The sequence below is a fragment of the Melanerpes formicivorus genome, unplaced genomic scaffold, assembly GCF_026170545.1.
Source record: "Melanerpes formicivorus ecotype bairdi unplaced genomic scaffold, bMelFor1.0.p_v2 SCAF_39, whole genome shotgun sequence".
NCBI classification, from domain to species: Eukaryota; Metazoa; Chordata; class Aves; order Piciformes; family Picidae; genus Melanerpes; species Melanerpes formicivorus.
Genome location: NW_027142391.1, coordinates 5,033,634 through 5,318,266, shown reverse-complemented (window position 1 = coordinate 5,318,266; position 284,633 = coordinate 5,033,634). Strand labels below are relative to the sequence as shown.

Genomic DNA, 284,633 nt, shown 5'->3' with positions numbered 1-284,633 from the left:
ATAGGGTAAGGAGAACTCTTTTCTCCCATACTGAGATTTTCAGTGGATGAAAGCAAAAAAACCCAGGTAATTAATTCTGTTTATATTGCCCTGCCTTGTTCAGAGGATGAGTGAAACCTTGCTCATGTATACTGATCTCCTACAGAGAGAATCCTCTGGGATGAGGATGTAAAAGACTCATTCAGCTCTTGGGCTCTGCCACTGCTCTTATGAAAACTCTTACACTACTTCAGTTGCAAAACTCTGATGTTTTAGATAAATGGCTTTTAAAGCCACGAATTAAAAAACCTAGGTATTATTTCTTGGAATTAAACTGCATCTTGGTGCTGCCAGATTCTTGGCAGAGAAGATGCCTTTACCACCTTGTACCTGTCTGGGGCTTTCCTGCTCTGTTAACCTCATGAGCAACATTACAGTAGCTGCAAGAACAGTTCACTGGTGCGGTCATCCACCCACAGAAGCTCTGTGGGGCCTGCCCTGTGTTCACAAGGAAAGACTGGGAGATGGAGGGGAGGGAGTAGAATTGGATCCAGTTCATCATAATGAGGAAAGCCTGTCCCAGCCAGGGAAGGATTCAATTAGGAGGCCAGAGGAGTATGGATGATGTACAGAGAGGGCACCAGGACATCTGGGGCTGCCACTGCTAACAAGAATAAAGGTGCTTTGCATAAGACCAGGATGCAATCATAAGGAAAGAGGAATCTGCTCCCAAGTTGAGCTGATTCCCCCTCCCCTCTACAGTGCGCAACAAGGTACAGATTAGACCATTACACCCAGGGGAAGCCACAGAGTCGCACTCTCTTTTTCATGGACAGTAGCAGGAAATCAGTGGATTGGAACCAAATGAGAAGCTTGACTCAAACCAGATGTGACCCTAGGGAGATCAGAAATGCAGAGATGGTTTTGCTTTGACATATCCGCCAGTGTTGAGGGTGAGGGAAGGCAGAGGGTGGCAGAGGCCGATTAGAGGCTGCTGGGTTGTGTCATGCTAGTAACAGGCCAGCTGGGTTTCAATACAACTTTATAGGAGCCCACTCTACTGCTGTATAGTCAAACCTAGGAATGTATCCCAAATCTTGGCTGGCTCATCGTCTGCTTCAACAGCAAGACTTTGATCTGGAACCTTCCTGGCCACAGTCTGCAGGCTATATCCTCTCTTTTGACAAAGCACCAAAGGTACCCTCTATTTCCATTACTTAGGTTTGCTTAGATGGGGAAACAGAGGAAAATTAAAGCACAGAACTTTGGGAACATGTGCTGTGGAGTCTATTTCAAGTACCAACACCAAAACACCACTGTGCATCTGGATTTTAGCTCAGCAATTCTGTACTTCTGACCCTTTGCCTAAAGGTAATTAATTTTCAAACCTCAGGAGATAATGATGGGAGTAGAATTGAACTGGGTGGACATTTTGCTGAAGAATGCAGCTGTGGAGTCCTGTGATTAGGTGAGATGTTGGTTTTTTCTTACTTGCATGAGTCAAGAGCAAGTTCTGACATCAATAGTCTCCAGAAGGTCTGAAATTCTATCACTGTAAAGGCTCTGAAGTCAAGTCAGTACAAAGTAATCCAATGTATTCATTCATTTTCAGATCTCATGATTATAAAAGCCTGATGCGTGAGTTTTTTGCTTATTTGATTCTGGTAATAATGAAATGAAATGACGGGAAATCAGCTTCTCCCCTGGCGCTCCCTTCCTTCATCCCCTCTCTCTAAACAAGGAGTGCAGAATTAACTTCACTTAGCATTAAATTCTTTCAGAGGCCTTGAAGACAGTGATCAGTGTGTCCTTTATTTTGTGCCAGGCCACAGGACATTTGTAACAGAAAGGCAAAATCCCTTGTCCAGTCATTTGCCTCCCTGCTGCTGCCAGTTAGTTGGACCAGTTAGTTCGTGAATTACCCTGGGTGAGGAAGAGCCTGCAGAAGATTGGCATGTTTCACAAAGAACCACTAACTCATGGAGCTGGTCCAATACCAGCTGCTAAATCAAGAAAGGCTTATCAATAAGAGCAGGAAGAAGCCAAATTCTTTCTTGCTTTTTGTCATCTAAACATCAGGTGTCTGAAGGACAAATGCTCCACTGTTTTGACCAGGTAGAGTTTTGTACTCTCTTAGTATGTGTGTGAATGTGAGGTTTAGGGGAGGAACTGGGCAGACTGAACAGGGATGAAGCCTGTGTCTGCCTGCAGAATCTCTCTGCCATCAAAATGAACCCAGGCATCATCCAGGAGGAGCCTGAGATGCAGTGAATATGGACCTAATGATACAACAGGAGCATGTTGTTGGAGACCCTGTCAGCACTCTCATGCTTTACAACTGTATCTGACCCCTCCCGGGGCTGGAGGGTGAGTTTCTGGTTTGCATTAGCCCAGATGAGATGCGGCGTTGACAGGGCTCAGCAAGGTTCACAGTGGAGTTTTGTTAGCTGGCCATCCCAAGCAGTAACAGCCATGCATGGGACAGTCTTGCCAACTGGGTACCTTATAAAGCAAGCCAGGGGCGCAGCTTTTCAAATGATGGAGCAGAACCTTCTCCTCCCTCTTTTCTAGACACTTCAATGGTTGTAGCCCAAACCTCCAAATAGCTGTCAAAGAATAAGCTGGATTTCATTCTGCTGGTGGTGTCTGCATGACGTATAGCACAAAAGTTTCATTCTCCAGTGTGAAGGGGAGAAAGTCCCCAACTTTTTGTCTCAGTCCCCAAAGGAATGAGTTTATAGGCATGAATCACAGACATTCCTATTAGCAACACTGTCCTGGTGCATCAGTGAGGTGATGGGAAGCACTGAAAATTTGTAAAGACTCTTTCCTTGCCAGGAGGGTCCAGTGGGACAGGAGAAGGTGGTCTCTGAAACCGTCTATCCCACATTCTTAGCTCACCTTACATAATTCCTGATGAGGATTACCCCAGAAAGTTTCTCCAGGCTGGATCTCTTTGACTCCTTGCTAAGTCACAGATGAAAGAAATCTGAATACAGGGTCCGATGTTACCCCTTGTGTTCTTAATACCCTGGTAGAGGTTGAGCTGCCTAGGGGATGATGAAATAAATCAGTCTGTCAGGCCTGAAGAGGAGCAGGGTCTGAAATGACAGAAGACTGACTAACCTGCAAAGCAGTGCACTGAAGAGAAAACGTTTTACTTTCCTGAAGAAAATGGAAATTGGCTCCTCAGTAAGGCACTTTCCAGCCAGTTTGCATAACCCTTACTTGAAAACTAAACAGAATTGACCAACTTGTGATTTATGACAACTGCCCTTGGCGTGTGCTCCGCTCTGTTTACACCATTGCCATGGCAGCAGAGGAACTATTTATTCATCCAGCTACCTCACCACATCCTGGCCTTCCATTGGAGACAAAGGCAAGACTTGATTCAAAATGGCAAGGAAAGCTACTTAGCACTCAGGAAATTGGAGGTCTTTTCCTATTCTTCTGCCTCTTGCACATTATCATTTGAGACCAAGAATTTGGGCAGAATCATTCCTTATGCTCAGAGCTGCATTTGTCTGAGGGTCTTAAAAGCTTCACAAAGCACAACCCCACACCATTTTTTTATCTATGTGTGTGCAGAACTGTAGTTAGGAACTTGCTCTGAGGAACTGACAGTCTAAAAGCCCCAATTTAGTATCTATTAATATGAAGTGTCAGTCATTACAGCCACATTAAAAGTCCACATGCTGGAGTGTGGGTTTCATACTAAACTGACATGATAGCCTACTGTACCCATTTGGACCAGGACCATGGTAATGCTTAACTGGATCCTTCATGCTCAAGCTGATTCTGAGATGTTCCTAGAACCTTTCCTGACCTCCATCTCCCTTTCATAGGAGTAAGGGAAGCTCAAGGTTTTCCACTTTTTAGTGCCCCTTTTTGACCCTCACAGTTGCTCCTCCAGAACATTTGTGGGACTACTGGGCAGGCCAAGTCATTTATCCAGGCTACAGTACATCCGTTTTGGGGAAAAGGGTTATTTCTGATGAGTCTAGGGTGAGGATTACTGTGTAGTCTCACAAATAGTCTTTTGGCAAAATCGAGGCAGCAGTGGGAGGCATTTGATGAGCTATGTGAATACTGTGTCATGGCCACAATATATTCAGTTGAGCTGGCTTCATGATGTCAGCAAGCTGTGGACAGTGAGGAGCGAATCAAAAGCAGCCCAGGAAAACTCAGAAAAAGTCAGTGAGCAGAACAAACAACTGGCCAGTGAGATGGGAATCCTGTGAAAGAATCAGAAGGGCCAAGACCAGATTTTCAAGATCAGGCAAGTCTATGAGTGGCTACAGAATATCAGTTGTATTTACCTGTGTGATTATCTGATTAGTGTATAAATGCATCTTCTTGATGCATTCCAGCCAGTGGGTAAGGATTAGAGATTCTCTGTCTAGCCTTGTGTTGCAATAGGTTGGTTATGAAATAATTATCTCAACAGATTATACTTTTATATATATATATATATATATACACACACACCTATATATAGTGAGGTTCTGCTGTTTTGAGAGACTAGATAGATGCCTCCTAAAACTTTTAGTTGAGAACCCAAGCCCTCTTTTTGTCAAATGTAAGCTATGCATTTAGTATAAAGCAATATGTGGATGTTGAGATCCCAGCAGGTCTGGCACAACCCCAAAACTTCCCCTTTCCAAGTCAGTGTTGCTTTGTTTTGCTGCTACATTTGTAAATGCAGTAAGCTTCAATAGTAATGTTGTAGTCTTTACCTCAGGACTGACATATTCCTGACTAGGTAACATCAATATATGTTTGTTCAGGGTCCACCTTGATCTTCTGTAGACCCCTTCCAACCTTCCCATTTTTCTCTTCTCCTCTCTCCCTGCCACAAGTACCCACACACTGCCCTTAACAGGACTGTGGGTTGTGCTTTCTGGATCTGTAATCCTACCCTGCTCATTGTTTGCTTGGAGCTGCATAGATCTTCTTCTATAATCTCTTCATATAAAGCTGTGGTGAAAGTTTCTGGGTTTCTCTGGGCCATGTGGTCTGAGCATGATGGATTTCTGTTTATGCACGGCCAGCCACTGTTAAATGAGCAGCACAAACTCTAGAGAGTGAAAAAGGGCATGAGAAGTTGGAACTCATTTTAATGGAGTATATGGAGCCAGCTGCAAAGCCAGGGAGTGTTCATCCTCCAAAACAAGGGGGCTCTTCCTTTTCTCTAATGTGGGATTGGAGAAAGAGGGGGGTGTGACATGCTGCACACTAAGACTGGAGTTCCAGACTAGCTCCTGGATTCCTGTATGCAAGCAGACAATAGCTAACGTGATGAAAGCAGGGTTTGCATGTGTCCAGGAGCTTCAAGATTGTTTGAGGATTCATCTCTTTTAAAAAAACTTCATTCTTTTAGGTTACAGCTTTTACTCAGTGGCTCTCATTTCATCCTTTGGGGTCAAAGCCTTGCTTAGTTGTGCTGAATTTACTGATGTGATCAGGCTTTTTATTATGGTCCTTGACTATTGGCATAAAGCCTTCAGAGGGTCAAAACGAAGCCAGCCTTCCTTAGCAGCTGTGGTCCAAGTTCTTACATGAGCCACAGTTCTCACGTGAGATACCCGTCTTTCCCCTTCCATAATGTAGTAACACCATGAAGAGATTACTAGGAGCAACAGTTTCAGAGCAAATAGCTCTGTGGTTCCCAGCAGCTAGTGCCTGCCTGGATTTTAGAGTGGAATGGGTTAACTCAGGGAATCTCAACTGGTTTTGACAGGCAGCCAGTATGCTGGGATGATGGTGTCAAAAAGCAAGCTGAGTTGGGATGCCTCTTGAAATAGGCAGAGCAGGCATGCTTGGGGAAGAGTTGATGATGGGGGTCACATAATTCACTCTTCATGTTAATTCTTCTCTTTGGAGCCAAGGAACAAGGCTTTTAAAATGCTTGCCTTGCCCAATACTTTGGGGCCAGCAGTTATAATTACACTTATTCTAATACATATCCATACACTTAGTGACTCACTGATGCAAATCTGTTTGACTCCTTCCAGAGGGGTTCGCAGCAGAGGGTGGCAGAGGAGGAGACAATCTCAACTCTGAGTTTGAGCCCAGGGGTGAGATTTCTGCTCCTTTACACACCCTTGCAACTCTGACGGACTTCAGTAGGGAGCCTGCATTTTGCTTTTGGTTTAGCAGCGGCTCTTCAGTGAGACCTGACCCAAGTTCTTCACTGAGACAATGTAATTGGGACATAAGTGAATTCCAGTCAGTTCGGGAAACACATCCTTTCAGTTCCTGAAAACATGCTATTATTAATTAACGAGCACAAATACTAAGGGGGCCGCACGCCTTTCCTGCCTTGGTCTCAGACTTGTGTCTCTCCATTCGTCTCTTCTTGCTAAATTTTTCAGTGTTTTTAACATCAGACTGATGTTACGTATAATTACCAACTTTGCACCAAAATTATATTTGACATGGCTTGTGTGGGAAATTAGAGCATTTCAGAGACTACAAATTCACCTGGGAAGATGAGCCAGGCAAGACAAGGCAGCGCAGAGTGGAAGTAATTTGAATATTACATGTGCCCTCCTGAAAATGCCAAAATCATTTAAATTGCTAGAAAGGATATTTTCCCTAATTAGCTGTGTGTGCTGGAGGGTTCATAATAACGCACTGGCTGTGGGAGAACGGACGGGCAGAACCGGCTGCCTCTGCACCGCAGGGGGCAGTGGGAAGAGTTCCCCCTTTCCTCTCTGGAAGCAGAAAGATATTTATCATCCCTGCAGCTGTTTACAACCATACCTCTCTTTGTAAATGTAGAGAGAATCTCCTCAGCTGGATGATTACCAGGTGGTCACCCATGGTGGTAGCTGCTGAGGGAACCCAAGAGCACGCAAGTGCTCCCAGCTCAGATACTTTGCTGTTTCCACAGGAGCTAACAGCCTCAGCTCTGCTCCACCCTCAGGCATCACTGTGCTGCTCTCTGACACTTCTTCAGCTTCACAGGGTCCCACAAATACAGTCTCCATTCCCCTCACTTTGCTCTTGACTCCCTGGGGCCCTGCTGGTACGTTCTCACTTCCTTCCACAATTACAGTGATAGCCCCAGTTAGGCCAAGCCAAGTCTGTCTTTTTTTTTCTCTTTAAATTACCCTGATGACTGCAGACGTTCTGGGGAGAGTTGTGCAGGGAGAGCGAGAGGCGGACACGCTCACGGAGCTTCTCTCTTCCTGACATCGATTGTTTAAGCACTAAACCATTCGCTGACTCTTGTGACTCTAAATGATGTGGGGCTTTTTCGAGGTTTTCCTCCCCACAGCTACAGAAACCGCACTGGAGCTCCAGTCTCTCTAATGTGAGGGCTTCCACCTGCGACTCTGCAGTGAGGCTGCTGCTGGTTCCATCTCCTTTTCTGCCATCACCGCTCCTGTGGTTTCTGCTTAGTTACATATTCATTTTTATAATGCAATTATCATCTTGTGGGATAAAGGAGGGGAAGACACCCTAATTAGCTGCTTAAAGCACTTTAAACCTGCATGTGTCCATGTCTTTAAAGGAGACAGGACTGCAGAATGGAAGCTGCTGCACTGTGCTGCTCATTTCCAGTGCTGAGCAGAGCAGGTAGCAGGATTGTACCCACACTGTCTGTTCCACTGCCATGGCAGTGATTTCCCATTGCACTGTCGCATCACTATTGCTTCCTTGCACCACGAGGTATCATTTGCACCCTGGCAAAGTGAATGTAAATTATTACCCTGTTGTGCAAGTGAGGAATTTTGGCTTGGGAGCTTTTCAGAGCTGCTTTATGTGGAATGAACAATAACACGAATTTCAAGACAGGGTAGAAACGGGCTTTAAGCTCTCCCACATGCATTTGCCTGTCAAGGATCCTGAAGCACTGTAGTCCAGGTTCAGAGATACAGAGACATCTTATTCCCAATGAAATTGGAATTAGGTGCCTACGTTCCCCAGGGGATCTGGTTCTTAACTGCGTGGAAAGGCTTTTTGTAACAGCAGTGAGGAACACGAGTATTGGCCAAGGATGCCAAGCTAACACCTGCTTTTTGGGAAACTGCCCTGGCATCTTTAGTGTCCACAGAGTGGCTGGGCCCTGTGGTTAAGGTTTCAGCATGGCCCTTGGCTTGCTTCCCTTATAAAGATGAAGAGCTGAGTTGATTTGAGAACATTACTCCTGGACAGCTCATTGATTTCTTCCCTTGCTTTCTGAGGACTGCAGGCAGTCCTCAGTTTGTCAACATCATGAGCCAGTAGCCTTTTGCAGGTGATGACTTTCTTGGAGGCTCCATACGGGGCTCAGTGTCGTTGCAGGTCCATGTGCCTGATGATGATGGAACAATGAAAGATGATGTGCCTGGGCAGGAAGGGAGGTGGCTCCAAGAAAACTTGAAAAACAAGAAGCATTGTTTTGTTTTAAATGCTGATTGTTTTGTGTAACTTGGGCAACTGTTTACTATTCTTGCTGTACAGGAGAGGAGGGAAGTGGATGAGTAATGCACCCTGATGAATGACTTTGCTCATAAAGTGATAGTTACACCCTCTGTCAGACCCATTTCATACAGTCTGTGGCCTTCGTATTACCTTATGTCATTGTCCATATTCCTTTAACACAACAGCATTTGCAGCTCAGGGTTTCAGGATTCCTTGGGGGGTTCCAGACTGGCATGTGCTCCGGAAGCCATCACTGGCTGTCCTGCAGGACAGCATGGAAGGTATGAACCATTGGCCTATAAGATCCTACCTGTAGTAGCCACTAAGAACAGCAGGTAATGCCCTCCAAGGGAGATTCCATAACACCTTCCCTAAATAATGTAGCATCTCCTCTAGCTTGTTTGCCACAAGAGCACGTAGAGATGGGCAAGCACTTGGTTGTGCTAGCAGAGCTGCCCCTAATTACCCAAGCAGATTGTCCAGGTTGGCTCCAAGCTCCTCTCCTCTCCAGCATGGTTTCCGTAGTCTCTTTTCTTGGCACTAGATGGTGCCAGGAACCCTCGTGCAGTTGCAAGGAGCAGGAGGCCTTGACTTGCTTTGCACCTCAATGAGAAGATGCCCCTGGCGTGGGACACCGGCTTTTCAGGAACTGTTTCCCCCAGGGGCTGTTTCCCAGATCTGCCTCTCAATCAAGGAAGAGATTTATGAAGTGGAAAGATGTCACAGAGACGAGCTGGCATGAGGGGAGGGAGAGGAAGATTATCTTCTGGGCTGTGGGCAGAATTTTCACAAGCTGTGCAATTCATAATTTCTTCTGTGGGATTTCCTTCTTTTTCTTCCCTTTTTCCTTTAAACAGTGTAGTTTTTACCAACAGAAAGGAGATAGCAAGAGCTATCCAAACAAGTGCACAATGAGCTCTGCTCCCAACAGCTCTCTGTGCCCTTCAGGCCTGACCTGAAGCAGTTTCTCATAAAGCAGTCCTGTCCAGCAGCTAGTCCCATCAGTGTTTCTCTGCTCTGATTTACCACCCACAGTTCTCTCCCAAGCAGAGGATTCTAGCATGCATGCAATTATTTTCATTTCAGGAGCTAGTATCCTCTAAGACTACCTGAAGCCAGCAAATTCCATACACTTGTGCTTGTACAAAAGATAAACACTCTGCTGGGTCCCACTAATGCTGATCATCTCCAGAGTCCTCATTTTAAGATAGATACCCTTATTTATTTTGGTGAAGCACTGGAGCTAATCTCAGGTGCTGAGAATTGAGACAAGTAACATGGCTGGGGATGAAACCCAGTTCAGATGTTAACACCTCTCCAGTTCTCAAGAGCATGCCCTTCAGAGCTGTAGAACTCTTTATTTCATCAGTTTCTGATGCATATCACTTCCATAAGGGACTTCCAAACTTTGGTTGTCATAATTCCTGGCTTCTGGGGCAGACTTTTGTTTTCCAGATCAGTGTTTTTTAACACCCCCAGTTTTGCTCTGTGACAGATGTAATTTGCCCCACTTATTTGCAGAGTAAATGGGACTAGCTGTGGCCGATATATACATTGTGGTTTACTGTGACAGGCAGTTAAAAAGCCAGATCACTGCATTTCTAATTCCTGATTTCCCTAGTCTTGTTCCACTCCTGAACTTGCTTGCCTTGTATTTATTTTCTGCCTATCTTATTTCTTGCCCATGTCCTCCCAGCCCTTTGGCCATTCTGCCTGCCCTCTTCTCTTTCCCTGTCCTCCAAAGGACTACCCATCCAGGCCACCAGTGCTCACACCCTCTTGCCATCATCCCATCAGCATGCTGTGGCTGTGCCATGTTAGCCTGCATATGCTGTGACAAAAGCATTCCAACCAGACAGGGAAACAGGGGCATCAAGCACCCCCTGAGGCCTGAGGAGCATCACAGGGAATGAGAGGGAAAAGCTGTGGGTTCTTTTTACAGGGGAGGATCCAGCACCTCCCAGAACAGCTGGATCCAGCTGTCAGCTGAAATATTTAAAGGGGATATTTTCTGTATTGAAAATCCCTTCCATTCCCCCAGTCATTGCCCTTGCAATGCTGTTTCATTGCATCTCACCTGCACTTTTCACTGTTACTCCCATGGTGTTCTTTGCATTCCTGACTTAAGTGACTGCTCTTGGAGGCAGATGTGGCTCTAGAAACTTCCTAAGAGAAAAGGAGTCCCTTCCTGGTGAACAGAGTGGAACCAGGAAGCTGAAGAAGGCAGGTGGGGCTCGCTGTGACGTTTGTGTGGGGTAAGAGACCAAGCAACGGCAGGACTGAATCAGGGATGGAAACAGGGCAGCAAGAGGGTGTAGTGAAGTTGAGGCAGGAAAGCAGCCCATGGAGTATGGGACAGTCTCTGCTTAAAGTTGACTCTAAGATAGAAGCCCTGTGAGCAGACAGATACGTGAAGGAAAAAGGAGGGCCAATTAAAGAACCCATTATGCAGGAGAGGACTTAGAGAAGTGGAGCCTGTGGAAGGGAGCAGCCTTGCAGCAGGACCCTGCCTTCCCCCCTGTAGGCCCATCAAGCAAGACAGATGGCACGTGCATTGCTTGCTTCTGTGCCAGACAGCTATTATAAAGCTTATCTCTATATATTACGGCAGTGACAAAAGCTGCTGGATTTAGACCCCGAGGTTTGGGTGTGCTGTGCAGAGACTGAGAGCTTACTCTGAAAAAGCCAAAGTCAACACAATGGAAAAGCAATGGCTGAGAAAGGGGTGCCTGGAAAACATAATCAGCTTCTTGTGCCTGCATCTTCCTACCCTTTCACTCCTTAAATATGCACAAAGGTACCCCATTTTCTTTACCAGTCATCCAAACCCATGGAGTTTATTTCCCATAATACCATCTCCTCTTTAGAGGTGAAGTAAATCCCCACCCAACCTAAAAAACTGACCCAGGATTTCTTTCTGCGCAAACTTCCAGAGCCACCTTGTAATGAGAGCAGTGGTAAACTGCTGAGGAGTCCTTTGTGGTACCCTGTTCCATCAACTGCTCTAATACCTTTTTGATTATCTCAGTGGACAGAGATATAAATGCTGTGCCTTGGATTCCTCTCTTGCAAGCTCTCTCCTTTTTTTTTTTTTTCATTTTCTTTTTAAAATAAAAATGACTGCTGATGTTTATGCTCCTGTAATACATTATGTATTATTTTGTTTTAAGCGCTGCCTTTTGCATCCTGACAGTAACAATAAAATGTGAGTATGGGATTCCTAATACAGACAGACTAATGTTTCCACTGCTAGCCTTCCCTATCTCTTCTTTTTTTCTTTCTGCTCTCTAAGCACTTTTCTAAAGGCTCCTTTTATATTCCTAATAAAATTAGAGGAAAATACATCGATTTACTGGAAAAGAGGGTTTGGGTGTTTTTTTTTCCCTTGGTGATAGCACTTTCTTCACCACCCCCCCTTGAAAATGCTGGTGAATATTCCACATCAGAGACCTCCCAATTTCTTTCTGGGGTTTTCTTTTCAGTTCCCCAATGACTTTTTATTCTTGGCTCTAAGAATACTCTGCTTGTTGCCCCAACTACAAACCATTTTGTCCGTGCTGATCTTCTGAGGCAATTATCTTTCATTAATGCATTTTAGTCATATCTGCAAATACCAGTAAATGGCTGATCCACACGTACTGGGAACTGAGCTGGATGGGACCCTTTTACTCCTTTTCCATCTATAGATTGTACAATCCATATTCTGATGCTTGACTTCCATTTTAGAGTAATGGATGCCTTCTTGTTCCACCCCTTCTCTCCTTGCCTCTTAAACCAAGTTGAGGCAGCTGTGAATTACCAGCTCAAACTTGCTGGTGGCATCGCATTGTGCAGATAATCTTAGCTGAGAAATTAGTCCTGTTGTGGTCGTATTGCTCATGGTTGTGAGTTGTGCCCTGGGTTCTTTATCTCCCATGGAGCCTTGGATTGACCCCCCTCTTTTTTTTGAACTCTCACAGCAGCCTGCAAGTGGTTACAATAAGGGGAGGGAACGATCAGAGCCCATTGAGTTTGCTCCTACTCTGCAGCACTGGGAAGCTTTCAGAACCTGTCACTGTGCTTTGGGGATTTTAAATTTCCGAGATATTCACTTAGTTATGGAACAGGCTAAAATCTGTCATGCTGATTTAATGAGAGAGTAGGGGAGGGAGGAGACACAGACACGCACAAAAAAAAAAGCAATTTTCCTTGTAACAGTTGTGTTAAAATATTGATACAGATGCATAGTGAAAAAACTTAACGAGTTGTTAGTGTTAGAAATAATGCCAGCATTAGACATCTCCTGTGTGCAGAGTCTCCAAGATGGTATTCAGCATTTCTGGGAAAGGGATTTCACAAGAAATGTGGAATTGCTGTACCTGGGTCAGACCAGTGACACTTTGGTCTGGTGTCCTCTCCCAAGGCATCTAAACTGTCCTGTCTTTAACCACAGAAGGTAACACTGATGGTAGCCATAATGTGGTTAAGACCTGACTGTTTTTACCAAAGGTTAGGTGCTGAATGTTCCTGACTGCCCCTTATACTGCATCTCTTACCATGGTTATGTGTTGAGTCCAGAACCAAGATCTTGTGGTTAAGGCAGTATGCTGGCACATGCTACCCAGTCTTGATTCCAAACTCTGTTGCAATCTTTACATACCTTGGGCACCACATCCCTTGTTTCTTGTTCTGTGCATTGCACAATGCATTCTGCCCCCCCCCCCCCCCCCTTTTTTTTTCTCTCCATGTAGCACCTTCTGATTCTTCAGGGTTGCAAACACAAGAGAAAAGGAGATCTCTTTCTCATACATTTTACTGGGTTTAGTATTGTGATTCTCTGATTTTGATCAAGGTCTCAGCTGCTTTTGCTGCCTGGGTTCCCTGTCAAGCTGAGAGGTCTCAAACCTTCCAGTTGGTAAGCTGCTCCTGGGTCTGTGTGCTCCCTGGGATCCTACAGCTTCACTTTGTGTCATCTCTTTGTTAAAGTCAATGTGTATGTATGTGGGACTTCAGAGTGACCCACAACATCTCTTCCAATGCTGACCCCTAGTCCTGGGCCTTTCCACTGATTCTTACTCCTGGAAAAGTCACCAAAATGAATCCATTCTTGCAGAGTGTAAACCAAGTTAAACTGGGTATGCTGGGCTCTGTTAATGCAGACCTCTATCCATCAGAGACTCAGCTGAGACCACTAAATCTGAGCATTCCTTTTAAGATGAAAATGAGAAAGGAATTAATTTTAATGAGTGATGTTTTTGCCGCTGCTTGCCCTGTCGTGTGCGGCCTCTGTGTAGGCAGTGTGATCTGCCATCATGTCAGTGCTCCATGATCAAATCCTTTCCAAGAGGGGATACTTTACATGGGTTTCTGTGTCAATTCCAGTCCCTGAAGAACGTTGCCAATCCATTAAGAGCCTGGCAGGCTGTACTGGGAAATGCTAGCATGAACAGAGAAGAGAGAGGCAAGCCTGAGAATAAGGAGGAAGGAAAGATTAATCTGAGCAGAAATTCTGCATCCAAAAAAGGACTTCCAGGGATGTATTGTCTTCAGCTCATACTTTGCAGATTGTTGTTCACCTTGCTGAAGAGCTTATCTTTCTGACTTCCTAGCAGAAGAGATTTTCCCCTATACAGCACAGTTTGCTTGGCGTCCCTGGCTCTTGCTTGCCAACACCTGATATTTAGAGACCCCAGAACACTATGAGTGTGTTAGGTTGTGCTCATGGACAAGCTGCTTCAATAGACTGAATATGATTCAAATCTGCTTGAGCCTTCCTAAGTACTAACCCTTTAAATATCTAGCCCTTGATATTACTGATGGCTGTATGGCTTTGCACTGGATTCAGAAAGTATTGGTTACAGTTTATGGTAGGAGAGGAAAGAAAAAAATAAGATGATGTTTCTCTTGGATCAGACTTTTCTTTCTCTGCCAGTCTCTACAGAGAGTGAAGACTAGGCCAAGCCTCCTGCCATAGTTATCTACTGCTGCCCCTCGTGGGCTTCTGACAGTGGATTGGACTGAGAGCTGGTTTGTCTTGTGTTGTCTTATTTTAACTTAAGTGGTCTGACACTCGTAGGTATGTGGCTCCTACAAAGAAAGGAAAGCCCTTTCCATTGGGAGTGACCCTAGGATAGGAGTGTGCTATGCTGAAGGAAAGTGGGGTGAGAGTCTCCTCTGGGCTGCACAGTATTTTGAACCAAGGCTGGACTCCGAGGAGGATGCAAACACAGCATGTGGAGGGCTCCATCCAGACTCCTGTCAATAGCAGGAGTTCTTGAGAACTCTTCTCACATTTGAAATTAATTGGTGGGGGAGAAAGGGCTGCAGCTTTTAATATGCATCACTTTTCTGTAGATGGATCTGCACAAAGCTCTCCTCTGTGTCCCCTTATGACAAGGCTTTAGTTTGTTTTATTCCTATTCCCCTACCCATTACCAAAAAGGCTTCTATCTTCCACAGCTGAAAATTTGAGTCATTTGAGCAGGAGGGAGTGATGGCTCTGTGGAATGTGTACCAGGTGTTCACAGGTGGCTATGGTGACAGAGCAGCAGTGTCTGAATTTGAAAGGACAGGGAGTCAGTGAGTTCGAGCTGCTGCAGTGCTACCATTAATGACTGTGGCACCAAGTGCTGAGCTTTCAAAAGCTGTCATTCTCTGTCCTGGGGAAGTTCCATCTTGATTACCAAGTCTCCTGCCTGAGATCCTAACACCTTTAAAATGAAGTATGCAAAATCACAGAGTCACAGCATTTGGGGCTTTTCTTTTTGAGAGGACAAAGGGGGTGATTTCTAGCCACTTTCCCCATCTTTGCACCATTTTGAGTGAAACTGCCCAAGGTATCTATCACATGGTACACTGCATGTGAAGAGAGACACCCCCCCCCCCCCCCCCCCCCAGTCTGGTTCCAATCTCTTTGCTGGTGTTACATTCATGAAGGGAAGTGGGACATCCTTTTGTACCAGACCTACCAGCCAATCTGAGCACAATTTACTACCAGACACATAAGGAGAACACTTCTGTCTGGCATTGTCTCCTGGGCTCCCAGTGTGACTGACCCAGCACTGCTGAGCAGGGCAGGAGTTGGAGGTTCTTGGTGCAGACAGATAGATTTGGTTCCCTCTTGGCTGGGATTCCAGCTACACCCTGTGCTTGTGGGTTGTTCTCTTTTTGCCAGCTTCCCCTCTGAGCACCAAAGTGCCCCCACAAACCACATTCCCCTAGCACTCCATTCAGGTTTCTCTGACTTCAAATCCCAGTTTGCCTGGTCCCTGAAGCGGGTTCAGAGAGCAAAGCCACTGCAGTGCAATTTCCGACAGAGAATTTCCTTCCTATTCCCGCGTGAGTGTATCTGTGTGTGTGTGTGTGTGTGTGTGGCTGTGTGTGTCTCTGTGTGCCTCTCTGTGTCTATTTACGTGTTTCAAAAAGAAAAAAAAACCCAACAAAACAAAACCAAAACATTTTGGTTTTGTGCACTAAGCACTTTTGAGGGCGATATGGGGCCCTGTAATACGGAGGTTTATAACCTCCTCAGCTAATGCTCTCTGACACTCTGTTTTGATATCATTACTACATTATACTCACAATTTTTGAGTGAAAAAATACAGTACTTAGAAAGTCGAAATTCATAAATAAATTCATGTCAAACCGCACTTAATATTGATTTTGTTAGTGTTCAGATTCAATAATAAGGTACTGCGTGCATGAATATTTAAATATAATCATCATTTCTGCATCTCCTAATGGCCTCTGCTCTTCTACACTCAATTTAAACACAATTTAAAAACTATAATGTATTGAAAAATACTAGGATTTAGCAATAAATCACCATTGGGATACTCCAAGCCTTTTATAGGATGGCTCAATATCTGCTTCTCAAGGGACAGCACAATTAGATTCATGTTTTTAAACTTCTCAATTATCCATATACCATAATTTTATGTGAAAGTTTGTTTCTCTTCCTCCCCCCTCCAACCCTGCTCCCCCTCCTTGCCCCCCACCAGATACTCTCCCAGTAGGAAGCGGAGAAATCGCTAAGTGTTCTCTTAGCTGGGTTAGTATAGTAAAAAGGAGTCAAAGGTCACAGTCCTCAAACTGAATTAAATCCAGAGGCTGTCAGGGAAAGCAGAACGCTGACTCACTTAATCACATTATTTGGGGAAAAATCTAGGGGGAGGAAAGAGATAAAATGACTCAAAATGAACTCGCCAAGGAGGAAGCGGAGTTTTTATATTTATTTAAAAAGCAATATTCGTCTTTATCAAATAGACGCAGGATGGTTCGATCAGGATGGAGCTGGCTGGACGTCTGCGCAGTCGCAGGCAGGAGAGCTCTGGGCAAGCACTTTTCTCCTTAGCAGGATCAGTGAGGGGAGGATGCGGTGCCCTCGGTTCCTTCAGTGCCAGGCTGGGTTGTGTGGTGGTGGCGGGGGGGGTTCTGTAGTGCTGGTCGCTAAGGCGTCTGCAGACCGCACCCGCTGAGGTAGGTCAATATCGTTATCCTCATTTGACAGATGGGGAAACTGAGGCACTGGTGGGTGAAGTCGTTATGGCAGAGCCACAGTGGCATAGCTGGGAGCTGGTCCTTGGTTTCGCAATGCTGGAGCCTCTGCCCAAGGTATATGGCCATCTTCTCTCTCCCACCAGCGTCCTCGGAGCCTGTGATGGAGGTGATAAGAAGGATCTAGTATCGGAATCTAAAGTAATGGCACTAATGAGATCTGATGAGTGCAGTTGATTTTGATGGCATTGGTCTGGTATTGACTCTGCTGGTGCTGTGAGTGGTGAGCGCCAGTTCTGTTGAACACCTTGCTATCAGATGTGAGGAAATGGTCAATAGCTGATGAGAGAAGCACCACTCTGGTGTCTGATGGGGAGGATGTAGCCATTTCACTAGGTGATGCTGGCAGTGTCACAGAGCGCTCTAGCCATGGTGTATAAACTGCCATTTGGGGATGGGAGTTGCAGCTGGCAAGGGATCAAAGTATGGCATGGCTAATGGTGCACACCCTGAGGGTGGAGGGAGTGCAGAAGTCTGCCAAGGGGAGCAGCGACTGATGACCTTTGTGATTCCTAATCAGGTGCCTTGAGCTCCTTCACACCACACTGTATCTGACTGCGATTTTGCTTCTATTCTATATTTCACCTAAATTCATTAGCAGGTTTTTCTAAAGACGTTTAATGCTGCAATGGAAGAAGTTTTTAATTTCATTCATCTGGCAAAGCATCAGCTCATACTGCCTCAGGGACGCTAGCAGAGCTGTAAAGTCCTATGAATGGAGAAACCAGGAGTAATCAATGGTAGAAAAGTCTAGCCAAGATGTCATGTAGCTGTTCATTTGAAGGTCTGTTTGTTCACTGCTGTGGGAGGGGAGGACAAGCATTCCTTCCCTTACTGGGCAGGAGCCACTTCTACTTCTCCTCTAACACTTCTAGATCTCCCTTGTCTCGCTTTTGCATTGGGTTGCAAGATGTTTGTAATCCTCATACCAAATGTTGTCCATCCTCTGTTTAACAGCAAGGGATTGAGGGGATAGCAGATTTCTCCTTAAGAAAGGAGGGAAGATTATTGTGGCAATTACAGGAGTGCTTCTGGAGTTTTAAGGATTTTCTATAAATGACTGATTTTGAGATTTTCCAAAGTGTCCAAGAGTAGACTCAAAACCTTACATGAAGGGAACAGTGTGCATATGGGGAATGCAGTTGTCACATGGATTTTGCCACTTTTTCTGCATACTCCTTCTTCAAATCTACAGAAAGTGTGTTAGGAAACACCTGGATCTGAATGGAATGGGAATGGAGTATTCACATTGTTGTGGGACCACTGGCCTACAACACTTCAGTGTAGTGGAAGCTGTTGGTGAATGCACACCTCTTTTACTTGCTGGTGGAGGTGCAAATTCCAGAGAACTCCCAGCAGCTCTCTGAGAACTGTGAGAGCAGGCTGTCAGGTAGCCAAAGAAAAAGTGGCAGAAAACATGGCATCTTATCCTGTCTTGCCTGGTGCCCCAGAGATCCCCAACCGGGCTCACACTGCAAAGCCATGGTTCTCTTTTCAGGACCCTCCTGCTGCAGCACATGGAAGGGGTCACTTTAACACCCAGGTTTTTGTTCTTCCAACCTACGGCCGGGCAGGTCGGCACCTCGGTGGGCTTGCTTGCCCTGGGGAGGCCAGGCCCCTTGAAAGCTCGGCGTGTCAGGGGCAGAACGCGAAGTCCAGGCGCTGCAGCAGGTCAGAACGCGGGGCCCGGCCCGAGAGTGGAGCGGAGGCGAAGCTCCAGCCCCAGGAGCGGAGCGAGGTCAAAGCTCGCGGCCTGCAGGTGGCGCCGTGGCCCCGCGGGGGGCGGTGGCGCGGCCCATGCCTGGGCGCTGCCGGGGAGGGGAGCCGAGCTCACCGGGCTCACCGGGCACCCCCGGGCCAGGCGCGGGGTCAGTTCGGTACCCCAGTGCCAGCTGAGCATTGTTGGAAGCAAGTGCGCGCCGTGCAAAGCCACTGGTATCTGTGGAGCGTCCCAACAGATGTCCCCAGCAGCTCCGTGCCGATAGCCGAGGGTGGTGCGGGGCGGTGCTGGAGCCAGATGGCACCGTGCTACAGAGGCAATGAGTGCTACTGGCAGAGCTGCGAGGAGTGCTTGGACCAGTGGGACAGGAGAGTGGCACAATGCCATGGACAACTGTGGGACATCTTTGACCATCTTTGTCCTCTCTGTTTTCACTCCTTTTGTCCGGATGTGTGAAGTCTAAATCTGTTCACCTGCTCCCTGAGCCTCTGCTTCCCTTCTAGTTTCCTCCGCTTGCCTTGGTCTCTTTTGTGTCATTTCTGCCTGCTGCTTCTACCCATGTTTTCTTATTTGATGCTCATGCCCTTGCCTGGAATGTTTTTGGCTACTGCTAGCACCTCTTTCATGTTTACACTTCACTGTATCATTTTGGGTAGAAGAGGAAGTAAAGACTAAGGATTCCTGCTGGCTTCTACAGAAGCAGGTGGGGGTTACAGCAGGCCTAAGAAAAGGCCTATGGGTCACCTTGGATAAACATCTTGGATTACAAACGTGGTGATAGAGACTCATCACTACTTAGCAGGCTGTGTTTTTCAATGTTATCAGGCTTCAGTTATCAGGAGACAGACCATGCAGCACTACCACACAGAGAACTTTGTAGACTGATGCATGAACTACAGTAGTAGTGAGCACGTCTGTCCAAGCACGTAAACACTTCAGCTAGGTGCACTAATAAATGCTTGTGTGCACTAGGAATTCTATTTATTTATTAGGAACACTCAAGAATGGCCACTCATTAGCTTCCCATAATCAGGTACACATGAATGAATCAAATGATGAATCAAATCATGAACTGAATTCATTATTGTATGTGTATATATGTGTGTGTATGTGTGTGTATATATATATATATAATTATTTTTTTAACTGTATGTTGTGTGGCACTTGGATGCTGCAGTAGGCTGTGAAATACCCAGGGGTTTTGATGGCAAGCAACTGGAGAGTATGGTTAAACCAAGGAGACATCCTGGCATGAATGCTTTGCTGATGATTCTTTTTTTTCTGGTTACTTGTCTAGTCAGACTGCATTTCCAGGTGACAGGTGATATTGTGCCTAAATTCCTTCTATGAAGGAAGAGCCTTTTTCATGTTTCCTTCAAAAAGTGACCCAAGCTCAGCACCCCTATCTTCACTTAGTGACATCACTTCACAAGACATCACCCTCAGCAGTGCAGACCCTGCAGTTCCATTCTTTGACCACATGCTCAGCATCTGGAGACTACTGCTATAGCCCCCAATGCTGCCTGCTCCCATATCTCTTGGTAATCTATCTGAATTAAATTTGATGATCAGAAGAAACATGACCAAAGAAATACACTGAAATGTGAAGGGTGGATCCCTCAGTCTTTCTGTCATGATCCAGTAATTCTTTTAGTATTTCAAAGTAAAGAACCGCTGTGAGTTCCCTTTCCTGCGAGAAGGACTTTTGAATTGTACCCAAGCTGCAGCTTGCTTTGTCACTGCAATTTCTGGATTAGGGAAATGGTTTGATTCTCTTTAGAGCCTGGCTGTAATAAACAAAAATCTGGACCAAGGTGCAGCTCCAGGGAATCTGTTTGCGAAAGGGAGAACCCCCTGAGTGTCTGGAGAAGCCAACTCTGCGTTTGCCCTGAAAGCTTCTATTTTCCAAAAAAGGAAAGGGCAAAAAAGCCTTGAACACTGATTCTTTGAAAGCTGTGAAACTTAGAACAGGTGTGAGCACAGGCAGCTGCTGGGGTGCTGTGTGCAGATATTCCTGCTAATTCCTCCTTAGAACTTAATCTCTGAAACCATCTGCTTATGGTGAGCACATGTCCTGGGGGAGGGGGGCCAGAAGCAAATCCAATAGCCCCATAACTTCTTCCACCCTAGCGAGAGTCAGGCTTTTGAATAGCAGAATAAGCTTGAGTCATGTGTTGAGAGGCCTTATTCTCTGATTTTAGGAAGCAGGAAAACTCCAGTGGCAGTTCCCCAAATTCAGCATGGTTACTCTTGAATCTCAGAGATCAAGATCTGGCTCCTGACCATCTGAACAAAAACAACACACGGGACAGGTTTGGGAGCTGCCATCAGTGGAACCTTTTGTCCCTACAAATAGGTGGGATCAATTTTTCACACCCATGGTCTCAGTCTGAATAAGATCAGCTAAAACCTCCAGCAGAATGCCTGACTTGCATTGCTCTGGTTTTCCAGTCTGAAGTCACTGGGAAGTTGAGTAAGTCCTTTGGGTTGTCACCTTTAGTGCAGCTATTCTGATAATCTCCCATGGAGCTTCCAACAGTTCTCTCTGACTAAATTATTTCTCATCCTCATCATTTTTCTCTCCTGTTTCTTTGGGGTTTATTGACTTTGGGAGGGACAGTCTCTGCTCCAGTGTCTCTGCTCATTATTCAGCACAAAGTGAGGATTGTGGATGTTCCTGTGCTCGTGACGGAATCAGACCCAGCCACTGCTTCTTGCCCTGCTTCCCTTTTACCTGTGTACACTGGTTTGCTCTCAGCCACTGACCTGTCAGTGGAAAGCTAGTTTATCAACACTGGCAAAAGAAGGAAGCAGTATTAGCCACTGTTGCCCTGTGACTGCCAGAAGCAGTATGGTGACAGGAATGGGTCATACTTTAGCCCACGACTGAAGGGTCCCCAGCTTCAGAGAGACACTCAGGGACTTACCCTGCATTTGGTGCTGGCCATAAAAAATTGATCATCCTTTGTTATAGCTTCACTTCTGTCACTTTCCATCCCAGAGTCTGTTTTTTACAGAAAACAAGCTACATTCATCAAAAATGACAGAACACAGACTTAATGTAATCATGTATGGGAACATGAATTGCAAATGCAGAACACAAGCACTAAAATGTATTTTCCATTACTGCCACAAAATGAAATAATCATGAACATTTTCCCCAAGAATGAGAACACATGTAGAGTACACTGACACCTCCAAACCTGCTGCCGTGTCCTGGCCTCAGGTGCAGGTAGGCTTTGTGTCTCTCAGCAGGGCAGAGATCTGCTGGTATCAGAAGGGGTGGCTATCCTATAATCCTCACCATGGAAACTTGTGTTGGTTATTAGTTACAGCAGCTTCTGCAGGCTCGTTTGGGTGACCTTCTGGTCATCTCTGGTTGTTAAAGATCTCGTGGTACTCTTAAGCATAACTGAGCAGAGGTGCTGGAAAAATAGACAATGCTGTGTGGCTCCGTAACTCCAGATTCTACTTCTAACTACTGTTGGATCTCTTGCTGATAACCCTGAACAAGTCCTTACCCTGCTTTCATCCCTAAACTGCTAAAATACAGATATGCCCATTTAAAAAGCAATCTGTGAACTGATTTAGCATGGGTACAGGATAAGATGTTAATCCAGTTCTTCCTTTCCCTTTCAGACTCACTGGACCACAGTTCTGCCACACTCTGTTGAACATCTGCTGTACTGCACTCCAGATGTGGCTGTTACACAGACAGGTAAGGCTATACCTGCCCTTCTATCTGATTCTTCTATTTGTTGGTGCCTTCCTTTAGTGTCAGAAATGTGACTGGATTGTCAGGGTGTGAGGAGAGCAATGAAGAAGGGCAATAGAACTGGAAATAACCAATCTGTAAACTAAACTCAGCCCAGTCCCTGCTCAGTTATTTAGATTATATTAAACACATGCAAGTTCTCATCCAGCCTGTACTTGCCACAATTCTGCAAATACAAAGCCACTAATAAGGGGTGTTGGAGCCTGCCCTGCTGAAGGATACTTGGATATGGATCATGATGATGTCTGGAAGGGAAACTACTAGTTTGATCAAAGCCTCATACTCAGACAGCACTGAGTGCTGATGGAATGATACAGGGAGAATGGGGCAGAAAGGCAGTGGCTGGTTTACATCTCAACCAGCAAAAGCTGTTAGGAGGGGTCTTATTGATCTCTAATTGAGCCACAGGCTGTGGGTTAAATGATGGGATGCATTTGAAGGAACCAGTCTAACTGCACCCAACAGGAGGTGCTGCAGAGAACAGCATGCTGTGTGGGGGTGGGCCATTTTCCCCCCAAAGAAGGAGTGACTCTGTCACGAAGGGAAGAGGGAGAGATTTTGTTCTAAATGAATTAAAAGGATGGCTTTGCATGAAAGCAATTCAGATTATAAAAAATACATACAACAAAAGACTCAGCAGATGTAGAATCCAAGAGAAAATCTGGATTTGGAAGAGATTCTTAACTTTTTTTGTGCTGTGACAGTAAGGAAAAAACATTTGGTCTTATGCATCTTTCCAGCTGTTTACACACAGTCTGTGTCCTCTCTGGCAAGTTTGCTCAAGGACCTCCACAGACATGTTCATATGGTCATACAAAAGCAACCTCCTTCTGTCTCTGCACGTACCTCCACATTCTTGTACATTTGACACACTTTATGTACATGTGTGCATCATCCTCTCATCCAAATGAACTTCCTCTTTGAATTAATGTACTTGTATGCATATACATCAGTATGTCCCAAGGTGCATAGATGTGTCTTTGTTCATATTCCCATATATGCATGAGGTGATCAACATAGTCAAATTGAAAAACTAAGTTATTCCAAATCTGTGTTATTTCTCATTTTGTTCCCAAGGGGTAAATGGACCCATTCCAAATGAAAGGTAATCTTGGGACCTGAAGTTTTACATTTCAGCATATAGTGTGGTTTCAACACTGTGCCATAAGATCTAAAGTCTTCAGTTAGTAGATTCCCTTCCTTCTTTACCCCACAAAGGTCATGTCAGATTGTTGAGGAGTTTAGGTGCTAGGGCGGTGCAAATAATAACAGTGGTCAGATTTTATGGGAAGGTGAGATGAGCTGGGCAGGAAGGACTCTCAAAGAACCTGCACAGCCATCCATGTAAACTTGCACAGAAGGGTTGTGTTTTCCAGTGGGTTGGAATGCTTTCCACTACAGCTCTGAGCACATACCATTTTCAGCGTTGTCTGTGAGTGACTCATAAAACCTAGCACACGTGGACATCACAGACTCTTCTCTAGAGCTAATAGCCATGTGCCTATCTAGTAAAAAGCTCAAGCTTTCTGAGATAACTCATAAACATTCACCAAACGTGTCCATGTGTCACTGGCACAGGCAACCATCTGTGTACAGCACAGGCGGTGGCATTGGGAAGGTGTGTGTCATACACAAGTGTCTCTAGGTTTTGTGCTGGTGTGCTCTAGCCAGGAGTGCCTGCCTGTGTGTTTGTAAAAGCAGTGAGTCAAGCAGAGCAGTGCAGATGTGTGCACACCTTCCAGGAGAGGGCATCTGCCTTCCCATGCAGCCAGCCCTTCTTAACCAATGGCCCCCAGCCTCTTGCACCTGGGCACTGGCATCTGGTTTGCCAATTTGAGGTGAACAGTGCCAGCACAGAGTGAAATATTAAGGCAGCCACTTGAAATTCAAAGTGTTTCTTTTAATTAATGGGTGGATGCCACAAGTTGATCCAATCCAGCTCTTAAATTAATCTTAATTACATGGATTTTGTAACTTTGGCATTAGCCAGCCACACAAAATATGTATTTCATAATCCTAGAAACGGGTGAAAAAGACTGCTGCTGAGCTGAGAAGTCAGCTGATGATGTTATCAGCCTCTGTGGCTGTGGGTGTAAGTGTCATTGGGGTGTGTCTGAGATTTTATCAGGAATACCAAATTAATTCACTCCTGCAAATATCAACACAAGTAGGGAATAGGCAAGAGATTTCTGAGCTGCTATATTTGGAGTTCCTATGCCATCCAGTGCTGATACAATAAAGAACAGAAGCATCAAGGAAGGGAAGTTGGTGATCTATGCTCTTTGATAATGAGTTTTGAGTGTATACCCAAAGAGTGCTGCTCAAGCCTTTAGCTGTTTGCATTATACTTGTTAATTTGGACTGGGAATCAGGATTCCTGCCATTGGCTTGCTGGGTGTGACTGGTCATGGGGAGGGAAGCTTTCTGTCCCTGTGCTTCTCTTTTCCTCCTCTGTGTATTTGTTCATTCAGACTTCTCTTTTTCTGGGTAGGAGCTGCCTCTTAGTATATGTCCATTCAGCGTTATATGGTGTCTAGGTGCTACTCTGCTGCAGATGATGGTAATGGATAAATTGAATTCTCTCAGGAGAATTGATACTGGTACTCTCTGTTAGGGATGAGCATCCAGGATCTCTCTGAGCATCCATCATGCCAACTTTAAATAGAAAACAGAGCTGGGAATAGATGGTCAGGGATATTCATAGGAGATGCAGACACACAATTTGCCTAACCAGTTGCTGCATATTCTTTAAACAGGAAGCAAGGTCTTGGCTATCCCCAGGGACTGGTATTCCCTTGGAATTAACAGTACTGCTCACTTGATTACATTCCTCTTCAGGAATCATCTTCTTCTGCAGATGAAACTTGGAAAACAATGGACAAGACTGGGAGTAAACAGAATTACACAGAATCACAGAATGACAGGGGTTGGAAGGGACCCCTGGAGATCATTGAGTCCAAACCCCCTGCTAGAGCAGGTTCGGATTGAAAGCTATTATTTGGTCTTGCTCTAAATCTGAGTCAGGACAAGAACACAGTCTATATAGCCAGAAGGACTAGTTGTGAAGTGGTGGGAAAGTGCATTTTCTCAGTGACTGCTGCAAATCTGGGGTGTGGAGGAAGAATTAATGAGAAAAAAAGCAGAAGATTTACAGAGAAACATTCTGCTGTCCAGAGATGAACATACATGCTCTCTTGTGTACACCTGGAGCTTTTATTCATGCCTTCATAAGCATCCCTTTGTCATTGACTCTACAATACACCTGAAATCTTCTAGCACAGGCTTGTGAATGCTCATCTTATGTCTGACCTGTGAGTTCCCTCAGTTCTTGCCTGTGTGACAGACTTTGCTTGAAGACAGTCCCTCTTTATTCTTACAAACTGGCTTGTATTTGCCTGATCTCTACAGCTGACAACACTTCTGTCTTTCTGGTTAACAATTCTACCTTCTAAAGCTTTTCCTGGAGTTGCTTTATAGGGCAAGGTTAGCTTGGATATCAATTTGTGGGGTTGTTTTCATAGCACTTTTGGAAACGTAAGTGGGAAAATGTTAAACCTCATGTCAATTTGCCTAATTGATGGGAAACTTGATTGTGGCCAGGGAGGAGTGGATTTCCCTACTTCAACCTTATGAATAATTCTCTCCTCTGAAAAAAAGAGAAAATCCAGTAAATCCTGGCAGCTAATGCACCTATCCTCACAGGCTCAGATTCTCCCAAAATGCAGAGGGAAAAACAAAACAAGGAAAATAAGGGCCTGACTCCCTCAGGACAGGGACGTTTTGTGCTGCTGAACCTGTATATTGTATTTGTTCTGGCTGGAGCTGAGGGAGTCTTCTGTGGATTCAAATTATTTCAGCTCCAATTTTATTAGGTTTCTTGTGCTTCTCTCTGAAGCACTTGTTTCTCAAGTAATGATAATGCAATCTGGATTAGATTGACTGCTCCTGAAATACTGTATCATTTCTGTGTTCTTGAGATACTGGAACATGCTCACTTCTGCAATTTTCAATCTCCAAGGCTTGCTGGAGTTGGTGTGACTTGAATAGGAATGATACAGAACTTTCTTCGCTTTTCCCATCTAAAAAACCTTTAGCTGTCTGAACTCATCCAGCAATGGGGAGGGAGCCAGCAGGCAAATGGAGAAACCTTTCCAGCTTTCAGTGTAGGTAGGAAACAGAATGAGTTAATGTTGGCCCAAAGGGCCACAATAAATAATGAGAGCTCTTCCAAGTATATCGGGGGAAAGAAATACGAGAGAGAAGGTAGGCCCATTAATAAATTAGGAGAGAGCTGGAATCAATGGTGATTCTAAAATGGCTGAGCTACTTAACTTTTTGTTTTTTTTTTTTAATTGGTCTTTAAGAAGAAAAATATAGAAATGGAATATGGACCATTAGGAAGTAATGAGCATCTTGGCACCCTAGCTGTTGATGTAAAGCAGATAAGGGAACACTTGAAAGAATGGATAGCAACAAATCAGCAAGTCCAGCTGATGAGCATCCTGGGATGTTTGGCTGCTGAATTCACTGATCTGCTGGCAGGTATTTTGAAAAGCTGTGGATTAAACAGGCAGGTCCTTCATGGTAAGTCCATATTAGTAGTTATGGAACAAAGACCAGCCTTACAAAGCTGTTGGGAGTGATCCCTGCAATTACCACTTCACACAGCCCATGGTATTTTCAGTTGAAACCAGATGCTAAGATGGGCTACGTGAGTTTCAAGAAGCCTGAGTTCAGATAATCAAAATCACTACTTTTGTCTTCTCAGTGAACTTGCACAATCTGACCAGAGCTGATCCAACCATACTGAGAAAAACCCACCTGATACATCTACCTAATGGTTTGTGGATTTCAGTTTAGCTTGGTGTTCAGAAATGCAGTCCCTTCAGAAGAGTCTATCAGATGGATCTCAACTGGTGTAAGCTCTCTGCTGTAAGGCTCTTCTGATTTTTTCCTCCAAATGATTTTTTAGTAAAGCAGATAAGGGAACACTTGAGACTTGTGCTGCTGCAGAGGCTAAACTTCATCTTTTGTATCTGTGTGTAAGTCAGCATCACTTCTTCCATTGCAATGAAGCAATGTATGAGCACTTTTGAGGATGGAAGATCTCGCTGAGGTGTTGTGTGAGATGGTGCAGTATATCATAGCCTGGTGCTCTCCTCAGCCTAGAACTAGCTCAGGGGTTTTTTATTTTTTAATATGAAGCAGAATATGAAGTACTTACACAGATGGGTAACTTACTGTCACATTAGTGCCTTTCTCTGAAGTTTAGTGAGCAAACCATTCAGCAATACAGAGCTTCCCCTGATGATATTGTTTTCGGTGAATAAATTTTTGTTTCCCACATTTTCTTAACAATTGAAGTAATTTACAGGCTTTTGCCTAAAGTTATCCTTGCAGGTTAAAAGAGTAGAGCTGGAACTTATCCTGTAGTAGAACCTGTTGTCTTTCTAATTTCCCTCCAGAGGTGCTCATTCTCATTTGGTGTGTGGTTTTACAGAATTCTGAGCTAGCCCTGAAAGCCCAGGCTCAGGCAAGACCCAGCTAACAGCAGAGCTGTAATCTGGAGCTTGTTAGGAGCTCCTGGTCACTGACCTCAAGGATCAATGAACACCCAGCCAGGATGGCTTGCTAACTGCATCTACCCTGTGTCACTTGTGACGTGGAGGGGGAGAGCACACCATGTGCCATGTCCTTCAGAGTGTATAGATAAGGGATGCAGAGGAGAATAACTCTGCCCAGGTATTTGATACTTTGATTGTGTAGAGTCTTTCCATTTGCAGATAGTGTATGGAATACATTAGCACAGAAGCTGAGATTCTCCAGCAGTTACATTTCAATTGTCTGCCTGTCTTTCTAATTTCTCCTCCTACACACCTCCTTTATCCCCCCTAGTGATACAGAAAGCTCAGACTTAAATGATTTCAGTGGGTGAGACACAGGAGGTGGGGAAGGAACTAATATGAAAATTACTTTAATTTAACAGTCTGTCACTCACACTGGCCCAAAAGAACTCTAAGACCACTATCAGTGACCCTGCTAGCCACCCTGCTTCTTTCCTCAAGCAGAAACTTGAACTACTCTACACACATATGGATGAGAGTACACCTTCTTCCCTATCTGCATGTTAAGAGGTAAAATAGGGAAATATTTGTTTGATTGAAGTTGAGGACACTATGAACATGGAGCCTTACCTTACCCACCCTTGAACAGTAAGTGCTCAAGGGACTTGAGAGAACTGAAATCCAGATTTAGTTTACATTTAAAACAGAGGTCCCAGAGGGAAAAAAAAAAATCATCCCTCTTTGTGGTCACTGAGGAAGCAGTTCTGGGCTATAATTTACTAAATCTCTTGTGATAACACCCAGGGACCCAAACACTGGGGTATTAGAGGAGGCTCTGTAGCAGAGGTTGAACAGGAACACTTGGCTGTCTCCTCTCTTCAGTAATGGAGCCCTGGTTCAAGGCTAAGGCTCCTAGATCCCACAGTAATGAATGTAATTAGTTCTAATAATGGGTGAGGTGGTACTGTCAAATGAGAGACAGGAGGGTTCTGTTGGGTTCTTAGGGCTCTGTTCTTGTTTATGCAAAGATCCTTTTGCACCAGCTTGGTAGTGCAAAGAGGTCTGGAAGATGAATTGAAAAGTTAGGAGGCTACCCTATGGGTCTCTGGCTGTAACATCCATCTCTGCTCATCTAACAGAGCTGGAGGGAGTCAAACACCAAGCAAATACAGTGGACTAAAATCTCTGCTGGTGTAAATCATTACCACTCCTTTGACTGCAATGAAGCTATGCTGATCAAGGCCAGCTGAGGACTTGATCCAGGAAGAAATGCTTTTTGCCCTTACTTTGAAAGTCCAAAGTCAAGTCCTTTGCATGTCACATCCCATTCAGTGTTGGAGAAGGTCACATTTTGCCTCCTCTCCACCTGGGCTGTCCCCTCTCCTCTGGATAAACAGTATTTCCCCATTGCATTCCCAGTCCCTCACGCTTCACCAGAATTAAATTCATCATTCATTTTTTATGGTTTATACATAGCAGTAATTTATGTTTTCAAATATATTGAGGTCACACTTTAGCAGAAAAAGAGTGTTTCACATTTAAATTGAAGGCATGTTCATTCCATTAAATGGAGATGTTTTGGATAATTTTAAAAGGCTAAAAGTAGTAGAAAGTAACATTAAAATAAAATTTGAGAGATGTAATTACACCTAATCGTACCATAAAATAATCAATACTGCATTACATTATTTCTGACTTCCCCAGTTATAGCCTTTTTTTGTTAAGCTTTTGAATATTGATGAGGTCAGTGGGGTCACAGTCGACTCTCTGAGGTCTAATGGAGGTGGAATTAAGGTGATGTCCTCTCCTATTATATCTGCACGGGGAGGTGAGCTTTCTACTTTCTCAAACTGGGGAGATAACATGGCATCAGAAGCCAATACTTTGGCAGCATTTCTTGAGCTGAGATTAGGCTGTCAGTAACTGCTGACTGGGAAGCTGGCAGAGCTGTCTCCCCATCACAGACCCACTCAATTATATATGCCAGGACGCAGAGGAAATGATGTTCACGTCAACAGAGATCATTAACAGCTGGAGACCAGTGTGTGCGAGGTGACAAGAACCAGTTCCTTCCAGTTCAGCTGGGGCTTTCTGTGCTGTCTCTGTTCTCTGCGGGAGACTGAAAAGGGGCTTTGTTGTGGCTGTTTGCTTCCCTTCTCTTTCTCTGCCTCTTCAGTCAGGGCCCTCCACCTGGCTTACACCTCACTTAGAACAACAGCCCCCTGTGACCAGATTCCTTCACCAGACTTTAAGTGTGTGGACAAGCAACACACCAGGAAAGCATGGACAGCTGCTGGGATTCAGTGCTGCTGCTTGGTCTGTGACCTTATTTCCACCTGTTTGTCCCAGAAGGTACAGGTCTGCCTAGATCTGAGTGATGTGTCTCGGTCACCACTGAGATCTGCTTTTACCCTGGCCAGTGCTGTGCCTCATTTAGGGATCTTGTTGCCATCTGTGGGTTTACATTTGGGAATTCTTTCCTGAGTAAAGAAAATAATGACCTGCTGGGAGACAAAAATCTCTGTTTCCCCTGGGATCAATGTGTGCCCCTCTGACTGCTTTCATACTTTGGGCTAGGTCAGTCTTTAGCATTTAAAGCAGGATAGGGCCCAAGTTCTGCCCTCACATTTCTCACAATGGAATGGTTTGTGCCATCCTGCAAATGGTTTAGAATTCAAGCCTAGGGAAAGGGCTGGGATTTGAAGACAATCAAGACAGCAGTAGAAGTAGCAGTAGAAGACATCAGTAATCTCAGGATCTGTTTTACCTTCTGTGCCTCTATTTCTCTGTCCATGCAATGACTCTAAGGATCTTTTGATTGCAGTCTGGTTTGCATAATGGTGCCAAGAGAAAAGGTTTCTTTGCTTCGGATAAACCCTATGAAAAAAAGGCAACAAAATGTCATTTTCCTGGGTTCTGATCCTAAATATCAAGAGGGATGGAATTTTAAACCAGAACTAAAGTGAGCAGTACCAGTGCATTATCCATTTCACGTTGCCACAGCAGCCTCAGATTACAGTGCTCAGAACAAAAGCGAAGATAACGAGCAGGCCCCTATCATTACCATTAATAATAAAAATGATATAATGTATTTTTAAAACTTTCCTTAATGCAACACCAGCCCAATCATCCCAACACTCTGGTTATCACGTCTCAAACATGTACACAAATACATAGCTGAAAGTGTCAGCAGGGGAACATGCAAAATTTCTTCACAGAAAGGGTTATCGAGCCCTGGAAAAGGCTGCCCAGGGCAGTGGTGGAGTCCCCATCCCTGGGGGATTTTAAAAGATGTGTGGATGTGGTGCTGAGGCACATGGTTTAGTGGCAGTGGCTGAGCAGTAGTGGTGGGATTGTGAGCTCTATTCTATTCTATTCTATTCTATTCTATTCTATTCTATTCTATTCTATTCTATTCTATTCTATTCTCTAGGCAAGCAGTTGGACTTGCTGATCTCAAAGGTCTCTTCCAACCTTCACATTCTATGCTTCTATACAAAATACAATTCAGATGCTGGGTCTCTCCCATCATCTCTTTCCACCACGGGCCACTCGATGGCCCTTTCTGCACCAGACCAGCCACTCCCCAGCCTTGCTGTCTGCCTTTGAAGTTATTCCTTCCCTTACATCCAACACCATCCCTGGGATCTGGCTTTGTATGTGCCCTTGGTGCTCATCAACACTCCTGTGCCAATTGCTAAGGTATTTTCCTGGTACTGATTCCCACGTACACCAAACTCTATTTTCTCCTTCACCCCTTTCCATTTACTCCACTCACCACATTTTGTTCCTGCTCTGAAATCCATTGTTTAGAACTCCAGGTAGAAGGTGGATATTTGCCCCAAAGCAAAGTACCAGCGGGCCCTCCCTCTGCTGCAGCCGCAAGGCAGCCCTGCTCCTCCGATTAGCCTCAATTGCTTTCAATCGACTAACATAACAAGCTGCTGCTGCTGCTGGTTCTTTTTTTTTGAAGTTTGAAAATGGAAGGGACACTATTAGGAAATTTACATTTGCGAATATGATATTTAATTAGCAATATTAATAAATTAATAGAAGTAAAGAACCTTGTCGAGACTCCAGATTAATAAAACATGTTCTAGCTGAGTAAATGAGGTGAGCCAGGGATGTGCTGCCTGTGGAGGATAGAGGGGAAATCTCACTCCTTAAATACCCCTTAAACCATGAGTGAGGCACAATAGTGAACTGGGGCAAAGCTGGTCCTGTCTTACAGCACCACTCACACTTCCATACTAGCCCTTTCTCTGGCCTGCCCCAGTACTTAGACAGCAAACTAGGTTTATTTTCTGTCCACCTTCCCCTTTGCCCTGCCAAGAAGCTGAAGGAGGCTGATGGGGAGTGAAGGAGAACCAGTGCTCACAGGTGTAAGGTAACAGAAAGGGCAGTGCAGGGCAAGGGCTTAGAAATGTTTGGTCAGATACATAGGAAGCATAAAAAGGAAACTTAAAGCATTTTCTGATCTGATCTGCTGATGAACATGGAGCTCAGGCTCTCACTTAGCTATGACTTATCCAGCATGGAGGGTTTTGTCTCAGAAGGACCCTCAGCGTGTGGCATACGTACGGACCAGGTCCTCGCAGGAGGTGGTGCCTCAGCACAGAATGGAGAAGGGAAGCTGTGCAGTAATGTCAGCGTGGGCTCAGCTGAGAAGAATGACCACATTAAGCAGAGGTCTGGCAGAGCATGAGATAAACTGCTGCAAGGTTCACAGGGGTCAGTCTCAGCTAGGTGTCCCAGGCGTAATGTGCATCTGTCACTGCCTCGAGTCTTGGGTGCTAACCCAGCCTGGGGGCCAGTCCTCTGCCACTCACTGATCCTGCAGTCTGCCAGGCACCCCAGCATACACTGCAGTTTAGGCATACCTGATTTGGGAGCAATGTTTCTGTGCCTCATCCCTCCTGGAAAAAAAGTCCTTTTTTTCCTGGATTTGGCAGGGCAATGAGTGCAGATGGTACAGTCCTTTTCTATACTGCTCTCTTAGTGTGGGCAATGGTTCAGAGGAGACTGGGGCATCAGGACTCCAGGGAGCCAGTCGGCTACAATGCCAGGTGACTTCAGTGACTTCATCTATCAAGAAGCCTGGGTCAGAAAGGGGAGAATGTGGCTCCCTGCAGCCTATAGTTATGAGTGGAGAAGCCTTTGTGGTGTGATGGCAGAGAATTATCAACTGTGTGGAGATGTCTTAGCTGGTGAAGTGCTCCTACATCTGTGTGCAACAACCACTATAGCTTCTTCCCTTGATCCCTGGCTCAGGAAGGAGAGCAAAGGAGAAGCAGGCCCCTCGAGAACCAAGCTAGCAGTCAAAGCAGTAGCTCTCTGGGGGCCTGTGTGACATTCACACACATCACTGTGAAGTCACGCTCTTCTGCAGAGCATGGGAGAGGTGATTATTTATTCATGTACTGAGCACTGTCCCCATGCATCACTCTGCTTTGCTCTGCTGCAGCCTCAGCAATGAAATGCTGGGACAGACCTGTGGCCCTCCCTCTGCACACCACAGGAAGATGTCTCAGCACCTAAGGGGGACCCTAGAGAGGGGCAGTGAGGAGAAGGCAAACATATTCATTGTCTGGCATAATGTTAGCTTTTTGTAGTGCTTTCTTCATACTCAGCATTCATGGATCAGCACTAGACTCCATCCCAGCCAGCCTGATGTCCCATGTACCTGCCCTAAGAGCCCAGGCTGCTTTTCAGCTCTGATGTGAATGCTTAGTGGGCAAACCTCGGTCTCATGGTTCACCTCTCTGTACTGGGGACAGTAGCACGTGTGGGACATTCATGGTTCATCCTGCACTGTCATTCCTCCCTTCAGTGCAAAGTGTGTGGGAAATTCTCCCAGTGTAGCCCCTCACTCCAGGAGAAAGGGAAGCAGCACTTTCCTTTGTTGTGGAGGACAAGGACAGGCAGGGTGCAACCAGTCTCTTTCTAAAACTGAACAAAGGAGGATGATGAGAGGGATGTGACTACCTTGCTTCATCCCACAGTGGTTCATCTGCTCTCCTGCCTTCTCCAGGGATGGCTTATCCGACTATGTGGTTTGTATTATGCTCCTGCTGCCGACACCTCCACTAATTGTGGGAAAGTTTGCTATTGGAATGGCGTGTACACAGGCCTCCTGGGAGAGGTGGAGTTCCAGGAATAATTAGGAAATGGCAGAGATGCTTGGGGACTCTGGCTCAGAATGCCACTCTTGGTCTAGTGACAAGCATATGGTAGGTGTGGCAGAAGAAGAAAAAGGAGAAAAGTTGGCTTGGGTGGGGTGCAGGGAGTAGAGACAGGTGAGGAAGGCGTGAGCTCATAGATGTAGGCAGGAATGGAGCTCGGCAGCATGTGGATGTGAAATATGCATTGGGGTCATTTTGGGATAAAGGAGAAGTCCTAGTGTAGGCAGTCATTAATCTTGGAGATGTGGGCCATGATGAGGCATTCTGAAGCTTAGCCCCAAGGTGGGGCTGCCTTTGATGGCAGCAAGCACATCCACAGGCTTTGGGGCCGTGCCTCCAGCGAGCGAGGGCGGCTGCCTGGGAACCACCTCCTGACTCACCCTGGGTGGTGGGCACTTGCTGGGTCTTCCAGGGACTTTGGCTTTGGACAGTAGGGTTGCCTTGCTAAGGGTTGCCTGCATGGTCTGCAGGGGGAAGAATGGTGCTGCAGAAAAGCTTCCAGACCAACATTATTTTGTTACTGTAGGTCATTTTTTGCCTGCTGATTGCAGATTTGTACCCTTGAGTCTTGAGCTATGGAGACCCGAGGCCTTTGTAAGGTGTTCTCTACCTGCAATGTCAATCTTGCCTTCCTTCCTTCCTTCCTTCCTTCCTTGTCATCCATGGCTTATGAAGCACTAGGAAAATTCAGTAGCTAATTTGAAGTCCCAGGACCAGGTCTTTGTGTTCAGAGCCCATTTCTGTGCCTGGCACAAATCCTGAGAAAGAAATTCTGAGCCCTACATGCTGCCCCAGGCATTGCTGCTTATCACCCTCTGTGTGGGCCTGACACATCCCAGAAGCTGGCATGCCCCATGTAAGCTCCCACAGACATCCTGCTCTGCCACCACATCTCCTGGACCTGCTCTTCCTGTCCTGGCTCTTTCTCTAGCTCAGGTTGCCAGACAGGGTGCTGATTTTCTGTAGAGTATGGGCTACTCCAAAGCCATCTCCCTCTGTGACCCAGACCCAAGGCTGCTCATGTGAAAGGCTAGGATCAGAACCTTTCCACCACTATCCTGTTTAATCCCCTGCTTCCAGTGACAGACACCCAGTGGAAGCCTGGAGGAGCGTCTGGGCTTGTTCATTAGCTGGAGCTCTGTCCTGCCCCTGGTACTTGGGGCTGACGCCTGTGTAAATGACAGGGGAGGAAATTGCAGGCGGAGACAGTGAGCAGGGCATTTCCTTGTGCAATACCTGGAGGACTTTAGGTGAATGATCTCTACATCCCTGAGCATGATTCTTGAGGCCATAGTGCTCAATGGGTCATTGTCAGAGTTTGTCAGTGAGTGGTCTGGGGCAGAGCCACTTGTCCAGAGCCCCACCCTGAGCATACTGCGGGCCCAACTGAAGCCCTGTGCCCACACTGCTGCTGTGCAGCTCATGGGGGCTCATGGCATGATGGACCAAAACCCTCTGTCCTACTGAGGGCTCAGCTCCCATACAGCTTCCTAGCAGTCTGAAGTGTGGCACTGGGAGTATGGAGAGCAGCAAGGACAGCATTAATTCCTGTCTTCTGCCTGGGGGAAGTTGCCTGCCCTGAGCATAGGGATTTGCAGGCTAGCAGGACACACCAGCTGCAGGGAACTAATTTCTTCTGTTCCGGACACTTTCCAAACTCTACATCTGGCAATAAGAGGGGATACTGCATCCTTAGGGAACATGCTGGGGTTGATGTGTCTGGGGACTCCTACAGCTGCAGGTTTGTCTGCAGGAAGAGCTGCACTGAGCATGTTTGCGCCTTAAACGGGTAGTGAATTCTGTACTGAACAGTTTGGGCTATAGTAACTTTTCACATACATGCACGGGGCTGATTTTGACACGCTGAGGTTCTCTGTCCTCTCCTCTGTACCAGCAGTTCAGCTTCTGGTGGGCTTAATGAAACCATCCCTAGATAGCGGCTCCTGTAGTACAGCCCTCCCTCCACCGCTTGCTTCGCCTAGGGTGTGCAACCGGGGCGAGAGCTCCCGGGGAGAGCCGGCCCAGACGCAGACTGAGTCCTGCGCACGTCCCCGGGCCTGGCTGTCGCCTACAGGCGAGCCCCTCTCTGTCTCCCCCGGGTCGTGGGGTGCCGGCAGCGGAGCTGTGCGGGGCTGTGCCGCTGGCAGCGCGGGGCTGGCGGGCAGCAGGGGGCGCCCAGGGCACGCCGGAGCCGCTGGCTCGGCTCGGCTTGGTTTGGGTCGCCTCGGTTTAGGTTGGCTCGGCTTGGTTTAGGTCGCCTCGGTTTAGGTTGGCTCGGCTTGATTTAGGTCTCCTCGGCTTAGGTCGGCTCGGCTCGGCTTAGGTCGGCTCGGCTTAGGTCGGCACAGCCGCCGATGCCCGCGGGCTGCCCGCCCCAGCCGTTCCAGCGAACGCGGAGGGGTTTGAGCCGCGCACAAAGGCAGGTTTGTGGCTCCCGGCAGCGGCGAGGGCTGCCACCGGCCACCCCCGGCACACGCCGGCCCCGCCGCCTCCCGCCCCAAGCCGGCCGCAGCCCCTGCCCCCGGCGCGCCCCCGGCGCAGCAGGCGACCAGGCTGCGCGATGCTGCAGGTACCGGAGCTGCTGCTCCTGCCCCCGAGGTTTCTACAAAGCCCGGTTATATAAAGTTTAATTATAATACTTGGCTCTCGTGTAACGCTTTCTATCTGCAGATCTCAAAGTGCTTTCTAAGCATTAAACAAGCCTCACAATGCCCTCTCCCGTCTTTATGTGGGAGGGTTTGCTACACCCTTTCTTTATTTATTTTAAACGCTGTCAGGAGAAACTGAGGTGCCTCGATGGGAAAAGGCTTGTCCAAGATCATCCAGCAGGTCAGTGGCAGAGCTGGATGCAGAACTGAGAAGTCTCCTTGATTTGTTCCTGCACTTAAATCCCTGGGAATGCTACCTTCTTCCGGGAACATCTGTGCCTGGAATCAGCTGGGTTTGGGGATCTGACTTGGCCTCTGTGCTGATCTGCAGTGAAATGCTTCAGTGATCTACCCACGGTTCACTACTAAGCAGTGCTCCTTTTTGGGAGCTATTCCCCCATCCCCACTCAGAAAGTTCAGGCCTAAGCCTGCTCTTCTGCCCACAGTGGCTTTTCTTGACTTCGTTTCATGAACTACTTGGTGAGGAGGGAGTGGGGCCTCGGCTCAAGGTCTCACTATCAGAGGCTGGAGAGCTCATTTGGCTGTAGCACATTTGTACCTCAAAGGACCATTCCCTGGCACCTCCTTCTCCTTCCCCATCCCCCTGCATGAAAGGTCAAGGAAATGAATGGGACAGCGAGATGTGCAAGCCTGTAAATATTTAGCGAGCTACTCGCTTTTACATTGCAGATTTCACTCGGTGGGCACAGCCGTTAATATCAGTGAGACATTAGCTCCAAACAGCACCCGTCACACTCTGCACACTAAAAGTACTCCGTCAAAGCGCCTGGCTGTGAATTACAGGGCTCCAGCTTGCTTTATTAGCCTGGAGTTTGTGCAGCAGGAACATCACCCTCAGACCCACAGCAGAGGGAAAAAGCCCCTAGTACCAAATTAAAGGGAAAGAGCGTTACCTGCAAAGGTGCTGGTACCCTGCCGAGGGCCGGCAGAGAGCAGCCCTTGTCTTAAGGGGGGGAGTCTTGGCAGGCTACTAGAAGTAGTCCTTATCTGTTCTACCTTTATCAGCAGCCACGTTCCGTGAAGAGGGATTTGGGCTGGGGTGGGGGGGACACTGGAGCATTTCCTTAGCTGTTTGAACTGTCTTTGCAGAGATTATTTTTTGCCTCAGAGTTAAGGATGATGAATTTTTGGTGCTGGGGGGAACCTGTCATCCCCAGCCCCCCCCCCCAAGTTGCATGCAATCTGCGGTTGTGTGTTGGACTCAGGGTCACAATTTGACTCAGATTTCGTTTCATTTGCACAAAGACTCATTGACGCCCGGGCCTAATGAACATCAATATTCTTAATGACAAGGAAAAGATCTGTTTTATGGGACTCCAGACAGGCAGCGTCTCCGTGCTCCTTCTGCAGAATCACAGGAAAATAGCCCCAATCTCGCACGCGTTTGCGAGGCTGCTGCTGCAAAGTTCAACCCCCAGCCTCAGAGGAAGCTCCCCAGATAAGAGCATCTTTCTTGGGAACCTCTGTCAAAGTTTTGCAGAATTAAGTGCCTTGCTGTCTTCTCAGCTTCTGTGTTTCCAATAAGCAATCCAATTACACACATTCTTTCTTTAGACTTGTGATGATACTGTTGGTTTTCCTGCCAAAAGATTCATAAAAACATGATGGGATTTTTTTTTTCTTTTTGAATTTTTTTTCCTTTCCTTTTTTGTTTTCCCAAACTAAAATTTAATGGTGAAATAGTCTGGAAAAAAAAAAAAAAAAAGAAAGAATTAATTGCTGCAACTGCAACGTGAGATGGAATGGGTTGCATTTGTTAGCTTCACTTGCACTTCTGTTTTGTTTTGGGGGGTTAGGTTATGGTGGGGTTTTTTTTTTCCCCCCATATAATTTTGCATTTCTACCCTCAGCCTTTTGCATCTTTGGCTACCAGATGTGTCCCACATTGAAGAATTATTTCTCCTCCCTAGAGTGAAATAAATGCAATCAATATGAGTATTGCTCTCAGGGCCTTGAAATATTACATTAATGTTCCATGTGGTGACATTTTAGCTGGAATTTTCAAATACATTATGATGGTTCAAATTAATATTTATCAGATCAGCTTTTATATTTTGCAAAAGAGAGAGAGGGAGAGAGAGAGAGTAAGCATTATTAAAATACAAAATGCAGATGAATTCCAAAATCGATGGTCCATTTTACCAGCACTTTCAAGGGGCTGTGTTTTGCTTTCTGGTTTTGTTTTTTAATTTATTAGTTTTACAGGCAAATCTATTTATCTTCCTTCATTTATTTTTTTTTTTCCTTCTTTCACCCATTCAGGGTTTTTCAGTTGTTTGTTTCTTTCACTCTTCTTTATTATCCCAAAATGTAAATGATGATGTTAGCTGGGTTTTTTTTTTTCCCCTTTTCTTTTTTTTTTTCCCTTTCTTTTCAGTGATTAAATCTGCTACATGACATCTTTGTCCTTTCTATAAATTAAATCATCTTTGCTTTCCACCTTTAGCCACTGCCAGCAGCAATACTCTGATTGCCAGCAATAAAAGTCCTCACTTTACGGTCTTTATTTCCTACACAAAGCAAACCCCCCCCCCCCCCCCCTCCTTCTCCTTCTTTCCCCTCTGCTTATGGTGCTTGCCTGTTTGATTTTTTTTTGCTGAGGGGGTGGTGGGACCAACTCCTGTTTTCAATGTTTCTCCATAAACAAGGAATTTGCAGAGAGAGATTGCAGAGGGGAAAAAAAAAAAAATCTAAACCACATTCCACTTTATTTCAGTCATTCCTAAACAGATTGTTCTATGAGGTGGAAAATCCAGGCAGATTAATGGTGTCATTTGTTTGGCTTTTTTTATTTCTGCCCCCCCTCCCCCCACTTGCCCCCCTCCTCTGCCACTTTGGGTCGGTGAAAATCTTTGAAAAGTAGCTTTTTTAGACTAAATGCAGCTTTAAAGGTCTGTGGATCATCAGCTGAATTTATTTTGTTGAAACAATACTGCTTGCAGAACAACCCTCCTTTTCCCCCCACATGGAAAATTGTAGGAACTGTCTGGGATCTCACACTATTTCCTTAAAAGCTTTTGCAGTTCCTAGAGGAGAATTTCTGGAAGGGTTAATAATATTCCAGTTTAGAACTGACCAGCACTTCCAAACTTTTCCCACTTTCCAGGTTTTTTGTTGGTTTGTTTTCTTTCTTTTTTTCCCCCCCTGTCTCTGAAATAGCTTTGCTGTAAGAACATCTCATGGATTTGTGACACACAGATAGCCACAGGGAAAAAAAAAACCAAACCCAAACCCATGTACATGTGTGTGTGCATGTGTGTGTAGATAAGATCCGAACAGCTTTCTGTATGCTCACGTAGGCACACTGGCGTGCTCTCTCTCTGTCTCTGGGTGTATAGATGTACATACTCCAGGCTGCCCTTCCTATTTTCCTTCAATGCTGATCTGGGCAAAAGAACGACAGGAAACTTAAAAAAGAAAAGGAGGAGGAATCGATTGTTCGACCCGCACTTGAACTCTCCTGAAAGAGATAAAGCAGAATTTTCAATAGGTCCCCTGCCCTTTTCACCAGGAGGGAAAGAGGAGAAGAAAAACAAGAGATATTTATATGACAGCAGCTGCTGAAAATAGCATTTCAGAGCAATAAAAAAAAAGGCAAAAGAGATTCAATGGTAAAAAAAAAAGGCAAAACAACCACCAACAACCAAAACCCACAACAACAGAGAAACTCTTTTTCTTGTGCTCCCCAACAGGCACGGGAGCGGCTCGTCCTGGAAATGCATGCATGCCTCCTATAGATCTGTTTGAAATTATAGTTGTCATTGAGAGTGAATTTATGCTTCTATTGATCTGCAAAAGGAAAATATTAAATGGTTTGGTTTTGATCTTTAGCTGACCTCAGGGTCAAGGGTAGCCTAAGATTAGTATTCATAGAATTCATCACCAAATTGTAGTCTGCATCTACTTTATGCAAACATAGGGAAAACATTGAAAGATAAATACAAAGCAAAATGACAAACAATTTCACCACCTCCCACCCCATCTTAAAAAAAGCACAACAGCCCTCAGACAATACAGCCAGGGAGATACATACATGCACAAACCCAGGTAACTGCACACAGCATGGACGGGGGAAACAGGAAGAAAACATAAGCACACAGACAGAGGCAGGGAATTGCACACACGGGAGAAGGCACACGACTCGCAACAAATATCAATGCACAACTACGCTGAAACATGCCTGCATGAGCACTCCAGTGCAAGTGCAAAACACACAGAAAAGGACACTTCTTTTCTACACACGTGCACACACACCTACCCAGGAAAAAAGGTGTCCTTCTCTGGTGGAAAAGAAAGGAAAAGAAAATGTTCTCAGATTCTCACACAAAGCCAAAAACCAGGAGCAAGCACAAATACAGTGAAACAGGTGCATGTACTGATATATGCTGACAGACACAGGGATACACAGTTGTAAACATGTCATGGCATACACAAATGCAGACCCTTCTGCTGATAGGCATTGTGGACCTCCCTCCTTCTCGGTAAGCACCACACAAAGTGGAGTAATAGAGGGAGAAATACGTTCAGGTATGAGTAAAACATGCTTGTGAAAGTCCTCCTCTAAGTCAGCCCAGTTGTTCAGAAATTAAGAGCAGAATGCTCACGAGAGCAGTAAAGCAATTTCTCTTAGGGACCAACATTCAAAGGCACAAGGAGATCTGTTTACTCACAAGGAGAGTGAAGTCTACTCACAAGCATTAACAGTCCAGGCTATAGAAAAAAAAAAACACTGCATGGATATAGTAAATGCCATTTGTGCACAAAGGATGCACCTAATGAGAAATGAAGGCAAACTTAAAGAGAAGAATGCTTCATTCCTGTTTAAGCAGTCATCCCAGAGACCGAGGAAAGCATCCCTAAGTGTGTAGACAAAACCTCAGCTGCTCAGAAACTCAACTGGGCACCACAGGATGATCACCAGCACCCTGAGAAACTGAAGTCAAAGAAACTTGGTGCTTTCTGGACAGACACAGCAAATAAAATAAGCCAGCAGCGTAAAAGATGGTTTATTAGCTCTTTTCAAGACTCTGTCCTGTGTAGTCTGGCAGCTGATAGCTGATGAAACTGGTTTGCACCAAGTCTCTGTCTCTGTGGAGGAAAGCATGGAGCACTTGTAAGTGGGCAAAAATGCATGGTGCAGAACAAAAGCACAGGTATTTATTTTTGCAATTGGTTTTCCCCCAACTAGAGCTTTTTTTCACTAAAGCAAGTGCTTAAAAAAATAGGTGATTCCTTTTCATGTACGAAACCACAACCTCATCATTCACCACAAATACAACCACAGTTCATTGTTACTCTTTGTTTATTTTCCCTTCTATAATTCAGATTCATATTTTAGTATAAAAGCCTCAACCAACTCCGAGGCCCCCATGCTTTGTGCCATAGAATTGCATTGCTAGAAATAGTCCTGGTCCTGAAGAGCTTGCACTGCAGCTAGAAGAACAGAAACAAAGGAAGCAGGAGTATCTCCTATTTCCCAGTGAAGCCCTGAGGAAGTGACTTGTCCAGGCTAGCCATAGAGTCTTGGCAGAGCTAGAAGTTGGAGCTGCATCTCCTGATTCACAGGCCACTGCTTCAGCAATGAGATCATCCTCCTTTCCTGATTTAAATGTACCTTAGCAGGGCTACTAGTCATTTAGTGTTTGCATGATCCAGTTATGAGCCCAATGAAAACAGTACCAAGTATGAATGATTTTTGAGCTAAACATATGTATAGAAAGGGCTGGTTGGGTTGTACCAGCAGAACTGTGCTGTGAGTCTCTCAGCTCTGACCTCACCTAGCTGGCCTGTGGACATGTTAGCCACTGCAGCTTACAGCACTTCCTCAAAGGAAAAAGACTCTACCTCCACGAGTATCATTTTGTCAGCATCACCACCTCTGTGTTTGGGCTGAGGCAGTGCAGCTACCCTGGGAAGGATCTGAGTCCCAACCCCAGACATAACTATATGGGCTCTGCTTCCAAATATAGACCCAACTGCAGCAGCCTCCTGGTGTGGGCAGTGAGGGCAGTGAGCACTGCTGCTGAAGGCTGAAGGGTGGGCTCTGTGGGGAGGATCTTGGAGATGACAGAGCAGGGTAAGATGCAGTAGTACTTGCTGCAGAAGCCTGAGTTCCCCCAGCTGGACAGGCTGGCCCTTACTTACTCAAGGACAGATCTTCTTGCTGTGGAGAACCAGCACTCACTTACCATGACAGTAGGACATTCTTTATTACAGCTGCAGGACAGAGCTGGCCCTTTGCATGCCCTGCTCAGTGGATCACTATCTCCTCAAGGTGATAAGGAAAGCATACATTGCAATGGCAGCAGTTCCAAAAATCCTTCTCCTGGTGGGAACAGACTTCTGGACAGGTTAGGTGTACAAAAATGGTCCATCCTTTCCTTATGCTGCCTAACTAGCATTAAGTATGTCAGAGATAACTATTTCCTTGCTGTGGATAGAGAAAATGCTGCTGGGAGAGCAGAAGAGAAGATGAACACATTTTCCCCTGTTTGTTCAGTTTTTAGGTTGTATTCTAATAGCAGTCTTGATTCACCTACTGCACTGAAATAAATATATATTCTGGGCAGCTGCTTTTCCCCAGGCTGTGTCAGAGTATGGATTCAATCATGTTTTCATCCTTTTGGCAGACAGAGGGGGAGAAAGAGTGTGAAAGAGGGAAGCAGCAAGGCATAGAGGTGGAGGCAGCAGGAGAAGCTGCTGTTGTCGTTTCTGTTTCATTGTTTACTGTCTATGACTTTGTACAGCTTTTAACTCCACCGTTTGGCAAGACAGCAGCTGGCACCAATTGCCTTCTTTTGGAGTGCAAGCACTGCCTGGAGAAAGACAGCCCAGGTTAGCTAACGTGGAAAGAGATGGGATCTCCTCCCAGGGAGAATGTGGGCTTGGAGCTTCAGTCAGTGCTGAAAACCTATCAGGTCTGAACTACCCCTCTCCACCTTGGATCTCTCATCCATTCACTGTTCTCCTTTTCTCTTTATGCAGGTTTATTTCAAACTCCTGCAACTTTGTTCTCCATTAAAATACCATATAACTATATATTCATCTCCCTCCCTGCCTTCACTTTTGCCACCCATGGAGAGCCAGTAGTTCTCTCTCCTCTTTGCATTAATGCTGAACCAGTTTCCCCAGCTCCTGTGCTGTTGGCAGTGCTCCTTTTTGAATGCTGTTGAAAACTAGGTCCTTCCCATTTGTCATTGTTAGATCTCCAAAGCACTTTCTCCCTGTGTAACAGCTCTAACCTGGGTGTATTGAGTGAATCCTAAATGGCTGATGGCCAGAAATTCTAGGTAATTTCAGTGGGACTTGATACTCTTCATTTCTGGTCATAACTTGATCATATAATTTGGCTGTGTACTCCTAAAGAGCTGCTCTGGCTGGTAAAGTCATTCTTATATCCATAACAGTTTGTAAAGCACTTAAGGGTACCTTTGGATGAAAAGCACTAAATAAATGTTCAGCAAGATGATGTTATTTATCCCTGTAATCACCTGTCACTTCCACCCAATTCTTGTTCCTCCCTGTCCCATCCAATCGGCCATATTATATGCTCATGCATATGGTCATGCACTCATCAATCCACCTTTATCCATATGCAGAGACACTCAAGTGCTATGAGAGCTACACAGAAAGACAGATGCATGCATCTAATCCTTCCCCACTCATCTGTCCTCATCCAGCTTGTACAGACACATAGCAACAGTTTTTAAGCACTTAAGTGACTTAGGATCCTAAGTTCCATTTCTGAGAAAGGCTCAGGAGTTTAAATGCTCCTGAAAGTCAGTGAGATGTGTTCTTCAGATTACAGTTCCTCAAGTCTGTAAGTGTCATATTTTCAAAGTGCTCTCTTTATCTAAAGATTCAGATAGGCACCTTGTAGATTATCAAAACTGTTTAAGGTAGGCACATAAATCCAAATGAGTTTAATGTAGCCTGCCTTGAAAATTTTAAGACCCCTCTGGGCACTTATCTTTCAAAGGCATCTAAATCCTTCTGAAAAATTGGTACCAAGAGCCTCTAAGATCCTTTTAAAAATGGCTCTTAAGCTCCTTGCCTATAGCCAAACACCAGAAGAGTGACTGCACCTTAGGTAGATCCTTACCTTAACAGTGCAGTCTGCAAAAGAGGTTACTCTGTTATGTGCTTTAATGAACAAAACACAGCACTTGGCGATCCCATGATCTGTAAAGATCTGACGTGGAATCTCTTGTCACCTTGGGCAGCAGGAACAGATCCATGTGGGTCCTGCCCACATATCCTGGGCTCCACAAGCAACGTTAGCTTTGCCTTGTTCTCAGCAGGACTTTCCCCTGTGCCTGTGGGACAAGCCAGCCAGCAGCAGTAGGGAGAGCTCTGATCACTAACATCTGGGTGCTTGGCTCCTGGATGATGGGGTTGGGCTTGTGGTGATGACAAGATCCCAATGCTATATCTGAGCCCCAGCAGACAGTCATATACAGCCCTAGTTGTTATCACTGAAAGGTTTCATTGCTAACAGGCAGAATCCTCTGGCTGGCAATATTTTGAGGTAGGATCCTGGCTTGCTGTGGTTCAGTAAAAGGTTTGTGGAGAGGGGTTGGTGGCTCTGGTATTTGAACAAGCTCATCATGTTCAGTGGACAGTCAATGGTGCTGGTTCTACTATCCCACCATTTTATTCAGGATTCTGCAGGAAAAATCCCATAAAACAAACAAGCTTTCCAGGAAAGAAATTGAAGCAGAAAATCCTGCCCCTCTTATAAATTATGTCCAAGTAGGCTGAGCTGGCAAGAATGCCTTCAAGTGTGAAGTTCTTTCCATTTTATGGCTTGGAGCTCCCAGGAGACCATCTTCTTTCTTCTCAGTTTTTTTTCTCTTGAAGATTTTTTTTCTGCACCAGGGGTGGAGGGCAGATGCCATGTGCATGATTTGGCTGGTAGCGGCAAGAATCTGTCAGCAGAAAAAGGGCCGTCAGCAAGAGAAAGTGAGCTGCAAATTGTCCATTTCTAAACTGCTTGTTCATCTGACACTTGCAAACTCAGAAGCCACCTGTTCAGCCATCAGTCACCAAGTGAAAATGAAGCTTTCCTTAAACCAAGATTCTGACATATACAGAAAACTAAAGGGAGAGAAGAGAGAGGAGAAAAAAGACATTCTTTTGAATTTGCTCTGCTGTGAAATGCTTCTCGTAACTAAAACTCAAACCCAAGGGAAGGTTTTGATTTCCCCTTCTCCCCAAACTGTGTTTTTCTGAGTGCTTTTTCAAACTGCAACACAAACAAACAATCCAAAAGTCCCACACCTTCCACACGACATTTTTTGCCAAAATCCAGGAGTGTTTCTGAAGACAGAAATTGCCACCTCCCCTCCCTCCCCCAGACACTGACAGATTTTGGGGGTGTGACTGACTCCTTGCTCAAAGAACACTCTGCCTGCTAACAAGTGCTGCAGCTCTTTGAAGTTGCGAAACTAAAGAGTGGATTAGCTGTGATACCAAGTGCAGAGTAGGCTTTACCCCTTTCCATGCAAGGTCAAATTAAGTCTGGACCAGCCAGCCACCCAAAAGTAGACCATAGTAAGCAGCTGATTATTTTTTGCCCGCTTCGGGTGCGCAGCATTCGCCTCTCGGGAGGAGAATTTGAGGGTAGCAGCCAGCAGGGTAGGCTCTTACGTGCGAGGCTTTTCTGGCTGACCACAGAGCACATAGCCGATGCGCCTGATCAAATAGCTTGTTAATTTCATCATTTCAGACTTTTATGGTTTTTCCAGTTGCTGCTGCTTTTATAAACAAGCATTTCGGTGACCTTCCCCTCCGGACATCAGCGCATTCAGCTCTGCAAGAATCCCAAGCTCTGAAAGTTTATAAATAAGCCTTCTATCAAGTTCCACAACAGGTGTGACCTCCCCCCCTGTCCTAAAACTGAACAGTTTCAACAAGCAAATAAAGACTGCACAGTCCTGTCTTAAAGGGGAAGTGCTCTGCAAAGTGCTATATAGGCCCTGATACGCTCAACAGAAGGCCTGGCCCATCTGCAAGAAGGGATCAGGTGGCCATAATCTGGGGACTCCTGTCCCTTTTAGGTGACCCTTTTAGCAAGAGTGAGAGACACAGAGTGGAAGGGTGCTCACCGTGACCTACACCAGCATGACATTCCTGGGCTGTCCCACAACTGACCCCGGAACTGATTCTGGTAGGTTCTGAGTGCTGTTTCTGCCTGGCTGAGACAGGAGATTTCTAGGAGATCTTTTTCAGAAGTGGAAGATGTACAGCCAGAATCTCTTCCCTTTCAGTGGGGTTCCTATAGCTGTGTTGATGGCACATTGGCAACATTGAGCAGAGGAGGAAGGGACAGATCCTCTTGTGAGGTGCAAAGGGGGCAGTCTCATACAGGCCTGCAGTTGCCTAGAATGAGACTCTTCTAATTTCTGTATACTGCATGCATCGTGTCTACTCCTTTTCCATTCCTTCAAAATGTTAGAAGGAAGCCAGGGTCTTGAAGAGGGGAAACTGACATTTCAGACTGCAGTTTCTTTCTGTGGGTGAGCAACTCAATAGCTAAGATTGAGACAAAGATGAGGTTTCCATCTTTGTTAGAGGGCTCTGCCAGTGCTCTTTCCCTCCATCTAGCTGCAATGTAATCTGAGCAGAAATTGGGAAATAGAGTCAAGTGAGGAATTTGTCTATGGGAAATGGTATTCTGAAACTGTGTGGTGATCTCTGTTCATTACATGCCTAAGGTGAAAGGAAACCAAATGACTTGAAGTGTCCATGTGGCCTCTTGCTATATAGCCTGTTATATAAACTAGCAATGTGGTGTTCAGTGAAAAGCTGCTGTGGTGACATAGGGGACGCTGGTTCCAACAGATCAGTACTAACTGGATTTAACTCAGTGTCATTGTGGGAGAGACTGGCTATAACCATTGAGACAGGAGAATGTCCCTGTCATTAGTAGGGCTGTAGAAGCCACTAGAGCAAATGAGAAAGGAGGACCCAACATCCATTCCTGTGCCACTTGTGCTAGATTCTATGGTCCTGCTCTGGCAGGGGGGTTGGACTCGATGATCTTCGGAGGTCCCTTCCAACCCCTAACGTCCTGTGATCCTGTGATCCTGTGATCCTGTGTTCAGTGAAAGGAATCAGTTCAGTGGGCGTGACAGGGAGTACCTGGTTCAATCAATATGTGCTACAGTGTTCAGAAGCTAGTGGGATGGTGTGCTGGGGGTCAGACAGAGTAGTTCCACAACCAAGAGGTTCAATATGGTCAACAGATATGAGGAACACAATGTGATCAATTGGAAAAGGGATTGAATGTTATCAGTGGGAGTGGAGACAATGATAATGGTAAAATCAATGGGACATCAGGTCTTGTGGCTTTCAAGCCTCATGCTGTCCATTCCTGACACTGAAAGCTGCTTTAAAGGATAGTTGCTATTACATACATAGAGTGTGCAAAAATGTGAGCACGTTGCTGTGTTGTGGAAACAGTGTCAGGTTGCTACATCAGTATGAGCTGTGCTTGTCCATGTGGTCAGGTAAGTGGGCGAGTGGAGCATGCACAAGTGCTGAAATGAATGAGTTTCATCAGCTGTAGGGAATCAGTGGTGGTGCTGCAGGTCTCATGCTGCAGTCCCTTTTCTGCAGCATTATGGAAAGATTTGGTTCTAAGAACATCCTGAGTACCCTGTGGAGAACAATAAGAGCAGCCATTTGGCTCATGGTGAGCCTCGTCCCTTCTAATGCACTTGCAGTCCCCCAGGGCCACCCCTAATTACTGCTCAAACACAATAGTTGCAACGATGCATCGTGCCAAAGCCATCCAGAATAAGCCTCACACCGTGGGACTTCGTGTCAGTTGTTGCCTCTTTTAAAAAAAAAAACAGTTTTATTTTTTTTGCACATTGCTGGGAAGGAAACTTTTAAAGCCCTATTCAGGGCTCTGCAGCATCTGCATCAACCTGGCATCTGTCAAATCTCTGAGGGATCCCAAAGAGAAAGTTACTTCTGAGGTTTCCTTCATGGTTTCTCCATGAGGATCACTGGATATTTTCTACTTTTGTGAAGAGAAAGTTGCTTCCTAGGAAGTCTCTGCACACAGAGGCTTTTAATTGCTCTCCACTAGAAATCAAAGGCCAGTCCTCCCCTTCAACTAAGTCAGCCTGTGGACTGAAGTTATCTCTGAGGGAACTGAATACCCTTTGACAGGAAGGGACAACCTCTTTCCTGTGATAGTGTCTTTGAGAAGGTGTCTAACTACATATGTAAGCTCCCATTTGAAAGAAAACTAATGTTTCTGTTCACTGCTGCTTATCTGAGCCCTTCTGACACCACAAGTCCTGGTGTCGTCCCCTCACTGTAGTTTTACCTTCCCAAATGATCGTTGTTTTCCTAGGACTAGGGTGTGGCCACTTAGAGCAAAGAAAGATAAAGCCAGGCTTGCATACAGGTTCATGGCTATGAGATGGATGCCTGCCTGTACACAGCTGTGCACATCTCTGTGCAGGAATGCACAGCTATACATTGTCTGTACACATATAGGAAGGTAAAAGAATAGTTCCAACCTCAGCCTGTGGTAGCCCAAGCAGTTTCATGCATACCCTGGTGAGAGAAGCCTTGCCTTGTTCTCTTGAACAGATTGATGAAGTTCTTTAAGGGTGGTCCAGCACTACCCACAGGCAGCCCACAACACTTCAGAATTTCACCAGCAATGGCCCTACATGGATCAGGAATCTTTCCAGGAGTTAGTGAAAGCTCATATCCATTCTCCAGCACAGATGGTAACTCAAAACCAGAGTTGAAATGCAAGGACTCCCAAGTATAAGGAAGCTTAAAATCTGGGTCCCTATGTCATGACTTAAACCTCACAGTTATACCTGAGGCTAAAGTCATTTAATAGTCACCGATCCAGACAAATTTGCTGGCTGCTGTACCATAAGGCATTGACAGTGTCCTGCACAGCCTGAAGAAAGTTCATGTAGCTTCCATTTCTGTGAAATCCAGGGGCTGATGAGAGCCAGGGATTGCTCACATCTGGGGGTCAGGTCCTATGGGTCATGCTGTGGGGAGCTTCACGTTGTATTACAAACTGAGAGGTGTGCAGGTGTCTGAAAGCAAACCCAGGAAATTGAAGACGTCTCTGTTCAGTGCACTTTGTGTGATCCTCGCTGGTGTGGACGGCTGCTAGAAGGGTGCAGTGTGAAGAAAAGAGACCCCCAAACAGAAGCTCTAAAGCAGCTCTGTCATATGGCCAGAAAGCTGTGAGTGGCCAGGAGGTAAACCTAGATTCAGAACCCAGCGCTCTGAAATCTCTGGTTACTAGCAAAAGCATTTGAAAATAAATATAGGCACAAATTAAAATGATACCATTTTTGACAAAGTAGACAGTAGCTGAAATATAATGAGGCACTGTAGGAAAATGCCCCTCCACCAAGCGAGCACTTGCTGGGCGGATTAGCCAGCATTCCTTCTCCTCCATTGAGTGGTGTCACAAGCTAATAAATATTTCAGAATTGGCTGTATTCAATCCAGCCCTTGTCCCGGTTGACGTCTGTTCTCTCAGTTTTCAGAAGGAGACAGGTGCAGAAGGATGAAAAGGGATTTAATTACTAAACATCCCCTACTCCCAGAATCCAAACACATGCTGTACTGTACATATACACCACACCTACTGTACTCACAAGCACATCTAATACTCATGCACACAGTCACACCTACTACACTCTGCCACACACACACACACTGAAGCCACATTGCACACAGATCGTGTTTGGGAAGTAGAGGATTCACACCGCATTGCACCAGTGAGTTTTGGACACTGGACACGGAAGGTCCATGTGTGCACTGAGGTTCCAGCACATGTTCCTCCTCTAGAGCCACAAACCCTGCCACAGAAATGCAGGAAAGCACAGATACTTTGTTGGTCCCTTCCTTGTGGCCATTCTGTAAAAGAAGAGGACTTGGCTACAGCTGCTCTCCAGCAAATACAGACTTCTGGGTTTCCCCTCCTGTGCTGAATGTTCTCCTCCCCATCCCTGCCTCTGGTCAGTTAGGGCAGCAGTGCAGACTCAGGCTGTGCAGCACTATACCCATGCTGTACTCACCACATACCCCCTCAACTTGGAGTACATTGCCTGCCTGCATACACCCGGCTTAGTTCCTGTGTTAATGATTTCTGTCTGCCCATTGTGCTCTGGTACAAGAAGTGCACAGGGGCCCTGACCATAACCTTTACAAGGCCAGATTTTGAGCTACTTGGCACCCAGAACTGAGGGCATTTTCAAGAGCTCCCATCTCAACACCATACAACAAACTAGGGCAATGGTGCTGCTTGTTTAGTTGGTAGCTGGATCGCTGCTGTGGGGAGGTTATTTTCTCTTCCAAAGATTTCCCTGCTCTTGACAGGAGAGATCTAGTAACACTTCTCACAATAATAATAGTCTTAATATGGGAGTTGTGGGCATTCAGCCTCTTGAAATTTTCCTGGCACTTTGAGCTACAAGCAGGATACTCCTTGGTTTCCTATTGCAGGCTGCAATGGCCTAACTGTTCCTGTGAGTTGTTCGGTAGCAGTTGTGCTCCACCACCGAGACAGCTGCGGGGCAAAAAGGGCAGTGGCTGGCAGTGTGGCCAAGTTGGTGGAGCCTTGATGGGAGCTTAGGTGCTAACATGTCCTCCTCAGTTGTGTCCCTTACCCACTGGAAGAAGTCAGGTCATTTTATGCCAGTTGCCTCAGTTTCATCATCTGTAAAATGAGGCTAGTAACATGAACTTCTTTTGGAAAGCGATTTGAGATTTACTGAGCTGGCAAATACTTGTCTGGGTAATCTATTAGAGTGCTTTGAGATCTTTGAGGGCCTCCTGAGTCTATCGGCGCAATATATTGCTGTTCCCAGCTGCGTTAGGCAGCAAAGAAAAAGGAGAAACAGACTTGAAGGAAGGGAAAGTTGGGTGTTCCTCCACTGCAATTGTGCTCTTGACTCCAGTCTGAAGAGAATCAGGACCTGGAAGCTCAAGTGGTAGATGTTAACAAACACCAAGAAAATCAAAGTGATGGATGATGAAAGCAAATGGTTCTGTGTCTGGGCTAGAGGGGTTTCCAGATAATGTATCACTTAGGTCAAACACAGAACACCGTGGGCTTTAGAGCTGGGTAATTAGTGTATCAGAAAATTGGGGGAAATTATGTATGTTTTTAAGAAGGGCTATTAAAGCAAGCCATGAATTATTGAGAGGGGAAACTGCTTTCTTTGTTTTATTTAAGTTAACCTTGGAGAGCAGAGAAAGAACAGCAGGATGATTTTTTTTGGGGGGGGCACACACATGTTCTCTGTAAGAGCACATGTTGTGAGCTCCCCCACTGCAACTCATCCACTGCACACATGTGTTCCTGTGCACATATGTGCACACAGGCATGCACACACAGCACAGCCTGGAAATATCCTTGCTGCTTGCCCTGTGCATATGTGCATATGCAGGCTTGTTAGCTTTTGAGAGACAAAGCTCCCTACACACTCAGAATAAAAGCAGTTGGACCTGGTATGTGTCACACAAATAGTTGGAATAGTCTTCTTAAATGTTGTACATAGAATAACATGGGACAAATATAGCCTGTTCCCACCGTGCTTACCCGACTCCAAATACTTCTGCAGACTCATTTGCAGATACACAAATGTTTTATTAAAGTAACCTTAGGTTTCCTATGCATCTGGAAACTTTAGTCAAAATTTCACACTAATTTTGCACAAATATGTTTTGCAAATTCTACCTGCTGAGCAAAAGTCCTGTGCAGGCTCCTGTGTGACTCCATGGTGAGATCTCTAGTAACATTCTTAGATAACAAATTTGCTGTTGTATCTCCACACACTTGCCTGCAGCCTGTGTGTTGGCAAATATTCATGGAATGGTTTGGGTTGGAAGGGACCTTAAAGATCATCCAGTTTCAACCCCCCTGCCATAGGAAGCGACACCTCCCACTGGACCAGGCTGCTCAAGGCCTCATCCAGCCTGGCCTTGAACACCTCCAGGGAGGGGGCATCCACAACCTCCCTGGGCAACCTGTTCCAGTGTCTCCCCACCCTCACTATAAAGGATTGCTTTCTAATATCCAGTCTAAATTAGGAAGAAATTCTTTAGTGATTCTGCTGATGGACTTTGTCCACTCAGCACAGAGTTCTGTCTTTCCTAGAGCAAGCTGTAGAATGATTCAAAAGCTCGTTGGACCTCATTCTCCATTTGACTGGAAGGTTTTAGGGAAATTTCTGTGGAACTCCATTCTCATTAAACACTGCAGGGTTTTTCTAGAAGAGATGGACTGCTCAGATGCAAAAAGGAGAGCTAATTAAGATGATTCCACTGTAACTCTCATGGTTGGTTGACTCTACTGTCTGCGTCACCACAGAAGTGCTAATTTGATTTCATGTATAAAGTGTGTTTGTTTCCCCAAACTGCTCTGTTGGTCTTTGATTCTTCACTCACTCATAGTCAGGCTTAAGTTCTGGTGCAGGGAGACCCTTTTTGGCCTCAGAAGAACTTGATGAGTTTGCACAGCATTGCTTATTGCTAAGTGCCACTTCAAATTTTTCAGAATCTGAGCTTAAAACTGTTCTTTTCTCTACAAGACTGCCCAGCAAAAGCACCCAGAGGAGCAGTTAATTTAAACAAGCAGATTCTCACCATTTCATAAGTGAAATAAAATTTTCCTATGATCTGGGAAACATAAGTGGGACTGTGGGAGTCCAAATGAGAAACACTTTTTGCACTGGGGCTTTCATTGGCATATTGCTGCTTGGGGGAGCTGGAGTGGAGCTAGACACCACACAGGCCCTCATCTTGTCTTTTGGCTTCCTGGTTGCTGTTGTGAAGCTCTGTAACAGTTCAAACCAAGGGTTTCTATCTCTGCATCCTGGAGCACTGAGAAAAGGAGCTCTGGCTCTTTGCACCCATCCATCCTATGAGCCACATTCTGCTCTGCAGCTGGGCATGGTGCAGTCGGTGACTGGTGCTTGATCAAGCCTTAGTGGGGATAATTCCTTTGGTGGCAGAGACCAGGACAGGCCCAAGGGCTGCCCAAAGTATCTGTGCTCAAATAAGGACTCTGTAGCAAATATTTGTGCCTTTATTTATTTGGAAATGTACCATCCATCCCAAAACAACAGACTGTGTGTAAACTAGAGTTTTCCAGTAAGGATAACAAGGGAATAACAAATACTTAGCCTTTAATTTGTCCATAAAACCACAAATTTCAAACATTCAGTCTCTTTCTTAAATGGGAATCTTCTGTGGCACAGCAGTTCTGTGTCTGTGGAATGATCTGTTTGGTTTCCTTTTTAGCTCAGGAGGAACTGGACGCCTCTCCTCTTTCTGTGTGCAATAGATTGACCTTTATCAGGATGGATTTTGGAAATGTTAAATTATGAAAACTTTGAGACTTTCACAGAAATGTTCTTGTGTAAAGGATGAAGCCCAGGAAGTAGGAATTAAATTGCAAGAAATAATGGCCTTAAATCGCAGCAAGAAAGATTTAGGTTAGCCATTAGGAAAAACTTTCTTATGCTAAGGATAGTTAAACATTGGAATAGATTGGCTAGGTAGGCTGTACAATCTCCATCAAAGGCTGATTTGAAGAGCAGGCTGGGCAAACAAGAATGATGTAGCTCTAGCTGGTCCTGCATAGGTGCAAGCGGTCAGAGTAAGTGACCTCTAAAGCTCCCTTCTAATCCTGTATTCCTGCAATATTAAGTCTAAGATTTGGCATTGCTTGGGTTATAGCTAATGCAGCAATGTGCAGTGGGATGGATAGCTGGAGGTTGAGGACAGATATATCCTTTCTCACATTAACACCAGTTATGGTTATGGTCCATCTAAATTCCAGTGCATCGCTTAGAAAAATGTGCCCTTTAATTTCCTAATAAAACAGCTGGGTAAATTCTTCTACTTGCAGCTAAAGGAGAAAAAAAACAGAACACTTGAAATGAATTTTTAATACAGATTTGAGTGGGATTGCAGCAGGCGCTTCTGATCTGATAATTGCACTGGATCAGCCACAGTCGTCATCTCTTCTTCCCATCAGAAATTTTGTGTAAGAGTTTAGTGCTGGGGAGCGTTCCCAGGCAGAGGGCTTGGGAGGTCTCCAGGCAGCCAGAGAACAGGGAGCCTGGGCAGCAAGCAGCACAGACAGGACAAGGGCATGGGCAGCCACCAGCTGCTGATTCTCATCCCTTTGCATCCAGTCAATACAAGCAAGGTCAAGAGAAATCCTCACTGTTTATTTAGTCAATGCCCCTGTTGAAATTGTCAGAGAGCACACAATAGTACCTACAGCATGGAGCACAGCCAGCTCATGGCAACTAATGCTTAAACCCCTCCACTAAATGGCAAGTCAGATGACTGAATCCAAGGGGGACCAAAGAAGAAAAAGACATGTACATGTGGTTTTCAACACAGACATTTATTGCACTTTGTGCCTTACTTTCAAAAGTGTTCTAAGAGCTGCTGGCTGGGGAGTCAGTGACAATACAGCACAAGTGAGTCTTTGGAAGGTTCTTCCCTCTTGGTGGAGTCTTTAGGGGGCCTGGTCACAGAGGCTATCTTCAGCTGATTGAGGTTAATCTCTTTTTCCTGTGCAAACACAGACAGAGACACACTTGCCTAGATGGCTGTTCCAAGTAGAAGCCAACCTAGCTTCTGATTCACCCTCTGGGGCAGCCTGTTTTCTTCCTTAGCTTTGAAAGGCCAAGGCTGAAGTTCATTGAACAAACATTAGCCCTTCCAAGTACCCCTTGTAAGGGTATTGGAGTAATTCCTGAAATGTATTCCCCTTTCTTTCTTTAAGACTCTCACCGACCCATTACACCATCTCACCGGCTTTCCTAATTGACACTGGAACATGTTGGCTGGTATTGCTGTCAGCGCATCCTACTAGTGAGACAGGGCTTGGCTCAGCCAAAGAGTGCTTTTGTTGGCTTGGCATGGCTTAAATTAGTTTCTTGAGGGAAATCAGCTATCTTGGTAAAAGCACTTTGGTGCTGTATCACTGCAGCTCCACTACAACTTTTTGCAGTGTAGAAGTACAGTTAAAAAATCATGGCCCTAATTGACATGACCATAAATAATTTCTAGCACAGACCTGGCTCTGAGTGAATGGGAAAGAACAGCAAGAAAAGCCTCTGTGTACTATTACCAGCTGCCCTAAGCCAAGTCTTGCCTAGAGATCCTCCCAGCTTTGCTCCAGCAACCTCACAAGACGGACCTTGTGAGGCTGGTACAATCCCCAACAGTTGGGAATGCTGTGGTGAGCACAGAAGGGAAATTCAGGCCGAAACCCCTGGCAAAGCCGAGTTGACTTCCCCACGATTTCCTGCGCGCTTGGTTTTTTCCCTCAGCCTGCCAGCACTTCCAACAAGACAGTTGTGCTATGAGATGAAAGGGCAAAGATTCTCGGTGCCTTGCTCCCTGGTTTTTTCCATCTTTTTTTCTCCCTTTTTTTTTCCTGTGCCATTCTGGAGAGCCATTGGCTGCTGCCTGAGATATCCTGAGAGATGCGGCAATTAATTTTCTTTTAATCAAGGTCGGATGAAGTAAATTGGTGCGGCTCTGCAGCCCCTCATTTTCTGTTTTTGCAGTGATGCAAAACAAATATGATCAAATTATGCTCCTTCTCACCTTATTGAATTAGGAAGCGTGACTGATCCGGGAGAGCTGAGATGTTATATACTGTACCAATCCTCACCATCCCCCTCCCTGACAAAGCCACCGGGAATCTTTTTGCAGGTTCTTTCTATTTTTTTAGTTCGAGTTCGAAGGGAAGTGTGGGAGTGGGTGTGGGTGGTGGGGAGAGAGTCCTATTTATTTTTCTTAGTCAGTGGGGTGAAGCTCTATATTTCACCTTACAGTGATGTGTGAGTAATCACAATAATCAGGTCCATCTGGGCTCGGGAATATAATCTGACAGGAGGACAAAGAAGTTAAAGAGCAGGCCAGTGATGAGAAGAGCCTTGCGGCTGTTCCTACCTGTGTGTTGCTCTGTGTGCGTGGCTGGATGACTGGTGGGCTTGGAGACACTGGTTTGGGAGCAGAGAGTCATGGGGGGCTCTTCCCAGCTCTGCCAGTCACTTCTGCAGCCTCGGGAATACCGCCTGGTCCCTCCGTGCCCCAGTACCCTGCCTGTGCAATGGGCAATGAAGTTTGCCGTGAGAGTCGCAAATGAAAAGCTTTCCACGAGAGCTGAGCATTATCTGCACTTTGTTAGCTCTTAAGGACTCTTTTGTGTTAATTTCATTGCAGTCTGCCAGAGGAAAGAGGAAGAAAAAAGGAAAATACACGCTCACACACAGAGCTGTCTCATGGAAGTTTGGCTTACAGTTAGTTTCTTCATGTAGGCTGAAATGAATGTTATTCCGGCTGACAGCATCCCTTTGCTCTTTGTACGTGGAAAACCATTCCAAATGCTGTGATCAATACCACTATGGACACACAAATCACACAATATATAGTCCTGAAACCCACAGCTCAGAGGTCTCAGCATCCAGCAGACTCAGGCTGCTGCACTGCTCTTTGTTCCAGAGGGTCTCTGTGTGAGTGAGGGCTGCAGGAGTAGGCTTCTATGGTCAAAACTGGTAGTACCCCTGAGGAAATAAACCATGGAGATGCAGCAGGAAAAATGCATCATGAGTGGCCTAATGTGTACACTGTTGTGCTCTGGAAGAAACTCGAGGTGGTTGTGAGCCTGACCTAAAGGATCCTTTATGGCATGATTGTCATAGAAATGGACAGAGAAGTCTCCTGGGAGGGAGGAAGGGAGGGAAGTCCGTCCTCTGCCCTAAGGCAAAACCAAGTGATGACTGAAATATGAACTTGCCTTGAACACATTAAAGGAGGTGGCCCAAGAGAAGGTGGGTCAGCAACAACAGAAATTTAGGACTGGGTCCCACTGAGCTGTGAACTAGTACTGTGCACACAGCATGGTGATCTCTGCATGGCCACTCTCACTTGGCTAGATGATCTCATTGATCCCTTCTGGCTTCAGAATTCCCACTTCTGTTAGGAACACAGTACCCAGTGGATAGGGTGGCTGGGATGTAGGAAAAAGCAGGGCAGACTGAGAAAGGCTGTCAGTCCCAAATATGGCTGGGATGCAACAGGTGAAATTCCTGTTTTGGTGAGAACCCAATGGCACCAAGAAACTGGTAGTCAGAGCTCATCCAAGAAATACCCTTTTGTGAGCTTCATAGCATTGCTTTGCAAGTGATTTGAGGTGAGTGGGGAAAAGCATCCAGAGCCAGTGTGTCAGCCCAGCAGCTTCAGCTGGGCAGCCATCCTGCAGTGGGACAATGTGGGAGCACTGAGCACTGTGCAGGCTGGCAGAGGTGTGTGCACCAGGGGGGGAAATGTGGCAGTAGGTCAAATACTTTCCTAGACATGCTGTGTGATAACAACAAATACAGGCTAATTAGCTTTGGGGTTGGGACTTTCTTGGGAGTTTTTTTTCTTTCTTTTGTTTTTTTAGAGAAAGAGAGAAAAACAGAATTAGAGAGAATGAACTTAGATGCAGGTTTTAATTTCCAGACATTAGGTGACCCTTCTCCTGCTGATCCTTTTCCCCATCAGGTCAGTCTTGTCATGAAGGTCTGTCTCCCTGCCACAGGTACAGAAAGCTTCCCTGGATGCAGAGCTGTGTTGCACTGGGTGAGAGCAGAGCTGGGAAGATGAGCACAATGAATGTTCTATCTCACCCCCTTAACAGGGAGAAAGAAAAAAGGAAAGAGGTAGAAAATAAGAATTACTGTAGGAAAACCAAACCAAAGTGAGAAAGTCCTCATCCTAGAAGGCTTTAGGAGAGGTCAAAGAAACACAAGAGAGAGAAAACAAGACACAGATAATCCTGGGGAACGTTTAAGTTCCCACATTCTTTATTTTTAACCACGCTTCTCTCTTTGTTCCTCAATCCTGCAATCTTTTCCTTTCTCTAAGACACCTCTCTGAGGTGTATGGCTCCTGACTGCCATCAGTGTTAATCGAAACTCTTCCCAGCAGAAGGAGGGGAAAACTTGAAGCTTTCTTTGGTCTCTATGAAAACTGCTCCTTCAAAGGCTGTGGGTACAAAAAGGCTTTTGAAGCAAACTCTGTGTACCAAATTACAGACTAGACTAAGACCCTGACTGTAATTAATGACAATGCTGAGGGAAGGAGATACTTCTTGTTACATGCTCCCTGTTTAGGATACATCCAGAAGGGCATAAACAGAACCAAGCCCTGAAGAGGAGTCTCCTGTGCTAGCACAGATTGGAAGGGCTCACTGGGACTGGATGAACAGGATGAGCTCTCTCCTTCTGTCTCATGGGTTGTTATATTCCTTAAGACCCAGAGTCTCTCCTTCACAATATCAGAATATCCCCTCTCAATTGTCAAGTTCTGTTCTAACTTAAACCAGGGCAGCAATATCAGTTGATAATATCCATCAGTGTCTACTGAGCTGCTAGCCAGATGTCTACTGACCTGCTGATTTAAGCCACTGCAATTTCCTCCTGCAGTGCTTAGTGTAGCTCTCTGCTCCCATTACCTCCACACCCTGTCTTGCATAGCTTCACATCTTTTTCTTTCTCTCACATTTTCCCCCTGGTCCCTCATTTTTTTATCTCCTCCCTGTAGCAGATAGATCCAGTTCCTTCGGAGGAGGCGGGGGAACATAACCTGCAATGTATGAACCCACCAGCTCAGCAGATTTTACTTGGTACTGTTTTGGCATCCAGTCCTACCCATATTTCTGTGAATCATTGTGCCATTCGTGATCAGAGCTCCAAATGAAACTCACCAGGAATTTTTATTACTCCAGGAACAGTGAAGTAATAGTCCAAACTACCAATCACTACAGCTGGCAGGACAGGGCTCCCAGGGGAGCACAGGGCAGCACAGCTTTAATGGTCCTTTTTTTTTCTTTCTCTTTTCCATGACAGTAGGCAAGGAGCTCCAACCCCCTTACCACCCCCCCATCCTATATGTTCTTCCAACAGTTCAGTTGCTATAATTTTCATTTCCTGTGACAATCTTACTGAAGGTTCAGAAGAGTGCTGCCTTTGTGGCTGAAAATAGTTGCTGAGTTTCTTGCTGATAGTCTGATTGTTACAAATCATTAATAACATCCTCCACTTGGCTTAGCTAGTAAGAACACCTTGTTGTTAACTCTAGATCTCAAAGGTTTGTGTGAAGCAGGTCAGGATCATTATTTCCATTTCACAATGATCATTATTTTCACAGAGGCACTAAGAAGTGGGATCTTGTGCCTAGGGGTAGAGCCAAGCATAGAGTACAGGTTTCTAGAGACTCATTTCTTGGGGCTAGACCCCTCATCACAAAAGGTGATAAACACACAAAAGGTGTTCCCAGCCCTTGGCTAGAGCTGGGAGGCTGAAATAGCAGAGGGCATGGTACAGGGAATGACAGAGACATGCTGGTTTAGGCAAGCCCACACTAGTACAGATGCCACAAGGAGCTCTGGTTGTATGGAAAGCTTGCAGATGCTCTTCCAGATGAGAAATGCAATGAGGAGGGATGTAATGCTGGGAAGTAAAGATCTGCTCTGTGCCAGCTCTGTCTTGGTGAAAAGCATACAACTCACCTCATCTCTGCTAGAGTAAAGCAGTGTCATTCAGGGTTCTGATGGAGCTCTGCTGGGAGAAGGTGACAGAGAGATCCCCAGATAGAATAAGAGAGTTCATGAAATGTCTTACTGCTTGAGGCAGACCCTTTCTGGTGAACACCGGAACACTTGACCTGGAGATAGGTTGATTGCAAGGGGTAGGAGAGCTGGGAAGGACCAGGTTCCCCCTCTACATTTTTAGCAGTGAGATTCCAGCACAATTTGATGGTGATGGCAGGGGAACCTCCATCTGGTTGAGTGCTGTGTCAGAAGCTCCTTTCAGGAAAAATAAGATGGTGTGAAGAGTTGGGATAGGACATTTGTGGAAGCTGTTTAGTGCGAGGCACAGGAAAAGGTGATGCTTTTTGAGTGACTTTCATCACAACAGTGAGGTCCTCACTGTCCTCACAGCCCTCTGGCTGCTGAGTTCCTACCAGCGTCTCTGCGTTAGGAGGTGGAGAGAGTGGTCTGATGCTACTGCCATGCTGTGGGTCCAGCTTCCCCTCCCAAGAGGAATGCCCTTCACTCTGCACACAGGATTTTCTCTCGTCCCATTGAGAGTGGGCTCTGTGCCACTTTATACTTTGGAGGATCATTAGCAGAAATCATTAGCTATAATACAACCTCCCCCATAAATCTCCCCTGCACCTGGATCATTTGTCCATGCCTAATTTCCATCTCCCTAATTTTATGATTTGTCCCTCATTTGATGAGAGTTCCTTCCATTAATTGTGTAGTAAGTGCTTCCAGATAAAGGGCTGAGGAGTTGACCCCATCTTGGAAAGACATGGTTTGGGCTTTTTTCCTGAAGGAGAGAGTCCCTCTGAAATATTCTTGCTTCCCTTTCAGAGGGCATCACTCCAAATCTTAAAGGCACCACAGCAGCTTCCCAGAGGGAAAATGCCTCTTTCAGATAAATCCTGTTCACTGGAGGCACTGCAAGGCAGATGAAAGCAGCAAAGCTCAAGTCCAAGGTGTCCTCTGCCAGAGTTACAAAAGTCTTGTAGGCATTATCTCTACAGTTCAATTCAGACCAAGGAATAAACCTCTGCTTTCTCCCCCCTGGACCCCTCCTAATTATCATACTTTGCTGCCCCAAAGCAATTCTGTATCCTCCCACTAAAATCTCCTCTGCTGAACGATTTCATGTTGTGTTAGCTGCAGCAGACATCCTTGGCCTGTGTGATAATGGGCAGGGAGGGAATTGGTCAGGTCGGTGGAAGAAGGGACTCAGCATCAGGCCTGCATGGCTCTTTTCCTGGCATTTCTGCAGACCTTCTGGGTGGTCCAGAAAAAAAGGCAGCTCTTCCTCAGTGCCTCAGTTGCCATCTAAATAAGATGGTGGTACTAGCAGTAGGGTGCCATGAGAGTTTAATTAATTAATTTGCAAAGGCTGTGAGATCCTCTGATGAAATTCACTGCATCAGCAGAGAGTTGTGTTTAATCTATACTACACATGGAGATCCCAATAGCAGGAGCATCCCATATGCACAGGAAAACTGAACCAAAAAGAGTGCAGCCAAACTTTCTGAGCACCTCGCTGGATAGTCCATGCCTCTGGCAAACAGAGAAATGTCTCTAAATCAAAGCATTTGTCCTTGAACTTCTTACCGTGCTGGAGTGTGAGGCAGCTGAAACAGCTCACACTGGGACAAGCACAACCCACTGGAGTGCTCCCAGCCCTGAATCTGACACAGTGGAGCTTCACTACTACACTGCCTGGCTTCTCTTTCTCCTAGCCTTATGTCCCTCATCTTTTCTCATACCTCTCCCACATTTGCCATGGATTTTAGGTAAAGCTCAATCCAAAACTCAGAGACTGCAAAAGCTTCCCCTGAACCACCACATCTGTAAATGGTGCAGGAGGCAAAGCTGTTGGATTCTCAGCACCTCACTCACTGTTTCCTTTAACTACTGATTTAGTCTTGAGGAGCCATCTGTGACACTCTTGCCCTGGTGCTCTTTTCTCCTGAGTTTCTGTCCACTGCAGGGCTGGTACAATTCAGCAGAAGGGCGTAGGAGAGGAGAGAGGCACAGTGCTAGAAGCAGCTTGCACATTTTACAGGTAACATTATCTTTTATTGGCATCCTAAAAAGAATGTCAGGCACTAGAGTAGGCTTTTTTTTTTTTTTTTCTTCTTAAATTTCTGCTTCACTGCCATTCCACTGCAAGATTTTTATCACATCCATGGTGCCAGCAGAGGCAGGCAGGGCTCAATGACACAACTGGCCATTCACAAGATTTCTCGAGACCTTTTGGCACATCCTTTGGAGCAAACTGTGAAGGTCTCGACATGATTTCTGTTCTGAAGCTGGAAATACTCTGAGACCGAGCAAGGCACAAGCCTCCCCAGCTAACTCTCCAGACAGAAAGGGCTCTCTGCTAGTCAGCCAGGCCTGGGGACTGAGATCTTCCCAATGTTTTACAAGCTGAAACAGCCTTCGTAGTAGTTAAGCAGGACAGGTATTCCTTCTAGCAGTCACCTAGGCTATGGCATGCTCTTGCTCTCACTGAAAGTAGGTGAAGACTTTTCCACTGATGTCTGGGCCAGCAGGAACATTTTCACTGGCCAGGCATTGCTTTCTGTCCCAAAGAGCTTGTCAGAGCCCAGGCAACTCTTCTCACTGACGTATTTCATGTGACAGCTGACATTGCTTCTCATTTTCACAGCAGCTCAATTCTTCCTGGTCATCATTTATGGTATGATAAGACATTCTAGACCAGCAGCAGAAACTCTGGTACCAACAGACTGGCCTTGCAGTCTATCTCCTCGCTCCTTCCAGGCTCCTGATTTTCCTAACTTCTTCCCTTGCAGTAGACAATAAAACTACAGAGTATGGTTGCTGCCTTTGCCAAACTCACTGACAAGCAGGTAGGGCTGTTCTGTCAGGACAGAGAAAGCAGAACTGAGAAAAGTTTTAAGCAGGTTTTGGATGGCTTGGCTGGTTTCACCTGTGGACTGGAGAGAACATTGCATTGTGACTGGCAGAGAGAGCACTGGTGCTGGAGCTTTGACATCGCCACGCTCCAGGCAGGAAGTGCAGTTTAAAACCTGGGCCTCAGAGCCCCAGTGGATTTGTGTGACAGAGCAGGACCACTTCAGTGGCTTTCACTCCAGTGGCTACCACCCCAGCCCAAAGCCAGCCTGTGCTGTGAGAACTTCAGAAGTAGATTTTTACTCTCTGACTCCTCAGAGCCTCAGCAGCAGCTGCAGGGAGCCAGCAGCTGAGGTTTCTGGGTGTGTATGGAGGCGGGTGGAACTGGGCTGTGGGTTTTCATCCTGAGTTTTGCAGTTGCTGTCTGACCCAGCAAAAGCCTTTCCTCTCTTCTCACAGAAGACAACAGAAACAAGCAGTTGAGCACCTGATCCTGCCTTGTGTCCTCCCTGCCTTGCAGCCTTCCCGTTTTTACATGGAAGCATGCAAAAAATGCTGACATGTCCCCTGTCACAAGTCTAGTGGCAGGAGAAAGAAGCTTTTCCATGGCCACAGCAGCTCCTCATGAGATGGTGAAAGCTAGCACAGTACTTGCTTGAGAGGATCGCAGCAGGGCATCAACCCCAATGTTTCTCTTCCTTATTGCAGTTCTGAGAACTGTGGCCATACACTAAGTGTCTTTCCTAGATCACTTTTGCCTGACTGAGGCTATTTATTTCTAGTAAACAGCACCAAAATTCACTAAGCACTGAATTTTGGGCCTTGTGGTAATAGGCAAATACTGAGGAATTGTGTTGATTTCATTGCATTTTCCCAGAGGATGATGTGGATCAGAGCTAAACCACAGGAAGGAGAAGTTCAGCTTTGGTGTTACCCAGTCTTTGGAGATTAAGCTGAGCGAGTTCCAGATGAGATATGCAGCAGATACCTGGTTTTGCAGTAGAAGCAAATGCAGTGCTGGCTGTAGCCCTACCTTCCACCAAACTCACCCTCTGTGGAAAGGATGAAATCATTGTTTTCCCTAGCAAGGAGGGACACTCTAGATTATCTAATGGTTATAGCAGGATCTAGGAAACAGGATTTCTGAGCTCCTCACCCTGCTGTGCCTCTGCTTTACTGCATCGTCCAAGGGAAGACATTTCCACAGCTATCACACTTGGGAAGTAAAACTCTGCTTTCTGTAAGATTTTAGTTTCAGCACACAGGCCATGTCCATGTGCCACAGTACAATCACTTTCTCTGAGATCACAGGTCAGGGCAGGAGGTTTCCCACTGTCTGTGCTGTGAGGTGAGCTGCTAGGGTCTGGTTTGCTGAACTACTGCACAGCTATACTTGGGCTGCAGTCACTGTACAGTCAAGGTGCTACATACATGGGATAATAAAGCCACTACATGCACTGAACTTTGAGGAGCCTGGATAGAAAGAAGTAGAGGAGCAGACAGCATGTGGTTAGCATTACCAAGAACTTAAGCAGGTCCCACCTGAGCTGAATATTCAGCTGATGTTGAAAACCATAGAGAAGAATGTTTGTCTCGGTTGACTCTGGCATAAAGAGGACACAGTGGGTAGCCATAGACTCCAGCTTTGAGGTTTTAACTGAGTTATTCTGAGTCTCCTCCTTGGTTTTGGTACGTTGCATGTTCACAGGCTGGATGTATAGTGTAACTGGTGGAGGGTTGTAGGTGTGCCCCTAGCACATGCAAGTGCAAAAAGATGGCTCAAAATCAGGAGTGCATGAGGCCAGCCACCAGATCCACCTCAGTGTCACATCAGCTGCAACAGCAACATCTTCCAAAGTTCTTCTCTGGCTCCTCAGACAGTTGTGCACCTCTCTCTGGAAGTCTTGTTAGGATCTGTGCTGATCCAGACTGCCTAGAAAGCTGGATTTGAAGGGACAGGAAACTGCAAAATAAGGGCTTTTGTTTTATAGGTAGTCTGATTTTTAACTATGTAAATTCACAGGATTATATTCTGATGATCCACACACTCTGAGGATGGAACAAACCTTGGGATTCCTTTCCAAAATACATTCCAACACACTCAGCATGGGGAGGTCTGATCTTTCTTCTGCAGTTATCAAACTGTGTTTGCATATTATGCTTGGTGTGCCTATGTGCAAAGGAGAGTGGTATTGCAAGTGCAGAAAAACGTGTGGGAACATGTGGTTGTGGGCAAGTGCCTGTGCTGGAGAACATGTGCAAGAGGCCTTTTGTGTGTGCCTGTGTGAGAAAGGTCACATGCATGTCTGCAGACTGGTGTTTCTGGGGGAGTGTGTACATGTGCATGTATGTAATTTTGTGCTTGTGTGGGAGAGAGGAAGCACAAGCATGGTAAAGTTATTTGAACCTGTTTGAAGGTCGGGTCTCCCCAAGGTTATCTGCTTTTTTTCTCTTGAATCTGTAAAGTAATGGTATTCACACTCACTACTTGAGAAGTGTTTCTTTTTATAGCTCTTCCAGATGACAAATAATGCCTGTTTTTGAAGTCCTTTTTAAGTCATTGTTCCCTGGACGCAGATACCATGTTTGGGTGCAGGAGGGGAACAGAGCACAGAGCTATTTCCCCTTTCTGTCTGCAGGGAGCTTTACTGGGACTAATGAAATTCCAGCCAGGATCATCCAAGGGGCTGCAGACTCACAAAGTGTGAGCTAATAGGACACTCTCTCCTTCAAGCCCTGTGGCACAGTGAGAGAGAAGCAGGCACCCGCCACAGTCCACTTCAAGCTGTTCAGGTCCGGGCTGTAGAGGCTGTAGAATCCATCTGAAATCAGTGGCAGGTTTCCTGGAGAAAGCCCCCTGAGTTGGCCCACTGAGAATAAACCAAATTCAAACTTGGTGAGTGGACAGGTGTCTGGATCAGAGCCACCCCTTGTTGGGGGCTGGGATTGATTAAGTTTTGCCCATTTCAAATATTTTGAGCACTGTTGCCACCTGTGGGCAGCGGGGCTGTGTGGGCAGCGGGGCTGTGTGGGCAGTGGGGCTGTGTGGGCAGCAGGGTTGTGTGGGCAGCAGGACTATGTGGGCAGCACAGACAGGGTTTTCTCCACTTACCAGAGCAGTACAATGCCTCTGCTTCCCAACAGTCTTCTCAACAAACTAGGAAACACTGAAGGCACTTGATGGTCTTCACTGGCAAGGGCTCCAGCCACACTCCCAGAATAATGGAAGACAATAGTAGGGACTGGAAGAAGGAACTGCCCCTTGTGAGTGAAGCTCAGGTTTGTGACCATCTGAAGAACCTGAAAGTGTTCAAATCCATGGGACCCAATGGGATACACCCACAGGTGCTGAGGGAACTGGGGATGAGGTTCCTAAACTGCTCTCTGTCATATTCCAAAAGTCATGGCAGTCCAGGGAAGTGCCCACTGACTGAAAAAGGGGGAAACATAACCCATTTTCAAAAAGGGAAAGAAGGATGACCCAGGGAACTATAGGCCAGTCAGTCTCACCCCTGTACCCGGTAAGATCATGGAGCAGATCCTCCTGGAGGCACTGCTGGGGCAGAAGAATAACAAAGAGGTGACTGGGCACAAACAGCACAGCTTCACCAAGGATAAATCCTACCTGACAAACCTGGTGGCCTTCTATGACAAGGTCACAACATCAATAGATGAAGGTTGAGCAACAGACATCATTTACCTGGACCTGAGCAAAGCCTTCGACACTGTCCTACATAACATCCTGGTCTAAAGCTGGTGCAGTATGGGTTTGATGAGTGGACAACTCAGTGGATACAGAACTGTCTTGAGTGCTACACCCACAGGGTGGTGGTCAATGGGTCCATGTCCAGGTGGAGGCCAGTGACAAGTGGAGTCCCTCAGGGACAGTCCTGGGACCAGGCTTGTTCAACATCTTTGTGGGTGCCATGGACAGTGGCACTGAGTGCACCCTCAGCAGGTTTGCTGACAACACCAAGCTGTGTAGTGCAGCAGACATGCTGGAGGGAAGAGATCTATCCAGAGGGACCTTGACAGGCTGGAGAGGTGGGCCCATGACAACCTCATGAGATTCAACAAGACCAAGTGCAAGGTCCTGCATCTGGGTTGGGGCAATCCCAAGCACTAATACAGACCGGGCAGGGACTGGCTTGAGAGCAGCCCTGAAGAAAAGGACTTCAGAGGGCTGGTGGATGAGAAGCTCAACATGAGCCAGCAGTGAGCACTTGCAGCCCAAAAAGCCAACCAGAGCTTGGGCTGCATCAAGAGAAGCATAGCCAACAGGTCAAGGGAGGTGATTCTCCCACTCTACTTTGCTCTGGTGAGACCCCACCTGGAGTACTGTGTCCAGTTCTGGAGCCCCTGTTACAGGAAGGATCTGGATATGCTGGAGCATGTCCAGAGAAGGGCCACAAGGATGATCAGAGGGCTGGAGCTCCTCTGCTATGAGAACATACTGAGAGAGTTGGGACTATTCAGTCTGGAGAAGAGAAGGCTCTGTGGAGACCTTATTGTGGCCTTCCAGTATCTTAAGGGGGCCTACAGGAAAGCTAGGGAGGCACTTTGTGGGGTGTCAGGGAGTGACAGAACTAGGGGGAATGGAACAAAACTAGAAATGGGTAGATTTGGATTGGATGTTAGGAAGAAGTTCTTCCCCATGAGGGTGGTGAGACAGTGGAACAGGTTGCCCAGGGAAGCCTCATCCCTGGTGGGTTTTAAGGCGAGGCTGGATGTGGCTCTGAGCAACCTGATCTAGTGTGAGGTGTCCCTGCCCATGGCAGGGGGGTTGGATCTGGATGATCTTTGAGGTCCCTTCCAACCCTAACAATTCTATGATTCTATGGTTCTTTTCTCTCACCATAGGGGCAACCTTTGCCTCTGTAAAACTAGCTCCTTCTTCCTTGCTTTCCCTTCCTCTTAAGTGTTTTGGCTAACATCTCTTTGTCTGGTAGCAGCCACAGCCATCCTGTGCCCAAAAACCTTTCTGGACTAGGTCAGCACAGAAGTGTAGCAGGAAACAGTTCTGTGCCTCTGCCCAGGGACAGACAGCTTGTGTGCACCACAGAGCACTCCCCTTGCTGCTGTACTGGAGATTTGGTGTGCTCCTCACTGAAGGACAGTGAGCTTATCCCCATCTCTGAGGACTGTCAGTTGGAATAACTGAGCATTTTCTGCTGGGCAGATCCTGAGGTGTGCTGGAAGCTCAATATTCCAAGTGGCTACGATAGAAATTTTCTGGAATATAGACTGAATGAGTCTCTCAGGATTCAGGCCAGAGGGAATTGCAGCTACCTATATCAGTTCAGCTTTATATTGGAAACAGCTCAGGGGAAATGGCTTGTGGGGAAAATAATGAACACAGTGGAAAAACAGGGAAGAGAAAAGGGGCAGAAAGATTCAAGAAGTAATCCAGAAGAGGACAGGGAGAAAGCTTGGTTGAATGGATAAAACGGTCTGTGAGCAGGAAACGATATCTGACTTAATGTATTAGTCAGACAGAAAAATTAGATGGTGTAAACTGATCCTTCCTGCAAGGGGTGCTGAACTTTTTTGGTGACTTTAGAAGGCCATGTTTACAGTAACTTCAGCTCGTGACCAGGCTATAAAGGCAGTCTCTTTGGGGCAGGGAGGAAGGAGCTTTTCATTAGCACACACACACCTGCCTCCACGGGCAACCTGGCCTTGCAGTTCCTGGGATATTTTTGTAAGACTGTACTTTGCTTTTTAACATAGAAATGTAAAATATGCATGCATATGGCTTATCAAAGATGATAACATTCACAGGTAAGGGAACATAAGTCCACTTTATAGCAATAAATTATCTTCCCCACCCTTCTGGGCTGATTAGCAGCTGCGTCTCACCTAAGCTTTCTAGAGTTTTCCTTTTAATTTTTCACCTGAATTGTTTTCTCCATTTTAGCTCCACTCATAAGGGGAGTTTTTACAAAAGTGCCTACAGGGATTTCCAGTCCTTGTTCCCACTGAGCCCCTGAAATTACACAGCCAGTTCTGAGATACTTTTCCTCAGTGTTGATTATCACAGAGGTTAATATTAATAGCAAGAGGCAAAGGCTGCTTTAGTTTGTGCTGGATTCCCATTCACCTGCAAGAAGTTACCCCAGTTTGCTCTGGTTTGCACTTTGACTAAGTGTGCTTTCAGTCTTAGGGGGACTGAGGTTTGAAATTAAAGTCTTCAGCTAAAGACAGGGTCTTAAAACCTGGCTGTATGGACTGGTGCAAGTCTGCTGGGGACACTTTCATATGCGCCATTATACAACCTGCTTTATCACCGTAAGCCACTGAGACCAAGTAACTGTTTCAGGCCGTGGCAAGGCAGTGTGTCTCCCCAACAGCACCCAGCCAAACATCCTGGTATTAGGGTATGATTCAGCTTGACAGGTTACCAGTAAAATTGCTGCAGTAATTATCAGTGCAGTTCCAGAGTGAAACTCACCTGACTGAACCATGTTTGCATTTATGTTGGTTCAAATACTTTGTACTTTACCATTGCAACCAGTCAGGAGCATGGTCAGGTGCTGCATCTCAGCTGGGCTGAGGGAAACATTAGTTCAGGCACTTGAGATAAATGAGTGTACAGGCAATCCCCCAATGTTTCCTACAAACCTTCATCACATAAATAGAAAATCTCCTTTTCCAAGTGCAGGAACTGGTGGTGGACATTCAGATTACTTCATGAGAGTCCCAGAGAGCAACACTTTATTAAGAGAGAAGAGGTAGGCAAACCAAAATTCAGTTTTCCCCCTAAATCCACTGAAGGGAATAGCTGTTTGTGAATCATGATCCAGGACTCTGAGAATGTGAGATACACCCCCGAAAGCAGCTGGTTCAATAGTTTGCTGAAAACTCTTTGATACCACTTGGGACCTTTCCAGTACTTCTGGTTAAGCAACTGCTCAGCTGCTCTTCTGCTCTGTGGCTGTCCTGTCTGACTTTGGCTGTATAAATGCCCCAGCCATTTTACATCCAAGGGCTAGACCCGATTCCTTTGGTCAGGTTTTGTATAAATTCAACTTCAGCACCTTCCCTGATGCCTGGATTAGAGCAAGAACTTTGGGGCAGGGTCCAAGACCATTTGTGAGCCTTTTACAACCACTCCAGCATGAGGAAGGAGTGAGACTGAATTTGTGTTACCAGAGACTCTGCTTTCACCTTCTCCCAGGGCCAAACTCATCATCTCATGTATATCATATTGAAGCAGGTCCTTGGGTGTGCTGAGAGTCCCTTCTTCTGCTTCTGAACAAGCTCTGGCAAACACTCAGACACAGTAGTGCTGTGACCTTTGTATTGCTATAGGTGTCTCAGGCACAGCATGTTTGTGCTGTTGGAACAGGAAGGAGAGCTAACTGGAACCAGACCAAAACAGAGACAAGAAAAGTCTGCACAGATCTGAGTACCCCACAGACTGAGAGTGCTCTGAGGTGCTTGGTCTCTGTGTGCCATTCCAAGGTGGAGCTGGGACTGGTTACGCAGAGCTTGTTGGGTTTTCTCCCCAAACTCACAAACGACTTGTAGCTCCAAATACCAAGCAGAGCCTGGGATCCAGTCCTGTTCTCTCTGCTGGCTTATTTCCTGTTGGTCTCAGAGGTGTCTTTCACAAGGAAATTGAACTTTTAATGCCAACAGAGCCAGATTCCACAGGCAGACTGAGGTGGCAGAAATGTGTGGCAAGGTCAGAAGTCTGGGTCTGGGAACTGAGAGTGGGAGGGTGGGACACGAGCTTTTATGAAGGATCATTTTCTGAAGGTGAGGAGGCTCTGCTGGTATTGGTATCATACTAGAGGACAAATGTGCCTTCCCTTTGATCTGTAGCCTGTTTCACCCTGTAGGATTTCCACAAGAGGATTTATCAGCCTGTACGTTTGTTAAGTTGAAGCCGGAAAGGGAAAATAGTCCCTTCAGTCTTTGCTAGTGGAAATTGCTCTGTATGGAAACCCAGAACACAATGAGAAATAAATAAATTGAAGCCCAGAGCTGAGAAATAAACAATCCCTGTGGGAATAGTGTGATCACAGAAAAATAAGAACAATAAATTGCCCTTCTCTGAGGTTTCAGGGCTCTTAAAAACATCACATAAGTCTCATAGCTCCTTCTGAATGTGGTGGTGATCTTTTCCCCCATGTTACAGCTGAGGATGTTGAGGTGCAGAGTGACAAAGCAGCAGAAGTACCAGTTGTAGCATTTGGTATATATGTACACTGAAGAGCACAGTGCCTTTTAGAGATACCTGAGCTAGCCTGATATCAGAAGAGTCCAGCTCTATTAGTACAGTGATCTGTCTGGTATAATTTTCCACTGCTTGCTGTACTTATTCAGCAGTAGCTTGGGTATCTTTGACCAGCATTGTTCTGTGCAGTGTCGTCATACCTTGTAATCTGATTCATATATTCCTAGGACCAGAGTGAATTTCTCTCTGACCTCTTTCATATTATGGGCTGAAGAATCACTCCACCTTCTCTTCTTGAGACCAGTAAGCATGAAGCAGAACACAGTCCTGCCCTGGATTTAGCAGAGGAAGCCAGGTGAGGCTCAGCAGCATTTCCCATCTCTTCACCTGTAGGTTCTGGGTTCATTTTCCCAGAGAAAACATTCCAGACTCATCCCCCAATTAACCTTCCGACTAACGCTGTTTGCTTTTACCATGCTACCTAAACCCAAGCATGGTCATTTTTTTAATGAGAGTTAAGAGAATTAGGACAACCTTCTGGAGAAGAGGGGAGTGGCCATCAGCAGAGACCAGAGAGAGGGGTGTTCCCTCTGGTGGCTTGGGACTGGCCTCTGGGGGTCACTGTGACTGCAGGGACATGGCCTGGGTGGTGCATTTGCCAGGCAGCCAGGAATGCCAGACTTAAAGGTGACGTTTCCAGAAGGCGGCGGCTCTGCTCTGGCCCAGTCTGTCAGACCCATCCTTTGTGTGCATGAAGGTCACCCTCCTCAGCCAGCCTTTCTCTTTCTGAAGCGTGGACTTGACTGTTGAGGCAAGCAAGTATCTCCTGTGGTTGCAGAAGGCGGCTGTAAGCTTCTTAGAGGGCAGTGGTTTATAAGCAAAATAGCCATAAATACATCAGGCAATGGCTTAGTAACTCATGTGTGGGTGTAGGACATGTGCCTGCGTACACACAGGCGTGCACACACACGCAGGCGAGCTCTCTCTGCCAAGCTTATGCTGAGTGGTATCATTGGGAAAACTGCCGGAAGAGTTGGGATCTTTGGGTGAAAGTGTATGTGTTTGAAAAGGCAGCAAGAACAGTATTTCCTTTGAACAGACCATGGGTGAAGATACCATTCCATTGCAGAGGCTCACCCAAGATTGGCTTGAGTCAATCTGCCTGCTAAATCTGGTGAGGCCAGGCTATAATGCAGAATTTGTTGGTGAACTTGTGGTGATTACAATGCAGCTGAAATTTGCATACAGACTCAAGGCTAAGGTGAAAAATCTGAAGCACATTATCATTACCTGCTGCAAAGCCCCTTTCACTGTGAGTTGGTTTCACACTGCTCTTGGAAGGGAGGAATAGGTAAATTTGGAGAGACAGAGGGATGAAGTGTAGGGACTAAGAATCAGAATTCTAGTCTCATTACTGGGGAGGAGTGGCTTCCATTTTTGAACAGAGATCACCAAGAAATGCTGCTCTCACAGAAAAATGTCACAGATTTCAAAGAGAGAGGAAGATCCCGTGTGTGCTAGGGAAGAGGAGCATGCAAAGATTCGATGCAGATAGAGTATTCAAAAAGAGTAGTGAACATCTATGAGCTTGATCCAAATGCCTACTGAAACTGATTAGACTCCTTCCCCAGACTTCAAGGGGATCAGGCCCTTGATATTTTATAAACACAGATATATATTTAAAATTATTTAAGAAAGTTAAGATGATAGAGAGATTGTCAACTTCCAGCAGTGGTGGTTAGATAGTGTAACACCATCCTCCTAAGAGATGCTACATCAAGATGATCAGGGAATTATCTGCATAAAATAAATCCTCGGGCTTCAAGATAAGAACATACTGCAGTTTCTTGCCATATGGGTCAGACTAAAATTTCTTGCTAGCCCAGCTCAGATTCTCTTCCTTCTCCTTCCTGATATGCTCCAGCTGAGCTCAGCTATTCCTAGGCTGGTTCTAAGCATATTCAGAAAAAAAAAATAGTATGTCAGTGCCCACTGTAGATTTATTTTTAGTGATCTGAACTATGTGGGCAATGCCTTGGGCTGCCGGTGACTTCGTGGAGTCAGCACCTTGGGTTGGACCCCACAGTGCAGTGGAGAGCAGAAGAGGGACCTCAGTCTGCAGTCTGGGGTGGACTTTCTGCAAAAGCTGAGCCTCAACCTAACTGTGCTCCCACCAGAGTCAGAGCTTTGCTGTGTGGGAGATTTAATGTTGACTTCAGCAGGGAGCAGAACACTGAAAAAATCTCACAGGAAATAGCTGATAGAGAAAAGTAGCAGCTGAGGCCAAAGTGAAGAGGAATCTTCTCATTCAGTTAGGAGAGATGATTTTGATCAATTTTTGCAGTGGCCAGTGCAACGACTCTGTTTTACATGAGTGAGGGAGAATGAGGCGAGGGGGGTGTGGGGGCAGAGAAAGAGCAAGCAGTTAATTTGACTGAATAAAGATAAAAGAATGCAAGCGCCACCGAGTTCGCTGTTTATCTGGACATTGTGTAATGTTGCGGAATCAGATGTGGCACTCTGGCTTCTGCACAGAAATGCCCAGAGAGAAATCCAGCCTTACTGTGAGCAATCATGACAGTTTGGGAGAGGAGACTTCCTCATCTTTTCTCCCCACAAAGCATCCACTTTGAAAGCAAATTTGTGGCGCTTTGGGCTTCTTAAATAAGAGGAATTTTCCTTTGATCTGAGGAGTGAATTTCTGTTTTCACCCCACTGCAGGGCAGGAAAGGGCAGGGGAATGCCAGGGTGCCTGCAAACAGAGGGTGTTCCCATAGGGCAGAGGATGGCTGTTTGGGAGAGGCGAGAGCCCAGCTAGTCCAAAAGCACATTGTGAATTCATCCAAAGTTAACCCTAATCCTTTTTGGTTGGGACGGAGGACTCCAGAAACAAAGGAGGGAAGGGAAAGCTGCAGAGGTTGTAAGGAAAAGCGAAGCCCTGGGATTGCAGAAGGTCTGCGAGGTCCCCGCCAGGTCTGGATTGATTAGTATTCAGTATTTATAATATCTCCATAATGGTAAAACAAAAGAAAACAAGCCCAGAGAATGCATTTTTAATCATCAATCATTGCTCTTTGTTTGTCATGAATGAGCGGTGAGGGGAAATAGTCTCCCATAATCACCTCCCTTCACATCTCCTGCCACACAGGCCTTGCTGGGTGTGCTAAAAGGGAAATAAATAAACAAGCAGCAGATCTCAAAATAAATCCCAGAGACATGGGTGCTACGTGGGTTATCACGCCCGCACACAGGGGTCTTTTTGGAGATATGAAGTGGGGGAAGGACGTTTAAAGAGCAGGAGACAAAGACAAAGACAAAGACAAAGCTTAGATAGGGCATTAAATGCAAGAATAAAGGATTGGAGTTACAGAGAGGCAGCAGGTGAAGGAGGAAGGAGCTTTTTCAAGGATGATCAGTGGTGAAACAATTAGTGAGCAAAAGTGTGCCACAATAGGCCCTTCTCATGGGACAGAGGACATCGGGATGGAAAGCTTGAAAAGCCACCAAATGCAAAAGAATTTCCGCCTTTTTGGTATCTGAGAATCACATCATTTCAAAATTTCCTACATTGTTTTTTCAAGGATAGCATTCAAGCTAGACAAAAAATTATTGCAAAGCCTATAGATTCTATTACGAACCCCCAAACTCATATCTTATCAGGAACAGTACTATGCTGAACTTCTCCAATGGGATCCCTGCTTTGATCTTGCAGCAGTTCTCACAAGGCCTTTATTGTAGTCCCAAATGCCTCTTGGGAGGAAGGGAAACATTATAATTCTCCCTTAATAAGTGAGATAACAGGCTGCTGGGAGGGTAAGGCCCAAATTTTCTACAGCAGGGCTGGTGACTCCACACCCACTCGCTGGTTCAGCTAAATGTTCTCATGGAGCCAGGAGCATCGGGATGGCCTGTGAGGAGCAGACACACTACAGCTGAACCCTATTGAAAACTAATAAAAAGGTAATGACTTTGTCATTACTGGACATGGGTTTGTCTGTCGGTGAGGGGGGAGAGAGGGGAGGTTTTCAGCATTCAGGCTGTAAATAACCTTTCCCATTATCCCATGCAGATCTCATGCATTCCTTACACAGCCCTTGGTTTGCCTTCATCTCACCTGGTCAGCCTGTGAAGCCCCCCCATGCCATCCCATCAGACTGGGACACACTGCTAGGGAAAAAGGAGAGGGCCAAGCAACTCCTTGTGTTCATGGTCCAGTGCTGCCACAAGCACAGGAGACACTGAGCAAGGCAGAGATCATACGGGGAGGTACCTTGGTACAGGGAGGTACCTGTGCCCAGGACATGGGTATGGGGTGACCAGATGGGAGCAACTGTCAACACTGGGCACACATTGGAAGGGATTCAGCTTCAGAAAAGTCAAATAGATCAATGTGCCTTGATAAAAGTGTTCTGTGGTACCAGAGAGATGGAGTGTGGAAGGGAGTCACTATCCCTGGAGGTGTTCAAAAGATGTGTAGACATAGCATTTCAGAACATGGTCATGGTAGTGTTGGGTTGATGGTTGGGCTTGATGACGTTAAATGTCTTTTCCGACATTTATGATTTGATGACTCTGTTGTCTTGTAGTTCCTTTGGGTTTGTGCACTTAGAGCAGCTCAGCAGCTCCTTAAGCAACTGAAGCTTGGCGGCAAATGCTGGCTTTGAAGAACTTTACACCATCTCTTAAAAGGCCAAACTAAATCACAGTAACTCTGCTTTTAACCAAAATCAGAGCACACATCAATGTTTGCACTCATTAGTGCAAGACACTCAAAATAGCACATCTCAGTTTAATAGATGAAGTTTAGTGAGGAAATGCAGATGGGAGGGACCTGAGGAGCTGTTGTGATTTGGGACCGATCTGGAAAATAGCAGCATTTAAGCTAAAGAAGTGTTTTAAGTCAACGGCCTGAAATGGAGATGCCTACAAGGATATTTTTAAAACTGCATTTATATAACTAGCTTGATATAATTAAGACCTGATTTAAGCTCAAACAAAATAACTCCCTCTTGCCCCCAAATTGGAGTCTCCACACTGAGAATTGCATCTGTGGAACGAAATTAGTCAGGAAATCAGGGCAGCTTTGTGCTGTAAACAGCGTGAGAGCTCAGAGGATATTCCAGTTCTGTGTCCGGCTCTGCCACTGATTCACTGTGTCCCTAGGCAAGACTCTTAAGTTTTCCATCTATAAAGTGTAATAAAACCTATGTAGGTGCCAGGTGATGTAGTGCTTAATTAATTAGGAAATTAATATAATGAACTCTAACTTGAAGGTCTGTATCAGCACAAATGAATTGTTAATATAAATTTTTATTATTTATTGCTATTTAGTTGATTATTTTCTAACACGGGCAGGCTATTACAAACATACAACTTCACACTTGAATTCCAGTTTTATTATTGTTGTTGCTTATTTATTATTGTTTTCCTCTGCATTTATTTATTGTCTTCAGTGGCCTCCCTTAAGGCTAAGCCCCAAAGCAGTAGATATTACCCAGATACACAGAATAGCGAAGGCACTGGGAAAATTTGGAATAGAACTGGGGTTGAATGCCAGATATTTCTTGCTAAGTGCCAAGGTCTTTGCTTGAACCTTTATACAGACTGAAGGCAAATAAAACAGAGAAGGACAGATTCTGAGCTGGGTATATACTTGTCTACCCTCACTTACACCATCAAGAAATCAGTACCAATCCGTGGGCCTTTAATTTGCCCCACAAAGTTTCAGTATTTTTGCTTTGTACTTACATGCTGATATTCATTAGATATTTCTATGCTATTTCTATTTCTATTTCTATTTCTATTTCAATTTCTAAACAAAAGTTTGAGGTTTCAAAACCCAGGGTCTGATCCTCTTCAGTATAACTAAGTCTTGCCCCACTGCTGTCAGTGAAGCAACGCCGACGCTGCACTGAGGATTTAGACCAGGCCATGATGGGGATCCAGTCCAGTGCTTCTTTCTCTGAAGGGTGCATATGCAAAGAAAGAGTTGCCTGTGAGAGAATGGCACTTGACAAACAATGACCACATGATGTTCTGTGATTACTTGTGCCACTCATGATAAAAACATGAAAGTAGACAATATTATACTGGCAACTGCAGAAGTGCCTCCTCCTTCTCTGTAATTACTTTTCATTTTCCATTACGAAACGAAGTAAATCCACAGGATTTTTTGAGTGCATGTCTGAGCTATTTCTTCATTCTTCCAGTGAGCTGTGAAGTAGGATGAGAGGTCCTGGGTAGCACCTTGGCCTGCACTTGGTTTGGAAAACAGCCCTTGTGATGCCTGATGGCCACTGGGTTGTCTACAGGAAACAGATGACTATTGCAGCCCAGTTTTGTAGGCTGATCAACCTAGACCTCATCTTTCTGCTCCCTTACCAGAGATGCAGTGCCTCTGAGGAATTACTGTGGCATATAGACCTGTGTAAAGCCTGCTGTCTGCTCTGGGCAGTCAAGAACAAGGCACCTTGGCCTGATTCTCTATTGCCATGTGCCTCAGAGCAAGGGGAATCCCTTTTGCAGCCCTTCATCTTCCCCTCTCAAAAAGTGGTAGGCAGGTCACAGCAGGGTGAGCTCAGGGCAGTCAGAGCCCTCAGCCTGTATTTCTCTGCTTTTGTCATTTTAATCTAGACCCTTCTCCTATTGTTTCAGAATTATTTTTCTTGTGTGAGTAATTTTTTAAGGGTATGTGAAATTTTCTCAGGATGCACTTGCACAGCTTAGCCAGCTGATGCATGTTTGGGGTACATACATGAGCAGCAAGGTTAATGCCTGGTCCCCAGTAAAGGGGTTGCCATCAGCCTGAATGTTCTGTTCCATTCCATTCTGTTTGGCTTCTGCTACCTCCTCATGATTGTATCTCACCACTGCCCAGCAGTGCAGGGAGGAACATGACAGGTATTCACTCCCTTTGTCCTTGCACCCCACAGGTATTTGCAACACAGCCACCTCAACCCAGGGTGGGAATAAGAGGAGACCCTGAGTAAAAGGAGGAACCATTCACAAAGTTTGGTTTAAGAGAGAAATTTCTGGATGTAGCCAAGAGTTGTGGACAGCAGACTTAGAGGACAACCTAATGATGAGTTTGGATGCTATTATTGCTAATTGCTGAATGATAAATAGCATGAAAGGTGTCCTACAGTTTCAGTCCCTGGAAATTTATTTGAAATATGTAGCTCAATACAACAAATGTCTTATGGGCAGTGAGCTTGTAGTGAGCAGGATGTCCTCTCCCCAAGGGCAGCAACTAATGGGACAGCTACATGTTATGGTGGCTAAAGAAGGGCTGGGAATAGATGAAACCTGTTTGTAGATGGAGGAGCATGTGGAGTCTGAGCTGCCAATGATCTTGTGCAACTGAACTGCTTGTTTGTTAAATGCTCAGGCAAGCAGGAAATCGTGAAGATGGAGACCACAACTGCATAAGATCTCACTGGTTTCAGTAAATGCTGGTAAAGAAAACCATAAAGGGAAAGGGACTGATAGTGATGTCCAAAACGCCTCTGGGATTTTTTCCACTCTTGTTTTGTATACATTAAAAAAAAAGCAAAAACGAGAGACATTTTGGCTAGAGGTCTTTGCTTAAAAGCTTTTCAATCCCAATGAGGGAGAGAGAAGTGAGATGGTTTGAGTGGAACCCTGAGCAGTAGGCGAGGAACCCTCTGCGGCATCAAGAAAACAGAGTCAGTACTGAAGCACCTGGCTCCCCAGGTACCTCTCACGCAGCTCCTCTTAGAGAAGGTTTATTGTTCAATTTGCCACTGCTGTAACCACAGCATAGATTTGTGGAGAGAGTAAATAGTGTTTTAGAGGGAATCTGAATGAAATTGGCTATGTCAAGAATAGGTAAAAGGCTCTGGAGATTGCTCCTCCAATGGCCAAGTTGCTCCTTTCTTCATCTCTCTGTGTTTCAGACCCACTTTGATGATAGATGCAGATGCCAGCACTTATGGTTTGGGGGCAGTATTGACACAAGAACACAAAGGGCTTGTGAGGGTGGTGCCTTATTACAACACTAAATTAGCTGGAGCGAGATTACTGCACCACTTAAAAGGAACTCCTGCAATGGTTAAATCTATAGAACATTTTCATCCACTGTTCAACACGGAAGTAAAATTGCTTTGGGTTGATGACAGGAAGATGCTGCATAAATAGTTAAGTATGCATCATTTGCAATTTGCTAAATTATTTTCTTTCTATCTAGAAGGGGCTGTGTAAGGTGTCATTACCTCGTGTTCTATCTGGCTGAGGAGCCATGCGCTCTGGGGCCTTTCCTGGGAGCTAGCACGGTGACTGTCGGATGGGCTGAGAGGGACTTGGCACAAGCAAGCCTCAGAAAGCAGGGACTAGAAAGTCAAAAGACACAGGTTAAACATGCAGAGTGGGGCTCTAAAACATAGTCAGAGAGAGCTGTTGGGCAAGGTGTGGTTTGGAAGGAGGCTTGAAGCTGTTGTCAGAGGTAGGGTTTGTAGGGTGTCTGAGCTTCACGCCACGTGCAGGGGAGCACAAGCATGAGAGCTCTTCATCGATAGTCAGGACTGCCTCACAAACACTTGACTGTCCCCAAGTTCTCCTCCTAACTAGGACAACTCCACAGCACTCCAAAATTAGCCAACTTCCAAGCAGGACGACAACCATTCAGTCTGTGCTGAGCACCCTAGATGAGAGAAATGCAAAAAAGTGAAGGAGAGAAAATAATAAGAAGTAAAAGCAATTAAAAGTAACGAAGCAGATTTAATTAAAGGGCCCTATTCTCCCAACCCTTCATTCTTCAGGGATGCCTCATAAGCAAGAATTCATAGCTTAGGACCTGCTCTTCTGTACTTTTGTATCAAAGTTGGGACATTTAGTTTCAGAAACACATGGATTTTAGCCTGGCAGTGTCTCTCCAGCACACAGATTCAAGAAGTTTGGGCTTTTGATTTTCAGCCATTTATAAATGCTCACTGCAGTTACTGTAACAGTCTCACACAGTTCTATTTACTTTCATTATCTCACTTTCATCCCTATTTTCCTGCTTTCGTATTGTGAACAGTCAAAAATAAATAACTACAGAAGGAAGACTACAAAACAAGATTCAACTAATCAAAAGCCCAGGCTCTGCAAAGACACAGTGCTTTAACCACTGTGAGTTTCCCCACACAAATAGGTCTCTCCACTGTCGAGTCAGCCTGGGTAGCAAAAGTCCAGTCTCTACAGGGACCTAAATATTTAACTTGATAGATATACATCGCTAAACTTGTCTGTTCAAAATCCATGACTCAGACTCCCCCCTGTCCCTGACCTGCCAAATTGCAGGATTTTCTCAAAAGCGATTAAAAATCCATTTCTGTGGAAGTTACTGATTTGTCCTCTGGCTCCTAAGGTTTTCGGGAGCACCAGGCCACATTTCCAAGCTTCCTTGTGTAAGCACAAGTGCTAGAAACATGTCATTCCAGGAGCTGGGGATCAAAGGAGAACACCAAATATTGGAAGACTCACAATAAAAGCTCAAGAGCTGGCAGCAGTCCTGCAAGCACTCATGTATGTGAGTCACTTTTACTCACATGAGTAGTCACATCAAAATCAGAGGAATTAGTCTATTATTATTAATTATTGTTATTATTTATGTGTGTGGCAATAGCATGTAGGAGCCATGATCACGGAGCAGGGCCCCATTGTGCAAGGCAATGACAAATCCAGAGCAAACCCATGGTTTCTGCCCCAAAGAGCTTACAGTGGGATCACTGGACAAGAGGCAACAGGTGGAGACAGACAGACAGGGAAGTACACAGGACGAGGAAGGTGCTCTTGTGAAGGGTTCAGTGTGGGTGTGCTGACGCAGAGCTTCCTGCTCCCAGTGGCTGAAATTATTCCAGAGTTTCCAGCTCTGCACATTTTGGGACTAGGGCCCAAATCCTGCAGGCCCCGGGATGGAGCATATATGTTCACCTAGGCTAATCCACTGGGTTAATGCACACAAGGGCATGGGGCAGGTGGGTGGGCAGGGGAATTGCCAGGCCCCAGAACCAAGGCTCCAGGGATGAAGGAAAGGGTCCCTCTAGATGGCTTTGCAGAGCAACCACCACTGAATGTGTAACTGTAGCATAAACTGTCTCAGTGAGATGAGGGATAGAGCTGAGAAAGCAAAGGTAGAGATGGGGAAAGTCACTTCTTAACACAGAAAGTGAGGCCTGTCTGTTGGGCTTAAAGACTAGCAAAGCCAGTACTGCAGAGTACCAATCAGTTGTGAATGCAAGGAGAAAGTGATTAGTTCTAAATTTGAGTGACATCCAGACCAAAACCATCAGTGAAAGAGAAGTAGTAAAGTTTAGAAGTTTGTAAAATAGAATCTGAACATTATGCCTGGGAAAAGGAGAATAAACCAATACAAGCAGCCTAGTTGTGGCTGATCTCCACGGAGTTTAGTCTCGGGGAACTAAGATGAGCAGAGGTCACCAGGCTGCAAAAGAGAAAACTGTGCAAAACTTGCCGTGCCTCGCTGGGAAGGAGGACGGGCGGGGGACAGGAACCGCCGGGTTCGGGGACAGGGTTTAGGTAGGGAACTGCCTGCGCGGGCTGGGAAACGGGGCCACTTCTCGCCCTTTCCCTTGCCAGGGGAGGCCGATCCGGTCCGGGTTTTGCATGCGCCGCTCCCTTGCCTGCCTGCCCTGCTTTCATGGAGACCGACTCCGCTCCGTGCCCGCTGTCTCCCCGCCCGCTCTCTCGCTCCCCTCCCTGGGCGGGCCAGGGCAGGCGGCGGTGGGATCCAGGCCGGGTTTTGTGCGCCGCCCGCCCTCCTGTTAGAAATAGGAAAATTCAATAATCAAAGCGAAGGGGAGCGCGAGGAGGAAAAATCCGGGATCAGGGCAAGTTTGATGGCGCATGCGCGCTGTAGCCTCCATCCCAAACACACACACATTTCCCTTGACTTGGAAAGTCACCCAAAGCAGCCCCAAGTGCAGGTAAGCCCGTCCGCTCCCGCCCGGCTCCGGCCCCGTCGCCGCCAGCCCCGGATCGCTGGCTCTGGGGCCGGAGCGCTGCGCGGGCGGGCGACCGGCGGCGCTACCCGGCAGGTGGGCACCGCTCCGCGCCCAGCTCCCGCGGGGCAAGCGCTCAGCCTCTGCGGGCACCGGCTGTTAGCAGCGGCCGCTGGGCTCCGCAGGAGGCGGGGAGCGGCGGGGGTGCCGCGGCGGCGGGCGGGAGTTGGGGGGGGCAGGCGGCGGCGGGGCAGCGCGGGTGCCCGCTCAGCGGCAGAGCCGGGGCCGCGGCGGCGTCCGTCAATTTGCAGGACTTTGGCAGGAGCCCGGGCAGGGGACGGGAGAACACGTGTTCCCGCTCCGCACTGGGCGCAGGTAACCGCAGCCCCGCCGCGCTGCACCGCCCGGGGGGTCCCGGTGCGGCCGAGCGCAGGCACCGGGAGAGCGAAGGGAGGAGGGATGGCAGCGGCAGCAAAGTTGAGCGAGCGGCGGCGGGAGCGCTCGGCGGGCAGGGCCGGGTGTCGGCGGAGAGAGTCGTGCCGGGGAACTTTCTGCAAAGTGGTCGGGCCGGGGCCGGCAGCGTTTCGCCCAGTGCCCGCAGCGAGACGACCGCGGCCCCCTGGCAAAGGGACAGGGCGGGCAGGGGCCGCCGCGAGCACGGCTGGGGGCAGCCGGTGCCCGGTCCCCCAGGCGAAGCAGCAGGTTATTTTTACCCGGTGGCATTTGCAGAATGCGCAGCTGATTTGCCATCCGGAGCCAGGAAGTTTTCCCCCCTCCGCCTCCCTCCCCTCCTCGCCCCCTTTCCCCCTTTCCCCCTGCGCGGCGGGGCAGCGGCGGGCAGGGGGCGGACGCCCGGGGCCGGGGCGGTGGCAGGCGGGGGGAGCGGGCCGGGGCTCCCGGGGGAGCTGGTGCCCGCCTCGGAGGCTCTAGGGACGGGGAACAGGTGTCGGAGCCGTCACTCAGAGCCGGGCCGGCGGGGTAAGGGGGGGAGGGGGGGAAACGGCGGGGCGCTGACGGAGCAGGCGAGGAGCGGTCTCGGGCCGGGACCCCGAGCGCCGCCGGTCGCGTAGCGCCGGTACCGGCGGAGGGGCGAGGGGCAACGTGGGGGGCGCAGAGGAGGAGCGGGGCTCAACGCCGGACGGGGCGGCGGGCGAGCTGTCAAGAGGCTGGGGCGGGCGCCGGGCCGGCGGGCTGCGCGGCAGCAACTTCGGCAAACTTTCCGGGATGGGGTGCGGCTGGAGGCCGCTGGAGTCCCGGCGGGTTTGATCGATCGCCCCGAGTCCTCCTGCCCTTTCGAGCTGGGGAGGTGAAACTTCTCAGGAGCTGCAGGTCCAGCCTTCTGTGTGCCCCCTCCTCTCCGCGCTTCTCAGCACGGTGGGGCCGCGCCGCCCGCTCCCTAGAAGAGGAGCTGGCTCTCCCAAAACTTCATGGATGAATTTATTTCCTCTATTGATTTGCTGACTCTTAGTGGGTAATAATTTCTCACCAAGGTTTTGGACTTCTCATTTCCAGAAGTCCTGTCTGCTTCCCACCTTCCCTTTATCTGTGTGTCGCTGCCACCTTGTTAGCTACCCTAAAGGTGGGTTGGAAGAGTTTATGGGGGAATATTGTTGAACTTCAGTAATCAAGTTTCCAGATCTTATGCCTCCTGTTTAATTTATTAGACTAGTTATTTATTCTGTTGATGATAATCTGTTGCTGGTTTCTATGGAGATGTTAAACTGATCTCTTTCAGAAATCAAACTCCATATGCACTAAAACGTTTAAAGGAGCAGCGTCCCCTTTTGTTTTCAGACTTTGTACCTTTTCAGTGCTTTTATTGGGCTCTTGTATATTTTATATATTAAAGCCTGAAGTTGAAGCTTTGTGCAAGACAGAGCTTATTATGGCTAACAGAAAGTCAGGGCTTTGATCCTTTTTTTTTTTTTTTCTTTGCATCATCATTTAAAACAGATCATTTTTCCCCCCTCATCACACAAGATAGCAGAACCCTTTCAAGATCAAAGAGTCCAGCTCAAACTATTGTTTAAAAAAAAAAAAAGGAAAAAGCCAGTTAAATTAGGGGGATGTTTCCTTAATCTGCTTATTTTGTTCTAAAGATTTTATTTTTTTTTTTTAGCAGTGAAAACAACAACAACAACAGCAGCAACTTGTGGCAACTATATTGTTATTTTTATACCTCCCAAGCCTTTTTAATGTTAAAATAAGTTCAAAGTCAAATATCTCTAAAGATAAAGTGCCTGTTAGGGTGTTTTTATGACTTGGTTTCTAAATGTGGAAGGTCAGAATCCAGTAAGCTACCGCATTAGAGAAGGTTTTAATAGTCTTTGTCTCATCTTAATGAGAGAGAAATCTCAAAAACATTTTCCCCGCAACATTTATAAATGATTTCCAAGGAGTCCCTCAGCATATAACTCACTTTTCATGGTTTCTTAACTTGCTCATTGCATTATTGTGTCTTGTTTCAGTGTCACATCACTTTTATAAAAAGTAATTGAGGGCAGAGAAGAATTTTTATTTTTTTTTTTTTCTACATGCTTAAAATTGGAGGAGTCCTGGTGGGCTGGTGGTGTGCTGGTCAGGCGGGGCACACCAGCTGGGGCTTTTTGCTCATCTTCTGGAGGAAAGTTAAAAGGTTTGCCAAGAAAATGCTACCAGCACAATGCACGGTTAACACAGTCACAACCCCTTGTACTTGCTCTTGGTGTATCTTCAGAGTGTTTCCACTCCCTGAAACCAGGGGCGTTTTTCCTCTCAGGGTGCTTCTGGGTTGCTTTTAGGAATGAAATAATCCTAGAGGAAGTAGTGCCTGTAACGCTGGGACCTGCCCCGTTGGGGTGCTGCATGCGGGTGCATTTGTATTTCACATAGACCCACACGTACACGCACATGTATGTGGAGAACACCTAAGTGGTTTGTGATCTCTGCACACTGGACTTGATCTTTTTGCCCTATTAATTTTTCTTTCCTTTGTTTTTTTTTTCCTTCCTTTTTTTTTTTTGTGTGTGTGATTTGGAGCGTGCAGAAGCATTTAATTTATTTTTTTTTGGGGGGGGGGGTAAATATTCTGTTTATTTGCTTGATTTGAATTGCAAACAGAATTGACTCTGACAAGTAAAAAGAGGAGGGGGAGAAAAAAAAGAAACACTATGGCTTTAAACTCAGGAGTTTGCATATTCTCCTTGTATCTTTCCCCTTTGCTAATTATTGTGTTGTTTTCAGAGCAAATATGTCATATCCATGGCGACCAGGCAGGTTTATTGTCTTTCAGAAGCAATAGCTCACATAAGTAATTAATGACTTCTTTTTTTTTTCCTCTGGCTTAGGTTAAACAGATCATTCAAGGAAAGTCATATCTCTCTCTCCCTCGCTCTCTTTTTTTTTTTTAGCCCAGTGACATAAGAACATGAGTTAGAACAAGAAAATACTTTAACCAAGAAGTCAACAGCTTATTTTTCCTCATTTCTTTTTAAAAGCTCCAAGTGTCAGCTTTCCACACACATGACGTTGTCATTCTTGCAGTTTCAGAGCGAAGCCTTGGTACAGGGAAAAGCCACTGAAAGCTTGAGTTCAGTTGGTGGTTGTGCAGCTGAGTGAAGTGTGTGTGTGTGTGTGTCTCTGGGTGTCCATGTGTGGGGAGGTTTTAATTCTTTTTCAAGGGCTTTTCAGTGTACTGGGAAAAATGTTCCCCTTGCTATCCATCCCTCCCCCCCCCCCGGATTCTATCTGCATTAAAATCAGTGTTAAAATAAAGGTGTGTTTTTGTATCTTGCAGATTGCAATTCAAACAGTTTCCAGGAAAGAATTAGTAATTCATTTTTATATACAGCATATATACACACATGCTTGAGCTCCACCCAAAACAATCAAGCTGGCTGGAAAAAAAAAACTTATTTCCTTTTGCTTTTCAATCTCAAGCAAACTTGCACTTTGACTTTCAAAAGCTTATTAAAAATAGCCCCCCATTTTTTTGCCAGGAGTTGGTTGCAGGTATGAATCTTGTCCTTTCCCTTCCCAACTCTCTTTCTTCCTATTAAAGCTGAATTTGCTATCTGTCCAAGCCAGGGGGTGGTTATCCGCTATGATTTACTGAGGTGGTGATTTTCTTTTCTCCCCCCAGCACCTTCACCCCTGTTTTGGTTTTGCTAATTTCATTTTCAGAAGGATTTATACACAGTCCAGCTATATAAATTCCTTGGGAGATAAAAGCGCCGCACACTTCCATAAACAGAAGCTTTTACTTGCATCCTGTCTTCCTTTTTTTTTTTTTTTCCTTAGAGTAAAAAGGGGAAAAAAAAAAACCTTAAAAACAAAACCCCAAGCCATCTGCTTGGAGCAGGTATCATAAACGTATGCTGGTAATGATGCTGTGTTCCACAATGCTGCTACTTTAACTTTTAAAATCTGTTTCCTTTCTGGTTTGTAACATTAATCAAAGAGCCGCTTCCTTCCAATTTTTCCACAGACCGGGGCTAATTAGAACCACTCCAATCATATTTTGTAAATTCCATGTGGATGTTACTGTAGGTTTGAAGATCGCGAACGCTTCAGCCTGCCTAGGCACTCTTAGGGTGGTTTTATTAATGTCTCTCTCTCCCAATCCAGTTCACGGTTTCTCTCTGTTCACACACATAAGGGTTAGGGGTTGGGAGGGTTCACCCCAAACAGATTTGTGGGTTCGCGCGCAGGGGTGTGTCAGAAACGGGCACTGAAAGTTAGGAAAAAGAAGAGCCAAGAAGGAAAGGGTTTTTGCAGTGTAGTTTCCGAAGAGCCACAGAGAAGCCACCAAGTAATGTGAAGCTGAGGATTCAACAGACTTGATAATTGAGCCCTTAACCTCCTGATGTCTATATCAGAAAAACAGAGTCTAGCAGAGGGAGACAAAGAATAAAAGCAAATACTGAGTAGGAGGAAGCTGGGGTGATGACTGAAATACTGAAGTATAGTTCAGGGTCTGTGTGAATCTGTATGTTACGTTTCCGTGGGTTCAGATTTTGCCTCTGGCGAGACGTGGCTGGTTTAAAGGTGGCAGAGGGAGAACCTGATGTTTCTAATGCAGCTGAGAGCCTGGCATTGCTCTGGCATGATAAGATGTAGCTTAAAGAGACTTCGCTTGGAATTGGTGTTTATGTATCTGTTTCTTTTTGGGTTTGAAGGACTGACTAGTGATTTTTATTTTTTTTTTTTTTTAATATTTATAGGAAGTGAAACAGGTAGAAGTTGAGAGTTTTCAGGTTGCCATGATTAGAATCAAACCAGTTTGAGCACCCGGCAGGGCACCTGCTTCCATGCCCTGCCACAGTATTTCTCTCCTGTATGTTTTGTGCACCTAAATGGGGCATCCAGGAATTAGGGGGCAGCGGGCTCACGAGAGAGCTCTTAAAGTTAACTTGCTTTTGGTGTGTAAGACTGCAGCTTCAAAGAAAAGCAAGAGCGCATCGTAAATTTTGCTAAAATTAATCAACCGTTTAAGAGCTCCACATTAACAAGGCTTCCCAGCCACGCAGCTTTCTTCCTCTCTTCTTCTTCTTTCTCATTCAAAGTCCGAGAGGGTTGGGGTAGAGGGGGGAGAATATGAGTAAGAAGAGGAAAGGGTAGAATTTGAGTAGAAATAATAAACACAAAAAAGGCTGGATTTGTAGAATATAAATCCTTATGTGTCCTTGATCCATATTGTCAGGGCTTTTTTTTTTTTGGTCGGATTTGTCCTGTGTGCCTTTGACGGAAAAGGCACGTAGAGAGAGAGAGAGAGAGAGCGCGACAGAGGGGGAGAGAGAGAGACGTGTCACTGCTTTGGAGCTCATTATCATTCTTAATAAGTCTTAAGGAATAAAGAGGAGCATTGAGTGTAAATGCTGGGTAATCCTAACACTCCTCAAGGTGAGAGGAGTCTCGAGGACACAGAGAAAGAGAGCGAGGAGGAGGGGGCTTCTGCAGGGGCAGCAGAGGAGGTCTGGATGAAAGTAGTTTTTGAGGGGGTGGGCAGGGGTTAGCAGGGCTTGGGCTCTGGGGCACTTTTTGGTTTGTTCCACAGGCCCGTGTCAGGGAAAGTTGTCTCCCAAGTTTGCATCCCAGAGACGGTAAGCAACCCAGGCTGGGGCTGCGATACGCGCCTCTAACGTTGGTGTTCTCTGACAGGCTTTGGTTTGAGGAACAAGGCTGCTGGCCTCCCGTTTTGGGCCTATGCTAAAGGGCCTGGCTGCCCAGGCTGGGCTATAGGCCGGGTGCTTTACCATGCCCCTGGCTCAGTGCCTGCGCCTCAGCTCAGGGCGGGACCTCGCTGCCTGCTCAGCCCGCGCACCCTGCCCTTAGCTCCCCCGCATTCGTGCTGTGGGATGTCACCACTCCTGCCCTTGGCCGGGTCCCCTCAGCGCGGCTCCCCGCACCTGCAGCGCGTCCGCTGCAGCGCCCGCTGCTCCGACACTAGGTGGCTTAGAGCACAGCACGGCTCGGCTCGGGCTGCCGCCACCCGCGTTCCGCTGGGCTCCAGCCCGCAAACTTCAGGCTGACAGCAAAACCTGGCGGTGTCTTGGAGGCCGTGCTGGATTCAGGTATCGCAGACCTCCTTGGCAGTGTGTTTGCAGTGGCCTCGGAGGAGTGGAGCCCGTGCGGCAGTGAGAGAGGACGCCGCTGAAGTGACTGCAGGGGCTGGGCTGCTTGCTCTGATAAGGAGTCGGGAACCTGCCTGCGTTGCTGGGTCCTTCCCTCTCCAGGCAGATTTCACCATAGCCGTTTCAAAGGGTGTGTGTGTGCGCCTTTTGGAAAAAAAACATTTCAGGGTTGGCAGAGCCTGGCTAAGTGTGCTGATGCGTAATGGAAGATGCCAAGCCTTCCGTGGTGCCCACTGGCCCTTCTTTCTGGTCTCTTATCTCAAGTCCACTTGCAGGCTGTAATTGGGAATTTGCCTAATGTATCCAAAGCCTAAACAGGGCTGTGGAATATTGCACTCAGAATTTTTGTCCCTTCCTGTAGTCTCTGTTCAGACCAAAGCTCCTGGCTGAAGTAGGAGCTTTGCCTTTTTACCAATAACTCCAAGTATTTTGGTACAGGTGGGAAGGAGCTGTGGATGCTGAGTTTTGCTCAGTTGGCACCAGAAGCCAAATACAATGAGGTGTAAGTCTTGCTAAATGCTGCTTTTCCTGGGTCCAGGTGCTTGGCTTAAAGGTTAAGTGTTACACTGGTAATATTATTAGGTATTAAGTTATTAGTAATGGAACTGTGGGGCTTGCCTGTACTTGGCAGAGAACCACTAAGGAACTGTGTTAAAGCTGAGTTCATCCTGGTTTCTCCAGTAGTGTCCTTCCAGCATGCCTCAGCCCTGAGCTGGAGGCAGCAGTAGAAAACATGGATGGAGTTGTGCTTTGTCTGTCTTTTGAACTCTTTCCTGAGACAGCTAATGAGTTGTAGCAAGGAGGCAATGGGCTCTTGTGTTATCTGCACACACTCCCCCCCCCCCCCCCCCCCATGCTCTCTGTGTCCAGTGGCTGTTGATGAGGTGTCAGCTAATACCTTTCATGCGTGATTGAGTTAGTCTAGAATAGGGCCCAGAGGTACAAGAGTCTCTGCTCCTGGGGCGAGCTCTAGAGCCGTCCAGCTGTGGAGGCCTCATGTAACAAGCGCTGTAGGAAATGGGGCTGTGTCTGCAGAACTGGCAGTTGTTTGGAGCCTTTGGCTCCTTGCTCACCATGATGTTTTGGGGTGGTTTTCTTTCCAGAAGGTCTCCTATTTTTGTTCTGTCACCAGTGATGCTGTTTTGAAAGAAAATAGGTTGCTTCTAAATTCTGAGCCATAGGGCTTGTCATTTCAATGATAGTACAACAAGTCACCTCAGAGTTGGTCTCCAAGGCTGGTCCTGATCCTTCTATGTAGAGAGTCAGCTGGCAAGGCTGGTCCTAGTGCTGGGAGGGCATCACAGTGTTGCACGTATCGGCATCGATCCAGCTTGGGAAGGAAGGAGGTAGATGAACTCTACAGCTTTTTCAGGGGCTTTTTAGTTTTGGATGCTCTCCTTTGACAGGAGAGTGTGAATTGGAAAGCTTAAAAGAGAATCCTTACATCCCCTTCACGGGAAGGACTATTTGAAACTGTGAAAAGGGTCTGCTTTCAGATATGTACTAAAATGTCTTGTGGAACATCACTCAGGAGGGGCCTGCAGTAGTCCTTGTGGAACAAGGGTTGAGAGTGTGACCCTAGCACACATTTCTCCAGCGGGCTGGGAGAAAAGCTGACTGGCCAGTGTTTCCTTAAAGTACAAAATCACCTGGTTCTGGTCCTGACTGACTGGAAGGTAAGGATGGCAGATGGCTCTCACTTGCAAGCTAATTCTTTTCTTTCCTGGTTTTGTTTCTGCTTCCAATAGCAGAGGGATGAGAATTTTTTTATTCCTCAGCCCTATGAGTCCCAGCTCTACACCTTTCCCAGTGTGGCGAGGTAGAGCCTTCTAAGTAACCAAACGTGAGCGTAGGTGGCATAAATGCAAACTGAGCTACGTGAGCTCTGCCTGCGCCTTCTTCCTCCTGCCCTGCTCAGCCTGTGCCCGTGCCAGTGAGAGCCAGGGCTGCACAGAATCACCCTCTCCTGCATGTTGGATGGTGAAGCTGGCAAAGAGCTCCCAGCCTGGCTGCCTCCCCATGGTGGCTGTGTCTGCAGAACATCCTCTGTGTAGGGCTGCTGGCGATGAGCCCCTCCCTCTACCAATGCCTCAGGCTCGGCCAGCTTTATACCAGGGGAGCAGTGTCCTTTCACACTGGTGAGCCAGCAAAATCTCTCCCAGGGGTTATTGTAACCTCTCAGCAGCGATTTGCAAACAGGCATTGGGAGATAAAGTCTTGGTGCCGAGCAAAGGGCCAGTAGGGCAGATATGAAACGCGGCAGGTTTATGAAAGGGAAGGTGTATGAAATGCAGCCTGCATCTCCCATTTCACTGCACTATGCCAAAACACACAGTTTCTTATTTCAGTCACTGTGATCTTTCAAGGAGGTTAATTTCCATGACGAACTCCAGACCACGTGCTTGGAGGATTTATCTAATTAGACTGACACTTTTCTTTTTTAAAAAAGAAAATTAAGCTGCACCTTGGAGGACTTAAGTATTTTAAACTGTGGGAGAGGCAGCAGGCAGTGTGATCCCTGCTCACAGAGCAGGGAGAGAGGAAATTTTCCCTTTTTCAGTCTCCTGTTCAAGACTTCACCAAAGGTCCCCATTTACTTGATTTTCTTACGTGGTGGCTGGATGCTAAAGAGTGTTTTATCCTGCTTGAGTGAGTCCCTAAAGCTTCAGCTGGCTCTTTAACTTTTTTAAACTATTGATGTTCTGGGCTGTTACATATTCAGAATGGAGTGGAGGGTAAAGGGGAGACCTGTTAATGTTCCTTAGCCTAAAAAACTGCATCCTCCCACGGCAGCAAATGGGGAGCCTGCAGCAATGTAATGACTGAGGTAGGTATTTGTCCCTCTCCTCGTGCTTGAGCATCTTGTGCTCATGAATGTGCGCATCGTGGAAGCTGGGGGGGCTGTCCTTGCCTTGTCCATGGTCATACAGAGACGTGAGTCCCAGGAGAGCCCCTCCTCCTCATCCAGCCTCGTTGGGTCGTGTTTGGGTATCCTGCTGAAAATGCCTTTCAGACAAGAACTGGGAGTTTGCTGTAATAAAACCCAAGGCTGTGAGGTTGAGGCTGTTGCATGCAGGCAAGCCCTGCACTTTCCTCGGGCTGGAGAGTGTTTTCACTTGCAGGCACAGTGAATGATGCTGATTTTGTTCCCATCAGAGGGCTCCCGGAGTCCTGTGTTACACTTGCTGCCTGCTGCCTGCCTGTTACTTGGCAGACTTCCTGCGTTGCTTTGTGAATCCAGGTTCAGACCACTTCAGGTCTGATACCACTTCAGCTGTTTATCCTTGCAAAGGAGACGGAAGGAAGGTCTTTGCAGGACACTGTATTTGCTGCACTGAACTCAGACTACATTTTCTTGCAGCCCAGGCTGGAGCAGAGTAGTGTTTGTGGGCTCTGGTCTGGACGGGGAGGAAAGTGTCCACGAAAGAGGGGCCAGCCTGAGAGCAGCCTTGCTAATTCTGGTGATAATACATTGAATTCTCTGGAGCTAGTCATGTTGCAAGACTCAGCACAGAGTGAGAAGAATACAGCAGCCTTGTCCAAGGAGACGGTCACCGGTTGCACAGCAGTCCCCAGCTGACGTGCTAAAGAATCCAAAGTGGATTGAATCTGAGATTTGATTTCAGTTTGTCTTTGGTGAGGAAAGGCACAAAAATAGACATCTCCCTTCCTAATCGCCCCTCCAGTGCAGAAGCAAAAGAGAAAGAAAAATACTACAAGCTAGCAGGCACTCAAAGGTCTGCCCAATAAGCGCGCTGTCGGCTGGGGAGCGATCGTTCTGGCTTGGTCAGCCATCCCTAACAAGTTACGGGTTGTATAAACTCCCAGCTTACAGCTGTAAATTTACTCAATTTTGAATACAGCCACAAGCTGGCTCAGCAGGATCTGAGACCGTCTGTTCCAGTAGTTCTGGTATGGTTGAAATTCACAGCTTCTGGGGGCCCTAGCACTGGACACATGCAACTGTGGAGGGCCAGGTCCTAGACCGCCCCCCACACAGCCCTGCCATACCCTACACTGGAAAGGATCTCACCATTAGAAGTTGCTGTGTTAATTTATCTTTTCTTAGCTTTTAGCTTCCTTGTTTTGGGTGGATTCCTCTTGATCTGCGTAGCATCATCTCCACCACCTCTGTACCTGTTTCTGTCCCTCATCTGAACATGGAAAGCTTGGCTGAGGGGAGATTCTCCTCCAGAAAGCTCCCAAAGGGTCACCTATCACAGCAGTGCTGTCTGTGCTGGATTTGGTGGATTTGGTCCACATGCAGTCTGCTCAGTCCTGTGCTGAGGTGGAGTCAGTGGGTGTTTGAGTGACAGAGAGCAAAAGTGTAGTTCTGACTTTAGGGTTTGTTGCAGAGTTAGGGATCAGCCTCTCCAAATGGCTGTAATCTTGCAACATTTGATGCTCCTAGAAAGCTGAACTTTTGGCTTTTCAGCACTGAATCATGATGCACAAGGAGCCTGTTATTTGCACTGAAAGGGCGTTGAGCCCAAGAATCCAGTTCAGTTTTGATCACCTCTTACGTCTTCAGAAACTGGAGAATTATCAGCCTGGCAGAGGCAGTCTAGGGCAAGAGGGACATACCTGCCTAATCCTGATCCTAACCCATGTTCTTCTCTTACTGCTGGCTGCATTTCATCATGTCTTGTGGGGAAGCATTTTGTCCAAAACAAGCCCTTTTGTCTTGCAACGAGCATTGAGTACTGCCATGGTCTGCTATTGACACCTTAGCCATCAGCAGATCTCTTGTGCTATTTTCTGTTTGCTGGAATGGACTGGGAAGGTAGAAGTGGCTTGAGGGATGGCCAACCCCAGACCTTCTGAACACACACCTGGCAGCCTCTGCCCTGAGCTGCTGTCCAGCTCTCCAGAATAGCTCATGGCCACTTTCCCTGGAGTGGGTGTGTTGCCTGGTTCAGGCTCCTCCAGGTATGAGAATGGTGAGGGCAGAGGTTAAGGGGATAATGTGGCTCTGAACACTGCAAGTGTTCACTCTGGAATCCAGCTTCCTCCAAATAAATGAAAATGAGTGAATGCAAATGAAAGGGTTGTGAGAGATTTCCTCTCTCATCTTCCTCCTTTCCCCTCTGGAGCTGTGCTGACTTTGGCTCCCAAAGGGTTAAGGTGACTCATGCCCCTTTCACCAGATCTGCTGGCAGGAACGCTTCATCCCAGCCTCTAATTGGTGGTGTTTGCTCTGCACTTTCTCGCTCTGGTTTTGATGAAAACATTTAACCAGGAGCTTAGTGTGCAGAGGCTCCCAGCTGACAGCCGCCGCACTGTCTTTACCAAGTTGTCCTTGCTGTGTAAATTCAGCAGCCTGGCTTAGGGGTGGCAGGGGAGGACAAAGTACACAGCATTGCAGCCCCTGGCCCCTTGGGTCAGGCTGTTCTTACCTACAGCAATCTTTGAGGTCCAGACCCATATTTACTTTACTCTGCAGGTGCCTTTCTGTACCTGGAGAGACAGGCACTGTAGAAGCCAGTTCAGAGCCTTAAGATGAAGATGCAGAGGTGGGAAGAGCAGCCACATCAGAGGGAGAGCTTGGTAGGGCTTGAGAGGTCTTTTCCCAGACCATCCAGCTGCTATTCTTCCCCAGAAAACTGGCCCTGTGCTGCAGAGGAGCGATGGAGCTACTGGTTCTGTTAGATGGAGATGACCTATCTAGTCCTTCCTGTGCCATTTGGGAGCTTGTGCAGGATTTCCCCAATGCATTAATTCTTTGCAGTGTTTCACGTAATAACCTCCTCCTCTATAGGCTCTTCTCGTGGGTTTCACCCTAGGAAGTCTCAGCTGATTCTAATTTTTGCCATGCAAGTGGCAGTGAAGTTACCATGTCCTTACAGAGACAGTCTTGAGAGCGGGCATGTCCAGGCTCCTCAGTTGCTACGTCACAGAACCCTTAGGCAGCAGCAGAACTGAAAGAGCCCTGGGGGGAGATGCCAGTTTATCTGTGTTGCTACTGGAAAATACATTCAAATTTCTGCCCAAACAGGAGATTGTGACACACAAGAAATTCATCCGAGCCTGTTGGGGCTGCCACTGCTCTAATATTTCTTTACTTTTCTTTCTTTATCTCTGGTGATCTACCCTATGAACAGCAAAACAAATCCAGATGGGAAAATTCATAAACCAGAAAATCTGGATTCCCTGTTCCTGGAAAAGCATGATTCCCTGTTCTCAGCCGCCTCCATGTGTCATGGGGTCTGCCATGAAAAGATGCCAGGCCTGTGGAAAGAAGCCAGGCCTGGGTCTGCATTAAAGAACCTGAGCAGCAGTGTAACACCCCGTGTGAGCCTGGGTTCCAAAGGAGATGTGCTGCACTGGAGGAGCAGGATTCGCCCAGGGAGGGTTGATGAACCAAGATGTTTGTCCTCCCTAGACCCATTTGTGGACCTTGACTGACATCTTTCTGTTGAACTGATTATGCCTGTTGAGGGAAATTTTCTGCCTCTTCCCTGACCCTGACTATTGATAGTCTGGAACCAAATACATGTGTCTCATTAAAAACAAGAAGAGCTGGGCCAGGCCACCACTCCACACAACGTCTGTTATCAGCCCAGAGAAAGGGGAGCGAACAGGTGTAGGATAACAGTGCAACTGAGAGAGACCAAAGTGCATCATAAAATAAACAGCCAGTGCTCCAGCTCCCCCAGATGCACCATTGAATAGCAGGGTCTGCAGTGTGCTTTTGAACGTGCTCTGAGCAAGTGCCCGCTTGGGGCACCATTTAATTTGCAACCAGGAACGGGCTGGTGATTTTCTGCTTCATGGTACTGCCTGAAGCCCTCTGCCCTTCGGTTGTGCTTGGGGCTGCCAGAGCAATGTAAGCTCCCTGCCTCAAAGAGCTTAAAGCTGGGGGCAAGGAGGCTGTGCGCAGCACTGACCAGCTGTGGGCTCGACTGTAGGCCTGGATGGAGAACAGAAGAAGGCATCTTAGCCTTCACTTATCAGAAGTAAGGCTCACTGCTGGCTTTACTATGACCTTCACAACTTTCCAAGTCTCCAGGAAGGAGCCCATCCAGCCTTTTTGTGATAGTCTTTCCTCCTGAGATTCCTTAGATGAAGATGTTTGTACCAAGATTTGAGTTCTTTGCACCTTTTCTTACTGTGAGAATCTTCTGTTGCCCCTTGCACTTTGGAGCTGGCAGAGCTTGCAGTAGTGCTGCTGGCAGTTTTGTTGCATTTAGTGAAGCAGCAGCTTGGCTTATTCCACCCCATCAGCAGCCAGCACTTTAGTGTCTTAGTGTGACTCAGCCACTGGATTGTGCTTACCCAACAATACCTTTTGTCCTTTGCCCAAAACTTCTGGCCAAGAAAAAGGGGAAAAAAGGAGGAGGGAGAAAAGAAAAAAAAGAAAGATAAAATTTTACATTTAGTTGTCCTTTCATCACAGGTGGTGCCAGTTGGTTTTTGCTTTATTTGTACAGGGTGGGGAGAAGAGAAAAAGAAAACAAGGTGGAACTCGGACAAGGCCCAGGAAATGTTTGAGTCTGACAACAAACTTCCTTTGTTCAGGGGAACAGGGGAAAGAGAACAGAAAAAAGGGGCAGAAGACCAGCTGAAACCAACCTGAGCCCTGTGCTGCTGGGCATGTTTCTTCTTCCTACTCTTCATTGTTTGGGGTTTTTTGTTTTGCTCAGATGTCTTGTGATAATCTTGTTTGCACAAGGGCCTTTGTGTGCTGCCTTCTAGAAGGTGGACAGGTGAAAGGTGCCCTGGGGACACATTCGTTACTTGGATGGAGAGGATCTATCATTTATTCTAGGAGTGTTCTGCAGACTGATGCTTTGCATGGTCCCTCCTCTCTAGTCGTGGAGATCAGGATGGCTAGTGGGGAAGGATAGGCCATGCTGTTAAGGAGAAGGGAGAGATGAACAGTTCAGGGGACAGAGGTGCAAGTCATGGAACAAAATGTGGAAACTGAAGGGTTTTGTTGATGAGAAAAGGACGAGCACCTTGAGGGCAGCCATCAGGAATACTGCCTAGAGGACTCCTGAGTGCCACCAAATGCTAGGGCATAGACCTTCCTGTCACAGGAAAACTCTGACCGGCAGGTTCTTGTTGACACAAAATCTTGTGCTGACTCACCTGCGAAGTTCTTCTTGCAAAAGAAGACCTGGGAGCTGTGGGATAGCTGCCCAAGGAGCACTAGAGATTAGAGTGACCGTGTGTTAGATCAGACAAAATGGATTCTGGTGAGGTTAGGTTTCAGCAGGAGTGTTGCAGCCAATTCACTGGTGCTTACTCCACATGCTTACTGTCAGGGCCACACAGTGCCTGTGGGCTTCCTGGAACATGGTTAGAACAGTCTATGTGTTGTCCCATCTGAACAGGTGGTGACAGCTCTGTCAGGCACTTGCATGCAGTCCATGTATTGTACGTTCACTACAGCTGTGCTGGGCTTGGGTGGCACTCAAGATCTGTTTCTCTCAGGAGATGTTCTTCCCTGGGATGCTGGCTAGTGCCTTCCCAAATTGTCCTTTACTTCTTAGGTGACTGTGTTCAGTGCTGTAGTGGTCCTGCAATGTTGGAGTAGCTGTGTGGTGAGCACACTGGACCTGAAAGGCTGATGAGACTTTTCTTGGCCAGGTTAAGGGAGATGCTACACAGTGCTTAATTAATCTATTTGGGTGCATCAAAATTACTGGACAAAGTTGTGGATATCACTGTGGATGTTGCCAGTTACAACTCTTCCCCTGATACTGGGGAAGTGGATTCCCTGTATTGCATTTGCTGGGATTTGGATGCTTGGTGTCCTGTCTTTTCAGTGCAGGTTCTCTCCTAGTTTCATCAGACAGCCCTGGAGCTGATCTTTCTGTGAACCCAGCCTCTGGATCTGGGACCCCTGGGTCGCAGGAGACATTGCCAGTTAAATAACTCCACAGCAGAGCCTGAATTCCACAAGTCCCAGGCGAGAGCTCTAATACTTCCACTGCAAAATACTCTCTTCCAGATTTACACTGGGAACTGCTGCCTTCAGTCTCAGTCTTTGCCTTAGTTTCTGTATCTGTCCAGGGGAGATAATAAAGCTCGCCTGCAACACGGCTTGTGGCTGAGAATTAAGGAACGGTTTCCAGAGCCAGGCAGAAATCAGCTACAGACCATGGGCTGTGTTTTTGCTGCTACTGGGTTTGTCTGGAGTTTAGAATTTAAGACCTGAGTGAGATGAACAGGGGAAGGTGAATGTACTTGCTGCTGAGGGGCTCTGGGGAAACTTGCCCACGGCTCTCAAGGGAAGCAGCTGGCACCCGGATGCTGGCAGCAGGAGCGGTGGTGGTGAGTGAGTGGCTTTCCTGCTGTCCCTTCCAAATACGGGAGTGACTGTGGGGAACGATTTCAAAGCCACCACTATGGAGATTAAGGGGATGAGAATGTAAATCTCAAGTAAAAAGGTAATTGAATGTAATAGCAAACACTGCTCGGTCTATGTTAATTTTAGCTCTTCCCCTGGATACAAGGCGCTGTATTAGTGTTTTATTACCATTTTGTTTGCACTAATAAAATAGTAAAATTTATTTCAAGGAAGTTGAAGGATGGTTTTACAATGCAAATTTGAAGAAATTGGACTTTTCATTTACGCCACTGCTATTTTAAACCCTGAAGGGTGTAAATTAGCCTCCTGTGCCTGGGTGAAATCCACTGCTTCCACGAGCAGGGGGAGGATTTGATGTGGGGGAGAAGAGAACAAAACCAAATCATCTGAATATTTCAGAGAGACACAGATATCTGACGAGGAGAGAGGAAAAAACTGACTGCCTGGGCTCACTGAGAGGAAGGGCTAGAGCAGAGCTGGGAGAGCTGTTTGGAAAGCAGGTTTCTGCTGAAGGGCTGCTTCAGCTGTGGGGAGCATCAAAAAGGGGTAGCACAGGACAGCAGATGTGTCAATGGGCACTGTGCTGTGCCCTGTGATGGCTACCCACTTCCTGCTGGTGAAGGAGGCACCAGTGATTTGGGATCAGCCCATTAACAGGTTCTGTCAGTAACAGAGAGTTCCTAGAAGTGTGGAAGCCTTGGGCAGGTTTTGCTTTCCAGCCCAGGGGCCCTTCACTTCCCATGTGGCAAATGCTTCTCTTGCTTTGCTGGCCTCATCTTCCTGCTGTTGCCCAGCCCATCCACAGCCAGGCCCAGCCTGCCTCTGATTCACTCCTGAGTCACAGTGCTGCTAGTGAAGGTGTCTCCAGCCCCAGAAGCTGGTTCAGTGACCTCCTCCTTCACCTAGGGCTCGTCTTTGGTAAGAAATGGAAAGGGATGGGCAGATTATCTGGTCCCTTTCACCTTTGTAAAGTTGTTCATAACAGTCCTGTTCTGATCAGGCTGCTTTGCCTGCTTGGCCTTGACGTAAATGATGCTGTAAAGGCTGAGCCACACAGAATCGGGTCCAGAGAGCCATGTTTGGTTCCAAAGGTCCTCCACTGCGTTGGCTGCATGCCACTCGGGCTGCATGGCACTCATGTCTCAGGGTGTAGAAGCATCCAAAGCTTAGCAGAGTTCTTGGACTTCTCTGAGCTTCTCTAACAGTCTGAAAATCTCACAGAGTAACTTTGAGGGCTTCATTCTCCTGCAAATGGAGATGTGGAACAGGAATTGTTACATCACATTTCAAATCCCAGAGGTCCTGTTCCCCAGCTGGGGAAGGCTTTGAGTTACTGTTTTCTCATCATGTTCACCTTGTGCTTGCTTGAAGACTGCTTCAAGCAATACAGGCATGGAGGGAACTGCTCTGAGTTTCTCCTGTATAGGAGAATGAACATTTTTTACTGAATCTTGACTAAAATTTTACCTTGGATCATCGTCCTGCGATTATCTCACTCCATCTGTTAGGATGGGCTGCACCAGGTTTTTGTACAGTGCTTGAGGTTCCATTCTGGGTGTGAAGTACTTGGAGAACCCTTTTGGTTTTGGTATCTAGTGTCCACTGAGCACCCAAAACATTGCTAATTCCTAGGCAGTTTCTGACCACAAGTATCAGGGATTTTGTTGCTAGCTCAGTCACACCGCTGTGGGCTGCTCCCTCTGTGGGCTGTAATTGTTCAGGTACTCGTTTGGTGTCTGGCCTGGTCTAGCTGTTGCCCTGCATTCTTGGCCAAGTGGTGCAGAGTGAGCTGGAGAGGAAAAACCAGCTCTGGTGATCTGATTTCACAGTGAGGTAGATCTCCCAGCTCTCCTTTGCACTATGAATATCATCTCATTTTATCCTCAAGAGGCCTTTCAGGACACAAACCACTGCTCACCCCACATGAAGGCAGGACAGAGCTTCAGGTTGTTACTATTTATGGTTTGGAAAGCAGCAAATCCACTGGGAAAGTTGAAGTCAGGCTCCAGGTCCTGTGTTCTTGCCGCTGTGAACCTCTCCTGGCATCTGGCTATTAAAGAAGGTCTTCAGAAGTTTTGCATCCCTCTTGCAGGTTCAGCTTCTAGCACAAAGCCACTAGCCCATGGGGTGGTATCAGGCAGGCCTCTTAACCTCCCTGTCCTGCTCCTTTGGTGGGTGTAGCAGAGGCTGAGCCAAGACTGAGGGCGTTACCAAAGAAAGCAAAGACTTATTTTTGGCATTGAAATGGTTTCCTATTCCAGGCGAGTCTGGGGAGCAGCCTGGTTGTGTACCCAAGGATTTAAGCAGTGCATTAAGCAGAGGGGTTACACTCCGGGTGGATTTCAATCAAAAACTATAATTACATCAAATAGCAAACGGAAATGGAAAAAGAGGATTACTGACTCGACCCTGAACAATGTTGGCTGCTGAACTTGCTCCATTATTCACACCCCCTCTTTTGCCTGAGGTGGGGGGTGTGTTTGTAGGTAGTAAGGCCCCCCCTCCTTTTTCCATTTCCTTCATCCATCTGATGAAGTCAGAGTCCCTGTGTTGCTATCAGTGCTTGGAGGAAGGCTGGAATTTGCATGACTTGGATTTGGGACTTTGCAGGGCAGGTTTGATCTCCCTCTACAACTCTTCCTGGCTCCAGGCAGGAAGAACTGCTCTGCTAAGGCAGTCATGGGAACCCCCAGGCCCACGAGCTTGCTCTCTTTCTCTGTTTTGTTATCAGTCTGGTGTTGTGGCTTCATCACTCTTCATCCTCAAGGAAACTGGAAAGCTCCAGAGTGCCAATGGGAAATGTGTTCTAACCAGGAGATCTAAGTTAGTGTTTAAAACTCATCTTGAGTTAGGGGAGCTGTTCTGTAGCTGTGTTGGGCCTCTGAAAGAGACAGTTTTGCTTCGTATGACCTCTGGCCAGTCCCTTCCACCTGCACCCAGAGTTTGGGGCTCCCAGGTCTGCTCTCTAGTTCAAGGTGGAATGTGGTGTCCTGAAGTACTTGAGACACTTTCTGCATTCCAATTTGCCATTTTTGCTGTCTAGCACTGCTGAACCTGCCGCCTGCCTTCTGGTCTTCATCTGTCCCCCTTCATTTGTCCTGCTCTTCCAGTCCCTCCTCATGTCTCCCTTCCTGCTGTTGGTAGGTTGTGTCTCTACATGCCTGTCCTGTCGCACACCTGAGCTTGGGAGGATGTGTAGTGAATGTGCTGAGATTGTTGGAAGTGTTTACCAGACAGGGAGGATAAGGCATTCAGTTCCCTACTGCCTTCCCAAGCCTGCTTTCTCAGATGGTTTTCCAGATGTCTAATACCAGCTTTCATAGCCCAACCCAGCTCCTGTTTGATGGGATCTCTTCTCTGTTCATGCTAAATGGGTGAGATGGAGTGCTGGAGCTAGGTCTTCATCAAAGATACAGAAGAGCACTTTGCTTGTCAGTGCAGTCTGCTACATCCTGACCAAATTTGCTTCCCCTTTTTTAAACTGTGGCAGGTTTGAAATGAGGGGGAAACAATCTGGTGTGTGGAAGAGAAACCCCAACGCATTCAGTGGTGTGAGGGAGGTAGGAGGTTCCTGTGTGATCTGGGCAGAGGCTCGGGAAAAGGACAGTTGCCTTTCCAAGCTGTGGGTAGCGACAAATCCATACTGGGTGAAACTTTGCCAGGTTCCAGCCTCTGAATCAAAACCATTTTAAAAGCCAGCATCTGTTTGATTTTGCAGTGCTTAGTCCTGTGCCTGGCACTATGTTGTGCTAAGGGGTGGCATGGAGATGTGGTCAGAGCAGCTTGGGATTCCTCCTCCTCTGGTGACTCTCATTCTGATTCCCCTTCGAGCTGTCTTTCTCATTTGTCTTAAAACCCAGGAGCAACCATGTAGGTTTCTTGCAGCTCTTCCTTGGGACACTGTTGAGGAAGGAAGCTCTGACTGTCTTCTTGTGTGAATTGGTGTTCCTTCTGACACCTAAACAGGCATCCTATAGCAGAGGCCCCTAGGTTGTACCCCAAACTGTAAAGCAGTTTTCTGGCACTGGCAGATGCCTGCAGCTCATCACATGAGATTTTAGAGCTTCTCTTTTTCGAAATTATTTTATAATTTATGAGTGTCCCTGAACTGGTGCCTGTGAAGAGAAGCTGGTTCCCTGCACAGGAGGGAATTTCCCTCAGCAGTGGGGATATGTCCCTTCGCTTTTGACCAGAGCTGCCTTCCCCCTCCTAGACCAAGCTGCCTTCTCTTGCCTGTCAGAGGTGGCTGGCTGCATTTCCATGGCACCAAGCTTACCTGATGGGATGAAGGGTGCTTTGTAACTGTACTCATAGACAGATCTTTGATTTTGAAATACAATACAGTGACCTGTAAAAAAATGCTGTCCAAATGTATGTTTCACTGAAAATCGTTTGAATGCATTAAGGAAACTCAGCCTCAGTTAAAAACTAAAATCCATTTTAGCAGATGGGGGAAAGAATAATGGCACTGATTAGTCCAAACTTTCCTTTATTACACAAACAGGGGGGGGAAAAAAAATCTTAAAGACAAAACCATGGCCAGGACACCTTCCCAATGATTTCTTTTTTTTCTTTACATATTTTACAGACTTTAATTTTCAGTTTATTTTGGTCTCCCTCTGCAGTATCCAGAATCCAGAAGTCACGGTTGAGGGGGCTAGATCAAGAAAATAAAAGCCTTAAATAAACTGATTATGTCACTACCCAAAAGAGCTACAGTGAGAAGGATAAATGTTGACAAGCAAACTACATCAAATGTTGAAAAATTTGTCTGGGTTTCAGAGCTGCTTTTGCTACACACTGCAGAAAATCCCAAAATTCAAACATTGGGGAAAAAAAAGTCAGGCGGGGAGGCTGCGGTTGTCCCGGTTTGTACAAGCGTGAATTTACTTCTCACGGTGCCAAGTCCTGCCTCTGCCACAGTGGATGAACTGGAGCCAGTGGAGCTGCTCAAGGGTTTGTGTATGTGTGTGTGTCCTAGTCCAGGGCCTTGGTGGTTTTCATGGGCCAGCTCTGTCTCTTCTTCTGCTTCCTCTTTGCCTTTCCTAAGAACATTTTGGAAATGACAACTCCTTTCTGGTCTTTGTATAAACTGCAGCTACCTTTCATCAGCTGATATGATCTCAGCAGACGCGAAATAAAAGGGTTGATTTTAAAAGGTTCTCATTTGCAGGTGTGGAGAAATATAAGCAGAAGGTGAGGTTGAAAGAGAGGAGCACAATGTCGAGGGTCAGGCAAGGTTTTGGAGAGGTGTTTAAGACTGAGAGCTCCAGGTGAAGCCTTCCAAAGCGTCAGCTGGAGTCATACATCTCAAAGAGCAGGTGCTTAGAATTTTGGAAGGACTGTGTCTGTACAAGAGAAATATTCTTGTGCATGGACGTTGCTGGTTGCCCTATGACAGTTCTGTTATTGCTGCCTGCCCCAGCTCTCACGTTACAACACCAAAGGTCCTGCTGGTTTCAAGGGGCCAGCTCAGAGCCAGGCACCGCATCTCGGGGAGGAGGAGGGTCTTAGACTACAACCCCCTGAGAGCAGAAATGCTGGCAGGAGGCATCTCACCTCAGAGAAGTGATCTTCATGGGTTACTAGTTTTATCAGCAGTACATCCTTTTATACAGAGAGAAGGGAGAGAGGAGAGAAATTCCATCCGGCTCTGCTGATTCAGTGGAGTAAAGAGGTGGAATTCATTAGGAAAAAATTGTTTACGGCACAGCTTTAGTCAGAGGTTCTTCCACTTTAAGGTCTTGCTTTTTTTTTGGTGATGGATTGTTTGAAAGACAAAGCCAGCAGTAGGGGCTGCTTGGTGTTTTGGTCTTTATTTTTTCATTAAAGTTTAATTGCATGACTCGTTACGTGATGTAACTTCTGGAAATGCCTGTTGTAGTCGCTTGCAAAATTATTTTGGATTTGTTATGTTTGAATCTTGGGTGCAGGAGTGTTAAACCTCAAAGAGGTATTCAGACATGCATACAGAGAGAAAACATTTATAAATATATGGAGTAAGGTTTGATTCATGAACGGAAAGAGCAGAAACTGCTGTGAGAGAAGATTCTCCTTTATTCAAAAGCTCTTCTGCTGCATCACTAGGACAGAGACTAAGGGCCTTAAAATTAGTGTAACTATAATTTATGTCCACCTTAAGGACACTCTTTGCCTCCTTGTCAGTAATGGAGCCTTAAATATAAATGGATCCTCATCTTGCAAACACTCAGAGATTTTCTTTACCCGCATGAGGTGTCAAAGGAAGGGGGTTCCATAAAGAAAATAAGGCATTTGCATAAGTACTCACAGCATCAAACAACAGAGAGTTTGTGTTGCATAAACAACAACAATCCCATTAAAATCACGCTGCTTTCATAGCTGAGACAAAATGTAACAAAAACATTGAAACTGCAATAGATGTTGCTGTCTGCATTGGTATCGATTTCATCATTTGCCTTGCCTTAATCTTGGGTGGGTGAAGATTAAGAATCTCCACGTAGAGGTACGTGTGCGCAATACGTGGGGAACGTCCTAAGCAGCTTTCCTTGGCCTGGAGATGACGATTTGAGGGCAGAATGTTTCCTCCATGAAGCCTGGCTTTTGGAAAACAAAAAAGGATCTTTTTATAAATAAAAGTCTTGAAAGGAAAACATCCATGAGACAATGAAGTGGGGGAGCAAGTGCTTACTTTAAGCATGTTTTCCAAACCCTATGTGCCTTGTAAACACAAGAGCAAAGAGCCTTCCAAGTTCAGCCATGGAGCTGACTTTGTCCCCATTTTCCAACACAAAAATTCCCAAAGGAAATCTGGAGTGTAAGTGCTGAAAAAAGGGGAGAAAGGTAAAGGATGTGTTTGTATTATATAATCTAAATACTTATGTATAAAACATTTATACCTGTTTAACATGAGATGTGGTAGTTAAACTGATAGCCTGCGTGGAAACAGTTATTTTGGCTGGGTTCAAATTAATTAGCAACAAATTTCTACAAAATCTCGATAGAAATGAGAGAGGTAGCTCTGCAGTAAACCCAGTACCAGTTTGTATGAGGTAAATTCTTTATTCTTAAAGCCCCCACATCTTTGAAATACTGTTAATCAAGTGTGAAAAATGAAATACAAGGAAATTCCCTCTGTAGAGCATTTGTGAATTAAGGTTAACATGTTCATAAAATGTTGAGTGAAAAAACGAGCACTGGTCACCTTCAGCTCTGCTTCCCCTGAAAGAGAGCTGAGCTTCATCAAAGCAAAAAGCAATTTACTCAGAGAAAAGAAATCTCACCTAAAAGTTCCCAGCAAATGGTGGGGCTGAACTTCTTTTACCTAGAAAGAGGCAGGGATTTGCTTCCTCTTGGGTTTCTGCTCAACAATGGGGACTGGTTTTCACAAGAACTATGCAATGAGCCTGTCCCAGGGTGTGCTTCTGCACCCAGAACGTGTGGTCGCTTCCTGCTACGGTAAGTACAGGCTTCTGAAGAGACCTGCTGTATTCCTCTGGTTATCAGCCTGACAAGTCTGTCCTGGTTTTGTTTGAACCTGAGATTCCTTCACATTTTGTTTCTGTACACAATTTGTACACATGTGTTCGTCACTAGTTTGTTCTGGACTGTAAGTGACTCTCCAGCCAGACCAGAGCAGGTAGGTGTAGAGCTGGACTCTGGGTGTCTGAACCTGTGGGGCTGTGTTTGCAGGGGTAGCAAACTCAGATTGTCTCCTTGTTTTGGGATGCAGAACAATGTTTCTGTTCTTGCTGGCCATCTTTCTAGTGAGATTCCCTGAACCAGAGTGTAACTTAAGTGTGGCCCTGGACTGATGCCCTGCTGAGCAGCTTCCCTGTTGTAGGATATCACCTTAAAAAAAAAGAAAAAGAAAAAAAAGGAGGAAAAAAAAAGTTCAGACTTAAAGAAAGCACAAACTAAACCAGCAGGCTTGGAAGAGCAGTATCAGTCTCCTCTTAGACTGTGAAATTTATTTAGCAATGAAGGGGGTAACCTAGTGGTTAGAGCACAGACAGAAATCTTATCTTCTAGCTCTGACTAAATTGCTCTTTGAGTTTGGTCAGGTTACTTTAACTCCTTCTTTTCCCACCCTCACTGTGAAGTGAAGAATTCCCCTGTGGCATGTCATGCAGTAAAGCTGAAGTTTGACTGTTTGGCCAGCAAATATCTTTCCATATATGTGAGTTTGAGGTCTGAAATTTGAGGATGTCTCTTGAGTTCCCATGTACTTGCTATTTTTTTTTTTTCACTGAAATACCTCTGACTTTTAAAACCAGCAAAAGCAATTAGTTCACTCCAGGGAGCAATAGGTGCACACATGTCATTTTAAAAAATGGATTTGGTTCTGGGGATCTCTGAGGCTTTGTCTTAGGTTAGAGTAGTTCTGCTGCAAGGGATGTCTTAGACACTGGGTATGTTCAGTGCTGAGCTGGTGCAGCCCCGTGGTCCTTGTGCAGTTAGTGTGACAGCACAGTAATGGTCTTAAAAGTACTGCACATCACTCCAGCACGAGCATATGTATGGAGTGGACCTACAATGCATAACTGTAACAAGGAGCTAGAATACTGCGTGTGCACTTCTAAAATTGGCTGGGTTAATAAAATGTGCTGATTGCTCCCTGAGGATATCAAGGGACTGGATGATATTAGTAAGGGTCACCAGTTCAAATCTGGGGCAAGTTAGCAGTGACTGCAGCAGCCGTGGTACAGCCCTGCATGCTCTGCCCTAGGTGTCTCATAGGCCGGTACCTGCATCATTGCAAGACTTGCTTTCTTGGCAGCTGGATTTAAAAGGAGGATGGCTGGATGTGGTGCAGAGACAGGCTTCAGAGAGCACAGTCCCAGCTCTGCCTGGGATGCCAGTCCCATTCTCTGTAAGTGTAAAGCATGAAGCTGCTTGCTTGTGTCTCTGGATTCACAGTCCTGGCACTCATCTTCCAAGTCCTTCACCTTATTTACTTGTTGGAAGCAACAATTAATTTGAACATTCTGTTGTCTTTTTTGAAACAATGGTTGGTTTCCAAGCAAAAGGAAAGGTGGAAATACTTGGGTATTGCGTTTGCTGACCACTGGTGAAGGAGATTCAGGCTGCCAGTCCAGGACAGAGAGTGCTTTCTACCTTGGAAGGTGGAGTACAACCAGCAGACCTGCACAGTGCTGCTACATCAGTCTTGTGAAGACAAGGCAATGGTCTCAGGCAGTGAGATAATCTGAGCTCACCACTTGCCTCTCTGGGTGAGCAGAGGCTTCCCAGCTCACTCCTCAGGGCTGAGTGCTCTTCAGCAGAGGTGTCGTGGCGCTGGCAGTACACACCTGCGTGGAGAAAATTGGTGGTTTCTGGCTGTGCTCTCTGCAACATCCTGCCCCTCCATGACACACAGAAGCTGAACAACATGACAGGTTGAGCAGGAGGGCAGCTTCTGGTCAGGCACTTGTATTTTTGCTGCCTTAGCTGCTGTTATAAATTCCTCACTCTGGCCTTTCACTTCTGATATTTTTCTCTTGGCCAAATCAAAGATGGTTTTGTTACCTCCGGCTCCCTGCGGACGCGGCAGCTTCAGGCAATGAAATATGCTCCAGCCTTTAGAGAGGGAGGACAGGGGACCTGCTGCTGGGAATCCAAGGTAGAGAAAGATTCCGGGAACAGGGCTAAGGCTTTTGCCTTCATTTCTGCCCTGGCTGCATCCATGTGCATGTGCAAAAAACAACAAACCTGCCAGTTGTGTGCTGGGAGAATAGATGAAGGTGCTTGAAAGTGCTGTGGGATTTATGTGGAATGAAAAACACACAGCAGCATGTGGAGGCTGGCACTGAGAAGTGCTTGCTCCTCCTTGCCACTACCCACCTATGGAAGAAAGGTTAGTGCAGCTCCTAAATTATATGTACTGTAGTAAAATGGATGAGTTGGGGAACAGCTGTAGTGTTTGTGCCTAAAAGGACTAAAGAGAAGTGTCACTGCCTGAGATTCCCCTTGGACTAGGCATGGAGGAGCACAGTCCTAGTGACTGGTCATGGATATTTAAAGCTAGAAGTGAGAATATGCTTTAGGGTCCTGGAATGTTCTTCCCCCTTGTTTTTCCAGTGGTGTTGAACAGACTTGGGATTCCAGATCCCTGTTTTCACATCATTCAAAAGCTTGAATATACTTGTAGGACTAATACAGAGACCCAGCTGGCAGTCCCTGGTGCACAGGAGGGAGAGGAGATGAACATTTTGCTGGAGTCCACGTAGAGCTAGCCAGTTTACTCCTGGGGCTGCTGGTGTTTAGTGTTTGGAGTAGGAGTCCTGAGCCCCCCCGATTTCTTGTACATGACTGTGTGGCTGTTCATGCACCTGGGAGCCCAAGGGTGCTTCTTGGTCTTTGCTGTCAATGGCAGGAACCCTGAGGGGCTGCAGTACAGTATGCCAGGCTCTGGGGGGGAAGCCTCTCCTCCCTCCATGAATGACTATCCTCACTCGTGGGTGATGTTTGGAAGGAGTGTGAAACTCAGCTTGACTGAGCAACAGTGCCAAGGATGAGTAAATTACCCTGAAGGGTAGAATTAACTCCTCAGGTCCTGCAACATGATCACTGTATTCCCCCCAGGGTCTGGTTGAGGGCCATAGGATTTGTTTCAGAGCTGTGAAGTTGAGGGATGCTCGGAAGGATCCCTGAGGCTTCTGGGTCAGGGCCCTTCACACTCTGTAGGAACTTCCCTTTTCCCCACACGTACATCTTCAGCTGTGGCTGCAGCAGCTGCTGTTTGAAGTGGGAGGGAAGGGTTGGAGTCTCTCCTTCAGGGGCTGCCCCTGTCAGCAGCTGCAGACGAGCGGAGGGGGGAATCTGGCCGGCGAGCAGGCGGGCGCACACAGAAATGATGCTAGAAGCCAAGGCTAGTCCTGCTGATGTGGCCCTTTCTCCTGCAGCAGATCATAAAATATGGCTCAAATTTTCATTACGGCCTCTATTGATTATCTTTTGGGACAGATGAATTATAGGGAACATTAAATTAAAAAAAAAGGGAAATATTTGAATGAGTTTGGGAGGTCGATGCCAGAAAGGCTGACGCACCAAGCCTTACTGGCATTTGCCTGCTTTGTGGGCCTGCTGGGCCCTTCCTGTGGTCCCCTTGTGGGGAGGATCTGTCTAGGGAGCTCCCCTTGTCTCTGTCAGCTGCCCTTGGGGAGCAGCAGGCTGGGCAGTGGCTGCAGGCCATGCCTAGGGACAGCCGGTGGCTGGAGAACCTGGCTGTTGTTTCTGAGTCTTGTCTGATGCCAGATGCTTTGCCTTTGCTGGGAGGTGGCCCTGGGGACCTTCCAGTTTAACAGCGCTGGACGGGTGTCTAGCTGGCACCTACCCTGGGATTCTCTAACAAAAGGGGAAGAAAGGGACTGTTAATGGGAGAAGGCCAGGTCATTGCATTTGAAGACATGCTTCGATCTGGTGTAAATCTGTGTGTGGAAGCCAACAGTGAATCATAAAAGCAGTGGTGGGCTTGTGAAGGTTTCCCTCATTCCTTGCACCAAACATTGCTGCCTTCATCTCTCCGATGATGAGGAGTCTATACTCCTCTCTCCAGGGTTCATCGAGTGCAGGAGCTGGTTCTCAATGTGGTTTGTGGTCAGGGACCTATGACTCCAAGTGAGAGAAGTGCCAGGATCAGATCATCCCTTTGTGCATGTGGCAGACAGAAGCCAAACCAGAGGAAGAGAGATCTGCCTTCTTGGTGGCTCTGGCCAGCTCTAATTTTGAGGATGAACCTGGCACTTTGTTCTGGTGGACTCTCTGCTTATTCAGCTTTTTCAGGTTGTAGTGTATGCCCCATGGTGCTCTGTACTCATCTGCAGGAGGTGTCCTGGGAAGGCTTTTTGTGTCATCAGAGTGGGTGATAGCCTGTAACCTGAAATGTAATCAGCATGCTTGGAGCAGCTGGAAGTGGGGAATAGTGATACTACCTCTTTCAGGACACTTTTCCCTTGCCCACTGATAGCAGGAGAGTCCTGGAGCAAATGCTCACAGGTAGCTTTAACCCCCCTTCTCTGTGCTTTGGTTCTGGGTTGTTTTCTGTCAGCTGGCAGCCAGTGCTTCTGAGGAATTCTCTGTTTTCTTTTCTAAGACTGAGAAGAATGCAGCCAGGGTCCCTCTCCAGCCAGCCGCCTTCACACACCAGCTCGCAAGACAAACAACCTCCCCGCATTCTCTCTTGCATCCTGACGCAAGGTCCTGGATGCACGATCCTTGTGCCCCACTGCTGCAGACTGACCCAGGGAGACACCCTTTCCACCCTCACCCCCAGCCTGCCACCACCACTAGCTTTCCTTCCATGGATCAGAACCATCACCCGAGGTGTCACCTCTCTCTTGGGACATGCGTGTGGTGCAGTGCTGCCTTTTGTTCGTGTGGCTGTGCAGATTCTCCTTGCCTACGCAGGCGCCCACTTGGCTGGGGGTTTCACCAGCCTGCCCAAACTGCCACTGCCCACACATCTGTGCTGTTGCCCACACATCTGCCTGCCCCGCTGCCAAGCTGGAGGAGCAGAAGCTCTCTGGGTGTGTGCACTGTCTAGCTGAATGCAAAACTTCTGCTGCCTTCTCTGGTGTGTTTGGGTGACCTTTCAGATAAAGCCTGTGTGGCTGAAGTGTGAGCATTCACCCTTGCTCATGGGAGATTTGGGTGCCAGCGGACAGGGCCACCTTTCTGAGCGCTCTGCACGCTTGTGTGTACGTGCTTCGCTCCCTTGCAGATCTCTGCTGATTTCACAAGCCATCCACAAAGCATTGGCTTCACCTGGGCAAATGCAAAAGGTGGTGGTTTCCATGGCTCCACGGCCTCTCTCGAGTGACACACCCTTTTTGTGTAAGCTGGCTCCCTGGAGTCGATTGTTTTTTGGCAAACAGCTTCATAAACTCCTCCAACAATTACACTGAAAAGAAAAAAATAACTAACACAACAAACCCCGTGCATTATGGAGTGAAATTACAAACAGGTCGGAGCAACTCCCCCAGCCAGCTCTGTCCCCACCAGCTCTTTGCTAGCCCCAAGTCCCCCGGTGCCAGGCAGGGAGGAGAGGAGCCCTGGCTGCACTTGCTGGACTTCGTCTGGGAGGTGCCTGGGCTGCTCCAACCCACCAAACTGCAGTGAGCTAACAAACATGAAGGAAAAGGTCATGTTATTCGGTTTTTATTTTTTCAGAGCTGCACACATCCCTCTCTCTGGGAGGGGAGGCTGCCCAGATGCCAGCTCTGATTAATTTAAATATTTACCAATCCCATTTTTTTTTGACTGTGTATGTTTGCGCTCTGTTTGTGTCCCATAAAATACCTGGTGTTTTGGGCGTACCCCGCTTGCAGGGTGCATGAGATCACACTGAAAAAATGCAGTGAAAAACATTTTCATGCCACGACAGATCAAATAGGATTTTGAATTAAGATGAGGATTTTTTCCCCCTTTTTTATCTCTGCAGTTTGGGTGAAAGGGTTTGCTTTTTCTTTTTTTTCAAATGCTTTTGTTTAACTAGGGAGAAAAATTGCCATGGGAATCCTCGAAAAAGTTGCTTTGGCTTCAGCTCACCGTGTCAGCCAGTGAAGGCAAGAGTTTGTGCTGGTCAGAGCACCCATGGCTCTTGTTTCTGTGCTGCTGGTGGTTTGTTCAGTGAGCGGTGGAGAAGCCTTGAGTCTGAAAGCCAGTGGCAGCCCTGAGCTGCTGGGTGAGTGACAGCAGCTCCGCTCCTCTCCCTGCCCGTTGCTCCTCTGTCTGTCAGACTTGCTCTGAGGCAAGTGCTGTCTTCTGCTGTCTGTGCATCCCCAGCACAGGGGGCTCGTCTCGTTTGGAGCTGCCAGGGTGCTGCTGCAAGTCTCACTGGTGGCTTGCTCGTGGTGCTTTGCAGGGGAGGTGGCTGAGTGACCCTTTGGTGAGCCTTTCACACCTGCTGGGCATGGAGACTTGTGGGTTTGTGTGCCCCAGAGCTGAGCGTGGTGCAGGAGCCAGTGTGGGCACAGGCATATCGTGGCATGTAGTCCTCTTTGGTATGGGATCTTCCATAGGATTTTAGCCACAGTGGCTGGCAGTCCTCTGGGAGGGAAGTTTTGTTTGTGGGTTCAAGCAATGAGAGCACTACTGACATTCACCCCACCTCCTTTTAATTGCTTCCCATGCCCATTGGGTCATAGTCAGATCCCAGCAACACCTGGGAAAGTACAGAGCTGTTCCTTGGAAAATGGCACCTCTCCAAATGCAGCACTACTGGGATCAGGATCCAGCCACCTCCTCTGTGCTCTGTGGTTAGCAGGCCAGGCAGAGCTTGGCCCAAAGCACAAGGCTTTAACAGGAGCTTTTTGGTTTTGTTTGTGCCCATAAATGACCATGGCTTGGACCTCCCCACTGTGAGCTGTGGGTCTTGGTGCTCTGTGTTGGGAGAAGCTCAAGGGGACAGGGGAACAGAGGTGGTGACACTACTGTCCGTGGGGCTCACAAGGAGTTGGGACAACAGGCAGATGCCAGTGTCCCTTGTTAAAAGCCTCAAGGCCATTGCTGAGGCAGGGTAGGATGTACAGATGTGTCCATCTGTGAGAGGTGGGGATTGGTACTGCCAGAACCTGAACCCTCTGGTCCTGCCCTGCTGTGGGGAAAGGAAAAGAGAAGGGAAAGAATCAGAGTGGGGGTGCAGGGTGGGCAGCAGTTCTCATCTGAGCCAGTAGCCACAGTCTGAAATTGGACCTGTTACTTTTGAGGAATGTAGGGCAGTAGAGGGGAGATGTTGTGTGAACCTGCACACGGCTCTTGCTTCAGTGTCCTAGGAAAATGCCAGCGCGTGGGATGGTGAGGAGTCGTAATTACCCCACAGCTCCAGCTCCACCACTGCACTCTTTGATCACTTATTACTTTTCTATTCCTTCTGCTTCTTGCTGTAATTGTTACAAAATCTCTCTGCTTTGGGAGGGGTCCAGGACTCCAGGGCCCAATTGCATCTGCCCTGATTCAGAAAGTGGGTCATGCTGCTTGGTCTGGGAAGAAGATACTCATCTTGCTTAGCATGATATTTATTAGGAGATAGGGAAGGGAATGCAACCGCGCTGTTGCCTAGAAAATTGCTCTGGGGGGATAGCGAAGGACTTGTGAGGGCAGAGCACAAAAAAGTTCTTGGGCACCCAGTGCCTGCTGGAGCTGTGCAACCTTCCCCATGCCAGTGGTGCTGGCTGCCCTCCCAGCGGACAGGTGGCAGGATGATACTGGGGCTGGGGATGAGGGAGAGATTTGTAGCTGCTCACTCAGCAGCTGCCAGGCAGCGATGGGCTCTTTACCTTCCTTGGAATGGAGGCTGGTGGGAGGGGAAGAGCAGATCTGATTTGTTCATAAAGACATTCACAGTAGCAAGTGAGGACATCACCTGGTTGGGTTTCACTGCTGGACAAGTGACCAGCTCTGCTCCTGCACCTCCAGACACACGGCCAGCCTGGGTACTCACTGTGCTGTGACACTGCTCTAAAAGGCAAGAGCTGTCCTGATAAAAGAGATCAGAAAACCTGGATCCTGATCCTAGGGTGATTGATGCTGTACTGTGTCCATCTCTCATGAAACAACTGAGAGAAAGAAACTCAGTAGAAGAGGCAAATAATGATGATGATGATGGTGATACACCCAGTATTGGTCCAGCAGGGTCTCACAGGAGGCACTCTGCCACAGACCGCCCTGCTCATGGTGGGTAGGAGAGCACAGCTGATCCTGCCAGTCTGGCTGGGCCTGTGCTGCTGCTTGCTGTGAAATCACCCTCAGGATTATCCAAAGGAAGAACTGGCAACTCCAGTAACTTGGAGGGCTGGATCCTCAACTCGTTTAAATTGGCATGACTTCATTGAAGCCACTGAAACTGCACTGATTTTACACCAGGTGAGGATCTGGTCCAGAATCTTCTGAAAGACGACGACAAAGAGAGCACAAAACAGAGGTATGATAGAGCTTACTTACTGAGCTGTCCTGAGTGGTGAGTGGGTCAGCAGGTCATTTCATTACACCTGGGACAACTTTGAAGGGCTCTGAATTCTTGTGGCTCTGGTGAATGCCAAAGCCCAGCTCCCTGGGGAGGATGAGCCACCCACAATTTTGCCTGCACTTTGAAATCACATTGGCAGGTTTGGTGAAAGCATCCAGTGTTACCCTGCCCGCGTTGTCCACTCATGGCTTTTCAGTGGCAGCATGGTCAGAGGAGTCAGAGACCCAGTGAAGACTCTCAACTTTTGGTTTGGCCTGTCATGCACCCTGCTAGGCTTCTCACAGATGCTCTAAGCCTGACCCACCTTTTTCCCACCACTAGTCTCCCTGTGACATGTGCTGCTGTTGGCTGGGGCAGACCGGCGTCTATGGCTTTAGCCTTACACCGCTGCCACCACAAGGCTTCGTTTCTCCAAGCCTGGGAGACGATGGGAGGAGAGTTTCCATGTCGAGGAAGGAGAGTAGCCAGTGTTTGTGTCCCAGATGACTGCTCCATTGGGCAGCATTACGCACATGCTCCCAGAAGTTGTTCGCTCCCATTGTGGCAGGCAGGGTTTGTTTCCCCAGTTCTGCACCTCATTCTTAGGTGGAGGCATTATGGGATGTATGCATGAATGTACATTGTTGTGTCTTTCTAGAGGAGGTTGTTTGCTCTACCGCTAGGCTCTTGGGACCTGCAGGGATGCACAGAATTCTCTCCAGCCCCCGGCGCGCACTCATATCCGGGGTGGATCTGGACAGAGTTTTAGCAACTCCCAGTGCAGCAGCTCAGGGCCGGAAGTGAAGAAGGGATAAACTATCCAGCTGAAACTCCTGTAGGATGTAATTACCTGAGCTGGAAGCTGGCCAGGACAGCAGGTATCGTGCATCATCTGCTGGTGGTATCAGAAGCACCCAGCAGTGCGGGTGAGGTGGTCAGGAGCGAGGAGTGACGTTGTTTGTGTGAGGGACAGGACCGCTCCCTCGTGGCTGCTGCTGCGGGCGTGCAGCGTAGCGGCTTTTGAAGTCACTTGGTGCTTGTTTCCATGGTTGTTCTGTGCACGTACCATGGTGCCTGTAAAATGCTCTTGGGAAGCTGCAGCCCATGGATGGATGGCCCTGTCCTGACGCTCATTCAAATGCTCCTGCTTTTCCATCTAAAAGAAAAGAGGAAAAAAGCTTAAGCAAAAAAAAAAATCCTAAGGAAAAAAAACAAAACAAAGGAAATTGACTTCCCAAAAATTACACCAAGCTAACATTTGAGGCCTGGCACGAGTCCATCGCAGCCAGGAAACTCAGAATTAACCCCTGCGCTCCCATGGCTGCCGGGAGGGGCTGCAGTCCAGCAGCACAGGCTGAAGCTTTGGAAGTTGGGGGCTTGGGGCTGGAAGTCCTCAACGTGTCTCTGAAGCACAGCAGAAGGTGTTTCGGTGCACCTCCATGCACGCAGAAAAGCAGCACTGGATGTAGGGGCAGCTTTATGCTTGAGGAAGAGGGTTAAGACCAGCTCCTGGTGCTCAGATCTGACAGCTGATACCAGCACCTGAGCAGGGCTCCTGTCAAGATGACTCTCCCTGTGGGCTCAGTGTTGGTGGAGCCAGGAGCCAATGACGCAGCAGGTACCTGCAAGCCGCTGCTGAGGAAGCTGGAGAATTCACACTCCAGCCCAGGTTGCAAGTGAGGACAAAGTTGACTCTTCGTTCCCACTTGCGCATGACGCAGCACAGCATAAATCATGGTGACTGACAGCTCCAGTTCAGCTCCGGTTAGAGGGGAAGGGAGGGGAGCACAGGTCAGGCCGGGGGGCAGCACTGGGGCTGTGTGAGCCGCTGGCCCTGAGCAGGTCATGGAAAGAGGCTCTGAGCAGAAGTGGTGGCTGGGGCGACAGGTCAGAGGTGGCCTGAGCTGGCAGAGCGGGATGGAGGGTGGCTTGCAAAACACCTGCTGGGCACTCCTCGCCTTGGGCTGGTGCTGGCGGTGCTGTGCTGGTGAGGGCTCGGCTCACTCAGCACTTCTGAACCAGAAAGGAATGGGCTGCTGGGCCTGCTGCTGCAGAGAGGATGGCACTGTGCTGAGAGCCCAACAAAGGTCCATCCTGCTCCTGCTGGTGCTCCTGCCGGTGCTCCTGCTGTCCCCAGCCGTGGTGGGCTGCCAACCTGCTTCTGCTGTGAAATTGCACAGCTTTGGGGTACTGCAGACAGAAGGCTTCATGTCAAAGCTTTGATAGTATCTCATTTCAGAGGCTGGGGGAGGTTGGGATGTGTTAAGGCTGAAAATATTTACAGGTTTTGAAGTTGAAACGCAAACAGGAAAAGCCCTTTAAAAAGTGAGTGTAGTGGATATTCAAAACAGGGATTGCCATGGAAACGCCACAATATTTGCTTAAATTGACACAAAGGTTGCTGGTTGCAGGGTTCTGACTCCTTTGGCTCCATTTTCTTTGGCCCAGCACCTATCACAAATTGATCTCAACAACCCTCTTTTGTTTTGCTTCTTTTATTTTTGTCTGATGGAAATTAAAAAAAAAAAGCACCAACAAAACCCTCCAGTCTCCAAATCCCACCTCAGACGAGTCTGAAGCTGCTGAGCTTCAGTCAAAGGTTGGAGCTAGGACCTTTTGTAATTTTGTGAGTAAGGTAAAACTTCTTCTTCTTTTACTTTGTGTGTTTATTCATTTCCTCCAGTGCAGGAAATGGAAGGGAATTGACTTAACTTTCTAGGGAGAGCAGGGAGAAGGGTGAAACCTGTTGCAAAGGTAGTAGTGTGGATCCAAGGAATACGGGGAGGGAAGTGGGACTTTTGTCATCCAGCTCTGGGACTGAAATGTGAGAGATTGCATGTGGGTTCCCAATTCCGCCTGAGATTTACCAAGTGACCTTTGACAAGTCACTTAATTACTGTGTGCCTCACTAAAGTGGAAATAAGAACTCTTCCGTTGTCTCAGCTGGTTGTGTTCATAATACCTCAGGGGCTGAGAGGTGCCCTGTGCTGTGCGGTGCACAGGACTGACGATGAAGCTGTGTTTGGCTGGTGCTCGTAAGACGAACACAAGCGAAGGGTTGCCCCTGAAAGAGGGATGGGATTCTGAGCTCACGTGTGCAGGAACGCTCGGCTGGCTACGGGGGGAGGCTCTGTGCAATAAGTGGCTTAGTACTGTAGGCTGCTTCTGCAACTGGCTGACCTGGATTTTTTTCTGGGGAAAGTTGGAGCATGTGGCCCACTGCCTGGTCACCTTGGCAGTTGGTAGCTTGCCTTGTGGGTTGCCAGCGCTGCACATGGCAGAGGAGATTGGGATACAATGTGTTTGGCAGGGTGTGAAATGCCTTGTCCTGCTGGACTGTTGTGTGTGACCAGCGGCTGAGCTTTGTGGGTGGCTGTGGCATTTGAGGCCAGCGTCATTGCTTGTGCTTGTGATTCACCTGAGTTCCTGTACTGCTCCATAGGGAATGTTCATTTCCTTTTGAAACTCTCCCCAGGGCAAAGAGACTTCACCAAGTGAAGGGAGGCCATCAAATTCACACTGTCTTCACCTGAGACCACCTCCAAAACAAAGAATCTGACTTCACTCCTGGCTTTGTACACTGGAATGGACCTTGGAACCTGTGACTTCTCAGTGCAAGGTACACACTTTTGTTCTGTGATCTGTTTGCTCTGAAGTAGGGCTGGAGTGAGTGACTGTGGCTCTCCAGAGCCTCCATTCCAGTTCCTGGGAAAGTTTAGAATAGCTGCTGGAAGTCACTGGTTTGGGTGGTAAACACATGATAGGGTGTTGGTTTTTCTTGGGCTGGTTTACAAGTAGGACTGAGTTTACTCCTGACATGGCTGCCCATTTCTGCACAGACACAGGCACCCAGCTGACACAGCAAAGCGCTGGTTTGAACAGCTCCCTCTCAGCTTCCTTCTTCCTAATGAGCTGCTCTGCAGCATTAACAATTAGCTAAGTAGTGTGCCAGGACAGGCAGCATGGGAGTCCCTGGGTAAGTATTGTGTGGGACAGTTTCTGATTGACTTGTTTCACGAAAGAAGAGGAGTTTGAGGATGTCTGTGGTCATGGTAAGAAACTCAGAAAGGTTGTGAGGGGGCGGGACTCTGTTTCTAAAAGCCATTTTACTTTCTTCACTGCTTGGCTCCCATCACAGCTTCTCTACAAAGAAAGGTATGGCATGGCATGGCCTAGCTGCAGGATAACAACTGGGATAATGTGTTTCTTCTCAGTGATTTGGGGATTTGGGAGGTACCTGGTGACACTGCCATGCTGCTGCAGATAGAATGAGCTGGGGCTTCTTGCTCTGTCTGGGCTTTGTATGATGTGGTGCCTGCTCTGGTGGGAGTAGAGGTTTTGTTGGGGGTATCTCCATACTCTGTTGGCACCATTAGATTAGGATGATGCCTGAATGAAGATCAGCAACCTGAAGTACCTGTGGGGATTGTGTATCACCATGTTTCTCTCTTTTGCTGTTGTGGTATAAATGATACCTGGGCAAAGCAGTGTGCCCAAAGCTGCTGTGAGTCAAGGGTACAGCTGAGGTCTTAACTAGAAGGATCCAGGGTGGAGGGACTGTGTTGGCTTAGCAGGAGGGAAGATGAGAAAAGTCACAGGACTAGGACAGTGGTCTGGAACTTCAGCTATCCTTGTCCATCCTTGGCTGTGCATGGCACAGGGGAATTTGCTCATGTTCTGAGTGCCCTACCTTAAAGAGCAACAGCCATGATCCTCTAAGGCTCAGCAGGGCTTAGTGCTTGCCACGTGTTCAGAGCCTACAGACCGGAGTGCTCCCAGTAAACCTGCCAGTAAACACAGTATGCTTCAGGATGGGATATGGGTGAACTGTGCCTTCCCACACCTTCCTAGTGCTGAAATTCCTCCAGGGTCTGGCATGCTTTATTTGGAAAGCTTGGGTTTGAACTACTAAGGTGGGGAATTCTGGCCTTTATCCCTGTTCATGAGCTGATGCTGTGTCCCCTTTTAGAGCAGTGGCACACTCCTTCCCTGGATCCAGAGGCAAGAGGGCTTCCCAAATCAGAGCTCTGCCCAAGGGGATAGGGTAGTGGAACACAAATAGCCTTGAGGTTTTACCAAATAAGATACAAATTCTCAGGTCTGACTGCAGCAGGTAAATTTTCTGCCAAACATTCTTATGTACCTCTTCAGAGGAGCCAAACATCCCAGGGGAAAAGCTCTGCTGAGCAAGCTGCTGCATAGATTCTGGGTCCATTTTTCCTCAGAGGGAACTTTCCCTGTGACCCCTATCACAAAGTTTCTGCTGGTGTGGTTCCAGGTATTGAAAGCCTGGCATGTCCATCTGCCATGGAGCTGGGATGATCAGGACCTTTGACACAAGGCAGCAAGAGGAGGACGCTGATCTGTCAGGAATTCCTTAAATGCTGAAGTGAACCTTAAGGTTCAGGATCTTGCAGATCAGTACTCCTCAATGTTTGCCTTCTCCTCCTAGTACCTATTGGGTGCATTGCCTGAGTGTCCTTCAGGGGCTGTTTTCTGAGGGACAGAAGCTTATTAGAGACCCTTGACTCCAGCTGCTTTCTGAGGTCCCCCTAGTTCTACAAACATCACTTCAGAGAAGGAGATGCATTTTGCCTTTCAGGCATGTGGCTTTGTGATCGCTCATGCTCGGGACTAGAAATCACCGTGTTCCAGTCTTCAGCCCTGGAGCAGTGTATGGCTTCTCCTTTCAAAACAAGCTCAATTTACTTTGGGCTACAGAGGCTGTTCGCACGCTCTTCAGACCCCATCCCTAGGCTGTGATTGCTTTTGCACCCTATAAGCACAAGCTGGATGTTTAGTCTTAGAACTATAAGGGTTGCAGGGAGTGTGCTTGTTCAGTTGATGAAGGGTAGCCTTTTATGCAGAGAAAAAAGCTAAAAAGTGGGAAAAGGATTAGAAGGACCTGCTCTGTCTGTGGGTGGCTTTGCAAAGTACTTCTCCTTCCTTCAATCCTAAAGTAAGCCTAAATTTGGGGCTAACTTGGGCCATCTGCATTATTTTTGCTAGGATCATTGGGATCTCCACATGGGCACAGCTGCTGAGGCTGTGAGGTGGGAGCTCTGCCTTCCACAGAAGTGCAGCCAGCCCAGCCCAGCCCATCCAGCCCTGACGGCTCAGATCCCAAGCTGAGGAATATGAAACAGCCTTGCAAAATCGTTGTGGAAATTTACCCGCCTGTGTATGAAATCAACTCACTTGCCTTTGCCAGGAGGAGTTTAACTTGCCCATTAAAATATACATCTATTTATGTATTACTTGTTCTGTGAGAGAAAATTTTCCCAGGCAGTTACAAAACTCAGTCTAGACTGTAACGTGTGGCATCTGGTGGTAACATGCCATATCCATACATCTGAATACACTATCTGCTGCAGCACCCTGCTTAGGAGGCAGTGGCACAGAGCTGGCTTATAGCAAGGTCTTTCTGTTCACAGCCCGCTCTCACTGGGTAAAAGTTTGGCCCAGTTCCTTCCTGCACCGGTCTGAATGAAGCTCTACCCTGCCTTCTGCCATCCAAACAAAACAAGGCAGGCATTTCCATGCTGCCTGTTCTGACCTGTGGCCTTACAGTCCACCTAGGCTGGAGGCAACAGTTCTGGGGCAGAACTCTTCCGGTGAGGCTGAGTTGAGGAGAGGGAAGATGTTAAAAGCCTGTCTGGGATAAGAGCAGGGTTGTCACATCCATCTGCTCAGGCCCTGACGAGCAGCTGATCCATATTGTTAACATATTGCCTGCCATATGGGCTAGCTCAGCTCTCCAGGAACGCTTGGGAGACCTGACCTCTAGTGTGACAAGATGTGAGCATGAAGGACGGGTTGACAACAGCCCTTGGGTCTTGGAGTGTGAAACTGTGTTCCAGCCACTTCCGCTGCCTTCCCCTGCGCTTGCCCGCGCTGCCTCTCCCTGCCTTTCTCCCTCTGCTCGCTCTGGGAGGGTTTTCTCCTCCCTCCCGTTTTCCGCATCCCTGGTCTGTGCTAGATCAATGACCTTCACTCATAACCAGACTGGACAGTTCTGACTCCCTCCCCCGGGCCTTCGATCAGATGTTTGGTTGGCGGCTGTGGAAAGCTGAATGGGGGGAAGTCAGAGGAGGGGAGAGAGGATCATGTGCTTGGCAGGCCTTGTAGCTGTCCTTACTCTGTCTGGTCTGGGAATGGGACCAGAGCCTCATCCACTCAGGTCCTCAGCACCTCCTGCTCACTTGGCTACTGGCAGACACTAGGACAAGCTCCTACTGGAGGGCCAAGTCTAGCAATGGGATCTGGGGAGGGCCCTGATGCCAGAGTTTGAGAAGAGAACGCTTAAAAAGCCCTTGAGAAACACAGAATGGTTTAGTTTCAAACTAAAGGTAGGCACAGCCTAAAGCCTTTTCAGAAGGCCTGCTATGCCCAGCAGCCAGTGGTTTGGCACCTACAGCTGTGCACATGAGGGGGAATAGCTGTCTGAAGTGCAGAAGCTGAAGAGGTTTTCTGGCATGGGGGAAGTCAGCTGAGCAGGTGTTGAAGGAGCTCTGAGTACAGAGCCTGTGGTGCAGTGAGATGTAAGCACAGCACTCACGTGTAAGGGTATGTGGAGCAGCTTAGCCCTAAAGAAGCCCAGTGCTTAAGGGAGGGCTCACAGTTGCCTCAGTGACTGTCACACAGGAGATCAGCCTGCCCCAAAAATTCAGGTAGAAAAAGGATGTTCAGTACTGGAGGAGGCAGGACTGGACCAGGTCTCCATGGGTTTAGACGTTGCTTTCCTTGCCACCTTCAGTTCTTCTGCCTTCATGGTGTTCTCAGTCTTCTGGAGCCATTGCTGATGAAGCCATCTCTTTCCTAAGGCTTCTGTCTTCACACTTGAACTTTATGGAGGTTAAATCCTGGCGCTGTTACATCAAGCACAAGTTTTGCCATAAGCCTCAGCGGAGTCAGGATTTCAGCCTTGGCTCCTCAGAAGAGGATTGGGGTGTTTCTCAATCTTTCTTACCCATCAGCGCTGTCAGACCCGCAGGCATGACTTACTTGGCTTTTAGTCTCCCAAAGTGAGGGCTGCCTTTTTTTTCAGTGCCTGTGCTGTGAAAGTCAGCATCCTCAGAGGAGCTGTGATTTCACCCTCCTGCTCTCTGAGAAGGTTTTAGACCAGGTTGGGTGCTTTTATCACTCTCCCTCCCCATGTACCTGCAATTGCAATGAGCATTAATGGTGTTTGTTTGTAGAGAGGAGCCCACTGAGGTATTGCAAAATAAAACACAGTGATGAGTTGTGGTTTATTTACTCAAGCTTCACTGATGTAACAAACCTGATTTTATGCTAATAATGACTCAGAAGCAGAGTTGGGAGGAGAAGCCAGATCTCCTGATTCCTTTAACCATCTGACATTATTTCCTCCTGTCCTTACCAGATCCAGCATCAGTGCTCTCTGCTGGGGTGCCAGCAGCAGTTCTGTGGCACCCTGTGGCACCCTGATGAAGCAGGTAGCCAATAGGAAGGTTCATAATGCTTTGGCAGTTCCTAGGGTTCCACCAAACACATTCAGCTCTGGTAGGCAGAATGTGAGACTGTCTGTCCATCAGGCAGCTGTCCAGTGGGAGCCAACAGGTACACAGACCTGCTAGAGTTCCTCAAGGAAAACCAGTTGGAAAGCACTTGGAGCAATCAGTGCTAGGTACACACCTGAGTGTTGGAGGGAAATGCATGTTCAAAAGGTAGTTCTTAGAAATCTGATAAAAAGAAAAAATGTGAAAAATGAGCAAATAGTGCAAAGTGATGTGATCTGTTCTCTCATGTCTTCCACTGGGGGCTCATTCCAGAGCTGGTGCTCAGCCCATGGGCAGTGCTGGAGGTGAAGCTTATCTCACTACTTGAGTTGAATATGGAAAGGCTGTTCTAGCATATTGCCTCTGACAAATTATGTATTAATGCTGGGGCTTGCTTTTGTTATTATTGCAGTTATATATTAACCATTAAGAGCCACAGGTAAGCCCTCTGCTGATGTAAAGCAACAGAGCTGAATTTCCAGCCAGCAGTACTATCCTGGGCAGTTTGTGATCTGTCTCAGTGTCTTTCTCGTGATTCTTGCTGAGTTTGTCGTAGCTGTACATTAATAGAACATACAAGAGAGAAGAGGAGAGGACAAAGTAAGGTGAGTTTGAAAGTAAAATGAGCAAACAATATTGCTAGCCTTGTCCTTTCAGAAGTCAAAAGCTACTCCCCTCCTCCCCCCAATTATAAGACTTAATAATAGGGAGGTTTCTTTGTGTTTAGGATGCACAGATCACATTTCAGGTTGCTGTGCCCTGCTAGTGGGAGCGTAGAGGAAGCAGAGGGAGGGAGAGCACCATACATACAGTGGTGTTCAAAACAAAAGTGCAGCTTGTGAGATCTCTGGCTTTAAGAAAAACACAAAGCAGTGCAAGGTTGACAAGGGTTGGCACATGGGAGCAATTCTTGCTTGATTACCATGTCCCTGAAGTGTGCTGACCTAGGAAACAGCCTACTCAGGAACATGGTTGCCATCCTCCCTCTCAGGGCTAGTTACAACAGGAGCTGAAGTCAGTTGTCCCAACGGCCAGGAATGTTTTGGTAGACTTGTTTTACCTTGGGCAGTGGAGCAGTGAAGATCCTACCTGAGTGGTCACATGTGATGTGGGGCTGAGGGCATTTGTCCTCTCTGACATCCCATCTTTGAAGAACTGCTAATGGGAAATCCTTGAACCCTGGCAGAGGGGTAAAGTTAGAGAGCTGTCCTGGGGATGGAGTGAGGAGACCTTCTTGGCATCTTCGACCGTAGCAGCACAGCCCGGTGCTACTGCCTGCCCTGCTTGTTCTCTAAGGCACCTGGGCTCTGTCTTTGCCTCCAGGAGCTTCTTTCTGAGTGGAAGGTCCTTCCCAGGACCCCACCAAATCAGTCACTTGGCAATTTCTGGGCTTGCTCTTTGAACCCTGACAGGTTAGCTGTCCTCCCTTCATCCTGTTCTCTTCTACGCACTTCTTGCTCATTCTCCTGTGCCACTTTTTATGGTTTCACCAGAAAGGAGAGGAGATTTTTCTTTCCCTTGTTTGCTTCACTCCATTACTCCCATCTGTTCATCCAGGTCCTTAGTCCCTTTGTTTTTCAGAGTCATGTAGATTTGGACTCTGTTTGCTGTCTGGGATGCTCTTCTGGACAGAGCCGGTGTGGGAAGGAGGTCTGGTTCACAGGCCAGCGCAAGGGGTGGGGGGAAATGTGCCTCTTCAAATTAATCAGAATTTTCTCCTCCAGAAATGCTAATGGGGGAAAAGCAATTAAAGCAGCCTGGGTTTTATTAAGTAATCTGTGTTAAGAGCTTGTAATGAAGTTTAGTGCCGTTGTGACTCGGTATTTCAGCTTCATCGGTTTGAGTCAAAACAATCCAGAGTGGGAAGGAGCGAGGAGGTGAGCGGCTCCCCAGCAGCGGCTGCGCTGCTGCTGGCTTCAGCTCGCTCTTGCAGGCTTTCCAGCACAGTGTCTGTGAGCCCACTCACACTTATACTGCCCAGCAAGGCTGCACTGCAGAAGGAAAGGGGTTTCAAAGTCTGCACACACAAAGCAGATGGCTCCTTCTGGTTTTAAATAGCTGTTCCCAAAGTGGGCTTGTCCCTGGCCCCTTGGAACAGCCTCTGCCTCCTCTCCAGGGGTAGTTGCAGCTCCCAAGTTTTCCTTGGGAGCCATGAGTGGAGAAGGACAGCAGAGGGAAAGTGACACTGAGGAGCAGCGAGCCTTTCCAGCTGAGTGCTGGATGCCTCTGAAAAGGTTCTTAAAGCTTTTCCAGCATCTGGAAAAGTTGTAGCTGCCACAGGGCAAGGGTCAGATGGTGCCTTCCATTCCTGTCCTTTGCACTTCACTCCCATCGGAGCAGCAGGTCTCTTCCAACCTTAGTTATACTGTGATACTGTGATACTGGGACCAGGGTGGCAAACCGCTGGGGGTTGTGAGCAGCTGTGGAAGTAGTCCAGCTCCTCCTCTGTTTCCTCTCACCCCAGGAGAAGGCAAGAGGAAAAAGGGACAATGTCCCTTTAAACAACTAGATGCCAAGCCTCTGCCGTCCTGTTTTATCTGAAGTCCAACCGCATGTTGTTCCAGGGCCGATCCGCTTTAGCTAATTAATAATCTGACAGGAGCCACCCAAGGGATTAGCTGCTGAGACGAGCTAGACCAAACCCCCAGCAAATGAGCCCCGCACTCCCTGGGGACTCGGAGGTGACTTTGGGGGGCAGGGGGCTGCACCACGTGCAGAAGGGTGTCGAGGCCCTGAAGGGGATTTATGGCATCTGGGAGGGTGAAAAGGGAGGCGAGGGGTTGCAATTTATGAGATGTAAACTAATAAATCAGTTAGTTGAGGAGGGGAAAGGGGGAGTGCCAAATTAAAAGATAACGTCTTAAAGGAACAGTGTAAATTGATGGTGCTCCTTGTGGCAGGGGACACCAGCAGAGCTCCGGTGCGGATCAGTCGCAGCTTCCTCTTCACTGGCTGCAGGGAGTCTGCAAAGCGAAAGGAAAAAGGGTGTTGATGGGGTGTTGATGGGGATTGAGAGGAAGAGCGATGTACCTTTGTGCGGTTCATGCACTGCTTTAGTGGCAGAGGCAGTGACATGAAGGAGGGCACAAGGCCACCTCTTGATCAAAGAAGACAGGGGCTCTGGGTGGTTGTGGTACCCCTGGCTTGGGAGGGGTCAATGGGTAAGGGAGTGCATAGCCATCCTCTGCACATAGTCCTCAGATTTGGTTAGGCTTCCAGCTTTGTGGGGAGCTCTTTGGTTCCCTGTTTGTTAAATGAGGCTGGTGGAGTAGATCAACTTGGAGCCATAGAAGTTACTATTGGGAGAATGTGATATATTTTCTTGTCCAAATCTGCCTCTTCAGTGACTCTCCAGGCAGTGCTTGCTGCTCCTGAGGCAAGTGTTTGATTTTGTTCTGGAGGCTTGTAGAGGTCTGGAACTTCCTGGTGGTGAAGGTCCATTTCAGATTCTCTTCTCTCTGTGTGCCTTCTGGGTAGGGTGGTGGCCTTGGGCATTGCTTTTCCCCTTGCCTCTTCCACTGACCAGTCCCAAAGCTATTTTGCATGTTGCCTTTCCCTACCAGTCACTTCTGGTGCCTTGAAACCTCTCCTAATCCAAGGTTCTTTCTGAGAGCATGCCCAGGCCTCAGCTCTCTCTAGGGGCTGCTCTAATGCAAATGGTAATGCAAGATGGGATTTCCAAAAGCCTTCTTAGGGAGCTTTGTAATCCCTGCCCCATGACGGTGCTAGACACAAGCTAATGGAGAGGGACCTGTGCAAGCTCTCTGCAGACCCAGAGCAAGCCTCTGAACCCTTGCCAGAAGCCAAGCTTTTGACGTTGTTCCCTGCAAGGGCAGAAGGCACCTCTGTTTTCTCCATCCCCACCTAGCCTGCAGCAGATCCAGGGCAGCATGGTCCCTTCTCGATCCAGGCCAGGGAGTGTGGCTGTGGAGCAGCAGGCAGTGAACTCCTGCCCCACCCTACCCTGCAGCACCCCATGGCCTGGAGCCAGCCCAAGCGCCTGTGGCCATCCCAGCATAAGCCACAAGCAGCTCTGAGGTGGTCACTGGGGAAACACCTCTTTGCTGAAGGGGTCTTGGCCTCATGTGGGAGCTGCCCTTGGGGAGCTTAGTGCAGAGCCTGCAGATTGCTCTTCCAGTGGGGCAACTGCATTAAGCAAACAAAAATCATCTGACTTCTACATATTTCCATCTAGAGAGCTGCCTTGCAGCTTGCAGAGTCCCCACACAGATGTGCTGGGCCAGGGCTGCTTCTTGTGATCTCAGAAAGCAGGAGGCTGAGAGGGAGCCTTGCTGGAGCTAGACTGTGACACTGAGCCACCTTCCTTTTGGGGCATCTTTGGTAGGCACTAACTTGAGCCTGGGCTGTCAGAATGGTCTAGAGCTATTGGAAATGTCTCTGCCCTCATGCCAGCACTGCATCATTCCATCCCATCCCATCCCTTCCCCATGGCACCCCTCCTCAGGCTGCTGTGCTCCTGCAGTCGTGTGGTGGGAGTGTGTGGAGGCTGTTCCGGAGGCTGTGCTGGCAGTCTTGCCGTCACAGCCTCTCACACACACAGCCGTGGTTTGGCCTTCCTCCTGCAGAGCTGCCAGTGGCCCACGCTGCCTCCTGACCAACATCATTAGTGTGGGTATTTATATTTCATTAACAACATTAAGCCAAAATGGTATTAGAAGCAACACCAATGATAAATAGCTTATTAATAAACAGGGAACTGGCTGCACCACACGCAAATTCAATCCCTTCCTCAATGTGTCTCTACCACTAAACCCAGCCATTTAACTCCTGCTGTCCTGGAGACATTTGAAGGATGCTTTGGGGGAGGACGGGAATCAGATAACAGCAGAAGCTGGAGGGACACAGTATCATGCAGATTGGTTCTTACTAGTGCAGCTGGCTGGGGTGATAAGAAGGTGTAGGTGTCTCAAAGTGCCGCTGTATTTCCACCGCTGGGTGGGATGCATTTGGTTCCGTGTTTCCCGTGTAAGTGCAGTGTGGAGAGTGCAGTGTGGAGAGTGTGAGATGTAAAAGCAGAGAGGCTGGAGATCCTAGTGAGTGCCTCCTTTTGATTTTGCCATCCCTTGCTCTGTTTCCCTGCACGCTTTCAGCCTCTCCTTGGCTTGGGCACTACCATCCACAACAGCCACGAGCACAAAATCCTTTGCCTGCACCAAGCCCAGTCTCTCCCAGTGATCTCTGAGGACATTCAGCCCTGTCCTCATTCCTCCCTGTGTGTTTATTCTAGGGATTAAGAATGTTAAAAATGTGGCTTTTCTCGTAAGCTTGTCAATCAGTTTATTATTTTTATTTTTTGTTTTTGTTTGCCCCCAACCTCTTATTCTCTGAGATGGCTTCCCATGCTCCTGCCCCACCCTAAGTACAAAGGCTCTTTTATTGCTCTTCATGCTCCCTCTTTCAGCAGTAAACTAATTACCTCAGAAACTTGGATGACTTTGGAGTTAGAGGCTCCCCCCCTAACCACCTCTGGGTGCCCCTCTCCAAACACAACTCTTCCACTTTCCCCAGGGGAGGCTGAGGTGCAGGGCTTTGCTTTGCTTCTGCCATGCAGTGCGAGCTGCTGCCTCCCCCACACTCAGTGCATGGTCAGCAGCATGTGCAGCCTGCACCAGAACCCCAAATGCCAGGTAAGGGAGATGGCAACAGCAATGGCTGGTCCTGGGCTTGCTCCTGGCCCTTGCTGCCGGTGTGTTCTGCATGCAGCTCCTCCAGACTGGGCAGCTTTCCCGTGGGTCCTGCTCAGCTGACTGCGTACACCTTGCAGGCTTGAGCGGCAGCAATTGCGTCTTTATGGTGGTAACTTCATGGCCTCCCTGCTGTGGATCAGTGTGCTCACCTTACAGCTTACATCATCTAAGGATTTTACATGAGGCCTCTTTCTTCTCTAGCCTGACCATGTCTGAATGTCAGATCTTACTTGTAAACAGTGGAGCATTAAGCATAGTTCTCCTCGCTTCTGTTCCTAAGCATGGTGGTGGTCCTGAATTTAGGACTTGAAGTGCAGCTGGAAACTTCTGGTCTTCCTCTCTTAGTCTTTAGGTCCTTCTGTTACAGGCTGGGCAAAGGTTAGATGAGGAGGGAGCACAAGAAGATTGCAGAGTGGGCAGGACTCTTCTCCGTGACCTGTCTTGCGTGTGATGGAAAGCAAGTGAACCTGTAAGGGTGTTTTGTCATTTGTTGGCATGTCAGTGCAGGCAGCACCATGGGTTGCATGGCTCCTGGTTAGCTGAATGTGAGCTGTGTGTACTGACAGAGTCTTACAGGCCCAGGTGATTGTCACAGGGTCTGTCCCTTACTTACATGAGCATCAAGACACTCAGATATTCAGAGCAAGGCAGGGAGGCAGGGAGAAGGGGGAGAAACCAGGCATCAAGATAATCATGATTTCCCCAGAGCTGTGGAGGGAGCTCAGAGGCTGATATCCAGCAGCATCTCTTCCATGTCGCTTTAACCACTGCATGGAGGATAAACAAAACTCCCTGATGCTGCTTACCTGCTCTGGTCCTCAGCCCTCACCCTGGGACATCCCTTGCTACAGGGAGCTTGGCAGAGCAGGGATGTGAGGGACAACTGGCTGTACTCACACCCTTTCTTCTGAGGACTTGGAAAGGCTCAGAGAGTGGGAGATACTGCCTGGGAGTTTGCCATAGCACTGGATGAAGGTCTTGTCTGTAGATGGACAGAGAGCACAGAGGGGACCCATCAGCCTGGAAGCTGCCTGACTGTAGGGAATAGAGGGAATGGGTTGCACAGTAATATGCTGTACAACTGTTGACCATCAGCTGATGAAGGGAAGGTTTCTGAGGAAGAATCTCTGAGCTTTTCTTCCTGAAGCTATTTCTGGAAATATCCCTGAGGGAGCTTTGTTAAACCCTCCCTGCCCACTTGGAAGATTACTGCTGCCCAGTGGCAGCTGATACCATAGAAGGATGGTGCCAAGGCTTCCTAGGACAGGGAAGTTATAAAGGTGGCCTTCCCCCTTAGTTCTTCTCCATTAGTTTTCTTTCTCTATTACTGTGCTTCCTTTTCATGCTTTCAGAAGGATCTGTTACACATAAGTGACATTTGCCTGGCAGATCTTAGGCTTTCTCTCCTCTGAATAACCAAATGAGGAGGTGAGGTCTTGAGTCCTTTTCTCCATGGAGAATACTAGCCCCTGCATAGGAGACTCTTGGGTGGAAGGGAGCATAAGCTTCTCCCATCTGCTGAGGCACATATTTCAGAGGAAGTGCTTACATGCTCCTGGGAGGACCTTCGCTGCCAGTTGGGAAGAAGATTATTGCAGATGCTGCCTCTCATCAGTTCTTTGTCTGAGGGATAGGAGCCATGTCCTGTTCCATACGCTGACAGTAGGAGAACAGGAGACCTGACCTGCTGTTCTGTGTCCAAAGGGTGGCTTCTTAGGAGCCATGGACCTGTGTTGTTGGGGCAGCTGATCTGTGCCCAGCTCCCACTTGGTGCCCAGCCCTAGCAATTTTGCAGACTCCACAAGCTGCCTGCTCCATTGCAGCTCACTCTATGGAGCGTCTTCCCTTGAAAGGAATTTTAATCAAACTTGACTGAGGAGTGCTGAAAAACATGAGGAAGTAATTAGAAATATGAATTTACAGCCTGCTGGAGTACCTCCCTCTCTTTCTCTCTCCCTGCATAACGCCTGTGTTTATCTCTTTCCTACCGTTACCGGTCTCGCTCTTCAAGCCCTCCTCCACCTCACTGCCTTGGTCCAAACCTGGTGTGCCAGGTTTGTGACCCTCAGAAGAGAAAAGATACAGCCAGTTCTGGATAGGACTGTGGCCCTCAGTTTCTTCCACGAGGCAGTTATAAGCCAGCAGGAGGACAGTCCCAGGAGGAAGTTGCAGGTTCCCTGAAGGAAATTGGCTGGAACAGCCTCCCTGATTGTCTGTGATTTCCCAGCTAGATAGGCCCCGGGGGAGGGGGTAGGCTGGAGCAGGGTGGAATCAGCCTGGAAATTAGGATGGGCTGGATGCTTCTTCCACATGGAGTTATTTTCTCCTTTATGCTGTTCTTGGGGGTCTTTTGTTTTGTTTGTTTTTCACCCATGAAACCATTATACTGGGAAGGCTCTGAGCAGCTCCTAGGGATGGTCACATACTCCAGTGCCATTTACAGGTGACATACTCCAGTGATATTGGCTCTTGTTCCTTGATTCCAGCTTGTGTGTGCCTCTCCTTTTGTCCCATGTGCACGTGGTGAGCCTATGCATTACCTGTGTAGAAGGAAGAACTTTCAGTTCTCTGCTCTGTGCACACCAGAGACTCTAAGCCCTTTGTAGAGGGGAGAGTGAGGAGAATTGCGTGGGTGAGACTCCAAACCCAGTCCAGTTGCCTTGGGCAGGAATTAAGGGGCAAGGTGTGAACTGTGTGTGGGGGTAGCAGAGGAGCAAAAGCACTCAGGCATTTCTTTTCTTATCTTCACTTTCTTCTTAAAGCAGTAGAAGAAATGACTGGCAAGTTACTGGGCACTTGGGAACATGGCTGTGCAGTTGCCAGCCTGTGTGGGGATTGGGAATTGCTCTGAATTTGCTGGTGGAATTTAGCAGAAATGGGTACATTGGTCTGGATGATCCTTCATCACAGTGAAAAACAAGCTGCTTCTAACCTGTAGCTTTTACTGTTTTCATTTTTGAGGGTTAGGCCCTAGTGGCAGTTTTATTTCCCTTGGCCCTAAAGGGGCTGTGAGCCAGTTGTTTCAGTGCAAAGTGGGGAAGGCATTCCCTGTTGTCTCCAGCAGGCATCTGGCATGGGGTTGAACGGAAGGATCTGAAGCCCCTGGGGTTACTCAGTGCCTGACTCTAATCCGAGTTTCACTGGCTGGGGCTCTCACCTTTGCTTTTCCCAAATCTGCTATCAAAGAGGCTGCCACCATGGCCTTACCCCAGGCTGTTCGGTGATGAAGGAGAGAAGGGGGAGCAGCATAAGTACTCCCTCGGGATCCCCTCTTACACTCTCATTTTCCTGTAACCACTTTGTTTTTTTGGCTAATTAAAGACTCTGAGCAGTTTTCAGCCTGTGGGGTTTCTTTTATTTGGTTCCTCAGCAATTAACTTTTTTTTACTGAACAAAGTTTTGATTGAGCTGGGTAGGATCTGGGGCCCACATCTTGGTTTAAACTTTTAAGCCCTGTCAATCCATGCTTGCTCTTTCCTGTGATTCAGTGGCCCAGTGCCACCATCTCTTTCTCCACTGATAATTTCTCTCAGTGCTATCCACTGCCTTTGTGCTTTCTCCTCTGCTCTTACTCTCACCAAACTCCTTCTTCTCCAGAGAAAAGGAGGACCCAGGAGGCATTTTGCCCCATCTTCAGTGAGCCAGTTTGCTCCCAGTTGCAGAGACATCCCTCTGTGCCATGCTTTTCCCATGACTTAGTCCCAACGGGCTGAGAAGAACCTGAGCTGCAGGACAAGCCTGTCTGTGAGCAGCTGTGCTTATTCTGCTCCGGGGTCTCAAGGTGTTTGTGGACTCAGTTCCTTCCTTGCCTGGTGCCTCAGCCCTTTCTTCAGCACATCTCTCACACTCCTCACAGTGAGAAAGACCCTGGGCTCCTGTCTCCCCTTGTGGTCCACGAGACCAAGGCTGTCAGGGCAAGAGGTTAGATGTCCACATGCCTAAATTAGCTGGCCTAGGTCCCATCCTCACCAGAGGTCCGTCAGTGACCCTGTGTTAGCTGGGAGCCTGTGCTCTGCTCTTAGAGCTGGTGCTTGCCTGTTAGGGACGACTCCTCTGATGACCAAGGTCATAAACCTCCACACCCAGCTGGAGGCATTGGCCTGCCCTCTTGAAGGGCCTGATTCTATCTTGAGCCCTTTGCTGAGTGTCTTGGCACAGCTGGAAGCTCTTCCATCCCCTTCCCCAGGGAGTGAATGTCTTCTCCCACTCTGCTTGGAAACTCTTTGCCTGGCTGTTCTGGAGGCCTGCAGCCTGCTGAGCTCCTGCCAGACATTTGCACGAGGTAGCAAGTGTTGGATGTTGTTGTTCTGAGGGTTGGGGCTTTTTGTTTTTGCTGTTTTTCCCCAGAGCTGTTTCCTTTGCTGTTGGGTGGTGGTGCAGGCAGCTGTCCCTTTCAGTAAGGAGCGTCGGCAGGAAAGTGCCGCCCCGTCCTGGGGCTGGTTTCACCCTCCCTGGCCCCCCAAGCCCATCCCCTGTGGTGAGTGTGCCCACGCCAGCGGGGCGTGCGGGCACCGGCGCTGGCTCCTGTCGAGCGCACCTGCAGTGCATGCACACAGAGAGGCTGTGCACGCTGCCCTGGGGCTGGGGGTGTGTCACTCTGCTTCCTATCCATCCACCTGCCTGTCCTCTCCATCCATCCTGTCTGCCCTCACAAATGTGCTGCATGAGGCACCCTGACCCTGCTCATCCAGCAGCAGCTCTGCAGCGTGCAGGGATCTATACAAACTTTTTTTTTCCGAAGGGAAAATGAACAGCTGTTTGCTTCCTCCCCCCCCAAAAAAAGCAAATGAAACACAAATTAAACCCCCAGCCTACCCTGTGTGTATGCACCAAACTTTGTGTCAGCTGTAGAAAATAGCCAGCCTCATTCCCAAATGCTGGAGGTCTGAGACAGTTGGAGTGCAGGAGGGAGAAAACCCGTGGTTTCCAAGGGCTGATTAGATGGCATGCCAAGTGTATTAAATTTTGCAGACATTTTAACAGCAATATGCTAGATAGTTGGGTGTCCCCTGAGGCTGCTGGATTTTTTATATCCTTCACAGAAGGTCAAAGCCCTCTTCTGCCTGCCCCCCTCCCTCTCCTCTGCTGTCTCTCTCTCTCTCATTCTCTTTCAGTCTGTGTCCCTTTCTCTCTCTGTCACCATCTCTCTTTCCCTTCCTCGCTCTCTCTTTTATTTTTTGTGTGTGTGCACTTTTTCCTTCTCTTTTGCTCTGTGTATGTAAAATAAAAGATCAGTCATTTGTGGGCTCCCTGGTGAGTGGAAACTCTCACACTCCCTGTGGTCCCTTTGCACAGAGATGGGTATGCTGGGGCTTTCCCCTCTCTTTTCTGCACTTTGTTTTGGGGAAAATATGTTTTCCTCCCTCCACTCCCCAAACACCAGTGCTCTCCCCCCTTTTCTTATTTTTGTAGCAAAAAAAAAGAAAGAAAGAAAAAAAAAGGGACAGGAAAAGAATCCATCTGGCATATGAATAATTGAAATGGCTCAACTCTGTTCCTGTTGCTGTTGTTTGCTCTCAGTTCTTCCTCCCCCGCCCCAACCATAGCATCCCCCCCGGGGTATGGGAGTCGGAGGTAGGGATGTATTGATTCAGTGGAGGGAGGAGGAATGGGGGGGGGGGTGTCACACCAGCTTGTACCATTCCCCCAGAGTTGGGTGCTGAGGACAATGTGTGGTGTGAGGGTTCAGGGGCTGCAAGTGAAGGTTGCTCTTCCCACTGTCTTTGTGAGCCCTCTCCCTTGAACTTTGCCAGCCTGGCCCCAGCAGTCATTCCCCTGGTGACTTGCAACTTCACCTCGTGGTGCCACCAGCTTCTGCTGCAGGCAGGGGCTGCCAGGACATGTCCTTCCTAAGAGGCGACAGGTTTTGCTCTCCCACAGCATCTTCCTCTCTGCCTGCTCACTCCCGTGCCTGGAGACTTCCTGCCCATCCTGCTCCATGGCAGAACCCTGCAGGATGGGCCCTGCTGTGCCAGCCCTCCCTACAGCATGCTGTGGTTCTCCCCAGCTGTTGTGCAGAGCCAGTGTGTCCCAGTTGGTCACTGTGAGGATCCCAGTGCTGATCCCTCACCCACAGCTCCAGGACAGAGCTGCTGCAGTGTAAGGCTACACTCAGCCCTCACTGTGTTCCTCCCTGGGTCAGTGCTACGAGCTTATTATGGGCTAAACCTTTAAGGCATGTGTAACAGTCTAAAAACACCACCTCCCTCCTTCCTACTCAGGGCAGGTTCTCCAGTGCATGCACTGGTTCTCCAGCTGGGCCTCATGATGCCCAGCCTGCTGGCTTTCCAGTGCTCGAGCCAGCCAAGGCCCTGCAATCCAGAGCACAGCTTTTGCTGTCTCTTTAAAACCATTTAGAGTAAAAACAAAGAACTTTAGTGCATTAATTCTGGATGAAGATGGGTCTCCAGATGACAGCCTGATCCATATTCTTCCCCACAAGGCACCTTCCATTTTCCTCCTCCCTATTGCCTCCTGCCCAGTCTCTCCTTCCCCTCTCTGTCCGTCTGTCTCCCTGTCTGTCATTCCCCCTGCTCTTTAGCAAGGAAAAGCTGACAGAAGGTGTGGAACCTCTAAACACACACAGGGAGCTCCTTTTGCTGTAGTTAGTCGGCCGCCAGTGATGAGCTGTGTGTTTTGAAGAAGGTATTTGCTGTGTGTATTTGTGATTACACTTGGCAGGCTCTGGGTGTGCGTGGTGTGTTTTGGGGGGATGTTTGTGTATTGCTGGGGAGGAGTTTATATTTAGGCTCTGTTTTTTGTGGTTTGGGTAGGTAATGTATGTATGGCTGAGATGTCTGTGTTTATCAAGCTGTTTGTGTGTGTTTTGATTCTGTCTTGGTGTTTGTTGTGTGGGCATATGCCTGTGTAGTGTGTATGGATGTAGATTTGTGTGTGTTTTTTCTTGCATGAGGCCAGTGTAGGAGTTTGGGCTTGAGTCATAAGGATTTTGTGTGTGTTTTAGGATACATACTCTCTGTGTTACCTGGCAGTATCTGTGAGATTGACTAATTTCATTAATTCTGGGCTTTGCTGAGTCTTGAGTGTGTTTGGAATGTGTCTGTCATGAATGTGCATTTACGAAAAGGACAAGAACAGTGCTGAAGAGATGTTAGGAGAGCGATCGAGGAAGAGAACCTGCAAGTGTCTCAGTGATGTTGCTGGACTGAGGGGTTCACAAGGACAGGAAAATTCCTACAAACTGAGAGAGAATGTCTTCTTCCAACTTTATTTTTAAAACCCCAGGAAAAAGGAGAAAGGTAAAAAAGTTTCAGCTGGCATTCAAATCAGGTTCATTTCTATGTATGCAGATCCAGAGGTCTTTTTGTGTAAAGACTCCTACACACCATATAAAAGTTGCATGTAAAATCTTTGGTAACCCAGCACGTGGTACAAATAATTAGATATTTATATCTAATAAAACTGGTTGGATGGGGAAATCACTCTCTTCTCTGTAGATTTCCATTTGAAGGCAAGTTTCGGTGCTTGTGTTTGTTTTTTCTGACAGCAAAACCGAGGGTTTGGCACCGACAAAACATATTCCCTGTAAATATCTAAATATCTGTTCTCTGCCATAAACATTCAGAGATGTGCCCAATCATGTCGGAGGAGCCTATTTATCCACTTTGGGCTTTCATGTTACTTACAGGGAGCTTTGTTGAGGGGAGAAGCACGTGGCAAACTGTAACAAACAGGACAATTAGCATTGCTGGGACAAAGCATCATAGGGGCAAGGTGGAGGCTCTTGGACACACCATGCCCAGTCAGTGAGCCCCTTGCTGAGAGCAGCCAGAGGTCCTGCAGCATGCAGTCAGATGGTGAAGATAGGCAGAGACCTCGAGATGTGTCCATGAGCTGGCACCCTGACACGTGTGCAATGTCTCTGTGTCCAGCTTTGTGCAAGGCAGGCTGTCAGCTCCTTTGCTGTAGCTCCTGGAGGTGCTGGGTCTCTGGCTATCTTGGTGCCATCCCAGTTAGATAAAGAAATCAGTTTTCCTTGGGCTGCCAGGTGAGCTGCCACCTTGGCATGGAAGGGGCTGGTGAGTGGTGTTTGGCAGCGGGGTCCCTGTCGGGCGAGCAGCTGGCGGCTGGCACAGTGAGAGCTGGAGCGGGCAGGAGGATTTTCCCTGCTCTGCTCCAGGAAGAACTGTGTCATGCAGCCAGTTGCTTGCTCTGTCTATCGATCATTGTTAGCACAGTTTGCGCTTGCAAACGCTGTGCTCCGGGCACTTCGAAGGACGTTCAGCAAGGAGCTGAAGGGTAGGGGCTCCTGCTCTGTGGAGGGACAGGATTCTCATCCTTACCCAAGCTGTGTAAATCCCTGAGTAACAGTACCATTATTCTGGGGGGGGGAGGCTTTGATCTTGATTTACTCTAGTGTTGCTGCAAAAAGAGTCTGGCCCACTGCCTTGTGGAGGAGGTAAAATTACCACAGATAAAACCCAGTCAGCAGAGTGGAGTCTGGCTGCTTTTGTTCTCTGAACAGGCCTTGTGGCACTGGTTGTGCAAAGCTGGGGGAAGGGGCCGCGCAGCAGGTAGGGCTGGGTGAGGAGCAATTTCCTGCTTCTCAATTAAAATAGAGGGATAAATATATTTAAAGTTGCTTTGGGTTAAACGGAGGCAACCATTTAGATTTTGCACGGTTTGGAACCCTAGATTTTACAATCAAATGAAATGACAGTTGAGGTGTGAAGTTGGGAAGGGCAGAAACTTTTCGTTTAGGGAACAGCCAAATGAAATCCTCGAAGGAAACTGCTGTTTCTTTCTGTCAATGAACAGCCACGTGGAGTGACTTTGGGCTCGTGAGGAGTTTGACCGTTGCTTCATTTACATCCTTCCTCACACAAAGTTTGGGTAAAACCCCCTGATTCTGCCTGAGTGGAGAGATTTGTGTTGAAAAGATTTTTAGAAAGATGAGTCATAGTTTATTTTCCTGGAGACTTTGACAGCATTGCTAACATAATCTAACATGGCATCTGTCGGGTTTTGGAGGGGTTTGTTCATTTAACTAAGCTAAGCATATTTTGGAAGGGCTGGGAAGGCTAACGCTGGGAATGGAGACTTCTCAGGGAGTGGGAGGCCTGGAGATCCCATGGCAATAGCATCAGCCTTTAACACCATTACAGCCCCCCCATGCAGCAGGCTCTAATTACAGCTCCCACAGCCCCGAGTCAGGATGAGTCCCTCCTGTGGAGTTGGGATGATGCTCATCACTCCCTGGTGCTTTCCCACACCGTGTCCCTCAGAAGAGAGAGCTCACCCCACCACACAATAACGTCTCCGTGGATGTGATGGGCTTCGTTCCACGCCAGGTTCACACTGTTGGAGGTGTGGGGGAGACGGTGAGTGAGACCAGGGTAGCTGTGCCAGCAGTTTTAATAGCTCCTTTTAAAAAAGGAGAAGAAATTAATTCACAGTCCTCCCAGAAGAAGAACAAGATCTTGGTAATTGGCACCTGGAAATGTCAGTCAGGTTTGCCTGCCTGGGCTCCAGCACTTTGCTGCTGTGTTTGCTGCTGGTTGTGACTTTTAACAAAAAGTTTAAACAAAAAAATAAATATTAAAAAATAAATAAAATAATTTTTTAAAAGCCCTTCCTTCATGCATATGGAGTTTTTTTGGGGGAAAAAAAAAAAGGTATTTTAATGCTTTCTATTAAATTGGGACTAAAAGTGGTGTCTTAATTTGCATTCATTAGCATATTTGCATATAGATCACTGAAATGGTGGAAGAGGAGAGGAGCCTATAAATGAAAATTCTTTTAAAGGCACAGGCATCCCTGTAGTTATTTTCAGGCTCTCCTTTGCAAGCCTCCACTTGACCGCTGGCTGCATGGCGTTGGCTGCATGGAGCAGGATGCAGCCAGGAACTGAGGGAGGCTGTATGGGACCAGGGTGACTGCGGCTTGTGGTGGACGAGGTCAGCTTTGGGTGCCTGTGGCTGGCTCCACTCTCTGAGGACAGGCTGCAGGGAGGAAGCTGTGGTCCCTGTGTGGCAGCGATAGGGCAGCTATGGGTCTGTGTTGCCAAACCCTCCACTTTTATCTCCACATCTGCCAGAGGCCTCCTGCTTGAGGACAGCAGTGCCCAGTTGGGAGTTTTGAGAGTGATGGGTTGGGCCATGCAGGCCCAGTGGGTTTTTAAAGAGGTTGTGTGGCTCCTTAGTCAGACAAAAAAGATGCACTTGTGGTTCAGATCTGTCCACTGGAAACGCATTTGGACTTGGGTTCTTGACTCTCTTCTCGCATACCTTCCCATGTATTCTCTCTTGCAGAAAGATCTCTTTTCCCATCCTAAAACAGGGCAAAGCACTGATCATTTTCCCCAGGCTTCACACTGATTTGCTTGCAGTCTGTTCTAACAAGAATAGGAACAGTTCCTCTTTTTAAATGCATTTCCCAGTTGTGTTTCCCTGTGATGCAAGGTGCTGTACCACTCTGTGCTTCCACACTACAACTCTTGTCCTGTGTGGTGTGCTGCCTCTTAGAAAAATGTAGTTTGAGTGGTTCCCAAGTGTTTGTTCCAGGCTGTGGATGTTGGTGAGTTTCCCTATAGCTGAAGCAGCTAACTGAGATAAAGCCTGTACTGAGGACAGATGAATCAATGAGAAACACTCCTTCCTATGGACTTGAAATCTGGGCTGGAAAGTGTGAGTAGAAATGTTCCGTGGAGTCTGGCATGCCCAAGGTGTGTACCAGGTCAGAAATGGGGCTCTGGGGACAGATTGGATGTTCAAGTCAAATTCCCAAGCCTTGGGGAGAATTTAAGAGAGAAGAGACTCCACTGAGATGAAAATGGGAATTCAGGCCACAGTTCACACTGACCCAAGCTGTTCTTAGCAGCTGCAGTTTGATCCTGGCTACAAAGCCCCCTTAATAAGATTCTCGGCCATGTCGCAGGAGGTAATTCAGCTGGGCAGAAGTGTGCCAGGGCTCAGAGGGCTCTGGGGGCAGAGCTCTCCTCTGTCAGAGCCCCCCAGAGAACTGGCCAACTGTGCTCCCCTTTTCTCCAGCCCACATGCCCACACATGTCACTGCAGCAGAGTGAAAATGATGCCTGATGACATGGCAGTGCTGTGTTCATGGTTGGACTTGATGGTCTTGAAGGTCTCCTTCAGCCAAAACAATTCCACGATTCTTAGATTCTGTGATGGGATGGTGGAGTCAAAATGGGGTGGAGAAAGAGAATGGCCAAAGGGCCAAGGGTGTCAGTTCCATCATGTTGCCCAATGCTGGCATTCGAGCCCTTGGGAAGGGAAGGAGAAGGCAGTGTGAGAGCAGAGAGGAGTGGCCATGATCCAGCTGAGGCTCTGCTCTGTTCCCACCATTGCTCCCTTCGGTTCTTGCCAGGACCCTTGGGCCGAGGAGATCCCACTCAGTTGTTGGAAGGGGATGGCTGAGAGCACTCTGAGGTGTCCCTGAGGCTCGAGGCAGCTTCGCTTGTGCTGGGCAGCCCCAGCATCCCAGCGTGCATGGCTCAGGAAGCCTATTGACACAGCAAGGGGAGGGGGGGTGGGAAGAGGCTCCCCTCGAGAGGGCAGGCGCCCGTGGGCTGCCGGTGCGGTTCCCTGGCCCGCGTGGAGGTGAATGGGCTGGGTGTGGGGAGGGCTGGGGCCGGGGGAGCCTCTGCTGCACCGCTAATGAAAATCGGAAACCGATTGAACGGCACAAGGTGCCCAGGCAGCAGGTTGTGGAAATGAGGAAGGGAAGGGGGGCAGGTGGGGGGGGCTAATGGAAGCTTCTGCGAAGCGGATGTCGTATTGATTGCTGTGTGTCTATATTTATATATTATCAAGTATATAAACTTCAGCAGATGTATGGCGCATAGATAAATAAAATGCATGCTGAAAAATTAATGAAATGTACATGCAAATCCAGCGCCATCGATCACGCCGCCTGCCAGGACCAGAGGGCTTTTTACTTTTAGGCTTTTTCCTTCCTTTCTTTCATATATTCTCCCTCCTTCCCCTCAGAAAAAAAACCCCACTCTTAACCAAACCCCAAATTCCCCCACCTGAGAAATTTCCTCAGCCTGAGCCCCGATGAAATGTGGCAGGATTTTGCCAGGCTCTCAGTGCTGGGTTTGAGCACTGCCAGTGCTGCCTGTGAGCAGTGTGGGCAGGAGGCAGGGCAGTGTGGCAGCAGAGGGGACCAGCTGGTGACAGACAGGGCACCTGGGAGGTGGCAGAATTATGTTCTGCCGTGAGCAGCCAGCCTGTGTGAGGGTAAAGGAGACCGGGCAGATGCAAGCTAAGCAAAAAACATGTTCGAAGTGGGAGGGAACTGTTATTTTAGGGAAGTCCCCAAAGAGCCTTGTGCCTCCTGCTGCTCTTCTGGCTGTGGCAGGAGGGTTGTTACAGTGGGACTGGGGTGGGGAGACAAACCTGCAGCATAAGGGTTTGGGCTGAGAGTAGCCTTCGGGAGCTTTGTTACCAAGTTCTGCAGGAGCGGCACAGTGAGAAAGGTTCTTCAGGGGTAGGAGGTGTCTGAGGAGTTAAACCTGGGAATCTCCCTTTGTGCTGAGGACTGCAGCGTGTCCTTAGGGCTGTGGGAGACCTTGTTGGTGTGGGGAGCTGGGATGGCAGCTCACTCAGCTCCTTCCAGTGTTTCTCCTTGTCTCTCTGTGCTGCAGGTTTGCCCTGTCTGCCCTTGGCAGACTTTCTCCTGAGGTTCTCTTCACTCTGCTCAGAGAGATAGGAAGCAGGGTACTGTGCTTGGAGGGGTTGGCTCCTGTGTGTCCATTCCCAACAGATTTATCTTCCCCTTCCTCCAGTGGACACTTACCATGTCCCTTCCCCTACCTAGCACTGTGCTGCTGCTGGCTGGGGCTGGCTGGGCACAGCAGTGGGGCCCTGTGTGGAGCTGTATGGTGCCCATTATCACCCAGCCTGCAAAGAGCAGCCAGGGCCTGAGAGAAGAGCACTGCCTGGCTCTTTAACATCATGTCTTGCTTGGGACAGGGCTGGGTGGCAGCCAGACTGCAAAATGGGTTTGCATCCCTGCAGTGGACTGAATGGTTCAGGCTGTGCCCATCTCCTGTGAGCCCCTGGGAAGCCAGAGGAGAGCAGACTCAGGAGCAGTGGCTGGAGCTCCTGCAGGCACCCAGCTCCCAGGGACTGCCCAGCCACGCAGGGCTGGAGGGGGCTGGGTATTTTTAGACACTCTTTTTGTAGTTGTTGTTTGTCATTAGCTGTGTCCCATTGTGAGTGGCAATGCTCTGCGCTCACCGAGGGTCACCAAGAGTTTAATAGAGCAACCACACAGCTCCTTGGTGGTGCAGCTGGTGACCCACTCCCAGCTTTGCCACAGTCTCTGCCTGTACCCATCCTGCTGCCCCAGAGCAGAGATGTGCTGCCTTCTTCCCATGCTAGAGCCCCAGTAAGGGCATGGGGCTGACACGGGGCATGAGTGGGCCTTTGCTCTGCAGGCATTTGCAAGGTGCTGCTTTGAGTCTGAACCACAACTGGGCACTAAAGCCCTGTGTCTGCCTGGGTATTTCTTAGCAGCATCACATGTGCTCTCCTGCTCCCTGCAGCCCCAGAAGTTGGCACTTGGTCTGACCTTCTCTGCATGTGAGAGCCCGTCAGAGATCGCCTTCCTCTCCCTGTCCTGTGTTGGGTCAGTCTGTGCCACGCCTCCAGCCAGAGACTCTGCCAAGGATGGATTCCCTCAGTTTGGCAGACCACATTTTATGTTGTTGCTGTGAACCAGGCAAGAAATTAGAGGTTAGGGATGTGTTAGAGCCTGGAGAGCTGCAGTGTGACTCCAGAGGTGTGAAATGGCATGTGGTGACCTGCACCAAAGGATCTGGGATGGCCTCGAGGCTACTTTCCTGGGTACAAAGATCACAAGGAGTTCTGGAGTGAGCTGGCACCTCACTTTGTCCCACGAAGAGGTCAGGGAGGTGCTAAAGGCAGGCAGCCCATGCAGTGCTGAGCTTGGCTTTCCCAGCTGGGAGCTGCAGTGCTGGGGCAGGACAGGGAACTGCAGCTCCTTGCAAAGCCTGGGCCTGGCTTCTCTCCCCGCTTCCTCCAAAAGCCATGAGGGGAAACTGAGGGAGAGTTCAGATGACAAACAGCCAAAGAAAACCCCACTGAAGATGAGCAGCAAGGCAGAGTGGTTTTTTTTCTTTGACACTTTCCCATTCCCCCCCTACTTCGTCTTCCTCCCGGTGTTTCCAGGAGACTCTCTCGTCGGCTCAGAAAGCTGCGTAGGCCCATGGCGGCTCAACCTTTCCCTCTCCCCGAGCCCCGGTCTAATCAACCCCTATAATTTATGCAGAAAATATGATTTATATTTAATTTCACCACACTTGCATTGTTAATTTGAGATGTAATTAACCCGTCGCTATGACAACTAATTTCGTGATGCCGTAAATTACCGCCGTCTTTTCATCAAAATTCAGTTACTTTGGCTCCTGTGTGCAATGTACTGATGCAATTAGGTTGCTAAGGGCAACCCAAAAGTGTTCAATTTCTTTTGTGTATCTGCAGTGGGGTAGAAGCTCTGGTGTGTTATCCCAAAGTCCTGTTTTCTTTGGTAAAGAGCAGGGCAGACGAGTCCACAGAGGAATGTGCGTGAGGGAGACGGAGCGGAAGAGTGTCCTGCGCTGGGGTTTCCCTGCGCGAGCCTCTCCACCTCTCCCTGTGTTGATTTCTCTAATTGTTTTAAAAGAGCCGGGCTCCTGGTCACGCATGACCCTGTTTGTCTTAAGCCAACACTCTCTTTTGTCCCTTCCTCTCTCCCAAGATTTCCCCCTTGATGGTTTGGGGTGAAACTAAGACAATGAGGGAAGGCTTTCAGTGCTGCTTTTCATCCTAACCACCAGCACCGCACCTCAGCCCTTCCCTAAGAGTTTGTGTTCCTCTGAATTTGTGTGTGTGTGCTCAGAGAGAACTTGTTTATATAGATCTCCCCCCCCCCTTCTTTATTTAAAACAAAAACCCTCTGTGTTGCTTTTGTCACGTTAATTCCCATTTTGCCAACACCAGGGGCCCAGGCAGACGAGTTACCAAGGAACACAAAATTTTAATTAGTGTATTTTAATCATTCAGGCTTTCCGAGCTAATCCACATACCCTAGAGAATTCCCGAGATGCAGCACTGCTCTGCTTTACCATTTATTGTTGAGTCTATTATAATTACTGTTAGCAGGTGGGGACTGGGAGATGTTTATTATGAGTTTTTCATCTTTAGTATAATTACCGAAAAAAACAAAATAAAAAGATGTTGGTGCATTTTGTTTTCCTAAAGGTTTTTTTTGGGGGGGGGAGAGGAGGGGTATTTTTCCCATTCCTTGCAGGCAGGTGCTCACCAATTAGTGCCTTTTTCTCTGGTTTTGTTTATTTTGTTGATCACTGACTCACCTTTACTTTTTCAGGGTGGAAGCTAGAAGCCAGTGGTTCCTGGATGGAGTGAGTTTACCTAATTTAAGGCAAGAGATTAAGCCAGGACAGACCTAGACACGCTCAGGATCCCAGCCACTGTGGGTGGGGAGAGTGTGCCGAGGAGGGACGTCTCCGTTTGGGGCGAGTTTGTTTGTGTTTTGCTGTGTTGCTGCTGTTTCTTAAGTGGTAGAGTTTCATCAGCATGAGCGATAGGAGTTGTGAGCAGGTAGGGAAGAGGGCAGAGGTGTGTGCACAACTGCCAGTGCTGTGTGTGCAGAAGTGTAGGGGTGCACTGTAGAATGTGTTTCTACAGGGATGGAATTGTGGTTGCATGGACATTCAGAACCCTTCAGTGAGCACCGTGGTGAGGTGCTAAATCTTGTTCAATGTAGCGAAGGAAGGAGGGCGATGCCATGAGCTCTGAAGTTTTATACTTCCATCAGATGAGCCTTTTGTTCATCCTGACCCCCACAGAAAAATCTATCACTGCCTTTTGAAGCCAAACTTCTCTGTGTGATCCTTGTAACAAGATTCAGGCCTTCTGTTTTGCAGCTGTAGCTTGTAGCAGGGTGGGGAGTGTCTGCGCCTGTTCTCCAAGACCAGATTCTAGGCAGGCAGGTCCCCTCTGCATGTACAAGTGACTGGGAATGGAGTGAGGGGGGAAACACAGGCTGCAGGCAGTACTGTCCCACTCTTCTCCGTAAGCTGGCAGAGATGAGTCAGTCTGAGGGCATTAGCTCCTCATTCTGTGTCATGACATTTGCTAACATTTTGAATGTTAGAGTCTGTGGAGTTCTCCAGGGTTCATCCCAGTTTGGTTATTCAGACAGACTCATATCCATAAGCAAAACCCCTTCATGGAGGCTGAGTACCAACTGTGTCCATCTCTGCCCAGTAACTTCTGGCTTGTGCCATGTCTGCTCCTGTAGCATTGCAGAACTAAGCTGGTTTTAGACCATCCAAATGCTAATTGGGCACCTCTTGCCTCTGTCCTACTGGCTCCTTGGGTAGAGTGCTGGATGAAATTTACAGTTCTGTATTTAAAGCTCTCTTTATCCATATCCAAGTCTGCAGTTAGGAATCCCCAAGCCAAATGTCCCTTATTCAGGAGCTTCTTCAAGACAATTCCATGCTAATTCCAGACAGCTCTGGTCAGGGATGCCCTGGGTTCACCACCTCTCCCCACCTCACAGCCAAATCAGAAAAATCAGCTGCTTCTCCACCTCACACTTTCAAGGTTCAGTGCAAATGTTTTCTTCTCCTTGATGATGATTTTCAAGTTTTCCTGGAAAATTCCACATCTCTGCACGAGGCCAGGGCCCTGGCAGGGGTGAGACCAAGCAGGATTAATTAATAAAGCTCAGTAGCTTATACAGGAACTCTGTAATGTAATTATAGCTTCTGTAGGAAAGGCCCTGGAGTTGGAGGAGTCTGTCAGAACGGCATGGCATTGGGAAGAGTTCCCTTTCAGCCCCACATGCTTCCCCATGCCTCTGGCCTGCTCTTCCTTGTGCTTTCCAGTTCAGAAGGGGTTTCTGTGTCCCAAAGTCGCCTGGTGCTCTTTGCTGCTTGACTGGTCTTCGATGCCAGCTTGCACCCTGAAACTGCTCCTGGGGCTCTTTCATTTGAGACCCCATCTGCTCCCAAGGTGGAACCTGCTGGCTTTGGTGGCCCTTGTACCTTCTGGCTTTGGAAAAGCCCTGCTCAGGGTCCAGCTGTCAGCAGGGACAGCTCCTGAGAGGTGGAGGGAAGGAAAAAGAAGGTGGTGAACCTCCTCCTCCTGTTTTCTCCCTTCCAGCTCCTTGAGCTGTCTTCTTCCAGCTCAAAAGCAGCCCCAGCTCCTGGGAAAGCCCTTTGTGTCTCCTCCTGCATCTTCCTCAGACTCTGCCATCCTGCTCTGCTGGGAAGCCCTGGGCAAGATGTAGGAAAGTGCCCGGAGCAAGCTCCATTGAAACGGCCAGTGCCAGCTGGGACGGACCTGTCCCCCAGGGAGACAGCACTTTGAGCCTGGGCTGCGGGGGGAGGCTTTTCTTCTGCTTCCTCCAAACTTTCCCACCCCGGCCGCGGCTCTACAAAGAGGCCCTGGCCCCGTGCGCGGGGCCTTCCGCACGGAGGGGTCTCGCCAGCTCCTCTTTATTGAGTCTTCAAGCGCTGGCAGGACACTCCATTAAAAAGCCATTCGCTTTTGTGTCCCCAGGCCCCCAGCCGGCTCCCGCTCATGTGACACTGGCCACAGTTGTAAAACAACAACACAAATAGTTGGCAACTCCTGAGGGTTTTTTCAAACCAGGGTAGCCATAGCAACTTTCCCCAGTCAATCACTGGCTAGTGGCCTGCCGAGGGGTGCTCTGAGTGGCAGGGCAGCCCTGCCCCACGAGGAGCCCCAAGGAGGGAGCGCGCAGGGATCCCCATTACGGAGACTCTCCAGCCTGTGCCAAGGCTTTGCTCCTGCCGCGTTAGGGAAAGGCCCGCGCCTTCAGCGTGCAGAGCTGGCACAGGAAGGGAAAAAGTCCACTCCTCGATCCCAGAACTTCCCTCAGCTTGGACCTGGGCCGCAGGGTCCCCATTCCTGCTGGCAGAGTGCCATAGGGAGAATCCCTCAGCACCCGGCATTGTGCCAAAGGGGGCATCCAGCCCCCTCCCAGTTTGGCACAGTGCCGAGGGGGGCATCTGAATCCCCCCACACCTCCTGGCACGGTGCCGAAGGGCATCTGAGTCCCTCTGCCCGTGGCACTGTGCCCGGTGGATCAGAACGTGGCACATTGTCCTTGCGTGTGGCTCCGTGCCAGGTTTGATCAGCAGTATCAGCCACTGTCACGTCTCGCAGGATGCAGGACCAGGAAGTGACTTGGTGCTCCTGGAAATGCCTTGGTTTGTGGAGGGTGCATGCATCCTACAGGTTCTTGCATGAGAGGAGGTGATGGTGTGGCTGGGAAGAGGCAGCTCTGCTGAGCAAGCGAGCTGCCAGTCACACCTTTGTGGCATGAGGCAAGGGCCGAGTCAGGGGAGCAGGATGGGCTTCCCCTCCACGGCATGGGGTTCACTTGCCACTGGGAGCAAAGGGAGCATCTCCTCTCTTCCTTGCATACCTTGTATTTGCCCTTTCCCCTCCTCCCTGGTGGGTCTGCAAGACTGATCAGGTATTGGTGCCTCTCCTGTCATCTCCTCTGGTCTTTGGAGCACCTCAGCAATTCTGGGCTTTTACAGCTTTGCTTTTATGACCTTGTTACCTTTACTTACGCATCCTGAACACTTCCCCAGTCTTGTGAGACACCAGCCTGGTACCTGACTTACTCCTGAGCCCATAGCCAGTTCTCTTGGCTGGACTTCTCCCACCTGTGCAGATAGCTGCCATGGCCTGTGCTCCAGCAGATGTTGCTTGCTGTCACTTCTCTTCCGTGGCAGGGTTTCTAAGCAGAGCAGACTTTAGGTTGCTGTAGTTGTCTTCACAGTTCTCTGTTTGAGGTTCCCTGGCTGCCTTGAGTGACTCCTGGAGGGGAGGAATGTTAAAAATCCGCTCTTGTAGTAAGTTGGCACCAGCTCCAGCCACCGTCTGCTCTGTGCCAGAGCTTAGTAAAATGTTGGCGAGGGCTGCAGCTCCGTAGTCAGGCCCCCCTTCCCCTGTTGTCTCGGTTGGTTTGGCAATTGCACGGTGGTGACACAGCTCAGGGTGGCACAGGAGCTTTGCTGCCCATATGCAGCTGGAAAGTGGAAAGGGATTTCCAGGCAGAGCAAACAATAAAGGGAAATGGGATGTGAGGGTCCATGGCAGCCAGCCAGGGTCATGCCAAGTGTGTTGCTAAGCCTGGCACCTTTGCTGGAGAGATGCTGAGGATGGATGTGCCCCAAACAGCCTCGGGGGAAGGTGCTGGGGGGGTGTTGCACCCCAGGCAGGCAGGATCCCTGGCTGCTGATGCAGTGAGGCTCTGTAGAGGGCTCTCAGAGGATGGCAGGGCTGCTGCCAGGCCCCAGGCGCTGCAAGTCCCATTTGCTGGCACCGTGGTTCCATGCAGGGGAACTGCTGGCCTGGGCAGGGGAGGAATGGTGCCATCTCCTTCACTTTGTTGCTTTGCATCTTTGTCACTGTCTCAGTGCTCTCATTCATTTGTTCTTAATTATTTGTTAATTTCCTTCCCTTCTTCCTCAATTTGTTCTCTCAGTCATTTGCTCTCTCATTTGCTTTTTCTTTCTTTCACTGCTGTTGTTTGCCACTTAATTTCATTCTTCTCACTCTTAGTTGTTCATTCTCTCATTCCTTCTGCTTTTTTCTCTTCTTCCCTCTCCCCTCCCTTGGGCATTTTCAGTATCTGTGGCTTTTTTCTTGTGTTGTTTCTAAGCCCAGCTGTGTTGCTTTCCTTCAGAGAGAGACACCTCACTCTTCCATGCAGAACTCCTGCAGCCACTGCCCGTTTACTGCAGCACTTAGCAGAGTGTTCCTCACCTCTGGGCTTTGACTTTAAACTTCGAGGGTGGCCACAGTGAGTGACACCTGATGAGGGCTGACATTGAGAAGGGAAAGAGCAGAGGTTCATGGCCAGGGAGCAGTGGTGGCTGGCTGTGCTCCCAGCCTGGCTGGCTGGCTTTGCTCCTCACCCATAGTGCTGTGCTGGACATGGCACTTGGCAGAAGAAGGAGGATGAGGTAGCAGGGCTGGGTCTCTGACCAGTGCACGGGCAAGGTGTGCTATATACAGGTGTGGGCACTGGCTGCAGGCACACCTGTACACGCAGTGCCAGTGCCAAGGTGCCAGCACCTGCATCTCTCGCACCTCCACTCATGCTTCCCTTGCCCTGCCTTCGCACCAGGCCGCTGCTCCAGCACCACTGTGCTTCTAGCCACAGGTTTGCTTCCCCAGGCATCTGCTCTGCGTGCCGGCGCCGGTGCCGAGGCGTGCGCCTCTGGCCAGCCCGTGGGCTTTGCGGGTCCCACTCCCCATCCTCTGGCAGCTGCCGCACACCTTGGCTGTCCTTGGCACACGTTTGGGCACCGCACATGCCCGTGCACATCTGTGCTCACTTCGCCAGCGCGCAGGCTGCTGCCGACATGCACCGGCGCTGCCTGCCCCGCGCAGGCTGCCATGTGCTTTCCCATGCGCTCAGGCTCACATCCTGCCACAGTAAATTATCTCCCCCCTGCACCCCACCGCTGCCCCCCTCCCCAATACCCAGGCCAACTAAAGTGCTGTAACATAGTAGCTGCCTGAACTCCCATTCAAAGGTTAATATCAAAATCTGGAGTGGATTACCTAAAAATTACTTACAACACCATTAAAATTCTGAACTCTTTTTGTTGTGGCTGTAAATTAATTTAAAATGTCAGTTTTTTTGAGAAATCCAATAAGAAATTGAGCCAACGGAGCAATCTGTAAACTGTCTGGCACAGAGGAAAGTGTGTCTTTTCAATCGACAAGAAAAAATATGGGGCTTAACTGGAACCATATGGCAGCGCACTTGAGAGAAATCTGCTGAAGAGGAGGGAGGGAGGGGGAGCCCGTGCAGGCAGGAGCAGCAGGAGAGCTGGCGGCTCGTGTGGGAGAGGAGCTGGGACCGCCCGGCGTGGGGACCCACGAGGCAGGTGCATGGAGGTGGCCCTGCAGGAGAGGACAGGTCCCGAGGAAGTGGGAGTGCTCTTCACTCTGCTGAGGCCCCCATGGCTGCCCTGGCACAAAGCATCCCATGTGGAAAGCGGTGAAAGTCTTCCCAGAGTCTCCTCATGTAAATGTTGGTCTGGAGGAGCATCTGCTTTGGGGACAGGGCTCTTTGACTGTGCAGGGGACACTGAAGGGATGAGCAGTGAGGGCGAGTGGAAAGGGAGGTGTTACAGTGGATTTTTGTTGGCATCTGTGCCCTTTGCTAGCCCACCAGTGTCCTGCCACCCACTTCCTTTAGCAGCCTCCCAGTACAGCCCTGCAGCCAGTGTCCCCTTTGCCGAGAGGTGTGGATAGCATGGCTGAGGGATGGCTTCTTAGTTCTGACCTTTGGGCAAGGTGGGCACTGGGAAGCTGGTGGAGTAGGGCTGTGTCTGCACAGCCCTTGCTGCAGCCCCCTCTCCTTTGGCTCCCGTCCCCACAGCATTCCTTGCGCTGGTGAGAAAGCAGCTTCCCCTCGGTGTCTCTTGCCTGCCGACATGTGTTACCCATTAGGCCTTAATTTCAGAAGATTTACAACACATTAAGTAATTTGTAGGTTATTTCAACTTTAATCTGCTGAAGTCAAGAAAATCAAAATTAAATTCAAAACACACGGATCTTCAAAGTACTGGGATAGGGGATGGGAGGGGGCTGTTTACCAGCCCTTGCTTGTCTCTTCTCCCATGCTGTTGCCTCCGTGTCTCTTGCCCCCCTCCTATGGTGCTGCCCTTCCTGCCACCTTGGCTGGTAGCAGGGTTGATGGGGCTGTACAGATGGGATTCAGGGACCTCCTGGTTTTGGTTGAGCGGTGTCAGTAGTCACAGGATGATACCTTTTGGGGGTTCTCAGACTGGCTGACCTCTGTGGCACAAGAAGTGAAACCCTGGGCCTGGTGGTTTCTGCACACCTTGAGATCATGTCTGTCATTAGCTCAGGTGGCAGATGTGCCACAATGATTTTGCCTCTCTGTGCCTCACTTCCCTGCCTCTGTGTTGGGGAGAGTATCATGCCTTGTGAGACTGGGCGTGCTATAAGGCATGGAAAGGGAGGTTGTGAACCCAAAGGAGCTAAAACAGGGGTGGGCATCTGGGGACAACTGTTCTTAAGACTTTTCCTGTTGCTCTTCTACATGCACTGGCCTGGGGCATTTGTGTGACTGTCCCTCCCAGGAGTACTCCTCATGCTGTAAAGGACCTGCCATGATCCCCTTCACCTATTCTTCCATCTGCAAGTAAGATCATGGGAATGCTGTTCATGCTGTGGATCTGTGGTTGGAGATTTCCCCCTGGGGTTCATCCATCATTGCCACCAGTGTACTGAACATCCCTCCTGCCTCTAGCAGGATCACATCATTGACAGCCTTTAGAACTGGTCTGAAACTGGTCTTATCATTCATTTTAATGGCTAGAAAGGCAAGAACTGAGATCTTCCTTAAACTCTTGGGGTGGGATAATGAACCAGTTGAATCACAGAACTGGGAGTCTTTTCTGACAAACAGAGGCTGTTAAGGCATTATCTTGGGGCTCAGGAGATCTGAGATTTGTCTCAACTCTCCACTGTGCCAAGTTTTGTGTTGATCTAAAGCAAATCACTTACCCCATTTGTGCCTCAGTTCCCTCCCTGTGTAGCTGAGATAACAGGCTTGAAGGAGAGTTGTGAAGACAGATGTGATGGGTGTTAGAGCCTGGGGTACAGAGAGCCTGGGCCTTGGGTTGCCCCTGGAGTGGAGTCCCCAGGTGGTCTCAGTGCCTCAGTTCCCCATGTGCACAGAGGAAAGGAGCTTCTTTCTCTCCCCAGAGTTTGATGAATGGAAAGTGTGTCACAGTTCTGCTATTTTGCACTGATCTCTCCACCCACATCCCAGACAGTTTCCGGGTTCCCAGCCCACCAAATCCCTCAGGCATCTCTTCAGGGGCCCTTTCCTCTTCCAGTTTAGTGCCGCCTTATCCCAGAGCTGGGTGGCAGGGTGCAGCAGACATCCCGTTTGGGAGCAATCCAGAGCTGCTGAAAGGCTGAGCATGCTGACTGGTTGGTTTTTGTGCGTCCCTGCATTGCAAGGGTGCTCAGCCCAGAGCTGACTCTGTTGCCTTTGCTGTCTGTAAGCCAGATCCGCTGGAAGTCGGCTTGATCAGGAAATGTGTCAGTGAAGCACACTAAGGGATACAAGCACTTTTGAGGGCGATGTCCCCAGTTCTGCTCCAGCAAGGAATCTGGAGGTGCAGGAAGTCTTCAAGCATTTCATGCTTCATCTACATCTGTAGGTTTTCCTGCTTCAGGCCTGAATACCTGGCTCTGTCCATCTCATATTCTTGCCTGTGCTGGGAAATTTTTATCTGTACCATCACAGATTTGTATTTTCTCTAAGATTACTTCACACGCCTCTCACAGCTGCTCTGACCTGTTTTAAGGGGTTGATGTGGATGCAGATGTGGAGTACGACTCCTGTATTTTATACAGACCACTGGGCAGCCATCAGAGTAGTAACTTTCAGTCCCTTTTGGCCTGGGTTGGTTTTAAACCAGATGTCAAAGCATGTATGGTTTAAAGCAGAAATTGTTTCTCTAGTCTCTGCAGAGTTCATCTCCTGGGTCTTCTCTTTGCAAGGAAGAAAGAAAAGGATTTGTGTAGAGCAGTTGTTTGCTAACCCTTATGAAAAGAGGTGTGTAGAAAAGGTAAAAATTAATTTTGGTGTGTATTAGCTGGTCAAGCTAAACCCTGGAGACCACCTCAGATCCACACTAATAAGCTAAAATGTGTTAAAGCTACAGCCCGCCTATCCAGGTGATACTGAAGTGAATGGCAAAGCTCCTACTGACTTCACTGGGACCCAGATTTCACTTCAGTTTGAGTGGTGTCAGGAATCTGCTCTCTTTCCTGGTGCAGACCTGTCCTAAGACCCTAAAAGTTAAATGAAATACATCTACCCACATCTGGTGATGTGAGTCTGTGCTTCTTTGGTGGCAGGGAGTGCTGGACGTGGATCGGTACAGACAGATCTCTTCCCAGCACAGGATGGAGCACTGCCATTTAGCAGTGAGTGCAGACTGTGGGACTGTGATGTGCTTCTGGTACTGCATGACTCCATAGGGTGGTGATGCCCCAGTGCTGGGGAGATGATGTGCTGAGTTAATGGAGATTTGCAGAAAATAGAAGAATCTTCTGGTGGAAGGTGGTGTGGTGGAACATGAGCACACTCCTTCACAGTTGTGGTGCCATTTAATCCATGTCTGGTGCCCATGATCCTCTTGCGAGGATCAGTGAAAGTTCAGACTATGCAAGGTGAGGGAACATTACTGCCCTCTTCGAGCAAAGGGGAAACCAAGTCACAGGAAAAGCTAAATGAATAATTTACAGGTGTTCCTGAGCCTTTGGCAGAGCAGGGAGTGGTGCTTGAGCACCCGCCTCTCAATCCTCTGCTTCTAGATCAAACGTTCCCAGACTTCTTTCAATGGATGGGAGGCAGCTGAATAGAGTCTTGGCCTGATTGATGCCCTTTCTGTACATAATCACAGAATCTCCCTGTGGCAATTCCAGCAATTGCTTACGTGGGAGGTAATGGCAGGGAAATACTCACAGTAGGATTTGTATGTGCTTTGTGTTTGCCTAAACCTGATCTCCTTGAAGTCCCAGAACTTTGACTAGCCACTTCAATGCCACTTCAATTGACCCCAGTGCTGGGCATTTTTGCAAATTGTGTCTTCTCAAGTGCTTTGCAAGCAGGTAGGTAGCTGAGGGAAGGAGGAGAAACTGTCTGAATGTGAGCAGTCAGCTCTCCATCAGATGACTTTCTGAGGCAAGTATCAAACACCCAGCTGCTGGGAACTTCTGGTTTTAAACCCTGCTGCCTTTGGGATACATTATCCCTGGTGGCCTTATGCATCTTAGACTCTAAATGTGGTGATCCTTGGGTCTTCTGCTCACCAAGTAGTGTGGGAGACGGGAATGTGCACGCTTGGTCTCCTTGGGAAGTGCAGCCTGTGCAGCTTGGCAGCCTATCACCTCTGCTGGGAGCTTTGCCCAAGTCTCAGGCCTCATGCCTCATGCTAGTGTGCTCATCAGTGGCTTTTGAGCAGGATGGCCACAGCGTGGGCATCACAGGATCTGGTACAGGATAATTGTCCACAGCTCAGTTCAGTTTCTCTGGGAGGTTTTGCAGCCCTCACATTGCTGCTGTGGCTGCTAAGCCTGTGGTGCCTAAGCCAGCTCTTGAAAGCTGTGGTGTAGACAGCTTCTGTCTCTTGCTGCCCTCTCTGCTTTATGCTCTCTGGTGTTTTCACACTGTGTATGCAGGGTTTGACTAAGACTGGCTATAGGTCATTTGAGTGTGAGTTGGAGTGTGCTCTTTCCCAATCTGATGGTGTTTGGGTCATAGAATCGTAGAATTGGAAAAGACTTCTAAGATGGTTGAGTCCAACCTTTGACCAGACACCACCACAGCCATTAAACCGTGTCCCAGAGTGCCGTACCTACACATGAACACCTCCGGGGACGGTGACTCTACCACCTCCCTGGGCAGCCTGTTCCAACGCCTGACCACTCCTGAGGAAAGAAGTTTTTCCCAATACCCAATCTAAACCTCCCCTGCTGCAATTTGAAATTTTGACATTTTGGTTGAGTGGTTTTGGACAATAAACACTTTCCAGCTGAGCTGCAGGATGAGTTACTGGAGTGGAGAACATAATCCAGAAATGCTGAGCTGGGGAGCAGTGCTGAGATCCCAGTTGAGTACATCTTCTGTGGGCCTCTCTTTCAAAGTGTGAGGTGGTGTGGTGCTTTCTAAGCCCAGCTCATGACAGGGCAGCAAGAGCAAGAGGAGACCAACACTAGTAACTCCTGAGGCTTTGGGGGGATAGTGGAACATCTTACCCAGAAAGTACAGAAGAGGTCTTGAAAAGCTGCTTCTGAGCGGCTGCTGTTTGGGTTGGGAAGGGCTGGGAGCTGGAGGGGCTTGGCGTACAGCGGGAAGGAGGCCCCGGCTCATCCGAGCGTGCCAGGCAGGTAGCTGGTTGCCCTGTTTCTCCTTGGTGTCTGCTAGTCTCTGAGTCCTGGTTCACAGCTCCCTGCAAGCCAGGGATGGAGGAGATCCTATGAAAATGATGATATGTGACAATCAGTCACAGCAATTAGTGTTTTGGTTAACAGGCCTTTTTTGTTTTCTCTCACCCAGACAGAATGTCACAAATAAATCCTCGCCTGCATTTGCATATTAATTGGATCGGAGACGTCAAGCATCTTTCATTAAAGAAAATGATCTGCATATTTGGAGACATAAAATAGTTATTTTGATGGGTTTTTTTCATAAGATCAGGGGGTGGGGGAGGAAGGTGATGGGAGCAGTGGAAATTGAGGTAGAGCGAAGGCAGAGAAAGAAGCTTTTGTGGTTAACCCCTTGTGGCCCAGAAGTAGCTGGTGCCCAGAGCAAAAATAATAATATAAATAAATAAGTGGCAGGGCCGGGCCCAGCTTGTAGAGCACTGCAGCATCTTCTCCATATCTTTGTTCTTGGAGCCATGGTGATGGTGGATAGCCACAAATTCACTTACAAAATGTCTTCCCCTGCCAACTCTGTCCAGACACAGAGCTGGCTTGTTACAAGGCCCTCCTTTTCACCTCTCTGTCATGGGAGCACCTTGGCCATCCTCTTTGCTGCTCCACCTCTGGCAATGCCAGCATCAGGCCTTTTGGGTGGCAGAGCTGCAGGATCTGTGTGCTATGAGCACGCTCAGTGGCTGAAGCAATCAGTAGCTACCAGAGAACCTTTGTGTGCCTTGAGGAAACGCCCTGCCTGCGCAGGCAGTGGGGCTGGTTGGGCAGTTTGTCCCAGGAAGGAGATGCTTGTGTCCAGGTCCTGCTCCCCAGAGGTACCAGAGGGCTGGGGATGTATGTTAGCTTCTCTCTTGGCTTGCACTGCTGTGACCTGGGTCTCCATCAGCTCCCTCTTTCTTCTAGAGACAATTCTCCTCCTCTCCCTGGTGTCTCCATAGGGATGCGTTGTCCAGTAGTTTAAAGCCACAAGACAGCTTGTCCTCCATTTGTCTGGCCTATGACTGGCTTGGGGAACTGAAGGCTTAATTCAAGGCAGGGAAAAAACTTTCCCAGTGCCCCAAATCCATCTGAGTGGTGGTGTTCATGGTCAGTAGGAGGGCTCACTCTTAACTCCTGGATTTCTACCTCTACCCCAGACTTTGAGTAATTTTTTCCTTCAGGTTGGCAGCAGCACTGTCCAACAGCCCAGGGCAAGATGTAAAGAACCTGACCCTCTACTTTTGAAACTGTCTGGGGAATTTCTGTAGGCAGCATGCAGTGGCTTGAGATGGATTTTGGCCAGGACACTGAGGTTAACGCTGCAATGGGATCCAAGGGTATACTGGCGTGAATGTAAATGATCATGTTATGGCAGATTAGCAAGTTCCCGCTTGTTAGCTGCACTGCGGTGTGGGACTGTGGGCAGGCTCCCTGCCTGCTGAAAATTCCAGGTAAAATGGATTCAAAACCACCACAAACATGGTCAGGGGGCCTGGTTTGCCTTGGCAGGTCACCATGACATCAGTGAGTGCCCGTGCCACACAAGTGACCTGAGTAGCGCCCGCTCGCACAGAGACCTCCCTCCCTTGAGCCTAGCTGTGGCCTTGCCTGCTGCTCTGGTGATGTGGACCAAGACCCTCTCTGAGCTCATTTCCCTGAGGTGTCCCTAAAGACTTGCTGCTCAAAGACAGCAAGTGTGGCAACAGCTTTGGTTTTGCATGTTCTTCCACTCTTTTCAGAGCTGCCCTCAGGAGTCTCAGCTGAGCATTGCAGAGGAATGCAGGGTTGGGATTCCCTGGCCAGTACTGTGGGTGACAGGAGTTGGCAGCCTCACCAGGCACAGCAGAAAGTGGCCTCTGGCCCCAGGGATGCTTGGAGAAGAGCCCATGGAGGGCTCCCTGCTGCTCATGAGCAGTGGCTTGGGTGGCATAGTTTTAACTCTTCAAGGATTTTCAACTCTGCACAGGAGTGCTGCCTGGGGTTAGGAAGAAGGTAGCAAGGGCCAGACACATTTGCAATCATAGTGCATCATCTCTGGCATGCTTCACTTGATGCTTCTTTTAAAGGTTAATCCTAGCCAGAAAGATCCTTGAGGATATCTGCTGGGGTCAGTTTTGAGAACATTCCATTCCTGGGCTTTAGGAAATGGGAAATTTGGTTCAGAAAGCCCACCTGGGTTTTGGGCAGAGCATTGGGCTCACCGTGGGACAGCCTGACATGAGCAGATCTCTCTGAGGCCTCATTTGCTTGGAAGAGTTTTCCCCATGCCAGACACGACTCAGTCTTGAAGCTGAGAGTAAGGGCAAAGCAGAGGCTCTGGTTAGACAAGAACTCCAGAGCTGGTAATGGAGTATGCAGCGTGGGGGCTGCTGGGGTAGGGTTAAGGAAATCACTTGGGAATAGATGAGAGATAACTTGCCTTATCAGAGTGCAAGGGAGCAGGCCTCTCTGGGCCTCTGAAATCACTGCCAGGAGGTGGGAAGATGGTACAACCCAGAGCATGTGAGTGCTGGTCTAGGGACCCAGCTTCTTTTCTTGGCTCTGCCACAGCCCATCTGAGAGATGAAATCATCTCCCTCGGCCTTGATTTCCCTTTGCTTGACTCTCATATTTTAGCCCAGTGACCTTGGCTGTCACAAGGGGTCAGACCTCTTGGAGTGGCCATGGTGGAGGGTGCAAGGTTGCTTTCCTTCCATGCTTGGAAAGGCTTTGGCACATGATAAAATCTTCAAGGTGCTCTCTTCAGCACAAGGGTTCAGCTCCCAGCTCCAGGAGTGGCTGTGTTTGTCAGCCCTGTACTGCTTGGTTTCGCAGCAAAGCCTGCAATTAGCCATGGTTCCTCTCTTCACCCCACACATCAAGGCATGTTGCTGGGTTTTTTCAGAATCCTGATCCTAGGAAGCCATCAGTATCCAGGGAACTTTATCACACACACTTGAAATAACCCAGAAAGCTGTCAGCCCCATATTAGGGAATGAATCCCTGTCGGAAAGTGAAGTGAATGCAAAATTTATTGACAGGCTACTGTGACTGCAGGCAGTTTGTGACCCAGCCCCCTCCTTTACCTCCACCCCTCCCCACGAACAACAACCTACAAACCCTCTTCAGTCCTGCAGCTTTTATATTTAGCATGTCTGGGTTACTTGCCTCAGCTCCCAGTATTCACAGTGTGCCTAGGAGCCTTCCCAAGGGAATGAAATACAAACCATGGGCAAGGAGGTCTGCACAGCGTCCTCCCCATCTGCCCCACATCCAGTCCTCTCCATCTTCTCCATCAGCTCATTACAAATGCAGATACTTAATGGAGAAACCATCAAACAACAACCCCCCAACGTGTCATCCTAAGAACTCTTCTCCTGAGCTCAAAGTGTGGCAGAGTTTTGCTGTCCTCGTTACTCCAGCACAAGGCAGGGCGATTGGGTGGTTAGAGCAGGAGGTGTTTGGGAATGAGCTCCTCCTGGGCTCTGCCAAGGACGGTGCTATCTCAGTCAATCATGTTAATCTTCACTGACTAAGTTTCCCCATTTGTAAATCTCTACCATCACTGGAGCCTCCAAATGCCTTTCATGTCTGCTGGTGAGTTTCCTGGAGAGGTTCATGGAGCTTGTGGAGCTTCTGTTTGAGTGTAAAATTCTGCTTGAAGCAGGCATTTGGGATACTCACTTGGGGCTTGTAACAGAAGGTTTGTTTATGAATTTGGTTCTGCTTTTCCTTAGGAGGAGGGTTAGGCATTGAGGACTATCTTCTGGGAGATGGCATGGACTAAGGCAGAGATGGGCAATGTTGCTGTACTATGGATGTGTTAGGTTCTAGAAGTGTAGGATGTGTGTTAGCACTTGCACTGCACACCCCAGTTCTTCCTTGCAGCTCTCCTGAGGAGCAGGATGGTGAAGAGGATCAGCCCTTGGTCAGTATTCAGACAGGTGCCCTTCATGGCCCTGCAGATGCTGCTGGCACAGCCATGTGCTGGGGCTCTGTGTGCTGTGTACCTGACCCTGCTTCTTCTGCTTGCTCCCCACAGAGGGGAGGATGTGGAGGTCCCTAACACCCTACCTCACACCTGAGATGTGCAGCTTCACTGTCTTTCCTCTGATGCAGCCATGCCTATCACCAGGACATGTCAGCACTGTCACAGGTGCTTCATTTCTTGAAAAATTCTAAAACTAGGAGCGGGGAGGTGTGGAGGCCATCAGCTCAGAGAACGGCAGGACCACCCTCAGCAAGTGCAAGGACAGCCCAGGGTTACGTGGGAGAAGGGGAAGCTCAGGTCTGAGGGCCATTTTTGGCAGGATTTTGTAGCAGAAGAGGGTTTGGTGGTTTGTGGTGCATTCAGCTCAGCGGATGGGAGCTCCAAACTGTCTCATCTCAGTGCCTGCTGTCCGTTAGCCGTTGGCCAGCACCATCCATCACAGCCAGACACCATCAGGAAATGATTCCCAATCAATTATAATTGCTCTTCACCTACTTCCTGTATAAATCACTGGTGTTTTACTGCAGATGCCAATGAAACAGGGGAGTGAGAGTCTCTTCCCCCAACTTTGTGCCTGTGTCACAGGCCCACCCACCTAGTTCCTCAGGATGGCCCTGCCAGGCTGAGAAATTGCAGGTGATTGGGGCTGAAAAGCAGCAGCATGTTATACTGCTCCTGGAGTAAGGGATGGACAGGAGGAAGAGGAGGATGCTGCTGTGTGCTCTCCACATCTCTGGGATCCATCCACAGGTGGGCTGAGAGAGTGTGAGGCAGAGCCCACACCCCCAGCATTCAGCAGCTTGCAGAGATTTTGTGCACAGGCATTGGAGGCAGAGATCTTGTTGGCACTGGGTTAGGTACTGGCACATGCTTACCAATGGGATCCTGAGTGGAGTTTGCCAGACAGGTGTTCTCACTTTATTAATTCTTTTTCTCCTTCCTCTCTTTCCTTGTTTCTTCTGCACCTCCTCCAGGCTTGATTGTTTGCTTAGCAGGGAGAGGTGCTGGGGTTCAGGGGTGGGTCTGAAGCTGAGCTGAGCCCTAGCTAAGGCAGCGGAGACCTAAAGTTCTTTGATTTTTATGGTATCAAAACATTAAGAGCTCTTTTGCTGAAATCTCAGCAGCCTGTAAGACAGGATGAAACACCTTTTGGGAAGGAGAGGTCAGAGCCTGAAATAGCCTTCGGGAGAAGGGCAGAAAGCCAAGCTGGAAAGGAGAGCTGCTCAGAGTCTGGAGCGGGAAGAGCAGTGGGGAGAGGAGGACGAGGAGCCTGGGTGCGAGTGGGACTGCCAGGAGGCTGAGCTGGGCACAGGGTGGGCTTGCATGCGGCGGTGGAGCCGTGCCAGCGAGCAGCCCCTCGGGGCCGTGCAGCCGGGGCAGGAGCAGCCAGGAGCTGGTGGCTGTGGGGGTGTGGCGATAGGGGGAGCCCGGCCGGGCCGGAGCTCGCCGGGGCAGGCGCGGGCGGCTGCTGCGACTTCCAGAGGATGATTATTTTATGGAGTCCTCAGAAGTCCAAAGTTATGTGTGTTTGTTAAGCGCCGTAACGCCGAGTTTATTTAATGTGGTTTTAACTGCCGCACGCTTTTATAAATCAAAATAATTAAAAATAATAAATTTGAAGGTTAAACAACAGCCTGTGCTGTGGCAAAGAGGAGAGAGGATGTCTCGGGGCGGTGTTGGCGGGGAGGGAAGCAGGGGTTCCCGGGCTGCCGGCGCCGCTGTCGCAGAGCCTGGGGGATGGGGCGGCTTTCGGGCTGGTGGAGCAGGGCAAAGGCAGTGCCAAAGTCCAGGCTGCGGCACGGCCGTATCTTTTCACACCCTGTGGAGGCCATCATGAGGCAAAGCACACCCGAGGCATAACGGCAGCCCCGCTTGTGTCTTCACCACAGCCCAAGATCTCTGGCTCTCTTCCCCTTCTCCTGGTTTCCAAGCACCTATAGCCACTTGGGTTTGCCATCCTCCTCATGGGATTTTCCGGCTATCGATACTCTTCTTGTTGCAGGGCATTTCTATCGATGCCACATCTCAGCTTGCATTATCTGCAGAGAGCTATCCAATTTGTCCCAGTCCTCAGCACAGCCTGACAGAAGCCAGCCTCCCTCTTTAAAGGTTAAACTCCCCTCACAATGTGGGCTTGGTGCTTGGGAAAAGCAGAGCTCTAAGCAGCTACCTCTCCTGTGCTTCCCCCCTTTGCATTTTAGCTTGGAAAGGTTACCCCGAGGCGCCTGGGACTGGGAAGTGGAGGGTGCTGGAGAGTGTGTGTGTCTCTTTAAATGCTCTTTGTGTCAGCGTGATAAGGAATTTGATGGCTTTATCAGAAATACCAAAGCTTTATTTAGCAGGGTGAGGCGAGCGCCACTCGGCTCCACACAATCTGCTGATAAATTGGAAAAAAAATAGAAAAAAAAAAAAGGCAGTGGAAGGAGGAAGGTCTAAACTTTCCCTGATCACATTTGGACATGGCCTGGCTTCCACAGGACGTGGAGCTGGGCACATTCCCTGCCCGCCCTCAGCCTTTCTGTGACCAGGTGGATATTAGTGTCCCTGCTAAAGACCACAGCTTGTTTAAAGGACAGAAGCAAGCTGTGTTTATCCCATTTCATCTTTTGGTGTCCCCACAATTCCCCTAGTCATATCTCACAAGTACTCCCTTTGCTTATCTTGCCCCCAGATTGCTGCCTGTCTCATCTTCCCCCTCACTGCTGCCCATGGTACTCAAGCATTTTTGGCCAACATCTGGTGTATGATACACACCTTCAGCTCTAAAGGCCTTAGTGTTCTTTTATGGATCTCAAATAGAGATTTGGGGTTGGATGGGCTCTGGGTCTCATCTCCTTTGCCTGGAGTCTGCCTGACAGGTCATGTAAGTGAGAGGCACGAGCAGCAAGGTGTGAAGGGAGAAGTATCTTCTGGAAGCATAGTGTGGAAGGGACTGTTGGAAAGCATTCCTGCTGCAGAGAGGTGAGGCCAGCACAGGGCTGGCAGGGAGCTCACAGATGGAGCGGGAAACGCCCCCCAGATCAGGTCTCTGTCCCAGCCTGGATTAATAAAGCCGCTGCAGGACAGGCTGACATTGGATGGCACATCCATCATTGTGTGCTCCTGGTGTCCCTCTGAGCTGTGAGAGGATGTTTGCCAGTGCTAACTCCAGTGCTCCCACTGGTAGTGGGCGTACCTTGGAGGAGGAGTAGCTGTGGTTGAGGAGCTACTTTGGGTGAGGTTCTGCTCTCTCAGAGCAGATATATGTAATCTGATTTAGACTTGCAGACCAGGCTGTCAGACCCCCTGCAGCAAGGGTGAAACTGAATCAAAGAAATCTTCTCTACCAGCCACTGTTGATGGGTTTGCTGAGTGAAGAGGCTGGCATGCCTGACCCCATCCTGCTGGCACCGTTAATGCTTGTACTGCTTTGCTTCTCACTGGGCTAAACTTCTATTTGGTGGCTAAATTGCAGAACTGGGAGTCCAGCCTCCCAGTTTCCAGCCACAGTACTTCCACCAAATCTGCTGCCACCTTCTTGCCTTTCTAAAAGGACTCCATGCACAAGAGCACAGTAGCACCTGGGTTTGCAGCAGAGCAAGAGGGAGTGTGCAGAGTTTTCCAGAGTTGCCCACTGCCATGGCTCCACCAAGGCCAAAGGAACTGCACTACCTTCCTGAAACGAGTCTGGCCCGTGTTTCTGTAGCACTTTGAGATCCAAGCTGGAAGAAGCTAGAGACAGTCCCAGTGTTTCTCCTGGTTTGTGTTTATTGTTAACACATGGCACCCATTATATATCCTTACCATGTTGTGTTGTTCATCGCGTGCCTGCGAGTGGGCCACACACATTGTGGCAGTTCTGGTCCCTTCCTGATCTCGTGCCTCCACACCTTTTCTCTCCATCCTTCTGTTCATCCTTACTCCGCCTCTTTCCTTTCTCTCTTCCTTTTGATTTTTCTCTCTCCTCTGCTTGCACGCACGCACACACACAAACACACGTACGGAGCCCTTTCACAGTTGGATCATCTGTTCTTGGCTCTCACCCACATCTCTTTTTGATGTGGTTTCTAAAGGGTTTGGGCCAAGTCCCCCATTTCTCTCTCTGTCATCAGGAAGCCTGCTGCAGCCTCTGATTCCAGCTGGATCTGGTTAACTCTCTCTTAGGAAACCTTGCCACCTACCAGAGTGAGACTGGTGCTGTAAGCCTGTCTGGAAAGGAGAAAGAGGGCCTTGAGCTGCTCTGAGTTACAGCCGGATGTTCTGGACAGTTATTCAGGGTTTACTCTAATGCCCCTGAGCACAGAACAAGGTCCTGAGCTGATGCAGCATAGAGTGACTGGAGGCACTGGTTGTGGAGCTGCTCCTTCAGAAGGTCTGTTTCCCTCATTGGGGTTGTGTGGTGCTGGCAGCCAAGGGGCAGAATCCTGATCTCTAGGTAGGACTGTGGCTTTCAGCACTCATCTGGGGGCTTCTCATGAGGATGTGAAGCCCATTCAATCTTGATCATGGTCTGGGGCATCTTTTGGCTTGCTTGAAGCCCTGTTTAGTGCATTGCTGTCCCTTAGCTACTGTGTAGAAGAGCAACCTGTTCACTTGGAGCACCACCAAGTCAGGAAGAACCCTGGTCCTTGGAAAGTGCAGCTTTCAGTCCTGCAGGCAATTCATCCTCCTTCAGAAAACAGCATAAAGATGGTGTAAGTGTGCATGTGAGAGTGTGAGTAGACAAGTTAACAGCAGTTAGGTTTAAATGCCCCCTCTTCTCTGGAAGGTTCCAAAGATCCCAGGTCACTGTTGGGAAGAGAGGCTTTCCTGAGTGCCCCTTGTTTGCTGCCTGTTGCTGCAGCAGCAGAGCGGCTGCATGGCAGCTGGCTGCACTCAGCGGTGTGTTGGAGTCCCCTGGGGGCTGCTCTTAATAGTTGTGCTTCCAGCACAGGAGGACAGAGGCTTGGCCACAGCCCCCTTTCCTCAACACCCTGCTTGGGAACTGCCTGCTCAAGCTGCCATCATGGCTTGACTCAAATCCTGTTAAGTCCATGGCAAAACTTTCACCGGCCTCAGTCCCTGAGCCAGTGAAGAGCAAACATTTTCCATCAGGTCAGTTCTGAGGCCAGGGATGGGTGTAGGGGAGAAATACCTGAGAGGCTTCAATAAAGTGGGGAGGGAAGTGAGAGTAGATTGCTTTGGGCATGGGTAATGGGGCATGGAGACCTTGCTGACTCAGCCAGCGCTGCGAACTCCATCCTGGTCACTCCAGCTGTGGCCGCTTGTCCTCTTGTCTGAAACGAGCCCATCATCTCAGCCTGCTCCCCAGCAGGCTCGTGTCCCCTGCCACAAAGCATCTTTCCATGTGGCACTAACTGGCCCTTGCTGGCTGAACCAGCCAGGAGCTAGAGGGGCTGTGGAGCCTGGGCCCCTTTGGCTTCTCTTGCAGCTCAGTGACAAGATGGGGACAGTTTGCCCTGTGGCTGCCCAGTGCTGCTCTGTGCACATAGCCCACAGGCAGGCTTAGTGTTTGCTGCAGTTGATGATCCTGGACTAAATTTGTTCCTTTCTGAAAGGAAAATTTGAACAGAATGGGCTAAAAAGCCTGGGGTTCCCTCAGTGTGGGCCGGGGGTGCTGGGACAGCGTAGCTCCTCCCTGAAGCTGGCTAATAGAAATCAGTCCTGATTAGGATTAGTCCAGCAGGCCCTGAGCTGGCAGGCTGATAATCTAATAAAAATTCCCAGGATTGGTTTACTCTGGGGAGGATTTGCGCTGGACGCGGGAGGAGCAGGATTAGCCCAGCTGTGTTAGGGAAGGGAGGGCAGCCGAGGGTGGGCAGGGAGGCTGCCGAGAGGGTGGGGGGAGCAAGACAGACAGCAAAAGTAAGTGGAAGTGACAGGGTCAGACCAGGCCTTTGTCCTACAGCCTGATTAGAGAGTCTGCCCCCAGTTTCTTACACTTTGGGATGTTGTCGGACAAACTGGAGCTTAAATCTGTCAGAGCACAGTGGAGATTGGAGTTGACGTCCCGGGAACATATTCCTTGCTGTGCAGAAATCCAGCCCTGCTGGGAAAATGTAAAGTGCCCATCCCAGCCCCCTCTGAGCTGGAGGAGATGTGAGCGCAACTTCTTCCTTCAGCTATGTTGGGTGGTTGAGGTTGAGCAGCAGAGAGGCTTGTCCAGAAGCAGGTATCTGCCATGAGTGGTCCATGTCCAATTCCAAACTGGTTGCTCTACCTTCATCCCCTGATGGAGAGGAAGTTCTGGAAGCGGGATTGTTGCTCAGACTGGAGGTGCCAAGGGCTTCTTTGGCTGCTCTTGCTGAGGAAGGGCCTTAGTGGGGGAGGCAGAGCAGGAGGGGCTTTTGCAGGCAGTATTAGCCAGACCACAGCTGTGCAGGCATTAAGGAACGTGCTTCACAGTGCTGCTGGCTTTTTGGCAGCTCTGAATGTGCTCCATGCCCCACCTTGAGTTGCCTGGGGAGCTGCTGGTGTGTGTGGTGCAGTGCTTGGGCATGGGGAGCTCCTGTCAGCCCTTGCCTGGCTGCTCTGCTGTTAGCAGAAGGAAGCCAAGCTGCCATTCTGCTGTAGGGCTCCTCAGCTTGTGGCCCCTGGAATGAAAAATGGAAGGAACCCTGAAATGTGCATGCCCATTCCCACAGTTGGAAAGCAAGGTTATGTGACAGAAGAACAAAGAGTCAAAGTTTTCACCTAGCTATTGCACAAGATGATCTGTGGATTATTTCAGCCCTGCCTTAGTGCATCATGTGAAGGTCTCCTACCAGTCTGCTCTGGCTTCTTCGTCTGTGTTTTTTAATGTTCCCTACACAACGCAGGAGAAAAAGCCTCCACAATCTACTGAACTTACCCTTTGACTCTCCCTGTTACTCTCTTCTCCTCCCCTTCAACTCATCTGGCCTGCCTCTTCTGCAGCTTGCCTGGGAAGTTCATCACAAAATCCCAGACTCTTTAAATGCATCTTATCCATCTGGGGACACTGCAGTTGGGTAAGAAAGCCTGCAGAGAGAGAACCTTCAGAGCATTAAGTGAAGAGTTCTGGAGTAGGATAACCAGAACAGCCCCTCCAAGTGTTCCTGGACACAAGGCAGGAGCTGTATAGGATGCAAATCCCCTCCTGGAGTCTGAACTCCACAGAGAAATGCCCTCAAAGCTCCAGAGGTTGCAGACTGTGTGAGGGGGATTTTTTTCCCCCGATTTAACAGCTGCAGCTACTGTGGATGGGCTGAAGCATTTCCCAATGGAGTGCATCTGTCTGTGGACCAGCATTCTAAGAGCTCTGGGGTCTGGCAGTTGTTTGGGAGACGCCCTCTAAACATCAGCCTCCAGCCCCAGAAAGGAAAGCAAGCAAAAGCCTCTAAGATGAAGCCAAGGTAACTAAATAACAAGAGCAGTGTCCTCTCCAGGCTCGGGTAGCTGCATATATGATTGTCAACTTGATGAAATCCCCCCGGATGTAATGAGCTGATTTTCTGCTGTTAATATTGCATCTGCTGATGAAGGATTCGTTAGGATAATGGAACGAAGCTAAAATATAAATGACTTGCTGTCAAGAAGCAGCTTTTGCTTGTGTTCTCCTGACAGTTCCTCGGCCACGGCGAGGGAGTTTTGTGTGCTCTGCGCACGTTTGCGAGGTGTGTGTGATTATTTGGCCCTGGGACACACGTGTCAGGTTATGTTCTCTGTGAGCCTGGAAGCCCAGGGCATGTGCCCATCCTGACCTGCTGGCACACAGCTGGGCAGCCGAGGCACTGGTATTCTCTGTGCCCGTGGCTGCTGTCTTTTGCCTGCCAGTGAGGGCTGAATGGTGCCGCCATAAGAGCAGGCGCCACAAAAAGTTGCTCCTCTGCTTTTCTGAGGCTGCCAGGAGAGGTGAGGGAAGGTAATTCAGTAATTCAGTATTCCTAAGGTTGGAAGAGACCTCAAAGATCATCGAGTCCAACCTGTCACTGGGAAAGGCTCTGTGCTTTTACTCCAGGTCTTTTTCCTCTCTGGCATGTTCCTCTTTTTCATGCTTTGTTGCCAAAGTTGCTAGGTTTTCTTTCTAAGCAGGAGAAATCAGCTTAAGTGTGGTAGAAAGCGAACCCGCTCTTCGCTCACAGAGCTTTCTGAACTGCAGAACATTGTTTTCATTGGAAAATGCAAAGAAAAGAATTTTATAAAAGTGAGGAGTAATCTTCTATCTGGGCAGAAAAATCCCAAGCTCCCACTGCCTGTTTGGAGAGATGAAGTTGGTTTTCCTTGCAAGAAGTAAAATGGAACCAGCTCCATCACTGAGGGGATTTCAACTTCAAACCAGTTTCTCACGCGGGTCCCCACCACCAGTTTGCTCATCCCAATTCAGGGCTGTGTGCAGCAGTCTGAGCCTGGGTTCAATCTCTGCTATCAGATGAGCAGGAAGGAAAACCTAAGCATGTGTTTGCAAGCATCTTTGGTGTCTTTGACTTTCTGTGCGTTTCAAAACAGCATCAACCAAAGCGTGACATTACCAGCCCCTCCTTTAACCCTCTGCCTAAGGACATTTGGTGTTTTCCCTGAAAGTCCATGCTTCTGAGCACAGGAGGCTGGAGGAGAATCTCAGCTTTCAATATTTGTTTGTGGGTTGGTTTTTTTTATTTTCTAATCACATTTCTTATTCTTCTGATTGCCAAGGAGGAAAAACAAAGAATGAAAACATGAGCTGTGATGGCTCAAAAATGAAATTAGAAAAGCCCTTGGTTTTTACTCCTATTTTCCAAGTCACATTTTTCAACCCATAATGTTTGGGATCAGAGCAGTGATTTTTTTCCTGTATCAGCAGGAGGTGACACTCTGATCTGCTGTTTTTCCAGAGGTGTGAGGTAGTGGTGCCCCAGCCCTGATAACTTGCACATCTTTGGTGCAGATTCAGACTCCTCTCCCAGTCCAGCAAAGCCTTGCCTGGCCCAGCTCTACTTTTGGGGAGCTCCTCTCAGTGTTCAGACTCCTCTCCTAGTGAGGACCATCAGTGGTTTAATTGAATAATTCTTTACAAAAGACCATGAATATAAATGATGGGGGAGGGGGGGAGACACATGAATGTGACACTGGAAATACATGTGATGGGAAACGGCTTTCTGACAAAGTGCAGTTTGGAGTCTGTGCAGAAGCATCTCTGTAGCCTTTTTCCAGCCCTTTTTATGAAGACATTGCTTTGCTCTTCCTCATAATAAACACTATGTGGGAGAAAATTTTCAACTTAAAAATCTCTTTCCCCAAGATACTTGGCAGGAAGAACAATGCTTTCCTTCAGAGCACCATTCTCACCCAGTCTGAGCTAGTTGTGTGGACTTAAGGAGGTGGGTGAGGTAGTGGTCCCTGCACTGGAGGGAAAGGGCAAGGGAGAAGGAAATTCAGTGCTGGCTGCAGGCATCTGCCCTGGCCCTGTCCCACCAGAACCCCTAAAGCTAGCACCGTGTCAGGACTCTGGGGTGCCAGAGAAGGCAGCGCAGGGACGCTTTCCATGGGGATTAGAGTTCCTCCCAGTGGGAAGGTGTGTCTCCATGCTTTCTATTGCACAAGTTTTAAAGTCCTGGACTCACAGAGGAAGAAGCTGGTGAACAATTTCCAGTTTCCTTGCTGCCTCTTGGCAATAGTGACATAGCCAGGCCCAGGCAACTGAAAGTCTTAAGCTCCAAAAATGTGAGCTCATCCTAGAGGTTTGGAGATGGAGCAGGTAAATGCCGAAGGGTACAACATTCTTGGGCTTGCTTTCTGAATCCTTCAGCCTTTCTGGGCTTTTCTCTGCAGAATTATCCTTGGCAAGGGAGAGGAGATGGGCAGGGAGGTCTGACCAGCGTCATTCCCTTTTGGCATCTCTGAGGCTTTTTATACCATTTGCTTAAAGGCAAAGAGCCAGAGCCAGCATAAACCAGCACAGCTCAGTGTCAGCAGGGCCTCCTTGGTTCACACCCACTCAGGCTCTCCTCCTGGCATCAGGGAAACTCTTTTGAGGAATTTGGTTGCAAATTCAACGACTGCTTGGCTGAGACAGAGTGTTTGTGCTCATGGAGGGCCCCCTGGGCTCTGGGAGCTTGATGGCATTGGGCAGACTCGACTGACAGCAACCAGCCTGGGGGAAATCACAGGCCCCCTCTCCCCAGATCCTCCAGTTTGGTTTTCTCTCTGTTTCCACTCTTGTCCATGTACCCCCAGAGCCTAGCTAGCCCCATTGCCTCTTCCCACGTCCCAGGACTCCTGGGCCATCACTTGGAGTATATATGTGTGTGTTTGTGTGTGTCACACTTACTTTTCTTTCTGGGGTCCCCTGCTTCATCATTATCTTAATCACTGTTGTGTTAAGTTTCATGCTTCCTTTGACCTTTATTTTTGGCCTGGTTATGCTGTTTATCTGCCTCTGACACTTGTCCCCTGGTGCTATTGCCAGGGAAACCCAGCACAGAGGCCTTTCCCTTTTCCCCCACCCCCTTGTCCCTTTCTGTTGAATTTTTTTTTTTCTTTCCTCCTTTTTTTTTTTTTTTTTTTTTGTCTTTTAACATGGTTTTCCTAAAAAGTTTTTTAATCAATCAAATTTGAGGCAGAAAATAGGCTTGGTCACGCCTGGTCCTTGGGTCGTGTGACACTCACTCAGGGTCCTGACAGCTCCTCAAAAGGGGCACCCGGGCCGAGAGGGGGGGGCAGCAGCGCGTTTCCCCAGGAAAGGGCCTGTTTCCATGGCACTGCCCCCACCCCTCCGCCATCCGCCAGCCCGACGTGGGCCTGGGGCTCTTCAAAAGGGGCGTTGGGAAGCGTGCGTGTGTGCGGGGCTGGGAACAAAACAGGGGCGCGGGGGCGTGCTGGCTGCGCTGACAGCTGCTGGGGATCGCTGCCACCGGAGCTCCTGGGGAGCCCGCGGGAGCCTGGGCCGCGAAGCCAGGGCCCCAGCCAGGGCTGCATAATCAGGGGCTTTTCAGAAATGCCCCATTTTTCATCCCCATCTCAGGCGTTTGCTCTGAGAGAGCCCCGACGTAGAGGGCCAGCATCCCCGGAGTCCTGCTGCACGCCCCCGGCTCTGCCTGCTCTGCTCCTCCTCTGCCCTGTCCCCCCGGGCTGGCCCGTGCCCACGCTGCCACCAAACTGCTTGTGCTCCTCCGACGGTGGCAGAGGCAATGTGGAGCTGCCCCCATTGCTGTGTCAATGGTACCAGCTCCCACCATGGCAGGACCTGGTCTTTGCATGTGCCTCACCATCCTTGGCACACTTGCTTTTCACTCAGGTCTCCTCTGCTTCCCTCACTGCCGCCTCTCCCCACCCTGCCCTGGGAGACCACTTGCCCTTCTGCTACCTTCATCCAAAGCTGTGCTGAGGAGTTTAAAGCCCTTCCCCTCCAGCCTTTTCTCAAGCTTTCTCTTCTTACTCCACTCCCTCCTGTCCTTCTTTTCCCCATGCCCTTTGCAGTTCTCCATTTGAGCAGGGTCTTTTTCTCACTCTCTTTTTTATAATTAATGATTAGTTTTAATTGGTTTGCTTAGGCAGCCTGACAGCAAACTAGCAGGAGCCAGCCCAGGGCTGCTGAATGCCAAGCTTGGGGACTGCTGTGCTTTACAGATGTAGGGGTAGGAGGTGAACTCCTAGGGGTCTCCCCTTGGCACCCCCCTCCTGCTGTGCTGGGCAGTGATATAGCTCTGATGAGAGGTGGGGGTCCATGGTCTTTCCTGCTCCTGGGTACCATCAGTGGTGGAAAGCTGGGACCAGCAATGAACTGGAATCAGCAGGGGCTGCCACCTCTTTGTTGTTCTGTCCTGTGCTTGGCTCCAGTGCTCAGAAGTGGCTGGTGTACACTGAGCTGCACGTTACCTCCAGGACAGGCCCTGTCACTCTTCTACTGCCCAGCACTGGTTTTCCTTCTTTCTGCATCACCTTTATTGAGCTGGACTGGGCTCTGCTCAACAGGTTGAGCAGATGGGGGAAAGGGTGAGAGGCAGGGCAGGACTTCCCCAGGGAGTGCTGTGCCGAGGGGAAGACCTCAGGAGCAACGAAGCAGGCGGCTCCTACCCACTGCTGAAAGGCAGGTAAAGGGGAAGGGGTGGAAGGGAAGGGGGGGGTTTGCTCTTTTCTTCTTTCACAGTGATTTCCCTTTGCTTTGCTTTTCTTTTCTTTGCCTTTTTTATAGCTCCCATTTTTCTTTTTTATGAGAGAGAAACTGCAGGGTTCTCCCAGGGCTGGGAAGAGCACTCGGTCCCAGGCTGCTCCCAGCCAGATGGAGGGGAAAAGAAGGGGGGCAGTGGGCCTGTAATCCTGGGAGGAGAGTTTTTCTGGTTAAAGAGGATTGGGGATGGAGTCTAGGACATTTCAGCATGTTGTTTTAGGAAGAAGGGGCAGAACATGACCTGTTGGGGATGCTTGTAACTCCTCTTTCCAGCACAAAACTTGGCAGAGAGCTGTGTAGCCTGAACAGTCCATGGCTGTAGTTGGGTAGTGTTGCTCCACTGCTATTGCCTTGCAATGGCAGCCAGAAAGGGCGAAAGAGGAGATAAAAGGAGATTTCCTCTCCTTCAGCCCATGCCTTTTGCCCTGAGCAGCCCAGTGGGAGAAGCCTAGCTAGGTGTGTCTGTGTGGTGAGAGCATGAGGACTCTGTTCTGGGAAACTTGAGGTGTCCTTTGGCTGCTCCTTACTTTGCCCTGTCAGTTGTGCCAGTCCCCTTGGCTCACCAGCTTCTGCCCCTGCTTAGGGCAGTCTGGGGACATCTCTGCCCTATCCCTGTGCTCCTGAGAGAGGGTGTGAGCTGCCTTTCTCTCAGCATCAGTTCCTGGACAGGGTCCATGGCACAGAGCCTGATTTGGGCTCAGGAAGGAATGAGATGGGATTTGTATCTGCCTTTTGTTCTGAAACATCTACTCAGCAGACACAAGCCCAACCGTGTCTGGTGAGCAGCTAGGATATCCCAGCCCATCTTCAAAACCAAGACTTGTTGGGCTGGTGACAATAGGGAAATGTTCCTTGTCCCCAGCAATCCTGGATCATCTCAGTTGCCCTTGCTTCAGCTGTTGATGGGTGTTTTTGCCCTTTCTGGACACCAACCCTCCAGCTGAGTGTTAATTACTACATATGCCTTTTGATGGGATACAGAGCTCATGTAGAACTGAAATCAGAGGGATCTGGTGCCTTCCTGGGATTTCTGTCATGGAGGAACAGCCTTTTTGTCAGTCACAGAGGTCCCTGGTGCATTCCAGATTCATGAAAGATGGAAGCCAGCACAAGCACGTCTGCTAGCAGATCCGTGTGCTGTTCAGCTGTGAGTGTGCTGGCAACTGCCATGCTGTGATACCTTGCTGCAGCCTGGTCCCTTCCCCAAAGACTCCTATGTTCAGAGCTCACTCAGGTGAAAATACTGATAGTGCACGTAGAGACTGGTGCTGTGCAGGCATCCCCCGAGGTGCAGAGGCTTCAGTCACAGTGCTCACTCCTCTGCCCCTGCTCTGTTCAGGACATACTGCAGTGCACACCCACACAGTTTGTCACTCCCTAGTCCTGATGTGGCACTCAAGAGTGAGCCCCAAATGTGTATACCAGTGTTTTGGACCTTAATTGAGCTTTTGGGCTGTGCAGAACAAGGCAGAGTCCTCCTTTCCTGGGGAGAGAGGGAGATGTGTGGAAGAATACCTGCTGGAAAAGGCTTTGAGACCTCCCAGCTCATTTCACTTCTGTGTGGTGTTGGCTTATTCCCATAGCTGACAGTAGCAGAAGATGTGTTTTGAACCACTGCAAAACTTCCATGTTCAGTGCACTTGGGAAGTCCTCTTTCCCATGTAGCCACCCTCTCAGAAGGTGTTTTAAGATCCTTTGCACTTTCTTACAGGCTGTTTACACTTCCCTGCACCTCAGTGAGCCAGAAGGGGCTCAAGGAGCTGGCCATAGGTTGGACACCCTCATGTGCTAACAAGACTGGGACAGATGCAGCTGAGACTGGTTATGACCCAGACTGTGTCATCTGTTTGTCAGTCTCATATTGGCCAGGAATTAGTCATGCTCAGACTTTTTATGCCAGGTGAGGTGTGGGCCAGGCCAGATGTGTGACCGTGTACCCAGACCCTGTGCCATAGCTCCTATGAGTGAGGCTCCTGCAGCTCTCAGAAGAGGGCTCCAGGGCTGGCAGTGCTGTGTATTCTCCTCTGTAGAGCCAAGCTCAGGGTGTGGGACACTTGATTTGTGGATTTCCAGGTTTATTGTGGATACCAGAGTGACCAGGACAGTTCAGAAACTGGTATTGCCAGTGGAACATCAGGCACCGTGCAAAGCTAAAGGAAGGCACAGCTCCTTCCCCATGAGAATAGCTGTCCCTGTCCCTGCTGGCAGAGCTGTCCCTTCACTGCTCATTTTGGCAGTGTGGGTGCCAATGTTTGACCTCTCCCTTGGCAGTTTAGGGGACACCATTATAGTTCATAGACTCCTAGAATCATTTAGCTTGGAAAAGACCTTTGAGATCAAGTTCTGCCATAATTGTGTAGTTCTTGATAGTTGCATGGATCACCAGCTGTCTCACCATAGAGCTACAGGAAGGAAACTGAGGCATGGAGCTGAAGGTGCCTGAAGATGCTCTCAGAATTCCTGGAGTGACTCACTGATGGGTTATCCCACCTGGGGTGCACATCCCACAGGCTGCCAACACAGCCCATCAAATGAGACCAAGGGGATCAGAAAGCAGTGACACCTTCTGCCCTGGCCTGTTGTGCCTTCGACTTGGCTTGCTGCCCTTCCTCTCCTCTTCCTCCCCTGGCACCCTTGGCTGGCAGCACGTGCCCTCAGCCCTGCCTCAGCAGCCCGAGCCGGCTCCTTTAAGGCAGGCACGCTGGGGAATTGTGCGTGGTGCCAGCCTTGGCTGCCAGTGCCTCTCCCGCTTCCCCCTCAGAAAGTTTCCTGCCCAATTGTTATGTGCGATCCGATCTGAAAGTTGCTCTCTAAGCTTCTTGTCACATTTTGACTTAATGAAGTGCAACTGGAGTGGGAATTGGGGTTCATCACGCCAGTCTCACTGCGCTCCCTTGTTGTCAGAAAACAGGGGCGGTTGGGGACCGTAATGCAACGCTGCAAGTCGTTATCATTCCGGTCAGTCTGTTTAACACAAAATTAAACAAAGAACTAATTAGTGCCTCATGAATTAATAAATGCGCAGTTGCCGGGTAGGAAGGGGAGGAAGGAAAAAAGGTTGTTGAGGGAAAGATACTGAAAAAGTCGAATTAGGATGTTGTGTCAAGGGGAAAAAAAAAAATCTGAGTCCACTTCGGCAAAGAGTTTGGATCCATTGGTTTCCTTGGAATGAACTCCCCTCCTCCTCCTGCGTCCTGCTTGTCTGCTCCAGAGACGAGAGGGGGAGAGGCAGCCTCTCCATTCTTGAGAGGGGCTGATGAAAAAGATGGGGACAAACTTTTTAGCAGAGCCTGTTGCAACAGGACGAGGAGTGGTAGTTACACTAAGAGGGAAGATTCAGACTAAGTAGAAGGAAGGGATTTTTTACAGTGATGGTGTTGAGAGTCTGGCCCACATTGCCCAGAGAGGTGGGAGATGCCCCATCCTTGGAACCATCCCAGGTCAGATTGAGGGCTCTGAGCAACCTGCTATAGTTGAATATGGTCCCTCTATGGTCCCTCCTACTGCAGGAGAGTTGGACTAGATGACCTTTAAAAGTCTCTTCCAAACAAAACCAATCTATGATTCTATGACTCCTTCACAATGTTCCCCAGAAGCCGGAGCAGGGATCCACAGGCCAGTGTCCAGATAACAAATATTTGTCCAAAGAACTTTATGCCCAGGTGTGGGAGCTGAGATGTGCAGGGTAGAAGCCCTTCCTTGGAAAGGAAGAAGGCTTCAAAGATGGTCGTGGTGAGCAGATCTCCTCTCTTTGTCTGAATGCTGAGCAAGGAGTCAGCCTTGGATTCTTAAAGCAGAGGGAGGGGGCTGGAGCAAGTGAAAGGGGAAGCCCCACAGAGGAGGTCGAGGAGGCAGGGATGAGGCAAGAGGTGGAGGTGGGAGGGTGGCAGTGGTAAGCAGGAAGAGGGGCAGGGTGAGGTTGCAGCCGTGGCTTCAGCGGTGGCCACACATTGCTCATTTTTCAGGAGGATCCATGGCTGTTGCAGCGGCAGTGTGTAATCTCACATTAACCACGTCCCAGTAACTCCCCCCCTGCCCCTGCTCATTGCCCAGGCCGTGCCTGCCAGCTCCGCTCCCTTCATGGAGGCGTGTGGTGCCGGGCAGGGTGCGGGCTGGCAGAGTGGAGCTGGGCACGCAGGCTGTGCCCGACGCCCACCTGGCCGGCCAGCCCTGCAGGTGCCGTGCCGCGCTGCGAGCGAGCTCTGCTCTGGCGCATTGTCAGGCAGGGAAGCAGGCAGAGCTGGGGGAGGGAAGAGTCCATCCTTAAGAGGACATGTCAAGTACAATTAGCGTTATCTGTCTAAATATGTACTGGGAACACAGAATACAAGAGGAGGCCTGGCTGGCTTTAATGGAGACATATGCAAGGTCATATTGCCTCATACAATCCCCCAATCTGATTTGGGGATTACACATTCTAAGTAAATTGGCGTTATTCCTCTTGCATCATTGATAAGCTGTGGCCAAAAGAAGGGGAGTTAAAAAAAAAAATAATTAAAAACTCAAACCCAAGAACTGACCATGCAGAAGGGTGAGGGAGGGAAGCCAGGAAGGCAGTTACAGGCAGAGAGCTTGGGAAAGGGGGGGAGAACAAAAGGGAGGGAGAGAAGAAAGAGCGTGACAGAATGGCAGAGAAAGGGATGGAAAGAACAAGGAAGAAAGGGAGAACAAAGGGAAGGAAAAGGTGGGAGACAGGAGCAGAGAGATGGAAGGACAGAGGGTGCCAGGGTGGGAGAAGGACCTCGAGTGGGGAAGTTGTTACTCCAGCTGTCCCCTCTGCTATGTTAGCACCAGGATTTGGGTGGGAAAGGAAGGAGCCAGGCTGCTTATGCACCTTCCTCACCCAAGGGGCTCCCTGCACTCCATGTCCATCCATCCATCTGGGATATCTCACCAGCTCCTTCCTGCTCTGGATCCCAGCCAACACCAGGCAGCTATCTTTGGCACAGCATGCAGGCAGTGAGGGGTGTGAGTGGCAGGAGGAGGCCATCCGCACGCATGGGGGTGAGCTGCAGCGGCAGCAGAGTCCCTAGAGCCAAGTCCTTCTCACTTTTGCTCTCCAAGGGGCAGGGTCTCTTCAAGGGCTGGGTCACAGCACACACTGCCACACCCCAGAGAGGGAGGCAGGTTGTGAACCCATGCTTGGCATTGGGGCTCTTGGATTCAGCCACGGACTGGCTGTGCATGACCTCGGGCTGGTTTGTCAGCTCACTGCCACGTCTTGGGCAGCTGTGAGAGCTGTTTTGGCAGGGCTGCAAAACAGATTCTGCAGCATGGGCCAAGCACCCTTGCCACTGTGCATGAAGCCACCCCATGCTCCCTGCCACCTTCCGGCTCTGGGAGAGGGAAGTCCCTGGCTGGCTGACTGTGGAGCAGTCCTCCCCCTCCTGCCAGCTCTCCTCCCACCCAGCCTGTGCAGGATAAGCCCCTCCGGAAGTCTCACGGCACGGCTTTTATGCTCTGTCACATTTTTGGAACATATGGTTTTAAATAATTCAATTTACTTTTCATGTGTTTTGCTGTGACTTTTCCCCCTGTCCCTTTTCTCTTTTCTTCTTGCTCCCTGTATTCTCCAGGAAGGAAGATGCACAGATGAGTGGAGAAGGGGGTTCAGTCCCTTAGGGCCTTGTTTAGCACCCCATCACCTCGTGCCCTCAGCATTAGCATGCTGGTGAACCTCTGGGCAAGAGGGGTCAGCAGAGGGAGTGGGAAGATTGAAAAGGCAAAAATTTGACATGGAGCAGAAGGCACCCTTGGATATGTGGGCAAAGCATGGTGCAGACCAGCATGAGCTCTGTCTGTGGCACCTGGGAAGCAGGATTCAGGCTTGTGATTGCTGCTCTCTCTATGCTAAATTATTCCCAGCCCTCGTTAGGAGCCTCCTGCACAGTGAAGTGTGTCTCAAGGTGTGCGTGGCACTGCATGGTGCAGCCAGGAGCAGGAGAGCACTTTGTTCCTATGCTGAATGCCCCATGCTGGCCATGCTTGCAGCTGGGTTCTCACCCAGTTTTTGTGCCTACGCCTTGACTCTTGGTCAGGTGTCCCCTGTGCATTGACTGGATTCTTTCTCTTCCTTCCCCAGGATGAAGTGAATTTAGAGCTAAAAGCGAGGCAAGAAACCAGGCCTTGAAGTCTCCGAAAGGTAGGAGAGACTTCAGACTGCAATGGGTATGTCACTACGCCCTCCTGGGTTCTCTTTTCCTCTGTGTGTCTCTCACACTTGATGGCCTGCTGGCTGGGGCTGTGTCTGCACTAGAACTTCTGGGATTGGACTGTTGTTAGTTACAAAGAGAGATGAGAACAGCAGAAGGTCTAATGCAGACATGGCCTCTGTGTGTGTCCTAATCTCATCTTTGTCTTTGTACACCAGTTGTTCTGGGCACCTGGTTTTGTCACTGTGGGTTTTCCTCAATATTTTCTCTACTGCCTCTATCTTCACAGATAAAAAGGCGTGTAAGGGCTTTGGTGAGCAGGGTACTGTTTTATCTTTGTTCATGTGGGCTGGTGGGAGATGGATAAGGTCCTTTCACTGAATAGGATGCAGTCTCCATCTACTGTGAGGTTTTGCTGAGCTCAGTTCACATAATTTAAGGTGGTGATGTGCATGCTGTCCTCCTCCTCTGGCACATTTTCATCTGTTCAGAATGCAGCACTGTGCTGGAAGCAGCTCTGTGTCTCCATCAGAATCCTGACTTCTCTGGGTTTTCCCTTCACCCAGACCCTCAGGGTCTGTGCTACTGCAAAAAAAACCAACAACCCACAACCAACCAAGCAACAGCTTCACAGTCTGCTATTGCTGCATGGCCATTTAGTCTGTGCCTGGTAAGAGGCAGAGGTCTAGAGCCCAGCTCTCTCAAAATCCTTGTCTTCATGTGTTGGGTAAGAGGCCCTGTGCCACCAGAGGTGCTGGTCACTGAGAAGCCCCTGCCACACCAAGGTAGTTCCCACTGTCCTTGCCTGTTCCTCATGGCCCCAGGAGTACCATGGGGTGCCACGTGAGTCACCTGAGGGGTGCCCACTCTCTTTCTCATGTCTCTGTGTTCTACTCTCCCTCATGCCACCAAATCTCTCCTCTCCCACTGCTCTGCAGAGGTGCCTGGAATGCTCACTGTGCTGTGTCTGTGCTCAGAGCATCCCTGCAGCAGTGGAGACCCCGGAGCCCCAGCTTCAGAGAGCTTATAGGCTGGGTCTGAGCAGTATTGGAGGGGCCCGGGCTGGCTGGGGTGGGAGGGGGCCCCAGGCCGGGCTGGGCAGTGTCAGAGGTGACCGGTGGAAGGCCAGTGTTATGTAAATACCGCTGCTGTAACATGGCAGACCTGAATGGCCCTGTGCCTCCATCCATCATTGCTGGGGAACAGAAGCCTCCCTGGGAGCATGGGGGGCCGGCAGCGCGGGGCATGCAGACACAGGCAGCATGTGCCCTACTCATAAACTGTTTGTTTTCTTTTTGTGTCTCTCGTTTTGGGGCACCCTGCCGAGAGCAACTTTCTGTTTTGTCCTTGTGACGTCTCCCCCAGCCTTCCCCCCACACGTCAGCCCTTCCTTTTCCTCTCTTCTTCCCCCAGTCCTTAAAAAAACTGGGGGGGGGGGAAGGAGAGGGGGAAAAAAAAGGGGAAAAAAAGAAAGTGCCCGGTTCACATTGCGGCTTCTTTCTCTGACTTCAAAGGCTCCCCATCATTGTTTGGGATCGGCAGGCAGTGGCCCTGAAAACGTGATCACAGCCAGGCACAGTGTAGGTCACCACCGAGCGCCATGCTCCGAGCGCTGAAAGGAACAGGCAGATTCTTCCCTTTTCATGCTTCACAACCCTGGTTACAGTGCTCGGCCTCGCCCGCGCGCTCCTCACTGCGTGGCTATTCTTGCTCTTTTCTTCTCCTTTTCCTCCTGCCCTCCCTCTCCCTCTTTCTCTCAGGTCCCTCATGTCTCTGTCTGCTCACTCTCATTCTGCTCTCTTCTGTGCCCAACATCACACACTTCTCTCAGTTTCTTCTCTTTCTTCTTTCTACTCTTCTTCCTCCCTCTCTCGTGCCTGGCACAGCTCTGCTACCCCTTCCCTCTCTCTCTCTCTCTTCTTTGTCACACTGTTCTGTGAATCACTGCTTTCTTTCTCCCCTTCCCCTCTCCTGCAGGTCAGGCTGGAGGTTGATTTCCTCACGCTCCCAATCCTTGTTCAGTAGCAGCCTTCCATTGACAGTGGTCCATGTTCCTGTCCGCCCCTGTGATATCTCACTCTCTGTGCCCTGAATTGCAGAGGTTCTGTAATCTCAGGATTAGCCCCAGACAGCCTGTGGTCCTGGTCTCCTGCAAGGTGCCAGCTGGTTGCTTTCACGTGCAATGGCCTCACTTCCCCAGAGTTTAACACAGCCTGGTGTGGGGAGGTGCCTGCCAACAGCATCAGCTTCAAAAGGGACTCTCTAGCTTTGCTGGCTGCCTGCAGGGAGCTGGCCATAGGGTCAGCATTGGTCGTGAAGGCAGGCACTGACTTGCTGTGTATCCCAGGGGAACAGAGGAAACTTTGGAATCTAGTTGGTCTCCTGTGGAAGATGACACTGATGGTTGTGCTGGAGGGTGGAATGAAGGAGGGATAAGACAAGAGGGCAGCAGGTCCATCAGTTTGACTGGGCATCCCAGAATACTTCTGCAGTGGATTTCATCTGGGGAGCATCACCTTGTTGTACTGAAATTTGGGCACATGTTTGGCTGCACAGGGAGCCAGTCAGATGGCAACTCCTCACCTGCAGAGTTACAGCCACACCAGCAGTTCTGGTTTGTGTGCAGCAGAGCAGCCCCTGGGACTCTGCACCCTCCAGCAGGCAGCTGGGCACAGCTGCCCTGTCCTCTGCCCCCGGAAGCGGCGCTCACGGTGCTCGTGCCTCTGGTGATTTGTGAGGTTGTTTTAATGCCGAGGAGCCCACCAGGACTTGTCTCCTGCTAAATAGGCATATTAAGGGACAGTGCAGCAGGGGTTATAGAGTAATAATTTGTCCTAATGAGCTGGTGTCACGTTCTCCTGGGCCGAGCTGTGCACAAGCAGGAGCCCTGGTAGGGAAGGGGCTGCACTGGCTGACCTGTCAGCCCAGGTTAATGAAGTACTGTGCTGCTTGGGGGGTCAGAGAGCAGCAGCTCAGCCAGCCTGCAGCAAGCAGGGGCATGGAGGGGAAGGACAGGGCTCTCCTCTGAGTTGAATGCTGCAGGGAAAGGCCTGTGCCCTGCAGGATGGAGAAGCAGGATGCACATTATGGCACTGGGATCTCAGTGCTGTGCTGTTAGGCTGAGTGCCACCACATCCTCATCAAACTGTCTGCAGGCAGAGGTAGATCTGCTGTGGCTGGGGTTTGTCAGGGGATGTCCTCTGGCCTTGCAGGTTAGCACATGTGAATGGAGGCTGAAAGAGTAAGAGAGAAGAGATCTCACCTCTTTTATAGGAGGTCCCAAGATAGGCATGGCTGAGCTCCCACATAGCCAGACCTAAAGAAAACTCCCTCATGACACTAGGGGACGTGCAGGCAAGTGCCCTGTGGTGATGACCAGTGTCTAGCTAGGAGGCTTACAGAGAGATGTCATGTGTTCTTCCTCACCTTTCTCTGTGCAGAGCCTATGAACAGTCAGGGGAAGTTCTCTCTATCCTTGTTTTTTCTCCTCCTCTTATGCTTCCCCATGGCTTACTGAGATCATTTGCTTTGCATGGCACCTCTAAGCCCAAGCAATCGCTTCTGTTGCTTCTGGGCAGCTGTGCAGCAAAGGCACAGTGAGCATTTTGCCAGTCCACAAGTGAACAAACAGTGTTAGGGAACAGGATGGCAGCAGGACATCCTGGGCAGGGCTCTGCATAGTATGGGAGAAGGCAGGAGAAGCCAAGAATGGGGAGTCCTGGCCCACCTGCTGCCTTGGGGATCCATGGCCTGGGGATCACACCAGTCCTGTCCATGTTGGAGCAGCACAGTGCTTTGGGCCACAGCAGTACCCTGGAGTCTACAACACAAGCCCTGTATACCATCTTCCTTCTCCTCCCACTCATCTTTCTTTGCTCCTTCCCTCCCCCCCCCCCCTTCTCTTTGCTTTCCTCTGTCTCCATCTCTCTTTCCCTTTCATCTACTCAGAAGGCTTTACTCCACTTCCTTGTCACCCTAATTGATTGCATTAACCTTTCAGCGTATTGGATTTCCCCAGCACCGTGCAGAGAGCACTGTGCAATATGCTTATAATCTGGGCTGTAATGGACAGGGAGCAGTCAACGAGCCCCTGCTCCAACAGGTTCTGCTGACAACTTCTTCTCAGGGAGGGGGAGAGGGAGCATGCTGGTGGGGTCCTGCCCAGCACAGCCATCCTGCAGTCTGTGCAGAGCCAGCCAGCCATGCTCCCCAGTGAGCAGGGTGGCAGTCTTGGCTTGTGAGAGGGTCCTTGAAAAGGAACCAGCTCAGGAGGGAGAGGGTAGATGTCCTATTTGACCCTATTCCTGAAAATTGCCCTAGTGTCTGAGCTCCTCACTCCTCTGCCTGCTCTGTCTACCCTTTATTTCCAGCTGCTCAATACTAAATTAATGTAAGCCTTACATTTAGGCACCTGTTGCTGGTGGCAGGATGAGAAGACAATATCCTGGGTTCTTCACGTTTTCACACCAGGCTTGCCTTTGCCTTTGCCTTTCATTTGGGTGTATGAGAATGTAAGGGAGGTGGACAGTTTCTGGGGTTTCAAAGACATGAGTGTAGGAATATTGTGTTAATGGGGAAGAGAGCACCAGGGTGCTGAGAGATCAGGCGGCAGAAGCCCTGAATTATATCTCAGGATTGTTTTGGATCAATTCTGGTATCTCATTCTTCCCAGGATGGTGGAGTTGTGATTTCAGCACCTTGTAAGGTGCTGCAGAGTCTGCAGGAGGGCTGTGGGGAGATGCAGCAGTGTTATCTCTGCTCATTGTGCACGGATGGAGAGTGGCTGTGGACAGGCAGTGAAGCCACACAGCCAAGTGTCACTGCTCACACTGCGTGTGGCAGGAAACAAACCCACAAGATCAGGGGCAAGAGCAGGCAAGTCTGGCATCCTGCTGGTGGTCAAGGCCAGAGCCCAGAGATGCTTTGCCATTCATTTCTTTTCAAGAGCAGCAGTGATGGTTCTGCCATGATCTTCTGGTGATGGTGCCCATCTTTAAGTAGCCTAATCTGGGCTTCAGTGCAGCGTCGTGCTTGGAGCATTGATTTGAGTTTTGCTTAAGCCAAAGTCATTTAAGCACATATTCTTTGTTTTGGTTTGTTCACGTGCTTTGTTTGACATGGACCATAGGATGAGACCTGGACCCTTGTGAAACCCTTTTATAGTTCTCTTTAAAAAATATTTAGTGCACAGTGGGTCTTCATTTATGGTTGTGGCTCACAGTGTGAAAAACTACCTCTGGTGCTAAGCCACATCCCTCAGTATCACATCTGTGCATCTTCTAAACATCTCCAGTGTTTGATAACCCTTTCAGGGAAGAAGTTTCTTCTAATATCCAACCTAAATTTACCTCTCCTGGTGCAACTTGAGGCCATTTCCTCTTGTCCTGTCACTTGCCACTAGGGAGAAGAGACCAAAAGACTTGGTGATCTTGAAGGTCTTTTCCAACCAGAACTCTGATCATAGAATTCTGATTCTATGAATAGCAATAGGGGAAGGGTTTCTCATCATTTCATAGGTCTTTAGCTCAAGAGATACATCTTGTTAAGAGCAGAGTGATTCCTGCCCTTTAGAAGGTGGCCCTGGGGACATTTAGAAACTGTAAGTTCCTGAGCACACCAGGAGGAGGGGACGAGGCTGTATGGCAAAAGGTAAAGGTAAATCCCCAGTCTGTCTTTTTTCCCAGGAAGAAAAGAGAAATGACAGGAGTCAGAGAGGGGGAAAAACTTTATTCCAGGTAATCATCCCGAAAAGTGGGAGACTCCTTACAAAGCAAGAGGTAGCTGACGGGAGGGCCATTATTTTAGGTTAAGTAGAGAGGAAATAGGAGCAGGAAGCAAAGGATGATAAATTTGAAACAAGCAAGAGAGAAAGAGAGTGAGCGAGAGCAGCACCTCCTAAATGGAAGAGTAAACAGGCACTGCGAGGCATTAACTTAATTGATTGTTCTGCAACAGGCTGAACGCTGTGTTATTCTGTCGCCGTGGCAACAACCCAAAAAAATTGTCAGCCTGTTTGGATGAAGTGAAGCGAAACATTCTCTAATTTGCGGTGATCCGGGTGTTTGTTTTCCTTCCGAAGAGGCGAGGGCTCTATTGATCTATTGTTTGCACAGAGGGTTTTTTTTGGATGGTGATATGGGGGAAGCAGGAGGCTGGGATGTGCTCTGGAGCAGGTGAGGCAATGGGGGGCTCTGCTGTGGCCCCCCTCGGGCTGCCTTTGCAGGGTGGCACCACGAATCCAGCAATTCAAGTGGTAGGAACTGTCCCAAGGAAGCTTGAGGACAGGGGAGAGAGTTTGGCTGTGATGAGCTTGTGCCAAAGCTACTGCTTTGGTCTTCGCTGTTCTTGTCCCTTTGGGCTCTTGTGGCTGTTCCTGTGTGGCAGCCTCTGGTGTTAGGTGAGGACAGCTACAACTGCCTTGGGGACAAGAGCAGCTCTGCCCACCCCCGATCCTTTCTCAGATCCATTTAGTGTGTGCAGACCTGTGCCTGTGCACTCCCTGTGCTCCTGGGGCCATATCACTGCACAGCCAGTTAAGAGGAGTCATGTTTGAATAGTACCCCAGGACCACAGCTGAGGATGCCCACCTTGAGCTCTCATTACAGCAACGGAGAGAAGAAATCCCTGAGCAAAGGACAGGGGATTTTGTCACCTGGGATAGGGGGGCAAGCTGCACCAGGGGGACAGGAGATGGGGACAGCCTCCATGGGATGGTGCGGAGGGTGGATTGCTGTAGGCACAGCTTGGGGCGATGTGGGTGGGAAGAGGCACCACAAGTTGTGCAGTGCCTTGTGCACCTCCTCAGCTGCGTCTGGCCATGCACAGCCCTGGGGGCCAGGAAGGAGCTCCTGGGGATGCCACTTGCTGTCAGCACATGCTTGGCTTCAGAGTGAAATGTCGCTGCAGTGCTTGCTTCAGCTGGAGAATGTTCAGGCAGAATGGGAAAGCCCAGGAGACTCAGAAGCAAGCCCATGTGACCAAGGGTGAGCAGCAAGGCCTTGGGCCAGAAGCTGATGCCAGGAGATGGGTGCTGTGGCAGTGGAGGGAAAAAGGGGTAAAAAGATGCCTTACAGATCTGCAGCAGTGGGAACAGGCAAGGATGGCTCAGGGCCAGTGGGAGGGAGAGTGGCAGAAGTGGCTCTGGGCCAGCAAAGGAGGCAGGGAGGGCTTCCTGGTAACAGAGGATCAGTTAGGAGAGACAGGCTCCTGGCCTGCCTTGTGCACAACCCTCCATGGGGAGTTCACCCTCCTGTTTGGGGTTTTCTGCCCTCCCACAGCCTTCAGGCACTCTGGTGGGGAGCCCTGTGTTCCCCATCCAGGCAGATCATCCTCATCTCTCCTCAGCAGTGTCCCAGCCCAAGCACAGACAGTCCAGCTGCTGCACAGAGGCTGTCTGGTGGAGCCTGCAGATCTCAGGAAGGGCTGTAGAATAAGTTGGAGTGCGACTTTGTGGGGTGTGCAGGGGCAGAACACCACAGTGTGTCCCTGCACTCTTCTTGCTTTCCTGCTCCTTTCTTTGTTGCCTTGTTTGTTGGTTTGGGTTTTTTCTCCTCCTCTGTTCATCCCGGTTGTGCTTTCTCACCATTTTCCCCTTCCCTCTCTCTCTCCCTTTCCTCTATTTCTCTTTCTCCATCTGTTTTTTAACTCTTCTGCTCTGTTGCCTGTTCTGACAGTGAGGATGTGGGTGGGGATAATGTCGCTGGCGGGTGAGCCATGTCCCTAGGCACTGTGTCCTGCCTGGGGATCTGTCGCCGTGCTCCCGGTGGGTGTGCATGGGTGGCCCCGAGGGCAGGTGAGAGAGGAGTGCTTCATGTCTCCAGGGAGAAGGCTGAGCTGCCAGTGAAAGTTTGGTGGTTATTGGTGTCAGGAGAAGCTAAATAACCCTGTAACTGGTATGAAGGTGAATTCATGGTCTGGTGAGCACTGAAAATACGAGAGGGCTCCGAGACAGGCAAAGTGCGGAGAGGGGAATACAGCTCGCCCGTGGCTCAGGGCAGTGCTGTGTCTCCAGAGCTGTGCAGGGATGTGTGCTGGTGCCACCCTGAGCAGCAGCCAGGTCACACCACCTTCTGAGGGGCCAGCCAAGACCAGGGGCTGCTTGGTACTTCAGGTTTGGAGAGAAATGAGGTGTGCAGACATTGGGAGGGCAGGAAAGCCTACAGAGAAGGTACACACACGCCTCACATACAGTCCTCTGCCATCCACATCGGCTCACAGTCAAGTCAAATCCCTCCCTGGTTAAGTACACTCCAGCCAGGCAGCACAGGCAGATCTGTCCCAGCATATCTTGAATGTCTGTGTAGTTACCTGCTGTGAGCAGGAGAAGAGTTGCAGGAAATCTCTTCTCCTTCCAGCTGGGAGAGGCTGATGCCTGGGAGTACCAGGAGATGCACAGAGAGGAAAACCCCTTCAGCTTTCACCTGGTGCTGGTGATTGCCTTGCGCCGAATCCCAAGAACAGGGGAATTGCATCTGAGGCTCAGCCAGTGGTGATTTAGTGTTAGATGTTTGCAGAGGAGACTTTGATTAATTCGTAGTAAAATCAGGGAGCACTTGGGTGCCAGCACCACATTCCAGGGTGAGCTGGTGACCAAGGTGCACGCTGGGCGGGCTGCCAGGTGCCTGAGCAATCCCCGCGGAGGTGGCAGCGCCATCCAACCCGCAGCCTCTCCCTTGCTTGGGCTTCTTAATTATTAATTTATTTTTCTCCCTTCCTTGGCAAAAAAATAGTATTTGGTAACAACCTCAAATTGCAAAATGCTGATGATTTGGAGAATGTGTCACAGAAGCTCCAGGGTGATAAAGGGGAGATGAATGCCAGCCAACAATCCGGCTCAGCCAGTTTGCCTATTTATTAAAGAAAAAGCCCAGATCATTAACTTTTTTGTTGTTGTTCTGTTTGTGGGCAACTCCCTGTTGGCAACTTTCGGGCGCCCAGTAAATTAAACCGAGTATCGGCCTGGTTCAGGGCAGCCTGAACACCAGTCAGAGCTGTGAAATGCGTTACAAACCGGCTTCGTTTATGTTAGAGCATGAATAAACCCTTCAGGATACCATCTAAAAAGTGCTCTCTGGCTTAAAAGTGGTGTTGGAAAATCCTCACTTGCTGCCTTTTGGAGGGTCAGGTATTGTAAGTGGAGAGCTGAGCTTCACTTCTCCTCCCACTGCTTGTTCACACAGTTAATTGCCCCTTGACATGTTGCCGTGCCATGTTGGTCCCCAGAGAAGCAGGGCTGAAAGAGAGCATCTGTAGGCACAGGCTTTGTTGGTTCCCCATTTGTCTGCTTGGTTTGGTTGTTGAATAAAGAACAGTTCAGGGATGGGCTTGCTGCCTGGTGCCTCTGTGAACTCACAGAGTTCCTGGTGCTATCAGGGAAGGGTGATCACGTCCCCCTCCTCTGGAACATCCCACGTGTTCACTGGAGTAGTGCTTCAAGCTAAATCAGTTTGCTGAGGGCTCCAGCTTCCCTTAATTCAGTGTCAGGACTGGGCTTGCATGGCTATTATTCAAGAAGCTTTATCAGAAGCACAAAGCTAGCATCTGCCCTCCTGCTTCCCTCTGGGCATCACCAGCTCTCCTGCCCTGGGTTTGGCACACAGAGACTCGAGGGACTGCCTCACAGAGCCCATTTGCAGGCAAAACTCGTTTCAGCTCCTAGAGAGTCTTGGCTGTTAGAGTGGCTGGAGGAGCATGGTGGCTTGTCACTAGTCCCTGGCAGAGCAGCACAGAGGTGCAGAGAACCAGCTAGAACTGAGGACCTCATCTGGGAAAAGGGAACAAATATGTTGAGATGTCTAACTTCTCCCCTTTCCTTTTTCAGGCCAGCTGAGTTGTACCTAGGGCTGGGGTTTGGGTTTTAGTCTCAGTAGCTGTCCGAGCTCTTTCCGTCAGAGGTAGCCACCTTCTTCCCTAGGCCTAGTTCTTGTCCCTCCACAGCCATTTCTCTGGTGAAGCCTGCCCAGACCCATGCTCACGTGGGTGCTGATGGGAGGAGAAGGGTATTTTTCAAGGTTTCTGCTAGGTTTTTTTCTTCTGAAACACAAGGATGTGCAATTTTTTTAGTTTCAATTTAGCATTGGAGAATTTTATAATTTAGTAATTAAAATCTCTGATAGGCTTTAGAAATTGCAGCTAATTGAATTTAATGGGAAGATGATTTTCAATTTTATTTGATTACCCAGACCCCTGGCATTGGTATTTATGGGAAAAAAATGGGAAATGTGCTGTGTGGGCTAAGATGGCATAATTGAATTAGGGCTAATCGGATTTCTTCGTCATGAATTTCACTATAATTTTCCTATAATTTTCCATTAGATATCTAGTTTACAAATATTCACAAAGAAATGAAGCTCTTTCGGAATGGAGATTGCTGGCTAACAGGATTACAGGGACGATAGCTCGGCACTGCCAGCCTGGGCTCCTTCAGTAATGCAATCGCTGCGTCTGCCTCACACTTACCGCCCGCCGCTGCTCCCCGCACCCCTCCGGCCCGCTGCCAGGGCCCCCGAGGGGCTGCCGCCGCGCTTCCGAGGGGTCTTGGCTGCCTCTCCCCGCCAGTGTCCGTGCGTCCGTGCTCAGTGCACACGCATGGCCCTGCTGGTGCCGTGCCGGTGTGTGTGCTGTGCTTGCTCAGGCACTGGCTGCGTGGCACCATATCCCCTGTGTCAGCAGCAGCGATGCTCAGGCAGCCTTGTTGCACAAGCAGGGCCAGCCCACGCGGCCACAGGCGTGCTGCATCATGGGCATCTCTCTGCATATGCTCATCATAGTGCCTCATGCACAAGGGGATGCTTTGCCCCACTGGATGCAGTCCAGGGTTTTCTCTCTTGGCTCTTGCTGCCTGTTCACCTCTGTTGCTTGCTGGGCTTGCAGGTCGAAAAGCTTTGCCTGCTGGTGCAACCCAGCCCATTTCAGGACACAGTTGCTGGGGGAGAAAGTCATGACCCTGGGGCGTAAGTAGAGTAGCAGCACCTCTCTGCCCAGAGCCACTTGCCATCTCATGGTAGCAGGTCTTCTACATCTGTTCAGATCAAGACAATCTCTGCTAAGACACCTATGATAATCCAGCCCTGCCCACATCACACCAGTGTGCTGCTGCAGCCATATGCAGCACCTCCAGTGTTGGTATACTTGTGTATGAACATGAGTGTATGTGTGAGTGCACATGACGTGCTTGTGTGTTTGTGTCCAAGCATGTCTGTGCAAGAACACAAGCTGGCTGGCAGCTCCTCTAGCCAGGAATCACCTTATTTTTGACATGCAGGAATGGGTCTTGCCCAGCCTGGCACCTGCCCTTGGACAGCAGTTTCCTGAGGACTCTAGAAGCCGTCTCAGTGCCTGGTGTGCCGAGCTGGCACTTGGGGGCTTTGTGGGAGCAGTGCTGGGCTGGCTCAGAGTAGCATTTGTTGGTTTTGCAAGCTCTTTGGTGCCAGGTACCTTTCTTGCTGGATGCGATGCCTGGGTAGGAATATCCCCTGGCCTCCTCACCCTGAAATCCCCAGGCTATGCTTTTAATCGCTGTAGTAAATTGTAACTAATTGTTAGTGCATTCAAACCCCTGCCACTCCTTCCCCCAAAGTCTTTCTGGGCCCCTGTGGAGCAGGAGGACAGGCAGTTTATGTTCACTGCCCTATGGCCCACACCTGGGACAGTCATTCCCTCTGGGTAGTGGTCAAGGGATGAGCAGCATTTGTTTTCCAGCAGATGCTGAAAGCTGTGGAGTGTCTGGAAGAGCAGCAGCTACATGGTAGGGAGCTGGTGTCAAACTGTTTGACTAATGCCAAGAACCAGTAAATGGCAGAAGTGATCCTGGCAGAGCCCCACCCAGCACCCTGGGACTCGGCACAGCCGCTTTGGCAATGCTCTCTGGGCACCATGTGCCAATAATGTGATTGAAACTGAATTGAAGAGGAAGAAGAGAAAGAGAAGGAAAGGGAAAGAAAGCACGGATTGTCTGCTCCTGCCGCCCAGGCCCTGAGGCCTCTGGGCGCCTCCCTTGACGAAACAGAAATCAAACAAAATTACAGAAATAGGGCAAGAGCATTTGCCTAATAGACTCCCCAAGCAGGAGCAGGAGGAGGAGCACAGCGCTGCCAGATCTCCAACCTGCAATCTGAGAGCCAGCGCCCTGAGCCCACATGAATCCAGAGCACAGCCCCAGGCCCCAGGGTCAGCTCCAGCTAAGGAGGGAGAAACTGCCAAGAAAATGGGCTAAGCATAAAAAACAAAGGTAGAAGAGGCTCAAAAATGGGGATGTCCCACATATCAGCATGACTCACCCCCTGCTCAGCCCTGGCACACCGTCTGCGGGGAAAGCATTAAACTGTAATAATAATAATAAATTAATCATCCTTCCCCCTCCCATTGCACTTTTCATCTGAGGATCTCTGAGCACCTGGCAAACATTAATTACCGAGCGGTCCTGTTGCCCCTGGGAGGGTGGGAAGGGACAAGGAGAGCTCTCTTCACCTGCCGCGAAAGGGCAGCTGGGAGCAGCCAGGGTGGCAGCACAGTTCAGAGCAGGCTGAGGGGTGCTGCTTTCCCTCGAGTGCTCCTGGGGAACAGGGGGTCCCAGAGCCACTTTGTGCCACCTCACCGTCAGAGGCAGTCTGTGCTTGGAGAGGATCCATACCCTGGAGGGAAGAAGGGGAGATGCTGCTTTAAGGGGGTCTCCAGAGGAGCAGAAAGCTCCACAGCCTCTCTGAGAGGAAAGAACAAACTTTTGGGTAAGAGGCAAAGGAGAGGGAGTATGGGGAAATAAAAGCTGATCCTGTGACTGGAGATGGCTGAGATAGGAAATCAGGCCTTGCCGTTGCGTCAGCTGCAGGGCGTGGACTTCACCTGAAAAAACACCTTGGCGAGTTGCTCCTGCGAGGAGGAGTGGGAGGGACAGTGGGAAGTCTGCAGAGGGGATCCTGCGGGTGTGTTTAGGTTGTGTGTGTGGGTTCGTGTGTGTCACGGTGTATGGAGATGTGTGTATTTGAATGTGAGCGAGCAGAGAGTATCATTTTCGTGGTCAGAGTGCATATGCATGTTGTGTGTGCGTGCTGGGTTGGGAGGGGTGGGGAACATTTGTATACTGATGTGTGAACGTGCTCAGCTTGGTGCATGTAGAACAGGTATGTTTAAAGGGTCTGTGTATGCTCAGTGACACAACCCTGTGACACTGTGTGTTCCCCCTCCGAGGTACAGCTGTGGCTGCTCTCTTGGGGAACAGCAGCAGTGAGCAGAACTCCCACTGCTTAAATATTAAGTTCAAAGGAGAAGTGAAAATGGAGAAATCCAGGTGACACAAGGTGCAGTGAACTTACAGGACCTGTTAGCAACCTCACGCCTGGAAAGCAGCCCTGGGTCCAAACTGAGCTGTTACAAAGCAGCACAAACATTTCTGGTGCTGTCCATCACTTCTTGGGGGAGGACATTCCCTGGCTGGTGCTGTAGTGTCTGACTCAGGCATAAGGACCAGGGCAGGCTCTGGTGAGGATGGTAGGTGATGGTGATTGGGCTGGGGTGCATGCTGGGGCCAAGTGAAATGCAGACAAGGCAGGGTTTTGAAGGCAGTACTGGGTGACAGTGCTGGTTGGAACCAATGGCATCAGGAATCAGCAGGGAATCAGCAGGGGAAGTCGTGTGATGCTGATAATGTTCTGTTGTTGCACCAGGTGGGAAGGAGAGCCCTGTGCAGGGCTCAGCTCAGGAGCACTGCCTGGCTGAGGTCCTGCTGCCTGGGTAACCCCTGGGCAGGGCACACATGCCTCCTGCCTGGCATGACTGTCCGCATTCTGCTCCCTGGCCTGAAGGGTCCCCAGGTAGCTCCATTTCACTAGACTTTGTTTAGATTTTTTTTTTTCCTGGGAGAAGCCAGAATACCTGTGGTTTTCACAAATGACTCCCCCTCTCTCCTCTTCCTTCTCCCTGCCCTCTGGCCTGGCACTGCCTCCATGATTCTACATATGCAAATGCAGTACTGGTCGAGATGATTAGTTGCAGTTGCAGCGTTGGCTCTCTGGGCTCAGGGTACTCTTTGGGTGCAGCGTGTCCTGCTGCATGGAGCCAAAGAGACCTGGGCTCCTTCCAGCCCTGTGCCTAACCTGTCTGGCCACTTTTGGCGAGTCACTTCCCTGGCTAGTGCCTCAGTTTCCCCATCTGAGCAGTGGGGTAATGATGCTGGCCTCCTTTGAAAAGCACATTAAGTTCTGCCTATAAAAAGGATTTAAAAGGTGGTGAGTTCATGGACTGCTCCTCAGCCCCGGTGAGGAGCCCCGCTCTGCCAAAATCCACGGAGCCAAATGTGGTGTGTTCACAAAAACAGCCTACAACCTGCTCAAAATACCTATTTAATCAGGTAAATAATCTGCTCGTTTGTTTTAAAGAAAGAGGCTTATATCTGTGTTTACCCAACACGCCTCTTAGAACCTCCCTCGCATTCTTTGCTACTTAGAAAAATAAAGCAACAAAAAATGAGGAAATTCGCTGCAGAAGAAAAAACCCACCCCCGGCGTGGGCCAAGCGGCGCTGGCTTCCTGCGGGCATTGGGCAAGATGCTGTAACCTCCAGGGTTGTGACACCAGCCCGGCCACGAGCACCCAGCGCTGCCGCCCCTCCGCCCATGGCCACGGGCACGCCGCGAGCTCCAGTCCCCCGCCAGGCGCTGCCCCTGCCCGAGGGCTGTGGGTTCTGCCCATCCCAGTCCCCGGGGCACCGACGCGACTCGCCGGTGCTCCCCGCAGCCCCCCGCGGTTTGCCGGTTTCCCCTCTCCGCCTGCTGCGAGGCTCCCGCAGCCCCGGAGCAGTCTCGCTGTCGCCGCCGGCGGAGCGGCCGCGGGCAGGTGGTGGCGAAGGCCGACGACGATGGGCGCGAGGGCACTGCGGCCGCCTCAGGGGGCCGGTTCCTGTGGGCCGTCAGCCTGCGGCCCTGCGCACCCCGGCTGCGAGGCTTCCTGGCGCCCCTTCCCCGGCCGGGCCGGGCTGGCCGCCGGCAGCAGCGGGAGCCGCGCCGCAAGGTCGGACCAACCCCCGGGGCCGCCCAATCCTGACCCGGGCCCGACCCGGCCCGGTCCGGCCCGCTGCGGGTCCGGTCCCGCACCTGCCCCTGGCGGCGGGCCCGGCGCGGAGGCGTGTCCCGGCCGCCAGTCACCGCCTCCCGCCGCGGCCGGTGCCCGCCCCCGGCCCCGCTGCCAAAGTGACTCGGGGAGGACCGGCACGGCAATGACATCAGTGCTTTAAACAACTTGTTATTCGGGAGCAATCAGCTGCAATTAGGTATTAATTAAGTATTATGAAAGTTGATTATTTAAGTGAATTCGGCTTTCGTCTCTCCGACTATGGTAAGTACAGCACAATTGTCCTTTTCCTACCCCCAGCCCCCCGCCCGCCGCTCGGCAGAGCCCCCGGCCGGTGCCGGTGTCCCCGGTGCGGAGCGGTGCGGAGCTCTCTTTGCACCGGCCGCTCCGCCGCTCGTCTCGTCCCCTCCGCCGCCGCGGGGCCGGCTGCTGTCGGCAGGTTCCCCGGGACCCGGTGCCCGGGTCCGCCGCTGTCGCCGCCCCGAAACTTTTCCCGTTGCCGAGGCGGGTGCGGGGCGGTGCGAGGGGCTCCTGGGCCGGGCCGGGCCGGGCCGAGCCGGGCGCGGCACCAGGTGCTGCCGGGGGCTCGCAGACTCTTTCACTTTTCTTTCACTTGTTTCACGGAAGTTGGCTTCCTCTCCTGCCGCCGCTCCGGCCCCTCTCTCCCCGGTCCCGGTGAGGTGAGCCGGGGGGCTCTGCTTCGCAGGGTCGGTGCCGGCAGCGCGGCGGGCAGGGCCGGGCCGGGCCGGGCCGGGACTGCGGGCGGGGAGAGGCGCGGGCTGGCCGGGAGAGGATGCGGAGGGGAAGTTTAGGCGGGGGGTCTGAAATGGTTCTTTCGCCTTCGTATTTGTTGTGAGTTTTGTGGGTTGTTTTCTCTTTTATTTCTTTCCCCTTCGGAGCTCCGGCAGCTCGCTGGTGAAGGTTGCCTGTCAGGTTCCGTGCTGGCTAAATGAAAAGGAATTTAATTTATTTGGGACAAGGCAGTGTCGGATGAAGAGGCTGCTCATTACTCTTAATGAGTATTTCTTCCCTTCTTTTTTTTTTTGTTTTCCCAACCTGGGCATATCTGGGATGGGTTTGTTTTTGTCCTTCCATGTGAGGTGTATGAGACCTCCCCACCCCTTCATATCTGGCAGGGAGGAGGACGGTGGCCAGGCTGGGGCAATGTTTTGGTTTTAGATGACAGGCCCCAGACTGGGGCTGGGTGTGTTTTTGGTTGTAAGTTTTTGTGGTGCGTCCACTGGTTTTTGATCAGGTATCAGGATGGGGAGCAAGGTCTGGCCTGGGTGTGGTGGCGGACAGGGCTCCATCCGGCTGGGGCATGATTGTAGCTGAGGTGCAGCTCTGGTGCTCGCTGTACTTGGTGGGTTTCCAGCCCTTGGCCAGGCTGGGGCAGGGTCTTGTTTAGATTTCACCAAGTAGGCAGATTTGGAGTTCACTGGGAATCCCTTGGGCCATGGCACCTCCCTCTTTGGGACCTGATCCCATTACTTTGGCCTGGTACCTGCTAACACAACCATACCTGCTTCTCCAAAATGGTGTAAACCATTCTCTCCCATTTCAAAACTAAATGGCAGCGATGGGCCAAACAGGCCTGCGCTGGCGATCTGCCACGGTCCACATAATTCCTGCGGAGCCGCTGTGTACGTGTGTGTGTGTGTTGTTTTTTTTAATAAGGAGTAAGATGGTAATAAACTGGTTGATGATTGACTGGGCCTGAACTATGTACTCTGATATTTTGATTGAGAGGATAATTTTGTCGTCGTTTATTTCATTTATTTATTTATTTCTACCATTGATAGCAGGAACTGAGCGTCTCAGGAGCTGCTTCCCCTGGTGATTGTGCCAGGCCAGCTCTGGTTGGGTCCAGCTGTCAGCATGTGGCTGCTGCCTCCCTTCTAGATCAAGGAGCTGGGAGGCTGCGTGGGCAGCCCAGGAGTTAAGGATGTGGTGAAACTGCAGGAGGGCAAATGCTTTAATGAATAATAAACAATGATTTACCCCTGATCTCCATCTCCAGGACCTGTGGTAGCCCAGAGGTGGGATCTGCTGCCCGGGTGTTGCCGGCTGGGCTTGGCCCAGGGCAGGTGAGGCTGTGCCCCTGCCCTTGCCCCTCCCGGGCCAGCAGTGCCCTCTGCTGACAGGAGCTCTGCCCTATGGCCAGTGGGCCCCTGCCCCTGCCTGGCCCATCAGCCCAAAAAGGGTCCAGAAAAGCAATATCATCTCACCCAAAACAGGCCCTTCTTCTTCCTGGATGTGTTGTAGGTGCTCAGCCTTCCAGCTGCTGTGCCTGGGTAACACATGGGGTTTGGTGTTCCAGTATGGGAACCCCAGGATGCAGTAAGCCATGGAAATGAGGATCTGGGAGATCTGTTTAAGTCAGCATTACAGTCTGTGTGTGGGTGAACCCGTCTTGTCATGATCTCGGGGCAGAGACCTGCCCCATAATCACCACCTCTAAACCTTATCTACTTGGGCCAGCTTATCTCCTTTAGTCGCTGCCTCTTGAATTCTCTCCAAGCCCTGCAGCGCTGGCTTCCCGGAGGCAGTGCCCCAGGGCTGCTCACACGAGCCGCCAGCTGGCAGAGGCAGGTCTGGAGGGGTTTCTTTCCCAGAGGGAGCTCGGTATGTGGGGTCTGACAGTCTGCTCTTGCCGAGGGCTTTCTCAGCTCAGTCAATCCTTGCATGGACCTTCTAGGGCCAGAAGCATTCAGAGAGTGTAGGGACTGGAAAGGAATTCATGATCTGAGTCCATCCGCCCAGGATCGTGGCAAGATGTTCCCTACATGTGACTTTCTGCGAGTCTGGTTGTAAATATCTTGAGTGACTGAGCACCTGTCACTTCCTTTGGGAAGCTCTTCCCCAGTGTAATTATCCTTGGTATGAGATTACAGGAACTGATCTCAGAACGAGGACCAAGTAACCTATGGTAAATGGGTGGAGAAACACCCAATTTTCCACTCAAAGGGTCATTTTGTGACCTTGTTTTGTCACATCCCTGTTGTTTGAAACAGCCAGTGGACAAGAGCACCTCTGGGCTGATGCCAACTCTGTGCAGATTTTTGGAGAGAGATTGACTCAGTCAAGGTTGGTACCATTCCTCTGCTGAGCTTGTGGTCTGCAGAAGGTTCACAGGCACTTTTTTTGGCTGTTCAGGTCATTTCCTACAGTCCTATGAGATGCCTGTTGAGTGGAAAGCATTCAAGTCTACCTAGTGAAGGCTCTTCCTTGGAAGGATTTACCCAGGCAGGGATTAACCTTCTCATCATGGTGTTAAGCAGGGCCCAGCTATTACTAGAAGAGCATGCTTCAAAGCCTGTTGAAGCCCATAGGAGTGTTTCTATTAGTTTGGTGCTATAAAACAGTAACTCACAGAAAGACCAGAAAATGGATCCCTGAGATGGTAAACTTCTGTTTCTTCACCTCTACCCTGTCTGCTGGGTCATGTTCCTTCTAGATCTGCTACTGACAGAGTGGAGTCTGCTAATGGGTGCAGGCACTGTGTCCTTCTGCAGTGAACAGTGTCCAAGATGGGGAGAGGCAGCATGTGCCGAAATGACTGTGAGTGCTCCGGATAGCTCGGTTGGAAGGGATCAAATATTTAATACATAGCTCCTATATCAGCAGTTTCTCTTTCTGTTTTCCTATTTGTTCTTCCTCTCTGAGCCCTCATTGCTGCTGTTGGAAAGAGCTGCCTGAGTGAGGAATCTTTTTCAGAGCTTTTGCTTGTAGAGCCTTGTCTGTCCCACTCCTCAGGCTGCCAGAGCGCTTGGCTGTCCTCACAGTGAAAGCCTTTGTGGCCACTTTGACTCTCCCCCATTGCATCAAATCACACCCCTAGGCTGCTCTGTAGCCTACAATTTAGGTTACCCTCTGAAAAGTTGGTTGAAAGTATCTGGAAAGTAATGAAAAGCTCTGTGGGAGGTGAAGACAACCGTTGCTTGTGCCGCATCTCCCACCTCCAGCCAGGCTCCTTCCCTCCCTCCCTCCCAGGGTTTGAAGACGTGGCTGTTCCCAGGGTTTGAGAGCTCAGGTGCCACCCAGGGCTCAGCTCCCAGAAGTGCTGACATCGCAGAGGCCATGCTGGCCAATCCAGCCGGGGTTGGGGAGAACCAACATCCTCGTCCTCAGCTGCACTTTGCAAAGCAAAGAGGGGGCAGAGGAGGCTTGGCTGGGAGCAGGGGAGGGGCAGAACCTACAGCCAAAAGTCCCACGCGGCACCATCTCCTCCCCTCCGGTTCAGCGCGGACTGGATCAATTTGGACGTCTTCAGCAATAAAAAATGCCGATGTCGTCCTAATTCACCAGGCCCCGAGATGACAGCAAATTTACATTTTTTAATTAAACTAGCAGCCAGTTTTTATGAGAGGGGGCTGGGTTATGCAAATCAAATGGTTGTGTACGAAAGATTAGGAGAGTTTGGGAATAAATTCCACAAATGCTAATAAAAAAAAAAGAGAGAAAATGAGAGGGGGGAGAGGGAGAGGGACATTGTTCCATTAGCCCCTTTTAGACTGATTTCCCTAGGGAGAAAGCAATGGGGGGTGAGAGATGGAGGCAGCTTTCAGAGACAGGTAAAATCCATTTTGAGGATTGAGAGCCCCTTGGACCAGGACATTGTTGCTCCCTCTTTCTTTTCCCAAGGTACACAGGGGAGACAGAAGCAGTGACATCGGTAGCAAAAGGAAAACTTGCTAGCTCCTAATCCTCATTCCAAGTGACTGCAACCTGACTAAGACACAGAGGGGTGCACAGGGCTCAGCTGCTGGAGGGACACAGCGGGGTCAAGAAACAGTCCAGGTCACAATGATGTCCCAGGAGGATGGACCTGGCAGGATGACAAGATAGGCAAAGCCCAGCCTCTGGTCATGAGTGAGTCCTGAAAGGGCTACCAAGAGCTACTGCAGGTGGGAACTGCAGGGAGTGCTACCCCTGGGCTTCCCCCTGCTTTTGTGCACTTTTTACTGGGGGAACTCTTAATCCCTGGCAGGAGCTTGCTGGCTGGGTAGACATTAATACACCAATGGTTGGTGCAGGACTAGGCAGCTGTTCCATGTAAGCACAGGCTTCATCTATGGATCAGGGTGTGTTTTGAAGAGGGATGCCACTGCTCTTCCCTTGCCCAAACTGTAGAGCCCCTTGTTGCCCATCTCCAGGGCCTTCAGTGGCTGAGTCCAGCTGTTAACTTCCCTTCCTGGTGCATTAACCTGGTAATCCTCCCCCCTTTCTCAAGAGCTTTCCCATCTTCCTTCATGTGGGGATTCCAGAAAACAAAACAATTTGTCTTGCTTTTTCCAGAGCAAACAGTTAGAGTGACACAAAAACATACACTTGACTTGTGTAAAATATGTTCTTGTTTAAATTTCCCAAAGAATTCTGAGTTCTCATTGCGTTTGGAAGTTAGGTGTGGTGGCCAGGTACCAAAGCCATTGTTTGCTCTGCCATGGAGAAACACAACCAGAAAATTTCTGGAGGCTGGGAAACTGCTTAAAGCTTCCAGTCCTAAGGCAGTTTCATGCTCTGAATAAAAGCTGAACAACCCGTGTAGGTTGGCAAGAGACAGCAAGGGGTGGAGAGGAGGAGATGCAAGGAAAAAGGAATGAGAAGACAAGAGTCACTGGGTGCACTTTATGGCAATCCCCTGAGGATTTGGTGCCTCACTAGAGAATTTTGCCACCCATTCCTGGTTTTGGGGTGTGAAATGATGATTCACCTTCATGCACATGTTTTGCTTTGGAGATGACATTTTAGCACAGCCTCTTGTGAAACCAGTGAAAACACCAAGCTCTGCTGGAGCACTTCTGGAGGTGTTCCCCACACCCAACACCTACGTCCCCGTCACCCTGTCCTGCACATGCACATCTGCCCCAGACACCCGCCCACCTCCACGCTCCTGGACACTCACGTGCCCTGTGTTGGTGTTGTGCTGAACTTCGTGTTCTCAGAGTTGCTCTCTCAAAATATCACCTTCCTCTGTGCTTGCATCATCATGGCAATGAGTGGATCTTTCTTAGCAGCAAGAGAGTAGTGTGTTCTGTGTCCCCTGTGTTAGGTGTCCCTGTGCTCCCTTTGCTGCCCCAGTTCATCCCCCACCATTCCTGCTGCCAGAGGGGAAACGATAGCCTTGGCAGCAGGCTGGGTCCGCAGCCGCGGGCAGCCAGGCAGTTGTACAGGGGATTTCTGTAACGCGAGTTTCTGAGCTGAACGAGGGCCAAGTCCAGCCTAAACCTAACAAAGAGAGCTCCAGAACAGGTCTGTGAGACGTGGCAGAGTCTGAGGATTTGGTGTGGGATGAATAACTCCTAATCTATAAAGTGGGCATAATCATACTCCCCTGTGCAGCCCAGAGCCAGGGCTGGGCGCTCCAGTGATGGAGATAAGTGAATGAGGGCTGGCTGCTGTCCATGGCGGGGTGCGGGGGTCGGGCAGGGCGCTCCTCCCTCCAGCTGGGGTGTGGTGCTGGGGTGTGGGAGAGCTGAGCCCGCTCCCAGTCCTGGAGCTCCTGTGCCCGCCTGACCTGTGGCACCCTCCATGTCCTGGCAGCTACTGCAGCACTGTGTATATCCAGGGCAGATTGTGGTGGACCTGCAAGTTGGGGCTGTCCAGAATCTGGGCAAGGAGGTGCAGAGCTCCAGATGGGCTTTTCTGTCGTAATGGGGCCATGGTGTCAGCCCCTCTTCTGAGACTGGCTGGGCCAGGGCAGAGCAGAGGAAGAACCAGGAACTTTCGGCTTCCATACATGGGAAGCTGTCAAAAGCCAGGTAGCAACACCAGCTTTTGTCTGGTATTTCCAGAAAAACCCGGCGAGACCTGGCATCCCAGGGCATAATTTATTATGGAAAAATAAAATAATAAAGTCCCAATCCCTTTGAGGCCTGAGTCATAGAAGCATCTTCTCATTAAAGCAGCTCCACCTCTCCACACCGTGTATGCCAGCACCATGCCTGTATGAATCCACTCCCTGAGCCAGCTCGCCCAGGGCAGCCTCCTCCTCCTCACTGCCTGTGTGCTCCTGAGCACACCTCTCCAGCACCCCTTCCCCTATCTGGAGGAGCATGAGCAGTTCCACGTCAAGCCAACTTCTCCCCAGGTTCACTCCCCAGCACACCTCTCCAGCACCCCTTCCCCTATCTGGAGGAGCATGAGCAGTTCCACATCAGTCCAACTTCTCCCCAGCTCTCCCTCCATTCTTCAGGCCAGGGGGATGTTTCATTGACATGTTTTGTAGACAAGTGTCTTCATCTTTTCACCCACCTTCCACCCCCTGTGCTATGGAGTTCTCTGGCTCCCACATCCCCCTCTCCCTGCCACGTGGTGTGGAGGTGTTCGTGTGTGTGTGTGTCTGTGTGTGTGTGTGTGTGTGTGTGGTATCTTTCCATGGCTTGAAGCTCTCTTCCAAGTGGCCCTCTGCAAGCAGGGAGAGAAGAGGAAGCTGCTCCTGGAGTAATTACCATCTGCATGTCCCGGAGGCAGGCAGCAGATGTTAGCAGAGGAGGACCGGATTGGAAGAGGGTGAGGGAACAGGCTGGGGAGAGAGGGTCTGATTTTTCTTCTTGATTGCATATGAATATTTTTCACAGAAGCTCACTAGGACAAGAATCACTTCTGCAAAGTTGATTCACACACGTGGAAGCTTGCAGAGAAAGCTCCTTCACTCACTCTTGCTGCTTCTTCAGCCATTCACTTACTTTTCTCAGCCTTTTTCTATGTTGCAATGTTTAACTTTTCTTGCTAAATAGCTTTTCTTAATGTCCTCCTTCCTTTCTTTATTCCTACAGACCTTTGTCACCCCGGACTTCTCATTCTGCCTTTGATTCTGTCTTGGTTTTCCTTTCTTTGTTTTTTCCCCTCTCCACCTCCCTTCTATTGTCTTACTCTCTTTATTTTTAATTTCCCCATTTGTCTGTGGGCTGATACTCAGATGAGCAAACTTCTTCCAGTTAAAGGAGGTCATGAATATTAGGATTTTTCTATCAAACAATGAAATATGGCTCAAATTACTCTAAAGAATAGGGCCCTTTTCATAAACCACCTGCTGGTTTGTTTGAAAGAAAGCACAACCACTCGCCTGTGTGCTTCAAGCAGTTGTCTCTCATCTCCACCTTGCCAAGCTTTGCCGTTCCAGTTTCTTCTGTATTTGTTGCTCTTGGTGGAGTAAGTCTGCTCTTCCCAGACTGCCAGCACCCAATGAGTCTGGGTTTGGACAGGTTGGGACAGGATGGTGATTCTGGCAGGATCCTTGCTGCTTTGAATGATGGTTTGTGATTGTGTTTTTTGATTGCAGTGTGCTTATTTGGGGGTTTTATTGTTGTTTTCCACAACATTTTGGTCTGAAACTCATTACCTCTCAGCTTGACTGAGAGAGATCTCATGTTCAGATGTTAGCACCCAGTGAGGCATGGAGATGTAGACAGCCCTGCCTCCTCCTTGTCTTGCTGCTGTGGACCAACCTTCTCCCCAGGTCATGAGGAAGGCTGTGGTGGATGTGTCCTGCTCAGGCCTGGCCACCAGCCCAGGGCTACGGTCATACCCTCTTGGCTTTCGCAGTGAGTCCCTGCATGTGCCAAGGCTGAGCTGAGCTCTCCTTCCAAATGGATCTGACAGGGCTGATTTTAGTACACCCTGACTCAGTGCTGAGGCTGCTTCCAGGGAGGTGAGGGCTATGTATGCAGCACCCCAGAAAGAAGGTAGAATGGCATACTTGAGCTGAATCCCTGAGCCAGGCAGGTCCCTGCAGCAGGGACAGGGGTCCATTATGCTGTCCCCTCCCTCCCAGCCACATGGCTTTTGAGGAGTAGCTGTGAACTGCAGACACCTTTTCTCCTGAGACCTCAGGGGGCCAGGTATGTGTTCCAGGACATCCTGCCTTGCTTGTCATCCTGGCTGTGCTTGGCTGGATGGTGTCCTGCCTTTGCCAGCACCACTGCAGCTTGGCCATTAGCCCATTGGCAAGGATGAGGAGAGTGGTGGAGCTGTGCCTCATGGGTCTGGAGAAGCACGGGCAGAAGAATCTCTGCACTCTCTTGGGAGCTGCCACGAGGCAAGCATGGGCAATGCCAGAGACGAGGACAACAGAGGACACCAACTTGTCTGAGTCTCGTGTTTTGTTTTCAGTCCAGCCTATTTATATTCATCATAGTTGCTATTTTCTCCTCAGTTACATGGATGTCTCTTGTTCTCACTATCTTCCATCTTTCCCAGCGAACCTTCCCATTTTCTGCATGTCTGTCCTGGCAGGCACACAGCATTATCCCTCTTGGGCTGAGACCACTCTCCTCCAAGGAGGCATCTTTCAGTGGCGTGCTCCTTCAGGAGCTTGGCCCAGCCCTCTCCCACCCAGCCCTGCATTTCCCTGGACAGAAACTGCATACACAGCCTGGGCTGTGTGAACATGGAGTTTGTTTTGCCAGGGTGACCTGTTTAATCATCTCATTTTCTGGTGGCCGTTTATTCCTCGTTTCCACGGTTACAGCCCCATTAAGAGGAGAAGCAATAAGGCAGCGAGTCAAACAGGTAATAAAAACATTAAAGCCATGTGCGCGCTGGGAGGGAGGGAGGGCAGCAGCACTCAGCGAGACGAGACGGGCCATGCCAGGGAGACAGAAGGGTCGCAGGGAGCCCGTGCATAGTGCGGGAACACCCAGCTCCGCTCCCAACCTCTGCAGGGGCCTGAGTGCCAGCACAGCATCCTACAGCACCTTTCCCCGCTCCCCAAGGTGTCCTGTGGCTCAGGACAGCGTCACTGCACCAGCATCTGCTCTTCCCATCGCCCTGCTGCTAACACAGAGCTGCCAGCGGCCAAGAGCACTTGAAATCAGAGTGGTTTTGCAACTGTAGTTTATAGAAGGGCTGTGACTGCCTGGCAAAACTTAGAACTTGCTGTTTCTGTTTGGTTACTGTGATGCTGGTGGACCCAAACCCTTGCCATTGTTACAGCTCTGCTGTGGTACTTAGGATCATAAAATCACTTTTGTTGGAAAAGCCCTTTGAGTCCAATTGTTATCTAACTCTGCCAAGTCTGGTGCTAAACCATGTCTCACAGCACCAATTCTCTGTGGCTTTTAAACACCTCTAGGGATGGAGATTCAACCACCTCACACTTGTCAAAGGGTCTGCTGTAACTGGTGTCAGTGGCACTGATACACTCAGGAGTGTGAGTTGTGCTTCTGCACAGTTCCTAAAGTAGTGTTAAGCGCTCAAAAAGCTGCACTGATGTCTTTACAGCTAGCTACCCAAACCAACACAGCCTGGAGTATCATGACAACAGTCTGAAGCTTTCCTAGGTAGCTTAAGTATCAGTTTCTGGAAGCTGCAACCTCCAGGAGAAGGTCAGGCTCCATGGAAACAGGATAGCCAGGTCTACTCTGTGGCAGGATGTGGGCTGGCAACAGGCGACTGTGGGGTGGGGAGCAGGTGGGAGCAATTCACCTGGGAGCAGTGAGGATGCCTTAGGGCTGCGGCTGGAAATCAAGGGAGAGCTGTGGAGGGAAGGCAGCATAGCTGTGTATCACCTCTCTCCTACTAGGAGGAATCCCCAGGTTTCTTTTTTTCCATTTTGGGCTCATAAAAGGACTGCAACAATGTGGGGCAACCTAAAGTAACTCCTCCAGAGTGAGGAGAAGGCAGAGAGCCCTGCTGTCTCGAGAAGAAGGGGGCTGCTTTCAGCTCCCTTTCCTCCAGGCAGTTCACCTCAGGGGTCCTGGCTGGTAGGAGCCTTTTCCTGCTATACACTTGTTATCCCAAACGTGGCTTTGTCAGCATAGAAATTGTGGCCTGTCTTGAGCAACTGGGGGCTAGATGTACTCTTGGCACAAATCTATAAGCTGACGGCAAAAGCCACCAGAGTTACCTTTCCTTATTCTCCCCCAGTGACCATGCCAAGTGGCATTTTATTTCAGATGGGATGTTAGTGAGTCAATGGACATTTTTAATACCTGTCTTCATTTGAGGGCCAGTAGCTGTCTCTGATGGTTCAATGGAGATGGCAACACTGTCCCTGAGAAATAATTCCAAAACTTCCTTGGACGCTGCAAGCCTGAGGCTTGGGTTTTCAAAGTGAAACTGCTTTGGCCACATTTTGTTTCTTTGGAGATGAAGTATCTGAATTGCCACATCTCCTAGCAGTGTGGAAAGCTGGGCTCTCTGGAGACCTGCTCTGGCCTGGAGACTATGGACTTTGTGAAGCTCCTCTTTCACTTCAGACAGTTTGTAGGTTGGTCTGTGAGCTCAGCCATGAAGTATAAAAATGGTTCTCCAGGACTTACTCTTCTTTTACCATAGTCCTGTGAAGGGCTCCATCCGTTCCTGGGAGTGGGGAGCAGGCCTTGACCTTCCTTCATGTGCTCTCTGGCTACGCCATGTTGTGCTGTGTGTCAGCCAGGGTGGGTACAAACCCTGATGCTTTATGCAAGCTGCTTATAAGTAATGGGCTTAGGAGAAACGAGCAAACGTGTAGCTGAAACCCCCCTGCTCCCGCTGGCTTCGGGCTGCCATATCGCTGTTGGAAAGGAGCAGGTGCCTGGAGGGGCTGAAAGGGTTCTGGCCTTTGAACAAGGGTGAGTTTCACTGTGGATGAAGAGGTTAAATATAACAGCCTCCCTCACAGAGGTGGCACAGCTAACTGCAGAGCAAGAATATTCACAAATGCAAACAAGAAAAAGAGCAAGGAGATAATCAGGGAAATGGAGTAAACTATCTCCAAAGGTGTTTTACCTGCCAGCTTTCTCCGTTGGAATGCTCTGCCCCAGTGCAGCCCCACTTTGCCCTGTTGGGATTTTCTTTTATTATTTATTTTTGACATTGTTTCAAGTTTTACAGTTTCTTTTCTCTGGACTTTATCAGAAAACATATTTGTGGTGAACGCCTGTGAAAGGACCTGGTTTGCTGAGTAAATATTCAACGTGGAAATCAGCTGCATGACCTTGAGAGGGGGAGAGGGAGGGAAGCTGAGAGAAATTCATAAAAAGCTGAAAAGGAAAAGAACAAGGAGAAGGGAGGGGGAGAAAAAAGGGGGGGAAAAAAAAAGGTAAAAGGCCTGGCCAGGCTGGAGGAAATCACACGGGAGAGAAATATTGGTCTTCCGTCTTAGCGTGGTGATTGGACATGTGGTATTAGACATCTTCAAGAGGTCCAATTCTTGGTGGTGCTGAGCTCTGACACTTTGAAAAATAGGCCCATTTAAGGTGACTCAAGTTGGGCAACAAAAGTCAGTAGTCACTTTAGATCATCTTGGCCTGTGTTCAGAAGGGTGAATTTTATCCTTGGCGAAAGGCCAGCGGGAGGCCTTTCTGTGTACTGTTCCCGTTCCCAGAATAGGATTTGGGGTGGCTCCTGGACCTCGTGCCAGTCCTCCAAGGCAGGGGCAGAAAGCACTGTGCCCAGGTTCTGGACTAAGCTTCTGCCTGCCCTCCCCACACATGGACAGCTATCACCAACTGGACTCACGTGTCACAGCTCTGTTATTGGCTTCAAAAACTGGACTTGAATTTCTTTTTGGAGTTTTGTGGGACTGTGGGTGTCTGGGAAAGGTGCCAGACGGAGCAAAAGACCCTGTCCTCAGAGCAGGGGTGGTAAGGAGCAGCAGTGTAGGTTTCCCACTGCCCACAGGGTTGTGAGATTGAGATGGGGATATTTGCATGTGGAACCTAGTGATGATCCCAGTCAGGAAAGACTATGACAACACTGCTGTGAGGAGAATGCATAAGAAAATTTGGGTAGAAACACAATCCCATTACCACCAGAGACCAAGATGTGGAATCCTAATACACTCTGGAGTTTGGGTTTCCAGAATTGTCTAGTTTGGGCTTGAATGTTTTTACTTCAGTTTCACTTTGAGTCCTGGGTGATTTAAACTGGGTTTGAAAATGGTATTGTAGGGACTGGAGAGAGATAAGCACTGAGTTTCTGCAGGTTTGTATTTTTTCTGTATGGGGATGTTCCTCCAGCACATCCTCAGTATTTTCATGATGCCAGCTCTGGGAAGCCCCTTAGTCCTGCAGCCACCAGGTCTCTGCTGCCAGAGGTGCAGGGATCCAGGCATGCTGAAAACTCCGTACTTGTCTCTGGGCAGCAACATGCTTCTGCTAGTTCTTGTTGTTTCAGTGCACACACACACACACAAAAAAAGTTTGGATGCACTTAGGATCCCTTTACAGCTCATCATACTGTCATTTCTTCAGCTCCCCAAATTCTCTTCAAGAGGGAGTGTCTAACTTCACTGGCATCAGCACTTCCAAAAGGCTACACACTGACATAAGCATTTCAGAGTGTGGGGCAAGGACCACGCTGAAACTGAGCCTTCATTTGTGTTGGAACAGTGCTGCTGACCCTCCTTTGGTTACAACAAAATAGCTGCACTAATGATCTTCACATACATAACTTTACATTTTCCTTCATTTAGGTGGGGGGATGATTTAGGCCTTTCCCTAAGCCTGAAAATGGTAGGATGAGGTTTTCCTTGCGGATATGAGAGAGCCTTACTATGGAGGAGAGAATTTTTTGATTTCTTTCCAGTTGGAGTGTGTGAAATAGTAGAGAAAAGTCTTGTCTAGTGATGACCTCAAAATAATTTCTATAGCAGAGCAGTGTGATGTCAGACAGCCAGTATGCAGCTGGGTGGGAAGTGCAGACAGTGGGGGCACAAGTGCCTGCCACAGGGGAAAACCAGCATAAATAAAAGCCACTGGTCCAAGGCTTTGGGAGGAACTAGAGCAAAGTCACCAGTGCAGATGCCAGGGCAAGGCACTGTAACTGTACATTTAATAGCTTTGGATGTTTGCTTTTATGTGACAGTTGCTGTTCAAGCAAGCAGTTTGGAGAATTCCAGACTTGCCTGGATTTCAGGGATTTTACTCATATGTGTTCAGCACAGGAGATGAGCAGAATGGGAGCACAGGGGCTGTCTGCAGCAGGAGGAAGGGCTCAGTACCCTGCGCCTCCCTGCCCTCACACTCACTGTCCCATACACCTTTGTTTGCCCATGTGTTCACTGGCTGAGCTGAGCCTCTCCCTCTCACTTCTGTCTCTTTTCTTTGCCCTAAAGTCATTCTCCTCCAATCTCACCTGTTCTCCATTGTTCCTAGCAAGCATTCCTCCTCCCAGGAGCATCCCCAATCCCAGTCTTGTGTGTGCACATCCTTTGCCTCCCCAACATGGTGCCTATCACTAACCTGCTCAACCAGGGGCCTTGCAGCCTGCTGGAGCCCTACCCTGGCCTGGAAGCTCCATCTAGAAAGCAAACTGCTGTGCCCCGTGTGCCAGCCCTACCCTGGCTTTTGGTTCAACCCGAACTGCCCCAAGAGACCCAAAAAGCAGAGGCATCTTTTCATGGCTTATTCTCCAAAAGGAAAGCCTGCAAGGGGTGAGGGGCAGACTCCTCGCAGTGAAGGTGTTAACAAATAGCAGGTGATTAAACATGACAAGCAGTGACATTTCTGTGTGGGGTTCTCAGTACCAGCAATGCCAAGAATGAAGCTATAAACCCTGACATTTTGTGTTATGCACTGAGGTTTTTAATAGACATCTTTCTCTCCCTCCCCCCTGTTTATTTCTTTTACCCCTCTTTTCCCTTCTGTCCTCTTCTTCCTTTCCCTCTCCTCTCTCTTCCTGACTCTTACCCTGCCTCTGCCCCATCCCAAGTGCCCCCACCTCCTCTTCCCATACCTCCCTCCCTGCCCTTATCTTTGCTCCCCGGCTTTGCCAGGCTCATTTATTTGATGGCCTTCACTTTTTCTTTTGTTCCTCTCTCCCTCCTTATTCTCTTGTTACACTTTTCCAAGCTTTTTTTCCCCCTTTTGCTTTTTGTGGCGTCATTCCCCCTTCCTTGCTCTTCTTTCCTGCTCTTAGCTCGGGCCCCTGCCATATGCACACACGTTTGCAGTCTTTCTCACCCATCCTCACTCCCACACTCTATTGCACACACACTGCCACTTGCCACACACTTCCCTGCTCTCCCCCACACGCTCTCTCCTGCTCTGTCTCTCACATGCGCTCGCACTTGCTCTTTTCTTTCCGTGCTTCCCCTCTCTTGCACTTCTTTGTCTTTGTTACTCCCTTCTGCTGTCATCCTCCCTCTGTCTGTTCTTTTCCACTCTCTCCTCTTCTCCCTCCCTTTCCTTTCTCTTTTTGGGGCCTGATGTAATACGCTAACCATGGGCGGCCAGGCCAGTTGCTTGTCAGGGAGCAGGTGTCCCACCCCTGAGTGATGTTTTTGTTAATAACATTTTTGTCCTGACTCAGAAGCCTCCGTTCTGGAGATGCTTTTTTTTTTTTTAAGGACAGGACCTGAGGAGGCTGTGCTTTTGGGAACAGTTGCTGGGTTTGTACTAAAAGGACTGCAACAGTTGTTCTGCTGAGCAAGAAACGTTGGAACAACTGCAAATTCTCCCCCCTCCTCTCTCTCCATATCTATCCAAAGGGCATTTAGAGGTGACACCTCATGCACCATCCCCCTTGCAGCCAGCTCTCATTGCTGCTGGCTCTTGGCTTTAGGAATGGGGCACTCCTGCCACCAGAGCTGGCCCTACCCAGCAGCCTTCTGTATTAGGAAAAAAATTGCCCTGTTTGCCCCTGCTGCTTTCTGCTGATGGGGTTTTGGGCACAAAATACTGGCGTGACCAGAGCATTCACACACACAGCTCTCCTCCCTAGCACCAGGTCACCTGCCCTCCAGGGCTCAGTACTGATGGCCTAGCTATGCAATCTGAACTGTTTGGTCCCCAGTGCATGACCTGCTTGGCTCACTGTGTCTTACCAGGCTGTGATCTCCTTCATGGACAGGCCAAGGGTAATGTGTGATGCTTTCCATTCATCAGGAAGGAAATTATGTGGGCTGGCCCATCAGAGTCTGTCTTCTCTGCCAAATCAGCCTGGTTACCAGCACCAGGATCTGAACCTTCCTCATCTGGCTGGCCCCAGTGGCAACCATGCTGGAAAAGCCAGTGGAAAGTGCTGCACTTCAGGCATCTCCAGAGGCTCTTTGTGTTGCATGGCAGTTCTTTCTCATCCAGCTGTGGGAGTCCCTGGTTCTCTCCATGTCCCTAGGGAGGGTCTGTGAGGAGCTTCTGGAGAATTGCCCTGCACACACTGTCCTGTTGGTGGTGGCTCACTGGCCCATCACTGTTGCCAGCACATCTGTGCTGAGAGCATCCAGGGCAGGCAAGAGGCCCTCATGGGTGGACAGCGAGGACGGAGGTTAGGGCAGTTCCCATGTGCAGGAGGTCACTAGGGCTTCAGTGTAAATGGCTCAGCAGGTATTTGAAATAAGTCCAAACTAAACTGCAGCTTCAGTCCCAGTATTTTCTCTTCCTTGACTCTGCAGTTGCTCTAAAAATCAAAATACTTCCCCCTGCAAACCCCGCCTCCCCATGGAAGTGCCTTTCCCTCTCTCTCCACCCAGGTCTTATTGATCCAGCACCACAGACGGTGGCTGCAGCTTGAGTTGCCAAGTAGGGCAGATCGATAGAGGCTTGGTATGGGATTTTTGGCAGCTGGGGCATCCATTTGTCCCTCCTCCCCTCCCACCATCCGTCCAGGAAGCAGCCAGCGTCACAGTGAAAGCAGGTGGAGCAAACCCCTGTCCTTAGGCTTTCCTTTTACCTTGTCCTTCCCTGTCCTCCATGCTGCAGCTGCCAGGGCCGCAGGCCAGTGCGGGAGCGTGTGCCAGGCCAGAACAGTCCCCTCTACACTGGCTCCACCAGCCCCTCTGCTGCTCGTGCTTTGCAAGGGCCAAGTTCACCCTTTTGGATGCTGGGGCAATCCTGTGAGTCATTCCAGCATCCCCAAGAGCAGGGTTTGGCCTGCTCTGCTTTCACAGTCTTTTTTTTTTCTTTCACAAGGACTTCTTCCCTGCCTGGATCCAAAGTAGCTCCCCTCTGCCCTTCTTCCCTGCTGCAGTCATCAGTGCTGCATCAGTGCTCCATCATTGTTCCACCGATGGGGAAAGCAAGGCACAGGGATGGGAAGTGACTTCCTAAAAGCCAGGGAAGGAAGTGGTACTGGAGCTGGGGCCAGGAGCCACATTTCTGGCTCTCCTTTGCCAGTGCTCAGCCCCTTGCCCGTGGGCCTGGGACAGCGCTTCTCCCCCACTCAGGAGGCTTTCCGGGGTCCAAAAGCTGTGGGCTAGTCTCCAGCGAACTGGGAGCACCAGAGGTAGAGGGAGCAGTGAAAAGGAAAGAGATGCTGTGCAGGAAGCTCCCCTTGCTCCGTGGTGTCAGGAGAGAGTGGGCAGCTCTGTCATAAGATGTCCTTAACCCTTGCCAGCTCTCCTGGCTGCCAGAGCTCTGACAGGTGCCGAGCGCTGCACACAGTGAAGTTAATGGAATGAGTATTTCGGGGAGGGGGGAGGAAGGTTCTGTACTGCACCCTGGGGCCCTGGGTTTATTAATGGTGACCTGCCATTAAAGACTAAAGTGCTAACCTGGTCATATTTAGCAGCTTTCAATGGTATCCCAATGGCCTCTGCCTGCAATATCAACTCCTGCTTCCCCCTGCAGCCCCAGGCCTGCAGGAGCTGACTCCAGAGTTTCTCTGCTACGATGGGTCTGGTGGGCAGCACTAAGGAGTCTCTGTGCTGCTGCTGCCAGACAGATTTCCACCCGCTCCTGCTGCTCTGAGCAGCTTCTCCCTCTTACTGCCAAGCCTTGCCAGGGAGTGCTTGGAAAAGAAGGCCAAATCCTGGCATCTTCATGATTTCCTTTACTCAGACAGAGCCTGGGGGTCACTAGGAAAGGGAGATGTGCCAGTGTAAGGCTCACAGGATTTGGCCATGAAGGAGAGTCATACTCAGGCTCTGCAAGTGCTTCCACAGAGCTCTCTGAGAAATCGCTGGCAAATTATCCCTCTGAGGTGGCAGACTGGGAAACAAGGCAGCAGCTCTGCCAGACCTGATTAAAACAGGACTTGAGGCTAACAGCTTCAGGCCAGAGCAGGAGAGCTGCTCTCACTGCTACTGTCCTTCTTGCTCTGGTCCAAGAGGGACTTGGAAAACCCAAGCATGGGGGTATGTCCCTAGGGGACAGAAGCAGTTGGATATTGCAGTGACAGGCACTTTAGAAAGATGCTGGGGGCTGCTGCTGGACCAGGCAAGGATCAGTGTTAGAGGAAGAAAAAAAAAGCCCCAGAGTCTCCTTGAAGCTAATTCTACTCTTGATGCCTCCCCAGAAGCAAGATCCTGCTGTGCTCTCTGTGCCAACTGAGATTATTGCCTTCCCTGATCACTTCCTCCTGGATTAAAAACTCAGCACAGAGTATTTTGCCATGTGTTATTCCAGGGGACCTGCTAGAAGCTCCACATGGTACAGATCCTGGCAGAGGGATGGGGGAATCACAGGGCATCTCCTGCTGCTCCAGATGGGAGGTGGGAATGCACCTGCCCCTCACACCTCTGTGCAGGCCAGAGGAGTGAGGCCGTAAGGGATTTTCCTCTCACCAGCAAGCCCTGTATGACACAGTTCCCTCCTTCTAACAACCCTGCCCTTCATGGGCATGTTTGTCAGTGTGGGCTTCAGGCCATTCCCCAGCAGAGCCAGCGAGGGCAGAGGCCTTGTTCCAGTGGAGAGCTCCAGCCTGCCCAGCCTCCCAACAGGACAAGTGCCGCTTTGGCAGGCAGGCTGGGGGCAATCCTCACTCTCTTGTTTGGCTCTGTGCCCCAGCTGATCCAGAGCCAGGTTTTGCTGTAATCCTTACATCCTGTTGCAGGTCCTTAATCAGCTGGAGCCAGCCTGGAAAAAAAACAAAAACCCAATCCCCAAACTGTTGTGGTTAAAGCTCCCCACTCCCAGTGGGGAGGAGGAGTGTGCAGCAGCCTTCCTGGGCTCAGGTGGGAGGGCTGGGAGAGATTGCAGCTCCCTTGCTAGAGATGGAAGCAGAGGAAGGGGTAAGTGTGTTTCTGCTGGGGGTCTCAGCAGGACCCACTCATGGCTGTTGCCCTCCGGAGGGGATGGGCCTGGGATTGAGGCACTTGCTCCCTCCTGTTCCCCCACTGACAGCATGGTGAAAGGTGCTGCCTCCTCAGCCCTCACTGGGCAGGCTTGGAAACTCTCTGGGTTGTTGTTGAGTTGGTTTTTTTCCTGTTTAATGCATAGAATAACACTGATGGGTCTGAACAGCTCCAGCCAGGCGACGAGGGGAAAGAATAACAAGCTCCTGAATGTCAGGCGAAATTATGGGCTATTGCTATTTAGGGTGAGTCTGGTGGATTTAGGGCCTCTCTGTTCTATTGTCCCAGCTGCTCTGAGCATTGGAGCAGGCGAGACACAAGTCGGGAATTTTGTTGCAGAGCATGTGCAGGGGAAGGCTGGTTCTGAGCGTTTCCGGAGCTGAACAGCAGCAGTGGGGAGCAGGGCAGAGTTTCTGCTGGAAAGCCGGTGAGCTGTGATACTGGGAGGAGGTGGGAGGCTGGAAGTCCTGGTCATCCAGCAGAAAAGACAGCCCCTTTACTTCCTGCTCTTTCATTATTCTGGTCCAGATGTTCATCAGCCTCCCCGAGTCCATGTAGTGTTGGTGTCCATCCATCAGAACTTGGCTGGCTGCTGCTCTCAGCAGATCTCCCTTCTGGTCTTCCTTCTCTGTGTTTGCTCAGATGCTCATCTTCTCACCTATCTCTTGTGAAGCATTCAGGGAGGTAGCTTGTACGAGAGCCAATGCATAAATGTGAGCATGGAGTGGGGATTAGGAGTTTTGTTGCCCTCTCTGGGATTGCTTTTGGCTCACAGTGGTGATGTAACCAGGGCTGAAACCATGCTCACATGGCCTGCCAGGTATTAGGGGGAAGGGCCCCGATGAACAGCACAGGAGAAGATGGAAAGGATGAAGAAAGTGTTATACAGCATGAGAGAAGTGGGTCACCCATGGGAAAGTGAAGTCTGCACCAGTTCTGAACAGGGTGTATCCTGAGCTTCCAGATTCTGGCAAATACATGATGTCCCATGCCAAGCTGAGGAGGAGTGGCAGGGAGTAAGGAAGCTGTTCTTGCCTGGCTGTCTTCACAGGCAGGAGGCTCAGCAGGGTGAATTCTTTGCTTCTTTGGGGCTCTTTTTATTTGACCGGATTAAAAAGCCTATTTGAGTTTCTTAAACCATTTAATCTGAAATCCCCAGGTAGATGCGCCATTGGATTCAGTTTTAAGCTCATAAACAAAATAGGTCTGTGTTTGTTGTTTCTTTATTTTGTTCTAAAGAAGCCAGGGTTTGCCCTGTCCTCCCTGGAGTCGGGAGGTACTTGGGTTTCTTGTGCCTGTGAAGCCCCTTGAGCTTTCCGAAGGGTGGAAAGGTGGAGACCAGGGTACTGCTGTGACCTTCCTGCAGCTCCAGGTTAGCAGGTTGTGTGTGTGGCCTGCTGGGGTCAAGCTCCACTGGACAGGTTAAACAATTCAGTTGGTACCTACATGGAGTGCTGATTGTACATAAAATCCCATTAAGAGCACTGCTCTGCAAGTAGTGTGTAGAGATGGGAAAGGAGGAGACCACAGGAAGCTGGAGAACATGGCAGGAAAGCATTCTGCAGTGTGATCCACTGGAGCAGCACGGGTAATTCTTTCTGGTACTCTGTCCTTTGTGTGGAGCTAGCTGTCTTCTGCTCCCAGTCTGCCCAGCTCCTTCCTGGGTTTCCTCTTGCACACATCTCCACCTGCTTGGGGTTCTTCCCTCCAGCTCTGTATGGCTTTGTTGCTGCCACTCCCTGTACCTCTGAGGAGGTTTCATGAACATGAAACCAGTTGGGACTGCTCTCAGATGAACCCAAAATGGGACAGTTCACGACTTGTGTTTGCAGGAGAGAGGTGCTAATGATGTCTACAGGAGCTACAGGAATGTCACAGCTCCATGGTCCACAGTGTCATGTTTCTGACAGTGGCTAGTGCCAGATGCTCTAAAGGAAGGTACCAAACCCCACAGCAGGCAGATGTAAAATGATCTACCCCTGTGTCCCCTCGACGTCCTTTCCCCATGTCCAGCAGTGCCCAGCTTGAGTTAGTGATGCCCCCATGTATGGGATGACTTGGTCCAGCACTGGCAGGAGGGATGTCCCTTCCAGATCCTGTCCCCAGTGCTGGCAGCTGCAGCAGAAGCCCAGCAAGCAGGAGGCTGTCTACTGTCCCAGCTCCCTCCTGCAGCCGTGGCAGTGCTGGTTCCAGCATGGCCACTGGCAGGCCATCAGAGCAGGCTGTCCTTCCCATCTCCCATGCTGTGCTAGGAGCAGGGAGATCTCCTGTGTCCAGAGCTCTCAAGGAGATGCTTAATGAAAGGGGATGGTGGGAACAAGGCTGTATCCTTGTCTTCTCTCATCTCCCAAGGAACTGGAGACAGACAGAGGGACAGGCATCTGTCCGATGGCGGCTTGAGTAGGAGGGAGCCCTGTTGGCTTTGCTGAGGGAGCCTCTTTCTATATGGAAATGAAGAATTTAGGCTAATGGAGCTCAACCATCTCTAATTTTGCGATGGCAGGAGGATTTTGATTGAAAGTAATTAAGCAAGCTAGCTGTAAAATTAATTAAAGCAAAAGGGGGGGATTTTTTTATTGGATTGGATAGCGATATAGCGGCTGTCAAATGGGGGACGGATGGGGGTGACCTGAATTCTCTGCCCTCCCTCCTCCCACTCGGGACGTTTATGTCACTTTAATCTCCTTACAGCGGCTGGTGTGCATTTGTTTGAAATAATCAAGGAAATATGGTCAGAAATTGTCAGCTTTCAGATCTAATTTACCTGACAGCCCTGCGCGGACCAGTAAGCCTCCGTGTGCGTGTGGAGAGCGTGTGTGTGTGTGGTGTGTGCGGCTGTGTGGCCATGGAGGACTCCTTCTCTCCCTTCTCCCCCCTCTTTTTCCTCGTTCTGGCTTCTCATGATTCCCAGCAAAAATACTTCTGACACATCTGGGGCCACCCAGAACCTCACAGGAGAAAGAAATAAGTTTGAGAATTTTCCTGCAGTCCCTTCTCCACCCCCCACCTTCCCATCATTGCCTCCTCCCAACCTGCTGCCTCATCCTTGCACCATAACCAGCTTTAGGGTTTAGGCAATATAGGATTAGGGAAGGTGGCTGTAATTCTTTATTCCAGATGGCTGGCAACTGCTAAACCCACTGTCACAAGTACAGAGTTAGAAAAATACTTAAATTAGGCCCTTTGTTTCAGCCCATGGCTCTGCCAAGCAGCTCTCCTGGTGTCCTGCTGGGAGCTCAGCTTGCATGGAACAGGTTGGGGACTGAGTCAAGGCTATGGTGATGCTGGGGAGAGGCTTCTCTGGACTCAGATCTATCTGAATTCCCCTGCTCAGCTCCATCTGCTTCTTTTTGCCTTTAGCACTTGGAGAGATCCTGCAGTAAGAAGGAGCTAGGCTTGGGATGGTGTAGGTGAGTGGTGTCTTAAGAGATGGGCCTGGTCCAGGACACAGGAGGGCTGCAGCTTTCATATATCTTCCTGGGGGTGCACACTCTGGACAGAGATCCAGGTTCTGCCCTCTGGACCCACCCCTGAGCCCAATATACTGAAAACCTGGTGAAGGAGTACAGTGAGTAGGGTCTGGGAGAGAGCAGAGAGGGGATCTTCTCAATGCATGGAAGTGTCAACAGGGTCATGACAGTGGGGCTGAGCTCTTTTCAGTGGTGGCCAGAGATAGGACAAGGGGCAGCAGGTACAATCTGGAACACAGGAGGTTTCACTTGAACTGGTGGAGAAACTTCTTTACTGTGAGGGTGCTGGAATCCTGGAGCAGGCTGTCCATAGAGGTTGTGAAGTCTCCTTCTCTGGAGACTTTCAAATCCTCCTTGTGCAACCTGCTCTAGGCATACCTGCAATCAGCAAGTTGGTTGGATCTCCAGAGGTCCCTTCCAACCCCCACTATCCTGTGATTCTGTGTGTAGGGTCAGTGTTTCCTCAGGGCTGCCCTGGTGCCTCACATCTGTCTGGCTAGGTTGGCTCTTAGGGTTATTATTTATTATTGTTTATTAAGTGCTGACAGATTTGGGGCTTTTGTTTGTTTTGTTTGGGTCTCCATTTGGAGGCCTTGGCAGAGGCAGAACTCAGTGCCAGGACCTCGGGTGCATTCACAATTACAGCCCGTGATCCTATTGTATTGTTTATGTAACGACTCTCAATCCCAAGGGATTCTGCAGCCTTTCTTAGACCCGAGCACACAGCACCTGGCAGGGTGAGTGCAGGGCAAGTGCTGGCCCCTGGTGCCAAGGAAAATCTCAGGGCTTTACATGCTAGGGGATCGTTAATACAGAGATGGATCAGGCTGGACCTTGCTGCGAGGATCCACATGGAGGGAAGGTGATTAAGCTGCTTCAGAAGGAGGAGCAGATGATTTGTCCCCGCCGTGGTCTCTGTGGTTGTGAGGTACCTTGGTGGTGCAGACCTGATGCTCTGGCTCTTGGGTGTCTGCAGCCCACCAGTCTGTTTCCAGTGCAGTGAGCTGAGTGACTAGTCTTCATGGGCCCACTTATGTGAACAGTTCCCCAAGTGTCCCAGAGCACCTCAAGCCATCTCAGCACTGGGATTGAAACTTTTAGACTGTTAAGAAGGTAGGTGGAGGGTGGGTAAGACATGGTCAAGTCCATGTCCAGCCATTTGTGGCTATGCTGAGGTGGGTGATGAGCTCATCACCATGATTCCTGAGTTTATTTCCAGCTTTGCCACTGATTCACTTTGTATCTGTAGCCATGCAAAGGCACAGCTTTGTGCCAGTGCTTCCTCATCAGTGTAATGGGTATAATTAGGCTTCCCTGATGGAAGATAGCACTGAATGCTTGGTGTGCTGGCAGGTTCTTTTGTTTAAAAGTCCTTTCCAAAAAAAGGAAGTGAGACCTGATTTTAGAGTGCTGGTTCCCATACCATGTTTCACATATACACTGATTAAAATCTCTGACATCCAACCCTTTCTTTTTTTGGGGGGACAGCTCTGCTGTGAGGTGTTGGCTTCCCATAAAACTACCAGAAGCTGAATTAGATGAAGACCAAGTGCTTCTAAGCACCCAGTCTGCTCTGTGTTCAGCAAAATACAGGCACTGCAGTATGTGGCACTGCTGAGCTTCTGTGTTAATTACAAATCTAACAGAATGTAACATCAAGAACAGTCTAAATAATTCCATGGCCTGTTAGCCAAAAGAGGGCCTCGGTTCTGGGATGTGGACCAGGCTACCACTGATAATGGTATCTAAAGTCAGTGGTGGCTGGAAGAAGGGTCATACTGTGCTGGCTGCTCCTGTTTCCTTCTGTAAATTGCAAGACCAGATGATTAAGAGTGCACTAGATAATTTTCTAACATAACATTCCCTACAGGCAGTTACTGGCATTGCTGTAGAGGCATCCTGAACGACGTGTTGGAAAAGGAAGTGCCCAGGACAGTCTTTCTGCATTGTGAAAGTGTTTGAGACCCCCATGCAAATCTGTGCTCTGTTCTGACTCCAAGTCTCCTCAGACATGGCCGAGGAAAATGCATGTGAGTGCTGACCTGGGGACACCTTCTCTTGTTCTGTTTGCACCTACTTGTACCTGTTCAACACATCTCCCATCTCAAGCACTGCCAGTGGCGCTAGAGATGAGTCTGGAGACCCTCACTCCATCACAGCCAGGAGCTGGGAAACATCCTTGTAGTTGGGTGAATGGGATGAAAAGTTTAGATTTGGGCAGCATGTCTTTTTCTCTCAGTTTGATGTGAGTGGCAGAGGAAAGCCATAGGCTCAGTTCTTCTGCCACTGACATGGTGTCAGCTGAGAAAATGATTCTGAGCTTAGCAGAGTGACATTAGCATTGAGAGTAGTTGAAACGGGATCAAGCCTGGTGGGTCTGGAAGAGGAGAGCTGAGACACTGGGCTGAGTGTGTCTGGAATATTTGACATGTTAATTTTGTGCTCAGGACTGGAGATGAGCTGCTCATCCTCAGTCTGTGGAGCAGGAGAGTCCCCAGTCCAGGTGAGAGCCATGCTGCTCCCTGGCAGGGCTGTCCAGCTCAGGGTGCAAAGTACCAGACTTAAGGGAGAACTTCGTGGGAGAGGGCTGAAGGCAGCACTCCCTGAGTTCACTCTGCACAGGAGATACACCCTTACAGAGCTGTCTTTTTATTTGCAAACTGAGCAGTTGTACTGGAAGAGATTTAGCAAACATGGGACTGCACAATGCTGTGTGTACTGAGTCACACGTCAGGGCTAGAGCCAACTAGCACTGTGAGCTACTGAGGCAAACATTTGAGAATAGTTACAATAGGCACCAAAAATATCTTCAGATGAGATCTTTCTGCATTGCTGCATGTTGGGTAACAGGGAGGGCTGACAACCTAAGCTTAAACTCTACCCACATGCTCTAGAGCTCATCCTGGGCAAGGCAGGCAGCTGGGATGGGAACAGAGCAGAAGAAAAGCAGGTCTGCTCCTCTAAAGGCAGCCCTGATTGGCCAGCTCCACGTAGGGTGGAAGAGTTCTGCTCTGGTGGGAGTGAGGAGGTTGTGGTCTATGTAGTGAGTTAGGCTCTAGTGTCTGTCACTGTGGCCCTGGCTCTGATTGCATTTTGGGAGGGAATGACCCCAAAAGTACTTTTACACTGTTGGATCTACAGCTCAGAGCTCCCCACGCCTGCACAGGACCAGGGTAGGATCAGTCACTACAAGATGTCTTCTGTCTGGTTTCAGAGCTACCAAACAAGGAGTCTGGGGGTCTCTTGTAGAAGCTGTCCCTCTTGCAGGTTTCTCAGGGGTGGATGCTGTGGTTGCTACTTCCCCAAAGCCCTGGTCTGGTTTCAGAGACCAAACTCCCCAAACTTGTATTTTGTGGGCTCCTCCAGGCCATCTCAGCAGAATCAGAGAACCGGCAGCTGAGGCTCTTGGTGCTGTCTGGCACAGACTGAGCACCAGGGCTGGTAGCGTGCACCAAATCAGACTCAGCCTCTTGCCAAGTGACCCTTTGGCATCCTTTCCCCTGTCGCCTTCCCTTTGTGTCCTGCTGCCTGCTGCTCCCACTCCGTGGTGCTGGGGCTGGGGTCACACCTCGGCCCCAGCCTGGCTTCCAGCACACCATCTCTCCCACTGGTTTCGCAGCCGCTGTTTCTGCCAGCGCAGGGCACTGAAAAGTGCTGGCACTGCCAAAAACCCTGTGTGCACTACGACTCCCCAAACATCCCTTTATTTTTATTGTTCTGTTAATTACTGTTTAAACTTTAATAAGTCACTTCGTCAGGAGGGGGGACCTGCAGTGAGGTTTCTGTGCAAACACTGGGCCCGGCAGTGACTCTGGTGTAACATAACCCTTTATACAATGTGGGAATGTTTAGACTGTAACAGAAACTTGTTATTTTAATGACAGTTAAAGGGGGGAAAAAAAAGAAAGGAGCGAATGAAAAAGGGAAGCAAGTTTGTTGGGGAAACAGCTCATCTCAATCTCTCTGTCTGGCCTCTTTTCTCTTGGCTTTAATGATAGCTGGATGAGGAGGCTTTATGGCTTCTGTTGAAGCAAGTCTTGTTCCCAGAGATGCCCTACGCAAGGCAGAATGTGGTCCCCTCTCTTCTGTGGGGTGAGCAGAGAGATGCTGATGGAAGCAGCATGGCTTGATTTTGCTCAGAGGCAGCAGCAGATGCCTAAAGCCAATTTGAGCTCAGTCTAATTATTCTGACCCACACAAGAGACTTTCCCCTTCTATTCAGCGCTTCTTCCACTCTTCAAGTTTCTTGAGTAGCTATGCTGAAACAGATGCTGGCACACCACAGATAAGAGGGCCCAGCAAAATGGACCTTGAAGCTAGAAAATGCTGCCTTAGTCTGACTGGTTGCCACTTAGAAGGAGGAACCATTTTGGACACCTGAGAGAGGGAAGGGGAGAGAGGGACAAGCTGGCTCATCCTCTCAGCAGTGGGAGGACAGAGGGTTCGCAGCCATCCTCAATTCTGGACTTTAGATGTTGATACCTGTATTGTGTTGAGGTAATGGTGGGTGCCTGTGCAGTGGCTGATGTCCCTGCATCAGCACTGAAGTCACCTCCAGGTTTGGCTTGGCTATATTTAGCATTCACTATAGACAAGACCATATAGAGTGATATATGTGATCTGAAAACCTTCACCTCCTGCTGACCTCTCTGCTGCTGCAGTGAAATCCCCAAAATCTGCTAAGTCTGAGTGAGGACTGATGCAAGACCAGGAGAAGGGAGAACTCCCACCTTTTCCCTGGCAGGTTGCATGTTGGTCTCTGGTCCATGGCAGTGCTGGTCACCTGAGCATCAGAGCTTTCTCTGCTGGCTGTGAGCGGTAGCCCACAGGGGCCAAGGAAGGAGAGGTGTGAAGAGGGTATGGAGGGTATGGACTGTGTCACAGGAGGTTTGGCAGGAGATGCTGATGAGGGGGAAGCTGGGATGGTGTTGGGAACTTATGGAACAAAGAGAGGAGAGAAAGAGCACGCTAAGGCTGAGGCTGGCAACTGAAAGGGGAAGGGTGACACAAAGGGCGAAACTTCGGAGGGGAGAAGGGGTCAGGAAAACCTTTCATAGTATCAAGAGCCTTCCTCAGGCACCAGCTTGTTGGCAGGAGTCCTGTTCCTCTATGCAGAGACCCTCTCTGCTCTTTGCTGAGCTCCTGACCAAAACAGGAGCCTGGGGGAGCTAAAACCCTGTCAAGCTTTTTGGTGAGGGTGGAGCAGAGGGGATAAAATCGTGGTCCTCTGGGACCTCTGTGTTCTCCCAAGTGGGTGAGCATGCAGGGAGCAGGCCAAAACAGTTCACGCTTTCCTCGCCCACTGCTGGGGCTGTGATTGTTATTGATTGGGTTTGCTGTTCTCGGCACTTTGTGTTTTTCCAGCTGAGCGTTGGCTGCCCCTTGAATGTATTTATTTATTTATTTATTAACCTCTGCTTTAGTTCAAATACCCATAAACATTGCACACAGGGCAGGTTTGTGCTCAGCCCTGTGCCAGCATCGGGCAGCTGCAGGGAGCCTGCACCGGGGTTGGGCACAGTCAGGAGGGTGCAGGGGCTGCGTAAGTTACCTTAGCATGCAAGCCTGCTGTCACTGGGGTGAAACTCACAGAGCTGGAAGTATGTCGTATAAAAAGGTAAAGAAATCTGCCCTTGCAGAAAAAACAGTGTCAAGGCTTGGTGTTGAAGCAAGCAATAGGAATGTGCACAGGGATTTCCCATGCTTGGGCACGTGTGATGTCTGTCTGGCTTGGGGTGCATAAGCTTCAACCCCCAAAGACCAAGGGCCAGGGGAGCTGTTAGGTGGAGAAATAGTTTTATTCCATTTCCAACTTGTGGTCATGACTTTCAGACCCTGGTAAGCCCCTTGTGCTGGCCTGCTCTCACTCCAGCTGTGTCCCCACTCCAGCTGTGCCTGCTCATGGGGCCAGTGGCAGAAGCTGGCCCTTTAGAAATGGCATTTTCCAGGTTCCTGTGTGAGACTGAACATGTCCCAGCTGCAAAAATAACTAGCCTATATACCCTGTGGAAACAGGAGCAGCAGCGACACATCTGTCTGGTCTGGGCAGAGCCAGCTTCTAAGTAATGCCCCAAAAGGGCATCAAGTGGCTGCAAGCTACTTGACAGTGAGTGGAAACCCAAAATAGAGACCTTTGGGGAGGACTAGCCCATTGGAGGGATGAAGCTCTGCAGTGGGCAGAGCAACAGATACCTCTGGGCCTCATGTAGGACACGATGGGTTCCAGCAAGACATTAATATTGACTGGCTTCTCTGCACCAGCTGTGGGGCATGTGGGCTGCTGGCGCAGCCAAGGCAAGGGGCTGAGCCTGGCAGTGCTGGGCACCAGCATCCCTGAGAGCAACCCCAGTTCTTCCCCTCAGCCCCTGCTCCTGGCTCCCCCATGGCTGGTGGGGTCACTTTGGTTGGCGAGCACAAGCTGAGCTCAAGGATAGAGCCCCCTGGACAGAGCCAAGGAGCCGCTGTATAAAAAACGCTGAGGTTTTCCTTTTCTGTACAGTGCGTTTCCCTAAATTGCCTTTGACTGTGTGCATCGCTAATGAAAGTTTATGCCCTTGTTAGAAGGACAGGCAGGTCCGTTCCAGTTAGGGCTGGGTCTATCCTTCTGCCAACTGCCCTCCCCAGCACACACACACACACACACACACTCTCACTCTTGCTCATTCTCCCTGGTGAATATAAGTGGAGGCTGTTATAAAAAAAAAAAAAAAAAGAAGAAGAAGAGGAGGGGAAAAAAAATTTCCATATTTGTGTAAGTTGCTTTAAAAGCATTTTATCATGTCATAAAAAAAAGGGAAAGTACTCTCGGAAATTGATCCTGCACACGAGCCCATTGGACAGAAGGACGTCGGGATGTTAATGGCTATTTTGCTCCAGGGTGGCTTATTAAAAAATTTATACATAAATGCTTAAAATTGCATAAATTATTTAAAAAAAAAACATAGTAAGCAATTTGCAATCCCCATCCACTTCCCCCCCCCCTTTTTTTTATTCCCCCCTTTCCCTTGTCATTCTTTTCTTCCCTTCCTTTTTCCCAAACCAAAAACCCAACCACCACCAAACCTTCCCCTCTTCTCACGCTTGTCCCCTCCCTGCCTGAAAATGTGATGCGTCCGAAACTCTGCGTCGCTCTGCGCGAAATGCAGACAGTTTTCAACGTGCCCTGCCGCTGACCAGCAGAGCCGGCTGCCGGGGGGGGGGAAAGAAATTGAAAGAAGAAAAAGGAGGGGGGCAAAAAAAAAAAGAAAAGAAAAGGAAAAAAAAAAACCCAAACTAAAAAAAAACAAGAAAAGAAAAGAAAAGAAAAAAAGGGGAGAAGAAAAAAGCAAAGAAAGAAAGAAGTTTGGATATGATGAGTGTTTCTCGCAGGCGTGGAATGTCACCCACATATCCTGGAGATTGTACTGGGGAGGTTTATGATGGTTTCCCATTGATTTGTTTCCCCGACGCAGCTGCCGACCTCTATTGAGGGACAAACATAATCAGCACTGACGCAAATTAGATGGTTATTCGTTTTGAAAATTGACAGAAAAACAATAAAAAAGATGAAATGCTCCCAAATCAATAGATATAATGAAATTCAAATAATCCGAGAGATGAGGTCTCCATGGCAACTGATAATGTGGAAAAGAAAACAATTTAATAAAGGACAGACACACTTTGAAAACAGATTGGGCAAAGGGAAGGCGGGGGGGCGAGGGAGCAAGGGGGGGCCGTGGGTTGGGTGGCAGTGGGAGGGGGCAGCGGGAGGAGGTGGTGGTGGGGAGCCGGAGCCGGCTGCCTCTCCGGTTGGTTAGCGGTGCTGTAGTGAAGGATCACTGTCCATCCCAAGGACGCTTGCCATAATTAAGAGAGGCTTTCGGTCCAGAAAGTGCAGATTCAGGTTTTAATACACAAAATTATTTCAGGAGCACTGAATCGGAAAGTCGTTTGTTATGACCTTCCTGAGAGGCCTGGAGCAGGGCATGTTGGAGGCGCGGCGGCTGAGCCAGCTGAGTTATGGCATATTTGTGTTTTTATAGTGCGGAGGGGAGGGGGGAAGGGGGGAAGAAGGTTAAACAGTATTTACAGCTCAGTTGTTTTCAGAAAGGAAAGAGAAATAGAGTTCATGAAAAGATGCGAGTGGAAGAGAGAGAGAGGGAGAGGGAGAGATCCCCTGCCTGGCACACACACTCCGCTGGGACGCCAGCTCCAGTGAGACACTCACCGGTGCTCTTTTTGCCTTAAGGTGTGAGGTGCAGATGGGCTGGGGGTAAAGAGGGGCTCTGTGGTGGGATGGGGAGCGTGTCTGTCCCTGCTGCCAAGTCTCTGCAGGGTCCAGCTGTGAGCCCAGTCTTCTCACTCCAAGCTGCAGAATAAACCGCTCCTGGCATGCGGCTTGTGCTGAAAGCGTGTGAGTGTGAGAGTGAGTGAGTGCATGCGGGGTGCTCTGCCTGCACGGGTGGCTGCCTGCCCGCGGCTGCATGCGTGGCTTCTGCTGGGCTGCCTGGCTGTGGGTGCTCCCTGGCTGTGGGTGCTCCCTGGCCGTGGGTGCTCCCCACGTGTGCCGGGGCTGAGCAGAGCTTGGTGCATGGGGTCCGCACCCCAGGGAGGTGCAGCCACGGTGTTGCAAGCTGTGCTGGGCTCTGTGCTGGGATGTGTGTTGGATGTGCCACTTGTGTAGTCACAGGTACCTGGCAGCCAGTGTGCCTTAGCATGTGATCTGTGTTCATGGGCACACAGGCATGTGGCTGTGTGTGGTTGTGTGCTGGCTCTGCCTCTGCATGTGATCGTGGCCACGTTTGTCTACACGTGTGTGTCCCACTGATGGGCGTTTGCAAGCACGGGTAGCACTGGTGCATGGATGGGCTCACGAGGACGGGAGATAAGAAGATGAGCCCTAATGACCAGAAGAAGGAGCAGCAAAAGGCAAGCCAGAGGATTAGTTAGGTGTGGGGTGAGTGCCCACCCAGCCCAGCTGGTAGGGTTTCTCTCCCATGCCACTGTGATAGGACTGCTGAGCTAACAAGCTCAGGGATGACCCTCTGCTTTCACAACAGAGCTTGGGTATCCTCTGGCCAAGCCATGAGCCTTTTCCACGTGAACAGGATGGACAGGTGTTCCTCCTACCCATGTTGCATGGCATTTGCAGGAGCTAAGCATCTCTGGGAATTCAGGAGCCCCTGAAGAAACAGTGCTGTGTGTGATGGGTGCCTGCTCTGTGAGTTCACAAAACTCCCAGCCCCACCTGGGGATTACTAAAACCTCACAGGGCTCTGAGTGCCTCCTTTGCAGACCAAACCCAGAGCAGCTACCTGCTCACACACAGCTCAGTCAGCAGTCCAGGCTGTGGGGAGGATGTAAGACAAGCAGGAAGGCTCAGATGCCCCACTTTGCAGCTGAGGTCTCACCTCATGTGGGCTAACCCACTGAATTACTTTGCAGGACCTTGAAAGACCACAATAATGGACATTTTCTGCCCCTGTGTTTCATAGTGATGCAACAAGCATTCAGGCTCCCATCTCCCATTTAGCTACTGACTTCCCACTGCAATTAATTAGGAGTCTGCATTCTTTGTTGGGTCTGAGCTTAATAGTGCTGAAAGGGATTGCAAATTGCTCTTAAACTGCCTCCCGACTACCCACAGGGCTTGGAGGGACCCTTTTTTAGGAGGTGGCTCACTTAACTCCTGCCGTGGGTTAGGAATGGCCTGAGCCCGGCCTCCCCACTCACTTGGGTCATGGTGGGTTTGGATTCTCTCTGAAGTAACTCATTAAAGACAGTCACCAGGAGGGACTGATGAAACTTTAAGCAATTCCCTTCCAAATCTGTGTACTTCAAGAGACCTGTTATGTCTCCCGGGTCCTTTTTATTTCCCCAGCTTCAGGTACTTGTAGCTACCTCTGGTTTCCTTGTCTACACCTCCATGTTTCATTGCACCTCCTGCCCTGTCTCAGCATTTACAAAGGTGTCTCAGCAGCATTTTGAGGAGGCTTGTGTTGTGGCCTCTGCTTCATTCCTTGGGAGCTGGCTCCCTTCTGGGCTGCCTGGACCTGATCCGGAGGCCTTCCCAGCCATCTTTACCTTCCACCATCCCTTCCCTCCCTCACTCTGTGTCCACTGTGACCTCCTGGCACAGGACCCAGAGTGTGCTGTATGTATGGTGAGGTGAAGTTAGGCACCATGTTTGCATTTAGTTGCCCTGACAACCTGTCTGGCTTCATAGAGAGTTTTCCAAGGGCCACACAGCCAGCCTGCAGGGACCTGATGATGATGAGCTATTACTCTTCACTCTCCCTTCTGTATCTTTCCCCTTGGTTTTCTTCACAACCTGTGGGGAGATTGATGGCAGGATTGTGATGTAGATGTTAGCAGTTCTGCTTGATTTATGGAGTTACTTAGGCTGAGTGAGGCCACTTAGGCTCATCTGGATAGTAAACCTTTTAACTGGACTGAAAAATTAGTAATAAATAAATAAGTAAGGCAAGTAGGAGAAACTGGATCAAAAAAGCCAGTCCTCTTAGCTTTATGTTACCTGAAAGAGAGAATGAAGACAGAAGATGCCTGAGGAGCCTCTCTCAGCCTGGGAGTAGTGAGACCCTCTGCTCACTGTGTTAGGTTGGAGCTCTGAGAGCAGGATTTCATGAGACCAAGAAGAGGAAGCTGTTGAAAAGTCTCATCAAAGATCCTGCATTGACAGATGAATTAGAAAGTTTGCTGCAGGACGCAAGGGACTTCTGAGCATCAAACTGTCCTGAATTGATAACTTTTCCCCTGCTGTTCCTTGAACTGCAGTAGCACCTAAAATTGCAAACAACCTACTGGGCCCACTAAGCTAGGCAGGAAACCTTCGCTCAGATGGCTGACCATCTGAAGAGCAGGTTAAGGGCAGTTGAGGCCCTGCATGATGTTACTTGCCCAGCATCAAAGCAGGCAAAACCAGAGCTCCTACTGACCTTACTTGCATATTCCCCTCGTGTTTCGCCTCTGCTCCTTTTGTTAATTCTGGAAGTTCCCTGTGTTACTTGTATGCAGAGAGAGGGGCTTATTTCCTGTCCTGGAGGTTCAAGGTAGGTGACTGCAGAGCAGGGCAAAGGGAAGAATAGAGGCAAGAAACTTTACCTCATCACTCAAGGGTGAGCAGCAGAGCAGCTCTCAGAGTAAGGAGGCTGGGGGTAGACAAGATCAAAGCACATTTAGGATCATTTTTGAGATCTGCTCAGGAAAAGGTTCAGACGTGCGTTACTAAAGAGCTGTGAAGAAGGATTAGTCCTGTCCTTGCTTGCAGTTGAACCACTTTCCCCACCAGCTGTGCCAAATGCCTCTGAAGAGCTGGTGGAGCGGCAGCAACACAGGTCAGTGGCAGGTGAGAAGGCAGTGTCGCAGTGGAGACCGGCGGGTGCAAGGCAGTGGGACCGGAGCAGAGGCTGTCACGGTTCAGCCGTGCAGGGTAGAAGGGCCCCGAGTGGGACTGAGCAGGGGAGGGTGAGGGGGCAGGCTCCAGGGGCTGCGTGAGGCAAGTGAGGAGGTCTCTGCGCTGGGAGAGGGCTGATGCGGCAGCTGAGGAGCGCAGTGCTGAGCGTTCGCAGGTGCCCGTCCTGCTCTGCTGCCTGCCAGCCAGGCTCTGCTCTCCAGTGCAGCATCTGCGGACTCTGGAGGACTTTGAGTTGCAGCCCATTGCACCATTGCAGCAGGAGCGGCTGTGCTAGGGCCAGCTCACTCCTAGTGTGAGGTCTGCACTGCCTTTCTCTCCCTGGCCAGTGATATATGGCATAAATTAGGCCTCTGAAGGGGGATACTGCATCCTTAAGAAGAAATATGTCCTCATTTTTCTTAAACACCGTTTGCACTGAGTGAAATGTTTAGAAGGGACGCTGAGGGATAACTTTATTTCTTACTAGGGAGTTCAGAGCCGTTCAGTTAAACCCATAAAACACTGGGAGTAGGGAAGCTGACAGCCTGCCCGTGCATTAGAAAAGCCATTACTCATCTAGGGGAAATTCACCCCATGCTAGAGCCTCATGTTGCCAATGGGTTGGTCTAGGGGAGGACACAGGATCATCTCCCTTGGCCATCTAAGGGGTCAGAAGGATGCTCAGAGGTGGAAAAGCTCAGTTAGTAACAATCCAGCACAGTGACAGAGTGCTGATACAGAGATCTCAAAGCACTGAGTAAACACGGCTGGGTTCAGCCTGCTGAGTGGGTAATCATTCTCCTTGCTCCTCTGAATGGGAAAAGCAAGGCACAGAGAGCTGAGGAGGCTGATGGTTACACCATGATCGTAAGCCAGGCTGGAAGCCAGCACCCCTGGCTTTTAACCCCCAACTTAAATCACCTAAACCAAATTCCTCTCCAGAGGAAGGAGTGAAACTCAAGAGCCCTGGCCATGTTCCCAGGGTGGTGTTGGGAGTCCTGCCTCCACCCTTCATTGCTCCCATGTTCAGCCTTTTCTTCCCAATGGGATTTAGAAAATCCACTGGAAGACCAAGGCAGGGTCTTGTGGGTGGCAGTAATGGGAATTCCTGTCTCAGGTGATGGTTAGTGGTGTGGTGGCTGAGTTACAGGTGGCTGGGTGGGCATCTGCTCTCGCACAGGGACTGCCAGTGCCGGCTGCTGTCATTCCCTCAGCAGCTGCTTGTCCGAGAGGACAGAGCCACAGGCACCCAGCATCATGGCAGACAAGGCACTGGCCACCAAGGGGGTTGTGACTTTCTATTTGATACTTTATTTTGGAGGCTTGGCACCCAAAGATTTAATATTTGTTTGAGATGAGAAACTGTTCTCAAATGAATTTGGAGAGCTTGGGAATTAATGTCAGCCCCCCCTTCCCCTCCCTAAGCACCCCTCCTCCCCGTCAGCTCAGCCCCCCCCTTTCAATTTCTGAAGCCTGCTGATTTGAATATTTATAAATATCAGTAAATTATTTATTGTAGCAATCTGCTGTGCCATTTCACCAATCGCCGTTAACACTTTAGGGCTCGCTCTTCAGGAGGATGCGACTGGAGAAAATGGGCACCTGGGGGCTGGGAGCGTGCTCTGGGGAGGGGACTTTTGTGCCAGGGCAAAGCCTGCCTGGCTGTGGTGCCTCTGCATGCAGCACAAAAAGAGTTGGGGGTATTTGCAGGAGGGGATGGGGACCTTCTATGCCTGGTACTAGGGGACACGGCAGGACATGGGGAAAGCGAGGCTTGTGTTAGTGGGAGAGGACTGCAAGGACTGCCTGATGGGATGGGCTGTTTGCTGTAGCAGCCTTGCAGGCTTTGCCCTGCAGAGTGCAGGAACCTTACTCTTAGAGCTCAGCACTAACCCTCTTTGCTTCTAGTTGCGGTCTCCCTGAGGAGGAAAACACCTTTTGGTTTCTCTTTTCCCATGCCTTCCCCCTAATTGCACTTCTGCACTGAAAATCCACGCCTTTCCAAGGTGATGTGGCAAATTTGTTTGGGCAAACGGGGTCCCCGTGTGTTCATGAGCTGTTCTGGAGAAACCCTGGCTCGGCAGCCTAGTAGCTGGGTGGGAAATAGGAGTAACTGAGCTGCCCAACAGAGTCCTAATGCAGGGCACCAGCACCTCCAGAGTCCTGTTGCTTCCCCCTCCTCTCAGGATGACTTCTGTCCTTCGCTGCCCGGTGCTGGCTTCTGTACACTGTTCCTCACTGTACCTGGGGAATGGCAGCTTAACACTGCAGCTGAGAAGGCTGAGCAAAGGGAAACAGAACAGACTGGATGAAGGGAACTGGTGCTGGTCTCTGCCCCTTTTGGCCAGGGTTGAACCAGGCTCGAGGGGCTGGAAATAGGGAGAAAAGTGTCCTCTTGCATGGCTGGAGTTGGCAGTGTGGCAGACAGGAGAAGGTCGTGCAGTGCTGACTGCGGGCAGACCTAGACTGCACAGGCAGTGGCCATGGGGACCAGAGCAGAGTCCCCAGCTTTGCCTCCACAGTCTATGGATGGGCCTGTGTGGGGAGAGCCCTCACAGCTCTCAGAAAGCAGGGAATGTAGCTGGCAGCGTTTCCTGAGCTGGCTGCTCACTTCGTTTCTCCTCCCACGTCTTTGATTCTCCTTCTCTCTGCCCAGTGCTGAGCTGGAGCCTGTCAGGTCCGACTTTCACACCGAGGGCTTTCCCCGGCTTCACGCAGACACACACAGGCAGGATCCATGCTTGCAGGGCAGAGGAGGTTGTTAAAGAGCCTCTGTGAACTCCCCAAGGTCAGCCAGAAGAGACAGCATCCGCTAATCCAAGGTCATTTCCTGGGCTAAAAGCAATAAAATGTTTTATTGATAAACTGAAGAGGGGAAAATACACACACTAAATCCACTCTCACACATTGTGGGCCATGCCTGGGCTCTTGCTGCCCTTGCCCTGGCCCTGCCTGGGATAATGCGCCAGGGGAGGGGAAATGTTTTCTGGAAGGGCCTGAGCATTTGGCTGCCTTCCCTGCCTCCTCCTGGCGTGTAACTGGGCACTGCCAGGGCACTGCTCAGGGGAAGCATGTTCCAAATGCTCCCGTGGCCTTCTGCTGTGAAGGTTTGGCTCCATCTTAGGGACCACAGCTCAAGTGTGAAGAAGCTCCCATATGCATCAGCCTCACCCCACCCCAGCAAGCTGTGCTGCCCTCCCTGTTTGGGGCTCCTGGGCAGACTGAGTCGCTCCAGTCAAGCTTGTACCACAGTGGTTAAAAAAGAAAAGGACTGTGCAGCATGTCGGCCCTCCTTCCCTCCCCCTCCCCGCCCCAAATAATGCTGTTAATAATTAATTGAATGAGAGCTTGCAGCTCCTGGAAAGCTGGCACTGGGACCTCCCTCTTGAACGGAGCTGCTCAGCTGGGCTTAAAACTCTTCAATAGGAATATGAAAGCTCCATCTGTTCGATGTACCCGGCCCTCTGAAGTGACAGTGTGCTGTCCCTCCCCAGCCAGCACCCCTCTCCCCACAGCAGGGCCCTCCTGCCCCTTTTCTCCTGCCCCTCCTCAGCCCGGGCCTTATCCCACAGGGTCCTCCCTACACCCACTGCTCTTCCCACACCACTAAGCTCCTGTCACGCACACAGGGCCCCATCTCCTCTACCCATGCCAGCTTGTTCTTCCAGCTCCCATGCATCCCTTTTTCACCCCCTTTATCCCCTTTACTGGGGTGCATTTCATTGGATCATAGAATTGTTCTGGTTGAAAAAGACCTCTAAGATCATCAAGTCCAACTTTCAACCCAACACTTCTGTGGCCATTAAACTTCATTGACCCCAAGCCAAAGCCAGATTTTCCTCACCCTGCAAAACCAGATTTGCACTTTGCAGCACTGTTTACTCCTCAGCTGTGATGCCCTATTTCTGCCCAGGCTGCAAAGCCCTCCATTCCCACACATGGTGCACCCCTGCAGCCCTTGTCCTCCCTTGGGGGAGGCAGAGCTGAGCCATGGCCACCTTGGCAGCACCCACCATAGAGTTTATGGGTGAGAAAGTGTTGCTTTGGGGACTGTGTAGGGAGAGAGCCTGGTGCTGTACAACAGGGTACTGGCAGCACGTGGGGACTGGGGGAAAGCAAGATGGTGGGGGAAGCAACCTGGGCTTGTTTTGTCCTCCTCTTTGCCAGGCCTGGTTGCTGCAAGCCATAGCTTTCCTGCAAAGGGAGGTTTGCTCTCAAGATGCCACGGGGCTGGGTGCAGAGCAGAGGGAGATCATGTCTCCTGGCAGGGTGTGGGGAGGGGGCAAGTGGAGTAAACTCCCAGTGGCATTGTTTTCAGAGGAAGTGCTCAGTGTAAATAGAGCATGTGGGAGAGTTTGTCCTGGGCAGAGATGAAAAGTCCGTGTGACAGGCTCAGGTTATAAACGGCTTCCTCAGATTGATGTGAAATCAAAACATTTCTATTTAGACGGAGAAAATGAAGGGGGATGTTTACTTAGCCTGGAATCTTTAAACAGTGCGATGGAGACGTGGGGTGATTTGGGGTGGGGAGCTCAGCCTGGCGGGAGGGAGCCTCTGCCTGCCAGTCCTGACCTTGGGCAGATTGAGGGTCCTTCATTCAGCATCTCAATACTCCATTCCTCTGCCTGAGTGAACAAAACCTGGATGCTCTCATCCCATTTGGCCAGATGGCCATCTTCAATATTTCTTTGTAAGAAGGGGTTTCCTTCTGCTTTTGAAATTGGGAGGCTAAAAGAGGGCAACAGAAATGTTGAAAGGGCTGATGTCCCTCCTCTTCCCTAGACAAGGAAATAAGGCAATGGAAAGATAAAACCATGTGTTCAGGTTGCAAGGCTGGCAGAAGCAGCTGGGAGTTCTGATCTTCTGCAACCAAATGTGCATTGGTGAAATGGAGAGACATAAGAGCCCTGGTAGCACAGAGCAAGTCCCACCTTGGAAAGGTCTCTGGGAGGGTTAGCTTTGCAAAACTGGGAAAGGTGCATTTGCAAAACTTGCTTTATTTTTAACTTAAACTTTAGGAAAAGATTCTCAAAATCTTGAAGCACAATATCGCTGTGCTCACAGACACAAGGAGAAGGGACAGGATGATGCAGAGGGCAAGGGCAGGAGCTGCGGGGCAGAAGCTGGGGAGGCAGTGGGGCAGAGCCGGAGTGTGTGAGATGGAAAGAGGCAGGAACAGGAATGGAAGACAAGTTGCAGGCTCCCTGGAGTTGCTGCGTACGCGGCAAGTGCAGGCTCGGGAACGTCTGTTCCTCTCTTCCTTTGAATAAATATTTATATATTCATTTGCCGGCTGGTGCACGCACTTGGCTGCTCACCTCCAGACCAGAATAATGGGACCTGCCCTCGCTGCAGAGAGGGGGAGGGCAGCGAGGGTTTGGGCTGCCGCGTGTCTGCCTCCCAGTTATCTCCAGCTGCGAGCAGTGCTGATCTCACCAGTTAAGCAGGGCTGGGTATGGTGAGAACGTGGCCAGGGAATCACCAGGCAGTGTCCCTTTGGGAGAGCGGAGCGGTGATTCAGTGCTGACCCAGTGCCCCAGCCCCGGGCAGACACCGCAGTGCGCGGGAGGCGCCGTCCAAACCACCTGCAGCCATCAAGGCTCCGCTGGCCCCTCGCCCGAGCATACGGGCGGGAGCTGTAGGTGTCCTGGCCAGGCTCCAGTTGGAGCTCGCAGCAGCCTCCTGAGATTCCCTCTGTGGTACCAGTTGCGCATAGGATCGGCCTCCACTTTCTACCCTAAATAGAGTGGGAATGTGATGGGAAGGGAAGGTGCCAGCAGACAGAGACTTCTGCAGCTTCATGGGCGTCTGCCTGTGCCCATCTGCATGCGTGAGGACTGGGGGAATGTGTGAAAGGGAGAGGCGTGGGGAGCTGCACAGGAATGTATTTTGGGGAGATGGGACTTTTAACCCGTACGTGCACAGAGCATGCCAGCACACACAGCTCCTCAACAGCTCTCATTTCTAGGTGGGGAGAGATGTGTTTGGGGGCAACGTGTGCTTTCGCTTCCTGAAAGCATGACTGCACATAGGTGTTGGTGATAGGGGGGTGGGAGTGCGTTTGCCTCCCTTTGTCTTGGGGGCTGATCTATTTGTCAGTGTGTTATTTTTCTTGCAGTCCTTGACAGGGAAGCGTGTCAGAAGCTGTCAGGAGTTTACACTAAGCAGCCACTCTCTGGCTCTTGGACAGCAGGTCTAAAGTTTCAGTCTGTTTGTATTGGGCTGTCATGTTATGGGATTAGGGGCTGTCACGATGGCTTCTGGATGCATTGTAGGGGGTCTGATTAATCTCACTGTGCTTCTGTGGAGCAGCACCTCTGTGCTGGTGACAGGGAGGTGTGGGCTGAACTGCCGCAAGGGACTCCTGTGCAGTGGAGAAACCCATTCCCACCATGCATGGTCTGCAGATGGTTTCTGTTTGCCCTCCATGTGATGAGCCCCTCTTTCGGCATGACATAAAGTCCAAGAGTAGGTTTTGGAGGGACCTCCAGCAGTGTTCCCACAGTAATAACTCCAGTGGCATGGGAGTCTGGCAAGTGTTTTAGTGGGTGCTCTTCCTGAGCCCTGGGACACTGAGTAGGGTCTGCCTGGGCATGGCACACTGGAGGAAGAGCCATGCCGTGTGCATTTCTTGCCCTGGGACCTTCAACCCTACTTAGTCTGTGCGTCTCTTGGAGACATTGCAAATAAAGATGGAAATAAGACAAAGCAGCTGCTTTAGAATCAGGCTTTTGCTTTTATTTGTGATTGAATCTTCTTAATTGTTGGTGCAATAATTATGCAAGTGACTCTGATAGGGACCATTTAGTTCAAGATTCTCTGTGACCTTGAAGTTAAGACCTTACCTTCTTCCTTTCTCCCCCCTCTTTCTCTTACCCCTCCTTTACTAGCTGTCATATATGAATAAACTGCATTAAAATAACAAACCCACACTAATTAGCTGATTGTGCTGGGAAGTGTGAGAGCAGAATTTCCTGTGTGTGCAACAGAGAGCGAGCAAGCAGGCGAAGGGGCCTGATAACTGTTAACAACCAAAGGCCATTTTCTGCCACACACCAGTCTGGTGCTCTAGCATACACTCTTGACAGGGCTTCTGTCCTCTGTATTGGTTCTTTCTGGTGCATACTGTTTCTCTTCTCTGAGACTGTGTGTAAACTGTCCCTAGGGTTAAGCTTGGGAGGCTCTTCTCCCTGCTAGTGGTGCTTGGGTGCAGTTGCTGACTGGTGTGGTTTTGGCAGCTGGGATGGAGCTGGGGACCTAAAAGCAGGTGGTCTGAAGGAGAGAGCAAGTCAAGCTTTTAACAGACTTCACATCCTGTCTGAGCCAGGGGCAAAGGCTGCTCCGTACCACAGTCACCTGCCCGAGATGTTTGGGGCCTTTTGAACTCAGCTCAGTCCCAGCACACATAAGTGCCTCTTTCTTGAGGTCAGCAGCATTCTTTGGTACCAGCACATTCAAAGCATGCCTCTCACTGGGTTCTTCTGGACAGACTTCCACTTTAGAGCGTAGGAAACAGATGGCAGTCTCACCTTTCAGAGGATGACACTGCCCGTGCCTGAGGGTCTGCTGGGTTGGGATCAGCCATTTACTGTTTGGGTTCAAATTGTCTGATCTCACTAATGGCTTTCCTTTCCTTTTTCCCCTCTCTCTTTCCAGCTGAAAAAACTATATGCACTGACGCAGCCTCAGGAAAACCCACAATGGCTGCCAAGCGCAAAGGTGGCCTGAAGCTGAATGCAATCTGTGCCAAGCTGAGCCGCCAGGTCGTCTTCGACCACGGGGGAGCTGAACAAGCGCGAGTGGACAAGGGCCCACAGCGGGACAGCAGCAACAAGGACCTGCCTCAGCCTGGGACCAAGGAGCTGGGGACAGAGTTCTCAGATGGACTCAGCCGCGTCCAGAAGATCGAGGAGGACAAAAGGAGGGAGGTGATTGAGAAGTGGGTGAATGGGGAATACAACGAGGAGCCCTTGCTGGGGCGAGCAGAAGGCAAGGAATGTAAAGGTGCTGAGAGCGCAGAGGTGCCCCCTGAAGGGGTGTACATGGTGCAGCCCAAGGGCTGCAGTGATGAGGAAGATAATGGGGATGAAGCGGATGCTCTGAGGGGCTCGCAGGATGGCAACTTCTTGGATGACAGGGATTCAGATGGGACAGCCTCGAAAGATGATGCCTACCGGTCCTCCAGTGGTGACACAGGCTCCAAGCTGGGGGCAGGAACAACCTCAGGTAAGCACTCTGCCCCTGCCACCTCAGCTTCAGTATTTTCTGTGGGGCAAAGTGTTGCTGCATGTCCATGCCAGGTACTATCTGCATCTGGCAGGCAAGGAGAGGGTTGGAAGCCCCAGTCCTCTTGCAGAGTTCTGGCGTCTTGTTCTCAGACCATGCTGAGTTTGCCTCTGCTTCAGCCTCTCCTTCCCAAGAGCGGTGTTTGTGAGGGTGGATGTGGCTGGATGGCTCTTTCTGCACCAGAGACCCCATGATAGAATAGATTTACCCACATATACTCCTTCACACCATGCAGATGGAGATAGCTGTGGTGTGTGCAGGTTTCCTGTTCATGGATTTTCACATGAGAAGGGGAAAAAAAAGGGCAGACTGTCCTTGTGGGTAATGAACACCGAGATCGGAGCTGACCACGGGAGCCCTGCGGCGGAGGGGGAAGACACATAACTCATCGTATTGTTCAGCCCGGTGCCCACTTGCAGCCCGCCTGCCCCCAGAGGTGGAGGACTGCCCCTTCCCCTGGCTCCCGCGGGGCTACGGGAAGGGGCGGCAGGGAGGGGCTGGCCCTGTGGGGTCCCGCAGGGCTGGGCCGGGCCGGTGCTGCCAGCACGTGCGGCCGCACCTGTGTAGCCGGCAGCCGGTTCCGTCCGGCCCACAGCCGCCGGGGGTGCTGAGGGAACCGGCGCCAAGAGAGCCAACGCAGGGAGGCTGAGCCGAGCTGGGGTAAGGCCAGAGTGGCTGCATGTCCTGCGCGGGACTTGTCAAGCCCAGCCGCTGCTCGCCGCTTCCCGGGGTCCCGGGCGCGGTGCCCTCAGAAGTTTGGGGTGAGCTGCTGCCCCAGCACAGCCTGTCTTGGTCTGCTGTGCCTGGCTGGCCTGCCATGCTTCTCGCAGGGTGAGTAATAAGAGCTCGTAAGAGAGCCCCCCCCCCCCAAGGTGTAACGTATTCTATGCCTTTTTTGCTGCTGTGTGCCCCCTCAACCCAGCCAGAGGGGCTGCTTGCTTCTCACCGTGGCATTGCATTACATTCGTGTGCCGTTATGGGGACCTGCCCTCCGCCGCTGCCAGTGGGGCAGCACACCCTGAATTCAGGCTAAAGCTGGGGAGAACTGCCAGTTCCAAACTCGTGTATCCTTCCCCTCTTCAGCCCAGGATGCTGTGTGCTGTTGTAAGGTGTTTGCTTTTCTCTAGGCTGAGTGTGCTTTTATAATTTTCAGATAGTTTCTACATTGTTTCTGTGGTTCACTCAGAACCTGAATTCAACAAGAGATGTTGGGAAAAGCCCCAAATTCATTTCTTCCTCACTTTTTGAAACCCAGCTTCCCCACGGATTGCTTTTGGGGGCTACATAAGTGCTAAGCCTCGGTAAAAGCTCCGGGTAAATTGAATTCTCTCCATTAGGGCAGAGCAGCTCCCTCCCCCGATTTGTCACTCAGCTGGGCTCGGTCTGTAATTGAAAGATCTCCCCCTAATCTGCTCCACCTGCACGCACCCCTCCCCTGATCTCAGCACTTGGTGAATCCATCAAACTTTCCTCCTTTTGTGTGTGAGCCTGTTTTCCTCCTCCTGTTAATAATGCAGCCGAAACTCATCTCCGTCTGTCCGTTCCCCTTCTGGAGAGGCACATTCTCTAGTCTTCACGAGTTCAGTGGCAGCGCACATAATTATGCATATAAGATATAAACAGAGCTGTTTAATTATCCTTCGCCACATCAGTGACAGAGTAATTAACAAACATTGCAAGATCAATGAGGAAAAGTGTGACCTTCAGTTTCTTTTGATAGGAAAGCCCTTGTCGTTCCCAGACACAAGGTGATTGTGCCTGGACTCTGTTTTTAGTTTGTTTTAATTCTCCCCCCACCCCCATTTGCATCTTTTATTTGCTATGAAAACTAAAAAGAGGGGAACTTAAATGTAAAAAATATGTTACCAAACTGAGGAAAATGAGAAGGAACTGAGGGTTGTGGCCGGGCTAGGAGTTCTCAGTGAGATGCCTTTGTAGGGCTGTATTGTCAGAGGATTATGCAAAAATGGAGACGCGTTCATGGGGGGCTGAAGACTCATTTATGTTTAAGGCAGGTAATGGCACACACGAGGTCCAGTTTACATATACAGCCACATGGGATTTGACTTGCAAACAGACATGCTGCCAGGGTTTGAGCATCTGTTTCAAGAGCTCTGGTGTAAATGTGGGTTGCAGTGTTTCCCTGGAAAGCACAAAGTGAAACATCACTTGCTTTGGAAAGGACAAAGTTCTTTTCCTCTTCTCTCTTTTCTGTCAGTGTTCCAGAAAATGGATTTTAAGCTATTTATTACCAAGTCCTTTCAGACCTGGTGTTACTGGGTGCAAGCTAAGTTTATGCCAGTGAGATACAGAACTGCCTATACCAAGAAGGATGGGTTTTCCTAGGAGGTGGGGTGTAGCAGGAGGCATCAAAGGATGGGTGGATGAAAGGAGAGGAATATAACTGCCCTCCCAGTTAATGTGGCTTCAGGGAGGTCATCATAGGAACCTGATTTTGAAGGTTCCCATAGCTTCCTCTGAGGACAGGGAGGATATAGAGCTGGCACTGTACAGCAGCATTTAAAATTGAACTCACACTTCTTTTATCAGCTAGAAACTTGGGTAAAAATCGGGAGCTACATCTAGATGGGCTTTCTTGATCAGTGAGGAAAGTGATCCTAATTAACTGGGGCTGAGAAGGGTTCCTGCTTCCTGGAGTCCTGGTGTGTAAACACAGAAACTGCTTTACAGGAGTTCCCTACTCTGCGTGTGCTCCACCTGCACCTTCTGTAGCCTACTGCCAAATCTCTGCCACCTTTGCCCCCTACAAGGTCAGTGTTAGGCTTGTGCATCAGGCAGGAGTCTGCAGAGGCTTGGTCCATGCTATCCAATCCTCATGCTTTGAGGCAAGGTAGAGAACATGTATGTCTGGCATCCCTTTTCCTGAGCCACCTCTTGGCCACAAGGGACTAAGGAGTCACTGCTCAGTCTTGCCTTGGGTGCTTCCCTCTCTGCTACAGCTTGGAAACCTGTTCAGGAGTTGCACAGTCAGGAGATGGGTGTCAGAAGCTGCTCTGGACATGCAGATAGGTTTCTTCATCCACACATCCTTCCCTGCCCTCTGACTGCCCCCTTCTTCTCTGCACACATTTATATATAGTGTATAGTCTGTGACAAATCCCTTTCCACAGTCTCTCTGTGATGTGCACCTACCCAGAGAGATGTTCCTGTACAGTCTCATGTTCTTCACCCTGTCCATTCCTTGCACAGTGGGCTAAAGCAGTTACCAGTAGTCTTCCCTTGTACAAGTTTTCAGAGTTCACCTTTCTTTTCTTAGCCTGTTAGCCAGGTCCCTTAGGAAGTGAATATTGACCCTGCTTTCAACAAGGAGTGTTTTCCTTCACAATTTCCTGAGGAGACTCCACTTGGGAGAACATGCACAATGAGTGCCAGTTTCTTGCTCGTTATCCTATAGCCCCCAAGTCTACATGTTTTCTCTCCCAAGCAGAATAAAGGACAGAGCCCTGGCTGGGATGTCCCATCCCCCAGTACCCAGACCTTGCACTCCATTTGGGCTGTTTTGCTTTTCCTTCCATATATAGTGTGCTGCCGCAGGCTATTTTTAGCCCCCTTTTTTTTGCTAGCTTTGGATCCTTTGTGATATGATAGCTGCTCTGAGACACACAGATCTCTGCTCTTTGGCAATGCCCACAAATGGAGAGCAGCAGACAGGGGAGATGGAGCTCTTTTATTATCACATAGAAAAGGAGAGAAAAAATGCAGTGCAGGGGAGGGAGAAGAAGACCCAGGGACAACACTTCCTGTGACTTCCAGGGCTGTGCACTTCTCACAGGGATTTGTTTCCCAGCTGCTGCCCTGCTTCACTTTTGTCTGCATGTGGATATGGGAAGGGTTTAGTGTCAATTATGTAGTAATAATTATTACCTCTTCACTGTTGTTTGAAAGTGTGTGTGTGAAGAGAGTTGTCTGGATCTCATATCACCTTTGTGGTGAGACAGCTCCCTTCCATGAGGTGCCTCCACTGAAGAGCTTCTAGCTTTCTGGTTAGGTGCCTGTGCAAAGAGGTGAAGGTTGTCTTGGCTGTAGATGTGTTGGTGGGCTCATGCTAGGGTAAGTGAAGTGCATTTGTAGGTGGTGAGTAGTGGGAACTGACCAGGGTTTCATCTCAAGCATAGATGAGGAAAGACTGAGCAGTGTGGTAAAGCTGTTAATCACAGAGGGTATTGTGATCATCTGGAGATAAGTTTGAACAAAGGAAAACCAGAATGTAGGGTGTTTGAGGGTATGAAATCTGGGATAGCAAAAGCTGAACTCAAGCTCAGTCTTCTCAAAGCTCAAAACAAGGTCTGACACCTTCCCCCCTTCCTATGGTCTTGGGTTTTGCATCTGAATGTTTGCACCAATTGAGGTGTCGGCACATGGGCACTAAAGATGCTTTCCATGACCACCTGTGCAGATGAGAGAGGTTTACAAAGGAGCTGACCTACAACATTTCCATTTTTCTAGACTACTTTTCCTTGAATCTCCCCTCTGGATTTGTAGTGAGCCAAGCTGGGTTTGTAAAAGTGACTGGAGATGTGAGATTGAAAAAGGGGTCTCCTCTCTTTTTTTCCCTTTCTTTTTGGGAGTGCTACAGGTTAGGATAAGGAAAGGGGCTGGCTGGCTTTCAGGGCAGCTGTTACAGCTAGTAAAAAATCACACTTGATCGTTTAACTTCCTATCACATCCTCTCTGTGGTATTCTTTCTCCCCTTGCAGTTTGGCACAGGCTGGCTGGAGTTTTTCTGTGCAGTGGATGGAAGTCAGGGCATTGTGAAGGAGGCTAGGGGATTATTTTACAGGTCCAAAAAGAGAGGAAAAGCAGAACTGGCAAGGCAGATTTAACAGGAAGAGGGAAGTGTTAGATTCAGTAGGGATTTCATGGGTTTAATCACTTTTGTTTGGTCAAAGGGTTACACTGAAATGGAAGTGGAGAAGAGAGAAAGAGAGGTAAAAAGAACTGCTTTAAAGTGAGATGAAATTATTTAACACGTCTGTGTGTAAAAGATAAAGTAGATCTCTTTGATAGAGTGTTGGAGAGAGCACAGGAGAGGGCCAAGTGGGGAAGCACACATGAAATATGATAATATCTCTGAGGATAGAGTAATACAGCCTTTCCTTGTGGTTTTCTTCTGACAAGTCTTGTTACTGGACACTGTGGGGCATGATTCTGCCTTTAAAATCCTGTAAGATTAACAGTGACCCATGAGGTTGTGCGAGGACAGAAAGCTACAGCCTGAGCCAGACAATGCAGGGGCACTGCCACCTATTCTGTAACTAACAGGGTGTGTAGTCTGAAGTCAGGCATCCCATAATCCCATGCAGGATGTTTGGCCTGAGTGCCCAGAACTGGAAAGTTCTGGTCAAACCAAACCCCAGCACTTAGCAGTTGTGTCTTTGTCCTGCTTGCAGGCTTCAGGCATGTTCTTTGCATTGTCCTTCTCAGGTACCACTAGTGCAGCAGCACTTCTGCTGCATGCACACAGCTGTACCAGGCAATACTGAAGCAGGAGTATGACCCTCATGGTCTTGTATATTTTAGTGCGGATTACAGGCAGTCTTTTCCTCTGTATGGCTTTGTGGAAGCTGATGGCTATTGAGCTTTGACTTTCCTTCTTGACTGGGTCATGTGTACATGGAGATCTTCTCATGTGTGTGCATTGCTGGGTGTGTGGTATCACTGACTATCAGATCCCCCAAATCCTGGGAGTCCATTTTCATGCTGACCTGTTCTGTGACTATGTCTTGGTGCCTCCCTTTTCTTTTGTACTGTGTTTCAAGGCAGTGTTGATTTGGATGAGCAGGACCCAATTCCCAGAACCTCCATTCTGCTGTTAGTGTACCTGCCTGTGCTGGCTCCTTGTGAAGGAGCATGCTTGCCTGTGAGTGATTGGAAAAGATGACGAGGGAGGTTTGAAGGACTCCTGCACACAGTAAATCTTTACTCTGCAGGAGAAAGCAAGAGGGAGAGGAGGGAGGAGCGCTGTGTCAGACTGAAGCCCAAATGAGTCCAAGCTGGCATGTCAGAGCAATCTTTATTTCCTCCTTTACCCTGATATTGGGTGACCTCCAGATGTGTGTTCTTCCCCTCCTGGTGGCCTGTGAAACTGCCTGAGGGAGGAAGGGAGAGAGAGACCCAGGGAAGGACAGCTTTTGCTCATTCTTCCTCCTCATGATCAGGCTCAGGTAGACTAACCCCTTCCTGCCTCTTCCCCACCCCACACTCCAGAGAAGTGGCTTTTTGTCCCTCTCTGGTGCCTACATCAGGAAAACAGCTCTTTTCTGTTCTCAGTCCAAATCTGGATGGAGAGGAGATTGTTCCTTGCCTGTTTAGTACCTGTGTGGATATCTCCCTTTCTTGGTCTTGCTGGAAGTTGTCCTGGCTGCTCAGGAGGCTGCCTGTAGGTTTTCACAGCCTTCACTGAACTGTGGTCCCTTTTTTTGAGGAGAGACACTGGGACTGAGAAGGAAAGGAGCAAGCTGGGTGAAAAGAACTCTGCAAAATGGACAGGGAAGGGAAGGACTACAACAACTATGGGGAACTATCCTGCCTTTGTCTTGCCTTCTTTTCTACACTCCTTCTCTTCAGTTCCTCACTGCCAAGCTTCTCATGCGTATAACTTTTGCTGCTTTTCCACCTTGATTCATCTCCACCCCTGCTGCTTTCCATCTCTGCTGTGCCTTTTGCCATTCTGCCTTCCTCCTGCTCCACCCCATACATTGTCTTGCCCTGTCTCCCTCACCCATTTCACGCCACGTTGTCCTGCCTGCTCTCAACCCTGCTGTTCGCCAACGCTCAGAGCACGCTCACGTGTTCCCACCCGCCTAGCACATGCAGACACGCTGCCGTCTGTCCCCTGTGCGCCTTCTGCCACACACAAATACACACAAGGACAGAGCTGTACAAACCTCAGCATGTTGGCGTTGGTCTCACTTCCAGTAAAATTACTTTTTCTTCATATTAGGCCAAGGCAAGAGTGCAGAGACATTTATGAAACTTTGTTTAATGTACTGAAAAGCCATCGGCTAGAACATTTAGGAAATTGATTTTCCTGGCATTGATGAACTCTTTTTATTTTACCCCAGTATTAATTACTTTTTTTTTAAAACAAATTAATTTAAGAGTCGTAAAACCTAACAAGTGAGCCAAACGTCAGTAGATCATGTTCCCCTCGCCCCTCACTCCCCCTCCCTGCTGCTAGCGCTGCTATGGGAGGAGAAGAAAGAGCCGGCGCCTCACCTGACTCTCTGGCTTTGGCTCTCCGCAGGGGAAGCTTCTTCGCTGCGGGACTACGCTGCCACCACCATGAACGAGTTTCTGGGCATGTTCGGCTATGATGACCAGAACATGCGGGACGAGCTGGCCCGCAAGATCAGCTTCGACAAGCTGAACGCTGCTACCTCAGAGGCCGCCGCCGCCACCTCGCTCCCTGCCGAGGACGCCATGAGCAAGCGCGCCCGCTTCTCCAAGTACGAGGAGTACATCCGCAAGCTGAAGGCTGGAGAGCAGCTCCCTTGGCCCATGCACTTGGCCAAACCTGAGGAGCTTGGCTCCAAGCTGGGCAAAGAAACTTCCTCGGTGCTGGCACAGCCCATTCGGGTGCCAGGTCCAGATGCCTCCATGCTGACGGAGACCAAAGCCACCATCCTGCCGCTGCCCTCTCCCAGCAGTTCCCAGATGCAGGGCCTGATGTCGCGGGCCTCCAAATATGACTTCTACATTCAGAAGCTGAAAACAGGTGAGAGCATCAGACCACAAAATGGCAACACTTACAAGAAGGCCTCCAAGTATGACCTAGAAAATGTCAAGTACCTGCACCTTTTCAAGCCTGGAGAAGGAAGCCCAGATATGGGAGGAGCCATCGCGTTCAAGACAGGCAAGGTAGGCCGGCCTTCCAAGTATGATGTGAGGAACATTCAGAAGCTTACTCCGGTGAAAGCTCCAACACCCAGCCTGGCCCCTGCTTCCCTCACCAGTACTCCCAGCAGCACTCCCATGGCTGGGCCAGAGCAGTCGGTCACATTGCCATTCAACACTCCTGAGTACCTGAAATCAACTTTCTCCAAGACAGACTCCATCACAACTGGAACAGTGTCTACAGTGAAGTAAGTGTCCTCCTGCTTTCCTTGTCTTTGTGCTAGTGAGGGTCATACTTAGGGTTTGTGTGCGGCTCCATGGGCAATTCCAGTTCATGTGATACTGCACTGTTCAAGTGATGTTTCCTTTTGCTCTCTGCTGGAGTGTCTGCTCCTCTATTGCACCTTACATCTCTATCTCATTGGTACAAAGGGTGTGGCCTGCCATCACAGTCACAGCATGTCTAGTGGTCGGTAGCTGGATTCATACACTAAAGTGAAAGATAAGGGAATGTGATGCTGTCAGCACTCTAAGGTCAAGGTTATACCTGCTTTCCTTTCTCCTCCTTCTAGTCCCCCAGGCATACAGCTGTGTCTGTAGGAGAACCTCATTCTTGCTTCCATTTAACTCAATGACAAAACTCTGCTGACCTCACTGTTGGCAATATGGGGCTTTTTGTTTGTCCCAGAACTCAGAAGACATATTGGTGCCAAATTCCCATCAATTTTCATAGGAGTTAGGCACAGTCATATTTCTGTGGGGCCAGGCCTGTGTCTTCTCAATTTGCTTGCTCCTTACACAAATAGAGGTGATTCAATTACCCCTTAGACTGGGCAAACTCATTAGCCCAATTACCACTAATAATCTCCTACTCATATGTTGCTGGCAATCTCTGCAGTGATGCCATTGACTGAATGGAGATATCTGAAGGTCTTGCCAAACCATGGATTACTTCTTAATGTGACTTCCATAGGCGGTAGCTGTAGACAAGCTACATGTGTGTGTGAGGCTGCAGAGAGAGGGAGGAGAGGGCTTCTCTGCTTTCTTATCCTTGTTTGGATTTACTTGTTTCTCACTGTGAGCTGTGAATCCATGGGGTCGTTTGTAGCAAGTCTAGGACCTCTGGCTTCCACTTCTCTGGCAAATCATAGAACGGTTTGCACTGGAAGGGACCTTAAAGTTCACCTGCTTCCAACCCTTCTGCCAAGGGCAAAGACAGCTTCTACTAGATGATGGTGCTGAGAGCCCCATCCAGCCTAGCTCTGAACACTTCCAGGGCTGGAGCCACCACACCTTCTCTGAGCAACCTGTTCCAGTGCCTTACCACCCTCATGGGGAAGAATTTCTGCCTAATGTGTAATCTACATGCAGCTTCTTCCAGTTTGAAGCCACTACCCCTTGTGCTGTCACAACATACCTTTGTGAAAAAGTCCCTCTCCAGCTGTCCCATCACACTTGCCCTGCTACTTTGCCCTCTGCTGAGGAGAAAGGCTGGTTTGTGTTTAATATGTGGACCTAGGAGGCCTTGGGCTGAATCCTCGCTCTCTGCTGTCTTGGGCAGATCTCTGTCTACCATGTTTTCCCAGCTGGAAGGCAGAGCTAGTGCTACCTATCTTCCACATGCAGCAATCATTTCCCAGGTGCCTGCAGCCAAATTTGGGAGCTCTATGGTTAAGGTGTATGGGAAAGGGCAGAGGATTTGCATCTGGCCTCTGCTCAGGGTGAACCCTGAATGTGCTCCAGATGGTAGGCAGGGGCTCCTATTACTGAAAAACACTGTGTTGTAAATATTCCTGTAGGCACAGTGCCTTGGTGTGCTGGGTGACTTGGCAAGGGACTGTGTGCCTGAAGACTCTGCAGAATGCTCAGCTTCCTGGAGTTCAGTGGCCATCCTTGAGCTGTGCTCGAGGTGCTGTGAGCTTTGGTGTTGCAGTAGGATCCTAGTTTGATTTCCTTTCTCTTGCTCATTTCCTGCCACTTGCATATGTGGGTTTGCAGCACTATGGTGATCCCCTCTCTAGCCACAGGACTTCCTCCACTGGGGCATCATGGTGGGGCTGCAGTAGGAATAGAGGTGACTAGGGCCTTCAGCCTGACAACGACCAGTGTCTTGATCATGCACTGGAGTACAGATGGGGCTTTAGTCCCTTCTTCAGGCTGATTACTAGATCCAGGCTCTCACGGTAAAAGAAAGCAGCCCAATTAATTGTGCTGGTGGGGAGGCTGCTAACTGTGCTATCTGGGACCTGGCTTTCCAATCACAGTCCCCACTGGGAACAAATAACCTGGCAGGAATTGCCCTTTACCCTCAGAGGTACACCCTGGCCTTGAGTTTAAACTCTAACATCTAATGCTTTTAACCTGCCCTGAACTAATCTACCTGCTTCAACTGAACTCTGTGCCAGAGTGTCCTTGTTTAAACCAGGCTGCAGAGCTGTCACAGGTAGGAGTGGATGTTGGGTGCAGGGAAAATGCAGAAGGAAGGACTTCACACAGCCTGTCTGGGGTTGGGTTGGTAAGCCATAGTCTCTTGGGTTGGTTGGAGTCTGGCCCTGTATCTCCTTTTCCTCTTGCTGAACTCACTGAGGATGTTATTTTTGTCTGCTTCCTAAAAAAGTTAAGTAACCCAGGCCTGTGTGACAATTGGATGCTCTTGGGTTGGTTTTCTCACTGATTACAATATGTAAATGCCTTTTCCCCATCTGGCTGTTGGAGTTGGGGTACCTATGTGAAAATCAGCAATGAAAGCTCCATCCATGGGGCTGTAGCCATGTTGCCAGTGCTGAGGGGCAGTGCCCTGGCCATAGGAAGTGTGCAGTAGCTCACAGCATAGCTAGAGAACCAAAGCTTCTCCCAGAGCTGAACCTGGGGCCGACATATCTTGATGGCCCTTCCGTGCACACAAGGGAAGTGTTGCAAGGTGCTTTCAGGGAGGTGTTTGTTTCCATGTGGCCATCACTTGTTTGTACATGGCTGTTAGTCTTTTTCTATGGAAACAGGTTTTCATGGTTGGCCTTCAGAAACTCAACTGAGTCCTGCACAGAGGGAACATGCAGGAGGGGTGGTAGATGGGATGTATGGTTCCCTAGGGAAAGGATTTGAAGGGGAAGGGAGAGGCAGGTTAAAGGTATGTCTGTCTTTGCTGGGTGCTCTTCCTTGAGCCTTCCCTCCTGATGTGTCAGTTGTGTGTGAGAGAAATGAGGAGCTTAGGCTGTGCCCTGTTCCTGCCTGCTAACCACCTCTGCCCTGTGTGTCTCTCCCCAGGAATGGATTACCCGCTGACAAGCCAGCTGTCAGTGAAGATGTAAATATTTACCAGAAGTACATTGCCAGGTAGGCAAAACTCTTGACTTTCTTGGGGAGAGGGATGGAAGCAAGAGGGTAGAGTGATGGTGGGAGGGATGAGGTCTTGTCCATCTGCATCAAGTGTTTAAAGCAGTCACTGGCACTTCCATTTCCCTCTGGCATCTGTGCTTGCTCTGTTCCCCTCCTTGGGAGAGCAGTAGCTGTGAGAGGTGTACAGGCATGCCAAGAGCATGCTTGGCTCTCCAGAGCTGTTAGGGTTTGTGACAAATAGTGGAAAATGTTTCACTGCAGAAGCCCAGGATTTAAATTGGGAGGACTGCCTCTGCACTGGCCCTCTCCTTGTCCATTGCTGTGCTGGCTCCAGCCTTTTCCCCCTAACGTGTCAAGTGGCTGCAAGAGGCAAACAAAGGACATCTCACCTCTGAGCACCTAGCTGGAAGAATTCACAAGTGACTCAAGTTTAGGCAGGTTTTGGTATCAATGTGGGATGTTTATCCTAGAAAATATTGCAGCTCATGCATATGAGAAGTCCTCACTGAATATAGTGCAAGCTGGGGCACCTTATCACTGCTGTGGGCAAGCTTAGGTCAGGAATGAGCAATGCTGAAAGGGAGCCCAAGGCTGTTGTGGTGAGACAGTAATGCCATGATAGCCAGAGAGATGGAGGAGGCTGTTGCACAACACCTGCCTGTTTTATAGCTCATGGTGTAAAGGGTCCATCACCCTTTGCCTCTGGCCTGTCGAATTCCCTATCTGTGCTGTGAGAAAGCTCACCGTTGAAAGCCCCTGGTGTACAGAAAGACACAGTTGGGGAAGCAAGCAAACACTTCTCTCCTGAGAAAAAACTGAAGGGTTTGTTCCCACCAGCACTTACTAACAAGAGGGGAGGGAGATGTGTGCTGTGCTTTCCCACCTTGCCAGAGTCTACTGTGGGAAGCAGTCAGCTGCTAGGAAGGTGCACGTGAAGATCTGGGCACATCAGCAGGGCCAGAGGGCGGAAACAGCACTCTCCTTGGCGGACAGTGGAGTGAGAGACAATTTCCTTTCCTCCCTTTTGCCCAAATCCCTGGTGCAGGAGAAGGGGGTAAAAGACCACGTGGGAAGAGAGGACAGTTGCACTACCATGTGCAGGTCCTCAAGCAGCATGTGACAACTTGCTGCCTACTGGAAGAGTGTAGGAATGGAAGCAGGGGTTTAAGCCCATCTTTGCATGGGGCAGAAGAAGTGGCAGCCTCTTACTGCTGAGATTGCAGGAATCACAAAGGTTGTGGTGAGAGGATATGCCACCCCTTCTGTTCCCAGCTCCCTTCTCAAGCAGAGAATGTGTAAACACCTCACCCACATCCACTCTTGGTAGCGCTCTGCAAGCCCCTTCCCCTGGGTCAGGCAGGTAACTGAGGGAGGCTGTGAGATAGCGAAGGGACACCACATCCTGCTTCAGAAGCTCCACAAGCTGCCCGTTGGCAGCACAGCCACTTCCCTTCAATGTACACACAGTTTCAAAAACAGTTTAAAGCCTTAAAATCAAGGGGTGGGGGGAGAGAGACACGACACTGTCTGCGCTGCATAATTAGCTTAATGAGTTTGCCAAAGCCACTGCCAAAAGCTGCCCAGGGATAATCCATTCTTTCACGCAACACAACAAAACCTCTTACTTAGCTAGTTTGGGTTGGGTTGCTTCCCCCCCTCCACCCCCGCCTGGATATTTATAATTAAAAAAAGAAAAGGGGGGGGAAAGACCACAGAAAAAATTATTATTATTATTAGTGCCTCAGCAGATGGTGCTTCTGGCAGCACTTGCTTAAATATTTATTTCTGTGTGGGTTTCCTCCCCCCTTGTAATTGGGGTGGGTTGTTTTTTTTCTTTTCCTTCTTTCACATCATCGTTACAGGGTAATGAGTCTGTAAACACTCTCTAAGCGTGCTGACTTCTTTATTTATTATTTTTATTATTGTGTATTTATCTTGGGTTTTCTTTCTAACTCTTGCCAGATCAAGACTAGTTCTTTCTGGCCAAAAAAAAAAAACCCCAAACCTCCGTGAACTGATTAAAGTGAGGGAAAGGGGGGAGGGGGTCGCTCTGGTGAAAATGAATCTGTGTCTGTGTGGACAATACCACAGTTTGGATTTGCTTGGCGGTGTGGTAGAAGGGGCTGTCAGTTGGCTGGTCTCAGGTGTGTGGGGCTGGTTGTGTGCAGGGAAATTGTGGGTGCGCTCATGTAAATGAGGAGGGGTTGCGGATGTACCTGGGAGGACATGCATGTAAATGTGCGCGTGTGTATGCGTGTGAGTGAGTGTGTGGTGTGTATGCTTTCCTGTTATGAAAAAGCCAAACAGATGCTGTGCTTTAAAAATTAATAGCTTTGAACTGTTTCAAGTGTCAGAAGAAACACAGGATAAATATAACCCTTTAGGAGCCTAACCTTACAGGCTGGAAGAGCAGAATTTCCCCTTTGTGCGGGGTTTGCCACTTCCCTTCTTCCCTGAGCACATGGTTTGGCAGAGCACTTGCCTCTTCCTTCCTGAGCTGTGGACACCACACACCTTTCTGCAGCATGTGGAAGGGAGGGTAGGAAGGAGTTTGAAGTGTTGAGTGCTTATTTAGCTGTTGCTTTTCAAGCTGAGCCTTTGAGTTACTCCTGCTAAGATGCTTCAAGTAACTGAACCCATATGCTCAGATCTCTCTGGTGTCTGGCCCTTCTTTTTCTGCATTTGGCTTCTCTGGTCACTTTGCATAATCACTTTGGATAATATTTTGGACTGCTTTGCTTCAAAGGTGTGTGTTTGCCAGCAAGGTCTTTATCTTCCTCTTCTCTCTGCCTGGCCTTTACAGTTCTCCATCCCTGCACAGCCCATTGCTCTCTCATCCCCATCTCATCAGTAGAACAGGGAGGAAGCTTTTCACAGAGCAGTTTCTTTCCTTCAAAGCTGCTGCTGCTGACATAAAGCCCTGGACTAGCAGGACCAGTTGGTTTGATCTGCTGCTGAGCTGCATGTACCTGGTTAATGTCATGGTGACTCAGGCTGCTGCCTGTGCCCTGTACCTGCCTCGCAGTTACCCAGGCGTTGAGCAGGAATCGCTTCCTCTGCTTTCAGTCCCACACCTTTGTTTGTGCAGCCAGCTTTGCTGTTTGCCTTGTGGTTTGTTTCTTCTTTGCTGCTGAGGTTTGTTCCAGTTTCTCAATCACCTGTTCTGACGTGATCCTGATTTCCTGCAGTATTTCTTCTTCTTCCCCAGGGAAAGGCATGTCTGCTCCTGGCATCTGTCCCTGTCTCCTTTTGTGAATGCTGAGGCAAAGAAGTCATTTAATTTTTTAGCAATGTCTATCTTTTCTGTCAATTAAGTCCCCTTTCCATCTCCTAGAGGCCCTGCTGTCTCCACAGTTGACCTCCTCTTCCTTACTGTGCTTCAGAAATGCCTTATTTAGCACAGCTTTTCATCCTGACTTTTCCTATGCTGTAGTTTAGTATTACCTTGCCTTATGGTGATCCGTAGTTTTTCCTGCACCATTCCTTCATTGCTTCAGGCCACCCTCACTCCTCTCCTTTTCCCCTTTTACCCGTTGCCCTTCCTTCTTTCTTTCCCATGCCCTTTATCATGTGCACTCCTGCTGTGTTTAGCACTAAGTGACGTGAGGAACCTTTGAGGAACCTTTGAGCAACCTTTGAGCAGATGGTACTTTATCTTTGAATGTTTCCCCTCTGAGTCCTCTTCTCTCCACTGCTTTTCTCTTTCAAGCTCTTCAGCTCTTCCAGGGTCCTCTAGAATATACATCAGAGAGTTCATTGCACTGATTAGCCTGTTACTGGATCATCCCCTTTTGCTAATGACTGATGTGGCTATCTGTCAATACATTCTGTGTTCTGTCTGCCTGGAGATACTAAATGGCATTTCTGCCTTTTTTTCTGCCCTGTATTTTGGGAGTTTCCACGTTCGCTGTGTGGAGTGCTCGGTGCTGGCCTGCAGAAGTGGATTGGGTGTACATTGTTGGCTGCTGCTTCTTGTGTCCTACTTTTAATTGCCTCAAAGGCAGGTTGAAAACCCTGTTCTTTTGCCTTGCACTGGTTTTGGTTGTGAGCAAATAGTATCCACATGGAAAATATTGATTAGCTGTTGTGGATGGGAGAAGTTGGGCATAGAAGGTCAAGATGGTCCAGAATGAGGAAAGCCTCATTCTGTTCCTGTTGATCCATTTTACCCATCTTCCATTGATCTGTCCATCTTATTGAAAGTTCCTATGTCATCTTGCCATGACCACCTTCTATCTGTGTGGTTTACTACCTAATCCTCTGGCTTGCACAAAACTGTGACCAAACAGACTTATGACAGAACTTGTACAAACAGTTTTGAGCTTTTCTGAGGTCCTACTAGATGGGTATATACCTGAAATTCACAATCCATCTTTGAGTAATATTTGTCTCTTGGCATGGGAAATATCTGAAACTGACTGCTGTGGTATCTAAACTCACACATTTGAGTTTTGGAATTGCATGTTATTTACTTGGAGGAACCCTCCTTTCTTACTCTTCCCCAAGTAAGCAACTTAGGTGAGTTCCAAAGGGAAGATTGATTATGAGTAGACAGGATCTGAATGTCCTGCTCAAGAAGCACCTTTAAATAGTGACAAACAAGAAAAGGCAGGAGAGTGACTTTCCCTGGAGTGGCTAAAGAAGGTGGGATTTAAGCCCATAAATGGGTGAGATAAAAGCAGGACTGACTTCATTTGTTTATGGACACTACTGCCAGGACACTGTTTGATTGTCTCTTATTTTTCTTCTCTCCTCTGTCCCTGTTTGCAGGTTCTCTGGCAGTCAGCACTGTGGACACATACACTGTGCATACCAGTACAGAGAACATTACCACTGCCTTGACCCAGAATGCAACTACCAGGTAAAGAATGGTAAAAGTTGTCATCACAGTTACCTGAACGTGAAGGGGGACAGCCCTGGGGAGAAAGTCTCCTCTTGTGCTTCCCTTCCCCATGCACTCACTTGCCTCTTCACTGTTGTGCTCTGAAACAGGGCAAGGTATATTTTGAACTATCTGGAACCCTATTTTGCTCCCATGGAAGTCCCATTTAACCAAACCCAGACCACCATAACGAAGAGCAGAATATAGAGCAGCTCAAGTCAGTGGGAACTACTTCAGATTTACATCAATGAAACCAGGAGAATAAATTCTGCTGTGTTACAAATTGTGCCTGAACTGGGGAATGCTGATCTGTTAGTCTGTCTCCTTCCCTCCTGCTGCCCGAGTGACGTTGTAGCAGCAGTATCTGCAGCAAAACACCCAGTAAGACCAGCAGCAGCCCTGGCTTTATGGGGAAAGTGTGGGGGCAGGAGCAGTGGGATGCTGTCATTGCTGGGAGAAGTGCCAGGGGAGAACGTCAAGCCAGCAGGTCACGTGCTGTGTTTGTTTACCCTCTTCCCAGGTCTGGGAGTTCGACTCTGCCATGTCTGTGGTCAGGCTGCGTGTCTCTGAGGGGGAATCCCGGAGGTTGCCTCCACTGTGTGGCAGACACAACTTCAGCCCTACCCCAGGGGACCTTTGGGTCTCAAAGGAATGAGCCTGACCACAGCACAGGAAGTTGATTTGGATCTGCTGAGCTTGATTGTGGGTTTCTAGTGATGAAAGGAGGGTTCGTCTTTGGGATGCAAGTAGTGGTCCTTCTAGCCCAGCATTTGGTAGTCAAGATGAGTCTGTCCCAACTGTGACAGGGATATCTCTGCACCAGGAAGAGAGAAGCACAAAGGGTGGAAAGACAGAAAAACCTATTATTATGATTGGCCTCATGATTATTTCCTAAGGAGTCTGGAAGCTGCTTGCAAAGAAGCTGTCTGGTCTCGCAGGGAATAAGGATTTAGGCTGCTTTTTAAAATGCAAATTATTTTATGGCTGAGATATATTTTAGAATAAGTAAGGCTCTGTAATAAGTGGGCACAAATTAACAATGATTGGCAATAGCAATCCTGCATGCACACCCTGGGAAATCATACCTCCAGCCTCCAAGGGATTCCTGGTGAAATCCATAGCCACACACTCCGGTGCCAATACCAATGAGATTGATCAGGATTGATATTATAGGAGGGAAGAGTGGAAGTGATAATCATTTGTTTCCTATGAGGGAGACTAGAAAAGTTGTTAAACATTAGGATACAGGCCTTTGCAATTGCTCCTCAAAATAAATGGATATTGATTTCTTTAAAAAAAATCAGATTTACTTTCCCACCTTCCCTGTTAAATATTGATGTCTGTGGGAAAGAGAAATGAAAAGCTTCAGTTTAAAGGCACTTAGCCTGCTCTGACAGTGGGGTACACCTTCATTACTTCAGGTAGAGGATGAAAAGGATATTCTGGCCATACAGGTTGACCTCTGAGCTCTATTACTGTCTTGTTCTGTGACTGGAAGAAAGTTGTGTCCCCTTTTTCCTAATAAAGCCATCCTGCCTTGTAGGGGTGGCAGGAGCCTTACAATGGGAAGGCACTATAAAAAGGCAGAGGGTTTTTTCCCAGTTTCTAGTCTGCCATGCATGTGGCAGCCAGTGCCTTGCTAACCACCACAGTGGGTGATTTGGAAGCTTGGATTACTTGCTTGTAGGCTGTTCAGTTCACTGGTTTGCTTTCTAACTATAGCAGTTCTTGAGATAGTAGCAGCTAAAATTATGTTAGAAGAATTGCAGTCTTAAAGCTGCAGGGAGCATATTCTGGACATCCCCCCAGTGTCAAGGTTTTCATGTCCATGTACTTTCCCTTTACCAAGACACACCACAGTCTTCAGTCTGGCTCTCTGGGGGTGATTGCTGTTGAGCTTTAAACTCCTGATACCATGAGTCTGTTAACAACAACAACAAAACCCACCCTGCCCCTAGGTTTACCCACCCCCTGCCATCAGGTGTGTCTGACTGTCTGCCTGTCTGTCCCTGCAGAGGTTCACTAGCAAACAGGATGTGATCCGGCACTACAACATGCACAAGAAGCGAGACAATTCCCTGCAGCACGGCTTCATGCGCTTCAGCCCCCTGGATGACTGCAGCGTCTACTACCATGGCTGCCACCTGAACGGGAAGAGCACACACTACCACTGCATGCAGGTACTGCACACTGCCACACACCAGGCAAATGAAGGGCCTCTGTTTGAGCCCTGTCCTTTTTGGGCTGGACCAAAGGGATTCTTGAGTCCAGGCAAGCCAGCACTCCCTGTTAGAGGGGGGCTGTCCTGAGGCTGATATTCATGGCCTCTTTTGCTCACTTCTGATTCAAGCACCTCTTTGAAGAGGCTGTGCCCTGTCCTCACAGGGCAAAGGGAAGAACCATTCTCTGTTTTTAGAAGCCTTGTGCATGCGGTCAGGCAGAGCAGGTGTCAGTTTTGTCCAGTCTTGGACTCATTTGTTCAAACAAGTCCTGTTCTCCGAGTTTCTGGGACCTTTCTTGCAGGGCTACTGTGCTGCCTCTACTCAAATCTGATCTGTCACTCCCTTGAAAGCAGACTTTTCTGAGACACATCTGCCCTTTAACGCTGCATTGGTTTCCTCCATTATCAATTTCTTAAGTAATTAAACTTTAATGTCACATATTGAAACTTCACACCCCTGGTTCTCCATCTTCTCCACCAGTGCTGGTCTGTGGTGTGGGGTGAAAGCTTTGTTTTGAGAGACAGCCAGGCTTCAACAGCAGCATAACCAGAGCTGAAGTTGCTGCATTGACATAACTGTGACACCTTCTCTGGGTTTAGGCTTGGACACACCAGAATGTTTGGGTCTTGCTCTGATAATTCTTCAGATGAGAGGGTTTGATGCGTTCTTGTTTCATTAGAGCTGTGGCCATGAGAACGTGCTGCAGTTACGCACTGAGAAATCAGGCAAAGCTTGGTGAACACTTTGCAAACTGGGTCCTCAGCTTCCTGCCTCATCCCAACAGTTTAAGACCCTGGTTAAAGTCACAAGGCCTTAATCACATGCTTAAATGCTTTGCTGGGATAGACTGCAGCATATGTTTAGCTTGAAGTCAGGTAGGCTTTCTGAAGTCAATGAGGCTGAAGCACACACTTAAATGTTAGGCATGCACTCAAGTACTGTCCTGAATAGGGGCTGGTTTAAGCATGTGCTTACAGCCTGTGATAAATGGGGAACTTCATGTGACTCTCTCTTGAGGACGTTTTCTGTTAGGTTTCCATAATATTGAGAGTTTAGTTTCTTTAATTGACCAGGATGGGATTTGTTTAATTTATGTTTGCAGAGTATGAGGGGGTGTTTCACAGCTTTAAGTCCCTGGACTTTGGGCAGAGACCCTCCTTTACACAGCTATATATGGCTAATTCCATCCTGTGCCCACTGCCTTGCAGTAAAACAATGCCCATGTAAGCAGTGTCTTACAGAAAAGGTGCCTGAACATAAACTCCCAATTAAAGAAAATACTGCTTAAATGGCACAATTTGTGCCATCCATCTCAGGGCCTCTTTTTTTTTTTTTCCCCTTTATGTCCATAATTGGTGTGGATAAAATTCAGTTAGCTGTTTATATAAACTGACATTTTTTTAGGCTTTAGCACCAAGAGCCACATTGCAAATTATTCCTAAGGAGGTTTTTGTTTAATTCTTTTTTTTAATGCCATGCAGGGTCTGTCTTTTTTCAAGGTGTCAGTGCAGAGGGAGAGAGGCTCTTTTATATTGGAAATAGCTGGAGATCCTTTTCATTTTTTTTCCTGGGTATTTGTCATGGGTTTTGTTATTGCCTGTTTGAATCAACCTGGGCCGAAACTAAGAGGTGCTGTTTTTGTTCTCTTCACTTCTGAGATGGTGCAGGCATTGGCACACACTGTGCTAGAGGAGAAAATGGAAAAAAAAAACCCTCCCTCAGCAGGGCTGAGGACGTTTTCAGATTCCAGTGTTTTTTTACTCAATATGGCAAAGCTGCCCGCTTTACCCAGAGGTTTTCAGCATTCCCTCCTCCTCACACCGTTCCCATTTGCTGCAGGAGTTTAAAACTCTTGCAGTGGTCATCCTGAACACTGACAGGATAAAAAAGTCCCCAGTTTGCTCAGATCAGCTGAACACAGGGTTTGTGCTTTGCTAGAAAGAAACCTGTATATTACAAGCTCAAAAGATTTGCTTTGTGTTGCACCACCCTGCCTTACCTCCTAGAAGGACTAGGCAGGTAAATAACTGATTGTCACACTGATTCCTACTCAGCTTTGTGTCCCCAGACAGATGAAAGTTCTGCTTCATTCTGTATTCCTCCAAAATGACAGAAAACAATGGCATCTGTCAATGACCTTTTCTTCTCAAGAGCAGGAACCCTGCTTACTGCCTCCCTGAGCAGACATGATTATCTGTATCTGGTCTTTTAGTCCTTGCATCCTCCCCTTCTCCCCTTCTTTTCTTACTGTTTTGTGCCCAGAGAGTTGTAATTCTTACTTCTTTTTTTTTTTTTTTCACCACTGCTCTATCAGTTTTGGGATTGGGAATTGAAATGATGACTTAATACTTCTAGGAGAAGTGCACAAATGGAACTATTAAATGTATGTGAGCTGCTCACATTTATTATTGCTGGTAGTAATGGTAAGCTGTTAAATTGCCGTGCTGATGACTCCCTGTTTTGGCCTGGGCTAGGTGGGTTGTAACAAGGTCTACACAAGCACCTCTGATGTGATGACCCATGAGAACTTTCACAAGAAGAACACACAGCTCATCAACGATGGGTTTCAGCGGTTCCGGGCCACAGAGGACTGTGGCACTGTGGAATGTCAGTTCTACGGGCAGAAAACCACTCACTTTCACTGCAGGTGAGACAGCAGGGGAGGGGAGGAATCCTGCCTCAGAGCTGTGTGGTCTGCTGGCCTCCTTCTACTAAAGCATGAATTCTGGAGTATACACAGGGACTTGTTTTCCCTTGTTGTGACCTTCTGAGTGCTGCTCTTGAGGGAGCTCGTGCTCCAGGGCAGATGTGATTTCCAGGATCTTGCTGCAGCCCGCTCTGAAGGCAGGACTGTAATCTGTGGTGGCCTGAGGAAAGGGTACCCACTAGAACATACATCCTAGAGTCATTTGGGAAAGGGTTCACAGTGCTGCTCCTCAGAGTTCAACTGAAGTAGACCACTAGTACACTGTAATTGTGCTTCCACGCTAGAGTTCTCTCCAGACCAGCACTCAGCCAGCTCATCCCTTTTGGAGCAGACTCTGCCTTCTGTACCCAGGTGCTCTTCTAGTGATTTCTCAAGTTCTCAGTAAGAGCAGGGAAGCACAGCTTGTACTTTAGTCCCCTTCAGAGGCTGCTGTGGTTGGAACTTCTAGTGGTGGGTGCCTGCATCCCTGTGTAAGTGTGGCTGTACCTCAGAGTGGAGTGAGCTTCCCAGTTCTCTCCCATGGCAGCAGTTCTGCTTGCCTTGGTGTCAGAGGTTAACCTGCACAGAGCTCCTCAACCCTTTTGCAGACAGAGCCACTGTCTCATATTGGTCCAGTCCTTATCCCAGAGGGAGGCAGGTGACAGCAGTTGGGTTGTGCTCCTAGCCCACACAGCCAACAACCCTCTCCTCCTCGATGCCCTTGCAGGCGACCTGGGTGTGCATTCACCTTCAAGAACAAGTGTGACATTGAGAAGCACAAGAGCTACCACATCAAAGATGATGCCTATGCCAAGGATGGCTTCAAGAAATTCTACAAGTATGAGGAGTGCAAATATGAGGGCTGTGTCTACAGCAAGGCCACCAACCACTTCCACTGCATCAGGGCAGGCTGTGGCTTCACCTTCACCTCCACCAGCCAGATGACCTCCCATAAACGCAAGCATGAGCGCCGGCACATCCGGAGCTCAGCAGTGCTGGGCCTGCCTGCCTCTCTCCTTGGGTCCAAGGATAATGAGCAAGAGGAGTCCAGCAACGATGACCTCATTGACTTCTCTGCTATGAGCTCGAAAAACTCCAGCCTGAGTGCCTCCCCCACCAGTCAGCAGTCTTCCGTTTCTCTCATAGTCCCAGCAGCACCCTCCTCTGCTGCTGAGCTTGCTTCCTCACAGGCCAGCAAGTCTGCCAACAGCATGACACCAGCCACCAAGATCTCTGGCCTGCTCTCCCAGGCTCTTCCCAGCAATATTCCCTTGGCCCTGGCACTCTCCAACTCAACACTTCCAGGAACAGCTGGATCCTTCTTCCCCATCATCCCTGGTAGGGTCTCTACACCACTTCCTGCCAGCTCAGCTAATCTGATGACTGCTGGTTCTTCTGGCACCAATCCAACATCATCTGCTCCTACGGATTCCACATCCCAGGCCCTTTCAGGATCTGGTGAGCCAGCAGCTACTTCTTCTCCAGCTCCAGCAGCATCTATCATGGAAAGGATCTCTGCTAGCAAGGGATTAATCTCTCCTATGATGGCCAGGCTGGCAGCAGCTGCCCTCAAGCCCTCTGTGGCACTTGAAGCAGGTGAGTTATCCTCCTCAGTTGCACTGGTATTGGGAGGAAGAGCAGTGCCCGATGACTTGGAGAGGAGTGAATGAGAAGCCACACAGTTGTCCACTGGGAGTGGGGAGGAGGTAGTAAAGGAACGTAAATGGTGGAGTAGATTTGGTCGTGTTCAGCTAACCCTTGAAGAGGGCAGTCCTGGCGCAGTTCCTGTGCAGCCTGGCTGTAGCCACATGACCAGAAGAGAGGCCCGTAGGTGGAGCAGGCTCTTACAGATCTGGAGGAAGAGGGTTGCCATGTGTACTGCCCAGTGTGCTGTTGGCTGAAGAGAGAGAGATGCTGCATTAAAAATGGAAATGAAGCCAAAGCCTGGCCAGCACTTGCAGGCCACAGAGCAGCCCTCTCCTGCAGACTGTATCGAGTTCTAGCTGGGCCTAGTGCTGTCAATCCTGTACCTCGCTGACAGCTATTTCTCTGATCTGTTCTCCCACTCAGTTGTCCCAGCTGTGAGTTTGTGAGATAATGCTGGTGCAGTCCACAAACTGTACCTTTCTCCTGGTCAGTTCTTGCAAGCTGTGCTCCTCTGTCCCTGCAGCTCCCTGAGCTGTTGAGGGGCAGTGGCACCATGAGAGGAGTAAAAGATGAGAATGAGAAATCTCCTGGGGCAGTCTGGAGCTCTTCCTGCTGCCACCTAGACCTGGAGCAGGTCATTGCCTGTCCCTAGCCCAGCTGGCAGGGATGTAGAGGTCCTTTAAGAGCACAGGGCACCTCCACAATCTCTTGAACATGATCACCTCATGGTGGGCAGTGTGGGGATGCAGAGGGGGGAGGCTCTGCCTGGCAGCACCCTACAGTTTTCAGCTGCCCCACAGCCTCCCTCCCTTGGGGCATGGAGGGACCAGAGCAGGATACTGTTCCCTTCTGCCCAAGAGCAACCAAGGGAGTAGGACGAAGTGATGTGATTAAAGAGGGAGGGGAACTTTCCCATACTTCAAAAATCATTGTTTGAAAAATAGTTTCCTAAAGCAGAGAAAGGTCATTGAGGGAACTATTTTCCTTTATTTTTTAATAAAATGCCACTTGCTGCCTGAGAAGCAGCTCGCCGTCAGCTGTACTGCCGCAGGGCAAATTAATATTTTAGTCACTTGGGGATTGTGGAGAAAAGCTCTGCAGACATGTTCCTGTCAGCAACTTTTTTCCCTTCGCTTTTTCTTTGCTCTTCCTCTTGTTTTTTTTCCTCTTTAATTTCTTCTCCTCTTTCCCCCCTTTTTCCTTTTTGGTTTGGTTTGGTTTGGTTTTTGTTGTTCTTTTCCATTAATTTCAATTTTTCTTTTGTGGGCTCAGCACTAAACCTCCCCCCCAAAACCAGAAGAATTCCCCCTTTCTGCAGGGACAAGGTGAAGGCAAGAGGTCACAGTTTGAACTGATCCCATTGGCTGTCACCTTCGATAGCCCCAGCAGGGCAGATGCTCCTGCTGGGCAGGCGCAGTGCCGGGGCCGTGGCTGTCGCTACGGCAACGCTGGGATGGGGGACGAGCAAGGGGGCTTGACTAGCAGTCGAAAGCTGCCACATTGCTTCAGCATTAACAGAGTCTTTAATAAACGCTTAAGAGGCAGCCCCACAAATTAGTTATGACAGTTTGTGCGGAGAATCAGGTCTCCCCCACGCTCCTTCCGCCCTTCTCCTTTAAAGGGCCCACAGCCTGGACAACTTTGACATAATTTTGCAATAATTATCACTTGAAGAATTTCCACGCTGGAGTGGACGTCAGAACCCATCATGTCAGCTTGGCAATAAACGCTGACCAGCAATCCCAGCACTGCCCTCCCCCCACCCTTTTTCTCTGCTTTTTCCATTTCTGCCCTGCTACTGGTGATTCCATTCAGCTACTTGCCATTGTAACCTTCGTTAAGACCTCCGTCTTTCATTTCATTTTTGCGTTTCATTTTGGTGTCTTTCTCACGCAGGGAATGGACAACCAGCAGCTCCTGGACGGTTCAATCCAGTTCAGGTGAAGCAGGAGCCTGTGGAAGCCATAGGAACATCATCTACTACCAGTCAGGACTCCTTGCAGGAGCACAGCTTGGACCTGAGTGTCAAGGATCATGGGTGAGAGAAGTGCACAGGCAGACACACTTGGCTCTTTCCAGCATCAGGCTCTGAGAAGTTTGTGTTCCTGTAATATCAGAGGACACAGAATGTTGATGAAAGGCAGTTTGATAGAGGCTGAGTTGGATGCCCCCAAACTGCAGGCAGGGAGGCTCTCTCTACTCCCCCTCAAGTGTGTGTTCTCCAGATACTTTTTGGGCTCACAAGCACCTACTGACTCCTTGGCAAAAGCCTCATCTCTTCTGCTCCCCTGCTGAAAAACAAGCCACTGGCAAAGCTTGTTCTTTCATTTAACTCTGCTCTTGGCATCAAGAGCTGATTGAAGGCTGCTCCAGTGCCACACTTGAGACACTTAGAGCAGGAGCATTTGCACTGATGTCAAAGAATCATGTCTAAGACAGGCACCTTCCAGAGGTACTGGACACACAAAAGAACTGAATGTCAGGCTCACTCTGGTCTGGGTGTGGCATGTTGCCATCTACAGTTATGGTGATGAATCTTTGCACCTATCTCAAAGCATGTCCCACCTCTCCAGTATCTCTGTTGAGATCAGGAGTGCTTGGGGATTGTCCTGTGTGGAAAAACTGCAGAGGAACTGATACTGGGGATGAGTGAGTCTGCCTCACTTTGACCTTTGTATGCATTCCTTCCCATACTTTATTCAAACAAGCCTCAGTTTGGGACCCCAGCTCTTGTACTCAGCTACAGCTGTTAATGATGCATGTGAAATGCCAAGGTTCCTTTCACCAGGCTTAGCTGTGGCCAAGAGGATTGCTGCGTTGTATTCTCTTCTGCCCCAGTGGCCTCTGCCCCTGGCAGGGAGTCTTCTGTCAGCATCCCCTGGGCTCATGGCTTCCTTCTGAAAGTTGTAAGGGGATGAAGGAGTAGAGCATGGGGTGGGTTGTGAGTCAGCTAATGAAAAAAGTGTGGCCGTGTGGGCACTGGAGGAAGAGGTCAGAGCTGTTCAATAGCTGAGAGAACTAAAATCTGCAGACTTGGGCTCCTCTTTCTCTCCATCTTGGCTATCACAAGTAAATGAGTTTGGCCTGCCCAGGGGAGGGTGGGCATCATTCTCCTCCTCCGGATACAGCAGGTGAGAAGTGAGGCAGCTTGAAGGGAGAAGGATTAATCTCGGTGCTCACAGTCCCTGTGCACATCTTAACTAAACCCTGTTGGTTTGTGTGTTCCAGTAATGAATCAAATGGCCACACAGTCTCAGCAAATTCATCTCTTTTATCCTCGCTTATGAATAAGGTAAGAGCCATCCATCAAATGCCTTTCATTCCCCCCACCAGGAGAAATTAAAGCTGCGCTGGCGGGGGGGGCAGGGATGCGTTTGTTTTGTAATGTTTTGCCTCTAATAAGATGAGTTTGTACCATTTAAATTTTGAGACCATTTTTCATCGGGTATAATTTCAGAGCCACTGCTTACGAATTAATTTAATGAACTGGCTGAAGAAATATATTGCAGCCTCTGACACCTTTTTTTTTTCCCCCATCCTTTCTAGACAGAGGACTCCACATTTTTTTTTTCTTCCTCCTTCCATTTTTATTTCCAGATCCTGGCAACTTCTCTCTTGCTCTCTTTTTATAGTTCCTCATTTTGTTTATTTACTTAACATTTTCTCTTGTTGGAAGAAGGGAGGGAGAATAATTTGGTTTTATGAAAGAGAAGAAAAAAAAACAGAAGTTTTGAGGCCAAATCATCAATTTCTGTCTCTCTGGTGTGAGTAATGGTGTCCAACAGAGCCTCCTTTAGCATGTTCTAGTATATTTATTTTAGATAATGCAGGGTTCTGTTTTCCTTACTTCTTTCCTTAAATTATACATCATCTCAAATATCAGTTTCCCTTTCACGTGATAAATTTTACTGTACCAAGATTAGGTTTGCTGTTATGTACAACTGCAGTAGAGATCAGGGCAGCCTTTGAGCCATGCTTCAGTATCCTGCTGTGTGGTAGGGTGTACAGGCACAACTGTTGCCACCCCCCTGGCTCTGGGCGTTACATGCACCAGTGCCATAAAACCCTCAAGAGAGGGCCAAGCCACTTTGCCTAGCAGTCTCTTGCCTCCTTCCTGTCTTGTTTCATCACTCTTTTTTCTCTGTGTTGGTTAATTTATGCATTTATCCTAATCTCACTTTTTTTGACGTTTTCTTTTCAAATTGAAGAAGGAATTTCTTACTTGTTCCTGTGTGTTGTCCCTTTAGTGATTCCAAACACTCAGAAATTCCATTTAGTAAGTCTGCTGTCTGGGGTCCTGAGTCATGCTGAAAGCCCCAGCTCAGCAAAATTCCATAGATATTTCTCTTGAAAATCTTCAGGAGAGATTGAACATATGCTTAGAAATAAACATTTGCTTGTGTCCAGCCCTGTGTAAGATTCCTGATGTTGTGCAAAAGAAGTGTAGCACAGGTACAAAATAAGAGTTCCTCAGGTTTGTTCATTTCAAGAAGGAATGGGCTTAACTGGTGCCATAAACCAGCAAAGGCTGCTTTGAAGGAGCCTGTTCAAGACTGAGGACTGCAGAATCAAGCTCAGCATGCTCAGGAATACATCATGCTTCCTTCTTTCTTTAGCTGCACACAATTTCTGTTCATGGAGGAACCCTTCATTATTTGCCTAGGGAAAAGAACCCGTTGGAGAATTGGAATGCCCAGCAAACACCAGTGGAAAAAGCCCTGAATTTCTGACTCCAGCTATAAAGAGTTGCAGTCTCCACATAGCAGCAGGAGTTTTACCTTCAGGGGGCATTAAGAAAGCCCCAAATAGTCAGGGTTCCTGTAGCGTACTGCAGTTTATTTAGGGGGCTGTCAAGCTTAATTAACTGATATTTATAAAGGGCTTTGAGATCCTCAAGTGGGAGGAGTTTATAATGCAGGCATTGGGCCCAATCCTGCAGTTTATTTGTGTGGAGAAATTTGCTGTTGTTACTGGAGGTAATTGAGAGCACAACAGTGCAAGAAAGGGTCTAACTGTGCATTTGCTCTGGGAGAAAAATTCCTCTCCAAGCACTCCTGAGTAACTTCTTTTTGCTGTCCTGCACATCACACACCTGGATCTCTAAACCTCCTCTGTGTAGAATGTGTTTGAAGCTTTTCACACAATGCATTTGTGAGTGCAAGTCCAGCTTTGTGGAGGACATGGCCATTTAGCAGAAAGAGACACCGTTTCTCTATGGAAGTTAGTAAGAACTTTCCAGGAACTTAAGTGGAGCCAGAATTTCCCCCCAGTTGAATGAGATATTCCTGCTCCCACCCCCAGCATACCTGACAGTCCCTTTAAAGAAGGAGACATCTTTGTGGCTGGGATGATTCTAAATGAACTGGAGCACAACTGTGCCATCCCCAGGTCTGCAGTAAGAGACCATCATGTTGTAGGAGCTATGTAGGGCTATCAATGGGTAAGCCTGCACGCCTTTTCCAACCTCAGGTAGGGTCAGTCTCTCTTCATCTGTTTCCCATGGACAAAACAGACATAGTGCTTCATTACAGAAGGGCTATGAGTATGAAGTGGACACCCAAGTACTTTGTGATAGCTGGGTAGAGGATGCAGAAGAGTGAGCTGTTACTAAATTTTACTGAGGCAGTCTGTGCAGTCTTCTTGTCTTCTCTCTTAACCTTTGAAGACGCAGCATTCCATAGGACAGTCCTGAGGGTATCTATCCTGGCAGTGACCACAGCTGTGTGCTGGGCTTGATGCAGTGTCTGTGCTCTTGTTCCAGATGTCCAAGACCAATGCCAGCCTTGGCAACCTGCTGAACATTAAGACAGAAGGAGATGGCAGCCAAGCTGGGGCTGGAGAGCCAACACAGTACTTGGGCAAGGCAGTGAAGGCACTTGTCCAGGAGAAGCTTTCTGAGCCATGGAAGATGTACCTGCGCCGGTAAGGAGAGCGTGCAGCCGGGAGCAGAGGACAGGGAAAATTGCTTGCTTTGCATCTCTGGCTCATTCACACTTATAAAGGCCTAATTCTATGATATGCTGGTCACCACCTGGAATGCATTTAGTCCTCAGTCCTGGCTAGCTACAGCAGCTGTTGATGTCCTGTAAGAAATTATCTGTCCACACAAAAGCAATTTGCAAAGGGATTTTGAGAACCAACGATGAGCACTGCTCTTCACACAGTACTGCTAGCCTAGATTTCATCTTGGGCTCCTCTTTGTTACCCCAGTCTGCAAGTCCAGAGGGGACCCCATTGCTCTTACCACTGAACTTCAGTTGGACTGTATTTAGGGATTAATGCATGGATCACAGAAGCCTGAAGTGCTTGCTGTGGCATGTCCTCTGCTCACAGGAGTAGGCCACTGGAACAAAATAAGGAGTATAAAGGGTATGGGAACTGGGATGGTTTCTGCTGGTTTTGTTGCAGACAAGAAGGCTCAAAAGGAAAATGGAACAGATACAAAACTCACCCACACACAGACACAGGCACACACATGCCCAGGCAGACACATGCTTTGAGCATACACAGATACACCCAGGCAGACACACAGGGGTTTGTGCTCTGACACAGATGGCTGCCTACAGATGCCTGTGGACACTTTGTAAATCACAGACTTTAATGGAGAGGACTAGAAAGTCTCTTGGTCCATCTGCCCCTGGCCAGTGTGAGATCCTGCCCATTTGCATGTTGTCCAGCCTAGTTGTAATTATGCCAAGCATTATGGCTATTTTCTTGTCTCTGGCAGCATTTTTTACCACCTAATACATTCCACTATCACGTTGTTGTTTCGTTGGTTGGTTTTGTGTGGGTTTTTTGGTGTGCTGCCTGCATTTCTCTTTCATAATTTTGCTGCAGTTCTCCTGGTTATGTCCCCTTGAACCACAGCAGATAATTCCTCTTTGTAATTGGAGTTCACCCCCTTCAGAAAGTCACAGACTTTTAGCATACCATTTAACTGAGCTTATTTACTTCCTTTAATCTGACTTTGCAAATTAGTCCCTTCAGCCTGCTGATCATGTTGCTGCTGCTCTTGCTGCTCCTGGGGTGGGTGCAGAATTGGGCACACCAGCAATAACAACCTTTCTGCCCCCATATATGCAGCTCACAATTGTGGTGCCTTGTTTGCATCCATACTGCAGAGCGTATGTGGATCATTGCCATCCAGTGTTACAGAGGATTGCTTTTAGTGGTGCCCTGTGTAAAAAATACCCCTCCACACCCTCCATTAGCTGTATCACTGCAAATACAACCCTCATATTCAGAATCTTCTCCTTGTCTTGCATGGCCTCTGTGTTATTTTTCTCCTCTTCCACTGGTGTTGCCAACTCCTCCCAGTTCAGTATCTTCTGTGAATTTCATTAACACGCTGTTTACTCCTTCTCCTAGATTACTAATGAAGATGTTAAATAAGCTCAGACCTAGCCAAAGTCGTCCTTGCAGCACTCACAAGATACCTCCTCCCAGCTCAATGTGTTGCTGGTTATCATTAGCCTTTGTTTACAGTCCTTCAGCCAGTTTTCAGTCCATGAGGTAGCATTCACACCCAGGCCAACTGGGATTAATTCTAAGCATATATGAGACTGTATCAAAATGCTTTACTAAAATCCAAATATATTGCATCCCTTCATCCAGTAATTTTGTAATTCTATCAAAAAAGGCAATTAAATTTGTCTGGCAAGATTTATTCTTTGTAATCCTGATGCTGTTTATTGCTTGTGGTTCTTTTATCCTCTAGATGTTTAATGATTTTCTCCTCCCTCTTAATATTTGTTCCATTACTTTACTGGAAGGAGAAGTTAAGTCTGGAGGTATGATAATTGCCAAAGATCACTTCTCTCTCTTCTTTTTGAATCAGTACCTAGATTTTAATTTTCTTTTCCCAACCCATTCCCTAGTACCTGCCTCTTCTCTATGGCTTAAAAAATAGCAGACAGTCACACCATCAGTTGGTGAGTTAATTCCCACTGCACTTCAGGACATGCATTGTCCAGACTGACTGATTTGTGCATATTTACATTTTCCAACCAGTCCCTTTATCCACTCTTCTAGAAGCAGGTCTTCATTTTGTCCCTAATTGTCTGCTTTCTCTTTAGTTTTCCTGTCCAAAGCAGATTTTATAAGGCAGACATTTTTGACTCATTGCCTACCATTTCTGTGGCACCTCTTGTACCCGATCAAACCACCCCTCTAGCTGCAGTAACTTGGTTCCTTATCTCTCACCACACCTTTACTTTCCCTCATCTTCTCCCCTTAACTGACTGGATGTATTCCACAGCCATTGACCTTCCTTCTCCTGTACAAGGGTTTTCTTCTTTTTCCTTTACCCTGATTGTTATGAGGTCCCTCCTGGGACCACACAGGCTGCTGTTTGTTTCTTGCTTTCCTGCTCATCAGAGCAATTGTAGTTTGTTGTATCTTAATTATGCAAGATTCCCCTGTTCAGCTTCAGATCCTTCCTGCCAGTGTTTTTTTCACTTGATTTCTAGATTCCCTGTGATTCTGGAGTTTCCTGGAATCGCATGTGTTTATGCTGCTCTAATTAAAGTGCAGAGAATCTCAGCAGTGGATGAGCACTGGAACTATGTGTAGTTGGTTTTGCCCTCCTGACCATTTCCTCCAAGATGACAAGAGGTGTTTCTTAAGAGGATGGCTTTTGCTCAGGGTTTTGCATTGCAGCATCATTTCTTCTGTGCTGCAGGGACCATGCTTTCCACTATTCAAGCACACCAAGCTGTGATTACATCTAGGCAATGCTTCATCTCTCCCACTGATGTGATACCCTCTTGTTTCAAGCCAGGGGTGGGTGAATTCTCTCTCCAGATTCACTTGAACCTCTGGCTTTCTTCCCTTTTGCTGCTCCCAGTAAAATGAAAAGAAAAAATACCTGCAGTGTTTCAGCAGTGTCTGAATTGCCCTGGATTGCCTTTTACTGACCTTCAGCACTCCTCAGATCCTTGGGTTTTGTACAAGAACACTAAGGATTTTCAGCTTTTGTTTCAGGGGGATTCTGAATTTTGCTCCCACTAGAAGTGACTGGGAGTTTCTTGATCTCCCACAAAGCTTTTCTTGGTCTCTTAATCTTGGAGAGCTCTACGTAACAGGCAGTAATCAAGCAACAAAGCTGTGTGCAGCAGGGACAGTGATGTTAGAAAACAGAATGGGAGTTGGGTTGAAAACCAAAGAAAATTATGTCTGTTCAACACCACCTCTCTCCTGGGGCCTTCTGTAAGATGCCTTCTTACTGTTTTGGGCAGGTTTGGCACCAAGGATTTCTGTGATGCACAGTGTGACTTCCTCCACAAGGTGCATTTCCACTGTGTGGTGGAGGAATGCGGAGCCCTCTTCAGCACCCTGGATGGAGCCATCAAGCATGCCAAGTAAGTGGGAGAGCCTGAGCCTTAGGAAACCTTGGGAAACTCTACAACAGGCACACTGCAGACAGACAGAGAACTTACTGAGTAATTGTTGAAGAGCAGGAATATGGGCAGTCCCAAGGGCAGCAGTTTGGGCATCCACATGCTTCCTGGGTAAATGTGCTCAGCTGAGTCTTTGGAGAACACTGTCTTCTTTCACTTTGGTTCAGAAAAAATGCACTCAACTTGTGAAGGAGTGTTGGCAAGGCTGAGAGCTGGACATTTGTGGTTTTCCATAGCCTACTTGAGAGTGTGTTCAAGGAGACCTATATTTTTCACAGCACACAAGCACACTAGACAAAGAAATAAGAAAATATGAGGGTGAGGATCCTGTAAACCCAAGCACTGTCCCTGGATACAGGCTCTTTGTGGAGCAGGCAGCTCTTCATCACTGCAGTGCAGAAAGCATTTTATTGTTCTTTGTCTTGTCATGACAAATCTCTGCTAACAAGTTTTCCCTAGCCATTTGTTTATAAGGTTTTGTTTAACAGGCTCACATCACGTGGATAAGGATCTTGAAATGAAGCGAACTGTCCGGCCCAGCAGCAACTTCTTTGCCATGTTCCAATATTGTAAACCCTTTGTCATTCACATGGTTTTGGAAAGCTGCAGAAAGCCCAGGGTTTGGTGGTCAGAACTGCAGATCAAATAATCCTGCCTATGTTCAGAACTCCAGTGGACTCTTGGGCAAAGAATGAATTTAAGATACTAGCAAAGGGTGGGTGGGATACTGGAAATCTTGCCTCTGGACAATTTCTACAAAGCATAATCTGCAGTTCAAACCCACACCAAGTTCCTTTTAAAGGCAACAGAAGATTTGCTCAAGGAAAGAATGAATGAAGCCCTCAGCAGCTGTCCACAACTGATTCTGAAGGGGTTTAAAGAGTGCAAATTTTAAGGCTCTGTTAGCAGAGTTGGTCTCTGCCACTGGATGGTTCACTACAACAAACTAGTGGCTTCTCATGACAGCCAAGGGAAGCTGTCTTCATAAAAATACTGATCTTACTGACTGCAGCAATTTTTGCTTCTCTGGTTTCAACATGGTTTTGCACCTTTGTCTTCACTCCTTTTAATCAACTCCCTTCTCTTCACAGGCAGCCTACGAGGCCCCTAGATCTTTCTACAGAGTTTGCAGAGCCCCTTTTAGGATTTAACCTCAGCTAATTTGTTTGCAAACTCCTGCCAGCTTCTTGTTGTTGCTTAATGCAGGTATGTGGTGGTCAAGAATTCATGTCTGAATTACTCTTTTTTCAGTTTTCACTTCCGAACTGAGGGTGGAACTGTGAAAAGTAACTCTGAGTCTCCCTTCTCAACTGCTACTGAGAATAAGGCTTCACTGGCCCCTTCGTCACCATCTGCTACTTCTGTCCCCATGGCAAGTGCTCCTGGCCTTGATGTGCCCACTCCAAGTCCAGCTACTGTGCCCTCTGCCCCCACACTGCTAGCTTGGAAGCAGCTGGCTTCAACTATACCCCAGATGTCTCAGATCCCAGCATCAGTGCCTAACCTGGCAACTTCACCCCTGGCAACAACTTCCTTGGAGAATGCCAAGCCTCAGGTCAAACCCGGATTTCTCCAGTTCCAGGAGAAGTAAGTTGGAGATGCTGCTTCCTTCCTTACATCCTCTCCAGGTCAGACTTTGCAGCTTAGTTACTCAGGCTGGTGGAGTATCTGTTTCAGGGTTGTATGTTGCCAGTCATTTGTCTGCTCTCAAAGATAGGTATTAATTCTGCTTTACATATCTAAGGAGGTATCATTTGGTACAGTGCTTGGGATCCCAGAGGTCAATGTTCAATTCCTCCCATCTGACTGTACAGCCAGAAATCCATGGAATGGGTGGGGGGAGTAAGGTACCAAAACCATTTAGCTGGTTCAGTAGGGCACTGCTGATTGTGACTAAACAGGGGAAGCCCTGGCACTCTGTCATGTGCATGCCCGGGAGTTTCCTTTCAGTTACACAAAGTTGAGATGGGAGAAACTATTTGAATCCATTGAGGTAAGTACAGACAGAAAGGGAGAAACAGCATCTATTCAGACCTTGAGAGAGCTTTAAGTTGGAAGTGTGGCCCTCCAAGACTACAGAGCCCACCATGCACTCCTGTTTTAATACTCTGAATCAAGGAAGTGCACTAGCTTGGTGGAATTACAGCAGTGGTGCCAGCATCAACTTTACTGAAGAGGAAGATGCTATGATGTAGGCCATGTTTGGAACAGAGGCTTCAGCAGGGCTCCCCTTGAATTAAATTTTGGCAAAGAAACAAATGTGTGAAATGAGTGAAAGTGATGATTGGGTTTTGGATGTATTCCAGTGATCCCTGCCTGGCAACAGACTGCAAGTACGCCAACAAATTCCACTTCCACTGTCTCTTTGGGAACTGCAAGTATGTGTGCAAAACCTCTGGCAAAGCAGAATCCCACTGCCTGGACCACATCAACCCAAACAATAACCTGGTGAATGTGCGAGACCAGTTTGCTTACTATTCACTGCAGTGTCTCTGTCCAAACCAGGTAAGGGCAAGTCAAAAGCAGTGCTCAGGCTGGAGTGTGTGGGGGAGAAGAATGAGCCAGAGCAAGCAGACTACTCAACAGGAAGTGAGCCTGAGGGTTTCATTCCTGGTCTAACTACAGAAACAGGGAAGGGTCTTAAATACCTGGTGGTCTAGCTGCCATCAAATGAAAATCACAGAACTTTGATGTTTCTTTGGCTTAGGTGAAGTGGACAAGGCAACTAGAATGATCTGAGAGGCAAGATGAAATAAAGTGAAAAAACCCTATGCTGGATACCTGGGAAAGCCATGGGTTAGGTTTGGGATATTTCACCACTGAACAGTGCAGTATAGAACGTAGTGCTACAAGATACACAACAGTTTGTGGCAGATAGAAGGGGTGAGATCTGGAGTAGCAGCTCAGGCCTCTTGCTCATGTCTCAGAGGGACAGGGTTAGTATCAGGCAGCTGTTTTAGATATGCTTAAAGCACCCTGCCTGTCTGCTGCTCTCTAGCACTGTGAATTCAGGATGCGAGGCCATTACCACTGTCTTCGTCCTGGCTGCTACTTCGTGACTAACATCACCACCAAGCTACCCTGGCACGTGAAGAAGCACGAGAAGGCAGAGAGAAGGGCAGCCAATGGCTTCAAGTACTTTACCAAGAGAGAAGAGTGTGGCAGACTGGGTGAGTTTTTTACCTCTTTCCCCCATCACCTTTCTCATGTGGCCTGTCCTGTGTCCAGGCTAAGAATGGCTGAGTTATGCTTAAGATGTATTTGGTCATTAAATCACTGAATAAGAAACAGAACAAAGCAGAAAGCACTTCCTGATCAGAGCTGTTTTCCCAAACAGACCCAAGTGAAATTAATAGAAACTGTAATATGAAGGATTGATTAGATGGATGGATGGGCAGGTAGGTAGACAGCCAGTGCAGCATAACAGGGCAAATAACCAGAGACAGAGGTAAGAAGAGCATTCAGTGAAGTGCTCCACAGTTATTCTGCACAGCCCCTGGTGAGCAGCAGGGACTGCAGGGCTGTGTCTTTGTGCCAGCCTCCCACCAGAGCACTCCAAGGAAGACACCTGGGAGGTGGCAGAGCCTCGGGCTGTGTCCTGCTCACTTGCCAAAGCCATTAGCAGTACTGCAGCAGTTATTAAATCTCAGTGCCTCCAGTGTAAAGCTGGTAAAATAAATGCACAACACAAAGTGCAGTGCATTCCCAGGGAAGTAGCTAGAGCTGAAATCCAGGGGTCTGAACTGGGTGGAATACCTAAAGAGAGCTCCAGCAGAGGTCTATCCTGAACTGCCTGGGGTTCACTTACCCCTTGTAGTCCTGGTTTGGCTTACCAGTGCCACAGACCCAGACTCCCTGTCACTCCTGGTTGGAACAAAGGCTGAAACAAACCAGGGTTCAGAATAGCACTTCAGGATGCTATCCTCTCATATTGCAGGGAAACAGCCACAATAACCAGAACCAAACTTTTTTTATTTTTAGCTTTGAACACATCAAGAATTTGTATCCCAGTGTAGCTTGTTTGTGGTAACCAGGGCAATAAGTGTCAACACACCACAGCCAGTACTTACCTGGGTCTCATTTAGCCATGGCAGTAGATTCAGCAGTTGCAGTTATTTACTCAACTTTAGGTGTTTCGGGTGATAGCAAGGGCTAGACAAAAGCAGGACAATGATATATGACACCCAGCCTACACAGATGCCCTAGCAACAGGCGAGCCTTCACCTGCCCTTTGCTGATACTGTTTCAGTCCCGCCAGCACTGTTTGTTCTCCATCCCAAAGAACAGCACAACGTGATGGGGAGGGCAGATGAGGTGGGGCTGTAGGGGAGTGCAATACCTAAACAAACATAGACTTGGCAGGCACATAAAACGCTATCTGTGAGCTAAAGATGGGCTGGGTGATTCAGGAGCTCTTTGGCAGCGAGGCTGCTGCAGGCTGTGCCTGTGTCAGCAGTGTTTGAGGGAGTGCTGGGGTCTATGCATGCAGCAGGATGTACCTACGTCTATAGCATATACATGTGTGTGGCAGGTGCAGAAAGCATGGGCCTGCTTTAAGGGCTCTGAGTGCTGCTGAACACACATCACAGGGGTTTCATCTGTCTGTTTGTGTGTATAAATACAGACACACATAGAGGTAGGGAGGAGAGAGATCAGATATGTAAGTAAAGGTGGATGGCTGTAGGTAGATGAGTAAAACCAAGCCTGTTTGTAAGTCTGTGTATATAAAGTTATGGCCAAGGCAGGGTAGGGAACATACAGAACCTGAGTAGTGATGTAGCTGAGCTGCAACTGTAAGAAGACAATTTTGGTCAGGTATAGAAGGCAGCTGCTGAGGATCATCTGTTAATGAGGTACACAAGCTTCCAGCATGCAGGGCACTATCCATGAGGAACAAAATGTGTCAAGTGCTGTATGCCAGAACCCATATAAATTGCTGCCTGTTTAGTAGCTGCCCCTATTACACAGCAACTGTGGAGTGGCACTAAACACTTCCTGGCTCATTTCTATCTGACCAGAGAGTGTACGCTGTCCAGAGTTAGAGCTTTTAAGAGTGCTTTTGAGAGCACAAAGGTAAAAAGAGAAAAGAAGTTTTCATTTCTAACCTTATTATGAGCATGCAGATTGTAACTTCTGTAATACAGTTAAATGTCTTAGTTGTTTTCTCTTTGTAAAGGAAATGGTGCTAGCTAAGACTGGAGAGCATTAGGTACTACTAGATGTAATGGCAATGTTCCTTTCTTTATAACAAAACAAAGAAGGATGGGACTAGTCTGCAGCTCTAGCACGCTTCATAGCTCTATGTACACTGTCATCCTCTCTTGCAGTTGCTCAGCAGGCAAAAGGGGGTTTTCATTTAGGGCAGAAGCACTCTTGACAGTCTTCAATCCACCAGAAATCCATGTAACAGCAGCCTTGTTCTGTCTGCAGATCATCTTCCCTCCAGTCCCTTTCCCTCTTGGTACCTTTCATGTACTTCATGCAATGATTTTGTGTCTGTAGGTTGCAAATACAACCAGGTGAACAGCCACTTCCATTGCATTCGTGAGGGCTGCCAGTTCTCCTTCCTGCTCAAGCACCAAATGACATCCCACGCCAGAAAGCACATGAGAAGGATGCTGGGGAAGAACTTCGATCGTGTTCCTACTCAGGTGACTCACTGATTATTTCAGCTCTAGATCTGCATGTAGCATTGGTCCCTTTGGTTGCTTGCTGCAGCAGTGCCAAGACACTTGTACCCAAACTCTTAAGGATACAGGACTGCAGCAGGGATATGTGAGCTCACTCAAGGTAGATTTACCTGGTTGGACTCCTACAATACGAGGAAAGGTTCTCAAGCACAGATCTCAAAGCATTACTTGGCGCATACAGCTTTTCTTTGTTAATTATGGAGAAGAGAATTGAGAATGATAGCCCAAAAGCACTCATATTTACAGCCTGCAGTCCCTCTCTGCTCTCACTATACACCAATTGGCTTATTAAAATTAAAGTGCTTAGGATGTGGAAGAATTGAACGTGCTGGTTAAAGCAAACGCTTCCTGTTGCACATAAAGAATTATTTGCTGCTTTCACAGAGGAGGGGAGAAACACCAGTCTCGAAATTTCCCTTATTGATTGGGAGTTAGTCTGGGGCTCTCCTTGTCCTCTCTCAGGAAGCAGCAGAGCAATGCAGTTGCTTCTTTTCTCACACACAGCTGAGAGCAACTGGCAGATGAGGTTTGTCTCATGAGTAAACTGAAGAGTTTCAGCTGCACCACTGAGCTGCTCTCGAAATGGCAGCAGTCCTGCAACATCCTGCTGTTTCTTACTCCTTAGTTGCTTTAGCTTCCACTGACTGACCCACAGGCTAGCCTTTTTAAACAAAACAAGAGAGTCCATCTGTAGAAGCAAGATGGGAATTCCCTTTCATCCTACCACATGGAAATGAGAGATCTCTGTTAGTTACCATGTACTGTCAATGAGTTAATTTGGCTTAATGAGTTCACAGATGTCAAGGAACTTGTGCTAGTCTAACATAAAAAGCTTAGGTACAAGATGCAAACTTAGGTAAAGCCAATGAGATTGCTCCACTGCCTCCAGCTTTTCCCATGCCTTAGTGCCCAGCTGGCACTTAGTGCTGTGTTTGGGTGTAGGTTGCTTCTGGGTACCTACCACTAGCACTGTGCAGGCCAGAGCAGCATCCCCTGTGTCACTGTTTCAGTTGCAGTGTCCCAGCATGCAGCCCCTAAGACAGCCATATAAGTAGCTGTATTGCCAGCCTCTGAATGCAGGAGGACCTACACAGCAAGGTAATAATGCCAAGATTAACACCTCCTGGTTCTGAATGCATCAGAATCCACACACCAGGATACCGGTGCCAAGATTAACACTCCCAGCCTCTGAGTGCATCACAATTCACATACCAGGATACATATGCCAAGTTTAATGCTCTCAGCTCCCAGTGCAGGAAGATGCAGGCTCCTCGCCATGGTGCCATGGGTCCCAATCACAAGCATGTTCCAGCTATCCCTCATGAACTGTGACAGAGAGACAGGAGTGTGCAGACAGATGGTTTTGGTCTTGGCATCTTGCTTTTGGTGTGAAAGTCCCTGTCCTATTTTCTTGCTGCAGGTTATTGGCCACACTCCAAGAAATGAAAACCTCCCCCAGGTTGGCAGCATGGCACCCAGCCCAGCCTCATCAGGAACCCCAGCTTCCTTTCAGGGACCCCCAAGCATGATGGACACGGAAACAGATGAGTACATGGATTACACTGGCTGTAGCCCTGGGGGTATCTCCTCTGAATCTTCCAATATGGACCGCAGCTGCTCCAGCACTCCAGTGGGCAACGAAAGTACATCAGCAGGTAAGAGATAAGGGGTGGGCTGAAATGGCTCATCAGTTGCCTGGTCTGTTGAGAGAGAAACTCATGAAGAGAGGCCAAAGGACAGCTGCACCTTAAAATACAAACTGTTACAACTTCACAGTAGTGCCTCTTACTAACCTAGCTACCACCATTTGTGAGATCAGCAAAAAGTGCACCTCAAGCATCCATGAACTAGCAGCATACTGTTTGCCTCCCCTGAAGAGAGGTTTTTATGCTGTGTCTTTGAGTCAGAGCTATTTTAGTAACTGATTCTTTAAAAGAAAAATGTTGTGAGCCTCTTCTGTACTTGGCATTTCCCCCAATACCTTTTGTATTTCCTTGTGCAGCAGCTGAAGTCAGGCACTCCCCAGGACGGTTGAGGCACAGGAAGGTTGCACAATACCAAATAGCTACCCAGGGTATAAATGTACCTACCACATCTTCAGAAAGCAACACAGAAAAGCAGCTCACTGAGCTCCCTTCCTCATGTAAAAACTCTTGTTCCAAAAACTCTTGTTTGTGCAGGAGACCTCCATCAGCCCCTCTTTTTGCAAGTAAGTTGCTGCCATTGTTTGCCAGGACAAGGTACAGCCATCTCCCACTGCCCTGTATGATGGGGTTATCTTTGCAGTACTCACCTGTCTTGTATGAATTCTGTGGTGATCCAGGGATCTCATAGCTCTCCTTCCCAGGGCTGAGTGTTACATTCCAGGGCTGCCTTACTGAGTTGGCTTTAGATTTGTACATGTTTTCCTACTTCTCTCTCCCACACTGGTTAGATGAAGGTTATCATATAGCACATCTACCATATGTTGTATGAACACTGCTGGGTCATGACAGTGGTTTCCCTGTGGCTTTAAGAGTTCTGGGGGGACAGTGGTTCCTGGCACTCTCCTGTATCAGTTTGCTCTCTGCTTCAAGCCATGCTTTCCAGGAAATGCCCCCCCCACTGCTGTCAGGTAGCAAGCAGCTGCATCCTCACAGCTATTAGCTGACACCATATCAATGAAGAAGACCCAAACAAGCAGGAATTCCAGTGTGAGAGCCCGTGGCTCTTCCCCCATGCCACAAAAGCCACCTTACCTTTTGCAGAGACAACCCTCCTCTTCTGGTGCTGTCAGCTCCTCACCTTCTGTTTCTTCTCTGTTACAGTTCTGTTTCATACATTTGTAAATGTATTTTCCATTTTCATCGTATTGCTTCTGCTCTTGGGGTCTCATTTCAGTTCTTTTTTTGTTTTGTTTTTGATGTTTGTTTGTTTGTTTTTCTTTTTTCTTTTTTTCTACTTTTTTTCTCTCCACATTCTCCAGGCTGCCTGGTTCCTTCTACTGCTGCTGCCGATGATGCCACCCACAATGCACCACAACCTCAACCACCATCTCTGCCTCCATCTTTCTCACAAGCCCTGCTTAGGTCTCCCCTTCCCACCCTCCCCTATCTCTTGTCTCCATCTTGTCTCTCATACTCTCTGCTCAGTGCCACTCTTGGATCCAGCAGAGGCATTGTCATGCCTGCCGCCAGCACCACTGGGTTTTCGCCCATCATTGCCACTCCAACTCCAGTAAAAAGTGACGTTCCCTTAGTTCAGGATGCAGCAGGTAACACTTCTTTCCTTTCTTTCTTAGTGTCCTGTGCCCATCTCCTTCCCCACTCACCCTGCCCACATTTTTTTGTCTGCACCTTTGGGTCAGTAACATCACTCTGTGTCTTAACTTATCCAAGAGCCTGTTCTTGCCTATTCCTTTGTCTGCTGACAGTAACCACAGCTGAGAAAGGGTCACCACGACCACAGCAGATCAGAGAGACACATCTTGATACTCGAGAGCAATTGCCACCACTTCCAAACTACCAGAAAAATCTAACAAAATCCACAATTAAAGTGCACCTTCAGCCTCTTGGTAACAGTAGGGTGGCCACAAAGGAAGAGTTTGCTCAAGTAGCATTAATGGGAATTGGAATTCTTGTTTAGATCTTCCAGGCCTTCCAACCCAGTGCCTACTACAGTGTGCTGCACGCAGCTCAGCAGGCAGATGTCTGACAGTGTGCCCAGTTCTCCTAGCTTTATCAATCTTTGTAAGCTTCACAGCTTCCTATTCATATAAATGAAGCCATAAAACTGAGGGCTGCTTTCCCCAGCACCAGTAACAGAGTGCAGGACAGTAGTGTCACTGTGATGACATCATCAGACAGCTCAGGCTGTTCCTCACACTCACTGTTGTTCCTATCTGCTCTTAACAGCTGCAGAGACTCCACCAAGGTTTTAAGCTGCCATGTTTCCCATGTGTGACTTAAGATCAGAGGTGTCTCAGGCTGGGGATTCTCACTCCAGCTGGGAATGTTTTTTAGGGTGTGTCTCAGTTTTGGCTTCTTTCCCCAACTCCCAGCTCTTTTCTAGTTAATTAAGGGCATATTTGCACTTAAAGTTCACACTTAGGAGGATTCTGGCAGCCTACAAATGTCCCAGTCATTCTTCCTGACAGTTTTAGTAATGCCAAGGTGATGGGGTGGGTGTATAGCTGGAGGACCAGCTCCACTTGGAAGTTCACAGGAGGTTTTTCTCACAGGACTTGGCAGAAGGATCCTTGCCCTGTCCAGAGGAGCATGTTCCAAAGAACAGAATTGACAAATGATTTTTTTCTTCTTTTAACTGATTTGCATGTAACCTGAAACATCTTAACCTTATGCTGTGCTTTCCTCTAATCATGGATTTTAAATTTTCTTTTCTTTTTACAATGGTATAGTTTGATGAATGTTGACATTGGTAGTAGCTGAAAAGACAAGGTTATGGCATGCATTTACCTCTGAGATTTGCTTGGGTTGTAAGCTCTTGATGCTTGTCATCTGCAGCTGGGTGCTTCAGTTCAGTAGACTGAACATTGTCTAGTGGGTCCAGGAGAGTGCACCAGGTTATCATCTCTCTTGGTCATGCCCTGGCTCTGAAACTTTGCCTCTTGGAGAAAACAGAATTGGTTTAACTAAGCTCTTAACCACATGAATTTGAACTGTGGTAAAAGCTGGGCAAATACAGCAAGTTTAAAATAGGTAACGTTTTGATTCTACTTAGTTCCCACATTTCCCATCCAGAGACTTTCCCCTGGGATGGCTCACCCCATGTTCCAGTCTGAAGGCAGACAAGATGAGCATTCATGCTACTCATAAGAGACTTGCTGGTTTGGCTGTAATTTGTGTAAAAGGAGTTGTTGTGGACAGCAGTGCTCTGCCCAGGCACCGATGCACTTAGACAAGTGCCTGAAAGCACAGAACTAGATTTTACCATACCAGATGTTTAGGGGGGAGCAGAGAGTTAATTGGTCACAGATTCTATAGCTAAGAGCTTGCTAATTTAGAATTTACAGTGACAGAAAGATATTCTTTCACTGGTAGCTGGTTAAATCAGCTTCAATGTGCAGTTTCTACCAGCTGTATGTCACTAAGATTTCCCCAGCTGGCCTCTGTGTTTGCAGTCTGAGCAAAAGTGCCACATAACTGGGTGTGGAAAACCTTTTGTTTGTTGCTCATCTTGCAGTCTGTAGAGCCTGGACATGGGAATAATGCAGAAATTGAGTTGCTGCCATCATTTCCACTGACCTGTTCCTTTCAGTACAGTGTCAGTTGAACTTTTGGAGGCTTCCTTCAAAGATTGCCACCTTCTCTTCAAGGGTTGTCACTGGTAGGGCCAGCTATGGCAAAAGGAGTATCCATCACCTCTGACACCTGCCTGTCAGCCAGGAAAAGTACAATTCTACAAGTCAAACAGATGACTGTTTCTTCAGCCTCCTAGACAAGGATGCAAGCTGCTCTGGCTTCCCAGGCCCCAGGCACTGCATGTCACAAATCATGCTTCTTTTTCAGAGTATGGCAGTTTCAGCATGAAGCGGGGAGGGAAGAGAGTATGTTTTAGTTGCAAGCTATAATTTCCAATTACACTCACAGTTCTGCACCTGGTGATACATTCTTGCCTCCAACCTTCTCTGTGCTGCATGTTGATACTGGAGATTGTGGTTTGATCCTGGAAACAGCAAGCAGAGAAGAAAAAAAAAGTTAATAGATATAATGAGGTCGAGTCCTTGATGTCAGCTTGATCCTAGGGGACGTGAGCACTAGCCAGTTATGCTGGCCCTGTGAATGGAAGTGGAAGATAGATGAGGGCTCTTTTATTTACTAGGGGCACCATGTGATTTTTGAGACCCAAGGGAAAGCTGCAGAACTGGTATTTTCTCTGAGAGTCCACTGGCTAGTGATGATGAGAATTAGCCCCATTGAACATCTGTCCATCTGTCTTTCTAAGTGCACTCATCGTAATATGTAGGCTCATTACAGTGAGGGATGTTGTAGTCTCCTGGCCAAAGTCCATCCTATTTCTATAAATTCCCCCCTTGCAGTTTTAATCACACATGGGATCTTCCTTCACTTCCTGCCTGGTTCTGGCAACTGTAGTGCAGTACAAGAGCCTGGGTAGGGGGAACAGCCCACACCTGCCTATATCTCCACACACTTGAACTCTTCTACCACTTCAACCCCAGTCAACTCCAGCCACACCATTCAGTGATTAGAGTGGAACAAACCAGCTTCTCTGAATTGAAGTCTGATTTGAAGAGAATAGGACTTGAGATTAATTTAGTTAATCAGAGAAACAAGAGTAGGCATTTGGACAGTGTCAGGTACCCCAGAGCAGTCACCTGAAAATGGGGGAAGCGATGCCCAGCAGCAGTGTGCAGCAGACATCAACCAGCCCCCGAGCCCAGAGGTCAGGCTGAGAGCTGCTGGGTGGGAACAGCTGCAGCCTTGTGTCTTGGCAAATACAGAACTTGCCAGGATGGTTGGGAGGTGAAGGGAGCCAGGCTGTCAGCAACACCACTCTTTGCTTTGTCTCCTCAGGGAACACCATCACTATGCCAACCGCCTCGGGGGCCAAAAAGCGTTTCTGGATCATCGAGGACATGTCCCCATTTGGTAAGCGCCGCAAGACCGCGTCCTCACGCAAGATGCTGGACGAAGGGATGATGCTGGAGGGCTTTCGGCGCTATGACCTCTACGAGGACTGCAAGGACTCCAGCTGCCAGTTCTCTCTGAAGGTCACCCACTACCACTGCACGCGGGAGAACTGCGGCTACAAGTTCTGCGGCCGTACCCACATGTACAAGCACGCCCAGCACCACGATCGCGTCGACAACCTGGTACTGGATGATTTCAAGCGCTTCAAGTCTTCGCTGAGCTGCAACTTCCCTGACTGTCAGTTCTCTGGCAACAGCACACACTTCCACTGTCTGCGCTGTGGCTTCCGCTGCACTGACAGCACCAAGGTGACAGCCCACCGCAAGCACCACGGCAAACAGGACGTCATCAGCGCTGCTGGCTTCTGCCAGTTCAGCTCCAGCGTGGACTGCGAGGTGCCTGACTGCAAGTACAAACTCAAGTGCTCCCACTTCCACTGCACCTACCCTGGCTGCAAACACACAGTGGTGGGCATGTCACAGATGGATTCACACAAGCGCAAACATGAGAAGCAGGAGCGAGGGGAGCTTCCTGCCATCTCTCCTGGCCCTGAGGGCCTCACCCACTCCACTCTCGAGTATGACATCCAGAATTCTTCCATCAACCTGGACAGTTCCCTCAACCTCAGCACTGACAACAACAGCTCCCTCTTCTTCCTGCAGAATGCAGCTGGTGTGGGCCTCAATGATTCCCTGGACCTCAGCAAGAAGCAGTCAGAAGTCACTGAAGGTCCTTCACCAAGCAGAGCCGGGACTGCACCTCAGGAGAGGGCAGCGGTGGCATCTGGTTCTGGTGATGTGGAGGATGAGGATGATTCTTCCCAAGAAGATGAAGAGGATGATGAGGAGGAGATGAATGAAGAGGAGGAGGATGATGAAGAGGAGGATGATGATGATGACGACGAGGAAGATGATGAAGAGGAAGACTTGAACACAGATTCTGAAGAATCGCTGCCTGACCCTGAGGGCCTGGCCACTAAAGAAGATGGAGAACCAGAGGAGGCTGCTTCTTCCACAGACCATGGTGATGCTTCCGGGTCACAGAGTGAGCCAACCCTTACTCCAGCCCCAGCTCCTGCTCCAGCTCCAGCTGCTGCCCCAGCCTCTGCAGTTGCTCCAGCAGCTTCTCCTTAATCATAGAGACAACAGTGGCAGTGGTTTGGTTTTACTCTCACACAGAATTTCTAAGCGGACCCCATATGAGGCAAGAACAAAGATTGGGATGGCAAGTGAAACACAAACTCCGTGCCACACACGAGAGAGAGGAAGGAAGGAAACCCACGCTCCTCCACAGGCCCCATAAGAGACAAGCTGGCAGCAGGACTGGTGCTGCATCTCTTCATTCTGCAGATCACAGAACACAGGGGCAGGATGCAGCAAAAAAATACCCTTTTAGATGGACATGAACCTTGAGGGTACCAGCTGCTTCTCCCTGCATGGTGCGTGGGGCCTGTGCCCATCTGGGGACCCTCTGTTATGGGTGGGGCTCTATCCCCCCCATTTTTCTTTCTGGGTTTTATTTTTCCATGTTTTCAGTTGTACAATATTAATAATAATCTCCACTTCTTGGAGGGGGGGGTGGGAGCAACAGGGAATGAGGTTTAGAAATATATATCTCTGTGTGTGTCTCTCTATATATACTGTACACACACACACAGATATAAAAGTTCAAGGAATTGGTGTCACAAAGACAACCAGCTCAGCTTTTGCCGTGGGAAGGAGGGGTGAGGGGTGTGCTCTCTCTCTCTCCACCCCTCCCCCCTTCTTTCTCCAGCATTAAATGATGGCATCAGACAGCACGGGTGGGCGCGGGTATTTATTGTCACATAAATGAGGACGCATTAATGAATGAGCAGGGGTGGGAATGGGACACTCCTCTGTTCTTCCAGATCCTTTTTACTATTGATGATAATAATTTTGAATGCTATTTATATTGTTAAACTTTCTCAGTCTACACTTCCTCTGTAGGACACCTCTCCCCATCCCTGCTCTTCTGCCTGTAGGGATGTAGCTGCAGTACCTTGGGAAGAACACCGTGGGCAGTTAGGGGTCTGTCACACTGGAGGACTGGGGTTAATCTCTCATCCGGTTCCATCTCATCCCAACCCCCCCAGTGCTTCCCCTCTATTGAGGGTGAGGCATTTTTGTGGTGCTTCAGTATCCCCATCTCAGGAGGTTGTGAGCTGACCCTCTGTCCCACAGTGCAGCAGAGGGAGCACCTGCTCACAGAAGAGCATCCCAGCCACTAAAGCAGCCTTGAAAACACTCCTTGTGCTCTGACCCAAGCAGTCCTGCATGACAGGTATGTCCTCAGACCCCAAGCCCTTGTACCCAGCCTCTCACTGGTCAGGGGCAAGTCTGCTCTTCTGCACAGACTGATAAAGATCTCTGGTGACTTCTGGGGAAGGGTGAAGGCACCACTGAAGAAGGAGGCAAAGGCAGGCAAACACTCAGGACCCCAATGCGTCCTGCTCCGACTGGAGGGGGAGGGGATGACAACACTGTTGTGCAGCACCTGCGTAGCTGCTGGCCCAGTCACGGCTTTTGCAGCTACAAAACACAAGACTGCTGCAACCTGTGCAGCACAGAGAACTTAAAGGTGGGGAGATGCCAGCTGAGACCAGGATGTAGTCCAGCCAAGAATAAAAGCACTTCTGGGTCCATGCTGATAAACTTTGACAAAGTAGGGCTAACAGCTTGGGCACTGCACAAGCAAATGCAGCTACACTGTGTTGAGACCTGCCACCTCCAGAAGCTTGGGCTTTCCCTGCTTACAAGCTCTTCCCTGCTCTCCCTGCAGCTGTCTGGGAACACACACTACAGGACACTGTCCCAGACTCAGCAGGTGAGCCACCCAAACCCTGGCCTGACTCAAGAAGGACTCTGGGCTCCAGAAGGACTAGCCATAAGAATTCATTCTGATAGTAGTTGTTCCAGTGCCAGTCTGTAAGTGTACCAACCTAGCAAAAGGTTCCTTGTGTCTCAACTTTGTCCCTTTCTTCTTTTTTTTCTTTTAACGAAAAAACACCTAATTATTTTTCTCTGACACCATGCAGGCACCCCCTCCCCCCCTCCATGAGCGCTTCAGCTCCAAGGGATCCCTGGTGTTTGTTTTCTCCCTGAGCAGATAAAGGCCTGGAGAAGTTTAGGTTGCTTTTTTTTTTTTCCTTTTTTTTTTTAATTATTTCCCTAAGGAACTGGTGCAGATCAGGTCTGATTTATAAACAAGCAGCTCAGCTGTGTAAATGTGGGGACAGAACGTTCAGATGATGTTTCAAAAGGAAAGGCAAAAAAGCAAAAAGGCAAGTTGTACAGTATTCTCCTGTAAAGGTTGTTCCTTATATATAGAACAAAAGAGAAGCCGCCAATGCCAGGGGGCCAAGGGGATCACCTGCCTTCTGGATAGCCCTTAGAGATGGTTAATTGTGTGCAATTTTGGTTCCCCCCCCCTTTTTTTTTAATTTCTTTCAGTGTAGTGTTTGTTTGTTTGTTTGTAGGCGGTGGCAGGGGAAGCGGGGGGAGGGGGCGCCTTATTTGCTACAGTTTGAGGCTGACTTCACACTCCCAGCACTGACCGGAGCTGCACGATTCCGAATTCTAACTTGAATTTTGTAGAGATGAAACAAATGAAAAGCAATGAAATACTGTTAGTAGTTTGTAGTTAATTTAATTCTTTGGAGTTCTTTTCCTCTATCAGCTATTTGTGTGGCTTTTATTTTTATAGGAGTTTGTTTGTTTGTTTTTGTTTTGTTTGGTATATCCCCTGCCCTCAACCCTGTGTTTTCTAGCAGAACCCAATTCTTGACTGTAATGAAGCTCATGTTCCTGGGGCAGAGTGATGGGATGAGGCCCTGGGATTTCTAGAAGTGGGATGGGGCAAAATGATTTTTACTGTTAAGAGCATTTGCTGCAGGTTCTGTACTTGTACATTTTTTTTTTCCCTTATTCAGCTACTTAGATAGGATGGTGATGGGCTCCAAGAGGAATCCTTGGATGTAACACAAGCCACATCTTGCAGAACAGATGTGTTTATTTTGTACCACTGAAATCAACATGATATGTATTGGTGACTTGTGTGGGAGCAGGACCGAGCCTACTGCTTCTAGCAAGCACCTACCTGTGAGGTTGTTGATGCTGAGGGCAAGTGGGGTCTGGTTCCAGGGGCCAGGCCACTGGTTTCCCTTTAACATAGGCAGGCCTATTCCCTGCTGTTAGGAGCTGGGAACCTGCACCATGATATAGGGATTTTACCTCTCCCCTTCCATATCTCCCCAACTCCACTGACTGAATCACTGCACAACAGTGGGAGAAAGCAGAACTGCGAGGAGAAAAGGGGTAAAAAGATCCACCAGTAGCCAAGGCCTGCCTGCTGGGATTGGTGCTGGTGTAAGCCACCATCCCCAGCAGGTGCAGCCACCACAGCTGCAGCAGGATCGGTGCTGGCACAGGGCCCTGTGTCACACATCCTTCATGGCTGAGTGTGCCAGAAGGGCCAGTGTTTATCTATGCACACCATTTTCTCCCCCTAGGCACCCTATTTCTCCCTAACATCTCAGCCTTTCTCCCAGACTTCTATCACCTCTTCTCCAGGAGATGGCACAGGGAAGGAGAGCTCTTTCCCAAGAGGCTACTGCTAACTGCAACATCTGAGCAGGGCCTGACCCCCCCCCCCAATGAAGGTCAGAGCCCCTCACAAGTCAGTGGCCACCCTGCCCCTACAGACAGGGCCACTCTGCAGGCTGGCTCCACCCTACAGCACCTCATACTCAGCCTTCTCCAGGCCCTGCTCCTGTCAGTCTCTGTATCTGCAACAACAGCAAGTCACAAACCCATCTCTTGGTTCTGCCATGTTAAGGCTTTAATTCAGCAGAACCCATAAGGAGAAGCTGTCTACCTGGGCAGGCATTTCAGCCTAGGCTTTAGTGCTTCTCTGAACGAGGCCTCAACAGCACAAAGAGGTGGTTTGCACTTCCAGCTCTCATATCACTAGGACTGTTCACACAATGCTGTTGAAATACATGCTTCAAAGAATGACCAGAGAAGGAGAGGGAGATTCAGCTGTGGGAGGAGAGGGAGAGAGGAAATGGAACTGATGGAACTGTTCTGTCCGAAACAAGATAAAAACCAAACCAAACCAAGCTGGAGATGGACCCTCCTGATTCTGCTACCATTCACTGCTGAAGAGCAAAAAAACAACACACCAACAAAACACCCCCCACAACACAAAACCCAAGGAAATGACATAAAAACCTATTGACTAGATTGTTCATGCTAGCCACAAACTCAACTGGATTAAAGTCTGCGTGGAAGGAATTTTGTAAAGAAAAGGAGAAAAAAAAAAAAAAGTTTAAAAAAAAAGTCCAATGTAGCAAAAAAAAAAAAAAGAAAAAAAAAAAGACACAAAAACCCCCAACTTTAAAAGAAAATTTAAAAAAAGACAAAGAGGGAGGATTCTAGCCTTTTGTAATCTCCATATTGCACACTAGGACTATAAGCCATTGCTAGCTCATTTTGAATTTTAAATGTGTAATTTTTTGGTTTGTTTTGTTGTTGCTTTTTGGTTTATTATTTTTTTTTCCTTTTTTTTTTGGTTCTCTTTTTCTTTCCGTGGGGGAGGGAAGGGAGGGGAAGGGAGGGGAAGGGAAGGGGAGAGGGGGAGGGAGGGGGGGCAAAACCGAAATGCTTGAACCACCAATGCTCTTTTTAATGTTTTATAAATATGTATGTGTATATATATAAATATTAAAATAATATGTATGCACATATATATGTGTGTGTGTATATATCTATATGTATATACATATATATAGATATATAGATATATATATAGGTTTTGAGACAAAAAAAAAGAAAAAAAATGCAGAAAGTGAAAAAAAAAAGAAGAAAAAAAAAAAGAACCCAACACCCTAACCAGGATGGTGTGCTCTGATTTACTTGAATCTGGTCTCTTCAGCACCTGCGTTATTAAGAACTGAATATTTTTCCACTTGAATTTAGTGCTATTAGAAATTTAATATATGTGTTTTATTTATTTGATTTTTTTTTTTTTTTTTGCATGACTGATGCAAGGTTTGACATTTTCACTCAATAAAAACTGGAAAAAAAAAAACCAAAAAAAAACCACAGAAGTTTGAAGTGGTCAAAGTTGTCTTCTTAATCGAGGAGGAGTGGGGGGTTATTCTCTTCTAAGAGCTGACAAGTCGTGGGGCAGTTTGGGTCTTCTAGAGCATTGTGGTCCCAGTAATCATAGACTAGAACAGCACTAGCAGTACTAGCTAGCAGTAGGAATAGAACAGCACTAGGCTAGCAATAGGAATAGAACCTAACAGCGAT

At 48.8% G+C, this 284,633-nt stretch overlaps 1 protein-coding gene across 7 annotated transcripts; it reads left to right on the top strand.

Annotated features, from left to right (window-relative positions):
* The first annotated feature begins 82,277 nt into the window (after nt 1-82,277).
* CASZ1 (castor zinc finger 1) lies at nt 82,278-284,422 on the top strand. 7 transcript variants are annotated; one of them, XM_068158403.1, is made up of 22 exons: nt 82,278-82,449; nt 117,792-117,935; nt 176,717-176,776; nt 216,126-216,285; nt 233,304-233,873; nt 241,201-242,038; nt 245,055-245,123; nt 249,897-249,987; nt 252,024-252,188; nt 254,705-254,877; nt 255,644-256,512; nt 258,460-258,601; nt 259,792-259,855; nt 262,325-262,485; nt 265,800-265,922; nt 267,213-267,548; nt 268,268-268,466; nt 268,960-269,131; nt 271,464-271,612; nt 273,072-273,306; nt 274,617-274,904; nt 278,185-284,422. In XM_068158403.1, the coding sequence occupies exons 4-22, from the start codon at nt 216,267-216,269 to the stop codon at nt 279,432-279,434; spliced, it is 5,913 nt and encodes a 1,970-aa protein (XP_068014504.1). In that variant the 5' UTR covers nt 82,278-82,449; nt 117,792-117,935; nt 176,717-176,776; nt 216,126-216,266; the 3' UTR covers nt 279,435-284,422. The 7 variants fall into 7 exon arrangements, with proteins under 7 accessions (XP_068014504.1, XP_068014503.1, XP_068014507.1 ...); XM_068158402.1 differs by having other exon boundaries at nt 176,717-176,802; XM_068158406.1 differs by lacking the exon at nt 216,126-216,285.
* Nucleotides 284,423-284,633: the final 211 nt, after the last annotated feature.

What these genes read in the sequence shown, in the direction of transcription:
- CASZ1 (XM_068158401.1), top strand. Translation starts at nt 192,064, where the DNA reads ATGAAAGTTGATTATTTAAGTGAATTCGGCTTTCGTCTCTCCGACTAT. An exon ending in CTGAGTGTCAAGGATCATGG is followed by an intron (nt 258,602 to 259,791) that starts GTGAGAGAAGTG and finishes TGTGTGTTCCAG; the next exon opens with TAATGAATCAAATGGCCACA. An exon ending in AGTGTCTCTGTCCAAACCAG is followed by an intron (nt 268,467 to 268,959) that starts GTAAGGGCAAGT and finishes GCTGCTCTCTAG; the next exon opens with CACTGTGAATTCAGGATGCG.